Source organism: Calonectris borealis, chromosome 3 (genome assembly GCF_964195595.1).
Source record: "Calonectris borealis chromosome 3, bCalBor7.hap1.2, whole genome shotgun sequence".
Taxonomy (NCBI): Eukaryota; Metazoa; Chordata; class Aves; order Procellariiformes; family Procellariidae; genus Calonectris; species Calonectris borealis.
Genome location: NC_134314.1, coordinates 26,765,666 through 27,051,399, shown reverse-complemented (window position 1 = coordinate 27,051,399; position 285,734 = coordinate 26,765,666). Strand labels below are relative to the sequence as shown.

At 43.5% G+C, this 285,734-nt stretch overlaps 9 protein-coding genes and 1 long non-coding RNA gene across 34 annotated transcripts; 8 read left to right on the top strand and 2 right to left on the bottom strand.

The window, feature by feature from the left end:
* Positions 1–11,909: 11,909 nt before the first annotated feature.
* LOC142081322 (uncharacterized) lies at positions 11,910–21,550 on the top strand. The gene is made up of 3 exons (XR_012673304.1): positions 11,910–12,358; positions 12,656–12,846; positions 21,103–21,550. It is a non-coding gene; the product is annotated as an uncharacterized LOC142081322 (long non-coding RNA).
* An 8,480-nt stretch (positions 21,551–30,030) lies between these two features.
* ELOVL5 (ELOVL fatty acid elongase 5) lies at positions 30,031–68,776 on the top strand. 3 transcript variants are annotated; one of them, XM_075145203.1, is made up of 8 exons: positions 30,031–30,138; positions 51,683–51,751; positions 53,690–53,877; positions 60,867–60,944; positions 61,580–61,751; positions 63,277–63,401; positions 65,279–65,413; positions 66,859–68,776. In XM_075145203.1, the coding sequence occupies exons 2-8, from the start codon at positions 51,694–51,696 to the stop codon at positions 66,988–66,990; spliced, it is 888 nt and encodes a 295-aa protein (XP_075001304.1). In that variant the 5' UTR covers positions 30,031–30,138; positions 51,683–51,693; the 3' UTR covers positions 66,991–68,776. The 3 variants fall into 3 exon arrangements, with proteins under 3 accessions (XP_075001304.1, XP_075001301.1, XP_075001302.1); XM_075145200.1 differs by lacking the exon at positions 30,031–30,138 and adding an exon at positions 30,818–32,604; XM_075145201.1 differs by lacking the exon at positions 30,031–30,138 and adding an exon at positions 45,444–45,776.
* A 26,986-nt stretch (positions 68,777–95,762) lies between these two features.
* On the top strand, positions 95,763–104,317 carry GCM1 (glial cells missing transcription factor 1). The gene is made up of 6 exons (XM_075148026.1): positions 95,763–95,864; positions 97,669–97,921; positions 98,871–98,983; positions 99,985–100,113; positions 103,697–103,882; positions 103,997–104,317. Exons 1-6 carry the CDS (start codon positions 95,763–95,765, stop codon positions 104,315–104,317), a joined length of 1,104 nt encoding a protein of 367 aa, XP_075004127.1.
* A 16,424-nt stretch (positions 104,318–120,741) lies between these two features.
* On the bottom strand, positions 120,742–143,814 carry FBXO9 (F-box protein 9). 8 transcript variants are annotated; one of them, XM_075145225.1, is made up of 14 exons: positions 143,483–143,738; positions 141,209–141,297; positions 139,382–139,459; positions 138,253–138,411; positions 137,750–137,807; positions 134,789–134,888; positions 131,394–131,524; positions 126,683–126,797; positions 125,882–126,000; positions 125,488–125,578; positions 124,374–124,469; positions 123,530–123,623; positions 122,633–122,761; positions 120,742–121,314 (listed from the first exon to the last, which is right to left on the bottom strand). In XM_075145225.1, exons 4-14 carry the CDS (start codon positions 138,397–138,399, stop codon positions 121,303–121,305), a joined length of 1,092 nt encoding a protein of 363 aa, XP_075001326.1. In that variant the 5' UTR covers positions 138,400–138,411; positions 139,382–139,459; positions 141,209–141,297; positions 143,483–143,738; the 3' UTR covers positions 120,742–121,302. The 8 variants fall into 8 exon arrangements, with proteins under 8 accessions (XP_075001326.1, XP_075001322.1, XP_075001323.1 ...); XM_075145221.1 differs by lacking the exon at positions 141,209–141,297 and adding an exon at positions 142,981–143,040 and having other exon boundaries at positions 122,633–122,787; positions 143,483–143,736; XM_075145222.1 differs by having other exon boundaries at positions 122,633–122,787; positions 143,483–143,736.
* Positions 143,815–145,776: 1,962 nt separating this feature from the next.
* On the top strand, positions 145,777–170,817 carry CILK1 (ciliogenesis associated kinase 1). 12 transcript variants are annotated; one of them, XM_075145204.1, is made up of 15 exons: positions 145,790–145,988; positions 146,460–146,547; positions 147,189–149,550; positions 151,405–151,459; positions 152,967–153,088; positions 155,051–155,130; positions 157,056–157,188; positions 157,649–157,820; positions 158,388–158,555; positions 160,990–161,286; positions 162,354–162,544; positions 163,187–163,338; positions 164,749–164,877; positions 166,604–166,705; positions 167,166–170,817. In XM_075145204.1, the coding sequence occupies exons 3-15, from the start codon at positions 149,450–149,452 to the stop codon at positions 167,318–167,320; spliced, it is 1,857 nt and encodes a 618-aa protein (XP_075001305.1). In that variant the 5' UTR covers positions 145,790–145,988; positions 146,460–146,547; positions 147,189–149,449; the 3' UTR covers positions 167,321–170,817. The 12 variants fall into 12 exon arrangements, with proteins under 12 accessions (XP_075001307.1, XP_075001312.1, XP_075001305.1 ...); XM_075145210.1 differs by lacking the exon at positions 145,790–145,988 and having other exon boundaries at positions 145,997–146,547; positions 167,166–167,344; positions 168,757–170,817; XM_075145207.1 differs by lacking the exon at positions 145,790–145,988 and having other exon boundaries at positions 145,998–146,547; positions 147,189–147,553; positions 149,292–149,550.
* A 4,185-nt stretch (positions 170,818–175,002) lies between these two features.
* Positions 175,003–183,594, top strand: LOC142080197 (glutathione S-transferase 3). Of its 2 annotated transcripts, XM_075145229.1 has the most exons (7): positions 175,003–175,089; positions 176,938–176,989; positions 177,462–177,594; positions 178,447–178,497; positions 180,820–180,961; positions 182,115–182,246; positions 182,796–183,594. In XM_075145229.1, exons 1-7 carry the CDS (start codon positions 175,003–175,005, stop codon positions 182,937–182,939), a joined length of 741 nt encoding a protein of 246 aa, XP_075001330.1. In that variant the 3' UTR covers positions 182,940–183,594. The 2 variants fall into 2 exon arrangements, with proteins under 2 accessions (XP_075001330.1, XP_075001331.1); XM_075145230.1 differs by lacking the exon at positions 178,447–178,497.
* Positions 183,595–184,864: 1,270 nt separating this feature from the next.
* Positions 184,865–214,844, top strand: LOC142080196 (glutathione S-transferase 3-like). 3 transcript variants are annotated; one of them, XM_075145227.1, is made up of 9 exons: positions 184,865–186,908; positions 188,059–188,185; positions 189,056–189,200; positions 206,064–206,170; positions 206,912–206,963; positions 210,456–210,588; positions 210,941–211,082; positions 212,132–212,263; positions 214,528–214,844. In XM_075145227.1, the coding sequence occupies exons 3-9, from the start codon at positions 189,119–189,121 to the stop codon at positions 214,648–214,650; spliced, it is 771 nt and encodes a 256-aa protein (XP_075001328.1). In that variant the 5' UTR covers positions 184,865–186,908; positions 188,059–188,185; positions 189,056–189,118; the 3' UTR covers positions 214,651–214,844. The 3 variants fall into 3 exon arrangements, with proteins under 3 accessions (XP_075001328.1, XP_075001327.1, XP_075001329.1); XM_075145226.1 differs by lacking the exon at positions 188,059–188,185; XM_075145228.1 differs by lacking the exons at positions 184,865–186,908; positions 188,059–188,185; positions 189,056–189,200 and adding an exon at positions 200,973–201,077 and having other exon boundaries at positions 214,528–214,840.
* A 5,225-nt stretch (positions 214,845–220,069) lies between these two features.
* Positions 220,070–226,877, top strand: LOC142080190 (glutathione S-transferase-like). Its single transcript, XM_075145197.1, has 7 exons — positions 220,070–220,087; positions 221,142–221,255; positions 222,216–222,267; positions 224,019–224,151; positions 225,023–225,164; positions 226,047–226,178; positions 226,484–226,877. Exons 2-7 carry the CDS (start codon positions 221,169–221,171, stop codon positions 226,601–226,603), a joined length of 666 nt encoding a protein of 221 aa, XP_075001298.1. The 5' UTR covers positions 220,070–220,087; positions 221,142–221,168; the 3' UTR covers positions 226,604–226,877.
* Positions 226,878–232,119: 5,242 nt separating this feature from the next.
* Positions 232,120–239,059, top strand: LOC142080189 (glutathione S-transferase-like). Its single transcript, XM_075145196.1, has 6 exons — positions 232,120–232,206; positions 233,235–233,286; positions 233,531–233,663; positions 234,762–234,903; positions 237,441–237,572; positions 238,446–239,059. Exons 1-6 carry the CDS (start codon positions 232,120–232,122, stop codon positions 238,566–238,568), a joined length of 669 nt encoding a protein of 222 aa, XP_075001297.1. The 3' UTR covers positions 238,569–239,059.
* Positions 239,060–241,586: 2,527 nt separating this feature from the next.
* TMEM14A (transmembrane protein 14A) lies at positions 241,587–255,591 on the bottom strand. 2 transcript variants are annotated; one of them, XM_075145199.1, is made up of 5 exons: positions 255,496–255,591; positions 254,053–254,138; positions 252,209–252,310; positions 243,167–243,254; positions 241,587–242,175 (listed from the first exon to the last, which is right to left on the bottom strand). In XM_075145199.1, the coding sequence occupies exons 2-5, from the start codon at positions 254,126–254,128 to the stop codon at positions 242,136–242,138; spliced, it is 306 nt and encodes a 101-aa protein (XP_075001300.1). In that variant the 5' UTR covers positions 254,129–254,138; positions 255,496–255,591; the 3' UTR covers positions 241,587–242,135. The 2 variants fall into 2 exon arrangements, with proteins under 2 accessions (XP_075001300.1, XP_075001299.1); XM_075145198.1 differs by lacking the exon at positions 255,496–255,591 and adding an exon at positions 254,956–255,029.
* Positions 255,592–285,734: the final 30,143 nt, after the last annotated feature.

The following is a 285,734-nucleotide window of genomic DNA, read 5'->3' as shown; positions in this document are numbered from 1 at the left end:
GGGGAAGCAAGGCTCGGCATCACCCACATTTCGTACCCTTCACCCCACCCTGCAGCGTTCCTGTGTGTTACTCATCCCTCCGGCATCAGCTACAGCGTGGCTCACTTTCAATAGCGGTAGCACAGAGGATCGCCAGGGATGTCACCGGAGGGAGGCTAAGCCAGCAGCCAGCTCCCCAGAGCCCCCCTGATTTTGGTGAGCAGGAGATGTGGCTCTGTAGTACTTTTTGTCTCAGGCACGAACTGGACTACTGAACACAAACCACTTCTGCCTGTAATTTCTCACCCCGGCAGGGTGAACTAGAGCAATGCAATGTAAACTCCGATGTGATCCCTGAGCTACGACAGCGTTAACATCGCCAGCAAAGCGGAATAACCGCGGCACGGAGCGTGGAAAACCAGGCAGGGTCCTCGCTGGGGTGTGCTCACGGCGCAGGCAGGGGTGAGGCGGGGAAAAGCTCATTGCTAAGCCCGGGGCCAGCCCTAGGGGGCCTCCTAAGTTAAGAGGCAAGGCGGTGAGCCGGCGGGAGAAAATAGCCCTTCGCTGGGGAATAAAGAGAAAAAGGAGCCGGAGCCACGAGGGTATTTCGGGTCCAAATCCCCTGTGGATTTTTGCCCAAGTGTCTGCTCATGGGCTTTAGCCCCAGCCCACGCAGCCTCTGCGTGGTTCATGTCCTGGTGTCCCAGGCGCCGCTCGGGGAGCTCAGAAGAGCAGCCACGGTGACTTGGCAGCCCTCGCCTGCTGCTTTCCGCCGGGGAAAGGGCGGAGGGGAGCTGAGGCCGGTGGTGGGGCTGCCCGCGGGAGACCCCGGCCAGGAGCCCTCCCGGCAGACGTGCTGTGTACATGTTCTACGAGCAGGGCGGGCCCGGTGCGTGTTTTTAAAGGGTATGCCGTAGCACAGGCTGGAAAATAGGCCAGCCTGTCCCTTTCAGGCGTTCTGTTCAGCGGAACAATTGCACTTCTGAGAGCAAAATTGCCACTGTCTGAATTAAAACGTGTGACATCCAAGTGCTTCTGGACATGACGTATCCTGAACAGCAATGTGAGGTGAACCGGTGGGCTCCCCTTGCAAATGTAGTTAGGTCTTACTCTTAAAATACTCACTTTTAGACAACAAACTTCACTCGCTGTTTTAAAAAAACTGTCTGATTCTCTTCAGCGAATGGCACAAAATAACATATTTCAGATTTTTGTCTTTTCCCCTTTATTTATGGCACAGCCTGACTGGCACAAGTCCCACTGCTTCTGCTGGGTGAGGGATGGGGCCATTTCCAGAGGCACATGTAAAAAGCAGAGCTCTGGAAGGGAGCGTCCACGTGTTCCTGGAAACTCATTCTGACTTTCTGCTTCCCGGTCATCCCAGCACATGTGGTGTCGTCGGTATCTGCCCATTCCCACTCAGGCCACGAGGGTTCGAAGACGTGGCGTGGCCAGGAGGGGAGAGGGCAGCCCTGCAGCCGCTTCGGTCCCTCCAGCTGTGACTCTGGCTCCCAGCAATGCGGTGTGTTTGGTCTTGCTGTGAGCTGATAAAATGTGGTGCTTGCCCTGAATCCAAACCCAGCGCTAGGACAAGACGTTATTTCTCATCCTACGTCGGAAAAGCAAAATCCATGCAACAGAAAGGAAACTTGGAAGATTCAAACTGTGCAACAAGAGTATCCAGGAAAAAGCTCTGCAAGCTGCTGTGTTTCTTGCTGGCTGCCTTCTGTGCTCGTGTGTTTTTACAAAGCTTTGTAATGGTTTTCAAGGTATACCATGGCAAGCTGTTCTCTGAGAGAGAGGAATGCTTCCTCCAGAAGCTGTCCAGAGGAGGGGACAATCTGCCAGGGGCATCGCTGGTCAGGATGTCACCACAGCTGTCTTCTGTTTCCAGCTCTGCTTCCATCCTGAAAGGGAGGTTTTATCTCCCTTTTGTCCTAATGCAGCCAACCGAGTTTTGTAGTGTGAAAACTTCGGTGCCAAACACATTTGCTGTTGCAGTAACATGCTACAGCACTGCACAGTTAGATCCACGCATTTTAACAGGCGGTGGTCTAGATACTGGTCCAGAAGAGCCTGTGGGATGATGTGGTGTAGTGAGTCTGATGCTCTAATTGCAATTAAAGTGAAAAGCATTATGATTGATTTTATCATCAAACTGCTCTGTCTTTACATTTCTCTGGATGTGCCCAGAGTTTGAGAGAGATGACATAGTGACAGCCTCGCACACCCATTTTTTATTACAAACAAATGCAGAGCATGTATAAATTTGGTCTGTACTAGCTACTTCCTTGCAAACAACTTTTACTGGTGGAGCCCGCTGGCAGTAAGGACTCAGAATCAGTCAGATTTTGTTTAGCTGATACCTACTGTGAGAAGGCATCTGTAGGCTGTGCCCTGGGACACCACAGGCTGCATGTGCCTCCCAGGGGACATTGCAGATAGCGCTGAAGTCACTAAACACTACTGCTGCGTCTTCATGGCATACCTCCAGTTGGAGATCAGCTGCTATGACAGGCCCCACAACAGGAGCTGGTGATTTAGCAGCCACTTTCAAAAGCTCTTTTGATGGGGTAGGAAATGCTGACATAACACGAAGTTCCCCGTTTTGTGACCTGCTTGATGAATTCTGTCTGGATAGGAATGAGGAGAAAAATCTGAATTCCCGTGTACCCAGCAAATCCCAGCCATTATGTCCTAGCACTCCCTTGAGCTCTGCCCTCTTCAAGAAGCAAAGCTGAACCTAGTTGAGAGGACCTGCGAAGACAGCTTTCAGGGAAAATGGCTAGTTTTTTCATTACTTCCCTCTTTGCCAGCCTTACCTTCTCCTTCAGGACCGCCCCCCTCTGTCTCCCTCTTTCTACCCAGGTAGGACATCTCCATGGTCGAGTCTCCTGTCCAAATGCTTCTTTTGCTCCAGCATAAGCTCTGCCTCCTGATTTTACCCTGCCTGCCTGCCTGCCTGCCTCAGAGCAAGGCAGCTGCCTGCCCCTCTGCAGCTGCACACCAGCAACCCCACACCCTAAGGATGCAAAGTGGGAGGCTGTGCCTGCTGCCCACTGCCCAAGTGGTGCAAGAGTCAGACACAGGCATAAGCCACCCAATAGTCCTCTTAAAATGCCGCGTAACTTGTCATTACAAAGGAAGACACTGCAAGGCTTAGGCAGCCTGGACATGGGGACCGAGTGCCCAGGCTACAAGCCTGTGTGTGGCTTTTTTGTCCATGGTTAACCAAAAAAAAAAAGGGAAGAAGGAAAAGAGGGAGATGCTGAAGAGCTCCAGTTTGGCCAAGCTCAGCTTGTCTGGCAGCTGATCTCAAAGAAACAATCTGAGATTTCATTGTGGGCAGAAGGCGGCAGGTCTGGCATAGACAGTGAGCTGTAAATTGTCTGCAAGGAGACAGGCAAATGAAATTCTTCTTTTATGCAGAGACAGGAGAACAGACAGCAGAAATGGAGACCTGCAGGCCATGTAAGAGAGGAGAGGACATGAGGAGAACCCACCAAAGGCAACCTGATAAAGTGAGGAAATAGTCAGGAGGGAACCCAGGAGTGGGCAGAACAGGAGAAAGCCAGGGAAGATTAGATAGCGGGGACAGTTCAGCAGTGTCTGTGAAGCCAGGTGGTCCAAGGGAGATAAGGCTGGCATATTATTTGGGTTGGAAGGCCTTTTTGTCTGCAAAATGTTACCCTAAAAATAAAATTTAAAAAAAAAAAAAAAAAAAGCTCCTCTAATTTTGAGCCACTCCTTGCAACTTAGACATCCTCAAATGGCTGCCAAGGAATGCTTTCTTATTCTTACCTCGTTAGCTTTGGCACGCGGCGAGGCAGGCAGGAACTCCTCTGCATCTGGCTACCGTGGAACCGGTTTTTGACATGCAACTGGCAACTCTTTTCCAGAAATCCTAGCAATTCCTTCTTCCCGAGAAAAGCTGCGGTTTCCATCCTCCCTCTGCTTCTTTCCGTGTGGCAGATAGATAGAAACTGAAAAGGCATGAAGCATTTCTGGAGTAAAATGGCAATTTTACAGGGAGATTGGGCTGCTGGCCATGCCTCAGTCGAAATGTCAGGACTTGGCACTGAGGAGAGGAAGCTTCTCGAGCGTGAGGCTGGAGAGCAGCACTGCAACGATGGCTGTTTGTCCTGCCAGGACAGCGGCTGAAGGTTTACGTCGCTCCTGGCAGCGATCCTAACACAAATTTTGGCTTTTGCAGGCTTACAGCAATTTTTTATCTAGATTGGGAGTGATAAAAGTCCATTTATGTCAACAGTTTTTTCCAAGATGGGTTGAGGCGTCAGACCCTTGCTCATTTGCTGTCTTCTACAAGAATCTAAGCTCCAGACACTCCTCTCACATTTGACCTCCAATTTCTCAGGTGTCTTGGCACACACCCCTCCAGACAGAGGGGAGCACCAAGAGACCTGTGTAGGTCCAGTCACTGCTCAAACCAGCAATGCCCAGGTCCCAGAGGGACTCAGTTTGGAAGGTAAGCAACAGGCAATGGCAATCCACAAATTGCAATAGTGGCCACTTTCTTTTTTTCCAAGAAGGGCTTAGCAGAAAAAGATGGTGTCTCAAAGTTCATATGAGACCCTTGTGGTTAGGGCACTTCTCAGAAAGTCGAAGGTCAGATGCTCTGCTGCCTCAGAGGGTTCAAATACACATAATCTCCACACAGAGTACTAAACCAATTCCTTAATATATTTTCTAAGGGGGTGTCTGGAAAGGATGGAAATTCTCCATCCTCCTTATAGGACTTTGCTACCACAGAGAACAAAACAGAAGATATTTTTAAATCTCTGTATAAATCTGCAGTGTGCTGACATCTCCATTACTGTGCAGTGTTCGTCCTGCCTAATCTCAAAAAGCATAAAACAGAGTGAGAGATGGCCAAGGCCAAAGGGGATTTTCAGAAAAACAGAAGGTCTTTCACAAGAAGGGAGACAAAGTAAGTTAGAACTTGTTCTCTTGGAAAATAGGCATCCGGGGGAGGGTGGGAGTAACGTGATAGGAGAACATAAAATTAAATCGTCTATGTAAATTGTGGAACTGATCACTGCAAGATGTTATGTAGACTAAAATATGGAAGGTTTCAGCAGGTGATTAGCCAAATTAATGGAGAAGATGTAGCTACAGGAGATAGATAGTGGCATCATCATCATTGTCATTACTATTATTGCTATTATTTGCTTTAATATTCAGCATTCTGGTCACCGTGGTCTGGGTGCCATCTCTGTCTGAGGATATCCCCAAGCCACAGGCTGCTGGAACATGGAAAATATGTCAGGGAAGGATCGTTTTGTACCGGCTGTTTCTCATGTTCTTTCCCTAAGCATCCACATCTGCCAGGGAGAAAACATTGGCTCTCTGGTCTGACTGAGTTAGGTTCTTGCACAATTCAATGTTAACTGAGAAGAGGGCATAGGAGAAAGAAAGGACTGCAGCCCAGCAGGCAGGGGTTGGGTTAGGAGTCCTGGGTTTTGGGAGCTGGATCAGTATTCAAGAAGTCACTAGCAGAGTACAGAAAAAGAGATTATGGACCACTCAGACCTCTTCCCTAGCAGATAAACTCCCAATCACCAGGCCTACACATGCCCTCCTCTGGTGGGAGCCTTGACCATGCCTGGTGGCTCCTGCTGTGGGGTGGTTGTTAGTGGCTGAGCATGCAACTGAATTAAAGTCTTCAGCTTTTTGGGTGAGCCCTCCAAACAAAATAGTATTGCACAGAAAACAACTAGACCAGCTGCAGCCACGTAGCCGTGTTCCTTGACAGAAGGGTGAAGCCTGCCCAGCCCTCTCAGCAGTCACGCAGAACAGGTAGGTGCTTTGTCTCCTGAGAGGAGTCAGGGCTCTCATGGGGCTACCTCTCTAACAACCTTGACTAAGCGGGATGCAAGGAAAACCTCAGTGTTTCCTATTGACTTTGCTATACAGCAGCATTTTCAACTGTTTTGTTCCATGCTCCTGCTCTAGGTGAACTCAGTCATTCATACCTTTCTTCCTAACTACTCAAGTAATGTATAATCTACCTCTAGTTGCTTTTTCTCATGCCCCAACTACCTTCCCAATCATGTCTTATAACCCGATTAATGGGTACAGCCCACATCTTTGGAAACAATGCTCTAACAGCCTGTTAACGTTAACTAGCCCTTTGGATGGAAGTACTGGTTGCTTTGAACCATGGAGATACCTAACCCTGCCCTTGAGGTGGACAAAGTTTGGAGCTCATATACAGTCCTAGGAAAGCAAACAGTCCTGGCTGGCCATATACGCTCAGAAGATATATGGTCAGCTTATTCCCTGCATGGTCCTAGCCCAATCTGACCAGCACTCTGCAGGCACGGCTCAAGAGTTATGCAGGCAGGCAGGATGCGGCCACACTGCTCAGGGGGGGAGAGAGTTTAGCTGTACGGACACAAGTTGCGCTGGCCTCAAGGTGAGTCGTCCCCCTTGGACTGTTTCATTTACTAGTACAGATGTAGCATATGTACGTCCCACCAACTTCCACTGGTGAGAACAGGCTATATCTATAAATTAGGCATAATGACATCTAACTTCCATGTACCCAAATCTTTTCTTGGTTTTGCCATCAGACTCTCTACAGAACTAGAGGAATGTTATGCCTTTGTGGTTACATCCAGAAGTACTTGATGGCACATCACGTACTATACAGGACCCAAGGAGCCCTTCACAGATGAGGAGGCTGTTCAAGTACTGCAGCTCCAGGCAATGGCAAAGCCTCAGAAATTTATGATTCAACCTTGTGAAAATCAAGCAGCATTTGAGTCTCATATAACAAATGTTCTTTTTACACACTGTCTTCAAATCCAAGTTTTTGTAAAACATCTGAAAAGCTACATCCAGACTTTGTGTCTGAAATAGCAAACAGATGTTCTCATGCATGGAGAGGGTCTCTGCCTGTTCCCTGCAGTGTGAGCAGGAACTGATTTGCTTTCCTGATAAAAGGAAGTGCAGTTCAAATGCATAGCAAGTTAGAAATTACAGAACAGAAGTACATAACAGTTGAGGTTGGAAGATACCTCTGGAGATCATTTAGTCCAACCCCCCTTCTCAAGGCAGGGTCAACTAGAACAGGCCACTCAGGACCATGTCCCAATGGCTTTTGAGTATCTCCAAAGATGGAGACTCCACAATCTCTCCAGGCAACCTGTGCCAGTGTTTGACCACTCTCACAGTAAAAAAGTGTTTTTTTATTTCAGATGGAACTCCTGTGTTTCAGTTTGTGCCCATTGCCTCTCATCCTGTCAGTGGGCACCACTGAGAAGAGGCTCTGCCTTCTTCATATCCTCCTCCCATCAGGTATTTATACACACTGACAAGATTCCCCCTGAATCTTCTCTTCTCCAGCCTGAACAATCCCAGCCTCTCCTCATATGGCAGTTGCTCCAGTCCCTTAATCATCTCTCTGACACTTCATGGGACACCCTCCAGTAAGTTCATATCTTTCTTGTACAGGGGAGCCCAGCAATAGACACAGCACTCCAGGTGTGGCCTCACCAGTGCTGAGCAGATGGGAAGGGTCACTTCCCTCAACGTGGGGCAACGCTTTGCCTAATGCAGCCCAGGATACCATTAGCCTTCTTTGCCACGAGGGAGAATTGCTGGCTCACGGTCAACTTGTCCACCAGGGCCTTTTTCAGCAAAGCTGCTTTCCAGCCAGTTGGCCCTCAGCCTGTACTGGAGCATGGAATTATTCCTCCCCAGGTGCAGAACTTTGTATTTTTCTTTACTAAGCTTCATGAGATTCCCCTTTGCCCATTTCTCCAGCCTGTCCAGGTCCCTCTGAATGGCAGCGTAAACATCCAGTGCATCACCACTCCTTCCAGTTTTTTATCATCTGCAAACTTGGTGAGGGAGCACTCTGTCCCATCATTCATGTTATTAATGAAGATGTTAAGTAATATTGGCCTTAGTGTCAACCTCTGAGTACACCACTAGTGACTGGCCTCCAGATGGACTTTGTGCCACTGATCACAACCCTTTGAGCCTTGCAATTCAGACAGTTTTCACTCCACCTCACTGTCTACTTATCGAGCCCATACTTCTCTGCTCGTCTATGAGGATGTTTTGGGAGACAGTGCTGAAAGCCTAGCTAATGTCAAGATAAAAATCATCCACTCATCCACCAAGCCACTCATCTCATCATAGAAAGCTATCAGGTTGGTTAAGCACAATTTCTCCTTCTTAAATCCATGTTAACTACTCCAAATCACTTTGATCACATGAGGCTTCTTCCAATTATCTGAAGAAGACCTCATCTACTACTTCTTCCCAATCAGATGATCTGTACAAGATACCCGCAACAACATAACCCATGTTGGTCTGTCCACTAGTACAAAATGAATGATCATTCAGCTTTGTGGGGGTTTCCAATCTAGTCCAATGGTCAATGACTGAGTTACAGCAGAGACACACACGAACAGAGAGAGGAAAAGAGCAGAAAACGATGTCTCATGGTTGGTGCAGAGGGTGATGTTGCTTTTTGAGATTAGGCAGCCAGAACACTGCTGTGTGTGATGGGACATCATAGGTGTGCTCTGAATATTGCAGACTAAAATGTTTTGAGGCAAAGCAGTAAGGGATCTTCTCCAAGAGAAAGTTTTGTTGGGGCCTAAATACTGCATCAGGAGGTTTGGACAGGATATAAGGAGGTGGATATTGTGGGCGTCCCTCCTCCCTGACTCCCCACTCCTCTGTTTCTGGGCATACCCAGGACCCGTACAGAAACCCAGCACCTTTGGAAAGCTGCAGGGCTGCAAGCAGTTCACACCTTTTATCTCTTGTACCAACCTGCAGCCAGGGGTAAGGCTGTGGCTGGCAGCAGCAAAGAAGATCTTCCTTCCTCTGAAGGCCTGAGATGGAAAGAGTGGTGGAAAGAAGGAACAGAGAGAGAGGGAGGAGCACAGAGGGAAGGAGAAAGGACAGAAGACAAAGGAGTTTTAATAGGAGTTCTCATACTTCCTCAAAATTGTACCCACACACCTGATTGTATCCATGAATGTTTTGCAGGGCCTTTACCTGTGTCAGATGACAGATAGGTAGTCACATCAACAATTTGGTTTTAGTTGTTTCAGAACAGAGCATATCTCCTTATATGCCCACCTTGTGATGAATGATTCCCTCATATCCTCCCTCCCGAATACTCCCACTGATGCTTGCTTTTAACTTCCAACTTGATGCCCTTTCCCTAGACCATTTTCAGTGCTTGGAGAAACTTTCCTTGTCTTTTAACTGGTCTTTTAACTGGTCTTTTTTCCTGGTCTCTTAACTGGGGAGGTCCCGGACAACTGGAGGCTCGCCAGTGTGACGCCAATCTATAAGAAGGGCCGGAAGGAGGATCCGGGGAACTACAGATCAGTCAGCCTGACCTCGGTGCCGGGGAAGATCATGGAGCGGTTGGTTTTGAGGGTGCTCACAAGCCATGTCCGGGACAAACAGGGGATCAGGCCCAGCCAGCACGGGTTCATGGAAGGCAGGTCCTGCTTGACCAACCTGATCTCCTTCTATGACCAGGTGACGTGCCTAGTGGATGAGGGAAAGGCAGTGGATGTGGTCTACTTGGACTTCAGTAAAGCCTTTGACACTGTCTCCCACAGCATTCTCCTAGAGAAGCTGGCGGCTCACGGCTTAGACAGGTACACTCTTCGCTGGGTGAAAAACTGGCTGGATGGCCGAGCCCAGAGAGTTGTGGTGAAGGGAGTTAAATCCAGTTGGCGGCCGGTCACGAGCGGTGTTCCCCAGGGCTCAGTGCTGGGGCCGGTCTTGTTCAATATCTTTATCAACGATCTGGACGAGGGGATCGAGTGCTCCCTCAGTAAGTTTGCAGATGACACCAAGTTGGGTGGGAGTGTTGATCTGCTCAAGGGTAGGAAGGCTCTTGCAGAGGGACCTGGACAGGCTGGATCGATGGGCTGAGGCCAACTGTATGAGGTTCAACAAGGCCAAGTGCCGGGTCCTGCACTTGGGCCACAACAACCCCAGGCAACGCTACAGGCTTGGGGAAGAATGGCTGGAAAGCTGCCCAGAGGAAAAGGACCTGGGGGTGCTGATTGACAGCCGGCTGAACATGAGCCGGCAGTGTGCCCAGGTGGCCAAGAAGGCCAACAGCATCCTGGCCTGTATCAGAAAGAGTGTGGCCAGCAGGAGCAGGGAGGTGATCGTGCCCCTGTACTCGGCACTGGTGAGGCCGCACCTCGAATACTGTGTTCAGTTTTGGGCCCCTCACTCCAAGAAGGACATTGAGGTGCTGGAGCGTGTCCAGAGAAGGGCAAGGAAGCTGGTGAAGGGTCTGGAGCACAAACCTTGTGAGGAGTGGCTGAGGGAACTGGGGTTGTTTAGCCTGGAGAAGAGGAGGCTGAGGGGAGACCTCATCGCGCTCTAGAACTACCTGAAAGGAGGTTGTAGCGAGGTGGGTGTTGGTCTCTTCTGCCAAGTAACTAACGATAGGACAAGAGGAAATGGCCTCAAGTTGCACCAAGGGAGGTTTAGATTGAACATTAGGAGAAATTTCTTTACTGAAAGAGTGGTCAGGCCTTGGAACAGGCTGCCCAGGGAAGTGGTGGAGTCACCATCCCTGGAGGTATTTAAAAGACGTGTAGATGAGGCCCTTAGGGACATGGTTTAGTGGGCATGGTGTGTTGGGTTGACGGTTGGACACGATGATCTTAGAGGTCTTTTCCAACCTGTATGATTCTATGATTCTATGATTTTAAGCACAAAAACATGTCCCCACTTCCTTCAAGTTCTCATTGTTCATACGGATTTCCAGTGCAAGGCATGTTTCCAATGCTACTGACTTCATGGTTCACTCAGCTTCTACTGGTCGTATGGCATTTGTCTAAAAAAGATCGCACCTCAAAGCAGGGATGTGTTACCTGTGAAGGCTGTGCAAAGCCATGCAAACCATTGCCTGATGGTAACGGATGTCCAGAGCACGTTATATCAAAATGAGGTAGGCAGCCAAGTTTTGGTTCTCTCACCTGTGTTGCTATAGATGTGGAGTTACAGCACTGAGGTTACCTCAGCATTACACCGACAATAAGTGACAACAGAAAGTCATCCAGCAGGAGGGATTTGCAATTGGAATGGGTAAACAGATTATCTTTTGTTGTTCTTGTCTGCTTATCCATTCACTGGTGATGTTACATAACCTACACCTGCACTCAGGGTTTGTTTAAACATATAAAGGCAATATCCTTAAAGTCCTTTGCAAATACACTGAATTTATTTTGGGAAAAATTCTGTTTAACGTGTTTAGAAGAGGAAGGCAGACCAGGAGTACAGCATGCTTGCCTGCTGCCCAGTCCTTTCCACTACAGCGGATATTAGCATCAAATGGGTAGAGAGAGAAAGCTGTTTCTGAGGAGCATTTTCCCCTTTTTGAAAGTTGCATTTGAATCGTGCATTTTACAGGAACAGGGAAAGTAACACAAAAGTCACGAAAAGCTTAATTTTGATAAAAGCTTCATCCTTTACAAAACCCAGAAGGTACGGTAGGTGACTTTGCTGCATTTAGACCTTGTCCTTAATTGTCCCTTTTGCAGGAGATGTAAGAGAATGGCATATAATTTCAACTGCAACAGAAGACAGTGGTTATTGCACTAATGACACATGTACTTACATACACCTTTCTGGCAAGGTAAAATAGCTTGCAGTGTATCTACATTTTAAAGCCTTTTCCCGCTGCCAGAGGACACAAAAGCATAATTAGGTCACAAAGTGCTTTAAGCGGTTTCTCTTAAATTATTCTCATCTGTTGGTAGTTAAGATTAGTGAACAATTTAAGATTTTAAGGTGAAAACTATTCACCTGTGCTGTTTTCATAGCAAAACCAAAATCATCTCCTGCTGCAAGCTAAATCTCTTGTGGATCCTGGAAGAAGGAGTAAGAGATCAAGCAAAGGAGTGTGCAGACACTAGAGCTCATTCTTGTACTTCCAGTGAAGCCCTCCATGGACCACGAAAACACATTTGTAGCTATCATCATGTGTTTGGCTTGCTGCCTGGCAAGAAATATTGAGCTAGCGTATCCTTGGTGGTCTTGGAAAAAATCACAAGATCAGCTTAGGAATATTTCAATGTTAATAATACCTTGTGCTTATCTAACGGGCTTATTCAGTGACCTTGGAGCAAACACTGAACGCGACAGCTGGGAGGGGAAAGAGGGAAACACGGCTTTCGGGAGATACGCAAACGCACTCCGGCCACGCAGCGGAGGGGCCTGGCTGTTTGCCAAGGTTGGGGAACGTTTCGCTGACAAAGACGGGAAGTGCTGATGCCATTTTCCCCCAGCAAGGCATTCAAACTGCTTCTCCCTGCTATCGATGCCACCATTTTCGAACACGCATTGAAAACAAAGGGTATTTGTTCTTATGGGTTTAAAAACATACAGTTTGCTTTATATACAGCAGCAATAAATCTATTTATTTTTTCTTCTTTGTCAGACATGGTTCTTTTTGGGCTTATGGCCATTCATTTTCAAACCCCAATTGTTTTCCCTTGTGTTTCCAGAGGTGTTTTTTTCTTTTTAAAGCAGTTGTTCCTCTCTAACTGGACGGCAGCAGACGTAAATCAGCTTCCACGTGTTTAGAAACAAAGGAACAATGAAACATTCAGCCAAGCTTGCCTCAACAGATCTTTTTTTTTTATACTTTCAGGGCAATTTGCAACAGGAAAACTGCCCGAGAGCTCAGAGGCTTTGGGAGGAGGAGCTCCCAGCAGCAACTGTGACTCTCCTGGGAGATGAGGGGCCAGATCCTCCCCTCCCTTAAGCTCCTGGAAGTCATGCAACTGCCCAAACAGAGCTGGGAGAAGAATTTGATCCGTTTTCTTGCAGTGGTATGCTGAGGTAAATTACCATGATTAATGAGTTACCGTTTGTCAACTGAAGCCAGTAACCGGGCGCGTGACAGCCGGCTCCGAATTTCTCAGCAGTGTAAGCAAAATTCAAGTGTGTAGCAACTCTGCTTATGGTTCTGGGAAGAGGTGGAAGAGCAAGGTGGGACCAGGGCGGGCAGGTGCCAGGATTTTGGGAGTGAGTGCAGCCGAGGCAGGCCGCTCACGGCTCCCCCCTGGCTTGCTCCCACAGGCAGCCGTCGGCCTTGCTTGCAGCATCGGCGAGTGCTGCCTTGTCTTCTCAGCCTGTGGCAGTTGTGAGAGAAGACTTGTTATTTAAATCCCTGCGGCTAACAGGTTTGACACGATCATCCCACGGGCTGACAGCAAACAGTTAGGCAATGGAGGCCAACTGTCACCTGGGAAGCTGTCCGATTGCCTGCACATACGCTTCCTTAAATACTGAGTGGCACTTATATGCAGGGGTCTCTTCTGACTGGAAGCGCGCAGCCCCTAATATTTTTGGCTGGGTCATATTTTGGACCTTGAGAGCAATTTCCAGTTGTGTGACCTGAATTGCAAAATTATTAACTGCCTTGCTCTAAGACACAAAAGAAATGACAGAGGCAGAGGGAGGAGGGCATCACCTACCCCCCGTCAGTCGGGAACTGCAGTCGCAACATGGCATCAACATGTCTCCCTAGCACTCCTAGCACCTAGGACATGCAGAAAGATACCAAATTCAGTTCAAACTGCTGAAGGTAATTTCAGCAGGCAGTATGCAGTCACGTGGGCTGGAAAACAGCCAAGCCGCTGATTAGCACCCTACAAAAAAGTCGCCTGGGGATCAGTAATGATGAGGGCTATGTGATTAGCTGCCGCTGGGCTCTGAGTGCAGGGCACTGTGTTTCCCGTCACGCTCAGCAGTTCTCCCACCGTTTGCCCTTTGCACCATGACCAGCCGGAGAGCTGAGCAGAAGCGGTGACAGTCCCCAGCATCTTTTCCTTCTGGTCTCTTGCCTTTCTTTGGGAGGAGGATCTGGGTGCTTGGTGAAGCTGGGGAGACCGTTTGCCTTCAGCTGTCTGGACTGCTGGCACTAGCAAATGCTTCCAAGAAAGCTAAGCTTACAGCTTCTATTGTTTTTTTAAAATAAGATATTTATGGTTCTGGGTTTTGCCACTGGTATTTCAAAACGAGAATGTTAAAATAGAATTTATATGAATGGCTGTATTCCTTACAGTTTTACAGTTTATTTAGCCTGTTCAAAATGTCATCTTCTTTTCCAGGCAGCATTTCCTTGTTACTATCTCTTCAAACCTTATCTAATTTCTTTCTGCTCCTCAGCTTTGTCCTTAAGATAACTTCCTTTTGTTTTCTTTCCAGTGTTCTGCATCATTTCCACCAGCTTTCAGTTTTACTTTCTGAGCTTCTTTTTTGATTCTCTTTCTCAGCTAACTAAAGTGAACAGCCAACACCATAAATATTTGTGATTTTAGTGATACTATATAATGTAAAAAGGAGAGAGGCACAGGAGAAAAAGAGGATATTCTGAAAGTACCTGCAGAGAGAGGCCAGCAATGCTGGTAATAGTGTCGAAAAAATTGTGTATGCAATGGGTGAATGCTTTTATGATCTGGATTTATCTGACGGATGAATCCTGGCCTGATGGAGGAACTTTGGTCCTGACCACAGGGATCAGTCTGTTCTTAATTTAAGATGACAACATGACCACACAAATTTAGTGTGAAGAAAGAGACTTATGTGTTCCTCCAGTGAACGAGGCCCAAACACCCCGAGCTGGGCTGTAAGGTTGCTTTCAACAGCCGTGGTTAGAAGAGTACAGACTGACAACCTGGAAGAGACATTAGTCAGTGGGACAGTCAGTGGGGGTAGAAAATCCCGAGCGGAGGTTCATGTTACTAACACAGAACTGCCCTGCAAATGGATGAGACCAACAGACGAGATACTAGACAAGGATGGAGGCAATTTGGCTCCCAAACTTCTGTTTAGCTCATGTCCGCTCAGCCCCAGCCCACCACCCTTCCCAACAGGTAAGAGCAAGTCTCCATAACGATGCAGGCTGCGATGCTGGGCCAGGTGTGGCACCAGGACAGCCACGTCTAGCACTGGCTGCTAGAATGAAAATAATTAAATTTAATTTTTAATAAAAATCTGGGCCTTTTAAACACAAAAAGAGACTTGTAGCTCTCTCACCAGCCAAAGCTTCTGCTAGTGATTCCTACTGTATAAATACTGCGCTCAGCAGAGGAGGGGGATCTGAATAATGCCAGTTGATTTCCTTCCTTGATGTCCATGGTTTGCAGCAGAAGCCTCATAAAATACCTCCTTTCCAGTCCTTATTTTCCTTTGCAAAACCATGTTCAGGACTTCACCCCTCCTGTTCGTCCTGGGAACCCTGCGCTGCCTTCCCGCCTCCGCCGTGCACCCCAGAGAGATGCTTGCTGTGGCCTGGTACCGCTTGCCCCGAGGTGGGGCAGGCACATTTACACCTCAGCTAAGGCTACAGCAATGTAAAGACTCAAATAATCAGTCCCTATAGATCTGCCGTAACCTCCACCTGGGACGTTATCCGCAGTTCAGGGTGCTCTCCGGGCACCTCCCCGGGCACCTCCCCAGGCAATCCCAGGAGAGGAGGGAGCTTGAACCAAGCCAAGCCCAGCTTGTCCCTGGATTTAATCAAAACCTCTTGGCCTTGCCAGCAAAAAATGTGCCTTGAAGTGCCTCAGGGAGTGGCCCGCAGCGGCACATCCCGAGGCAAGAGGCCAAGAGGCAGCACTGACTAAGGCCGTGGAAAACAAAACACGGGCTTCCCGGCAAGGGCTGGGCCGAACGCCCGCACCTGAGACGCCGCGGCCCCCCCGAGCGGACACCGCGATGGGAGCACCGCTCCCGGCGCCGCCATTCCCCTGGTGAGCACTGGCCTACCAAGGCAGGGTGACCCTGCTCTCCAGCCATCATTTCTGCTACCCGTGATTTCACTCCTCTGCTTACGGTCTTTATAGAATGCAGAAGTGTTGTCCGGTAGATAAAACTGAACTGAACACAGAATTTTGTTTTCTCCCTTCGCGAGAGATGTTTTTTAGATAAAATAGGATTTAAAAGGGGATCATGATAAATATAAGGTTTTTAATAGCTTTTACCCAAAGTGATGTAATTAGTCATGATCCAAGAACAGTTTGCTACATGAAATCCAATTTTTAGTTGTTGCCTAAATCAATGCAAGGCTCATTCCTTCTGCTGTTAAAATCAATGGCAATTTAAGTTTAAGACGAAGCTGGGCACCCGTTCTGTGAAAATGTAAACCAGATCTTTCCCTCTTGGCCTTGCTCTTTTTTAAAAAAGAAACCCAGCAAACCTACACCATGCTAAGTTTCCCTCTCTTCTAAATATATGTTTCTAAAGAGGTTTCAAAAAATATTTCACTCTTTTGACTGAAATGTTTCCTTTATATCATATCACCCATAGAGCTGGATCTGTGGCGTTTCAGCAACTGTATGCGAATTTCCCAAAGCACGTAGGACTGGACAGCTTTCATGTAGGTGATGGGTTTTTGTGGCTGTGTGACTTTGGGGGCTCTTACCCTGTGCATCCTAACAAGCCTCAGGGACATTCCTGGGACCCTGGGGAGCGGAGCCATCGCTCCCACCACCTGTGGACACGCTGCAATTTGCAGGGGCCAGTCACGGCACTAATTTGCTCTAAGGCTTCACTGACAAATAGAAAAAACGATTGAACTGAGAGACGTCCGGTCAATACATGCTATTGTAGAGCTGCTTTCTTTCAGCTCTAGTTGTATGAGATCTGACAGCATGGTTTTCTTCCCCGTTGCAAATTCAGCCAAAGAAAGAGGAGCTAATGCAGGGTAATAACCCCTTGGAGGGGGGGGAAAAAAACCACAAAAGAATAAAATCAGAAAACGTATTAAGTATCTGTTTTTGAGAGACTGCAAGCAATTAAAGCAGAAAAAGAAGTCAATATTTTCAAAAGTCTGCTTGAAATTAGAGGAGGAAATGAGAATTCTAGTCCTAGGTACCTTCTAGAAAAGGAGACCACCAGCAGGAGCAAATTGCAGCAAGCACGTAGCACCCACTCCTGCGTCTGCAGTGACGACTGACACCATAGTTCAATGATCGCTTAATGCAGCACGTGCCCTCGCTTGAGCAGGAAGCGGTGGTCCTGACTTCCCCCTGCCCCCACCTCTCATTCCCATCCTCTCCCTTGCACCTTCACCAAAGTTCATGCAGCCTGCCGGAGCCTAATACTCTCTGAACAGGTTCTTTCTGATATCCCATATGAGCAAGGTTTAATGTTTTAATACTAAATTACTTATTTGACGATATTTGACGTTACTCGGGGCTTTGACTTAGCAGACCAATATAGCAATATAATGAAATCACAACACAAACATAATATAGCAATTGCAATACACAGTTGAATCACAATACAAACATGATTCCCATTACCAGTCTCTGTATGCTCACTGTCACAATGATGGGCATCTCCAGTCGCCGGGAAGGAATAGGTTGAAGCCAGCTCAGGGCCATTTTTCTATTCACAGTTAATTTTGCTGGTTGTTCGATTTTTATACTCCTTGTTGCACTGAGCCATATATATACGCTTCCCCCATGCTGGTCTGGCTGGCTCAGGAAGATAATACTTTCTATTGACTATTTTAGGGAAGGCCATTTACGCAACCAGTTGACCCACTCAACTGATACAGTGGTCTATCTACAACGAAGGCCACCCTCTGGTTCTCCTCGTGGTTAGATAAATTCATCTTTCTTTACCATAGCTGTGGTCACTTCCTACATTCTGTCCTGAGCTTCATGAGCACACCTCACGAAGCCTTCTCCTTGCCTACCTCCTCTGAGCCTTCTTCCAAGACAGGGGTTTGTTGATCGGTCACACATCCGTATAGACCATGCCTATTCGTTTAATGAAGCCGTGCCAGGAAATGTGGCCAGCTACTAGAGCTCAGGCATCCATGCTTAAATAAAAAGAGCAACGCCTTCTGGCCATCTCCCAGCTGAGTTCCTGGTTATGACTTGGAGGTTAGCACAAGGAAGCACTACTCCCAACCGAGAGGCTGCCTGTGGACACCCTGCTGCGGGTAGTCACCCTGCTGTGGGTGGGCACTTGGCAGTGTGTCTGGCAGCATGGGCACAGGCATCCTCAATGCCAGAGAGCAGCCTGGGACGAGTTTAATTCCCTCATGCTGGTGTAGACTTTCTGCAAATCTTCCTTGCTTGTGCTGGGTTAGATTCCAGCCAGGGTTCAACCCCAAGATCAGGCAAATGCCCAAGATCAGGCAAACCTGGAACAAGCAGTTGCAGAAAGTGATGGGTGAAGTAGCAGACCAGGCCTTTGATGGCAGCCAGACTAAGCTGACCATGGCACTATAGCCTGAAGAAAGATGTCACAGGCACAGTTGAGGGGAACGAGTGTCATCTGCAAGACTCTCCAAAGAAGACCCCATCTTCTTGGGGAAAAAGGGCCCACTGGGAAGAGAAAGAGAAACACGGAGAGATCAGCTGGGCCAAGGTATTGCAGGGAGCTACTCCACAGCTATAAGCCTGCAGTCGCTTATTCCAGCCCTTCCAGAGTCGGTCTGGCAGAGGCTAGGATTGAGGAAAAGGCAGGGGAAAGGCAAGCATCATATCTTGAAATAAAATGCGAGCTCCAAGTGTAACAAAGCTATCTGCTGGAAGCAGGAGGGGCGGTTAATAATCCTGCCCCAGGATTCCCTTCCCTATTCCAGTCTTTCCGTTACCAGGATGTCTACGCAAGCCGTTCGTTTTCAAGAGGAAGGACCCATCTTACTGACCTGTGGTCTGCTTGATGCATTCTGGGGTTTACCAAGAATGAAAATTGTACACATACAGTCCACCAGGCAAAAACTGAGTTTAAATAGCCAAGCTTCATTTTCCTAGAAGCCTTTACCCCCCATTTAAGCTAAAATAGGATCTGGACAACAGGAACGTCTTTACTGTGCCCCACCCGGGCAGTTTGCTGGCACAGTTCTGCATGCGTGCTATTAGGTGCGGGATGCTGTACTGTGATCATGAACTAGGCATGCATATTTTATAAAGCTAACATTATGCACATAGTTCATTTGGGGAGTGTAAGCTTCCCCTGCTGATGCATTACAAAATACACACTACGTATTGTAGAGTATATCGGCGCAGTAAGAAACACTGATTAATGTGCGTATCAAAAACACAGGAACTAGTCCGTGGTGTTGATATACACAGAGCAGAGTTCAAAGCCTTTCAGTGCCTGTGTGGCCTGTCCTGCCGCCCCTGGGGACAGACATCCTTTAAGCCCAGGCGCTGGGAACACTAAGCCTCCTCGTCAGAGCGATGCTCCAGATGACATTAGATGACTGCGGCTTTTGAGTCGGTCTGGCAGAGGCTAGGATTGAGGAAAAGGCAGGGGAAAGGCAAGCATCATATCTTGAAATAAAATGCGAGCTCCAAGTGTAACAAAGCTATCTGCTGGAAGCAGGAGGGGCGGTTAATAATCCTGCCCCAGGTCACGGCCCACGGGAGCTCCTCGCCGATGGGGCAGCTCACTACAGCAGGCTCGGTGCAAACACGGCTGAGGAAGAGACACGCCGCATCTCCTCCCGCCTTAGCGTTCAGGCACTCGCAGGGCCAACGCCTATTACTGCTTCAGTGTCAGAAACCAGCCAGCTATTATTAACTGAAACCCCCTTTCCCGCTTTCGTTTAAAGAAGACAACTCTCCACTATCAAAAGGGGGAGTTAGGCTCAGTTCGTCTGCAATTCTGATCTTAATGGGCTTCACACTGTTGCCGTTATTAAACAAGTCTTTACCATGTGGGTGGAAGCAGAAAGCCTGCCAAGAGCTAGAAGACAAATAAGAAACTATGTGAAGAATGGGGATTTGTGATGAGAGCCTCTGATGATGAATCCCCTGCTACTATGCTCGTGAGAACGGGGCCAGAAGTCTCAGCTCTGAGCTGCCTTTCCTCTGCCGTCAGCGCTCTCACTGAAAGGTTGGAGCAAAAACGTGATGGTTATAAAAAGCGACATGATCAATGATCCATACAAGGGATGTAACAAGGCAGCTACCTTGTCAAAATGATATGAGGAGGAGCAAAAAGTAAATAGGCCTCAGCAATGCATTTTTCCCCTCATAAAAGTAGGTTGAAGAAACCAAGATACATCGAAGACGACAGTTTATTGAATTTGCCAGCAGTTCAAAGCTAGAATCTCTTGTCCACGCTGTGCAGAGCTCGGACCTGCTATCTGCAAGAGGTGAGGGATGAGGAGTACAGATGCCTCGCACGGAATAAAAGAGTGAGCTGATTATTCTTTCCAAGTTTCAGAGGATGCTCTACGCAGCCCCCAACACAGAAAATAAACATATTCAGTGAGAAACTGCTGTAATAAAATAACAAAACCCTGACACTTAAGGCTGGCAGGTGGCATAAAGGAATTACTTTTAAAAATACACTCCATTGAGTCTCTAATGCTTCTCCTCATATATAATAAAAAGACAAGAAGAGGTGTTTACAAAGACCATCCATGCATGTTAAGTCCACACAAAAAGCTCCGCTGAAGTGAAAGGTGAGGAGGGTGTGAAGATACCACCTATGCTGGAGCTAAAGCTTCAAAGCGGTTTTTCTCAGTGACAACTGCATCCGGAATTTAGCACATTTCAGCAAGAAGTAGGAGCTCAGACAATTTTTAACTTGTCTAATTATAGCATGTTGGTAGCGATACTATAATTATGAGAACAAAGGCACTCTCATATAGAATCATAGAATCATAGAATAGAATCATAGAATAGTTGGGTTGGAAGGGACCTTTGAATGTCATCTAGTCCAACCCCCCTGCAATGAGCAGGGACATCTTCAACTAGATCAGGTTGCTCAGAGCCCCGTCCAACCTGACCTTGAATGTTTCCAGGGATGGGGCATCTACCACCTCTCTGGGCAACCTGTTCCAGTGTTTCACCACCCTCATTGTAAAAAATATATATGCCTAGAAGAGCTCCTGGTGCCAAGGAGAACTGTTAGCAACGATAAGTGCCTCCAGTATACACCAAGTTAATTTAGTTCTTGCTAAAATATATGTAAGGGCTCAGACACCTAAGCGGTCCCTGCAGCTGAACAAGCCCCTGTGCAGTAGCTAAAAGCTCTCAGTCCCCAGCAAAAGCAAAGCGTGCTAGCTTCGATCTGCAAAGTTTTAGGCTGATGTACTTCATTTCTCATTTCCAACAGGAAGTAAGAGCACAAACAACTTATTTCTGTGGTTGAAGTGATGTGGTAACTCATTAAACAGCAGTAACTTGGCATTTCTGAGTTCCAGCTGTTTCGTCCTGACACAGAGCAGCTGTCCCAGAGATGAAAGGGTCCGGGGACATCCCACAGCAGCCATTCCCACGTGGAGGCTGGAGGCATCAGCGAATGAGCCACAGCAACTGCTCAGAAGTTTTTGGTCCTTACCGTGTTTTAACGAAATACATGATGCCAAAGGGGCCTTAAGACAGGAACTTTACAAGGTTGACATGAGCTGAAGGTTCAGAAAGTCTGGGATCACCCAGCTGAAGTGAAGTAGATGTTAAGATACTTAATATCCTTCCTATTTTAATAGACAACCTGAAACGGGAGAGAAAGAAACTCCTGTGAGTCTTCACCTTTGTCACATTGCAGGAGATAATGACACTAAATACAAGCTATTTGCCTTGCACTATTGCAAAATTCAAATAAATTGCCAATTTTGATGTATTTGGGGTTCTTTGGTCAATTTTCAGAGCACAAAAAAACCACTTCAGGTTTCTCTTTGAAAACACAAGAAAAGTCTGAGGTTGGATACATGTTGCTACCGCTTTCAATTTTAGAAAAATTCAGTGCATAAAATTACTCCAACAATAAAATAAAAACAGCTACTAGTCCAACCATGCTAGATCTCTTCCTTTTAAATGAGAAAAAGACAATTACAAGAATACAGAATTCCTCTAAATTTGATTAGATGAAAACTTGGTATTTAAAGTTATCAGATAATAATGATACAGCTATTAGACATTGATACAGCTAAACCAGAAAATGAGATCAAGTTCAGAAACAGAATCTGTTATCACAGAAATCACTGAAAAGATTAACCTTAAATGCAAGAGACAAAACTGTAACAGGACTCAAAAAGAGGAACTTGCCTTATTTAAAATGGAGTTAGGCAAGAGAAATAAGGACGAACAAAAAAACAAGGACCAGGTCTCATAATTCCAGTATTTTCATAAAAGTGGCTGCTCACAGGTGTAGATGTACTAGCTTTCTACACAGGGAAGCAATCAACAGAACCCACATCACATCATCAGCACACTGCAGCTAAGTAGGATGGATATTGATGTGAGACGCTAGTACATTGTTTCTGATAATAGTGCAATCATGCCATCCTCCTACAGCCTTTTAAATAAACCAATAAATACAAGAAAACCTAATAATTGTTAGTGTGACTGTTCAAGTACTGAAGTGAAAATTTGTGTCAAAGGACTGGAAACATAGATTGCAGGGAACTGAACAGGTTTCAGCAGCTTGGAAACGTTATAAATGCAAAAAACTATGTAAGCAGGAAGTTGGAATTAAGATTATAGAACAAATTTTGTAACAGAGGCACAGGAAAAATGTTAGGTGTCATCAAAATAGGTGTAAGGCTTAATGAAAAACTGTAAAACTAAAAGACAGGACTGTAAACTCAAATGCATTTGTTCATAAAAGAAGAGTCTTTGGAGAAATGTCACCTCAGCAGCATGAAAAAAATACTTTCAGAAGCAAAACCAAGTATATTAAAATATTGCTTTCATGCTGAAGTTGTAAGTAGTCACTTGTTATTTTTAATTGTTGTTATTATTGGTATTTCTTTGGTTAAAAGACTTCTGAGGGAGGCAATGGGTTCAAGAAGAAATTAATGAGACCGACCAGGGCATTGTTTTTAATATAATTTATTTTCAAAAGTGTACATCTGACGTGTTTCTTTGAACACCAGCAGCACCGTGCCCCCAGAGACAGCAGCCTCCACTCGAAGCAAGAACTCGTCTTCTTTCCCAGGACCCCACCATGACCTCCTGTGGACTTTAAGACAAGGCCTTGGTTGGCAGTCACAGCCTCAATCTATACACTTGGGACATGGTGATCTATGCGGCTGGGGATGTTCATTTTGGCTGCTAACCTTGCACAGCAGGAACAATTTAGTATCTTTGGCTATGCTCAGGAAAATCTCACTATGCCTAAGAGTGAGAGAAAGGATTCGATCAGCTTTAAGGCCTTTGCTTACTTATGACCTCATGATGAGCCCATGCTGCATCTCTGGAGAACTATCAGGACTCTACCCAGTCTTCCCTTAGAGCTCCCTGGGTCATTATCAAAATGACTCCAGTGGGGTGCAACATTTCTATACTCTTCTCCTATCTCCTAAATATTTGGGGTCCATTCTGCATGCACATAATAGGAAAGAGTCCCTGCCCTGAGGAGTTTACAGTGTAAGTGGTCAAAACAGGCACAGAATGAGGGAGGGAGAGATGCATATCCACAGTTATTTATTTCAGTGTCTACCTATATCCAGTATTGTTCACAGCTGGGAAAAAAATGCATTCCTAGGAGAATAAAAGCCAAACCCCACCTCCTTCCCAGGGAAAACCAAACTACTTTTCATCTAACAAGAAGCAAGCTTATGCTAAAATATGCCCTACTCAAAACCTGACCTGGATTGGTGGCTATATCCCCCACCAGAGATTATTCCCAATAGCTGGCAAGGTGCTGCTGGTACCTCGCAGCCTGGGAACCCACCCAGGGTGCCCTCGCAGCAGGTCCCTCACCCCCCTGAGATCAGCAGCAGGGCTGGAAACATCAACAGCAGCCACTGGTTTGGGTGGCTCACTTTTCAGCTGCACATCTTCAGAGGGCCCTCTGAAGATGTCAGTGAGAAGGTGAAAAACCCTAGAACACTGGTTATTTTGAATGTTTAATCTGTAACTTGGCATTTTTTTCCAATTGCCTGTAAAATACATTCCCAGTCTTCCTTCTTCTCAGGCCGTGCAAGCAGGGGTCCCAAGAAGGCTGCAGAGACCACAGGGCAAAGGCAGGTTCTGCCTTCCCAGGTGGGAGCTGGAACAATCCTTAGAAGTGGGAAAGGATATCTGGGAAAGGATACAAACCTTTATACCAGGCAAACAGGTTACTCTCAGCTTGGGATGTGGGCTGAGCAAGCAACAGAGACAGCACATTGGATTTGCAGTGAACTGATCACCTGGGAAGAAGATAGGCAGGAGAGGGCTCAGTGTTGTGTACTGAGGCTTTCGTATCCTGCAGCCAGGAAGGGAGGCTTCAGGCTGGTCTGCACAGACAGTGATCCTGCAATAAAACAGACTATTAAAATGGCATACGATAGTTTTAACTCAAGACAAATGTTCAGGTATAATGGTTTTCTCAAAATGTAGAAAAGGTCTTCTGTGAACACTTAAGACTGAGAGAGGAAAGGAGCTATAGCAGGATCTGAGTGCTCTGTAGGGAAACAGCCTCCTCAAAAACATGGCTGCAGTAATGACTTAATAACCATACTGACCATTCAGGTAAGAGTTGGTGCCACAAAGTTCAGCATCAAGGCAATTTCAATGTATTTAATACTTGAAAAATTCCAATGACAACCATTCAGATTCATGTACATGTTTTCAGATAAATCGGAGCACTTACAAAAATACTTTCCTGCATCTCTTCTTGGGACAGTAAACCAGCACAATTTACTATTTGCTCTAAGCAGTGAGACGATGTTTTCTCTCAACAACAGGATTATCTCACACAGTTTACGCTGGCTGTGATTAAAGAGAAAGGGATATGGACCATGGCACATGAAGAGGGATTGCAAATGCTGCCTTTAATGGCTCCTCCAAACCAGAACATCTAATACTCTTAATGGAAATACAGTATTGTACTCCTACCAGTTCCATTATACTGAGTAACGTGACAGGTCCGAATCCCGGCCCTACTAGTTTTGAGATAAGGCAGAAAATTGGTGACAGGCTGCTGTGGAAAATGATGGGTTTATGATGTTGTCTTGGAAGATCGAACGTTGTTTTGAAGGATTAGATGTTGTAATCCATACAGTAAGTCAACAAAAAGGCGCCATAAAAGGAACAGGCAAGGAGCAGGCATCCAATTACTAATGCAAAATAACACAGTTTATACTTTATTCACCCTACTGTGATTGCCATTAGCTCTTACAAAATCACTCTACGGCAGCAGAAGCTGCTTGCTAGATGAAGTGACAATACACTTTTCCCCTTGAAAAGCTTCTAATCTTAACTGCAGATGTGCCCAGATTGTGAGGGGAATACCCAAAAGCAGGCAGGGAAAGAGAGCGGGGCCGGGCTACCGAGGGTCTCAGCGGGATGGAGGAGTACCAGGGCAAGATCCAGCCAAGGTGCTTGCCTCTGGATGAAACAATCCTTACATCCTGCTCCCTCCCTTGCACCCTGCAACCATCAGCAAAAACCCCGAATGGGTTAAGGTGAGTCGTGCCTTACCAAAGACTGGGTTTGCCCCAGAGACAGAGGCACAGGGTTGTAAACGAGATGCTCCTGATTGCCACTGCTACTGTAGGCACTGACAAAGAGAAGACAGACTGAGGAGGACCCATGGGCACTACCCACGTGGGTTAGCTGAGTATCTGTGCCTCTGAGTTAAGTGACCACTTTCTTCATGCCCATTTTGAAACTACCTGCTCCTTTATCACTTGCTCATCAGAAACACCTTTTAATTCTCCGTGTGTCTCCTATTAGCAGCCCCAGCAGCTGCCAGTGACAGCTGCCTAGCAGTGCCATGGGGGCAAACCAGCTAGCATATAGTGGCAAGATTCCCAGGGCTTGTTATTTTCTCAGCTCGGGGCAATCAAAGCTTTAGCAGCCAATTGACGACATCAAGTAAAAATGCACATATCCCAAGTAACTAAGGTAAGCAGCATTGACAAGAGTTGACTTCAACCAAATTTTCTCTCTGAGATGACAAGCAGCATGGTGAAAGAGAAAAACATTCTAACACCAATGGCAAAGAAACCTTCCTAATTATTTGACCTGGATTCTACTTGGCAAGAAACAAAATATTTTGCTATCATGGGACGCCATCTGTTCTGCCTCTGGGATAAACCTGGCTCTCAAAATACACTGCAAGTTTGGTGAGCTGGTGCAGGTCTTCAGTCTTAGAAAGTAATCATTTGGCTACAACACTGCACACTGCAGGGAGATGTAAGAAGAGGAAGAGGAAATGCAGAAAAGTAACTGCTGTTAATGTAAAATGCGTGAAATTGGATTAGAAACATAGTTAAGGCCAAAAACCTGCCTCCACTCTAGCTTGTGAGAATCTTGCCCTCGATGGCAGAGAGCAAAAAGCACCCTCAAAAGTTAACGACAGTTTGTAACGCAATCATACCTCAGAACAGAGAGTTAGTGTGTTCACACCAGTTTTGTGCTGGAATCTCAAAATAGCAGCTTCATCCAGCCACTTACTTATGAGACCTGCCAAGTATGAAATTGGGAAGAAAACTGAGGTTTTCTATGAAGACCAAGTACTTAAAAGTTAGACAAAGTTGAACAAACCGCATGAAGCATTTGTGGTTCACGTGACAGAAGAAAACACCGTATTCAGAAGAGAGAGATGCTGAAATTTCAAGCCTGGTACTTCAGTCCAGTGTTTGATTTAAAGAGAACAGTAATCGCATCCCACTTAGCTCGCTGATAAAGAACACAGAGCTGCCGCAGTCAGCCTGGAGGGAAGCCAAGGCAAACCCAGGCAGAACTGAAAATTCCCGTTAAGGTGACTGAGTGGCAAATGATGGTTATTTATTCTAATCAATTTGTTAATTTATTTATGGAAAAAATGGATTAATTTGTTTCTAATCAAAACATGGACCTATTCATTACAGCGTGTATGATGAACTACTGCTAAATAGGCATAGCTAGGATTTCTAATAGATTTTTTAAAAAGAAGACAGATTTGGTAGCTCACCCCCCAAAAGAAGACCTTTCAGGCTCGTTTCCCTGCAACGCACACTTCCATCATTTTACCCAGGCTAATTTCAAACACCACATTGACGGACCTTCTACTCCAAACTCTTTCATCTCCCCAGTGCTGCAGCCCCTGCTGACTCTTCACTCTACTTTCAGTTGTTCCAGCTGTTCTCCTCCTACCCGTACTCTCAAACGCTAGCATCTATTCAACCTCTGCCCGTTGCTTACCGTTGACTTAGTGAGGGTAACTGTGTCTGCTGAGGCCTCTTGTCACCTCTGCTGCTGCTGCTACCTAGGCTGGGTCATTTACGACTTGGCTTTCCACAGTGCTCAGATTCTGCCTCTTCTCTCTCGAAAAGCAGGATTATAATAGTCATGAGACACAGGTAAAAATTAAATGGAAGGTATAACTTATTTTAAACCTGTCCTAGCAATCTTTCTGACTAACTCCTTAACAATGTTTAATTGGCCCATCTTTGAACTTCAGCCTCATTGATCCCGCTCCGATAACGAGGTCTCTGAAGCCCATCCTGAGCAAATACACCAGCAGCAATTTCATCAGCGCTCGGTGGAGGGGTCAATGGCAATGTCTTCACTCCTGACAAACTCGCAGATGCTGCAAGAGGACAGGTGCAATGCCAGGACTCAGTACATCTGCAGTGGCCAGAACGACACTGCCCAGCCTCTACCCCTCATTTGCTTAGTTCTCCCGAATGGATAATTCTGAAATGACATTTCCCATGCCATGACCTTCCTCTCGTTCTCTGGCTGATAGCAGCACGAGCACTTTGGAGAGGCCAGGAGAGGGAAGAACCGGCAGCTCAGCAGGCAGGCAGGGAGTCACACGCTGGAGCCGGACTGGCAAGGCCAAAGTCCCCCCCAGCTTCATCCTTTCCCCCATCAGCAGCTGTGTCCCCCCTCGCCAGCTACTCGACAGCCCAGGTGTACGGAGCCTCATTCAAACCCCACCGCCAAGCCAGAAGAGCAAGCTCCGCTGCTCTGGGGGCTCGGGGCAGGCTCCCCTGCCCGCTGGCACTGCGCAGGCAGGGCAGGACACGGCGCAGGTACCAGGCAGCAGCACATCCCTCTCCCGCACTGGGTGCCGCTCGCTTCCCAGCTACCACCCCCCTCTCCGCCTACACTCCCTACTCCCCGCTCTATCCCTTTTTGCATCTAAAGTTGCAAATGGTTCTTATTTTTTATTTTTAAACCCCCAGATTTGAGTCTTAATTATTTAAGCATCTTCCAGATTTAGAAAGCTGTTTTGGCTGTGAAAGTAACACTCGGTGCAATCATCTCTCATCAATAAACCATGGAAACAAATCTGTACACCCGTTGGGAAGCAAATGTATTTAAAGCACATTTAAAAGTCAAGTTCAGATCTACAGATGTGAAAAGACCTAATGCTGGTCACGTTTCAATGAACTCATGACATTTTAGCTCAAGTGAGAAAAAACGGGACTTGTGCCTTATTCCATTGATTTTTGTTAGTAGCAAGATTCTTGACTCCCCTCAAACGAGAAGGGAAGCCTCGGAAACATCCAAAACACAAATTTGGGCAAAGGGCCTTCAGAAGGGCATACTCACTCGAGAGTTGCGCTGGCTTTTGGTTTTTTTTCCAAAGTGTTAAAACACACAGGCAAGGACAATTGTGAGTGCTCATACCTTACCGAAAACTGCTACAAAATCTCAAATCATGCACACAAAACCATACCGGGGTTTGCTCCTTGAAAGAGAAAGGGAAATTGAGACTCGGGCTTTAAAACAAAAAGAAAAAAAGAACCAAACCAAACCAAAAAGCGTTCCTATTAACATCTTACTATGATAAAGAAATAAGATTAAACAAAAAACTGTGGCATAGCCTCGATGTCTACTTTGGAGGGAGATGTCTTTCTTGTCCCAGTAAGAGCTTAAGGAAGATAATTTCTGCTCCCACTGGGCAAACACGTCTCGTTACCGCGTTGCCTCTTTACAGCCCAGCATCACCCTGGGGCCTGTTTGCACACTGAGCGTCAACCAGGTGAGGTGGGGTTGCAACAGACTGCTTCAGCTAAGTGACCGTGGACCTGGGACCAGTGCAGTGCTACCCAGGAGAAGCTACTGGAGGTTGGCTTGGCATGGTCAGCCTTGATGGCTCCACCTGTACGGCTGCCAGGCAGCAAACCCTTTTTCCTCCAGCTTTCCAAAATTGCTAACTGCTTCCCATGGAGTGCAGATATTTGATCTTGAATAAAACCCACGCAAATTGCTGCTCGACTCCTTTCCTTGTAAAGCAAAGCTGCTCTTTATGTAACATTTTCATTTAATAAGCAAAGAGACAGAACAAACTCTTGGCGGGGGGGGCAGAATTTAAAAAGTCATCTTCCAGGACGAGGAGTACGTGAGAGAGGGAAAGAAACAAACTGCTTTCTTCCCGTTGGCCATACTAACACCAAGGCTCCCTCGCTATGGCCCCATTAAGATCTCACGGAGGTAATGAAGCATCTGGAGCGGGTACAGGGGACTTCCTCTGTTGAGTGTCCTGGCCGCTGGAGAGGAGCCAAAGAGGATGCTTTGAGATTCCTTCCTCGGACATCCGTGGGGACGGGCTCAGTACATGCATCTAAATTACACAACACAAACAGGGGTTTATTATATGACCCAGTTAAAATCCTACGTATCTATCGCACCCAGAACTTATATTAAAAAACGTTATAATGTTGCAAAGCCCGTTACTCAAAACACAGGAAACAGATCAACCACATTTGCCTGTGACCTTTAATTGAGGCCTGTGGCTCATCTCATGATGATAGCCTTTAATTACGTGATCTCATATTGTTTTTCACGGGGGCCTCCTGCTTCCATGGCCTGGGCTGGAAAACCCTCACTTAACGACGCGCCGCTCATCCTCAGGAGCGGACGCGGGGCCCGACCTGTCGGGTGCGGCCCAGACCCTCTCCCCGCCGCCGCCGGGCCCGCCTCAGCCCCCCGTGGAGCCGGCGCAGTACCCCCACCCCGCTCCCGAACCTTCCGCCGCCGCCGGATTGGCCCCCGGCGGCCGTGACGTCATAGCGCCCCCCTCCTCCACCGCCCCTTAGTCCCCCGCGCCACTCTTACGTCACAGTCAGCCCACGGCCGGCTAGGGGCGGGGCCCCCGCCCCGTGCCCGCCCCCGGCCCCGCCCCGGCCCCGCCCCCGCGGCTCCGCAGCGTGACAGAGCCGGCCGGTGCCCTCCCGCCGCCTGCCCGCCCGCCGCCCCCAGCGCCGCCGCCGCACGCCGCCAGGTAGGGCCGCGTCCCCCGGGCGGGAGGGCAGCGCCGGGGCTCCCCGCCCGGCGGCGGGATGCGGCGCGGCTGCCCGGGCCCGGAGGAGGGGGGCGGGTACCGGATGGGGACCGCGTCGGGCGGGGGGCGCCGCTCCGCGGGGCGCGCAACAAGTGCGGCGGCAGCGGTGGTGGCAGGGCGGAAGGCGGGCTCGGCGAGCGGCGGGGCAGCGGCGGGCGGGCGGGCGGGCCGGGGGAGGGAGGGGACAGGACGGGACGGGACGGGGCGACGGAAGGGCCGGGGTTTTCGCCGGGAGCGCCTTTTCCCGGTGCAGTTAGTCAAGAGCATGATGCAATCTCGCATTGCCATGGCTACTGCATCCCCGGGCGGCGGCGGCGCCTTCCGCCGTGGCGGGGCACAGGGTCGGGCGGGAAGGGGGGAACCCCCCCCCGGCTGCGTTTAACGGCGAGGAAGCGGCCCTGGGCCGTGCGCTGCCTCCCCGGGGAGGTCGGGGAGGGCTCCAGACAAGAAACCCCGGCCCGTTTGTTCCCCCGCGGTGTGCTCGGCGAGCGGGCTGCGCGCCCGGCGCCGCTGACGGCGATGCTGGGCCGGGCGAGCGGGGCTGCCGGGGGCCGGGCGCGAACAGCCTCCAGGAGGGGGCTGGTGTCAGCGGAAGGTCTTGTCGGGCTCGGAAGGGAAGACTTCTTCTTTTTCTTCTTCCCTGAGCCCATAATCTTGCGCACCGCCCCTGACCGCGTTACTGGGTTAGAAAGGGAGCCCCTGGTACGGTAATTCCCGGGTTTGTCCGTGGGACAGGGCAGGCGCCACATTGAACTAGCGCCGTGGAGATGTGCAGTGCTTCTAAAAGGAGCCTACCCGTTTTAAAATCTAAATGTTTAAAGTGTACAAGCATTAGGAAATAAGTAGAAAAGGAAGGGCATGCGATAGAAATGTGTCAGTATGTCGGACGCGTATGCAGGGACTTTCTTAAAAACTTTATGACTTTGCTTTTATCTCTTCCATCTCCTGGAAACCCTCGGGCATCAGCAGCATTAGAACTTGGCAACGCCAGGGGTTATGCGGAGTATCATCCTGGGCGATTTAAGTGTTTTCTCCCTCCCTGTCTGCTCTGGCTGCTTTTCTGCTCTCCTCCCCCTCGCCTCCCAGGGACACAGCAGCTGAGATCCCGCTCCAGAGAGCTTTCCAGCACCGATCCGCGCTCTGAATCTGCAGACAAAAGGCCAGTTTTGCAGACCTGAGCAGGAACAGTAACACCTTGGCTTGCTCAGCAAGAAGGGCTCCGGGCAAATGACAAGAGGCGTTTCTCCCTCCGGCAGCTGGGTGTACTGCCTGCTCGGTGTCACAGCTACGGTTGAACGGCAGTGTCCTGTACGGCTAATTTGTATTCTCAGTGCTTTGGGCAATCTCTGGGGCTGTGGGATTCGGTACCGTGGCAGAGGACGCAGGACCGTGGCAAAAAATGCAAGCAAAGAGCTCAGCCGGGTGCTAGCGATGGCGAGGAAAACAAGGCAGGGTCACGGCTGCAGTTAGGATGCTTCCGATCAGGAAGTCTCCGAAACCGCTCTGTGCAAAAGGAAACACACCCTGCAGCTGAAACCAAAGGAGGGCAAATGTGCAGGCATCTCTGGCAGTGGCACAGCCTTTCGCCGGAGTTTTTGGGCCAGGTTGCTTCCAGGGTGAGGTTATCTGCAAGAGCAGCTCTCCGCCAGGACCTGGCAGCTGCCGGCCTGCCGTAAGCGATCGGCTTAAATTATTGGTGGCGGCCCCGGCTGGTTGGAGGGTTTTGCAGCTGTGAAGTTTTTGTAGATGCGGGCTAACGGTGTTGCTGCATCAGTATTAAGCTGCTAACGTAGAGGGAGGGGATTTATTTATTTTTAATATGAACTCGTGAATAACACTGAAGAGTTTTGCGATATAACTCTGATATTTCACTCTAAGCTGTCCTCGTTCCTTCAGTGCAGTCGCAGCCTGAGATTTTTCTCTGCTGTTAGAAAGCTCCATAGCTGGAGATAAATATTGGTGTATCCTCACCACTGCTAACAGAAGTTGAAGCTGTGTCAGGGAGAGTAAGCCTGTGGCACGCATGATCATCTGATGCTGTATAGCAACGAAAGTTGGAGTTTCTTATAAAAGTATTCATGTGTTTGGGGTGCACTAGGCTTAATCTGTTCTCAGAGCAGCGAGTAGCCAAGGCACGTACTCTGCCTGGGGGGAGCTGTGCTTGCACGCACAGAGTGAGGATTTCCCTTGAAAACTCGCGGTGCCTGGAGATGGCTGGGGTCAGCTGGGTGGAGATCGCTTTCCAGCTTTACATGAACTGAGGAGCAGATGAAAGGGACCGCTGTGCTGAGTTTGCTGAAGTTAAGAGTGGGTTTGCCCTTGAAGACACTGTTGCCAGCTGACATGGGTCAAGGACACTAAAAGACATGCCAGAATTTTGCTGGATTTTACTGAATTTGTTACAAGGTACACATTACATATGTAATGCACGTTGGAAGCCCTTAAGGACTTCTTTGTGTTTTTTATCCATAAGTAGCTAAGTGAATTTATCGTAAGTGATCTAATTTAAGTCTCCTGTATTTTAGCATTCAAATGCAACCAGAGAGAGCAGCAGTGAAATTAATATGCCATGGAGCTTTGTCTTGCAAACTGGGGAAGAGTCTGGCTGTTGGTCTGTTCGCCTCACTGTGCTTTTTAAAAAGCAATTGCACTTTGTGTGGTTTAGTATCTTCTACATACCAGCAGCTGATCAAATGAAGTATCTTTGACTAAAACTCGTGCATATGTGGTACATAAATGTAGCATCATTAAGGATACTTAATTTATGTGCTGTCTGACCAGTCTCTGGGTATACTTATTGCAGTATTTTTAGTAAGTTGATGTTGTCTTTACATTTCTCAGCAAGAATTTTTCTTGTTGCATTCCTTGCCTTTAGTACAGCCAGAGCTGAAATAAAATATTTTGAATTCTCTGGTCTGATCTCTTCTTTCCCTGCTGACTTTTGTTTTGTGTTATTTACAAGAGGAATTAACTTAGAGAAGATACAATTATTGGAGCAAAAAAAATGTAAATTGGAAATAATACCATAAATCTGTCAGGCCTCTGGGCAGCACCTTTAATTGCTCGTTCTTTTGTGACTCGCTAACAGCAGATTTTTGGAAATATGTTTGAAGATTCAGATTTTTGGAACGATGGTGGCACTGACCATATTTTAGGATTTCAGGCTGACCTGGTGCTCAAGTCCAGCAGCCACAGGTGGAAAGCCCAGCACTGAGAGCGATCCAGAGCTGCCCCTTGGGGAGCATATTCCTTGTAAGTGATGTTCAACTGGTAATTGGTTAAACGCTCTCAAGTACTGAGCTGACCTCATTCCTTTACCTTCCTCATTTTTTGGGCAGCAAACATTGCAACATCAAACGCTTCTGTTTCTGCTGAGTTCAGAAAAAAACCCACTCGTACAGACCAAGGTGGTGGTGCTCACAAGGTTAAAACGCTCGTCTTCTGCCTGTCTTCTAGTGGTCTCACCAGTCCTTGCTCCGAGGCGGACGAAACGAGTCTCCCAATTAACGCCGTCTGCGTCCCATCTGAGACAAATCTTGGGGAGAGAAACACCAATTGCATACAGTCCCATGTTAAAACAGTGTTGTGCCTCTGTCCTGTTGTCCCCTCTGTCCCTCTTGGAGCTAGCACTAGAAGGGTGTCACCGATGAGCGTTCATTCTTGCTCCTGCCTGCTGCTGCCTGACGGGCTGGGTGGGAGCAGTGTGGAGGTGCAGGGCAGCAATCGGGCAGGAGGGTGGGCTTGGCGGCGTTTCGGGCGTCACCTTGCTGCCAGCACAGGAGATGGCTTAGGCAGCGCTCTGCTTGCTGCCTGGCCAGGGGTTCCTGCCGCGGCAGCAAGAAGCCAGAGCTCCCCTGCCCTGCGCGGAGTCGCCTCCTGGGATGGGTCGTGCCAGAGAGGTTCCTTCGGACTGGGAAAGCCTTTCGGAGCAAATGGGCTCTTGGTAATGTGTTTTTTTTTTTATTCCGTATATTGAGGGTTTGTTCTCTGACTTCTCACGGAGGCAGGGATGCTCTTTCACTGCTGAGGAGCAGAGCCACAAATACTTCTACTTACTATTTTTTGGCGTTTTTTTTTCCCTCCCAGGAGAGGAATGCTGTCTTCAGATGGGCCACAAGCAAAGTCTGTTGCCTGTTCAAAGCTGCTAAAGCTCCACTTAGATTTGGTACCTCTTTGTATAGGTCGTGAAGGCATGTATAGGGGACGGTGCTGTTTGCTATAATATCCCCTGCGTAACTGAACAACTTGCTCATTTTGTCCTCTCAATCTCGGTTTCCTTCTTTCATTGCTGTGTCTGAAATTAGTCTCGTAGGGGTGAGATCTATAAAGCTGTTTAAATGTAGGAATACTTTTCCCTATGTTGGCCTAAGCTCACAGGAATGCTCTTGTTTTCCTCTTTTTACAATGTACAAAATGATGTTCTTCCAGTACGCAACATAAGCTTTTGAAAGCTGTTTGACTATATAGCAAACTTAAGAAACTGATGCTTACTGCATGCCAGTCGGAGCACACTTCTTTGTGTGTGTCCAATCACTTCACAAAACTGACAGTAATCCTTGTAATCTGTAGCTGTTTTGTCATACGCAATATAGTTGCTAATTTGTTTTGTGATTCCTAAATGTGTTAAAAATGCAGAAGATTCCTGCAATCCAAATGGTTTATGCATGCTAGCATTGGAAACACTTTTTCCCTTAGATGGAAGATCACACAAAAGGACAAATCAAAAGGATAATCAATGAATTACATAGAAGTTACTCTGTTTAAAAACTTATTTCTAGTTCAAATTACTTTGCTATGGCTTTTCCTAAGGCTGTTTAAATTGGGCATTGCAGCAATATGGTTAAGAGGGCATTGCTTAGGCTGACATCACTGGAGTTCCTAAGTGCTGATCAGTAAAAGTGATTTATATCTAGGTTCCTGAGGGCACCGAAGCCTGTTCCCTGCATCCAACAGAACAGCGGTTATATCTCTGTTTGATACAGATATTGCAAACAATGACCTGGGTTAATTTTTTTGATTGACAAATCAAATGCTGTCTCCAATCTTACTATGGAGATAACTCGTAGAGTTGCTGCGGACTGTGTATGCAGTGGCTCTCCCTAGATCTGTTTAATGAAATTAATATCTCCTAAAATTTATTGCCTTGGTTTCTCTCTTTGTGTTTTGGCATGTAGGGCACATTATCTTACAGGGTAAATAAGAGCACAAGAGCAAACTTGTCCAAAGTATGTGGTCGGTAAATACTTTCCTGCTGTGTTCGATGCATTGGAGAATTATTGAATTTCCTCAACGAAATGGTTGACTCATATGAAACACAAAGCATCAAGCATTTAGAAAACACAATGGCAGTCTAACAAATTCCTTTACCAGGTGTAGAGATTTTACAGATGCATGCTGCTAAGTGTAATTGTCACTTCTCCAAGAACAAATGAATCACGCTACTTATGCTGAACTCAGTGCTGCGAATTGAGAGTTGGTCTCAGCATCCCATTGCATCTGGGTATTTTGCATGCCCTTATTAAAGCATTATTAGCTGTAGAGGTTGTGCTTCATTAATAATAGCTGTGTTGATGACCAATGAAATACTGAGCAGGTAGAAATACAAAAATCTTCCGTGAACTTGTATTTATGCTAAAGTTGTCTGGATTTAATTGACCTCTGTGTCAAAGCTTCATACTGATGCCAAGTGAGATGCTTTGGGTAATGACTAAACGTGCTGACTTGCACTAACATTTACAGGAGACAAAACTGGCTTGTGCAAAGCTACAACAAATGTGGAATAAACCTTTTTTTCCTGCATTTTCAAATTCTGCCCTGCTCTTTGATCCCTGCATAGCCCTGTCCTTTGAGGCACTGGGTCAGTGATTTGAACAAAGTGACTATTCCTCGTCTGTTATCGCTTGGAAGCGCTCCTCTCCCTCTGTGACCTTGAGAAAACTGTTTCTCTTTTTGCCGGCTGTCTTTGCTGTGACTGGAGGGTAATTGCTTTCTTCCTATGCGCCAGTTCAGGCTCTCTGCTGTAAAATGTAGACTTGATTTCAAAAAGGACATAGTCTTGATTTCAAGTAACACTCCAGCTTTTAAGGCATATGCGTGCTGATGGATGTTTCTGTTGGTGTCACGGTTCTTAAGGATGTTACCAGTCTTAGACGAAAACTAACAAGTATTAATTTTCAGAATAATGTGGTTTAGCGTATTAAATTGAATACACCTCAAAGTATCTTATGGTTTTAGGCCGTATGTTTAGCTAATTAATTCATAGGCATGCAAGTTTGCATTGCTGCCTGTTTTGCTCTTTTTTCTTTTTTCTTTTTTTTTTTCCCCTCCTTTACTTAATGCTGTTACAAACTTGTTGGGAAGCATTTCTGATTAAAGCAGTGTTTCTGCTGTGCCCTTGGTGGCTAAGGAGCCCCTAGCAAGTGCTAGTTACAGGAAAATGCCTTCTTCCCTTAGATGCCATATGGTTGTGGGTTTGGAGCAGACCGCAGCTTGGTGGAGGAGCTCCTCTGCCTCTGATGAGTTAAAACCACGGCATCCGTATTCAGATAGAGGTCTTGAAGATCAAATCAGGTCTTGAAGCTCTTAGAAATGAGCAAAAGAAATCCTTTAACGGGTTAGGAGGATGGCGTTCTCCAATGGTTAACATCGCCCTGCCCTTTAGAAAAAGAAACTCGAGAAACCTTTTTGCGTGCTGAAGTTCAAATGGCATGCTAGTTTGGGTGCACAGCACATGTACTTACTGAAAAGCATCTACATGTTCGGTTCATTCACGTGGCTGCTCGCATGCTTTTGAGCAAGACCTCACATGGTAGCTGCAGGACAATGTTGGCAGAGACGCAGGAATCTGGATTTGGCTTTGAAGGACACAATGATAGTTAGTTGTGCTTGCATTTTTACCTATATGCTTATGTGGATTGCAGGGTAGCAGATGCTTATGGTGAATGTTTGATTGGAGGTTCATTTCTCTTCTGCAGTACTGGCATGGAGAGGTTGCTCTTAGCTGATCGCAGACCCCGTGAACGGGTGCAAGCTCTCAGCTGTTTGTCCTAAATTAGGGTCATGCATTTATCCCTTGTATCATATATTTGTCCCTTCGTTCACTCGTGTACAGTCGCCTTTCGGTGTGTTGTTAAGCTTTACATTAGTCTTGTGAGCTTGACTTACTGCATGCATGAAGCCTCATTAATGGGGAAAATACCTGCCCTTGTAACGCAGTTCAGAGTTTTCTTTTTTTATTAACGTATGTGATATAGTGACAGAAAATAAGCTGCTAGTCCAGCAGGCCTGGTTACTTACGGATTTTTCTCTGCCTCCTTAACAGGCCTGAGCAGAAAAAGCTTCTCGCAAAAGATTTGAGCAGGTTTTTTCATATTTTATTGAATTCTGACTTGCGTGCCACCCAGAAGGCGCAGCTTACACCCCGGTCACCTCTGCAGCCTCTCGTTTGCTCCAGCTATGGCAGAGGTGGCTGGGCTTGTCCAGCCCCGGCCGCCAGACTCGACCATCGGCTGGGAAACTTTGGGTGGGTGTTCCCATCACCTTCTGTAAGAGGTTAAAATGCATTGTAAGGGCTAGAGGAAAAAACAAATGCGAGGGAACACCAGCAATATATAGGGTGCCAGACCCGTTGCATAGAGATGGAGAGAGATGGCACTAAGCAAGTCAGTAAGGAGTACTGCATTGGCAAGCCTTGCCTGCTCAGTTAAAAATGAGGAGAAAAAATAATAGTAGTACAGGCAGTTACAGAAGGGCCACCGTGTTTCAGTGTAGATCATTGCCCTGCTAACGCATGAGCTGCTGCTGCTGCCTGTACTTATAGATAAAAATTGTGCATGGGTGTAAGCCATTTTTGGAGCCAATGATGGTGTCGGACCACTTGTCGTGAGAGTCTAAATGGTTGTAACTCTGTCCTCTGGTTTTGCAGCCTTCATCAGGTTCCCGAGTAATTCTCCAGAGGCAACACTCAGTCCTCCGCTTTTACTTGACAGGTTCCCAGAACCTCTAACTTCCCTACCCTTCCTTCTGCCCTTTCAAAACCATCATCATCTCCCTTTGAAGCAAGCAAAAGCAGGCTGTGAGTCTGGCCATGCTTTGCAGAACAAAAATAACATCCTTTGGTACTTCTTTATATTGATTTCTTGTTCTATCACCACTGCTAAGTGGTTGCATTAAGGTACAGGAAGGGACTGCTAATGTTGTTTTCAAAGGTTTTTCTCTCATTTTCTGAAGTCCATCTAATTGGCTCGTTCCTTCTAAATTCAGTGCAGAGCTCGTTTAGGTAAGATATTCAAATCTAAACTCTAGTTGAGCAACTGCAGAGCTATCATGAATTTCCAGTTCAGTGCAGACTGAATACTTCTTGGTTTCACAAAACACGTCGGGCTCAAATGATGCACCAACACGGGTATTGGTTGCATATAGCACAGTTCAGTTTTCTAAGCATTTATGGGGATTGACTTTGTGTCTTAAAATACACATTTAGGAAGCTGTTAAAATACAGATTTGAGTCCTGAAGGACGCACTTGGTAAGAACACGGGGATGTCACCAGGTTTTAACCACCATTTACAGTGTATGAAAAATGATCGTCTCAGAGTGAGTGCTTTACATCCTTTAGTGCTGTGTTGCCTCCGAAGGAGAGATGTATGGCCTTGGGAGGAGGTGACTGTCTTTGAACCTACAGTGACAGGGACTGTAAGTGAATTGCCAATTGCACACGTGAAGGAACTTAGCAGTGAAGTTAAGGGGTTTTCCACCCCTCTCCCCCCTTCGTTTTTCCTTGCTGCTCCTTTTCTCACTTTCATATTTCTCTCTGTATCTATTTTTCAGGCTTTGCCTTTTAAAAGCTTATTCACTTGATGCCCTGGGAGGTTATTTTGCAGAACAGAGGAGCAGGGCTGGGCTTTGGGCTGAACTGATGAAGGAGCCCTAATGGGCCATCGGCGGCCCTGACACGTCCCTCCTTTCAGCAGCATCGCTCTGCCAAGACCCCTACCAAATTCCCACCTCAGCTGTCAGTCATTAACGTGAGAGCAGAATATTAACCAAATCTGTTTGTTGTTTTTTTTTTTTTTTTTCCCTTTCTCTGTTCCTCCACCACATACCAGTTCCTGCGTGAGGCCATGAACTTGAGCATTTAGCTTCCCTGGTCCAGAATAACAGGTCAATTTAAATGAAGAGTTCCTTTGCTGCTGTTTATTTTAGAGATGACACATCTGTGTGGAGGGCTTGTATTCCAGGGAGATAAAAACATTGTGGAAAAATAGCCTCCAACCACTGGAATTGTCTTTTGGTATTTGAAAAATTGGTTCATGAAAGAGTTTTTTGCACAAAAGCATGTTTTGGTTTTAGCATGCAGTAAAAATAGAGCCAGGTGGTGGCAAGGTTCTGGAGGGGGAAACTTTCAGAGAGCTGCCAACATGAATAAGCAATTTCATTGCCTGAAGCACTATTCTGTATCCTACACAGAATAGTACAAAACATATATGAAATAAGTGCACTCAGAACATAAAGGTTTGGGTTTACCTGCTGAGCAATTTTTAATATGTTGCCATCTGTATAATAGATGTACACAGAGTTTTACTATAGAGGCTAAAGACCTTGTCTTTTGCCCAGAGTTTAAAGAGTTGCTTTACGAGTGTGGCTGATGAAACGCAACTTAATTCTTTCCTATCTTTCACTCCTGGCAAAATATGAGCGCTTACAAAATACACTGTAAGTTAGGTTTTCACTTTGCTGCAAGCAGCGTAGTAAAGGAGAAAGTTTTATTTCCATGTGTAAATCACTTTCTAATTATCTAGCAATGTGTTTTTCTCATACAACGAATTTAATTATAAGCTTTGGGCATCAAGTGAAAAATGTTTGGTATTATCAGAAAATCAAACTTCCCATTGAAATTTAGTCGTAGGCTACTGCACTTAAGGTGTGTCTCAAATCACTAGTAAGGTTGTTGATTATCGTTTCTTACAGTATAACATGCTTTAAGGCTGAGAATTAAAGGGGATACTTCCCCTTTGTCCTCAAGGTCCTCAGCTGCAGGCTGACCAGTGTGTAGTAAGAGTTTTTGGTCATATTCACCATCTGTTTAGCTTTTTATTTCAATCTTTTTCTGTATATTTCTTTTCATTAGCTCTGTTTCTATCGGAATACTTTTGCTGTGTTTAGATTGAATAAAACATTCAAGTTGCCTTTTTTTGGAAGAACTCCGTCTGTTGGGTCTCTCGATGGTTAACATTCTCCCCTTCCCTTCGAGTCCTGCCCTCTCACATCTGACCTGCCTTGAGACCACCCTTAGTCCTGCGGTTTTCATAGCAAGACAGAAACATAGCAACGCATCTTAAAATCTGTCTCCTTGGTATTCTGAACATTTCAGGTTTTTTTGTTGTTTGCTTTTTACACTGCAATAATCTGTCAGTTCATGCTGTTATGATTATATTTAAGAGATTTCTGTCAGTTAGCTCTGCGTGACATTAACATATCCTGTATGACCTTCTCTTGTTTCACATTTTCTTTTTTTCTGGAATTGTTGCACTTCTCACTAGAACCATTCCTACATGTAAAATGATGTGTGTGCAATGCATTTTATTTTGGCCTGCTCTTAAGAGTGTTTTAGAATTCTACTTTACAAATTCCGCATCTTTCTTTTTGTCTGTCTGTTCTATTTACCTTTCTTTTTGCTTGGTCTTGGTTTCTTGCCAGATGCAATGCTTTGCTCAGCTTCAGTCAGGCAAGACCTCTTTGTCACCCACACGCCTGCCTCATGCTGGTGCTTCTCCTGCAGTAAATCCGGTGGTGGGATGGACCCGGCTGAAAGCTGATCTCCTGGCTTGGTTGGTTTTTTGGGGCTACCTCAATTTCCCCCTGCTTCTCTCCACCCGGGCAGGGTGGAGGGGAGGGAAGGAATGAAAGCACCCCTTGCAGCAGCCTCAAACCTGTTCTTGGTTGCTCCTGGTCACCCCGCACGCCCCGGGTATGGTTTTACAGCTATGGACCTGGCTGAATGGAGGAGTTGAAGTGAGGGTAAGGCGGTGCAGTGGGTGTCAGCCTGAGGGTTACAGGTGGGTATGAGCCGGCACCGAAACAGGCGTGAGCAGGAAAAATGTCTGTATGGAGGAGAGCTTCTCATCTTTAGGAAGGAGTACGTTGCCGAAGACATTGTTCGAGAGAGACTTTGCACAAGTGGCGAGGCAGAGGAGGCCCATCTGGTACCCCCTCTCCAGGGGACTGCTGCCCTGTGGAGGACGGGATAGCTGCAGGGTGGGGAAGGAAAATTCTTGCCCTCTGCTCGTGTGGGTGTTGGTTTGTCCTTGTATTTAAAGCAGATATATTACAGCGAATTACAGTACTGACCCTGCCTTTGCTCTGGTGTTTTTAAAAGTGTGAAGCAAAGGTAATAAAACCTTCTGCACCTTGGCACTAAAGCTGGGGGTTCAGTCCAGCTGGGTTCTTCGCTGGAACAGGTTTTAACGGCAGTGGGATTTCCACTGCACCAGGAATTTGTTATCTTCTATTGAAAAAAAAAGAGTGGCTAAACTTTGGAGGAAACAGACTTATTTTGCTGGAATTCCCTATGTGACTTCTGCAGGTGCCTGAATTTTTTATATTATGAGCTTGTAGAAAACAACTTGGCAGTTGCCAGATGTGTGGACAGTGTGGGTTTTTTCCCTCCAGTAGTCTATTTAAAGTTCATTGAAAGAGTCAGTGATAAGATCACACCAAGCTTTACCACTACAGTATTTCCTTTTAAATGATTGGTTGGTCTTTCTCCCTCAAAACAAAAGAAATTGCAGTAATTGCCTCCTGGAGCAGGGTCTTCTGATGAAGTGACATTTAGGAAAGTGCTGCCACCATCAAACCAAGGAAACGTACAGGTAGAAATGCTTTCTTTTCTAACCACTCTAGGAGTCAGTCATCGTTTTCAGGAGCCCTTGTTACAGCGATGATTCGGTACCCTGAAACTTGCTGGTTCTCGGCAGCGGTTGGTTTGGCACAGGTCTGGTGCAGGCAAGGATGTTCAGCTCCTCAGGACCCACCAGGCTTTTCAGCCCTGAGCTTCTGTAACAGAAATGCCATCAGCTGGCTGCGTCGTTTTGGCAACACTTGGTTTACAGATGTGCTAAGTGTTGTACAAGAAGGGAAAGGGAGGGAATGATCCGACTGATGCATCTGTAAGAAATCTCCTGTCTCATCATCTTCTGCCCCTCTACCAGGACATGTGGTCTTCACTCTCAATACTCCTTGTCAGTCCTGGGCGGGAAGAAAACAAGGTCAAAATCTTGCCTTACATAGTGTTAACTCCTTTATCATTTGGAAAGGAGATTAGATCGTCAAAGGCGGTTGCTTTTCTGAATGATGAGCCTATTATTTTTGTCCTGTTTTGAAGGCGGGGGTTTAACAGGGCGCCTAGCAGCAGGGTTTTGTCCTGAGCAGCACGATGCCATGGCATAACAGTTGTCCCTGGAGTCATTCTTTTTCTTCTTTTCTTTTAATTCTCGGAATGGTGGGAAAAGGAACATTTTTGGTACCATATTCTATTTAAAGCCAGCTGTCATTCGTACTTTCCTGACTTTTTTTTGTTAGTACTGTTCATTATGTATGGTTGTACTGTCTGGCATGATGTTTAGCATCTTAAAATGAAGGCACCAAGTATTGGTGCAGCTGCAGCCATACAGCATTAACTCATGTCTCAAGGGAATACACTAGGAAAATCGAAAGGTTTTAAGATTGACGACTTGTAGTGTGGCTGGCCATATGAAGAAACAGCAGCAAGGCAAGCCGTGGTGTGCATTTACAGTGTCAGTATGCATCCTTTCTTCCTTTAGGTTAAAGTGTAGAAATTCACTTCACTTTTATTGAGGAATGTAACTAATTCAGTGTATTACATGTATTTTTCGTGCGTTAGGGCCCACCAGGGAATTTCACTTCTCCCCTAGCACTTCAGGTGCTATCCCACGCTCATTGGAAATAAAAGTAAGCACACAAATAAATACTTAACATGCTGTAACTTGCCTAAGGGTGACTTGTTTGCGTGCTTTTTCTGTGCGATCTGGTTTCCCAAACACAAGTGGTCCTCCAAAAGATACCGTTTACCCATTTGAACACAGGGGTTGTAGCTACACATCTTAGCAGGGCATCTTCATTCAGATTTTGCGTGCGCTGTTATCCCTGTATTAGCCAGTGTTGCATGGTGTAGCATTACCTTTGTGACTGTCACCCTCAGCTTTCATGATCTTCCTCTAATTTCTCAACTTTTTATTGGATCACTGTATCTAGTCAGCGTGTGAACCCCAGATAACCTTTTTATAGCTAAACCTTGTTTACGGGGTAGCTGCACAGCCATTTCTTGTTTTGTACGGTGTTTCACATGTGCAGGAGAATTGCAGGTGCTTTCATGGGTCAGGTGGCAAGCTTTCATATGTCAAGCTAATAAATGCAAAGAAGACAGCCAAGAATTATAGATCTGTCCTATACTTTAAGTTTTATTCTGGAGATGTCCCCTGGGTTCAGACCTCTGCGCAGCAGTGTTTTGGCAGTGGGAAGGGGCAGGCGGATGCTCTCTCGGTGCTCAGACTCAGTGCCGCTGCTGCGGGTGTTGGAGGAAAGGAGGGTTCGCGTGGGAGGATAGCCCCACTTGTAACTGGTTTTTTTTTCCTACTTCTTGCTTTTTAAATTTTAGTATGCAATTATGAGATGTGGGCATTTAAAAACCAAAAAAGTAAATTGAAGCTTACTATCTTGAAGCTACACAGTGCTCTTGAACTCTGCTGCTAGTAATGGTCATGCAAGACTGGGCTTCTCTGTCCTTTGGACCTGTTGGCTGCGGTCTCATCAGCTCTGTTGTTAGAAAATGCAGCCTTTTGACCAAGAAGTCTCATTAAAATATGCTTTGGGGACTGTACCTTTATTTTTCTCCTGTGGAAGTAAAAAGTTGGTTTGAGCGAAGCGCACAAACAGAGATTATAGGAGTCCCTTTATTAAAGGGGAGAAGAGGAGTTTTTCAGACCTTCTTGCAGGTGGCACTTGAATAAGAGAAAGGAGACCCGAAATGAAAGCTGAAGTCCTTATGGCCCTCTGGACTTAGCTCTTGACTCCTTCATCTTCTCAGCTCGCTCTCTTTAGCTTCCTGGGATTCCTTTGGGTAATTTGCCATTGTGAGCCACAGCCAGCAATATTTTCGCAATTGCAATAGCAGCACAGCTTTTGAAAAAAGAGGGAGCTTCAGATTAAAACAGTGGCTGTTAATAAACACTCACATACTGCTTGGAGAGGAGGGCTTTGGAGCAAAGCTATATAGCAAATGCTGTGCTTTGGCTTTCCTTGCCAAAAAGTCAACTTGTAGCTCTTGTACTGTGTACATATTCTCCCTGTTTCCATCTAACCTAGTTTGCTACAGATCCTCCCTTCTGTTTCTTTCCCATTTAAAAAAAACAAAAGAAAAGAAAAGAAAAAAAAAACCACAACAAACCAGTTCTTTAACCCCCAGCTGGGAGTTGTCTGTGCAGTGTCCTTGCACATTTTATAGTTGCGTGCTATTACGAACTCAGCAGTTGAATAAACCTGCATGCTTTGCTTTTTCTTCCTCCCTATTTTATTTCTGTAAATACTTTTGCAATCTGCACTTTATTACTCTAGCAGCACCGTGCTATAAGCTGGCAGCAGCGAGGAAGTTTCCAGTATCACGGTGCTGGGGTATTGGCGCAGCGGCCGGGCACAGGGTACCCCCTCGAACATTTTATTCCGGAAAAATGCATGCTGTTGCAAAAAGCGTTTTATTGTGGCACTGAGGGATGCCAGATCTGCTGCTGCTAAGGGGGGCTTTGCAGCATGAGAGAACCTTATTTGTAGCTGGATGCATCCTTCTGGGACGGAGAGGCGGTGGTGTACCATTTTCCTCTGATCGTTAGTACTCCCATGGGTGCATTTGTGTGGTTGCTTGCAGCTTGCTCTTCCTGCTTGACCATCGCCCTCGGTGTTTTCCCTCTGGCTGAAGTTATCCCGTGGCACAGCAAGAGCTGTTGACTGCAAGGGGATGAAATGCATGTGAATGTCCTAATCCTAGGATGCTCAGATCCTAACTTGAGCTAGTTTAGATCTGCTGAAAATGTGAATAAAACTGCAAGGACCTATGATTTAACTCACTTACCTGAATATTATTAGATTCTGGTTTAATGAGGTATTGGGTATTGAGCGCAGTTAGTTATTCCATTTTGCAGTATCCTTTCTTGTATTTGTTTCTGTTCTGTAAAATACTTTAATTACCACAACTGTGTATGAAGGTAATCATTACTAAAGGACTTGAGGGGGTGGAATGACAGGAAAAATAATGGCATGAAATCATCCCCCTAGTTAACTGGCTAAAGTCTTCCTTTATCCCCTGCATTTTCCAATGTTTTGAAATACCGTTGAGGTTAAACTGTTTGAGACTAGCTTCTCTCCTTTGTCCTGCATTTTTTACGCTTCCCTGAGTTTTATACAAATCATTTATTTCTAAACTTCCTTATGCTGGTGCTGCCGGTGAAAGCCCCGGACTGTGGGTCCTGGTGAGTCAGCAGCAGGCTGGAGGATTTGCTGCTGATGCAAGGTGAGCCAAAAATCTGCATCGCTTTGCTAGAGATACAGTTGCAAAATAAAGTTTAAAAATAGTTTCATGCCTTTTAACAACACTAAAGTGCAAAATCCACAGCACTCATACTTCCCCTGGTTTCCCATAAAATAAATGTACTTGCACTTTCAGATCAATATGGACTATGATTTATTCCAAACTCCTTTTTATTGCTAACGTTAAGCATGCTTGGGACCTAAGAGGGTATTCAAAAAGGGCAAAAAAAAGGGAATCCAGGGTTGGCAGCAAGTTGAAAGGCCAAGGGAATACATGCAAGGGGCAGTTAAGGCTTTGGGAATAGGAAGGAGAAACTGGGCAGCTTTGGAAAATGGACAGAAAATGGTTGACAGCTTTGATTGCCGGTGCTGTCTTCCAGTTCTCAAGCAGCTGAGCGTTTTCAATTCCAGTACATTTACAAAAGCAAACAGCAATGTGATCGCTGTGTGTTTGGAGGAGGGATAGTTTGTACTTTTGGAGGAGGGAAAAGAGGAGTCACCGCTGCAATGGCAGGGACTGGGAAACATCACTTTAACAAGAAAACACAATTCAAGATTTCCAAAATCAAGTGCCTAAAATTAGGCTTCGAAGTCCTAATTTAAGAACGGAGAAAGTGGCTGTTTTCCAAGAAGGCTGAGCAGCCAGGCCTGATGGCGCGTTGCGCTCAGAAGCCAGCACGATTATTTAGATGCCTATTTTTGGGATTTTTTTGGAACTCAAGTTCAGGCACTTAAATGTCAAATCTGGGATTTGTTGTTTCAGGGAGTTCTCGAGCAGCAGGGTGAGAGCTGGAGGTTCGTGCTGAAAGGGAGCAGGCTCCCAATGCTTTGAGCTTTCAGCCCAAAATGTTTTCTTGCTGCTGTTTGGTTTGCTTAAAAAGGGTGGCATGGGACAGGGGGCAAACCTTTTTATTTCTGTGCCTTATCTTTGCACCTGGAAACTGAAGTTACTCCAAGAAGAAACTCAAGAAAACCACATTAAAATGTGACAAAGAATTCTTAAATCACTTTTTGGCATAAACGCCCCAGAATGTGTTTTCTGTGGAAAGCGTAGGAGAGAATTTCCTTTAAAGGGCAGGAGCTGGTAAAATACTTCAGTATTTAGTAGCCCTTTCCTCGGAGTGTTGATGTGCGTTAGAAGAGCAGATTATCGCTGCTGGTAGCCTGCATGAAAAACTTTTATAAATAAATTTAAAAAAAACCTATACTGCAAGAAGAGCACACTTCTGTGTAGCCTTTGGCCTGTATTTTCGGTTGCCACACGAGGAGCACCAGGGCTATCCATGCCCGGACTGAGCGGTAGGGCAGAGTTTGCATCTTCTGCCCAAACACATGGGTGGCTGCTGGAGCGTAGTGCATGTCCCAACTCAGAGTGCCAGAAGTGGACCGAGGATGCAAAATGTTCTGTGGATGTCAAAAAAAAAAAAACCTCTGTCTATCTAAGTCCAGAGGATTTTTGAAAAAGTAATATTTTAATGATGGTGCTCGATCTTGTTGGGGCAAGGTGCAACTTTAGCCTTCATTTGGGTTGCAGAATTGAAAGACCAGTAATTTTGTTTTGTCTTGCTTAAAACATAAGATATGTGTTTTCCTGGATTAAATATTTGGATTTGAAGGAGTAAAGTGTCTTTCAGGTTGTAAGCCTGAGTGCTTCCAGACTCTGATCCAGCCTGCCCTGGTGTTCAGGGGCCTTACTGCACTGGTAAAATTTGGTAGCAGAGAGGATGGTTTCTTTCCTGTCCATTGTAGAAAGGCAGATTAGGAAAAAATAACTAGTGTATATAGAGGTACCTGTTTTAAAAAGCAATGTGTGACATAATTGGGTTGGGTTTTTCTTCTGACCGCAGGTACTGAATAAGGCTACGGATATCGTCTATCTGGACCTCTGTAAGGCCTTTGACACGGTCCCGTACAACATCCTTCTCTCTAAACTGGAGAGGTATGGATTTGATGGGTGGACTGTCCGGTGGGTGAGGAATTGGTTGGATGGTCGTATCCAGAGGGTAGTGGCCAGCGGCTCAATGTCCAGATGGAGGTCGGTGACAAGTGGTGTCCCGCAGGGGTCTGTACTGGGAGCAGTACGGTTTAATATCTTCATCAATGACATAGACAGTGGGATCGAGTGCACCCTCAGCAAGTTTGCAGATGACACCAAGCTGAGTGGTGCAGTCGACATGCCTGAGGGACGGGATGCCATCCAGAGGGACCTGGACAAGCTCGAGAAGTGGGCCTGTGTAACCTTCATGAGGTTCAACAAGGCCAAGTGCAAGGTCCTGCACCTGGGTGGAGGCAACCCCTGGTATCAATACAGGCTGGGGGATGAAGGGATTGAGAGCAGCCCTGCCGAGAAGGACCTGGGGTACTGGTGGATGAAAAGCTGGACATGAGCCGGCAATGTGCAGTCGCAGCCCAGAAGGCCAACTGTATCCAGGGCTGCATCAAAAGAAGCGTGGCCAGCAGTCGAGGGAGGGGATTCTGCCCCTCTACTCTGCGCTGGTGAGACCCCACCTGGAGTCCTGCGTCCAGCTCTGGAGCCCTCAGCACAAGAAAGACATGGACCTGTTGGAGTGGGTCCAGAGGAAGGCCACAAAAATGATCAGGGGGATGGAACACCTCTCCTATGAGGAAAGGCTGAGAGAGTTGGGATTGTTCAGCCTGGAGAAGAGAAGGCTTCAGGGAGACCTTATTGCGGCCTTTCAGTACTTAAAGGGGGCTTATAAGAAAGATGGGGACAGACTTTTTAGCAGGGCCTGTTGCTACAGGACAAGGGGGAACGGTTTTAAACTAAAAGAGGGTAGATTCAGACTAGTTATAAGGAAGAAATTTTTTACAATGAGGGTGGTGAGGCAGTGGAACAGGTTGCCCAGAGAGGTGGTGGATGCCCCATCCCTGGAAACATTCAAGGTCAGGTTGGATGGGGCTCTGAGCAACCTGATCTAGTTGAAGATGTCCTTGCCCACAGCAGGGGGGTTGGACTAGATGACCTTTAAAGCTACCTTCCAACCCAAACTATTCTATGATTCTATGAATAGTGTACCTTGGTGTGGGATGAATTCTAGGTAAAGGAGGGTTGCTAGTGATCTGCTCCTGTATGTGGTCAGCTGCAGAATTTGCTTACTTTCAGTATTAGGAAACATGCAGATTACAGTGTTTCAAATGGCCACTGATTTAATTTTTCTGGGAGTCGATGTTCCTCTGAATTGGGAAACTATTCTAATTAAAAAAGAACCCTTGTAGTTGCTGCCGTTGAAGCAGTGTTTAATGTTGTGTGGCTATTGGCAGGAGACTTGATGCATTTTCACATGACCCCCTCTGGAACAAAAGCAGATTGTTTCCTTCTGTTTTTCTGTTACACAAATGAGTTCCTTTTGAAACAATTTCTTTTTCTGCAAATTCTGGAAATCGACACCCGGAGTAGTTCTTCCTTCGCTGTCCCTTTTACAATCTGCTGTCTGATAATGCTGGCACAAAAAGCTGCTTTGGGGTAGCAGCCCAAAAAAGCTAAGACCTCTGCAGAAAGCCTCCTCCTCTTGGGGAATGAGTTTTTCTTCCAATTTTATGGAAGGGTTGAACATGGAGTTTCATTTCTTGCTGTCTTTGCTATAGCTAGGCGGAGTTTGTTTCTGCTTTCTTAGTTGTTTAATTTACATACCTGCATTTTCAGTGTCCAGCAAACTACAGGATATAACAAGTCAGTTCTGAATTAAGCTTTTTTGTATATTTTTGTGTAACGAACCTTTGTTCTTGAAACAAACTCTCCCATCTGAAGTCTTCCTCTGCAAAAAGGAGAGTTGAATTCAGGTGCAGATGCTGGGTTATTGGATGATGCAGTGCTGCGTAACTAAATCAATCGGTACGGGATCAAAGGAGCGACAGACAAATTGAGTAAGTGGGGATTTCAGGCAACAAAATGAATTATCCGCTGGGGAGTGCTGTTCCTGGTGATATTTAATAGATGACAGATTAATAAAAAAAGAGGTGAAAAAAAGAAAAAAGAGCTTGCTCTGGATAACTTACTTGGAAACGATGTACTCATTTCTCACAGTCTTCCTGATGCTCGTGCTTCTGGTAGCACAGCACAGGCTTCTTGGTTAAATTTCCTTATTCCTAGGCCACCAGCGTGCCAGTGCTGTGGCTGTTCACGCAAGCGCTCACAGTTTGTGTGTCATAGCTGGTGAGGTGACATGAGTCCAAAAATGCACCTTCTTGTGAAGTGTGTACTTATTTGGGCTGGGCTTCTTCAGTCAGAAAATAAAACCAGTATGAATCAGGACTGCAAAAGACTTTTAACACTCGTGGTTATTTTAATCAAGCTCTTTTGTTTGTGCCTGGTGACCAGATTCCAGGGGAGTTTCTGTGCCTTTGTGTAGGCCAAAGCGGTGCAAAGACTTGATGCACGTGGAGGGGAAAGTCCTCTTCTGCGCATGTCCCGGAGAGCCCCCCAGGAAACGATGGGTTGGGGGGGCTCTAAATGCACATATCTAAGCCCGCTGTATTTTCTTGGTCCCACGGGAAGTCAAAGCCCCTGCGGGAGCCGGGCGGCTCCCAGTCCCGCTTTGGACCGGGGAGAGGATGTCGTTTGCATCCTGCTTGACTTTTCTTGCTGGACTCGAAAGGAATGGAGGTGTCAGTCCCAGCTGACTAAAACCAGAGGACCTACTATTCATTTTACTTGCGTAAATCAGAAATCCCCTAGAGGCAGGGTTTTCACAGGTGGAAGAGAGATGTCTCTTCAGCTAGAATTGAAAAAAATAGAGATGAACTTTTTTGTTGTTAGCAACTACATGTAAACTCGCGTAATCGTTTCCGTTTGCGCTGTGGGTATATGGACAGCTTACGTTATTTCCCCATAACTAAAAATTGCTGTTAATACTAGTATTTCAGCGGGGAGAAACATCAAGAAGTGAAAACTATCCTATTCAAAATGGATAAAATTATTTTAGTGAAAGTCAGTACAGTTCTGGACAGAAAAGAGGAAATTGGAAGGGTTTTTTTGTTTGGTTTTGGTTGGGTTTTTTAATCAAGAAAAATTACTTCCTCTTCTCTTGTCAACGGCCTCATGTACAGTTGTCCCTGCTCATGGAAAGTGTTGCTACTTCTTTCCTGCTTTAAGCTTAGGGAAGTACAGTGACTTACATACTGCAGTATATATACCGGGTGCTACCAGTAAATACTGGCCGTGTGAGGAGCCGACAGATGACATTTGAATCGCTCTACTGGTGTTGGATGAGTTTTATCTGGTAATGTCTTACCAGTAAGCAGTTTCTGGATCTGGAGATGCTCATGCCACGAACTTCAATGTTTTCTCCCTCGCCTCTGCAGCCATCTGTCATTCGGTGGCTGTTGATCTCTTGATTTTATGGGCTGTTAATCAGAGCTGTAATGGGTCACCTATCCGCAAAAGTGATAGCAGAGCCAGTTGTCACTTTTTTCCCTTTCCTCCTCCTCCCCAGCTAGCATTGCCAGCTATTCGAGGTTCTTTGTTAAAAGAGCTTCATAGTATTTATTTGAGAATTTCGATGTTGCTGGCTTTCTCAAGGTCCAGTCCTCCTCCTCCTCCTCCTTGCAGAGGAATCTTGCAAGATGTCACCCTGTATTTGCACTTACAAAATACAGAATGAAAAAGAACTTCAGGTTAATCAGAACTCATTATTTTAAGCTCCTGTTTATCTAGATCCATGATTAAATACTTCAGTGGGAAATACTTCTCTTACACCAGTGGCTCTCTGAGACTAGAATAAGCTTTATGTTCTTTATATGTGCTGGTAATGTCTGCTGCAATTTTTGCACATCAGTATTTTCTTTGTTGACCCTAACAGATGGTATTCAGATCATTAAACTATTTTCATGAGCTGAAGAACTAACTTTCTCCTCTTCTTTCCATTTCAGTAGGTTATAGAATGGAACTTCTTGATAAAACAATCAATAGCTACCTTGATGTTTGGCTTGGACCCAGAGGTAAGATTTGTCAAAAATTAAATATGTAAATAAAGCTGATATTAAAGTGCAGATACTAGAGCATAAGAAACAGCTTTCCTCTGACATCCTGATGTTGACAGGTGACTACTTTCTTTAGTATCTGCAAAGCATCAAAATGTATGATTCTGTAATAAATAAAAAAGTGTATTCAATGCGTCTGATCTTTTGACCTAAGAGCTGCTAATTTTTCAGCTATGACAATCGTAGGTGCTATTCTTCTTACTATCAGTTAAGCTCGTGTTGTTAGTCTTAGTGAATGACTTATCTCACTCAGATCTTTGCTGCCTTTTTTTTTTTTTTAGAATTTAATGATAGTTTTTATTTAAAAAATGTTTTTATTTGCATTTGATGGAATAAAAATACTCTTCCCCTCATAACTAGAGTTGCTAAGGAATTTTTCACTGAAAAAAATCTGTGGTTTTTGGAAAGCATTTCTTCTTTGAAACCATTCTTTTTAAAGAAACAATGGTTTTGGTAGGTTTTTCACTGGGAAAAAGTCTACAGGTGGAGAACAGCAATCCTGGTCAGCGTGAGGAAGGGAGAGGCAGTGGCACCGGGACAGGCGGTGGCCTCATGGTGAGGGCTTCCAGCTAGGGTAGGGATGGCCCTGTTCCACCGGGTCCTGACCAGGGGGGATTAAATGTCAGCATCCCGTACGGAGTGTGCATAGCAGTGCTGCTGAGTGGCATGTGCTTTCTTCCTCTGATTGCTTCAGTAGCGTCTTTTCTGCCTCTTTCTTTGTCCCAGTGAAACTCCGATGGTAGTGCCGCTTCCTCGCAGGACGAAGTCCACAGGAGGTGGCACAAGCCTCTGATCCTTCAAAGTGTGTTTTCCGTTTGCTTTTAGTAGCTTGGTGCCCTTGTTGCCCCCTTCTTCGTACTAAGCCTGTTTAAATTAGTCTGGATGTTCTGCTATAACTTTTTGCATGTGCTGGCATATGGTCTGTATTTGCCATGTCTTAAAAATAATGAACCATAAAGGTGGCAAATCCAAACAATTCCCCAGCTTTCTTAACTACTTCCCAACCTATGTTTTAAGGCCTCATTTCTTACACGCAGGAACCACATATGACTCCTTTAAAATTAAGTCAGGGCTGTGAATGCCAGCAATACTTGAATTGTTCATTGATGGTTTGGTAAACTTGGTTTCAGTCCTTTGGGCCAACATTAGCGAGAGGAGTGAAATACCGTGCTGTTGCTGGGTATGGACAACACAGTTGTGGTTCAAAAGGATCAAGCACTTGTCCCAAGTGTTCCCCTGAAACCCTCTCGTTCGGGGTGGTTTATGTGCTTTTCCTGAGCAGACGACATGTTGCCAACCAGACTGGACTGACTGCTTTGTGTTTCATTGCTCATGCAAGTGCTCCAAAACTTAATCCTCCTGAGTAGCACATACGTAAGTCTATTGGGTTAATATTGATTAGAAAATAATTATCAGGATCGTGCACTGATAACCACAAAGGTATCTGCTTCACTCTTAGCTTTGATGGCTCTTGTGAGGAAGTAAGATGTGTGTTATTGGGAAACGTTGATTTGAGAGAATAAGGGGGAAAGGGTCACTGAAGCTTTTCTTTATAATTTAAGCTCATCTGTGGTATTCAGGATGGACATGACGATTCTGAATGGTAATGAGTATTTAAAAATAATAGTGGTAATAATTTAGGAATATCTTTGCCTTAGGAAGAGGAGTATTTCTGTTTTCTTTAACAACTGTATAACTAAAATCTTGTTTGTGAAAGTTTTTTTGTAAAATGAGCAATGTGGCCCTTCATAAAAGGGCTTGCTGCTCTTCCTTCGTCTTTCTCCAGTAATTCCAGCACTAGAAGCATTTTGGGTACAGCTTTTTCTGGATGCATTGAACTCTTCCCCTTACAAAATCTAAGTGTTTGTACGTTTTTTGTTTGTTTGTTTGTTTCAGACCCCAGAGTAAAAGGATGGCTTCTTCTGGAGAACTATACGCCTACCTTTATCTTCTCAGTCTTGTACTTACTAATCGTATGGCTAGGACCAAAGTACATGCGGAATCAGCAACCGTTCTCGTGCAGGGGTATTCTAGTGGTCTACAACCTTGGACTTACACTGCTTTCCCTGTATATGTTTTATGAGGTAGGAGAAAAGGGGTTGGGTTGGGGTTATTTTGCAGATTCTGTTTTAATTATATTGGCTTATGTTGAAAATGATGTATGAGGACAGTCCTCCTAAACCTGGGGAAACACCTGCAGAAATGTTGCAACCGTTCTTTAATGTCTCTTCTCAGGGGAGAAAACTGTAGTTGTAATGTTGTTACTTCTAAGTATGGTATGAAACAAACCTTCCCTTAAACATCTATGCTGAGCTGGCTTAGCAATGTTTGAAATGCACTTCTCGCTCAGCGCAAGCGAAGGCCTGATCTTTCAGCATGAACCTGGCTACTCCTTCAGTAACTCCTCCTTGCCTGGAAGTCAGGCTCAACGTGATTGTGCTGGTGGATTGTACAAAGTACTCAGCAGCAAAGCTACGGCCTGTTTTGGAGCGCAAAACGTGTTTTATTTAAATGTGTTTAATCATGCACACACTCTTAGCATCTCTTTCTGTAAGCCTGCAATAGCTTCTTTTGTGCCCTCCTAGTTTTGCTGAAACAATTGCATCAACGCCATTGTGATTCATCTGTTTCTTGGAAGTTAAAATCTGAACATACAAATACATTTCAAACTGAATTGGACTTTCTGTGGACTTATTTTCTTTCCTAACAAAGCAAAGATTTAGGCAGTATAAAGTTTTCCACTTCCCAGAGAGCACTTTAGCTGCTTTTACTCAGAATTGTATGGTTTTGATTAAAGTGAAAATGAAGAACTATGGCAGTGTAAATAAGAATGCGGTCAGAAAATGATTGAGTGTGTGGCTTTAATGTACAGAATACTCTGACTTGCTTTTAGCCAAAAGCGTTTCTCCTTTCTGTAAGGAGAGATTTCATTTTCAACATGCAATTACAAGCTAGAGCTAAAACTACTAATCTCTTTTTTTTTTTTTTTTGTATTTGCGTAGAAGTATATGCGAGCTGTAATTCTCCTTTAAGTTTGTAGTTAATTCTATAGTGTTTTACAAGATGAGTGTTTAGATAGGAAGTGATTTCTCTTGTGTAGGAATTGTCTAGTCAAAAATTACTGAGTTGGGTTATTAAGAACTTAATGCTTCGGGGATGAGCAGTTCTGAATTCAATAGGTACCTTGAACAATTCTTATTCTTGATATGCTTAGATTTCTAACCTCCCTGTCAGGATGTTATAAGCTAGAAAAATTTGTGTGTTGATCTGTTTAATTTGTCTAAAAGTAGTGTTGCTGTGGACTTCATGGGCAACATCTGCATTATTTTATGCATATATTATTTATAATTATACAATAATCTATTGTTTTAACCTCCAATTATGTTATTGGGGGTTTACAAGTGCAGACTTTTCTTCAGTTTTACTAAGTATGGATAAAACTCTCAGGATAGCCAATCTTTTTTCCTTGAATACTTGGAATAATACTCACAGTTTCCAAATGGAAATTATTGTAACATTCTGCTATGTTACAAAACCTGCTGATAAATTTAAACAATAGAAAAGATCTGAACTGTTGATGTCATAAATGCCTTTATATACACAGACTTTTCTCGCTAACAATGAACTGGTTACCAAGAAAGGACTATTTATTGCTTGCTGAAGAAGTCCTCATACTGGTAACCAGCTGAACAGCCCTTATATTGTGAAGGAATGAGACAACTAAATACAGTGAATATTAAGGCTCCTCCTTCCTATCTAGTGAAACACTTTACCTCAAAGTAAATCTTGCTCTTAATGTAACATTACCTGTATGGAAGTGTTCATTGGTATTGTTGTAAATATACTTTCTCTTTATAAATGGGAATACACGAAGCTACAGTGTTGTGAAGACTTAGTAAACTCATGGTAGTTGCAACGAAATGTGTTTAACAGCACTTACAAGGTAGACATGAGGGCAAGCGATGTTCTGCAAGAAAGGACTGATCCCCTAAAAATGCTGCCAAGTAGAGAGCCGTGCTGACATAACACTGCGCTGCTTGATGTTTGCAGGGAGGGAGCCGAAGGGCCAGGTGATAGGGACAAAAATCAGCTTCCTGCACCTCCAGGTACGTTCTCTAGCTGTAGTGCCTCCGCAGTTACCTGTGTCAGTGCAAAGCAGGCGATACCCTCGCTCGGATCACGTCAGTCATGGAAATTTGGCTTTGAAGGATTAGCCCTACATCAGTAGCACTTTATAGTACACGTACTCTCTTTTAAGATAAAATGGTGAAGAGGAGCATTCAAAAAAGAGATGCTACTCCCTGTTCTCTTCCTTGTTGTCACTTTGAGTTTCAGATGGGTTAAACTGTCCTAGTTTAAGGAAAGTCATAAAACATTACCACTTACGAACTTGTTTAGTAACCTGTCTGAAAATAAGCTACTTCAATAGCTTGCATACGATATACCTGAAACCCTGCTTTGGAGTTTTTTCTGAATTATAGCTGTGGTAGTTCGGGTCATGATTCATAGCATCACAGCTCAGTTTAAATATTATATGACCAAAACAAGATGTTAAAGTGAGGCATCCTCCCAACTGGGATGAGAAAGATGACCTACTTGGTTTTCTGACCTTTTCATGTAAATGTTTATATGCAATAACGTAGGGAAAAATTTTTGCATCGTTTGGTCTACTGATGTAATGTAATATAACCTTATTTTAAAATCACTAGAAATTTTATACCTCCTGTTTGGAAATCCTAAGATAGTAGCTTCTGTGTGTACTTGCTATAAATTATTTATTTGGGCATTTAATGACCAGGGCGGCTTCCAGTACCAGCAGAACAGAGTAGTGGTCTGTGCTTATCCCAGACAATATAAAAGGCAAGACAGACCTCAGGGAGCGGGAGAGGTTCCTCCCGGCTGGCCCTGCAGTGGCAGGCATCGTCACGCCCTCAGGAAGAGGGGATGCTCATTAGAGGGAAAAAACAATGTTTTATTCTGTATACATTTACAGTGCTTGGACTTTGAGGAGAAATAACATTCCTGGCTTGGTCAGGGGCAGCAAGGGGTGGCCCTCTGCGTGGTGGAGAAGGCGCGTGGCGGGGCGGCTGGCAGAGGGGTTGTAGAGTATGGGTGAATTGCCCGCTGCTGGCACAGCTGTATCTGGAAGCGCTGTGGGAGTAGCCAGAGCAGCAGAGGCAGCACCGCTTCCACCCCTGTCGCTGCTTTGCTCTCGGATCATGAGTCGTCTTGCGACGCTGTGCCTCTCTACTCGAGTCTCGGCTGGGTAATTTGGCAAAGCAGGGAGAGTGCCAGCTACCCAGTTTTACGGCACGCAGACCTATTTTATTTTGGGTGTCTTTGTTAGCAAAACTAGCCAAGTGATCTGGACCACCCAGACATTCAAGAAAATCGGTCAGTGATGAAGGCTCACTTTCTAAGTGATCTCTTTCCTGTCTTCTTTCTTCATCTGAAAAATTAATTCCCTACTGAATTAGCCTGAGAAAAGTCTCAGATTTTCCTGATGAGGGAGGTGTAGCATATGCTGTAGGAAAAGCATCCTAAGAGCAGCACCCTGTTTTAGGAAGGAAGGGACTGGTGAAGAGGTGCCGTGGCACGTGAGCTGCGGGTGGCAGCTCGCTGCCAGGCTGCTCTTGCCTCTCCGCTTTCTCTCTCTGCAGGTCCCGAAGCCCTTATCTCTGTCCTGAGGTGACTGCGTTCATGTAAAGATAAAATTTCATATCTCTGCAGGCGTTTGCTTTCTTTGACCAGACTGTGAACTTCTGCTTCTTTTCACTTTAGTGTCTCTCTGTTTTGAAGCTCAGAAACCCATCACGCCTTGACAGCCTGATGCAGTGCTGGGTCCCTTATCAATCCCTCTCCAGTGAGTCTCAGACTTCGGTTTTATCACGAGAAAACAAAATCCTCCCCGGTAACGCCTCTCCTACAGCCCGGTCAGACCGGTGTTAGTGTGCTGGTTTATTTTGGTAGCAGAGTTTATAAAAGAAGCACATGCTATGGCATTTTAAAGAATTCAGCAACACGATTACAAAATGAAAGCAACATTAAAAAAAGAAAATTTCAGTGCAGGGGAGGGAAGAAAGAGTTGCTTGAGCACAAAAGCAACTTTGAGCTGCAGGGTTTTCCCCAGAGTCGAAGGACTTTACGTTGACTTTGAGTACCATTTTAATTGGCTTATGAAGGAGCTGTCTCTTTTTGTGTCATTTAAAAATCATGTACTCTAGTGAAAATGATTGTAGTCAGCCTTTTCGAGACAGGTTAATTTCTCGAGAGAAGATACACCTGTGGTTGCGCATCAGCAACGCCATTAGCAAGCCTGGGCTCCTGCCAACCTGAAGATGAAGGACTTCCTAGGGACGGTGGGCAGGGAAAGGTTGTCTCAAGCCTGGGGTGGCTGAGGAGCCACCAGCCCGTCGCTGGGAGGATAAGGAGTGCCGGGCGAGTTGAGACCTGCTGTAGAGTAGCTGTAAGGAGGGGTTAGAAACTCTGGCTATCCTGGAAGCAGACCACAACAAGCATAAGCAATGACTTAAATGCACTAGCTGGCAGTTTATGACACCTCTGTTTATTGCTTTCTAGGTGGCACGTCAGCAGCTCCTTGGTGCTGTACGCCCAGCCCCGTGCTTAACAGAGCCATTTGGGAACCATTCGTGGTCAGGTCTCAGAGTGGCCCATTGATTTTGTTTTCTGAAGCCCTCCAGCATGTGCTGAAAGTATTGTGGGTGCAATACCACAAGAAATATTGTGGGTGCAATACCACAAGAAATAGTGGTGTCAGGCAAAGGAGCAGCTTTTTCCAAGCTAACTTGGAAAAAGGATTATCTGTGTGCGTTGTATGTTGTACCAAGCAAGGTTTGTGGGCACCAGCAGCAGTTCATGGGCAGCAGTAGTGGCTGCCATCTAGTTCCTTCTGGAAAGGGAGGGATTAAATTATTTTTGTAACTATGCTAACCATTTATATGATAAAAGATGTTACCATTTCCTACAAATATTGCTTTGCTTCTATCATTTAAACCCCTGTGGCTGTGAGAGTATTAGAACTCCTGGCATATTATTATATGATCTTCTGGAAAAAGAGGGAGTACTCGGGTTTAGCTGAAGCTGCCTATAGCCACACTGATGCCTTTGCCCTTCAGAGAGGTGGGATCCATCCAGACACCTTTGGTTGCGTTACGCTTTAGGTAGTGAACCTGTATCACTTGCAGGGAAAGCTCCTTGGGTTTCACTATGCCAGCCTTTCCTTGGGAGAAGTTTAGGGACCGCAGGATTAGTGATGGATGCTGTTTGGATTAATTACAATATAAACACTGTGATTATCCCTCTATTCCTAACACTTCCTTGAACTATGAGAACTGTATGAAAACATCTGTAAGCTCTTAACAACATGATCACAGCACAATGTGGTCTTCTGTCTGAGGGACTGGCGGGCGCTTGTGAAGCCACACAGCCCTAAGAGCGGTTTGGTGCAAGGCTTGCTCCGGGACCTAGCTGGTACTTTAGCAGGGTACTGCTTTTAAACGGGTGTGCTTTGCACATCAGTGTCTTCCTTTCGGCCGGGAGAGGAGTCCTCCCGTGGCTGCGTTCCCTTTGCTGCTTGGATAGAGAAATTGCTTGGGTCTGCTGTCAATGTGCACGGCTGCCCTGCTCTCACTGTGGCAGGGTGGTATTGATTTATCTCTAATACACGAGACAATTCCAGGTCTACATGTTATGATATAACTAGATGTCTCTTTTTTTTCTTTTTCTAAATGGTGGCAACACTATCTCAGAAGATCAGAAATAATGACCTAGGCTGACTGGGTATTTTAAAAGCTAATTTAGGGGGAAAATGAGCCATGAAAGAAATAACATTAGGAAAAGGTAGATCATTTAAGTGATGATCTTTATTGTACTTTTTAGAATTAGCTTCTTATTCACAGTTCTGAGCAGCACTTAATCATACCAGTTATTGCAGTATTTTAATCAAGTGATCATTTTAAATGACTTACGGTACAAAGAGTTTTTTACCATGGCTTTGCAAAGCTTTTTTTTATGCTGCATGAGCGTAGATAAGGCCAAAATCAGACAACTTGCTTGTGAAGAATATCTGTCTCTGCCTTTAAATCGTTTTTTGGGATACCTAACAATTCTTTTTTCACTTGGGAATCGTCTAAATTTGTTACTCCTCTCCTCATGCTGTTTCCAAGAGGAAAAACATCTTTATAAATGCCAGCCAGCAATCCCTTCTGTTGTGATATTAAAGGGGCAGGGGGGCTCACTCCTGTCCTTGCACCCACTCCCTCCTCCCGTCCCACCCTCAACCTGCCCCTCCATCTCCCACCCATGAAAGGGTGGGACATGGACATCCAGCTTGCCTCTTGCTTCTCCGGAGGTTTCTCCTTCAGCAACGGGCTCCCAGTCATCCTCTCATGACTAATAGCTGGTCATTACTCTTAAAAGTAAATTTTTCCATGTTTGAGGTGTTATTCGTTATGCCAGGAAGTCAGGCAGGCAACAGCGTATCCTGCAGAGGAAGTCACTTGTGCTGGGAAGGATGTAATGTGCTCGGCATGAGTGAATTATTTAAAAAGATCTTGAAGAATCAAAATGTGGTAAAACATCAGTTGTTAGCTGTTAAGGATAGCAAAGCTGAAGATTTGAAAAAAAGTTGAAAAAAATGTACTGAGATCTCTGTGTATAAAATTTCCTAAAAATATAACTTTTTCTTTCCAAAAATAATCAGAAAAAAACCTTACTTTTCTTTGGTTGTTCGCTTTGTTCAACAATTAGATCATCAGCTAAGAAGGAAAGATATTACTTAAGGATCTGTCTAGAATATGTCTGTGCAAAACACACAGGCTATATGGGATAAGTGGGGATAAGATGCTACCTCCTATTTTTATTCTGCTATACCCCAACTGGAAGAATTTCTGATTCAATCACGGCTTGGAGCTTGAATTCAGCCTAATGCTGCACTCGGGTGCCCATGAATCCCTTGACACCAAATGTCTCGGCAGAGCCGCCGTCGAGGTTTGCACGTGCCCTGGGGTGCAGCCTTCTCCCCAAATGACACTTTATTCTTTGATCTTCTCAGCTGGTGACAGGAGTATGGGAAGGAGGATACAATTTCTTCTGTCAGGATACGCACAGTGGAGGAGAAGCCGATATGAAGGTAACGTAATTGAGACTTATAGCTAATAATTGTCCGCTTGTGTGTAAGTGGAGAGCAGAACAGTATTGATTATGCGGATTTTGTTCAAACTGTATGCCTTTTTCCCTCCTTTTACAATACAATGGACAATGCATTGTCAAACATGATAGTTAATCTACAATATATTCATGGTTGGTATTTTGGTGAGTAATTATCTGTAAATTTTCAAGTGTTCCCAGGTCAAAAAACAAGGACTTGGTCTTCAGACTGTATCCAGCCACTGTATGTTGTGACTTCCCTTCTCTTTCTGAGATGTGGTGATGATTTCTTCTGGTCCCTGTTCAGGCTTCTCCTTTACAGAGAGCACTGCGGGACCAACTCTGGTTAAATATTTTCTTGTTTCTCCCAGGATACCCCAGGTGCACAGCAGTAGCCTCATGAAACAGTCTTTGCCATCGTGTTTTCAGCTGTAACTATGGGTTTGTACCTAGATCTCCTACGGAGAGGCCTGAGGCTGAAGCGTTACAGAAGATCTCAGCAGTGTCTTCAATACAAGTAGTGCAGGACAGAATCTGGATTTTAATTACTTAGATAGCAAAAGGGTTGAAAGCCCCCACAATGCGCAATGCTTCTAAAACTTGTTTCCTCCTTTCTAGATCATACGTGTCCTCTGGTGGTACTATTTCTCCAAACTCATTGAGTTCATGGATACCTTCTTTTTCATTTTGCGGAAAAATAATCATCAGATCACTGTTCTGCATGTCTACCACCATGCAACAATGCTGAACATTTGGTGGTTTGTTATGAACTGGGTGCCTTGTGGTCACTGTAAGTACTGGGTTATGGTGAGGAACGCTTGCAACAAGGGCCTCGTTTTAGTTTTCTTTTGGTCAAACCAAATGTCTCTGGTACCTTCAGCTGCAGGATTTGTTCTGTCCCATATTAAACTGCTTTGCTGAATTGCAACTGTTGCAGATAGCTGCAGGTATTAAGCTGCCTGCAGAGCCTCTAGAAAAGGCATGCCAATGTTTGCAGAATTTGCGTGGCAGTGTGACATTTATCAGCTGCAGTAGTCCAGGTCTGATACCTGTCAACCTTGTTTTTTCTTTTTTGTAGTGGTTGCAGACCCTCTAATGAAACAATACTCTTTTCCAAGTCAGGACCAGAAGCTTGTTTCAGCTGCAAGATGGCTAATAGTGACTCTTATCCTTGTATCTGTCAAGTTCACTTGAGATGTTACTTTCTTAATTTAATCTCATTATACCAGTAGCCATAACAAATTATTTCAATTAAAATCTTGTCCCCTGAGCACTAATGAACTCGACTGAATGCATCTTAAGTGGAAGATTTCCATGTCTATCTCATCTAAATCCTGCTAACCTCTGGCTATCTTGTTTTGATTCTTTAATTTCATTGCTTTTAGCTGGCATCTAGTTTCCTAACTGCATTAGCGTGGCTTAGTTGTGGTTCAGATGTGCAGCTTATAGATACTGGTTTTGTGGAACACTCATCCAAGAGAAACCTTGTCAAATCCAGCAGATGTGAACTACCAGCAGTGCAGACCAAGAGGTTGCTCAGGAAGGCTGGTCTGCTTTCTAAGCCAAGCGACATAGAAACTCATATTTTTTTCGTACTGTCAGCACAACAGTGAGTAATGCTGAACTTATAAAAAGTGTACATCTGGAACCAACATCTCCTCCAAGGAAGTCAATCCCTGTTTATACAACAGTCAAAAGTGCAGATACTTGGAGTCTATCTTGTGTTTGTGTGGTCTTGAAAATACTTTTGTGCTATTTCTGGTGATGTGTTTTTCTTCTTCCTTCCCAAGCTTTATGTTCTGCTTGGTCATCACAGTTCTATGCAGTTTGATGTTAAGCTAAAAGTTTCTTTAATGACTAAAGATGCTATAAACAAGGACAAATAAAATGGCCAACTTGCAGTTTCGGAAGATACCTGTTGCTTTCGGTTATAAATGACAAAACAGGCTCCTGCCTGGAAGGAAGTGAAATAAGCCAAAAATTAGATGGGTGAAGCTCTCGATTGTTGGGCATGTTTACATGCCTCCTTTTTATCAGCTTCCTCAGTTCCCTTGAGAAGCCAGAATGTAGATGTGAAAAAGAATAAATCAAGGAAACAAAACCAGAAGGCTGGTATAAAGTGCACAGCTGAAAAGCAGCTTAGCTACTCTGTTGACTGAACAGAAAAAAATCAGGGGAGTGGACTCTTGCCTTTCTTCTAAGAAAAATCATATTTTAAGTAGTAACATTTTGAACTTGTTATTTTCGTAAGATCCACGAAACAGCGTGTTCCTGGTAATGCAATGTACTTTCTTTTTCCTTTGCCCTTTTTTTAGCTTACTTTGGTGCCACACTGAACAGCTTTATCCACGTCCTCATGTACTCCTACTATGGATTGTCTGCTGTTCCAGCAATGCGTCCTTATCTGTGGTGGAAGAAGTACATCACTCAGGGGCAGCTGGTGAGTGATTAGCTCTTCAGTGCTTTAACAGGCTCTTGTGTTCATGATGGGGCCCTCTTGCCTTTGCTGAGGTAGAAAATTTTGGCAGGGGCTAGAAGAAGGGGAAATGAAGACTAGTACCTTTTACATCTTTAAGTGCCTAAATCACCTTAGAAATCCAGCTTCTGCACCTCCGTTTGCTCTGTTTTCAGGACGACGGGGACCTGGGGACTGGTGGTGTACAGAATTGGTGCTGAGATCAATGGGATCTTTCTCCACCTCCCCATGTTGTGTGGCTAGATGTATTTGGGAGGCACAGCGCTGGGGTTTCTGGGACTCATTAACCAGGGAGGAGGGAGAAGCTTTTCTTCCAAGCCTGCCTGAGCTAACACGTTCTTCTCTGTGCGTGGTTGCTCAGGCTGATGTTGAGATGACAGACCAGAAACCAAGTGCAACACAGTCCACAGCTAACAAGGCCCTTCATTCTAGTCCTGCGGGACAATGGCTTTTCTGTCTCACTTTTGCATGCAGTTGCAAATGGTTTATTAAAAACTGTTCAATATTTCTGGTCTCCTTCTGCACTTTAAACGGGCAGATTTTTTTCCCTTGTAATTCTGTGTTGGAGTCCTTGCATCCATTTGTATTGTTTCCTGTGTTTACAGTGATGAAGCCTGAATGCTGTGTACTGGAGGTGAAAAGAGCAACAAAATTAAGCAATGTGGCACATGCTGTAGTGATACTGCATGAGAACCAGGTTTCAATGTGTACAATATGTCAGAACACCACAAGGAAATGTGCGTGGGTGTTCTGTCTTCCCCTTTTTGTAGGTGGGGAAACTGAAGCCTAGAGAGAGACTTTTTCGTTATCTTCTTTTTTTTTCTTTTTTTTTTTCCTCCCTCTCCCCACTTAGCAACCCCTCAGAGCTGTGAATAGATTTAATAACATTTGCTGGTGATGACCAGGAATTCAAAGTGTTGATTCTCAAAATCCTTTTTCCTTAGCACTCTTCCTTCCGGAAGGATGGCTAAGTATTGTAGCAGTGAGGTTCATTGTTTTTTGGTGGGGTTGTTTTGCTTTGTATGTTTTTTCCTCCCAGATTTAGTCCCAATTCTTCATCCTGGTTGTTTGAGTGCTACAGAACGCGAGTGTCTCAGTGCTTTGGCTGCTCCCCTGGCTATTGTCACAGCTGCTTTCACTTCCCTGCCTGCTCTGCCTGCATAGCTGTTAGGGCAGCAAAATAACAGAACCGTCTTTCCCTTTTCAAATAAACATTCCCTAATCTGGTAGCCTTCATGTAAAGATGAATTTTGCCTAAGGCCCTCTGCAGCACTTCAGCCCAAACTGTGTTTTTCCAAAGCAGATAATTGAAGATAATTAAACCCCAATCCTCCTCCCTGCCTCCCCAGCTTCCCTGCAGCCTTTACCCTAAAAATTCTTACGCTGGAGCCGTATGTTGGGCAGTCCCTGTCTGGGGGAGAGGATTGCAGGATCTGTCTGTAGACCCAGTTACCCCAAATCTTTTGCAACCGAAGCAGGGAGATGCAGATCTACTCTGTTAGGCTGGTAGAGTCAAACCCTGATGAGCTCTCACTGGGGAGAAGCTGATCTTTGTTTCTTAGTATATTTATAAATCAATTCTACATAAGTTACTCTAATGCTCTAAAATGGAACTATATTAATCAATTAAAACAAATAAAAACAAACAACAGAATACCACAACCTGAATGTCTGCTAACTCAGGTTTGCACTGTTAGTAAGACAGAGAAGATAAACTTGTCAAACACAGAGTATTACATATTTTTGGCTTGTTTTGGAAATAACTAATGAGATTTTGGTCACTAATGGCTTTTTTCCTCCTTGCATTAATGTGCTCCATTTGTCTTTTTTTCTCTTCCCAGACTCAGTTTGTCCTGACAATCTTCCAGACCAGCTGCGGTGTTGTTTGGCCATGTGCATTTCCTCAGGGGTGGCTGTATTTCCAGATTTCTTATATGATTTCTTTGATTATCCTTTTCACAAATTTCTACATTCAGGTAAAAGTAATACTCATCGGCTCTTCGTAGCGTTCTGCTGGCTGTATCTCATTGGAAAGCTGCTTTACAGAAAGATATGCTTGAAATAGCCCTTTGCTATCTTCCAATAACATGCACAGACTCTTAAAGTACTGTACTTGTTGGTCTGCCCTCAAATTTGGAAGCTTCTGATGTTTTGTATCCATAATTCAGAACTATTAGTAATTTCAGTAAGCAAAGTGGCACAAAAAGGCATTTTACTAATGCAATTTTAACTGCAGATAAGGGAGAGGAAGAGCTTTTATGTAAGAAACAGCTTTCCAGTCTGAAACAAAACAGCAGCCTGTGAACCTGTGAAGCACCCAAAGGAATCGTTCACTATAGCTCTCTTACAAGGGGAAATGCTTGTTTTATATCCAGGGAAACTTCCCAAACTCCCCAAACCAGAAAACTGGTTTTGGCTCACCTTTACAGGCATTTGTTTCTAGTTCCATATGGAAAATTAACATTTTGAGTTGTGTTTCTACAAAATTGATTTCATGTCTGAACAGATCCAGGCTTGGTATGTGTTGTTCTGAGTAGTTCCTAATCAGGCTCTGTGCAAAGATGTACCATCTTCAGAAAATCAAACCACACAGCCTACTGCCCCCAAACAAGCAAACTCTGTTACATATTTTAAACATCTCTTGCAAGATTTGGGCATTTTGGGTCTGGTAAGAGTGATTGAGGGGGGGAAACATAGCAGGCTTCCCTATCTGAGCTTCCAGTACTTCTTAAAATCAGTCCACTTGCTGCATATGAACACTCTAATTAAACATGATAGTATATTACAGATATTACTTGACTTTCTTCATCAATTTAACCATTTAACTTTCTTTCACACACACATATTTTTGGGAAATATGCTCTTGTAAGGCGACTGAGCCCTGTTCACAAAGACTAATTCATATTTTTTCACTGTCTGTATTTTTTTTTTGGTGTCCCGAGCCTTCCCGATCCTGTTAGTTTTTGCTTCCCATGTTGGCCGTTGCAAGTTCCTTTCACATTTCTGTCTCTGAACTTCCCTCACTGTTCTTGTTTACCCACTTCTTCTGGCTTTGTTTGAGATAGTCACCTGCAGTGCATCAAACCTCCTTCCTCACTTGTCATTTTGAGTATATTCTTCTGCCATAATCTGCCCATAAAATTGCTTCCCTTGTTTCTAATTTATTGTTAGCATAACACTACCAATGCTGCCATCATACTAGCAAGCCTTTTTCTTTTCCAGTGAACTAATTCTCTTCCTGTGATGAATGAAAGGCATAGTATAGCCTCATACACAAAAAAAGGTAGAGCTTGTTAGATGCTGGCAGAAGGTCTTTAAAAATGATGGATGCAAGTTTACTTTTGTGTTTCTTGAGTTACTGTCAGGAAGCAGTTATTTATATCTATTTAAGCAAAACCATGTGTCTTTCCGTATATTCTAGACTTACAACAAGAAGGCATCCTCGAGGAGGAAAGAGTATCAGAACGGCTCTACGGCCACTGTGAATGGGTACACAAACAGCTTTTCTTCCCTTGAGAACAATGTGAAACAAAGGAAACAAAGGAAGGATTGAAGACCAAACTGAAAAACCATTTTGATGACCCCAACAACAAAATCATCTGATTGTAAGCACAATAAGAGTTGTGCACTAATACTCTAACGGCTACTGTAACTATTCCTGCCTAGAATAGTGTGATTTATGTAGGACTTAACCAGTGCAAACACCCTAGAAACTGTATACAGAACATAAAAGTAGGTTAAAGTTTAAAAATAATTCTGGGCTGTCACTGACCCCGCTATAGACTGTGGAAGGGAGTATTATCGTAGTATCCGACACTGCTGTTGCCTTACTAGTCAATATGATAGGTGCTGAATTATGATTCACAATTTGAAAACACTGTAATCTAAACCTCCATTTTTTTTACTGTAGATCGTGCATGTGATTGTAGAGGTAATTTGTACGATGCTGGTTTCAGTAGATAAACACACATGCCTTAAATTAAAAAGCAGGGCCCAAAGCTTATTACTGGTTTAAAAATTAGGGTATGTTTCAACTTTTCAGTTGATTGACTTTTTATTAAAAAGTCATTTAGAAGAATCCATTGATCATTTTACTGTTCTGTACGTGATACACGATGTTATGTATCTCTTACGTGATACAGTGAAATTCGAAATGGCGCATTTAGTTTTGTATATTTGGCTTTAACTGACTAAACAGTCACAAACCAGATGGAAAAGTTATTTTACCTTTTTAATAGATATTATTTTTTTATTTGAAGTATGTCACTAATGTAAAAGTAATTGGCGCTTACACAGTCCAGTAAGACTTAAATATTGTCTCTAAGGTTTAGAGTATATACAGGGTGGACCCATCTTTTCTCTTTTTTTCTTTTTTTTTCCTTTTTCTTATTTCTGGGAATTCTTAAATGCTAGATGAAGAGTGGTTTTTAATATGGAAACTGGCAGAATTTCAAGTGTTGTTACCATAGCCATATCCACATCTTAGGAGCTACTGTTTAAGTCTGTGACATATCTGAAAGCGTATTTAAAATGAAGACAGAAAGATGCTTTTCTGATGGAATTGTCTGTATTTAAGTTGGTATCTGTACTGTTCTTCATGTAGCATATGTTCATTTTTAAAATGTGCCTAACAAACATGTTTTTCCCAAACAAGCAAAATTAAACGGTCTAAGTCATACCTAAAGTTTTTTAAATGTTACTAAATGTGCTGGACATGTCTGTTTCTGTAATGTGAGTTGTGTATATCACCGGTAATGTTTTGGCTTGTTATCTGAGGATTTGATTCAAGTGCTTGTTAACGCTACTCCTCCTTGTAAAATCTTGCCTTGCACATATGAGGAGTCAGTTGCAAAGCCAGTATCTATTGCTGGTATTCTGGTATCTGCCGTGGTGGAGTTTGGCTTATGAATATTTTATTCATTAAGCTCTGAAAAATTGAATTGTGCAAGACATTCTGCTGGTCATTGCTCAAGTTCAACTATTTGGTTTTTGATATTTATATAAATGCCAGTTTTAACATGTTTAATTTTTTTTTAAATGAAATCTTTATAAAGTTTTTGCACATCTCTTAGGGAATTGATAAGTTCTTCTACTAGCCTTGTGGGTTTTCATTCCTTGTTTTGAAGGAGATAGTGTCTGTTATGTTTACATTATCAAAGCTTGTGCGTGTGTCTTCATTTCTAGGTACTGGTTTGCAGAGTCTTTACATAGCTCAGTACAGCAGCTATAATGTTCAAAATAGGCTGTCTAAATGTGCTAGAAATAAACCCTTGGCTCATCTGAATATACCTACATTGTTAATGTTTGACATGGTTTAATCATTAAAACACTTTTGATGATCTCTGCCTGAATTCTGATGCGTTTGTACAGATTTAATGCATTGCCCCATCCGGTGTCAGGCCAAGGAGGAGCCGTCGTGATGGAAGGACAGCTGCAGATTTCAGAGAAATTTAGCGTACCAGAGATTTGGTAACAAATTCCTTACAGAAACCTTTGGCTGTTGCTAAACGCTGTTCCCTTGCCTGGCTGTAGAAATAATTGTCCGTGTGATGGATTAAACCTCCTGACTCACTGAATGCAGAGCAGCCGCAATGGCTCCGGGACTTGAGTGCCAGGAGCAAAGCTTAATGTCGCCGAGAGGGACTTTCTGCCTCAGATGTCCTGTCTATAAAATGGGAATAATGCCTCTCTCCAGAATGGGAGCATTTTTACAACTTCCCTATAGCTCCCCTTGCCCTTAAGTGATCGCTTCTGAGCCCTCTTCAATTTGAGTGTTCAAACAGTGCATTGCAGCAAGCCCAGATAGCTTGGTGATGGACTTAGTAAAAACAGAACTACTTACGTAGCTGTCTGTCTTCTTACTTGCAGGCTCTTAAAACAAGAAACCTAGACCAAGGAAATGGGTTTTGCACTTTGTGTGAAAGGCTTAGCAGTTTCACGTTATGCTGGTCTCTTCTGGGAGGGGTGGTTGCTAAGATCGATTTTTCTCCTGCATGGACAAATTCAACTTTGAAATTGCGGGTTTTTCTAAGGGGGGCTCAGTGAGGTGCAGTTCTTTGGATGATAAGCCAAATCTACAGGGAGTGTCTAGAAGGCAGAAGCTGCAGCACCAACCTGGCCTTCCCCGTGGAGCCCCAGACACTGGGCTGCTGCGCACCAGACCTAGGCTTCAAGGTCAGTGGCACACGGTGACAAAATGTGATGGCTTTATAATCGTTTGCCACCACATAGAGCCAGTGACTTTGTTCAAAGCTGATAGGAGATGTGGTCTTGGGAAGATGTATAGCATCAGTAGCGTTCACAACTGCAGGTCAGAAGGCTCTGGCTCCTGGTGGGTACTCTTCTACAGTCTCAGCAGCAGGTGAAAAGTGTCCAAGAGCAGTAGGGTTAGATCAGACATCACTTTACCGTAACCGACGACCAGAATGAGGGACCGAGGCAGGAGCCTGGGTCTGTGTACCTGGCTCCATTTCCAATGTGTTACCTGACCTGGGGCAAGTAACAGCCTTTGGATTGCCTCAATTCCCCATCACCTGCAGTTTTCCTAACAGATACAACTGTCATTGGTGCCTGGATTATAAGAGAGCCCTCTGAAGGGACTTTTCAAGTTGTAAAGGCTGGAGAGGTAAAAAAAGACCAACTGCTGCCAATGGGGCAGAGATTTTTCATGTAAAGCAGGCTGAGGGGAAAGAAACGCTTCAGTACCTATTTGCAAAGGATGAATGACCAAGCTTCAAACTGTTACGTTAAGATCTCGCACAGCTCGTGACCTTCCCATACTCGGGCCCTACAGCTTTTCATGATGGAGTGGGAGGTGAATGCTTTTGTTAAGCTGTGAATGGGATAGGTAAACTCCAGTGCCCAGAACGTAGCTTTTCTTACAGCAGTCCTGTTGTGAAGACCCTGAATGATGTGTCATGGAGGTCTGAGCCACCCCTGGGACTGAAGTTGCTCAGGAGCTGGGATTCCTGGAATTTGCAGAGGGTAGTGGAAAAGCAGAGAACAATCCTGGAAATCCAGGAAATCTTTCTGGTTTGATTGTGTATTTTACTTACTTAACGCAAGGCAGATACCAAGTAAGCGCTGGTTTCTGATAGGACTTCTGCCACCAAAATTGGAGCAAAGAAACCCCCAAAGCCCCAAACCTGATGGAGAGCTGCTCTAGGGGTTGCCTCTACCTTTGACATTTGGTAGCTGTCTTGAGGCATAAATTGATAGAAATGTGTGTGTGTTGCGTGTGACTGGAATATATGTTGTTATAAGGTATACATTATTCAAAAAAGAGATGTAAAAATAAGCTAGATGCTGAAGAAAAGTGTAAATAATATCAGAGGCCAAACTACTTTGACAGTGTGGGTTCTGTTGGGAATCCGCCAGAAGCAGTGCAGGTGGTGATTAAAATACGGATAGAGATCTCGTGTTAGAGAAACGCTGCTGGGAGTTGGGTTGGTACAGAAAATTAACTTACATTGTCATTGTCATCCTCTTGCCAAGAATTACTGAACCAATAAAGGTGATTAGTTGTAATCATCAGGATGTTGCAAAAACTTGTTTAAAAACCAAACCTGAATTCAATTTTGAACTTTCAATCCGTTTAATTTAAATAGATGGATACACAAACAAGATCTGTATGTTTCTCAATTTCAGTAGAGCAAATTTGGATGAGCAGGAGAAGCTGGAAGCCAGGGGCTCCCAAGACACGACTGTAGCAGAGGCATTGTATTTTAAGTCAAAGGTGCTAAAATAATCTCAAACAGAAAGGGGAAAAACAAAGGTCCAGTAAAAAAAAAAGTGTCTTTTGTTTAAGTCAGTCAAGCTGGTATGTGAAGAAGGAGGAAAAAGAATTGCATGTCTTGTGTTTCAAGGATATATAATGTAGATACTATATTTTCTGTAAGAAGAATGTAAAAACTGGTACGTGGTAACTAGTAGGCTTAATAGTCTGATTTCAGTATGATGAAAGGCTTCAGAATAAATGGGAAGAATGGTTGAGTACAAGGAAGTAAACAGAAAATGGGAGAAAATGTAACCTGTTTTCTGGAAGGGGTCACACTTGACTTACCAATATTGTTGTTTAATAAAAAAATACTGTGTAGGCAAAGGAAATGCATCTTCCATCCGTCTGGAATAGGTACTATTTTTAATTTCAGAAATTATCTAAACTAGAGGGTGTGGTGAGCAGCAACAGGATCTATGGACAAGCAAGGGTCAAACTGATGAGAAGATGGCTTGTCTCAATGCTTTCAGCCTGAAGGGAGCCCATTAATAATGTTCTTAGTAATGACCTTGGTATGAAAAGTAGGAATATTTGCAGTGTGTTTGCAGATGACAACATGAGGAAGCACTGTCAGTGCCAATGAAGATTACGTATCCTACAGCAACAACCAGATGACCTTGATGGCTGGAGTAAGAGAGGGGGGATTAGTGTAAATCCCCTTTAGGGACCAGTAACAGAATTTCAGCTGTTTCCATGGGAGTTTTAGTTGGAAATGACTGAAGAGGAGAGAAGGAAAGATATTTGAGAATCATCCGTTCAACAACTTAGAGCTGCTACTATGAAAAGAGAGGGGGGAAAAAAATCTTTATTTGCTAATCAGTCTGATTTTAGTGGAAAGAGGAATCTGCTAAAGCGGGAAGGTGAGGCTCTGGTGGGACTTCCTTTTGATAAATACACGTTTTCCCCCCACTGTGGTCACCCGTTCTCAAGAAAACTGATTCTAAGAGATCAGCCCTACGGAAGACTTACTGGGATGGTCAGAGAAATTGAGAAGTCTTGCAAAATGGGAGTGTAGCAAAACTAAGGTTGAGAAGCAATGCAATGGCAGCCTACACAGACATCATGACAGTAGACAGCATGAAGGAAAACGAGCTATTTTAATTGTGGTGACACAAAACAAATGGGTATAAGCTAGCCAAGAGTAAACTTACGCTAGAAACTGGAAGAGGGCCTTTGTTAGTGGAATACGGCTCTGGAGCCGTTTTCCCGTAAGAGTAGTGTGGCGGTCTGAGGGATTGCTTGAAGCCGGGGCACTGGCCACTTTTAAAGTTTGTGGGACCAGGGGATGGGACTCCCTGGTGTCCCACTCTGCATTCTGGCAAAAAGCAGCTGGTGGCAACTCTGTGAAAGCATATTTAAGAAAGGGCAAAACACTGCCCAGCAAAGAGAAGAGTGAGGACAAAAGTGTGAGAAACAACCCTGCAGACACCAAGGTGAGAGAAGAAGGAGGGGAGGAGGTGCTCCAGGCACCGGAGCAGATTCCCCTGCAGCCTGTGGAGAGGACCACACCAGAGCAGATATCCACACTGCAGCCCATGGAAGACCACACAGTGGAGCAAGTGGACGTGCCCTGAATGAACTGCAGCTTGTGGAGAGCCCACATGGAGCAGGTTTATCCTGAGGGACTGCAGCCCATTGGAAGGACCTGCGCTGGAGCATGAGGAGGAAGGAGTAGCAGAGAGAAGCTCTTATGGACTAACCACAACCCCCCACACACCACTTGGAGCAGAGAGGAGGTAGAGGGGTCAGGAATGAAGGAGTGAAGCTGAGCCTTGGAAGAAGGGGGTAGGGGAAAGGTGTTTTAGTTTTTGTCTTTGTTTCTCACCATTCAACTCTATTTTAACGGGTAATAAATTAAATTATTTTCCCCAAAATCTGTTTTGCCCATGGCAGTTTTTGGTGAGTGACCTCCCTGCCTTTATCTCAATGCACAAGTTTTTCATCTTCTTTTCCTCCCTCATCCTGTTGAGGAGGGGAGAGAGCGGCTGGGTGGGCGTCTGGCAGCTGGCCAAGGTCACCCCACCCCACCTGGGCACTTTTTCTTCTTACAAATCCAACAGTTTAGGCAGAAAGCAGATCTGTCAAAGGCCACGAGGTACCACAGCACCAGAAAGCATAGCCTAAAGGGAATCGGCCATCTTGGTACAGCCAGAGCTCTTGTAGTCTAGGAAAACATGCTCCCTGGGGTGAAGCAATTGCATATTTTTTTTTTTACTTTGGTTCTTCCAAATCTAATTCATTTAAGGCAACATCTTTTCCAGGAATCTGGCTCGTAATTCTTGGAAAGTTTTTAAAGGCAGTGGAAGAACCTCCTGTTTGCTGAAGGAAGGTACAGCAGTGGCACCATGTGTGGAGGAAGACCATGGTCAGCAGAAAGGTCCTAAATTTCCTCGTGAGAGGAATTGCCTCACACCCTTCAGAGGCAGCTGGAGCTCCGGTTTTTCAAAGAGGGATGGGCCAGCCATGCAACAGTGAGAAACACAGAATCGTTCAGTTGCTTTTCATTTGGGAACAAGTAAAACGTCAAGGGAAATGAATCCGTTGACATAAAAATGCAATCCTATATGAGTTGTCTCCACCTGTGCATTTGCTGCTCCTGAGCTGGTGTAATGGAGAATGCCCAACCCTTATGGCACAATTTCACTATTTCTGCCTCTAAGTGGATATTCACAGCATTCCCTCTAGGATTAGCCAGCACCATAATGCTATGTGGTGATAAATTACCTGGTAAAAGTATTTAAAGTGAAACCAAGTTAAATTTCTTCCATGCATACCGAAGCAAGGTATCGTGGTATTTGTGTAGTTGATCAGACATATGGTGTCTCCTCCCATTTAGCAAGTGGGAAGCGTGTCTTCATGAACTGTTCTGCCTGCCACTAGAAGCCAAATGTTTACTAAATGCTACTAATTCAATTTTACCAGCTGTTGTAGGAAATCAGAATCTCAGCTCACATAGCAGAAATAGGAGCTTTTTGAAAAGAAAAAAAATCTGTAGCCTATGCAATTACTTAAGTACTTTGCTTCCTTTAAAATCAATAGGATTTTGGTGCTTCAGGGCCTTTCTAGGTCTAAGTTCCTAACATGTTTCTGTACCTTTAGAAAGGATTGCCTCTCTGAAAGACTTTCTGTTAATTTATCAATTATTTGCTTTGCTTCCCACAGCACTCGGGGTTGGGAAGGAGAGCGAGAGCGGCTCCTGGGTGCTGAGCTATTAGGGACTTGAGACATCTTTGATGCAAATGCTCATTAGAATAGTGATGAGTTTGCAGAAAAGACCAGGAAATACCTCTCATGCATACAGATAGCATAACTATTATCAGCTAAATATTATCAGCTTTGTTTCCTTTTTAAAATGTTCACACAGATTTTTGCAAATCATCATGAAAAAGACCCCTCTGTCCTCAGAAGTTTAAATAAAGAGCTAAGAAGTCATTTTTACATCTGACTCTGGTTTCCACGCTAAGTAAATGGGAAGAATCACTGCCCATTCCTGCTGTTACAAAGCTATATAGGAAGATATTTAAATGAGTGGGAACTCCTGAAATCGGACCAGGTGATTTGGTGATGGATGCTCTGTATGGTTTGTCAACATTTTTCCAATATGCAATATTGACCTAAAGTTCCTTTGCAACACAGGAAAATCAGAATAATTAACAACCAACTCTCATTTGGTCAGAAAGGAGCAAGATACAAGGTTTTCAGAAATCTCCAAAAGCATGGAGCCAACTACCTGGCTCCAGCTGGCCAGAGCACTTCTTAGAAAAAAATGATAGTCAATGTGAGATTTTACTTTATGAAGTAGAAGTAAAAAACAACCCCAAATAACCCCCCTCTAAACCTCTACAACCAAAACCCACCCATCCCACCCTGCCAAAACGATGCCAAAACAAACAAACAAAATCCCCCAAACATGACTATGTTATATTTTGTCTTCTGGCATCAGAAGTGGAGAGAGGAGATCTAAGCAGCATCTGTAGAGGTGTTTTTTGTCTCTTACGCAGGCAATTTTAAGGAGGTTTAAGGATGACAGAAGCAAGCGTGCGATTTTAAACCAAATCCTCCAAAAGTCAGGTCTGGTTAAACCCAGGACTGATGTCAGCCTTGCTGGCTGAGAAGGAGAAGCAGAGGAGGTGGTGGTGAGACCTGCTAAACCGGGCGAGCATCACGCAGCCTGGGGGTTGAAAAGCTGGGGGGGATAACTCGGGGCTGTGCACCCGAGGGGATGCGGGGCACACGCTGCCCTCTCCCCCCGCACCTCTGAGGTGGCAGCTGGGGACAGGCTGGTGCCTGCCTGCGCGGTGGGACCGGGGGGATTTCCTACAAAGCTGGAGCTGACAGCGGTGACAAATATGCCAGCACTTAGTACAAGCGAGGATGGCATATAAATACTTACATTTATATGTACAAATTTCACAGACAGAGACTTTTTCCTTGCAACTGCACTGTAGTATATTCTTCAAAGACCACGTTTAGCCCCTTTTTAAAAGAGGAGGACTGGACAGAGAGGTAAGTATTAGGTAAACAGAGCTCCTGTCCTACATTGGAAACATCTGCATAGTAGTTCCTAGTAGTACGGATGATCAGAGTATAATTAATTTTGCATGATGGAGACAAGAGTAAAATAGCATGTTGCCCTTTATTTCACCGCTGCAAAGACTTTGTAATCAAGAGCTTTTCCTATTGTGGAAACAGGGGTGGTAAAGGAAGAGGAGATTAAAAGCAAGCGTATCGTATGTAATGGCTTTTACGATGCATCTGACCTTGATTACACAAATAACATTGGGAGCGCTGGCTTTCAGGGAAAAACAGGAGCTGTTTTGATTAAAATTATCAGAATACAGATCTGTGTATCCTGATACCCAGGACTATTTCAGAGCATTTTATAGGTAGAGGTGAATGAATGCGTTTGAGCAGGGAAGAAAAAAAGAACAAACTCATTAAACTCAGCCCAAATCTCAAATCAAATGTATTTCTACATCAAAGCTTAACCTATAATGGTTATTAATATAATATATCACCAGCTGTCCAGCTGGTAATTATTTAATAGCATTCAGTATTTATCATGCTTTATAGTAGATAAAGTTGGATGAGCAAAACCCAAAATGTCTGGCCTTGGAAGAGGACCAGGCAGGGTGGTGCTAGGACAGCAGCTCCTCTGTATTACAGGACAAAGCCTCCTCCCTGCTCTGACACCTCGGAGTTGTGTGGATCAGACTGACTGTGAGCAAACGTGAAAATGTACAGAATTATGGGAGTATAGAAAGAGTGAGGGATGAAGGGATTTGATTATGTTAAGTAGAATTAATGGTAATCAAGGTCCTGCAGTTACCCAGAGATCACAGCTGGAGGAGCACTGGCGAAAGACCACTGTTGGCACCTTCTGTTGAGCAAAGCAGGAGGCTATTAAGGAAAAACTGAGGGAACATGGGTCAGTGGAAAAGATTCAGAGGAAGCAGAAGACACATAAACTGCCAGAAGAAAAAGCTAATGAGGAGAGAGACTCTAGCAGGCAAGAAAGAAGTATGCCCTGGTGGCAGTTTTGAGAAGAGGGACAGGAAGAGAAACTGGAGAATATGAACTGAATTGTTCTCATTTTCAGCAAGGCAAGGGAGATTCTGCATAGATGCGAACATGAGACCAGATCAGTGTTCTGATCGGCTGCATTTACTGTCTGTCTCAGCAGTAGGTGCTTAATGAACACCCAAAACCATTCCTGCTCTCTGCAGAGCAGCTGCAGCTCAGCCTTGATGCAAGGGTAGGTTTCCTTCCAGCAGCACTGAGACACTGTCTTTATTCCTTTCTTCCTTTGGCCTCATGTCAAACGGCTGCGTTCACCATTTAGGTACGGTTTGGTGTTAGTCTGGGTCAAATGATTACCAGGTCAGCTGGCAATCATGCTGCTCTCTTCCTCTTGTCTGTACAGAAACCTGCTGGTGGACTTCAACCACATATACTGATGTTGCTGTTTGCTAGTAGCACCTTCTGGACTAGTCTACCTGGTAATGTTTTGCTTACCGAAAGCTCTTCTGCGTCTTGTCTTCAGTCTCTCATCTCTTGATGGCTTTTGCTGAGTAGGACCATTTAAAATATCTATAGAGGAAGAAATAGGTTGACATTCAGCATAGCATGAATAGCATCCCGATACTGATGTTGAAACAAGTGCCACAACTCTTGGTGGTCACGTTAACCCTTGACACCTTTCAGATGGAGCAGTTTGGCTAGCTGTGGGTTGTGGGGGAACACCTCTCTCCTGGCACCCAGCCTCTGTCCTGGGCAATGGGAGCTCAGCACGAGCTGAGACCCATCCTGGGGGAAAATTGAAATACAGTGAAGTATGGGGGCAATGGGAGAGGAAGGAAAATGGTTGCTGGTCGTCCTCCTCTCCTCCATCCCACCAACCTCCCTGGACCCATCCTCAGCACTGTGCTCTGCCAGAGCACCCCCGGGAGAGCGAGGGTGGCCAGCGGCTGGGAGCGAGTTTTCATTCTCTCCCTTCTGTGCTGCTCCTGCATCAAAATACTGTCGCTTCAGATGCACCCACTGCAGTGGCCTGGCCAGGGAACCCTCCCCTGGGGAATACCATGTCCACTGCCTTGAACACCAGGTGCCACTGAGGTCCTAAGACAACATTTCCTTGCTATTTACTTTAGCTGATATTTTTCAGTTATTTTGTTGAAAATATCATGGGTTTTTTCCCTATGGAAAAAATGGCTGACTCCATCTCTGTCAAAGTGATCTACGGAGAAACACAACACAAAAATACTCTCCTATAAGCAATACTAAAACATAAATTGAAAGAGGACACCCAGTCTTAGGTGCCCGGGAGCCTGCTTGATGTTTGCCATACTAAAGCAACCACCTGTAAAGCAAGCCTTGTCCCTTCAGCTGCTGAAAGATCAAATTGCTTCAGTGCAGCAACTTTCTCACAAAATAATGATAACAAATATATTTGCTGATTGGACCAGAAGTGCACTTGAGTTGCAGAACTGTAATAACTTTGCTGGCGGTTAAGATGCAGGTTCCTCCTGAGGGAAAGGTTATACGCTAATCATTCATGGTATAATGGGAAGAAACCAGGTCATAAGGGGACTGAACACATTCTAAAAATAATGTAATCTGGTGGGGAAATGAAGAAGTCTGCAAGATGCAAACTTGGAGGACACTCTGGCTTGACTTTTTTGTCCTTTGAAACTGAAGATCCCAGATCAAATCCTACCTGGGCCTTCAGCAGCATAAGAACTGAAAGTCCTGGTTTCGGCTGGGATGGAGTTAATTTTCTTCCTGTTAACTGGTATAGTGCTGTGTTTTGGATGCAGTGCGAGAATAATGTTGATGACACACTGATGTTTTGGTTGTTGCTAGGTAATGTTTATGCTAGTCAAGGACTTTTCATCTGCCCATGCCCTGCCAGATGTGCAGGGGGCTGGGGGGGAGCATGGCCAGGACGGCTGGCCCAGCTGGCCAATGGGCTATTCCATACCATATGACGTCATGCTCAGCATATAAGGCTGGGTGAAGAAGAAGGAGGGGGGGACGTTCGGGGTGATGGCGTTTGTCTTCCCAAGTCACCGTTATGCGTGATGGAGCCCTGCTTTCCTGGAGATGACTGAACACCTGCCTGCTGATGGGAAGTGGTGAATTAATTCCTTGTTTTGCTTTGCTTGCGTGCACGGCTTTTGCTTTACCTATTAAACTGTCTTTATCTCAGCCCATGAGTTTTCTTACTTTTACCCTTCTGATTCTCTCCCCCATCCCACCGGGGGGGAGTGAGCGAGCGGCTGTGTGGTGCTCAGTTACCAGCTGGGGTTAAACCACGACAGTCCTTTTTGGCGCCCAATGTGGGGCTCGAAGGGTTCAAGATAACGACAGGTTTGATTGGAATGTGCTCGATCGAATTTATAGCTGTTATTGCTGTTTAGCTATTAACTGACAGGCTCCTGTGCTTGCCATGGGGTTTGCTTGCCTTACTGTGTGTTAGAGTCTAGTGCTTGTTAGTGGCTGCTTTTTGCTCTCGCTGCTTGCTGTGCTGCTGCACTGCTGATCATCTGACTGTGCTGTGCCTGGGAACAGTTTGATAACAGCTTTGGGGATGCGCCTGGGCTGGCAGATGGCCAGGGCATCGCTGCTGTTTCTGTGCTGCTGTGCTGGACAGGCTGGAACTCCAGTGTGAACTCGAGTCGAAGGGACTGTGACCTGTGGATGAGTCCACGCGGGAGCAGGGCACCCTGAGGCGTCTGTGACCGTGGAGAAGTCCATGCCAGAGCAGGTACATCTCGAAGCATCTGTGGCCGTGGTTATGTCTGTGCCCCAGCAGGTATACCTCTGAAGGGATTGTGGCCCAAGGATAAGGCTACACTGGAGAAGGTACACCTCGAAGCATCTGTGGCTGTGGATAAGTCCATGCTGCAGCAGGTACACCTTGAAGCGTCAGTGACTGTGCATGAGGTCATGCTGGAGCACCTCAAAGCATGTGGCCGTGGATAAGCCCATGACAGGGGAGGTACTGCAGCCCTGGGTAAAGCCATGTTGGAGCAGGTTTACTTCTGAAGGGACTGTGGCTGTGGGTAAGGCCACGCTGGAACAGGTGCACCTCAAAGCGACTGTGGCTGCGGATAAGTCTATGCCACAGCAGCTATACCCCTGGAGAGACTGTGGTTTAGATAAGGCTCCACTTGGAGCAGGTACAACCCTAAGGGACTGCAGTCTGTGGATAAGTCCAAGCCAGAGAAGGGCAAGGGGAGGAGTTCACTGCAATGTTAAACCCTATGGTCTGGCCCAAAGGGACCAGGGGTGGAGATTGTAATGGAAATACCTTTAAATTGTTGTAACCCGGGATTTGAGTTGCATGTTATAGGAATTACTGTAGCAGGAACCACCTGAACCAATGGAGGACAAGCCTTACAAGAAGCAGCGCAAGCGCAGCAGTGACCTGACCTGAGCTGGCTTTGGTGCCCAGTAACTCCACGCAACACACCACCTCTGCTGACCTGAGTGACCACCATAACAGATGGAGCCCAAAGTCATGGACTAAATGAACGCAGTGGACATTTTGTGGACATTTATGGATATTTTATGGACATTTTACAGGGGTGGTCCATAGACTAAGGGAATGATATCTGTGTATTATATCAAAGGATGGGAAGGGGGATGGTGGGTAATGAGAATGTATTGGATAGTGTGGGACTGAGCATGATGTAAATGATATGGAATAAGGGGTGGATACTGTCCTGGTTTCGGCTGGGATGGAGTTGATTTTCCTCCTGTTAACTGGTATAGTGCTGTGTTTTGGATGTAGTGCGAGAATAATGTTGATGACACACTGATGTTTTGGTTGTTGCTAGGTAATGTTTATGCTAGTCAAGGACTTTTCATCTGCCCATGCCCTGCCAGATGTGCAGGGGGCTGGGGGGGAGCATGGCCAGGACGGCTGGCCCAGCTGGCCAATGGGCTATTCCATACCATATGACGTCATGCTCAGCATATAAGGCTGGGTGAAGAAGAAGGAGGGGGGGGACGTTCGGGGTGATGGCGTTTGTCTTCCCAAGTCACCGTTATGCATGATGGAGCCCTGCTTTCCTGGAGATGACTGAACACCTGCCTGCTGATGGGAAGTGGTGAATGAATTCTTTGTTTTGCTTTGCTTGCGTGCACGGCTTTTGCTTTACCTATTAAACTGTCTTTATCTCAGTCCATGAGTTTTCTCACTTTTACCCTTCTGATTCTCTCCCCCATTCCACCGGGGGGAGTGAGCGAGCGGCTGTGTGGTGCTCAGTTGCCAGCTGGGGTTAAACCACGACACCAGGTCATAAGGGGACTGAACACATTCTAAAAATAATGTAATCTGGTGGGGAAATGAAGAAGTCTGCAAGATGCAAACTTAGAGGACACTCTGGCTTGACTTTTTTGTCCTTTGAAACTGAAGATCCCAGATCAAATCCAACCTGGGCCTTCAGCAGCATAAGAACTGAATGAGTACAGGCAGCATCCCACATTTAACTTCTAATTGAGTGAGGTTGGATACCCACCCCACTAATGTTCGGTGAAGGTGACCTTTTTCCCTGACTCCACTGTGCTTTTAGGCATCTTGAGATATTTTGAAGTGGTTTGTCTGTGCTTAAGACGGCTGAACTCGTTCAATTGTCCTCACCTTTCGAGGATGCCTATTGGCAAAGCATCTGTGTTTCCAGGTCCTCTGTCTACCAGAGAGCATTGAGATTCAGGACTCGCAGAGTAAAGGGGGGGACACCTCATCGCTATCCTCAGCTGCCTGGAGGGTGATACAGAGGAGGAAGAGTGGGCTCTTCTTGGAGGGGCACAGCAGAAGATCAAGAGGTACGATGAAAGGACAAAGGCATAAGTTGCAGCAAGGGAAATTCACATTAAATATAAGGAAAAAATCCTTCAGAGTGATAGCAGTCAAAGACTGGCACGGGCTTCCCAGAGAGGCTGTGGGACCTCCATCTTGGAGATGTTCTAATTTCAACAGGTTGGGCCCTGAGCAGCCTGCTGTAACTTTGAAGTTAGCCTTGCTTTGAGCTGGGTGATCTCCAGAGGGCCCCTCTAACCCAAATTATTCTGTGACTGTGGCAGTGCAGAAAGCGAGAGGAGACAGACATCTGAGATCTTGTTTACAGGGGGAAGCAACTGCGCTAGCTTCGCTCCTCTGAAAAAGTGAAGTGAAGTACCTTGGACTCAGCCCAAGCCAAGCGTGCCTGCACAGGAGTTGCTGCAGTGGAAAGCCGGTGACAAGTTTGTAGCGTATGAACCTTGCATAGATGAACTCTAAGAGTGACTAAAAGAAGGAAGTAAATGTCACCCTAAAGCAAACAGTTTGAAACCTGAACTTTTAAAAAAGAGCTTTGCAATAATAGGACAAATAGCACAACCTCCTCCTCCCCCCGCTACCCCAACTGAGCCGCGCTGAAGCGCAAAGGTTGGCACCAAAGGGTTCCTCTTTCTCTTTCCTCTGCAGTTAATGCTTGATGGGCTGTCCTGCTCCAGGACCACCAGCTCTCCTCCAGAGCTAGGCCTTTTTTTCCTGAATGTTTCAGCTGAGCACAGTCCAGGAGGGCTAAATTACAATTTTCAAAATACCTGAAACTTAGCCTGATTTTTACTAGTTTAAGTGGATGTTCTGTAGTTTTTTGGGTTTCTACCCTGGATCTTCCCCACCAGATACAGCATAGCTTTTACCTTTTCTCTGGAGCTCAGGAAAGATTTCTTTTCTCAGAAAAGAAAATGTGATGGTCACAGCTCATGCTTTGTGCCCATCTGTTTCAAGTGTTTTGTTTATGTCTTTTGTTTATGTCAGGTTCCACCACACAGACTTTCACATTTCTTGCACAGTCATTATTAAATTAGCTTGGTTTTCTTCTGTCTTATTAAACAGTAAGTAAACAAATAAATAAAACTCAACTTCTTGGACAAGCAACCCCATATTCATTTTGAAATTTTATATGTGCCATATTTGTTAATACCTGTTGTTAGAAAAATTCACCCTCACTTCCTAAGTCCTTTACTCTTCGTCCTGTCTCTGTTCAGCTACCTTAACATTTTACCAAAGATTCAGGTTGTACTTAGTCCGTTTGCTCCTTTGATTCTTTATTCTGGACTTTGCTTCCTACAATAAGGAAACACTTCCCCATTCAAAGCCACTTTGCCTCCCAAGGACCACGTCAAAGCTCACCTGTGCTATAATGCATAGAAGAAAAGGGACAATAGCCTGGTTTGTAACCAGTGCTACTGAACTGCCCTACTAGTAACGGAGTGCTGCTTACTTGTACCAATCTTCTACAAAGATTCAGTCAAATAGGGAACTGGGCTTTAAAGAAAGGCAAGTTATAAAGATGAAATAGAAAACAAAGCTGGAAGAGAAATGTCTTGCACACTTGGGATTAAGGAGAGAAAATGTTACCGAGGGCTTGCAGGTGATGTTTTTGGAAGTTGTTTCACCAAGGGAACAGCCTGCTATCTGCTGTCGAGGGAAATAAGGGTATTTATCAAAGATACGTTGGTCGTCTTCGTCCATGCTCTGCTGGATTGCAGCTTGGAGATGCCGCCGCCCTCCGTGACAGAGTCGTGGCTGATGGGACCTACTATTCCTTCTGTTACTGATTACATGGTGTGCCAAGCCATGCGTGTCACCTACTCTTAAACTGGCACACCTTTCAACGTCCTGACTGTCAATGCTTGCTGTCTCCAAGCTTCCAGTGGTGCGGAAGACAGCTTTGTTCCTGCCCCAGGACACTTTGCCCTCCTGCTCTGTCAGGGCCCCGCGGCAACATTGCTGACTCCTTCCTGTAATTGCCTACAAGTGGCAAAGCCAGAGACTCCCGAGAGCCGGGAGGCTGAATCATGCTTGGTGGGGTTTTCCTTTTTTTTTTTTTTGGTCTCTATTCTCATTCTGTCCACAGACTGTAAAATACACAGATCTCTATCAGTTTAATGCTGTTAGGAAAGTAAAAGAACATGAAGGAGGACAAAGAAAACGAAATGGACGGGGCAGCGCGCAGGTTGGGTGCGGTGCGTTCTTACCCGTGAGGATTAAAGTGACTCACTGATACATCAACGCTGAGGCGCAGGGAGCCTCTCCAACATTTCCAGCTAGCAAGATCATTTATTGTAGTGAAATGATTAAGTGACCTTAAGAAGCAGCCAGAGGCTTTCTCTGGAGACTGCTGGAGAGGCAGAGTAATCTAATATATGGGAAACTGCACTGAATACATCTTTTCTTGGTCTTGTTAATGATCTCAGCATGCACAGCTCATTTAATCTCTCTGAAAATAGTTGGCAAGTTGTTCTTGAGATTTTCAAATAATTTTAGAGTTGGTACTCAGTTAACACTGAAAAGTATAAAGCATATTTTAGCTGTGTAGTGTTTACTTTCCAATGTAATTTTTGAGATCTTTCATAACATAAGGGTCCATTTCTTATTTATTAAGGTCACCACAAAGCACTTTCCCCTAAAAAAAAAAAAAAATCCACCCTAAGGCAAAACTGGGAAAACAGTGGACGTTTGGGCACAAACTGCGTACAGCTTGGGGCAGAAAGAAGCAATCCAGCCAGACAGTGGGTTTAGGTGACTTTCAAAGTTTGTTACTCTCAACTTTTAAAATTCTGGAACATTTTTTAAATTACATGTAGCTGTGCTAAATGTGAAGGCACATCACATGAAACGGGAGCTAGTAATACCCAGAACAAGCAGATAATGCCTGCCCCCAGAACAACTTGAGTGCCTTATAAACGTCCCTTTCAAACCTGTGCTTAGGAATTGCTGCTTCCAGTTCCCACCTGATTCGAATGGGAGTTTGCCCCCCGCACAGCTCAGGTGACGTGGCGATTCCTGAAGTTATGCTGGAGCATCTGCAGCACTGGTGGGATCTCCTTGCCCCCTCTGTGGAAACTGCTGCTTTCTCAAGATCGTGAAAGTCAGGCCAAGTCTTCCGCTGTCTGTAGACTACGGCAGAGCTCTGGTTTGCATACTAACAAAAAGCCAGCATCAAGGAAGAAAGGGAAGCAAGAAAACTGAAACCAACAGCTGACTGCCCCACAGCATTTTAACCAGAAGTACTTACCGGGCCCGCTCAGCCAAGGAAGGGTTCGAAGGTGGTTGGAAGTCATTTTACCTTGTGAACTCTCTCCATAGGTTGTCAAAGACAGTGACAGAAGATGGACCAGAGCAACATGTAAGGGCATATGGTGCATCCTGCACCTACACGAAGCCCTTTCTCTTCTTGTTCTCTGTTTTTCCTCCATGTTGCATAACATGGTAGGTATGATGTTAACAGTAGATGTTTATCCCAAATCCAGCCATTTACTTGATTATTTTCCCTAAGAAGGTGTTTGTTCTGAATGAGATGACTGATTCAACATTTTTTTTCCTTTTGAAGAGTTTGCTGAATGGGAGTGAAGGTGTTTGTTCTGAACGAGATGACTGATTCAACTTTTTTTTTCCTTTTGAAGAGTTTGCTGAATGGGAGTGAAAAAGGCAGCTTTCCCTGAATGAGTAACCACTTAAACTTTGCATTCCAAGTACTTTAATGTTTCTGCTTTTTTTTTTTCACTGTTATGTGACTAATAAATGTTGTAGTGGTTGCTATAGTTATGGCTGAAAAGTCCCTTTGCACAAGTCCTTTATATACAAATAAGTGAGTTTTATGACTTAAAAAAAAGCCTCAGCTGTTGCCTGAGAGCAGCAGTCTCCTCCTCTGGGATGGTTACTCCCTAAAGGCCTGATACCCAACCTCAGTCAGCGCTTTCCACGTGTCCCTCAGAAAAGTTGCAGAACCAGATCTTAATGCCAGTAGACAGTATTACTCCTTTTCTTGATGTTGCTTTTCTTCATTTTTTCTGTACAAAAACCTCTAGAGATTCTTTTCAGTGATTTGACTGCCTCAAGGGACAATATGTGTTAGAAATCTGGTGTGCCCCAAGTGTGCACAGTAGCAGCAAGATTAGAAGACATCATCTTTATGTGTAAGGGAATTTATAGGAGCATCTCTTACTTGTACCTATTTAAAACTTAGATATTTAAAGTATTTTACATTTTAAATGAGGAGGAGGATCAGCAAAATGAAGTGGGCAAACAGCAGCTAAGAATGGAAATCATCCCTTGCAAAGCCAGAGGACTAAACCATAGCCAATCCATGCGGAAAGGAGAGAGGGCTCAGCCGGTGAGGAAGGGGTAGTGGGAATTTGTGTCTGACCAGGGTGCAGGCAGCATGCTTTTGAAGAAGATATGAAAACTGCTGCCAGTTAAAGGCACTAGGACACCGCTATTTTAGCAGCACTCCTGAAGAGGTAATTCCTCATATGGATCTTTCCAGATCAATATGCCTCCTTTGACAAGGTGAACTGGAGTCATGCACATACTGTGGAAAGAGTAGACAAGAACATCCTGACTTTCTCTGTCTTTCCCATTTTGCAAGAACTTCTGCTTAGCAGCCTTGAAGTTATTCAGGAAGGGGGTTGTTAAAAGCCATTTTCACTTCTGTATCAACAACAATAAAAAAGGCATTTTTGCCACAAACTTGGACTATCCCCAAAGAAGCAACTAGCTAAAATGCAGCTAGAAGAAAGGTAATTCAGAAAGCAGCAGTAAAATTGTTTTGGTCTCAGTACTTTGGGGTAAGCAGTATAGCACCACAAGTACATTGTTTCCATAAGATTATGATGTATAATACCACTACATAGTCAGCAGGATTTCCTGCTGAACACAGGCTATAGGCAGTGGGTGTCTTTGCAGGTTTCTGCCCAAACACATAGGTTCCCTGTCTGCTGCTGCTCCTTATTTGTTGTCTTCCCACTCCTGGTGGCCCCGTGGAGGGAAATCAGTGTCAAGATCTGGGGTTTCAGAACAGTCAATGACAACTCACATTTGCTCAGCACCTGCTGAGCCCTACCTTCTGACCTTGGTCTCTGCTTTTCTATGTCAATGCTGACAGCAAGGTCCCTAAGTCTGTGGGGCCAGGACCGTGCTACGTGGTGTCCTCACTCGCTGCTGTCACAGCTACAAGTCCAGAGGCTTTGGTTCGGTAACAGCCTGTGCAGAAAATGCTGTTGGGACTCATCTTCGTGAAGGACAAATGGACAAGTGAAATACAGAGAATACGAAGACATGCTTGTCCTTCTGTGCTGAAAGGAGCACGAGGTGTAGGGAAACCCAGTGATACTTATTAAACTCCCGCTGCAGTTTGTGCTGCAGCATGATAGTGGATACGTAAGCAATCACCAGACCGCGTCATCAGATTACCATAAAATTGCTGCACCATGTTATTAGATATGCTGAAAACTGTATGGTATTTAGTTTCAAATGCAGGGTCCATCTTCTGAGAGGGCAGTGGTTTGTCCAGAGCAGCTCAGAACAACCTGCAATACCATGCTGCTCACGTGGATGGACTTTTATAGCAAGGCTGGTCTGACATCCATCAAACTGAGCAGAAAGGCAGAAAGAAATTCTCCACGTCACAATGTAGTGCAAGATGGAAAAACTACAGCCAGCGCAGAGCTAAGTAAGCTTGGCAGAGCAACCCGGTAATGCAGCTGTACAGTTTACAGCACCTAACCAACTACATTGCTTTACAGAGACATGCCCAGCTTTCAGTGAGCTTGGGGTTCAGGTTGCATGAGTGTTTGACAAGGTAGTCAGTCATTCTGCAAACATGACTCAATCAAGGCAAAATAGGGGAGGTCAGCCTCAGAGCTAAAGAACAAACCAGGCATCCTGGGCTACTAGTTTTGCTGCCTGTTATTCTATAAGGAAAAACAAATTGGAAAAGCTGTAGGTATTGTAGATACTGTATTGTGTGCTCTCCAGTTAGCTGGGGGATAGGTGAGTGTGAGTGGAGAAAGAAAGTGGGGCAAGGTATGTGACATGGGGAACAATGCTGCTGTCGCCACTTTTAGGAAATTAATCTGTTAGCATATGAGGACTTTAGCTGCAGTAGAGTACACTGGATTTTTAGAGAACAAGGTGTTTTCTTGCACCATTGGATTATTTTGTCAGAATTACAGGTGTCTTAATATGAACCCATGTTGCCAGTGAAACAAGGTATGCAAGAGGCTACCACAGCTAGGACATGGAAGGGCCAGGACAAAATACAGGGCAGGTGCACAGGCCTTTTGTAGAGGAAAGCAAACCTGTGGGTCCTCCTGCTCAAACACATAGGTTTGCGGGCGACAGGCACCAGCTCAGAAGCCTGAGAAACTCAGTTGTGCTCCCCACTCCTGTGTGAGATACAATAGCAAGGAGAGGCAATTTACCTTCATAAGAAGGTAAATTTTTCCAAGCCAGTCTTGAGAAAGAGATAAGCTTAGAAATGCACTAATGTGATAGATGGACATAGAATGAGAAAAGAGCATGTTGGCCATAATTTTGACAAGGAAAGAGGCAACAATTACCACCTCATCAGTACAGGCAGGGAACGCCCATGCGAGTGTACGTATTTGTCTGGGTTTGGCTTGTTTCCAGTTCCCATGAGGCAGAAGTGCAGCTGGCCTTCACCAAGTTTTGCTGGGGACCTACAGAAATAGATGCCGGGAAGTGCCATGAAGGCCAAGGAGAAATATTTGACTAGAGGATATTGAAGCAGCTTCTGTTGGGTTGGACCAGATGAGGCCAATGGCATGGAGGGACCTGAGGGATTCCAAGGGGTGACAGAAACCATCTCAAGAGGCTACACCAGACTGCCAAGTCTAGGCTTATTGCTGGGATTCCTCTCTCCTAAGAGCAACAGAGATAGAACCTGGAACCAAGTAGGTAATAAAGTGTAATCTGGTACTCCCAAAACTGAAAAAGATCTGATCTTGTGGCACTGTTACAATTTCCACCAATTGCTTGGATACTGAGCCCAGCCCTATTGCAAGAGTAGCTATGTTTTCTCAGGGGCAAAGCAAGCTATGCCCTGTTGCAAAGCAAGCAACCAAAATGAAACTCAGTTTCTCCCACAAGGTCCTCCTTTCAGTTGCCCAGGCTATGGAAAAGTTCCTTCATTCTTGAATGTATGGCAGACCAAATTAGGTAAAGCTTTATAATTTCTGCCTGAACACTTCAGTCTATGAGGCAATGTAGTCTGTAGAAACCAGAACACGGTGTGCATATAGGATCACCACAGCAGGTGATTATACCAGAAACAGTGGCTGTTCTGAAGTTAGGGCATGATTAACTGATAGGAATTTGTTTTGGAATTACCTGTAGCTGAGGCTGGATTCGGCAGATATGATACTCCACCTGACCCTGGAGAAAAGCAGTGTGCGCTGTCGGACATATCAGAAACGTGTCAGTTCCTACAACAAGCAAATTAGAATGCATATTGCAACGACAGAGAGGGGACAAGGAAAACAATAATCATAGTGACATACCAAATTCTTGTTCTGAAGCAGATGGACATGAAAGACAACTCATTTAGCAATTAGACATTCTTTAAATCACAAAAGGGAAAATTACAGAATTGCAAGGAAGAGAAAAGCACCACGTTCAATAGCAAGTGTCAATCCATGAGATGAGATTTTGCATGCATATGATGTTCATGCCCGGCAGAACAACAAAATTAAATGTATTCACACCAGATGCAAAGACAAGATGAGGAATTGAATGTCAGATCAAGAGACGACATGAGTGAATGCACCAGGCTATGAAGACTAACAAAATAAGAAAGCAGAATGGCCATAAACTAAAGTCATTTTTAGATTACATTATAATACTGCCTCTAAGATATTGCATAAGCAATAATTTTTAAGCATAAGACCCACTAAAAACATTCCAGCTAAGATTTTAGGTAATCCATAGAAGCCAGTAATTTCAACTAAAGCATGTGAGTTCATGATCTTAGTGAAAAAAACAGGAAAGATAGCTTATACAGTCAGCAAGATGTACAAGTTAAACCAAAATTTTATCCAGACCCGAGTCCACCACAGCATCCCAATATTAATGCTGTTATGATATCACCATGATGGTTTTGCGTTTGTGGACTAGCTGCCATGAATTTTACCCCAGGAAGTAAATAGGTTGTCTAGAACATCACATGCTTTGCAGAGTGTCTGATATGTTAAGAGAAAAAAATTGGAGAGGTCAATAAAGTGAATAGAGAGCTAGACTTCACTGCCAAAGCATCAGAGTTCACAGCTTTAATAAAGAGTTACTGAGAAATAAAGTGAAACATCTATTTGTATACACTCAAGCACTCCAAACAGGTGATTAAAAAGAGCTTGGGCCCCAAACCTTTCAATTGGAGCTATGTTCTTTATCTGGCAGAGAAAGATATATTCCTAGCATTCAAAGCTAAAACACTGCCACAGCGACAAAAAAAAGTCTTAATAAGTTATTCATACTGTCCTGTTCAGTAGTCATACAATTACTAGGCTACCAGCTGAGAACGCCGGTTGGGAGCTAACCCACAAGTGGTCAAATATCAGTCCCTCAAGAAGAGGGACTGAGAGGCCTGGCAGAGATATTTACTATATGTGGTACAAGTGTGTGGACATGAAGTTCATGTGGCAGACCCTTTGGCAAATCATGCCCACAACCGCATCTGTCTGCTGGAAAGAGCCAGGGAAGTAAATAGAAAATGAAAAACGAGAATGTTGCAACCGGCTGAAGTATCATTCAATTGACACAGAGGAAAAACTGAGGTGATTGCAAGCTGTTGAGTTAGAGCAGTTCAAGAAATTACCATCCCATCAGCGGGATTTTAATGTCCACTTAGTAAGGTGGGACGATGGTCTGTGTGTGCAATACAGGCAGACAACACACAGTACCTCCCAAGTGGTCTGACAAAGCCACCCTGAGAGTCTGTACCAAGTAGTGACCTAACCCCATGAGGGCAAGAGTGATGCAAACTACATATTTGTAGTCTGACAAAAAATAGTCCAAGACATTCATCAGTGTTTGAGCTCTGAGGTGAATTCCAGGCTAATTCGTCTGGTTTACAACCTATGCTGCAGACGTGTCTGTTTTATATGATGTGACCATCAGAGAACCCTGCAGAATATGTCATTTCAGACAGCACTTCTATGAAGAAGATGACTGGACAGGGATGGGAAATTACATTTTTAAATTAAAAAAAGTGTTAAATGAATGTGACTGAAGCAGCAAAGCTAGAAGAACTACACTACCTACAACTGACTTCTTATCCAGAGCAGTCTGGAATTCAGAAATATGGTAATTGAATAAAAATATGAGATCATCAGCCTGTTCTTATATCAAGGGCATTAACAAGACCAGTTTCAAGTAAAGAATTAAAGGGAAACAAAGGACAAACAAAACGAACGAAGGATTTCAAAATACTTAAATTTCAAAATGTGTCCATCTTTCTTTCAAAGAGCCAGACCACAGGGGAGAAGCTTTCACTTTTGGATACTGAACGGTGAAGACAGCATAAGCATTTCAAATTATGTTGAATATAGAGGCAGCCAACTTGAGAATACATCAGGGCCATCTGGGAACAAAAGCTTGTCTCCAGAAAATGAGCAGCATCCCCAGTGCACTTTTGCGCAGGCCGAAACTGTCTTCTCATTACAAATGACATGTCTATTTGTAGTGAGGTTGTGCTTCACATCTGAGAGTTTAATCATATTACTTCATCCTGCTGCCACAGTTGATCAAATAGCAAGGCTGAACTGGAAGATAAAATTGTTACTTTTAAGTCTATAGAATGTATTTGAAAAAAAGAAAAAAAATTGTCAGGCCAATCCAGAGAAATATTCCACAAGGATTATGAGTAGCACCTTGGTATAGAATCATAGCATCATAGAATCATAGAATAGTTGGGTTGGAAGGGACCTTTAAAGGTCATCTAGTCCAACCCCCCTGCAATAAGCAGGCACATCTTCAACTAGATCAGGTTGCTCAGAGCCCCGTCCAACCTGACCTTGAACGTTTCCAGGGATGGGGCATCCACCACCTCTCTGGGCAACCTGTTCCAGTGTTTCACCACCCTCACTGTAAAAAATTTTATGTTGTCATCCAAGTATGCATGTTCCTTGGTACCTGTGGTGCAGCACCATGAAACTCTGCAGTAATAAAAGGGGGACTGAAGAGGGGCGAGAGGCATGCAAAGGCCAACACCTGCAGTGTCGGAGAGGCAGGAGAGCTCCCATCAGATCAGCGGGGAGAACCTTTCAGTGTCAAGCTGCAACCGCAGGAAAAATCATTCAGTTGAAGGCAAGGCACAAAGGCAGCCATGGAAGATAGCGAAACACACGCTCTTGGCAGAATAGGTAACTCAGCCCAGGTAAGGGGCCACCGACTGCACCTGAGGTCAGTTAAAGGTTGTCATCACTGAAAGATGACACCAAAGAGAGAAAAAGGAAAACTGATGGCAGTAAAATAGTATAAGAAAGGAGCCTGATCTCGTGACCTCTGTAACACCCTGGCTCTGTATAGCCTACATCCACGTGTTCCTGCCGCCAGCTGCCCTCCTTCGGCAGAGCCTGCCACCTGAACCAAGGACAGCGGCAGGCAACCTCTGCAGCAAGACAGCTGACTTCCCCAGGCGCCGCTCTGCAGGGTTGCACAGCTTTCTCCAGACCATGAGCCTGAACGCAAGATTTTTAGGGTTCCAGGGCTTTTTCCAGCCCTTGATCTCTTGTCATAGGTGACTGCTGAAGAACTCCTGACATCCATCTGCAGTTATGGTCTGAAAGACTGCCCTTCCGAATAAGAGCTTGCAGATTATATTGAATTAATTTAACCTGTAGGCTCATGTTAATTGGTAACACATAATCTCTTTTAAAAACCCATAATCCTTTTCCTAAGTGGTCAACACCAAGTACTTCTAAGGAAAATAGAAACCTTCCTAATCCTTGCTAGTTAAAAATTGCCATAAATCATAAAATATGAGGCTTAATGTATCTTTCTAAATGTATTCTAACATATTTCAGATGTCACAGAGATGTAAGTAGTAAATAGCATTTCTTCAAATATTATTTCTTTCCTATGTTTTTGATCTCTTTTCAGTCTTGACTAGTGTTCAACCTTCATGACATGCTACAGCAATACTAGTAGTAATGTTATAGCACAAGGGTCTAAAGAAATAAGTGGGGCAAGGCTTGTAGGGAGAGAAAATAGCTTTCATTAGACCAACTGATACTAATTACACAGGGAATGAAAAATGCATTTCTTTGCCTTACTTTTGAATTTACCAGTTGTTTTCACTCTGTGCCCCTGGGCTCTTGGGCGGTTAAATAATGAGAAGCACCCCCCACTTCCTCTGCACCCTTCTGTATTTTAGGACATTTTTATAGTGCCCTTGCCTATATGTCTCTTTTCTAGAGTGAACAATCCCAGCTTTTATGGATTTCCTATGCCCTGAGCCCTTTCTCTTTCTGGGAAGGACTGGTCTTTTTGCACAGTATCCTAAGTGAAAAATCAATTATTGTCTGTGAATTGGTAATACCATAGTTTATTGTATGGCTCTTCACTGCAGTCTTTCTGTATTCCAGCAGAATGGTGGTTTTTTGTCTTGTGTTTGTGGAACTGCCCATATGGATCCGTCAGTCGCTTCCAAAGTTAATTGAGAGCAGTTCTGTAAGAGAAATAAATACTTTAAATGTTACCCTTCTAAACATGAATTATTTTGTCATGGTGAAATATAAGTAAGTTCTTCTAAAGGATTAATTCAGATACATTTTTGTAATCCATACATTTTTTTCTCTCTTTCTGTTTTCTTCACTTCCAGATCATCAACAGATACATTAAACATTGGACCAAAACCAGAACCTGGTGTTTACCTTCTGCATTGATGAGCATTCACAAGGAAAAAGAAAACAGAAATAAACCAAAGGGCAGGAGAAGAACTAGATTACTTTCACCGTTTTTCAAGCACAATGAATTGCACTACATTCCAGTGCCAAACAGAGGTGCTACTTACATCATTCCTTCTTAATATAATAATTCCCATTTTTCTTACATGTATTTTTCCAAATCAAAATAATTCAGTGTTGACATCTAAATTTTCACTTTTTATCTAAGAGAAGCAGAACAGTTTTTTCTAGGGAAGGGAAGGGAAGGGAAGGGAAGGGAAGGGAAGGGAAGGGAAGGGAAGGGAAGGGAGAGGAGAGGAGAGGAGAGGAGAGGAGAGGAGAGGAGAGGAAAAAGAAAGAAAAAAATATTTCAGACCTTACAATTTATAAAGCTGCTACACTTAGTAAAAATTAAAGCTGCACAAATAACAATCAGAAATGTAATATGCCACATCATCCTGCCACATCAGCCTTTGCCTGCAAGTAGCTAAATATGTATGATTCTCTGTAACTTCATTTTTTTGTGCATATTATTATGAAATTATCTGTGTCTTTCATTAATCTTTAAGGTAATATTTAATTATTGTTTTATCTCTTCAATGTAACATAAAAGAAGAATATTCCGTTTTCTCTAACAAGGATGAAATTAAAAATCAATTTCTAAGCCATCTCATTTTGAAAAGTAATTTTAAAAGCAATGAGACTATCACTTTAAATTATATAACAAATCCTTTCGTGTTTTAGAGCACACAATAGTCAAGGGTCATTTATTTAGTAAATTCAACTCAGTTTTCCAATGCAGCTCATATTTTGTTTGTCCTGACTTTACTATCTCCATCTTCATTGTAGCACAATATGAAAATGTATGAAGATCTGATGTTTCTTACAGCCGTTTGTATTTCTGAGTGATGTTCCCTCCTCCTCTGGCCGAACATCTCATTTGAACCTGTGATGGGTTAGTTGCCCTCCAAGAACCAGCCTCAGTTCAAATTCCCGAGCGCACTGGTGCTGATTACCAGGAACCCCTCTGTGGGGTCTTTTCCCTTTGGGGATGCTCTGCCAAAGCCTTCTTTCTCCCCCACCGCCACAGCCTGAGCCACGAAGTGGGGCAGTGGGGCTCTGACTATGCTGCCAGAGCACCGTACAGCCAAATGTCTCAAGTGCTCTGCAAATATCTGCAAACTCTTGCTTTAGAGGTGATAATATAACATGAGAAATTAAGATCACAGGTATTTTATAAATGGGTAAACTAAGGACATGAAGGCCAAGTCACTTTCCAAGGGCCGTGCATATGCAGAGCCAGAAATAACAATAAAACAAATTATGATTTATAAAGTCTATAAAATAGAATCACATCAAGTAGATTTTACTTCTCCCACCGTTCAGTAGTCTTTAACAAATCCTTAATTGACATAAATTACAGTGACCTTCCTGAAACCATTGAAGGTTTCCCAGTTTCCAGAAAGAGAAAACTGGCCTGTTCATTTTCTGATTCCCTTTTCCTCTCCTTGCCAAAGGAAACAAACCCCAAAATTTTTCATGGACAGGATCCTTGAGGATATGGTATTAAGCTTAGCTGGTACTGAAATTCAGAGTAGGGCAACCGCCTGCTTTACAGTATTTCAGGCAAAAGCTGTTGGTTTTAACAAACATACCTTGGTGGGTTTTTTTACTTCAGTCTGCCCCCTGTTGAGATAGGAAAATGCAGGTAGCCCAACCTCCCTTTCTACACTTGCCTCATGCAATTGGTAAGGTCTCAGAGAGGCCAACAATATATGAAATGGCTGAGCACCATTTCATCTGAAATGATGTAGCCATCCCCTCTTGTTGCTCACCTTTGTCATGTGCAGCATGTGAAACATCTAATGGGTAAGCAGCGACTCAAAGAGCCCTTAGCAGCCACTGAGCTGTTCAATCAGTCTGGCTCTGGAAATATTGAGCCAGAGTCGGATCAGATGTACAAAGAGCCTGGCGAGCAGAGTTACATGACAATAAACTTGGTATGAGAGGAGACCGAGCAAAACAAAACAGATGATAAAGGCATGATTTTCTTGCCATTAGCAATGCCTCTGTAACATCACAGGCTATCTCTAAGCTATATTTTCCACTGCATTGCCAGCTTGCAAAACTTTTAATGGAACAAGTTTTTCTGGCAGAAGAACACTGATTTTTATCTTTAATGAGCAGCCTCTCTATCATTTAGCTTCAGGAAACAGCTTCCTGGTTGTAAACTGCTTGAGAGTGCTGACAGTCAACTTCAAAAGCAGCCAGGAGAAATTTTCTTACTAACTTTGGGAAGGAATTAAAAAATGCTGAAAGGCGCAGATGATGTTGTCATGGAGCAGGAGGACTTTGCTTCCCAACATGGAGAAATGACAAGTTGGGATATCAATGACATCAAACTTCCCCAGGTATGTCTCTGTGTCTTAGAAATTTATCCAGTTCTGACCAGTCTTCTCCACTTCACCGCTGATCTTAAATGCTCTCTCAGTCATCTATGCCTCATTGCCTTTATTCTCTTTACCACCTTGAGGTATGGGACGATGTTTTGCTGAAAAGCTAGAAAATATCAAGCAAAATATTGAAGTTTCCATGTATTTTTCCTTAAATGTATTCTTGAAAGACCTGCTGATAAACGAAAAATAGTGATACTGTAGATGCGTTGACTTTCTAGTCCACTGCTGGATAAGGTGCAGAGAAAGCAGAGGAAAAAATTATCTCCTGCTGTGGCTGCTCAATTAGAGATGTCCAGGACTTGCTTTTTGCCCGGGGTAGTGCTTTATGAGAAGTGAGCACAGCACCCACGACTGCCTTGCAACTCTGGGTGCTCAGCATTGCTGCAGATGGGGTTCTAGGCAAGCGGGCTGGCTTTCCACACGGAGGCAACACTCCTTTTGCAAGCACCTGGGAAAAGCTTGCTTCACGTGGGCAGAGATTTGCTGAGAGGCAGAATAGTGATCTTTCCTCCCTTCAAACCTCTTCTAGTCCTTTTATCTAAAAATCTCATCCATGCTCTCCACTGAAAACCCACAGCACCCTACACCCCAATGTCATCTCCTTGTCCTTCACCTTAGTATATTTGTGCCAGACTCCTCCTGCTGGGGTCCTTCACCGTCCAGCTCTTTCATCTCCCAACCCTGTCTTCTTACCTGATCCCAGTCTCTTCCCTACTATGTCACTGCTGTTCACCCAAAGCCTCCATGTCCCAGGCTGCCTCCTTCCCTGCTCTCCACCCCAAGGTCACCTTCACCTGCATTTCAGCCTGGAGGCTTCCTCCACACCCTTCCCTATCTTACCCGATGGCTCCTGGGGGAGCACAGGAGTTTTTCTCTTCTCAGTTGATGTTCCTGTTGCTGTAATGGCTCTCGGTGGTTGGGATGAGCAACTTCAAGGAAATTCCTACTACGTTTTTGTACCTCTACAATGACCTTTTCCCTCAAAACCATCAGTGGGTATGTTAGGTGCTCTACAGCTTACTGCATTTTACTGTGTTAACTGTACCCACTGAGGTGATGTGTGGTCGGCCCTTTGTCTTTTCTTCCGTTGAGTTTTCTTTTTATTGTTCCTTACAATGTTGTCTTTGGGGCTTTTTTTTGCTTAGTCTATAGCAATGGAAAAAAAAAATGACCAAGATGTTATTTGTTTTGGACTTCAGAAAAATCACCGTGGAAATCTTTCACAGCACTTAGGCCAAAATGAACCGAAGTCCAGAACTGAAGATGTACAAATGGGGGCACAGTCTCAGTCTGATTCAGTATTTGCTCTTTTTCCAGTGAATTGAGCCGAATCAAGCCAAACGATTCAGTGTAAGGCTGTTGTGAATAGCCTGAAAGGCAAAGCAGGATCTCTGCCATGAAAGCTAACAGAAGTTAGTCAGGCAGTGACTGCTGCCTGAAAGGAAAGTATCTGCTATTTTACGTCAGGTGCCCCACCTTCCTCTCCCGGGTAGGTCCTGCACTGAGCTGGACCCGTGGGTGAGTGAGAACAACGTCCTGGCCAGGCTTTCCTGATGCTTTGGGCTCGCGGGGAGCCACATGGAGCTGTGTTTTTTCTGCCTTCTCTCCACTTCTCCCTTCTGCCAACCAGCATCACCTGCCAAGGTGCTGGAGTCACCCAGGCTAGAGGACACCCAGCAGAGGACCAGGTCTGCTGGCTTTTTGCACAAGGTCTTCTCTTCCCCGGCCTAAATTGTGGCTTGCTTTGGTGTCTCCACAGGACGTAAGACAGACAGACTGGTTTCAAGAATGGCCAGATTCCTACGTAAAACATATCTATAGCTCAGAGGATAAAAATGCTCAGAGGCACCACAGCAGCTGGGCAATGAGAAACACCAACAACCACAACTCTCGCATCTTAAAAAAGTCCTGCCTCGGGGTGGTGGTCTGCAGCAACGACTGCTCGACCTTGGATGGGAGGAAGATCTACCTAAGACCAGCCATATGTGATAAAGCTAGGCAAAAACAACAGCGTGAGTATGAACATGGCTGTTCATTATATGGCAGTTCATAAGTGAACACAACATAAAAGAAATCAAAGTAGAGGATACCCTTTGGATTATCCAACCTTCCCATTGCCATTCCTTATATTTAAATGCAACTCTTGATTTTGGAACAATGCATTTTACATTTCTTACTGTGAGGGGAGGAGTTGTTTGCTTGTTTGCTTTCTTTTTTTTTCCTTTTTTAATCTCTATTTCTGATGGTTAGAGATTGATTCCCAGCCTTCTCAGGCCCATGAGTGAGACTACTGAGAAAGCTGTGCAGAGCAGGCAGCTTCTTGCTGTGCTGTTCCTTCTGACCTGAGTGTTGCCTTCATTACTGCATGGGCCCAAGGGTCACTCAGGAGGCAAGTCTTGCAGGGAAGTTGTTCATAAACTATGATGACTGGAAAATAGGCCTTATAGTCATGTCACCAGAGCAAGACAATGCAAATAGAGAACATGAGCTGCACGTACATTTTTAACGAGACCATTCCAAACAATTGTTGATTGCTCAGTAGAGCTAGCACATACCGATTTCTGGATCTGATGAACATTTTGGCTAAAGAAAGGTATTACTCACTAAGGTCAGAATGATGTCCTCTAGAAAAATCAGACAAGAACACATATGACATTCCAGACACTGCCAAGTTAAAAACAACTAAAACTGACCATGGTAATAAATGATAAAATGATAATAAAACTATAATAGAAATGATTTTTGCCAGTTATATTTAATAATGGAACAGAATAAAGGCAATGATTAGTTTGCTTATATTGATTTTTGCTTACATTTGAAAGTTTTTTGCATAGTTTTTCTCAGTGTAGTTTCTGAGCCCCAAACCGGAAGTGGCAATCCACCACCAAGGAACCATTGTATCACATGGGATTCATCTGATTCGTGTCATATAGAAAATATTTCCCACCATCTTTGCTCCAGGGAAATGCTGTCCAAACTGCAATGGACCCCTGCGGCTCCTTTCCTGCCGAGGCCATGGTGGTTACCCAGTTACCAACTTCTGGAGGCATGAAGGCCAATTCATTTTTTTTCAGGTTGGTATAAAATTACTTTACATTATGCAAGTTAATTTTAAAGACTGTTTTTTAAGATTGATTAAGAACATTTTTTGTTCCAACAAATAGGGATCATTGAATATAACAAGGTCAAATGACTGTAAGGAGAAAAATTTTCACAATGAGCGGGCAAGGTCCTTAGCAACCTGATCTACCTCTGAAGTTAGTCCTGCCTGAGCAGTAGGTTGAACTAGACCTCCAGAGGTCCCTTCCAATCTAAGTTAGATTATGCTACTATGATTTTACAGCATATTATATTTTTCATTTAGGCTCCCGTGAAAACCTGTTGATTTTGAAGCACTTTGTCTCAGGTACATAGAAACCAACGAATCCTCAGAAAGTCAGAAATGCTGTGTTATCTCAACCTCTTCTCCAAGGCACCACGCATAAGCATGAGGCTTATATTAGAGCAGGAAATGGTTGTACCCAAGGGACTGTCTATGGAAAATGCCATCTGTGCATTATATGTGACTTATATCTGGAAAACAGTGTATGCCAGTGTTTAAATAATGGGCACTATTTCTGGAAGCTGTAGTCCTAGTACCATAACCACTGAACTGTTTCCTGTTTTCCAGTCTTTCACTTATGTGCCGGTTAAATAAAATTAATTCTCTGTGGAAGCTAATGGAAATTAATGTTCTGATAAACAAGTCTAAAGCGTGAGAAGAATGGAAATGACTGCAGGGACACTGCAGCCAGGCTGCAGAAGACCTTGTGGCTTCAGCTGGGGCTCTAGTGTGGGGAGTCTCTTCTGCACGTGAATGTGATGCACTGGTTTTATGATTTCAGGGAATTTCTACCCCATCACACTTCATCTGAGATATGTTTGTTACTTCAGCTCACGTTAAATAAGTCTTATTAAATACAAAGCATTAAATCAGGCCATATGTGTGTTTTAGGCCTGTGCTACAAATTCTGCTCCCTTAAGATTAATAACAAGATTGTTTCTAAATTTAATATATCATAATTCCTTTTTGAAGTCCAAAGGAGCTCATGACCATCCACGACCAGAGACAAAACTAGAAGCAGAGGCAAGAAGATCAATCCAAAAAGCACAGACAGCTTTTTCTCCATCCTCTCCAAGATTAAAAAGAATCCAGGAGATTGAGGTAACTCTTATTATCGATTAATGAAATTGTGGGGTCAGTGACCTATGGTTCAGGGCATGGTAGAGGCTATCTGGGCTTTGGGTCTGGGTGGGAGCAGACTTTACATCTCTGCATTCTGCCTCTCCATGATCAGGCCAAGAAGGAGCAGGGCTGTCCTGAGCATCCTGCTCTGCTCAGCACTGTCATCCACTGCCACCATCCCCCGTCTGGAGCCTCTTTGGGCCTGGTGGCAGCAGGGGATTACATCTATACTGGTAAACAAAGCAGGGCTGGAGGGCAGGCTCAGTCGCATCACTATTCACATGATCCCTGCCATGGATTTGGCCAGTGCTAACTCACGCTCACAGAAAAAATGCCCTGGCACGGGCCAGGAGGACAGCGTGTGCCAGGGACCATTCCCTGGCAGGATTTTGGACAAGGTTGCATCAGGTTTGGGTCCCTTCACTGTACACAGCTGGCTTTAAACCTACCTGTGCCCCTACGTGCTGTCATGCTACAAGCCACAGGCAATAAGAATCTCAAGCTGATGCTGTGAAAAATAGCCCTTGGTGGGCTGCCACACAGCCCTTGCATCGTTTCAGTTCAGGTCCAGAGGTCGCCCGAGGCCAGGATGTAGTGTGGACACTGCCAGGCCATGCCTTTTGGTCCCTGTTACCAACGACAGTCCTTGGCCTCATTTTATTTATGGACATAGATTTAGAGCCCCAGCTCTTTCCTTTTTTAAATGCAAGAGTTGCCTTTAGAAACAACAAGTACTTTGTTAGTGCTGCTCCAGAAATTAAATTATTTACAAAGAAATCTGGGAATAAAGTAATTAGATATTTAGTCTAATCAGTATTGACATTGGAGGAGAATATTAGAAAGTTTTAATTGGATTTAACTTATTGATTGCACCACCCCATGAGAAAATTGTAACGAATGAACACTTGAAAACTGGGAAATGCTTTTGGCAATAACTGAACTCAGGAGGAAGATTCGTGTACATGTGTACACATACACACACACACACTGTACACTATTTTACTATAGAATACAATATATAACATTACCTATATGATATGCCTATTATATACTGTGTATGGTATCTTGACAAAACCAACTTGTCACTAACAAGGCAAATCCAGAAATCCTTACTCCTTCTTCCTCCAGTCGCCCAACCTTTACTTAAGAAAACCCAGTTACTTCAGTAGCAGACCTGGATTGTTTTATTCATGGAAGTAATGCCCATCAGGGAGAGGGATGCTCTCCTGCAGGGCAGCTGGCCCTGAGCAGGATTCGACCACCTGCAGACCCTCAAGGACTGTGAGGGCACCCTCAGGTGCAGGACGCACTGCCCCACCCTTGGAGAGACAGCAGGAGGCCATGTTTTCTCCACATTGACATGTGTCCCAAAGTCCTCCACTGATATGGAGGAGGTGTCACAGAAAAGAGAAGGCGCCCTCCACCTCTGCTCGCCCCCCTGGGTTTTGCCAGGGTTGATAAGGGGAAGGTGCACCACCTCTGCCTGGTGTGCCCTGCTTGCTTCCTGGGTCTCCAGGAGGGCTTTGAAGTCAGAAGAGTGCTTTGAAGGACTTACAGAAGCACTGACATTAAAACATCAGCTCTGCTGGGTGTGGAAACACTTGTGAAAGCATCTACAGAGATCCTGTGGACTGTCACTGCCTGATGGAGAGAACCGGGTAGAGCAGTGAGGCTGTCTCCAGTGACCTTCCTTGCAAAGACTCTGTTACGCACAACTGTACACCACCAGTCTTCACATGCAGTTTGTCTTTTGATGTGCTAGAGGTGGTGCATCCTCCCCAGCCTAGTGTTCAGGATAGTAATCAGTGCCCCTTCAGCTACAGACAAAAGGGATAATTGGGCTGGGTGGGGACAGACTTCTTAAATCGATGACATGGGGAAGCAGGGGGATCCAGGAGCCCAAGAAGTAAATTAAGCGTGAACATTTGAATGGAATATGAATTAAGTAGCTGCAGCTATTTCTACTGAAAATACTCAGGAGGACACTAAAAACCAGAGCTCAGGAGTGACTCTCATGGAGACACACTGACTTGGGATGGGACAGTCAGAGAGTACAGGACGGACTGGTAGTGGCCTCTTGACACAAGCTCCTGGGAACACAAGCATAAGAAAAAGCAGCTGAACCACTGTGTAAATCTCTTACAAATATAGAAACAATGATTTTCATATCACTGGTTTAATTCTGTCCCCATGAACACTAAAATAGTCCTCACTTAGGAAATGTTACTCAGCCACGTGCCTTTTTTACTTTTATACCTGAGCCTGCTGGTCTTACTGAGGTCAAGTTCCCTCTAGACATGTCTTCGTCTTTCCCTTCCTACAACATATTCCAGGTGTTTTCACTTCGAATTGTGTGGGAGTAGGAACAGACCAAAGATGTCATAAATATCTAATTGTAGAGCCTGCTCTTCAGCTGGTCTGACTCTGGCAGTTGGAGTGATACCATTTACCCTCAGCTGGCTTTCCAGTTCATCGCTCTCTGGCAGGTTTTTCTTGGGAATAACCCATCACATTCATGTTCTGCCAAGACCAGCTGTGACACAACTAACTCAGAGGTCTGATTTGACATGCAGAACCTGTGTCACTGAATCTGCAAAAAGTCTTCTGAAAAGATTCGATTTTAATGTGCTCACAAGAGACCGGGGAGGAGAACTTTAGAAAAATGTATGAGCCCAAAATAGAGCAAGTGATATGTAGGATGTTTTCTTTATGGTATCAGAGGGTCTTTAGCTGAAGGTGGGCTGGGTCCTACATCAGGTTGTTGGAATTTCTTCCCATGGTGAGTGGAGAACAGCTGAAAGGAGCTTTGCTACTCTGGCAGTCAGCAAAATCACTATAATTAAATGGATGCAAAAGCAGAATTACAAAGAAGAGAGACGTGTTAAGTACTCATCAGAAATGATAGCACAGAATTAGTGTTCTGAAAGGAATTAAAGTTTGCAAAATTATAATCCAATAATTAGGGCAATTAAAGAAGTTGTGAAATATCCAGAACAAAAGACCCAGAAAAATAATTCTTGTGTGCTGCTCCCTCCCTGAATGAAATTTTTGTTTGCGGGGTAAAAAAATGTAAAGATAGGAAAATTTATCAGTTAGAAATAGAATTAGAGTCTTGAAAAGCTGAAGCTTAATATTATTGTAGTGAAAAGATCACTTCAAAACAATCAGTTTTAAAAAATCGTACTTAGCTTTTCCAAGCTGCATAGGAAAAAAAAATTCTGTGGTGTCAAATGTGTTAGCATAATTTCATTTTCAGGTGCTTCTTCAGTATATGCTGGCAGCGGACCCTAAGGGCTGTGAATGTGAGGTCTAACAATTTTTTCAGTGTAAAAGAGGCTTTGGGCAAAAACTGGTGAAACAAACGCAGACCTGTGATCTGGGAGCCCTGTTTGGTTTGCCCCTGAAGCCCACTAGCACTACCCTACAAGAAGGCTCTGCTACGGCATCTGCTTCCTTGCTTGTATTAATTGAATGCATTTGTGAGGGTCTCATACAGGACCGTTTTTATTTCATGCTGCTGGACTATACCTTGTTTTACTAAATCTCGCCTTGCTTCCCCAAGTCTCTGACAGGTGCAATGCCGACGCGGGAGTCTTTGCCTTTGCTTCTTTCCAAGCCAGACGTTTGCGTGCTACCTGCTAATTTCAGGGGACATTTAAGCAAAAGCTCCCGGGAGCCGAGGCTGGGCAGCTGCTCTGGGCGGCCGCCATACCCAAGGGCAGCTGGGGAGGACGGAAGCTCCGGAGAGGTGCCGACCTGGAGCAGGAGCCCGGCCCTCGGGAGGACCCCCAGCCCCGGGAGGCCTTGCAGCGGCCCTGCTGTCCCCACGGCCGACCCGCCCTGCGCAGACCCTTCCCCCCAGCACTGCACCCGCCCCGGCACCCAGCACATACCGCCCGTGACAAAGGGTAGCCATGATCCCTTCAGGCCTAACACTGGCCCTTTGGGGGATGCATTCCGTGAGGAGAAATCCCCACTGGCCTACAGCGGCAGCTGCCTCCCTCCACCGCCCTACCCTGCGCCTCAGGGAGGTCCCTGCCCCACGGCGAGCGGGGCACAACACCACTGCCAGCTCTCAGCGCCTCTGAGGGGAAGCGAAGGAGACGGGGGAGAGGGAGGGTGCCGTATGGGTCTCAACTACTGCAACGACGACATGTTTTTTAACCTGTACCCATTACGGTGACCATGTTTAAATGTCCTCTCTCCCCCCTCCTCTGGCAATGGGCCTAATTCTCCATCCCTGCTGCAACATGGATGTGAAAGTGCTACCATGCCAATTCCCTCTTTAGCTCCTCTTGCAGGCCTCAGGAGGGCCTTTCATATCTGAAGACTTGTCTGTGTTCTTTCTTTTTTTAACTGTTATATTTTCCCCCACTATTTCATTGATCTAATAAAAGGTATCAGCTCTTCTTACAGACTACCTCACTGCCATTCTGATTTGGTAGCATTTCAATCCCCCTTGATACTCAGTTTGTTCAAGCCTGTGGGACTGTGGAAGGTGTAGATGGATGACCTCAAGGACCACAACTGTCGTGTGCGACCCTCTGCATTCTTCCAGCTTCTTTGGGCAGTGATCTAAGTCCCTCCACTGCACCAGCCCTGTGAACATATTGTATAGAATCATCACTGAACGGTTTGGGTTGGAGGGGACCTTGAAAAATCATCTAGTCCAACCCCTCTGCCTTGGGCAGGGACATCCTTCGCTAGATCTCGTTGCTCAAAGCCCCATTCAACCTTACCTTGAACAGTTCCAGGGACGGATCTTCCACAGCTTCTCTGGGCAACCTATTCCACTGTCTCACCACCCTTGTAAAAAAATTTCCTCCTGAAGTCCAATTTAAACATACCCTCTTTCAGTTTAAAACCCTTATCCTATCACTACAGGCCTTGGTAAAAAGTCTTTCTCTGTCTTTCTTATAAGCCCCCTTCATATATTGAAAGGCTGCAATAAGGTCTCCCCAAAACCTGCTCTTCTCCAGACTGAACAACCCCAACTCTCTCAGCCTTTCTTCACGGGAGAGGCATTCCACCCCCCTGATCATCTTCATGACCCTCCTCTGGAGCCACTCCAACAGGTCCATGTCTGTCTTGTGCTGAGGGTTCCAGAGCTGGACACAGTACTCCAGGTGGGATCTCACCAGAGCAGAGGGGGAGAATCACCTTCCTCGACCTGCTGCCACACTTCTTTTGATGTAGCCCAGGATTCAATGGACTTTCTGGGCTGCAAGTGCACACTGCCAGCTCATGTCCAGCTTTTCATCCCCCAGTATCCCTAAGTCCTTCTCTGCACGGCTGAACCCAGTTTCATACATGTACATATTCAAGGTGCCTTGCTGCTTTTTCCAGCCACTTTTCATTGTTTTCATTGTAGACTGTAACGAATCCTTCAGCATCCTTTCCATATATCACCACCTTTCCTGACCACTACCGTAAGCTATATTTCAGCAGGAGCTACCAGTTCCCTACATTTGTTTAAAAAAGTAGGGTGCCAAATACGAATTTTCTTGCCTGAATTTAGTGGCCAGCTCAGAGACCTCTGGCAAAGATTCCTTTATCTTTTCCCATAATTCACATCTGCATGATTTTCCTGCATGACTAGTCTCTGCTGCTCTCTGGACTGGGTTTCAGGGGCCGCCGGCCCTCACCCCACAGAAGGAGGCACTGACACACGTCCCCTCTGCCACCTCTGCAAGGAAAAGCTGAGGCATGTCATGTCTGGAGCCACATTTCATGGCTGGTTCCTTTAACTGCCATGAAGGTAGAAAGCCTCGGCTCCACGGGCTGCCCAGCTGGCGGTCCTGACCATGCCCTGCCCTGCCTGCGGAGCGGTCCGAGGCGAAATAAACCTTTTATTGGGATGACTCTGGGCGGACAGCATTATGAAACAAGTGGCAATAAAAACTTCACAGTATCTCAGACTGTGGCGTATCTTGTGTCCATCGAACAGGTTCAGTCTTATCATTCGTCTCTTTTTGCTTGTTTTCGTCTTTTTAGATTCCCTCTTTTTTTAAAAGACTTTGGAATATATTAGTTACTAGGGAAACCACTCTCATTGCGAAGGGTGGAGTTCAGAGACATTTACGAGACAAGAACAAATTATATAGAGAGAGCGTTTCAAAATGTTTATTGCAATTTGTGAAATAGGGGATGTGTAGTGATTTGTTTTATGTGGAAAAAATCTAAATGTAGATCACAAAATGACAGTCCACTGTTGTATGTAAAGGTCAGTTCACCAAACTTTTATTTAATCTCTAAGTTACTCTCACGCTAATAAACTTTGTGTGTTTTATGATGATTCTTCGGATCACTAACTCAGAGAAGGAAACTTTGATCAAGGGTAATAACAACCTCCATCTCTAAGACAGAAAAAGGGAAATCAATAGGAGCCATAAGCGCTTGCGCTTCGGGAGGTGAGCTGCAGGACGGAGGGACAGACAGGCCCCCCGGGTCTGCCTGTCAGATAGCTGAGATTCCTCTGCGACTGCCAAACCGGTCGCACCAGTGAGGAACTGTGCAGGGCACAGACCCTGCCCGCTGCTATCCTGCTCTGTCTCATCTCGCCTCTCCTCTGAATTCCGTACCTTCCTGCTGCACCGCTGCTAGCATCGCCTTTCAGCAATGGTACCATACAGATGTGTGGCTGGGAGGCTCCTCAGACATTGTTCCTGCACCGAAGTACCATCAGTTCCCTTTACACCCACCAACCCCTTCCTCTGTGTTTAAAAACTTCCAGCAAAGGGGATTTGATAACCAATCCCATGACCTGTTCCACAGCTTCACCATCCCAATCCCAGCTGTTACCATTTTTTCCTCATGTCTGATTTTCTTTTCTGCAAATCAACCATTTCTTTTAAGTCTTTGAAGGTGGGTAGCGTCCAGTTACTGAGTTTCACGGGCTTCCTAAAGGACTGTTACTACCAAATCTCCCTGAAAGACAATTACTACCAAACCCATCTTCCTGCCTGAGAAGCAGGAAGCTTTTTGTTGGTTTGCCTTTAAGTCTGAACCAAAAGTTTTCCAAAACGAAATCTATTCCTGCAAACGCAGCTCCGCTCAGCAGCTACCTGCCACAGCAGAGCCGTGCCTTCTTCCAGCTCCCGTGCTCGTAATCCTATGCACCCAGGACTGTCCCGCAGTTTGGGGGGTCCTCCAGCCCCCGTTCATGCAGCGTTCATCGCACCCAGTATGTTTCTCAGCAGAACACATTTCAGGCTTAAGGAGAACAAATTATTCCTTTCTAAAAAGGAGGAAACTAAGACTTCATGATTTTTCTAAGATTAAATGCAGAAAGGCGTTCCAGATTTACAGCTGCCAGGGTCAGTTTGACTTTTCCATGTTCTTGCAGTGACTTCTGTGCTGGCAGCAACTCCCTCCACTTTTGGTACAATCAGCACAGTGGGTCAATATAGTGCCAAATTTATATCCGTTTGGCTCAGAATATAAAGATACCAATCCCAGCTCTGACCTTCACAAAAATGACTTTTTGCAACATATTTGGGATATGTGAAAAGAATTGTATATATGTCACTGCTTTAAGCCTCTTTTAACCAGCTCTAAGGTATGGTGCCCAATTGGGTGGTGATAAGAACCGGAGGTGAAAGATGGCACTAGATGCATTATCCTCTGCAATTTTAAGAAAATATACTGAACATTGAGGTTATTCAAGGTAGCTTCGTGAAGAAACACCAGTTGATACGTGAGGATCCACCCATAGGTAACTCTGTAACCTTATTCTCTGCTGCAGAAAATGGTTTTCTGCAAAGCACAGCTGCAGTAAAATACTAGGAAGGCAGCAGAGATGCAAGGAGGTCAGGATGTGGATGATTACACAGACAAAATGTTTTGTTCTGGCTTATCGGTGTTTCAGGTGGCTGTAGCTACTGCCAAAGCTTACACAAATATCCCTACATGGCATGGATGCTGCTGCTTTCCCAAGGTCTTAGCTCTGAAAGCACTTTATAGGGGTAGTTCTTTGGAAGTAATCCCTGCGCTTGCTCCGAAGCAAGTATTTTTATATATAAGGGCTCTTCTGAGGCCATCAGAGAACCACAGCAATGTTGCTAAGAATGATACATTAGCCAGACTGTATCTTACAGAAATACAGCTTTTATGGGTGGTTTTTTTCATTCATGCAGCATTTAAAGATGAAATCTAGACATATAATCAGAAGGAGCTATCTTAATAATACAAGGCAGCAGCTGGACACCTCCATTTTTTAGTGTATTTATCCTCAGAATATCATTGTGAGAAAGGGCAATGCTTCTGTATCAGTCATACCAATGGGGAGATGGGAAGGCAGAACAGGGATTTGACCCACATCTCTCCAGCCCTGGGCACATACCCTGCGTTTCTTCCGGCCTTCCTCTCCCCGGGACCTCTACCTTTGCATGTGAAAAGAATTGCAGGTCAGACTGAGCACAGCCAGATATTTTCATTTTCAACCCCTTGTACAAAGCCCTGCCCTTCGGCAGGCTGAGGCTATGAACTGTTTTATATAAACTGTAAGGTTATGGACTATTTTCTAAAATATGATCCTAAATACATTTTCTGTATTTTTAAACGAAACAAGTGTGTCAAACTGCTGGTGGTAGAAAGGACTCCAGCTGAGGAAGCTTTAGGGGATACATTCTGAGTAATTGTACAAAGCTTTTCTTTCCTCCTCAAGGCCTTTGGGAGGTTTACTAATCCGTGCGTCTGGTACTCCTGGAAATTTTGCTCCGCTTCCCCTCAACCTAGTCATTTGGGGCTTTTTAAGTAATTACGGTCAAGGAGTTAGAATGGGACCATCTAATGCGTTTTACTTTATTGCAAGCAAAATGTAGAAGTGGCCCCTGTGGTGGATCTCAGCAGGGGTATGGCCTGTCTGTGACAGGAACAGGCTTTACGTGGCAGGGTAGTGACTAGCGTGGGGACTCAAGAGAGGCAGAGGAGGATGGGAAGGTGGCACAGTTTATTTAAGAAGAAAAAATGAGGGAAGTTTGCTAGTGTCAGAGTAAAAATAGATGCAATCAGTAATCAAAGCAGAGCGTGAATAGGGTATTAACATTGCACATCTGAACACCCTGAGCAGTTTGGACCTGGCTCTTGGGCAAGCTATGCAGACTGTCCCTGATTCAATACAGTGCCCCTTTCTCCCTGGGCTGCTGCAGTCCCCAGGTGCTATGGGGTTTTTGTCTTTCACAAGGCAAACTTCACCAACATTGCTCACCTCCTGGAGCAAGGAGCAGTCACCATCGATGCAGGAGAACCAGGTTAGGGAGCATTTGAACAAACCTGACATACATAAGTCCATGGATCCTGATGGGATGCACCCATGAGCGCTGAGGGAGCTGGTAGGTGTCATTGTGAGGCCACTCTCCATAAACTTTGAAATTGTGGTGATTGGGAGAGTTTACTGAAGACTGGAAGAAAGCAATGTCACCCGTCTTCAAGGAGAACCAGAAGTAAGATCTGGGGCACTACAGGCCAGCCAGCCCTACCTCAAAATCTGTGAAGGTGATGGAGAAAATCCTCCTGGAAACTGTTTGCAAACACATGAAAGCCTAAAAAGTGGGGGGCAGTCAGCATGGATTTATGAAGGGGAAATTGTGCTTAGTCAACCTGATAGCCTTCTACAATGAGATCAGTGGCTTGGTGGATGAGGGGAGAGCAGTGTATGTTTTTTATCTTGACTTTAGCCAGACTTTCAGCACTGTCTTCCATAACATCCTCACAGACAAGTATGGGCTTGCTAAGCGGTCAGTGAGGTGGACTGAAACCTCAGCTATTCTGTGATTCTGGGAGCATTTAGGATCAGCTATAGCTGTTCTCATACCGGACAGTTGCAGTCGCCAGATGATTCTGCTTGAATTAGCTGTGTACCGTGTGGCATGTCCGGAAAGTCATCCAAAGGCCTTACATACTAGTAATACCCTGGGGCAGCAGGACACGGCCTTTGTGGCCCTGCAGACAGCAGCATCAGCAATCTGAAAGCCACAAGCATCCTTTGCTCTCCTTGTTGGATTATTTGATTTGTGTAAGCAACGCAAAATGATCTCCTGTACGGCAAGTAGTTCCTGAGGCACAGATAGTCTCTTCAGAGGACAGGGCAAGGCAGGAAGGTCTTCGGCCAGCTTTTCACTCCGAGCTCATTCCTTCTGTTTCCATTTAGTAATTCAGGAAGCAAAACTGCCTTGGAGGGCTTGTCTCAGACAAGTGTTTTTCATTTCTCAAAACCAGTTACCTCAAGATTCAAACTTCACATCATTTGGCAATTGTATCATCAGTGACATGATTTAAGTCTTCTGTTACCAAGAGTTGCCCAATCTATTTGCTCTTCTAAAGACAGATAGTCATAAACAATACAAACCACAGCATGAGAGTGTCCTCTTTGCTCGTTGCTTTCTGTGCCTGGTGGAAATTGTTAAGCAAAGGCCAAAGCCATAAGGCAACTGGCCATCCAGCTCCTTTTTGCTTCTAGAGGAGATAGCAAATGCCTGTGGCAGGATCAGGTCCCTCAGCCCATTGCCCCCAGCAGAATGTCCCCGCCAGGACACGGCGGGGACCGGCTGGTGGGGCCTCCTCCTGCCCCAAATGCCAGGTGAGGAGTGGAGGGGCAACGACATGCTGCTCTCCCCATGTCTGCAGCCTCTCCCCTGGCACCTGCGGGCGGCAAGGTGAGCTGGTGGCATCCCAATCTTATACTGGACTCAGGCGCCTACAGCAATGAGTAACGGCTGCCACGTGAACAGCTGTGACCAACCTGATGTCTGTGGATAATGTAAACATTGGGTGTCGTGAAAAGCTGTGTGCCAAACATCCAGATTTCCTCTGCTCAAGTCGCAGCAAAGACATGAGGAAGCCACGATCTTCAGCCCAGCCAGCAATGGCCCTGGGCAGAGCAGGAGCCCTGGAGGCAGGGCCCTCCAAGCTGACAGCGAAAGCAGCAATACATTTCAGAGGAGAGAAGGGGTGGTTCACGTTCATTGCCTCTGGACTTCCCTGATTCCCTGCAGAGAGGAATGGGATTCCCTGTCTGAGAGGCCAGGGATGGTAGGACAAGGTGGTACATGTGTAAATGGCGTGAATGGAGACCCACTGACCCCCGCGCTCAGCGGAAAGTCTGGGGGCAGGAGGAGGACAGGAGAAAAAAACGAGTGTCCGGCCTTGGCATGGGTGAGATATAGGATGAATGAACAGACCCTGGCCAAAGTGAGTTAAAATAAAAAGTAAATTGATGTTGTCTTGCCAGTTTACTCCACTGGAGTCATTGATCCTTATTGGTCTTTGTATGCGCTAAGGAAAAAACTTCAGGCCAGACTGTAATCCTGCCCCGACCTTACCGCACTTTTATGCACTAAACCACTCCACCAAGGACTGAACTTCCCAGAGGAAATTCACTTACCTGCCAAGAGCCACCCCTGGAGAAATGAAAACCCGGAGCTGTTCCTCTTCGTACAGATGGCTTAGTGAAAGCACCAGCCCTGTCCAGGCAGGGGGACGCTGTCTGCATCAGGGGGCTGCTTCTCGCTTTCTCTCTCCCACTTGTGCAGCCAGGGGGTGCGCTGGGGGTCCCTTTGCCCCAGGGTGCTTGGTGCTCAGAGGCAGTGACCCAGAGGTATGGCTGCTCCCTGCTGATGGGGGATTCGTGGCAGAGCACAGGATCACCTGCGCAGACCACCATCGTGCCACCGAAATCACAGGGAGCTGTAGATCAGTGCAGTGAAACACAAAAAGCTCACCTGAAGAGCATCACCCAGCAGCTATCGGGCTGCCGGTAGCCTGCTCTCCTCTTCTCCTCTTGGCCAACAGGACAACCCACCACTAGGAATGGGCTGACGGAGGTTTTTCCCTCCAGTTCAAGTGAGGTATGTTCTGGTTTTATTTTTATTTTGTAGCTCATTAGTTAATAATAATTGTACAGCTAATTTAACAGGGGGTTCTGGTGTGACTTGACAAGCTCTAACTTAACTGAAGCACTCGGACAAGGCACTCACTGAGTACTTCATTGCAATGACACTAAAACTCTTGCCACATACCAGCCTCCTCTCGCGAACTTCCAGAAAATGCTCCTTCAAAGATACTATCTCGTGTACAGCTTAACCCTGGTCCCTCCCAGAGCCTTGTGGAGCCCTTCTTTTGGGAGCAGAGAAGGTTTGCCTGACCCTGTTAAATTACCACATTCACTGTTAACTCCTTCACACACAGCAGCACTGCCGAATGTAAGGAAGAAAGGTTTATCTTCACCCAGATGAAACTATTCTCTGTAACAATGATTTGCATGAGAAGCCCACTCAAAAACATGCCTGTGGCCTTCCTGCAGTGTGGCTGTGAGCTCCAGCACCCACAACGCTGGCTCCCAGCCCCAGCTGCTGGAGGGAAGAGAGCGCTGCTCTGCGGCACGCAGCAGCCGGGCTACGGTGGCTTCGGCTGCTTGGTGAGGCTGCAGACTCTCCATACAGCGGAGATGGGGCATCTTGCTGTCAATAGATAGCACTCGCCTCCCCTCCGGGCTGTCCTTCTGCATTCCCTGATCTCGCCTGATCCCGTGATAGAGCGTGTGATTTGCTCTTTCCTGTAAATCTAATGCTTTCTCGAAAGGTCCCTCCCAGGCACCAAGGGAGTGCTTCAGTATTTTTAAATGGTTGGTCTCTCAGAAGCCCTATTCCAGTAAGAGAAGAAAACCTCATTATGCAGCAAGAAGCTTCGAGTTTTTCGAAATAGACCCTTTTAACACTGTCAGTGGGTTTTTCTTGGCCACCCACACCCCCTCAGGCAACGTATGGCTACTCTCCTCCAAGCCTGATCACTCCTTCATCCTGGGAATATGGTGTCCCAAACTCCAGCCAGCCTCCTCCCTCCCTCCTGTCAGTGCAGAGTGGATTTAAGTTTTTCACACTTATTCTTGGAGGTTAATTTCACTTGAAAAAACTCATTCAGAACTTCTACCTACTTGATTAAAACCATGGTCTCACATGGCAGAAATTGTGAAGCTGGGGTTTGGCTTCCTCTGCCACTCTCCCTCGTGAATTCTTTGGGGTCTAATAATGGAACAGTATAAAAAAACTATTAAAGTACTATAAAGATCATTTGTGATGATATAAAAACTGAAAATAGACATCATATAGCAGGCTTTCTCTTCATGGAGATACTATGGAGCAGTGTCTCTTTCCACCCCTCGCCTACTTTCATCAAACCCGTCAGAACTTGGTATAATTGAATCTTTGGTCCCTCTGCCAAATTTATTTGAAAACTGGTCAGCGAATCCAAAAGTTATTGGTGGAAACTGTCAGGCTGACAAGATACTGCTCAATACTTCATTTCATTAGGGAACTGGCTAAAAATCGACCTGCAGGCAGTCACAGGGCTTGGAATCCAGGCAGGCTTTGATGCCAGTTCACTGGAGGGTGAGGACAGCAGAGGCATACTGGCTGCTGCAGGCAATTGTTATTATCCAGGTAAGCTATATAATGTGGTCTTTTTTTCATCAAAATAGTCTCTTCATCTCCATGATGACTATAACTTTACCAGCTATTATCCCATGCTAGTCCTGTTGATAAATGCAGAGTTATAGCAAGGCAGAAAAAGTCCTGTTTTACCTTATCCTAACCATGCAGGCGGGCTGTGTGTATTTAGTAGGCACAGACTTGTGGGAACTTGCAACTACCTCCACGGAGCTCAGTTCTTACACGTGATCTACCTGTGTAACCACAACATAACTCTTCCTCTGATTCGGAAACAAAAGTCTTTCTCTCTGTCTGGCTCTTGCCCATTCAAGGAATCAAGCCTGCTCCCAGGCCTAGGCTTCAGGAAAGCTTCAGAGCAAAATGAGAGAAAGCTTAAGCTCTCACACATCTTCGTGCAGGCCAAGATCACGTCTATGTGAAACGTGGGTGGTTTGGGCATAGCTACAGTTAGGATTGCCTGGCCAGGTATCTCCATCATTAACCCCAAACGCCTCATGACGAAGGCATACAGCCAGTGCCAGGGGAGACGGCTCAGCCAGCGTCCTCCCGAGAACGGACTCTTGCACAGCAAGAGAGCAACAGCACCAGTGCAACAGCACCGTTTGGGCTGTTCCCACAACTGCGCGGCTGCTCCGTCCCCAAGGCAAGTAGCATAGAAAGACGTCGTTTGTGTCACCATGCTTCAGCCCATCCTGCATTTAGCCATACAGACACTGCCCAAACCAGTAGGCATACTCTGCACACTTCTGAAACACGAGGGCTCCTGAAAAACTTGCAGACTCCTACTTTTATCCACATTTTCAACCTTTCATCACTCTAATACCTCTGTATTTTAGTAGTCCTGAAGTCCTACAGCAGGGCAAAGAGCACTGAACTGAAGCAGAGCACAGCGACCAGTTCTCTTAGATCTTTTGGAAAATCTTAACTCAGGCTTGACTGTAAAACTGGGGTAACAGTAATCTTTTTTCTGTTCATATGCTGTAAGTTTAAACTTTGTTTAGGTTACAATTGTTCTATAGCAAACCATCTTCCAGGCCTGATGAGAAGCAGAAATGCAATTTTAGCATAAGATGATCAGGAATGCTGCTGTGCCGAAGCTCACCAGCTGATCAACAGTGTGACCCACCATTATTTTTTTTATTCCTGTGAGCAACAGTAACCACATGCTTACGATACACTGTATGATTTTGGTCTCATAAAAGACTCTAATTTAGAGTCCTTCAAGAGGGAAGAAGAAAAACTTGATTCACTGCGTTGCACATACCCAGACAAATATTCATCTTATCATCAGATTACTTTTTGTGGTAGTTTTTCAGGTTCTACAGACTTTGGTGGGTTTTTACATGAAATGTTTAAAAAGGCACACTTCTTAAAGAGGGAGCAGGTTCCAAACAAAACTGCTGGCAACTGTTTTGTCAGCTGCTATGAAAGTTAACCCCCCCAGTCTTCCCACTTTATTACCACTGGGAAATGCAGCTGACTTTAATATCTGTAAGTTTATTCTTCCCAGACTTTACTTTCCAGATCACCATCTGTCTAGACACTGTCAATTACTAATATGTGTACTCAAGGTGAGTTTAAGGGTACTCAATATTTTCTTCTCCATGTGATTAAATTTCCAGGCAGCACTGAACCAACCCACTCTATTTGCGTTTGTCATTTAAGGCAGACGTCACATTATCCAAAACAAATTAAAGACCTTTTCATTGATTTTTACTGAAACCAAAGTACAGAAGTTGTGGAAAGTACCCTGAATTTCAGAAGTCTTCTTGAAGGTTGTATAATAGGAACAATCTTTTCCTTGGGTATCCCCCCCGCCCCCCCAAAAAAAATCAGTGAGGTGTGGGAAGAAGGATTCAGCTGAAATGAGTTGTGAGTTAACATTGCTTACTATAAAGAGAAAGTGGAAAAGCTTTTGAGAAGCAATCAGATTGATGATACCCACCCCTATATTAATCTGTACAGGGAACGATTTGGCTGTGCCGGAAAAAGAACAATTACATTTAGCTTAAATACAGTTTCCGCTAAGTAGCTTCTAGTGCAGCTGGCCCTTTCTGTACATGCAGGTTACCGAGCACAGGTCAGCAATCCCCAGCAGGTGCAGAGCCAGCTCTGCGTCATGTAGCTCAGGACCAAGCATTTTCGTTCTGCACATCATGTCAGACATGGTGGCAAAAAGATTCTATGTTTTGAACTCCAGCATTGCTGCTCTTGGAGAAGATGCCACAGCCATTGGGATAGATCAGCTAGGAAAAAAACCCCTAAAACCCCTGATACATATACTCTTAATGAAAACTGATTGTAACTGATAATTGCTTTCCTACATGTTTATCAAATTTCCTTTACAATATGAAGACATTTGTGCCTTTTCCTCTACACTAAGACACTGAATCCCATTCCCTACCAGCCCTGAGGGGTCTGCTCCCCCAGTTGTCTTAAAAGCAAAGTCAGCTGTTTGTGTGACCACAGATCAAGTCAGGAGGCAAGGACACTGGGATTTACGGAAAAGAGGAGAAAAAGGACCAGTATTTTGTACTTTTTTTTTTTTCTTCAAATGTGCAACTGAGAGCTGATAAAAATTAATGTCCCTATAAACATATTTTAATTGGCAAACCCAGGTTAATAAACACTGAAGTGTGAAGTACTAGACCTAAACCCAATTTCTTAGCAGTGTAGGAAGAAGGTTCCTGAACTCCCCTTGCAGTGCGACACCCCTGCGGTATCTTCTTAAAAATATGAGAAAGGGTTGTTCCTTTTTGCTTCCCAAAGATAAAAGGCGATGCAACATCAAAGTTTGGAGGAGATCCGCATAGAAAGTAAACACACTTTCAGCTCATGGGTTCACCTCTCTCCTCTGGCTGAGGCACTCCATTCCTATCCATGTTTACGGTTTTATAGGGTTTCTGGGAAGACATTCAGTCTTCCTTATTAAAGCTGTTCTACAACAAATACATTCATTATATGTACTGCAGGACAGGATGACCAAAACCCCCCAAAAGCATGTCTGCCTGGCCCTGGCTAGGGCCAACAACCTTGCCCTAGCAAACTTGGACTCTGAACAGAAACGTTCAGAGCAGGACAGGGACTGAAACGATGACCGCTGCTTTGGGAACATATGCTCTCCAAGCAGTGGTTAAGACACACTTCTTTTCAGTGCATCATCCTCCGACATATAAGGATGTTCCTGCTTTGCATATTGGTTGCTTCAGATCCCATTTGGAGGCCGTCCTCCTGCAGTCTGGGAAGCAAACGCAGGACTGAAGGCTCCACTCTGAGATTCAGATACTTAAAATCCCTTTGAAGAACTGGCCTTTCCGTTTATTCCCATTCAGTTGTGTTATCCTGGATGTCTTACTAGCGCAGAAGCCTAAAAAGCTGAACGTTTGGCCGGCTAAACGTAATGCTAAACTATTGCTTGTTGCATTTTCTCTATTTTTCCTGGAATGTTCTCAAATTTTATGTAGGGAAAAATAAATATGCTTAGTTTATTAAGTACAAAAGAAAACTTCAAACTGTGGCATGCCACCTAATGGCAGAACAGCAACATTGTGCATCGGTAAACACATATCAGGAAGTTGCATCCCAAAGCTTTTGTTTATTACTAAGCTGCAACAACCTGCAAGGGGGGTAGCGCTACTTTGGGGGGGGGGGGGGGGGGGGGGGAGAAAGGCAAGCAAATCCTTTTGCAAAATAAAAAGTTTGCAAATTACCAGGCAGAACTTCTGTTTTAGCAACTTTAGCAATCTCTTTCCATTATGGAAGTAGAATTAATGAAATTTACTTTGGGTGTAAATTTAGCTTTGGGTGTAAAATGGAAACATGTAGGGGTCACAGTGTGTGTGCGTATCTTCTCAAGGGAAAATTCATTCAGAAATAAAATGTGTGGAAAAAACGTCTACTCATCTTGGCTTTCCACATTAAAGAATAATTTAATTTGGCAGGATTTGTTAGTCTTACTTTTCTTATTTCTGCATCATATCCAGCTATTTCTCAGAGCGTTCTGAGGCTAAATTAATAAATGTGCTACAGACATCTTCAAAAGATGTCAGAATACCTGCAGTTGCCAAGGTAGGAAGGCTGTCAATCCTAAAAGATGCAGGAATGTTGTCTTCAGAAGCAGTCATGTTTCATGATTTTTTTTCTATTCATACTCTGAATGTGTTCCATAAAATCACACTATACTGTAACTTTAACACCTGTCTCTTACTGCCTTGAACAATAGATACACGTCAGCGTGGTGCATCTGAACCGTTTCAAATAATTTCAAATTCAATAACAGACTACTGTTTCTCTTCCAAATCCTTTGTTTCAGCCAACATTATCTAGGACTTGTGGTTTTAAGAATTATTTTAAGAACTTGGGAATTATGCTTTGGACAAGACAGAGGTAAGGCAAATCACTAACTGTTCCTTTTAACAATTATGCAAGTCATTTTACTAAGAAAGCTGCTCATCTTAGCATGAAGGACAAAGCTTGAATCCAGACTGAGTGACTATCAAATGGAAGTCTTTGATTTCTTTAAAGGTGATATTAATACTAAATAACGTATGTAACATTAATTTCTGAAATCCAAACTGTTTTGCAAATGTATATAAGCTTTTATATTTTTCTCCTCTTGGACAGTAGAAAAGATAAAACGGAAAAGCACCTCAATATAGTTCAGCCATTTTAACGTCGACAAAAGTTTCCAAATACACTGGCACGCATTCCAGGGGAATTTTCTTGGATTAAAAAAATCAAAATGGATTCTATTGTTTTCTTTCTTTAAACAAAAAACCTTGTGTAAACACCACGTGTTTCTGAAATTCTGACCAACTTGGCTCACGGTTACCGAGTGAATCAGGAGCTGAATTTAGCAATTGGAAAGTGTCTACTGCTGGCCCTTTGCTCAGAGCGCTGAATCACACCTTCTCTACTTCCTCCCCCCATGCACAACCCAGCATTACACACTGGTGTTAATCTCCAATTAGACTGAGTCAAATCAGCATAACATTTGATCATCTGAGCATCTTCTCTCCACAAAACTGTCCACTCTGCTGTCTTTAATCCAATGCATAAATGAGATCTACAGCTCCGAGAACCATGTTTCTGTCACCTCTTGTAGCCCTCCTTCCATTTTTGTAAGTGAATTTGTCTCAACTCATACAATAAACTCTTGGGAAAAAGGACTGCATAGGTGTATACCTTATTCTTTTATTCAAGTTACTAATATAATTAGTAAATTACAATTTCCCAGCAGTAAACTAGTTATACCAACTAATGTCTTTATATGGTAATTAAAAGGACAATAAAAGTAAATGATAAAAACATAGAGCCTCCAGCAACTAAAGCCTTGGACTATTGAAAATCACTAGATAGAATGAAGGAAGAGCAACTAGTCACCCATTTCTTTGCTGAAACAAGTACTATTTTAATAGCTGCACGTGAACAGACAGTATCTGCTGATAAACCATTTCAAAAGACAAAACTAGCTTGACTTTCTTGTATCGCTAAATGCAGAGGAACAAGCGTATTAATCACAGCTCAGTCTCACAGATAGAAGGCTCACATAATTTTCTCGGTGAAGGAATATTTCATATAATCTTAAAATAATCATTGCCTGAGACTTCCGTTGAATCAACATCTCAATTTATAACAGAACATTAGCTAGCTTTTCCTTTATGCCCAGAGTATATTTCAAACACATGTCCAAGGCAAGAAAAAACAAAAACTCAGAAGAAGCAGGTAAATCTTGGTATGAAAACAGCTTTGAATTGAAAGGCTCTTCTACTCCATCCAACTTGGTTACTGGACAAAACTATACCTAAACAAATAATCGGTATCACCTTTTGATTCTTGTGACAAAAACTTTTGACATTTCCCAGCAGGCAGAATCAGATCTTTATCTTTCACCCTCAACAAAAGTGTAGGCAACTAACACCTTTCCCTGTTTACAAACTTGACAATATTTCAAAACATGAAGCTGATATTTTAAGCAATGAGAACACAACACACTCCTTACTAAATGTTCCGTTGTATGAAGTAATAGTGCAACTGCAGTCTAAGGACATAGGCCAAAGAAGGGTTGTAGGCAGAGTCTTATTAGACTAGCTAGAAAAGGCACAACATTTCAGATATACACAGCCTTATTCAGAACCCATGTACCTGAAAGCTTCTCTACTTTTCTCAGATAACCTGTAAGTATATAGTATTATTTATTATACCTATAGTATAATAAAAAGTCATTAAGAGGTTAATTCTACCTGTCAGTCTTGCCTAGCATGTAGTTTATGGATGGTAACTCCTAACTAATCATCTTTAACTATATGAAAATAATGATTTCTTGGCAAAATAAGAAATTGCAAGGGATGGCATGTTCAAAATCATGATTTATTGATGTATTTTTAATCATGTAGCTCCTTGCAAAGATACAATTTATAAATTATGGAACAAGTATAGTTCTTCCCACAGCTTTCACATTTTAGTCCTCAAGTCCAGGTCAGTATTTTGAAACAAGATGTTCAAAGGTAAATTATGCAAAATGGCTTTAAAAAACTACACTAAAAAGCTTCAGTTCTTTCAGAATCCAAGGTACATACAAAATAAGCGGCATTACAGTGTCTGCACTACACCCCCAAGCGATATATGCAGGAGAAGCAGCGTACAGTACCTGCACCAAACCTCAAGGTACACTTCATCATTAGCAGTACACAGCACCTGAACATCTACAGCAGCCTCAAAATTTATCTTAGTACAACAAATGCTCAAAGGGTTTACAGCATCTGGAGCAAGGTTAGATGAAGAATTATAACACATTACAATCACGTCCAAGTGAGCCCTGCTTACCTGTGCATTCAGACCTGGCCAATGCACAAGCAGTACAAACCAGCATTTCACCATTGCCCTGTGACACTTCCCAAGCGGAGCCACATACCCTGCAAACTCGTCCTACGGAACAAGAGAACAACTCACTTGCTCTCCCCTTCACGCCCATCCTGTGGCGAAGGCAGGCTCCACTGAACTCCTGTCAGGATCAAATTACATTATGACCAACTGACATCACTGCATTGGTGGGGATGTACCTCTGTGGTTAAATTTTATACATCATGCTTGCTTGCCCTTGATTGTTTTTTCTTAAGGTTGATGTGACAAAATGCCAGATCTTAAAGGCAAACAAAGTAAGTTTAATTTAAAGAAAACATTTATTTGAAGTTCTTTTAAGTCACACAGTTTAACAGATGTAAGACAACTTTCTCCCACTCACATTTCAAGCCTTCACCAGAGACCCCACACACACACTGTCCCATGGACAGCGAGATTTTCCTTTCGGACAAACCAGTGTCCAGGCAGATGAAGACTCACATTTTAAGCAGACTGATTTATAAAATCTGTTTAAAAACAAACAAACAAATAAATCCAAACAACAAAACTTTGTTATCAAATTCTTGTCACAAAGTAAAGGGGTTTAATACTCATAAGCTTGATCTCAAAACAAAACCCCAGCCATTCATAATCAAATAGAACATACTGCCTTCAAAAAATTCCCCAAATTTTAAAATGTTCCAAATATATACACATTTATAACTTAAGTGTTCATTAGCTACAACCTTTTATTCATGCAAGAGTTGTGAGAGGAAAAGGTGTTTCTTAGAGCGGCTTTTCTGAAAATGCAGTAAAACTCTTCACTCGTGCAAAGAACAAAGGGGTGTACATTTTGTCAATGTCGAAAGTAGTAACAGCTGTCTCACCAGTCGATCTGCAAAGAGTATTGTAAAAGTTAAATTAGACACAAGTTGCTGTTTAAGTCCCTCAATAGTGCAATCATGTCCCACAGTACGGTGTGTGCACCAAACTACAGCTGGAATGTAAGCATCTTTCATACTTTCATACTTTCATACTTTCATGAAAGCATTTGAATGTTGGCCAAAACACACTATGTAGAATACACTTCTATTTTAATATCAAAAAACCCACTTTCCCCTTCCATTCTTATTATTAACTCCAAGACTTGAAACAGCACAGGATGTCACTCAAGTCACCACATTAATATTGAAGTAAAAAAAAACAACTTCCATTTGTTTCACTTAGATCCCTGAATTCAGAACACAGAGTGACAGCAAAAACTTGTAAGTTTACATAACTTTAAAAAGAAGAAACCCCAGTATTTCTGAACATCAGTGACAAAAAGCATATGTCCTCCTAGCTGTGTTTTATACTCATCTTTATTCTAGTTTCAAAAGGGCACCACCATAATGAGAGGTACAGCAGAACCTGAGCAGTACAGAAACTTCATGCTGAAAAGAATGTCTGTGATATTGCCACTTCTTCATAAATTAGGTAGTTTTTATAAAAGCAATTTTTCTGTTTATGGAAGTTACCTATACTCCCAACCACCAGTAGTTTATTTCCTAGATTTTATATACTTACATCTCAGTAGCTGAGCCATGTCTCTATAAAAACACTGAATATAGAGATTAAGACGACTGGAAGATGAGGCCTAAATCCACCCTAAATGCCAACATCAAGCATCTGGACAGCCAACTTGCCAGTAATTTAGAGTGTCAGGTGCAAGAACAGTGGCCACGGCTCTTGCTTGGTTAGCGATCAGAACAGCTGGTCGCATGGCTGTATTTTGCACTTTGGATTATATAGTTTGTAAGCGTTAACAGTTCTCACATGATGGGTGCAGACATTTCTACCTTGCACATCCACAGAGGAAAAGAAATATACTTTAATGAATATGTTTTCCACACCCCTTTACTAGTACCACACTAAGTCATTCAACCCTGACTCAGTTCTGAAATCATTCAAACACTGTGCATAAATCCTTTAAATAGCTAAAATACTGCAGTTCTGCTACTTCAGAAACTTCCCATACCATTATACAAAGCTACCAAAATCCTGGGCTTTCTTAAAGTAAAAGTTCATTACAATATATCAAATCAGGACATTTTGTTAAAGCCTTGTAAGTCTCACAGCCTTTACATCTTCTGTACTTAGTACTGGACAAATTAATGTCACCTGTGTTTCTATAGTTAAGCATCCTTCTTTGATCTTACTCCCCACTTACTTACTTGTAAGTTATGTGACAAGAATGATGTATCCAGACAAGTTTGTTGAACCTCTGGCGCCCACTGGAGCACAACTGTAGTCCTACATGAAAACTGTGATCTGTTTCTTGTGCAGGAACACGGCGGAAATACCTGTATTTGTGGTAGTCAATTGGTTTCTGTACAAAGAGAAAGTAAGTTTCATGACCTACAAAGAGCACATTGTGCAACTATTTATCCTGAGGCGTAAGCAACTCTGAGGACAGATTGTTAAACTCTCATACTTAAAAGCAAGTACTGGTATTCCTTGAAAATACACCAATTTAGATGTTAATTTTGGAAGAAGTTTTCACAGAAAGCAAGATAAGCATGGAGGACACTACCCAAACTATGCAAACTCACTGTAAAGTAATGTAACACTTCTAACTCTTCACAAGTTTCTCTTGACAGACACTTCGTTAATCACAAAATTTTGTGATGTAAATAAGTTGACCAAATCATTCAGAGTTCAATTAATGAATACTGCTTATTTAGTTTTATTTAATGCTGTGAAACGTAATTGCACCCAGTCAAAACTGATCTCAGAAAATGACCTCCTCATCCTTCCCTTCTGTTTGTTAACAATGTTAACAAACTATCTAATAGTACCACAATGACAATTAAGTCTAAGAGGGAGAACCACTGCTCAAATGTGAACCAGGTATTTAGATGTCTTAATAAAAAGATTATTACAGATTTGGGAAAAAAAAAGTAAGATAAATCACCATGCTAATTTATATTTTATTTTTAAACCATTTAAAAAATGAAATTCATTTTTTAATTCTCTGGTGTAATGCAAATCTTCAGGTGCCTTAAAATATTCAGTCTGAGAAAAAGCCACCTCCTTAAACTACTTTTCTGCTATTCTATTTTGCTACTTACCTCTTCCTTTTTCTTTGTTATTACAGCAAATACTTTGGTTTGATTGTCTGTTTCCTGGGAAAGGCGATAATGACCAAGCAAGATTGCATCCGTTCTGGAAAGTTAAGAGGAGGATAGTGTCAAGGACATAAAAATATTCTCTGTCTCAAAAGATGATGTACTTATATTATAAATATCAGCAATGAAAAGAAGACTGACTGCATATCACAATCAAGGAAACTATTTTTTATTTCCATTTAGTAAAGTATCAGGCTCACTGATGATATGAAATGATGAAAACATTTTGGAAGGCTGCTTTTAATTTTCCCAGATAGGACAGTAAAGATAAGTTAGTCAGTTCTACCTAACCTACTGCTGAATATTTTCAGACTTCTGGTGAACAGCTCAAGCCTGTTTTGAAGTTGCAAACGATTTTGTGTTTTTAACATGTTTGTGCAAACATCAAAAAGAAATCAAGCAATAATTTAGTCATATTCCACCAAAATCTTCACTTTCCTTCAAACAGTCAAGGAAAATAGTACCTTTAAAAGGATTCTAAAACCACCAAGCTAATAGCATGTATTCTTCCACCTACTTCCTTTAAAAGTTTAAAATCACATAACCCACAAAGGAAATCTAATTACAATATCACGACCTTAAAATGAAAGATACCTTTGCATAAAGACCAAAATTTTTTGTAGTTCTCAGAAGAGAACTAGAAACATCTATAACACAATATAAATAACATCGTATTTTTACTCTTGTTTTGCTAAGCCAGGATATAGAATCCGAGTCAAAAGTAAATAGAAATTGCCAGCTAAAAGCAAGATGAAGACTGTAGAGCCAAATATTTTATTTCAATAACCTTGTATTTTTAGTCCGTAAGCGAGGAACTATAGATTGAGGATCTTCAGGAGTTGTTAGCATCATAACTTGACCATCTGGAAAGAATCTCAAATACCTGCAAAAATATAATCACACAATACAAACCTAGAAAACATATCCTTTTTTTGTTGTGGGTTTTTTTTTTAAATCACAAGATGTTTCCCAGAAGGATATAGAACTTAATAGGTAATAGGATTTGAAAACACATTTCTTCACACATGATGTAACAGAAAAAAGAGATCAGAAATCAAAAGAGAGTTTTGAAGATTAAAAGATCAAGTTATGAAGAGTTATGAAAGAGGGCAGAAGTTCAGGAGTTTTGTCACCTCTAATCAAAGCAAGAAGGCTACCCTGGAATCAAAACTGACCTCGAGTTAAGTTTCTCCATTCCTAGCATCGATTGAGACAAATGCAACAAAATCTTAATTACAGTATCAGTACAGAATGGACAATGTCATATGGACTTTTTCAGGTTCTGGGATCTGACCATTTTTTACAGTACTCAGATACTGTGCCGATGTTTGTGAGACTATAGAAATAGCCATGAGATTCAATGATTTCTAGTAACAGTTTCCAGCCTCAGAAGGGACAGCAGAATGGAATAATAAATGCTGGGAACAGCAAGATGAAAAACAGCAGAAAAACAGGCTGAGGAAACAAATGGCAAGGTATTTACAGCAAGTAGAGAAAGCCCAGCCTCTTGATTATTTACAATTGGCTACAAATAAGTTAAAAGACAATTCTTGTGTAATCACTTTTTTTTCCTTTGGTGAAAACAATTATTATATCAGAAATGTAAAGCAGAAGTGATTTGGGGAAAGAAATCTGTGGACGAGTATTACTGTTGTTACTGTTTAAGTTTTATCCACATGAAATGGTATAACTGATGATGAAATGTGTTTCTAAGCCCATCTCTAATTATCATAATAAATCCTATTTCTTAAGACCTATTCTCAAAAAATATACATAGCTTTACATACTAAAGTAGTTCCACTGAGTTTTACAGAATGATTAATGTTTGTGATATCAAGGGCTGGATTTAAAGAACTTAAGAGAGAGAAACATTTCACTCACTCATTGTACTACAGTTCTACCTGTAATATTCCACTTGGTGCCACGCTCTATAGAAACCATCAAGAGATTGTTCTCCTTGACGTATGTATTTTGTCTTGCTGATATATACACCTACAGGAAAAGAAGATATAAGTATACGAACAAAAATTAAATACATGAAATATTTAAGATGAAAAAAACCAATAATCTAAAACTTTTGAGTTTACTTTTGTTACTTAAATACATGAAAGTTTTTATTTTCGTCCCTTGCACCCTTCCTTTCTCTTTACAGAGAGAGTCTCTACAGTCTCAAAAGCCCAAACAAATTCAGATCAGGTCTAACAACAATGTCAGAAACATCAAACCCACCTGATTGTTTCTGTCACGGTTACATGCAGTAAAAAAACCAGAACTATTTCCAAAAGTACACCTTACCATCAAATCGAACGCGAGGCCTTTCCAAAAACATTTCCCTCCAAGAGGCATATGGAACAAGTTTATTGCAGCTCCTGCCCCATATTTTCAAACAGACTTGATGCCAGATTTCAGGATCTCTAGGAAAAATGAGAAAAAAGCAAACCCATAACTTTCCTGCAAACCTTGTTTAGCTTTTACATATCAAAGTAACACACTCCATTATTTAGTTTGGATGCAACTGAAAGAAACTTTCTTGAACAACAATGGCTCATAATTTAAAATCATTGACTAATTTACTTAATCCTGGAGTGTTTGAAAGCCACTTCCTCTTCCTAGTGAAATTCAAGAACACAATGCCATTTTCAGCCAAGTACAGAACAACAACTTTGCAGCAGCCTGGCACTTCTCTGTGTGGCCATATGAGGATGATAACACAACAGACATTATTTTGGAGACCTTGCAACTCTGACTTTCAAACAAAGTAGAACAAGTAAGACTTTCAGCAACATTTTTTATTACAGTGAAGTCATCTATCTAACATACCATTTATTGGTGTATTCAAAAGCTGATTAGCACTGTGAGAAGCATAACATGAAAATTACCATGGGAAGAAAAAGCAGGACATAGTCCTACATGTATGATTTAGCAGCCTAAAAGGAAAAAAAACCCAACAAACCACCTTTCCAAAACAGGCAATTTTGCTCTATGGATTTATCATCCACCTCTATATACTCTTTACACATGCTTGAGCATAAAAAAGCTGGTTTTTCTTCCTTGGAGCAGAGAGAAGCTTCACTCTAGATAACTTATCTACAATACCTGGCGCAAATGTAAAATCCTCGACAAACAAGAGATAATTGTTCTAATGATCGTAGGTCCAAGTCACTCGAAACCACCCATCGGAAAATGTACATTAGTACCTCCATAGGCAACACTGCAAAGAGAAAAGAAATCCTTTTTAGATGGTAATCTGTAAATCAACAGGTTATCTATAATTCCAGGTTTGACCATTACTGAAGTTCTGACTTTCCATAAAAAAATCCTACTTTTCCACATTGTAACCAGATGCCAGAAAACAAAAAAATTATCTTTAATTAAAAAAGTCACTATACATTAGACAAAAGTCACATAACAAAAGAACAAAAATCAAGGGCTGAAAAGTGCATTATGGTAAGATGACAGATAAAACACAGTTTTAAACTACAAATATCCACAACTGTAAGGTGTTATACCAAGAATTCCACATATATGTTGCACATCCACAGTGCCTGCAAAGCAGTATTTTCTTCAAACTGACCTAGTGTGTAACATTACCTCAAAGCATACTGCTTTTGCATAACAAGCTAAATAAGCTCAGGTCAGGTTCAGTATTGGATAGGAGGTCCTAAGAACAACCTATCCACTATGAAATTGATATGACATCACTCTGTATTTTGTGGTACAAGTCCAGTGATTGAAAATAGTATCATACAGCATCACATATATCACACATAGAAAAAAGACTTTTTCTAATGTCATACAAGATAATGACAGACTCCTCATCGAAGCACCACAAGATCATATGATAATCTTCCTAGCATTAAAAGTTCAGTGAGAAAGCCCTGGGAAATTAAGCCAAAATTCTTTCTAATAACTTTCTGCCTCCCTAAGTTTTCTCTGTTGTTTCTGTTGGGTATAATCTTGTTTACTAATCTTATACCATCAGGAGTTATACTTCATTTATTTTCAACTACTGCTGCTTTCCAAAGCCTATGGCTTGAACTGTATCACCACATGCACTTAAGACTTCATGATTTTACTCAGTATAACTGCTTTGAGATCAATGGAGAAAACAGCTGAGTGGCACAAAGGTACATTAAAGAGTAACTAGCTGTAAATACCATGGTAGAAACTGCAGTTTAATAGAATTCTGATTTTTAGTGAAAAAATGTCCTTCTTAAACAAAAAAATGCATTGCTGCACTCCCACAAATCTAATTAGACTGTTTTTGCCATAAAATTTGATGAAACCTAGGTTTCACATTTCAGAATACTAATATGATAAAAAGTACACACATCTCATTGGGCACCAGTTTCTGTATTCACTTAACACACATCTCGTTTCATGAATCTGACTTAATTCTATGTTTTATTATTGAGAAGTCATAAATTTGCTATATTGCCCGTATTTGCAACCATTAAAATAATGCTCCAGTACAAACAAAAATTGTGCAGATTATTGCTACAAGGTAGAAAACAGTCTCTGGCAACTTATGAGCTCTTCGGTACGAGAACTCTTAGTGCCTTGGAGAATGGGAGGTACAAACGCTTAAAAGTCTCTTACTAGTGCTAACAGGTATACATCTTCCATTCTGATAGTCACCAGTCAGCCAAAGCCTTTGATTACCTATCTTATCATCCATGTTTCTAAGTTTCTAGTAAACTAGGGATTGTTAAGACACTTTGCTTCAGATACTGGGCACAGCCTGTAGGAAAAATATTACAGTATTTCTGGTGAAGAATGCTACCTTGGTCCTAAGCTTTATTTGTGTAAAAGAAAAAAAACTATGAAAAATTGTTCAACTACTAAGGAGGGGAAGTAAATATATTCAGTATGCCAGTTACATAGTAAAGGTCTGATCCTGTCCTGTACTAAGGGTTAACCAGTATTCTCTTATGAATGTCAAGAAAATGTAAAATGGAACACAGGACATCAATTCAGCCAAATCCGTTACTTCGCATTGTTTCAGTTTTCCTTGGGCTGCCGAGGTCTGCGACTGGAGAATCTCCATCCTCTATTGGACGCGGGGGGGAACGTTGCCACCAAGGACAAGGATAAGGCTGAGGTACTCAACGCCTTCTTTGCCTCAGTCTTTAGTAGTCAGAGCAGTTATCCTCAGGGTACTCAGCCCCCTGAGCTGGAAGACAGGGACGGGGAGCAGGATAAACACCCCATAATTCAAGAGGAAGCAGTTAACGACCTGCTACGCCACCTGGATGTTCACAAGTCTACGGGGCTGGATGGGATCCACCCGAGAGTACTGAGGGAGCTGGCAGAGGAGCTTGCCAAGCCACTCTCCATCATTTACCAGCAGTCCTGGTTAACGGGGGAGGTCCCGGACGACTGGAGGCTTGCCAATGTGACGCCCATCTACAAGAAGGGCCGGAAGGAGGATCCGGGGAACTACAGGCCAGTCAGCCTGACCTTGGTGCCGGGGAAGATTATGGACCGGTTCGTATTGAGAGCCCTCACAAGCCATGTTCGGGACAACCAGGGGATCAGGCCCAGCCAGCACGGGTTCATGGAAGGCAGGTCCTGCTTGACCAACCTGACCTCCTCCTATGACCAGGTGATGCGCCTAGTGGATGAAGGAAAGGCTGTGGATGTGGTCTACTTGGACTTCAGTAAAGCCTTTGACACTGTCTCCCACAGCATTCTCCTAGAGAAGCTGGTGGCTCACGGCTTACATTCTTTGCTTGGTAAAAAACTGGCTGGACGGCCGGGCCCAGAGAGTTGTGGTCAACGGAGTTAAATCCAGTTGGCGGCCGGTGTTCCCCAGGGCTCAGTACTGGGGCCGGTCCTGTTCAATATCTTTATCAATGATCTGGATGAGGGGATCGAGTGCTCCCTCAGTAAGTTTGCAGATGACACCAAGTTGGGTGGGAGTGTTGATCTGCTTGAGGGTAGGAAGGCTCTGCAGAGGGACCTGGACAGGCTGGATCGATGGGCTGAGGCCAACTGTATGAGGTGCAACAAGGCCAAGTGCCGGGTCCTGCACTTGGGTCACAACAACCCCAGGCAACGATGGGGAAGAGTGGCAACATGAGCCGGCAGTGTGCCCAGGTGGCCAAGAAGGCCAATGGCATCCTGGCCTGTATCAGAAATAGTGTGGCCAGCAGGAGTAGGGAGGTGATCGTGCCCCTGTACTTGGCACTGGTGAGGCCGCACCTCGAATCCTGTGTTCAGTTTTGGGCCCCTCACTCCAAGAAGGACATGGAGGTGCTGGAGCGTGTCCAGAGAAGGGCAACGAAGTTGGTGAAGGGTCTGGAGCACAAGTCTTATGAGGAGCGGCTGAGGGAACTGGGACTGTTTAGCCTGGAGAAGAGGAGGCTGAGGGGAGACCTCATCGCACTCTACAACTACCTGAAAGGAGGTTGTAGTGACGTGGGTGTTGGTCTCTTCTGCCAAGTAACCAGCGATAGGACGAGAGGAAATGGCCTCAAGTTGCGCCAAGGGAGGTTTAGACTGGACATTAGGAGAAATTTCTTTACTGAAAGAGTGGTCAGGCCTCGGAACAGGCTGCCCAGGGAAGTGGTTGAGTCACCATCCCTGGAAGTATTTAAAAGACGTGTAGATGAGGCGCTTAGGGACATGGTGTAGTGGGCATGGTGGTGTTGGGTTGACAGTTGGACTTGATGATCTTAGAGGTCTTTTCCAACCTTTATGATTCTATGATTCTATGTTGTACTACTGTGATGACCAAGAGGGATCCTTTCCAGCCTACTAACTTCTGAAGCAGACATCATGATTTTAACAGTTTTCATTCTGCTATAAAAGAGTTGGTAAACAAGATACTGTAACACAGGACAGGCAGGAAGGCAGAAAATAAAACTAGAAAGAGACTAAGATTGCGGCTCAAAAGAGACATCTCCTGAGAGCATTTTATAGTAATGTCTACAACATCTTGATTTTACTGGCAAAAAAGGAAAAGATGCTTTCCCAAGTGTACAATGCCACAGTTGTTAAATTAAAAAAGAAAAATCCTGTTTTCTTTATGTTTTGACCTGAACAGCTTGCCACATTTACTTTATTTTCCTTCCTTGAGCAGAACAGAGGAGATTAGGCCAAGATTTCCAAGAGAAACTGATAATTCGGGATGCAAAACACACACGTTTTAGAAGCATCTGATTTTAAGAGAGTTCATAGCTTATATATACTCTCTACAATTTAAATCTCATAAGGAAGTCTCAGGATGTCTGTCCTAGAACTGAAGCACGAAAATCATTAGCTTTCAAAAGCCTTTCAAGCTATGTTATATAGTCTTGCTGAACCTGAAAACATATTTGTTGTAAAAATCTGATACAGAATCAGATAAAAACACGAAATGCAAAGATGCATATTCTTCACAGAACAATTGTCTCTTATTTACACTTAAGAATTGTAATAAATATTTGCAAACCAAAACAAAAAAACCCACATTTCACTTTTGCAAACATTAACTGGAAGGAAAACTGGAATACACTTACTTCAGCAAGTCTGTTCCTAGAAGTTCCTATTTTTAAGTATGATTCTGATCCTGAAAAATTCTACTTAGTAGTAGTACTACATGGAAAAGCTTGTGTAATAAGGGCAAAATCATGTATGAGAAAAAGATCTGTTTAGCTATTGATGATCTTTTTTCCTTTACCTCTAACTATATAAGTAAATAAAAAGATACTGTGTACATTTTTTTAAAGGTGGCTTTAGAATGAAGGAGACAAATGTTTTAATAGAGTGAAACGTCTCTAATAAATTCTGCCTCTGAACTCTTTCAGTGTATCTTAACTCATACCTGAGATATGGGTCTGGCTGACATCAACTTCAGGCTGACAAAGTTTGACTGAAGATTCCTGAAGAGTTAACTGCTGCTGGAAATCCGACAGGAGATCAGCCATTTTGTCATCCTCTTTGTTATCCTCAACACTAGAAAAGGGGGAATGCCAACACTGTTATATTGGACAAAACATACCAACAGATGTCCTTATCTTGGCATCAATCCGCTGTCTTACCCTCATTCAATATAGTTGTTTCCTGTATGTTTTTAAAGCAATCTCATTTCATCATACCATAAAACAACTACTGCAATCTTATCAAGCTCACTTAGATTTTTGCTGGAATCCATCTGACAGTAACAATTTTTTTTCATTTAATTCCAATTCCAGTTTCTTTTTGGATTTGAGAGTTCACTGTTTTTAGTGAAGTCACTGAATAATTGCTTGACCCCATGAAAAGACAAATCTCATATTTTACTTTGTCTAAGATAAGCTGTATGCAGGAAATAAATTATCATTGATAGAAAGCTATACTTTGTAATCCTTGTCACAATGTAAGATTCTGAAAACAATTAAGGATTTTTTTTTTTTTTTACTCTTGCATCATTCACTGAAAAGTGATCCTCCATGGGATTATTCATCAATACTGAAGGAAAACTTTCCTTTAGCAATACTACTTTTTACCAATTCTGGAAATAGGCAGACATCATAAATTTCAGGAGCAAGAACAAGACAGCAGAACAGAAACAATATGCTTACTACTTGTCAGTAAACTTGAAGGATTACTAAGTGATAAAAGAACATTACCACATACAAAAAAAAAAATCTAAATTTAAGTTTTATGTCATAATATGATCCTTTAATAGGTGCATGCTTGCTTGCACCAAGTAACCACAAACTACACAACTCTCCTTGATCTCATCACTAAATGCTTTCTTTCCCCTGACTTGGAATACAAGCTAGCTAAGAGATCTTCCAGTCACTTTTTAATATTATTCAATTCTACTCTAAACAAGCTTAATAGAATGAACTGAGAATATAAGCAAGCCACTAGCAGACCTACCAATGGGTTCTGAAGTATTATAGAGAAGACAATTATGTTTGGGCCTGTCATAACTAAGACTATAGTAAGATGTTGCACTGAACATACCTTCCTTTATTTTGATGAATATGATGGCCAGTCCCAGAACTTATAGGCCACACTGTAAACTGTTTTTTCAAATGTAATTGTGTAATTTGTTTTTTCTGACCAAGATTGTATGGAACACCTACAACAGTAACTCAGAAAGCAAAACCACCACAACTAGAATTTCTTGAAAAAACACACCAACACAAACACTGCTTGTAAAAAACAGTTAAGAGTACTTGCTGTTTTTCCCTCACTGTCACATAGCGCTGGGGGCAGCGCAGCAACATTTACAAAACTGAATGAAAATTCATAGAATCATAGAATCGTTTAGGTTGGAAAAGACCTTTAAGTTAATCATCAAGTCCAACCGTAAACCTAACACTGCAAAGTCCACCACTAAACCATGTCCCTAAGTGCCACATCTGCACGTCTTTTATATACCTCCAGGAATGGTGACTCAATCACTTCCCTGGGCAGCCTGTTCCAAGGCCTGACCACTCTTTCAGTAAAGAAATTTCTCCTAATGTCCAATCTAAACCGCCCTTGGCACAACTTGAGGCCATTTCCTCTCGTCCTATCGCTAGTTACTTGGGAGAAGAGACCAACCCCCACCTCGCTACAACCTCCTTTCAGGTAGTTGTAGAGCGCGATGAGGTCTCCCCTCAGCCTCCTCTTCTCCAGGCTAAGCAGTCCCAGTTCCCTCAGCTGCTCCTCATAAGACTTGTGCTCCAGACCCTTCACCAACTTCGTTGCCCTTCTCTGGACACGCTCCAGCACCTCCATGTCCTTCTTGGAGTGAGGGGCCCAAAATTGAACACAGGATTCGAGGTGCGGCCTCACCAGTGCCAAGTACAGGGGCACGATCACCTCCCTACTCCTGCTGGCCACACTATTTCTGATACAAGCCAGGATGCCGTTGGCTTTCTTGGCCACCTGGGCACACTGCCGGCTCATGTTCAGCCAGCTGTCAACCAGCACCCCTAGGTCCTTTTCCTCTGGGCAGCTTTCCAGCCACTCTTCTCCAAGCCTGTAGCGTTGCCTGGGGTTGTTGTGGCCGAAGTGCAGGACTTGGCCTTGTTGAACCACATACAGTTGGCCTCAGCCCATCGATCCAGCCTGTCCAGGTCCGACTGCAGAGCCTTCCCACCCTCAAGCAGACCAACACTCCCGCCCAACTTGGGTGTCAGAGAGGCTTAATGAAGAGAGTAGAGAAAATTTTGTTAAAATAATAAAATAGTCCTGAGAAAATAAACATTTTTATGAGACTGTAGTTTATCATCCAGTATTCTTCCTAGTGCACAAAGGCACAGCAAAGATTTCACTCTAGGAATGCATTCAGAAACTAAAGTAACGGATGTAAATAAAGCACTTAGCTCATCTTACTCTCTTTTACATTGAGTCAACTACTGCATTGAAGCTGTACTACCCTGGGGCAACAAGACTGAGCCAGTAATACCACAAGGACATGTGGCATTTTTACTCATGTACTTTTATTCTCAGTTTTAAAACTCTTGATTTCTTGTAGCCATCAGCAGCATCTATGGCTGCTACCAGTAAGCAGTGAATTGGGAAGCTCTGTTTCTTAAGGTTGTCTTCACTACGCTATCTGAGCTATAACAGAAGTTTTGGCTCTAACCTCAATCCTGTCCTCAAACATAAGTCTTGGGCTCAAGTTAGGCCAACCTTAAGCTGCTACACATCTGGTGTGTTGAGGCTAGGGGTATTCTGATGCTTGTAATGATGAAAGACTAGACTACTCAGATTACAGTCTATGAGCGTCTAAATGTATTGCTCTACTTACTGGAAATGCTCCCATTTGGCTGTGTTAGTCAGCACAAGAACAGTAGTATACTCCCTTGCTTAATTACGATGCTTATTCCACAGTACAAAGCTTTTACTAATTGATCTATTTGCCATCTACAATTTTGTAGATGATCCTAAATGTATAACTCATAAATCTGAAAATCAGAGATCAAAAGTAATAAAGTGACTGATGCTTTTTTGTTTTATAAGTAACAACATAACTATTTGTAATCTTCCACTTGAATTTAACTAGCTCCAAACAAGCCTGTCACCTTCTTTGAACGACAGTACAGAAAAGTCCTCCTTGGACTAATGCATCTGTAAGCTTTCTATGAAGCAGTCTATTCAAATGAAAGTAGGCAAGTTTTCCAAATGTTAAGAGACTTACAACTGTGTATCACAGTAGAGCATTCACATGCTTTACAAGCAAAATTTCAGGTTTTAGTACTCCTATTCACTTAATTAGTAAATTTTCATACTTACCACCTCTTGCCAACTCCATCACCATCTGGGGACCGTGTATAGGTGATCTTAAACTCTATGTCAGGTACAAGCTGCATGGCTAGACGATAAAACTTGATGGCTGAAAATAAAGGCTTAATGTTTAAACATGTCTGATGCCTATACTAGCTTATCAAAGAAAATATTTTTTTCAGAGAGAAGGCTTCAGCTAAATGCACTAAAAAGGTGGAAAATGCCTTTGCCTAGTAAATCTTATTTAGTCTAAACTGATTAGGTTTAAATTCAATACAGAAGAGAGGCACATTAAGCACTATTTTCAAAACTAAAAACTTCATGTACTCTTTCAGAATAAAGAGCTCTCTTAGATGTCTTTCAGCTTTTATAGATTTACCTTAACTACCACAAATTCAATCATGGAATACAATATTTTACATTAAAACATTACGAAGTCCTGATTTCATTTGTTGCCCAGCACTTAAAAAGCTTTCTCAACAAGCCGTAAAGATTTTAGGCGTTATATTCATAAGTAGCCATGAGGAACATGAAAGAGAATTTGAAAGATGATGCAGGTACCTTAAATCCCCGATATAGTACAGACAGTACACAACATTATAAAGGTGAAAAAGATCAACAAAATATTGTTGTAATTTTAAAACTTCAACAGACACAAAACAAGTAAATTTTACTGTGGCAAAACCCTGGAAACTACAGAAGGCACAGAAGCCAGCCACTCAAAACACTGAGGGCGAGGAACCTGACTGTAGGAAAGCAGCCTTTTCAAAAAGCTATGTAGCAAGCACAAGACTATGGGGCGTAAAGGGAAAACTGACAGATGGGTTTCTTCTAGCACGCAGAGAAAGTACTTCTGCCTTTAACACTCCAAAGATGCTACAAACACTGAGTAGAGAAACAGGCCCAGGAAAATCATTCTGTGGAAACAAACTGCTATTGTTTATGTCTTTCTTCTGAGTTAACTCTGTGGATCCTCCTTAATTTAAGTGGATTCTTTATATGTACATTCAGTCTGTTTTAATACCAGTATTAAGATCATATATGTATTTATATGTGTCTTTGTATTCCTACATGGTGATACCAAGATCAGAGGGCAACTCTCCCTCAGTTTGGACTCTTAAAAACAAAACCCAAAATAAAACATCAGTGAGTGTGGAGCTCAGAATTTGACACACTAATGAGTCCAAGCAGCCTGAGTTCCTATTTCATCGAGTTCATGTCAGGGCTGGTGACTGACAAGTAGTATCCTTTAGCTGGTGCGGATGAGGAATACCAGCAGCCAGCTAAACAGAAATCAGTCTCAATTTTAGCATTTAAGCTTGCAGCAAGGCCTGTAGTGTACTTAAACATGAACAAGCTGCTGCACATAACTGCCTCACAAATGTCAGGTATAAGCAGATTTCAGAAGCAGACTGAAATGCCACTTGGATTCTGATGACCTGGGCCAGGTCAGCAGTTAAGTGTGGTCTGAAAACACATGTCCCAACATGTGATCAGTAATGTATCTGTGTCTGGCGCCGGACCTTGTCTCTAAGGTCTCATAGATGTATGTGTAGAAACAGTTTAGGTTTGTTTCCTGAAGTCTCAGATCAAATTCAACTGAGAAAGAATGGATTCATATTCATGCAATCCGGATGCCTAAAACACCTTTGTGAATGCGACTCTGTTAGATGGTACTACTTCTCTGCTGCTATGTTTAACATACAAGGAGCGCACTCAAGCAGATGAAGCTATAGCTTTCATTTCATATACACAATGCTTAAATAGACTGCTTTCCTCACATATTTTTTTTAATTTACTTGGAAACTGTTGGTATGAAAGAACCTTCACAATCTACTGCATGATTTCCTAAATGGTAGATTATGTATCAGATTTAGTTCGGACGTCTTTTTTTACTGCACATTTAATTCTACACCCAACACACAAAATACCTTAGCGTACAGTAATTTTACCCCATAAAAACATGTAATAAATTAGAAACTGAACCAACTAATTTTATTACCTACTGGGGACTCATATTTCTCTCAGTTCATTTGAGATCTGGAACAACAACCAGAAATCCCTTGCAAGGGAAGGAAAACTCCCATGGTGGAGAGGAAATTTTAGATTCAACAGGTGGCTGAGTTCAGGAGCTTCCAGAGTACTCTCGGTTTTGCATATCTTGACATATTTTGCACCTGGACTTCAACCAAGGTGGCCAAAACCTCTCGTGGATGAGCAGGATGGCACGTACATTCTGTGTTCCTTTTTTTCTCATGAAAGGAATAGAAAACTGCTGTCTCCACTACTGACCTACAAGACGTGAAGTTAGGACGGGCTTCTTACTCTATATATTCTGAAAACTAAATATGAGAAAGAAAACTTTGAATTTCCATTTTTTCTAGTGCTGATAGCAAGAAGGCAAGCAAGCTAAGCATCTTAAATATTTATGGTAAACCTCATAAAATGAGACTACCAGACTTAAACACTCACTTCAGGAATTCTTAAAGAAGCTATCTTAGCGTGCTGTGTAAACTAAAAAAACAAAACCAAAATCCAAACAACAAAACATTCCATGGGTTAAGTAGTTCTGTTCAAAGTGGAATGAAGAAAACTGTGAGCACAGGAAATATAGTATATTGCCTTGATTAATTACTATGCTTATTTCATGTTACAGAAGTCATATAAAGAAGCAAGCTATATGAAGAAGCAATCCAGTGCTTCATTAAATTGCTAGATTTCAAAATACTGTCGTTTTGTCTGAAAGCTAGGAATTCTTTCCTTGATCTCACTTTAGCTTCACCTCAACCTTAGAACTGTGATATGATGGTTCCTTTTATAGAAAGTGTGTTTGCTTATCCAAATAATTGAGCTCTCAAATTACTATTAGCCTGCAATTTAAGTTCACTGGCATCATGCAGTCTTGCACATAAATCAGAGAGTGTTAGATTCCTCTGCAATAAGGGTGTTCATTGTAGACTTCCATATTACCTTCATACAGGGCCCCATTTTGTTCTTCTTCCACTGCCTTCAGGAAAAGTTCTTTTGCCTGCACAATAAATTACACAGAACACTTCTTAAATTCCTTACAAATATAAGCACACTGTCATGTGACTTAGAATTATTTTTCATCTTACCTACTGTACTGCATGAAGGAGATGAATAAAATAATTCCATAAATAGAGTGAGAAGACATATTCATGTGCTACAAGCCATAACTGAAATTCCCAATCAACAAACTATCCACATTCCTTGGTGCTGCTTGCCCCTTACCTACAGTCTTTCAGAAAGCAGACTGGGAAGGTGGCACAAAGCCAAGCATAAAAACTAGAAAAATCAGCGTAGGATTATGGAAAGACATTAATATGGAAACAACAGGTTAATCACCTCTGTTTTTTCCCTAGATTTTATTCAGCATTAGCTTTTAGGTTAGTTATACTGCCATACAAACACACACAAAAAAATTCCCAAATTATACATCTATTTTTTTGTACCTTTTCCTCTTTTGCTATCTCCTGTTTCCCTCTGGCATCTACAGACTTTACTCCAGGTCCTCTTGAAGATGCTCTGCAAGGCAGAGGTTCCAACCCACTAGAACTCATACCTGGGGCAAGCTCAAACATCCACTGAGCTCTGAACATCTGGAGCTCTGCCTAAAAAATCCAATTAATTCTGATTTATTATCACATATTCAGACAGTACATCTTCTGAGGAGAAATTATAAAGTACAAACACAAAAAAGAATTTCAAAATTATGCTTTACATTTCCAAGTCCTAAATCGTTTCAGTGAGCATAGACACAGAGAGTTAGCAATTGTTTTATAGTAAATTTTAAAAAAAAAGTGCACAAGTACTCGTACAATCTCATTCAATAACATAAGTGCTTTTATCTGGACTGTTCACCTCAGAAGAAAAACTGATATTTCCAGAAGTGGTTGTTAGTACTGTGGTTATGACCTAAGACTCCATAGAAAAGTATTCTTTGATGTTTGTTCTTGTTTATGCAGAGTTACCTTAAGCAAGAAGTCAATTAGTTCTTGAAATAAAAATTTAGAAAATCTCATTTTTTGTACACAAGCATACTAAGCTTTATGACAATCAAGGCTGTCATTTATATAATATACAAATAAGACCTTACACTCATTTCTCTTTTAAAAAGAAAGGACTACGCTCTGTGAAACAAGACAAGTTATAATTCCTGCCATGCATTTTTTTCATTCATGGCAAGAATTTTTCATTCACTTCTGGGGAGCAACTAGACAGAAATCTAGTATCATAAGAGAACATACTTTTCTATTAGACTGCTTTTATCAACTTTCTGCTCCAGAAGAGAGTGGCAACTTAAACTGGAATTTGATCCATACAAAAACTGCTGTCTGATTTCTACAGTTCTTTGAAGAAATTCCAAATCTGCCACAAACTTTCTTTTCATCTACACAGATAACTGAAGACTGAATTTGACGCTTGGAACACAAGGCAAAATTTATCTATTTCATTTTTGGAGGGGCAGACAGATTAAGCATTTGTCAGATCAAAAAATGCGTGTAACCAAATGAGCATAAGTAATGCAGCTTAAATCACAGCAGTACTATGTTTGTAAAAAAACACTAGCATGAGACATACCTGAAGATTTGCTTCACCGGATCTTTCATTGTCATCGGTTCTTACCAAATCAGAGTGACAATCTTCTTCAGCTTCTGCCTAGTAGAGAGCAGTCAGACGTGATTATAGAGTCTGCGTAAGTCCCCACAGCACATTCACAAAGCACAACTGTCATGGACACACATTAAAAAAAATTTAAGCATACTCCCCTTTTCCCCATCCTACCCTACAGATCAATCTTAATTGAAGATAAAAATTAATCTTAAAATTACTGGTATTGTTTGCACTTTCCTATTAACCCAATGAAGTTGGGTTTTGCATTTCAGTCACATCAATCCAACACAGATTAGTTATGTATCACTTGAAGTCTTACATGCATCAGTACACTGCCATAATACCTGAATAAATACACTCAGTGTCTAAGTCAAAGCACAGAACCAAAGCTTCAGTATTAAACAGTAGCGTGCTTCATACAAGAAATTAAAATTTAATCACTATCTTCTCATTGTAAGGATAACCAGTAGTTTTGATTTGTTTAATATTTACAAAAGCACAAAAAGACTAGTGCTTTGAGTAACAATAGATACTTTATGAAAATTATGGGACAATATGGGCAATCTCAAAAACTACATGTGAAGCTAAACAAGAAATGTATGAGCTAGCATGAGAGCTTGACAGCTGGTTTTATTTACAGTACTGCTGTGAGACAGGTTAAACAAATAAGACCTTAAATAAGACCTTTAACTAAACTTAACAGGGCTCTACATAGGAGTTAGCTAGTTTAAAAGCGAAACTTAAAAAGAAGCAAATGAATTCTCACTGTGAAATATACTGAGATTTATGGAAATCTATACTAAAACAAAAGAAAACTAATTCTGAGCATCAGTGACAAGCCACTACAATGACAACAGCAAGATGCCAGTAAAGAAAAAAAAAAACCCTCAACAAAGACTAAGACATTTGTTTAAAAGTTCTTCCTGCAGCTGAAGTATCCCAGTTTTTCTAACATTCTGCGCTGAAATTCACATTTATAGTTCTGCAAGTACATAATGCAAAGTGAGATTATAAGAAGGTAAACCTGGCATTAAGATTACCACAACTACTCACATAAGTTTTGTTTCCCACTCCTTCCTATTGTAGATAGTGCTCAAAGACTTCAAGTGACATTCTGTCAGTGCAATTCTTCCGAGTTCTCGTAAAGAAATCTATACCTCCTGCACAATCAAAGTGCAGAAATCAAAGCATTCTTGTATTCAGAAAACTTATAAAATTTTTATAGCATCTGGAAGTTCATGATCAAACTACAGAATACTGGCAAGCCTGATGGGAAGGCAACGTTTAATCTCTTTGTCTCGGTGACAAGCACCTCCCTGGAGTTCAGCTGTAGCATTTGTCTCCGGTTCCCCAAATGACCACAAACTTACTGGCTTGTCATCTGTAAGTGTGTTTTCACTGATGTCTCAGTCAATTTATCTTTTACAATTGATAATGCAGACAGTGTTGGTTAGTTAAAGCAAACAGATATTGCATCTGTGTCTACACGCTGATTTTAAGGCTGTACATTTTTAATTTCTCGGTAAAATAGGTAAGCCAGAACGCTCCAAAGCACTAGCAGCGTTAAATCTGAGCAAGGACTAAATGATTTAGAAATTTCATGTTTTTTGATTCCAGAATTTGACTGCAGGCAGTTAATGTCCTATGAGTTACAGCAGTCCTATCACGTTATTTTAGCATCCAGGGATTACGTCTACGCTGGCCAAACAGAGATAGCCTATGAACGAGCTAGCACTGAAATGGACGTCTGTAAGTGCATTATTATGACACTGGGCTGACACAAATAAGGCCTACCTCTGCCTGTGCAGAGTGCAAGGCTTCTGGTTTGCAGCTGAATTATGTCCAGTGAGCTCTCAGTCTGGGCAGAATAAGCCCGGTTTTATCTGTAAAATGCAGAAACTAGTAATTCCTAAACTACATCAACACACTATCTTCTTGTGCATAAAGGCACGCCCATTAAAACCTTTAACTCATGAAGTCCGTAAAGAAATTAATTTAAGAGTTAAAATTATTTAGAAGATTACGAAGCCGGCTGAAGTTTAACTCATGTTCAAAAACTTTTTGTTTCAGTAATCTGTTCAAGAGTCTTTATTTTCCTCCCCTCGTCTCTGTTCAACTGCCCTACTTCTCCTTCACTTCTGAGTCACAATCAGTCATGGTTCTGCACCAACTGCTTCCAAAACATCATTCAATGCTCTTTAAAACTTAAATGTGCTCTCAATCCAAACCAAAAATACACCATACTATGAAGACCTAGTCCACAGCCTAAAAGCTGTCAAAAAACATCATCAAGTTGATAACAACCAAAGTTTTTACTTTCATCATTACCTCCTCTATACTGAGTGCATGTGTGATCTGAAGTCTCTCATATCAAAGGTTTGTCTTCTGGCAGCAGTGGCAGCGTAAGTGACCATCCCTCTAAATTTACCAGTAAAGCAATTCATTCACATTGCTACTGCATGGCTAACTGGACTGGAAAACTGATCTCTATTAACAACCTTTCCGCTATTTATTTGATCTGCTGAAACCCTATGGTTTTGCTAGAAAAAATGAGTAAACACAGGTATCGCTGAAGCAAGGATCTTCACTAGCAGACGGCTCATGAGACCACACCTAAAGCAGGTTGTAACTTGTAAAAATTGGCTCCTTGCCCCCACTCTGACAATACTTAAATTGTAGTTATAGTTTCTGAAGTTCACAGAACATTATACTGTAACCGCTACTTAGTGGATAAATCTAGCCTGTTCATCCTTATGCGGTTGGTCTTCCTCCTGCTACAAGTCAGCTGTCATACGGAACAGTGACTTTATCCTGCTTGAAAGTGAGACATCCTTAGTGTCTACTGATCAGCTCAAATAATTTTCCATGAGAAAAGTGGTAGTCAGTCAAGCCACCAAAAGGTCAACATGTCAAAACATCCGAATTAGACTGTGACCTGTAAAAGAAGTCAGCTGAGTAGATTTAGTTCTGATTTGTTTGCAAAACTTCAGAAATCATTTGCCAAATGCAAAACTAGTTTATCTGCACAGCTTAGTTTTAACTGTTTGGCAATCAATAATTACATGCTGATTTCCTCAGAGCACAACAATCACTTATTAAACTGTGACTGTAATGTCAAGTCCTTTAATAGTTCAGATCTTTGTTTCAGCAAAATAAAGCCAAGATAGAAACAGTTCAAAGTTGACTGTCACCAGTTGCACAGGGCTACGTGTGAACTGTACAGAACTAAGGGAGAAGCAAGCACGACATAGCGAAACAGTGACTGACGGCTAACGTTCTTCTTAGTATTATAAGAAAATGAATTAGTCGCTCCATTTTTCTGTCAATGTGGTAGAAGCAACACTGTATTCAAAAATAAGAACTTTAATCACGGTGGTAAGCCGTTTTAAGAGCTCCCGAATTATATAAATGGTTTAACTTTGAACAATCAAGTCCTCATCATGGATACTTGAATCCATATTGCGGTGCAGTCAGAAAAGCAATACTGAACCAAACAATATTTCTGATATGTTAAATCACAAACTCAAATAAGTAGAGTGCCCGGCCGATGGAGCCGTTTAAATTACCAAGTGACTTCATGCCATCTGTTTTTTGAGGGAAGTACGAGAAAGGTAGGGCACGCTCATCTGTAATGACACAATGATTTGTTCAGGTGTTTCTACGGATAGCTAGATCGGTCCTAAATCAAGCAGTCCTCACTCATCAGCCCAAAATGCCCTGCGGAAGGCGGCCGTGTCTCCTTGCAGTGGGATAACGGCCAGGATCACGGCACGTTTCCCACAGGCATCACCCCCGGGCAGGCGGACCGGGCAGGGCTGCCTGGCAGCAGCACGGCTCGGGGGGCCGCTCCTCCCGCTCCCGGGCACACACCCCTTCCCGCTGCCACCGCCCCCCCAGTCCCCCCCGGTGGCGGGGCGGGGCCGGGCCGCCCTCCGCCCGCACCTGCTACGGCGGCCGAGCCCGCACCGCACCGCCACCGCCTCCCGCGGGGCCCCCGGCGCCTCGCCCTCCCCGCCCCAGGCCGCGCTGCAGCGGGAGGCAGGGCACGGCCGGCCCGGGCCCGCTCACCATGCTGCCAACGCTCGGGCGGCGCTGTCCCGTCCCGGGGGGTCTCTGCCCCCCCCGCTCGGTCCGTGTGTCTTCCCCGCGAGGGGAAATTAGCAGAGTTCTCGGTCGGAGAAGCGCACCACGCAGCGGGAGTAACTGCGGGCCCTGCGTACGGCAGCCATCTTCCCGGCGAGTGAGGGGCCGGCGGGCCGGGAGCAGCGGAGACACGCGACCAGACAAACCCGCAAGGTCAGAGCGCCGCCTGACGCACGGGCCGCTCTGAGGCGCGGGCACCGGCCGCGCGGACTACCCGTCCCAGAGCGCACCGCAGCGGCTCGCCCGCCCGCAGCCCTGCGGCGCGCTACCTGCTGGGAAACGTAGTCCCCGGGCGACACCCCCGTGGGCTGCGGCCGCGCCGGCTGGGAAGCGGCGCTTCCCCAGGCCAATCCCGCCGGGCGCCGGAGCAGAGGCTGCCGGGAAGTGTAGTCCCCCCGGGCGGCGGTCCCAGCAGACGGCGGCAACGCCCCGGGGCACCTCGCGGGGTCGCTGCTCCGCCCGGCCTCTCCGCCGCTGCGCTCGAGGCCCGGCCCAGCACGCCGCCGCCGCTCTGCTGCGGGCGCCGAGGGGAGGCGGCGATGTCCGGGGCCTCCGGGGCCCCCGGGGCGGGCTCCCGCCCCCTCGGCGCGGCCCTTCAGCCCGGTGTCAGCAGGAGCAGGGCTCTGTGTGGGAGCCGCCATTTCCGCTGTGACTGCGGTCAGACCGAGGCCTTTGTTACCGCTAAATTAAAAACCGGGTAACAAAGGAGTGGTTGGTTCTGCGGCTATATAGACAACAACGTTGCTGAGGTCATGTGAATTTCATGGCCCCCTGTCCTTTGCCCATCCAGTTCGGTGAACAGAGTTACTGTCAGAGGCGAGGGGGCTGTCTGCCAGGGCGGGAGCCCGTCCCCGGCTGGGCGGTTGGAGGCGGCGGAGGGCTGCGGGGCGGTTGGGGGCTGCAGGGCGGTTGGGATGGTAGGGTTGGGGAAGCCCCTGGGTGCCGGGGGAGCCTGTGTGAATAGTTGAGATGACAGCAGCGCAGCTGAGGTTTTGGGATGGGGTGATCACGAATAGCAGTGGTTATCTTTAATGCTGCTTCTCGTTCGGGGTTGGAGTCAAAACTGCCGGGCTTTTCTGCTGCCTGGGTGCGCCTCTTCTTTAGGGAATGAAGAAGCCCTGCCTCGAGCAGCAGAAAAACAGGGTGCTACGGTGTACCTGGGCTGGGGACTAATACGTGTTTATGCACGTGAGAGGTAGTAGGGGTGGCTTAAACAAGGAACTTAATTTTGAGTTATGTGCACTGCCTCTGCTGGCGTCAGGGAGTCCTGCATGTCCGTAGGAGGGATTTTAATTCTTTTTATTGTTACTCTTTTTTCAGTCTAAGAAATGTAAATGTAAGGACTAGTCTCTATTTGGGGGTGGGGGGCATCCAGAGCTTTTTGGGGTTCCTTCACACCGTTTTTAACGAATGACTGTCTTGTCAAATAAGTGTATTTCGCTGTAGGATTTACTGATGTAAGATCCTCCCCGAGGGGAGGAGCTGTGTGCACCATGCTCCCGAATTACAACGCCAGCTCACCCTGTCTTGCAAACCCCGGGAAATAACTCTATGCTTTACTTTTAAAACCGAAATGAAGAAGTGTAAAAAGAAGCTGAGACTTACTGAATCATTATTACAGCCAGCTCTGATGATCAGTTGCTTGAGGGCCAATTTTTTTGTTCCTCATTTCCCTTTTTCTGCGCCCCCCCCCCACCCGCCACGTCTTAACCTGACCCTGCCAGAGCCGGGGAGAGCTGCTGGTGCTCAAGTGAGGCAGGCTCAGGCCCTACAGCAGCGGTTAAAATGTCGATATTCTTGCCATTTGTTCACAATTCGGTATTTCTGCGTTCCTGTTTTGTTATTTAAACTCTCGCGGATGTGAGAGGCCAGTCACGAGGGGAGTTTTATTATTTTTTTAAATTACGTTAAAACCTAGCTCAGCCGCCATGCCGTCTGGCAGCGGTGGTGCGGAGCAGCCGGCGGGTCACACCGAGCCGCTCCGCCGTCTCTTGCCTCTCCCCCGACAGCCGCCCGCCCTTGGGGGGACCCCGAAGCCCCGGCCCGCGGGCCCCCGCTGCCCGCCGCTGCCCTCCCTCCTGCGAGGGGACCGGCCGGGCGGCCCGGAGAGGAGCGGCGCCGGCCTAGCGGCCCGCCCGGCCGCTGTCGTGGGGCGTTATCCCCCCGCGCGGAGCCCCGCCGCCGCCGGGCGGGGAGCGCCAGGGGCCGGGGCCGGGGGCGCGGCGGGCCGCGCCATGGGCTCGGCGGCCGGCGGCGCCTTGAGCGAGGCCCGCGGCCGCCGTGGGCCGCAGCTCGTCCGGGGCGGCGCAGGCTGCGCGAGAGGGCCGCGGTGGCAGCAGCCGGGGGCGCCGGATCCGCATCGCCGCCATTAGGGCCTTCGCGCGGCGTCCGCAGGCCGGGGCTTGGCTGAAGGAGGGAGGACCCGTACGCCGTGAGTACCGCGGGGCACGGTGATCGCCCGCGGCGACGGGGAGCGGGGAGACCAGTTTTTCAGTAAAATAAACGAGTGGAGTGGGGCTACTCGCGCGTGTCGGGGCCGAGACTGGAGATCAGTCACCGCCTCCGCCTGAAGGCCGGGCGGGGGCCACGACCTGGCCTGTCGTGGCGGGCAGGCGCTGGGGCCCCGGGCTCGCCTCCCCACCATCTCACAAATGTCCCGGGCCCGCCTGCTGCCGAGGGGCTGATTCCTCCCACGGCTCCTGCCGTGGTTTTCAGCTCGTGGGGCACTCCCAAAGCCTTCACCAACAAACATAAGCAGCGGCTGCTGGGACAACATCGATTTAAACCCGCGGCTTTAAACCACGCCTTTGTGCATCCTACGAGTAACACCTTCAGGTTGTTGCCAAGCACAGGACACATCTTAAAAGGCACTTGCTGGTTGTTCACTGTTTGCCTTTCTCAGCTTTGGCAGAGAGTGAGTTTCACTTTCAGTTCTCAGCGCTGCAGCCCTTCAAACGGGAGAGGATAAATAAGCATACATAAGTGAAACAGTAAGTTTGAGTTGTACTTAGAGTCAGAAAGTAGTCTTGATATATTAAATTAGGCTTGGTTTTAAAGGGACTTTGCTGGTTGATTTCTGTGGGAAAAAATGTTCATAGGTGAGGTAGAGTCTGAACACGGTGTTACAATATGGTGAAAATAAGGCTTTTACACTCTTTTACTCCAAGACAGCTTTGCAGCTTGTAGTTACATCCTCTAACGATGTGAATTTGCCTAGATTATAGTTCTAGACTAGATTATACATGTTGTAGCTCTGCAAACTGCTTGTCAGAGACTCGTGCTCTTTTCATTGATTTCAGTGGGACTCTACTTAGGTGAAACAGTCTGCAGGCTGAGGTTTAGTTTATTCCCATAGTTGAAGGTGAGAGATAGCAGAAGGTGTTAAGGACAGAACATAAGTCTTGCAAAGTAAGGTAGATTTTTAAAAACAACTTCACTATTAAGCGCAACAAGAAATTGTACTGATTTAATTAACCGAAGAAGACTTTATTTAGGTTTTGTTCAGTGGATTTTCATACAGGTGGATTTGTGCTTCCATAGGAGACATGTTAACTTCTGTGCATCCTGGCATGTTTTTTAACATGCATTGCTCATTTAAATCTGTATTTTCTGACTGTTTTTTCCTCTCTAGGTTCTTTGCCTCCTCTTTATGCCTCAGAATATTTCAATTCATTTGTCTGTTTTGATCACGTTCGACAGCAGAGCTGGAATCACAGAGAAAATTTCTTACAAGTTTTGTGAAAATCATTGGCTGTGGAAAGGAGAGGGGCTTAAATTAGTATCCCCAGTAAGGAATAGGCATTTATGTTCAACACTTCATCTGTTCAAGAGACATCAGACAAACGATCTGTCCGTGATAGCCATTAGTGATTATTACTAGCAATGTCATGTCCTAGCAGTGTTATGCATCTTTTGGTTTGCTGTGGTTATCAAACGTGAGGCAAAGATGCTCCTCCACTCTGCAGTCACAGTCCCTTGGAGACGGATCTGTGAATGGTAAGCCAGGGGCAGCATAATGGTCCATGAATTGTTAGCCATCGCATCTGTTATGATTACAATTTCAGAACTCTGTCATTAGGGGAATATGTGCTGAAAAATCCACAAGTCCCATCTGCTTCGATTTGAAGTTACTGTATAAAATTATCTGTTTGGATACTAATAAATACTACATTTTCAGGCTAGGAGACCATGCAAGGCTCTGTCGTTGTTTGAAATTTTCACCAAGGATCTGAATAAAGGCCTGGGAGCCAAGGCTTCTGAGTTGCCATCCAGTCATTGAGGAGCTGCAGTAACCAAAACTTTTTAACCCGGATGCAGAACATTGCCTAAACATAGTTTCATGCTATACAGGTGCACAGCCTGAAAACCAGCCAAAAAGAAACTGGTACTCCAAAGTGCCGTTCTTACGGACAGGCTCTGTGTTCGTTGGCAAGTAGTACAAAATGTGGGATTAGGTCTCTAATTTCAGGTGCTCAGTTGTGGTTCTCTGTAGTAGTGTGTGGAGAGAAATGGGTACTGCTAGAGGGCAGTTCCTCTTGCCTGTCTGAGACACTACGCAGCGTCTAAGATAGTGTTAGAGACATGCTGTTTCTTTTTCATACACAATGTGTAAAATTGTCAAAAGGTATATTAACATCATATTTCCTAATTTTTGTTTGTTTGTTCCTGTATCAGTGTTAGTGGAACTAACAGGCTTAGAAGACTGAAAACAAAGGATCTTCACAACATCTTGCATCTTCGGGATTGTGGCTCTGCATTGATGTCAATTCAGAGTTCAAGCAACATAATCCCATTACTTTTAAAATCATAATTTGGCTTTATGAAAGAAGGCAAGATGGAGGAGAGATCTAAGGCTGCTACCAAAAAAAATTGTGGAAATGTCGTTTAAATGCAGGTTACAGAAGGCAAAAGTCACCAGCCATGAATGTTGCTGTCCTCTTAGAGTTGGAGAAAAAAAGAATGCAGGGACCAAACCCTCATTGCAGGGGAATTCTGTTTTATTCCAAATGTATAGTTAATTTACGTAGAATAGATCACATTTGTTCTAAACTGAAGTGTAGGAAATACTGGCAACAATTAGATTAAATGAGGGAATAAGAACTTTTTTGCTTTATTATCTAGCATTCTGTTGTTCATGCAGTGTCAGGACAAAAGGTCGGATAGATAATCTGATGTAGCCACTAATTCTAGAGACTGATTCATGCTTAGGGCTACTGTAGTGAAGTACGTTTGGTCTTATCTGACATGAATATAATAGTCTTCCTCTGAAGACTTTGTTTAAGGGAATACATATGGCTATATTTCTAGCATAGGGCCTTACAGAAAGTTGGGAAATTGGTTTGTTTTAACTGATGTCAGTATGACTTGTGAGATGGCAACTTACATGTCTCATAATTTGGCTAGAACAGATTCCCTCCTACTACTGTAATGCTTCATTTTGCTGATAGCAGACCTTTCTCCAAGCTACGAGACTTTATCCTCTGCTTTTAGTAATAGTTTCTCCCATTAGGGCTGCCTGAAAGCTTCCTGTAAAGTACCTCTAGCTTTAGCGTAAGAGTGGATTTGGGGAACATACCCAGTTACGTCAGATACAGGCTGGCCCTTTCTGGTGAGAGACCAAGACAAGTGTTTGTGTGTAGTTTACAAGGAATATCTCTTGGAGGAGAATGGAGCCTGCAAACAAGCAATCTCGGAAAGGTACAGAAATCAAACTGATTATGTTCTGTGCTTTCAGACCAAAGGCTAAGTCTTGAAAACATGATTCCTGCAACTGTTCACACTGTCCTGAGTGCTCTATATTTATGCTGCCACAGAAAGAACTGGTTACAGTCGGAGGAGAAACACAAGAAACACTAAGGACTGAAATGCGCTTGCAGCTAAAGTATCCTCATCATGAATAGGTACACAACTATCAGACAGCTTGGTGATGGGACCTACGGCTCTGTCCTCCTAGGGAGAAGCATTGAATCTGGAGAGCTAATAGCCATTAAAAAGTAAGTATTTTCATTTGTTATTTAACAGTGGATGGTCCAGGTTTTTCCATTCTATGGTCCACATCACTTGGTCATGCTGGTTTGAGTACTTCACATTCCACGCAACATTTGTATTTGGAGTTGTATTGGGGCGGCATGCAAAGTTCAAGTTCCTTGCTCCAGAGCCCCAGCAGAAGGTAAAGAGAGTGAGATGTATAGGCTTATTGTAACAGTGCTCTGCTACTATGTGCAGTCAAACATGTATTATGTACATTATTTAGAGTATTCTGCAATGCTGCTTTGGAATCTGCAGCCCCTTCCCTGCTGCTTATGGAACATACATTTCATGGTCTAATTTCCAGTGTAATGTTAATACTGAAGTGATCATTAACACAATGGATCTCATTGTCCATTATCTGTATCTTTATATGCTATTACGTATTGATCTTTACAGCTTAAGATTTTCTTAAAATTCCTTGAGAAATCCACTTGATTTTCTCTGCGGCTTCAGCAGTGACCTCAGTCTGTAAATGGCTGATTTGTCCTAGTTGTGGTAAGCGACAGCTGTAAAGCATTGCAGGCACCTTCCTGAAATACCGACCGTGACCCAGGGACATACTCGTCAAAAGAGCTTTCAGTACAATGCTGTTTTGTATGAACAGTCAATAGCTGGCATTAGCAACTTTCTATATCTTCTGTGCTGAGGGTATTTTTCCTGTAACAAACCTTGCCAGAGGCACCTTTAATTTTCATTTTGCAACATGGTAGAAACTCAAAAATTTCAGAAAAGCCAGAAGATGGTACTCTCTTAGCTTACGTGTTAATGCAAATCCATTATTAAGAACAGAAATGGCCTGGTGTCTGAACACACAAGACAGTAACTGCAAAAACACTGCTTAAACAAAAAAAAATAATCCAGACCCCTTCACGAAATGAAGGGCTTGTAGTTCTTAAACTATTCTAATTATAGGAGCTGATTTCAAACTGGAAACTTACTACTGTAATAAGTAATACTGAATTATTATTAAAGTCTGTCAAAGACCCAGATCCTCAAAGGGTGCCTAACTCGCTCTGAATCCAGACTCTAAGCAGTTGGGTATTTTTGTAAGTTTAATCTGTGCTCTTCTATGTGTGCGTGTGTACATGTGAGCTTTCATCCTAAAGCATGTGTGGAAGAACTGAGTCACAATCAAAATGCACGTGAACAAATAGGACCATACACACAAATACTATGTTCAGAGTTACGTTCTGGCTTGGGAGAAAACAGATCTGCCACGCAGTGGTTTCTGTTAGAGCAGAGTTGGTTATAAGCTTGAAAGGAAGGGCAGAATTCGGAAAGCAGTTGGCATGAGAGATGCAACTCGCAAGGGAGGGAGAAACATGGGGAGCAGTGGACACTGAAAAATGAAGAAATAGAACTTACAGGGGAAAGGTACTGAAATTACAGAGAAATCAAATTATAGAGAAGAGGAGCAAGAAGAATATGATAAAATTGGAGACCCAGTGATTTAATTTGGTCTTCATTAGATTTGTTTCAAAACTGAGTCTGAGTTGTTCATAATTGTCCTAACCCTTGTCCTTTTTACGGCTGGACTCCACCACGTTGTATACTGGAAAGAAAAATAGCGTGCCCTGACTTGTTGAAGGCTTTGAAATTTTTGCAGCAAGATAGATATACTATTACTGTGTAACAGTAGTGCTTTTAAATTCTATTAGAGTGTAACTTGTCTAGAGATGTAAAGTTTTTTGACAAAGGGGATAGCATGTTATATTTTGATGGAAGAACAGAATTGTTAAGACATAATGAGACTTACGGGTCTAAGACCAGCTGATGTTGACCATGTATTAATCGTTTTTTTCCCTCTACTACTGTAGAATGAAGAGGAAGTTTTATTCCTGGGAGGAATGCATGAATCTTCGAGAGGTTAAGGTACTTGTTTCATTCGATGGTTGACTTTAAATTAGACAATCCTTGTCAAATTCTGGGGTAATGTCAAATTCTTTCCACCCTTTTACCAAAAACTCCCCCCAACATGAGGCATATGGCATTACAGTTCTGTTTCCTGGCTCTGCATTTGAACAGGGTGTCTGTAGTCTTACAAAAATTCTTACTAAAATGCTGTAGTCTTACAAAAAATCATTTGGTTGTAGAGAGATGCTTCCTCCTTGCAGTGAGTGGTGAGTGAGAGAGCTTTCCTATCACACAACCTGGAGTTGATTGATGTTTGTTTTTCAGAGCTTGAGAACACATGCCCTTTGCTCAGTACATGCAGTAGTTTCTGGATAGCTGGGTTGGGGACAGACATTTAGTGTGAGATTCTGACACCAGCAAAGCTTTAGGGGTATGTTCTAAGGACCTCCCTTCATTTCTAGTCCTTGCTATCACTGTTGCAAACACACAGAAAACCTAGGTCACTTTTCTTACAGTACCACATATTGGTACTGTGTTGCTACAAGAATGAATGTAGAATACACTGAAAATCTAAAAAGAAGGGAGAATGAAGACCCAAGTATGCTAGTTTTGGCTGGGATAGAGTTAATTTTCTTCGTAGCAGCTTGTATGGGTATATGTTTTGGATTTGTGACCAAAACAGTGTTGATAACACAGTTTTAGTTACTGCTGAGCAGTGCCTGCACAACCTCAAGCCTTCTCTGCTTCTTATGCTTTCCCACCAGCGAGTAGGCTGAGGCTGGGCAAGAGGCTGGGAGGGGACACAGCCAGGACAGCTGACCCCAGCTGACCAAAGGGATATTCCATACGAAATTGTGCTCAGCAGTAAAAGCTGGGGGAATAAGAAGGAAGGGGGGGACGTTCGGAGTGATGGCGTTTGTCTCCCCAAGTAACCATTATGCGTGATGAAGCTCTGCTTTCCTGGAGATGGCTGAACACCTGCCTGCCGATGGGAAGTAGTAAATTAATTCCTTGTTTTGCTTTGCTTGCGTGCGCAGCTTTTGCTTTACTTATTCAACTGTCTCTATCTCAATCCATGAGTTTTCTCACTTTCTGCCCTTCCGATTCTCTTCCCCATCCCACTGCGGCGGATGAGCAAGCTCAGCTGCCCACCAGGGTTAATCCACAATACCAAGGAAGAATTGCTAGGGTTATATTGAGGGCCGAGTCTAACCTGACTGTTGCCAGTGCAAGTACAAGAAGATTGTGAATTCTGCCAGTAGGAAGTTACTTACAGAGAAAATGCAATTGTTCTGGTGCCTACTGTGATGCCAGATAGCTGGTTTTTGAATGACCAGCACATTAAATTGATAGGTATACTGTATATGTATCTGGTAATACTTGGAGATCTGGTCTTTGTTTTCAGAGTTGTCTGATTATTTAAAATATTGAAGAATTTTTGAAGCCAAGTCTTCTGCATCAGTGGAATAGTTTTTTCATTAGAGTAAGACCCTTGTAAAATCCTGTTTATATTTTCTGTTTCTAGTCTTTGAAGAAATTAAACCATGCCAATGTAGTAAAGCTGAAAGAAGTTATCAGGGAAAATGATCATCTTTATTTTGTGTTTGAATACATGAAGGAAAATCTTTATCAGTTAATGAAAGAAAGGTATGTAACAGCATCACCCATTCCTGATATAAATTAATTACTTGCGTAATGTGCTTTTTACACCCCTGTTACTTTTCAAAGGACTTTGGATCATTTGTTTAGGCTTATGTCACTACGGCTTAAAGCTGTGTGCTGCAATAGGAGCTGTGGCTGTCACCTTTGAGCATATCCCAAACAGTTTAGTGAGAGTTTCCAGTGTTTCTTCCCAGATTAGCCTGGCAGATAAGTAGGGCACTCTTTTGAGAGTTAGGAACTGTGGGCCTTTGACATCCCTCACAGTGAGGAGGCATTGAACCTAGAGCTTTTGATTTCAAGGTAAGTACTCAACAAGCAATGCTTTATCTATTAGAGGGTGGTATCACCACCTCTTCTGTTATGGCTTCTTCAAATAAATGAATAAATAAAAAGTGGTTGAAATGATAACGAGGGGTCAAATTCTGGATTGCTTCTGGGAATTTTTTTTTTCCTTGCAATTTGAACTGACATGTCCAAAGACTGCCTATTTTATATGTCAGCATTCTCAGTAAAATCTAGCTTTTTGATATTTGCGGAGCATTAATAAAGTCTTAATTTTAACCTTTGGGCCATGATAGCATCCTCTAGAGGATAATTTGGGGCAAAATAGCTCCCTGCTTTGAATTTTTCTCTGAGGAGGTCATTTTCTCTCTATGGACCATAGAATCAGCCTGGGGGATGACAGTAATCTTACTTGATTTAACAAAGTTATAGGTTATAACATATCTCTGTGAATACTACATTAAATACCTTTTTAAGCATAAAAATACTTACTATGTGTGCACAGGTATAGAACAACTTTAACTAAATTGGGCACATATACATGGATGCTGATTTTTAATTATATGAAATGATGAACCTTGAGAAAATGGTTCAAGTGCATAACATACAAACCAATTATCTTTAGGAATTTCTTGGAAATGCCTGATATATCCTACCTCCTTATGAAAACAAAAAGGGCAAATGTCTGTAAAAGTGCTGCACATCATATTCTCTATGGTTTAGCTAGGCCTTGGACTGGTTAGACATTGTATAAATCAAACCTTTAAGAATATGTTTTATTTGCTTAAGTCTTAGTTAAAATTGCCAGTCTTGCTGGAAGGGACTGTAGAGGAAATACAACTCTCTCTCTGCTGTAATTAAAAAAATAAGCAAGCAAATATGAAAAGCTGACTCTAGTTGCTGATCTCACTTCTGAAATATGTGATGGTCAGTTTTTTTGAGAGGAATCAAGCTCAGGAAATTGAATGAGGCCTAGACCATCTTCTTCATTCACTGTTAGGCTCTTTCTGAGTAAAATTGTCAGAGGTAATTGCGCAGAGGCAGCTGGTGCAGAGCTGTTTGGTCAGAATCCTCTCTTGGAAAGAGGGGCTATCATTAAACAGCCTGCCATGGCTGATCTTCTCTCCTGAATATTACGAGGAGAAGAGCTGCTTGTTTTCAGTGGTAGCAGATGAGACTTTTTTCAGATAACCGAAGAGAAGGAAGTAGCACGTCAACTGTTAGGTAATAACAAGGGAAAGTCAAAAGTATGGCTTGTATATGCTCAGGAAGAGAGGCCAGAAGAAACTGTACATGAAAAGCACTAAGTTAACATGAACCCTGGCTGTCTTGAGGAACGTGCCTCATGACCTGCACATGTTAAGGTTTGTTCAGTTTGGCCAATTTTCTTTTTTTTTTTTTTCCTTTTCTTTTTTTCCCTTTTTTAATTCACTGTCCCACATAGTCTTAACATGATGTCACATAGTCTTAATATAACGTAATATGGAAGTTGTGCAAATACTGTGTAAATTTTATTGGAGAAATAAACTACATGAGAGTGCTTAAAATATATCTAGCAGTTTTATTGTCATTGTTACCTTTTATCTTTGGTTCATTAGATAGCGTAAGCTAATGTGTGAACTTAACAATTAATATTTAATTCTTCTCTTTTCATTTATCCCACAGAAACAAACTGTTTCCTGAATCTACAGTTAGGAATATTATGTATCAGATCCTGCAAGGGCTTGCATTTATCCATAAGCATGGTAAGTTTTGTTTTAGCTGTAAACATTTTGAATTAGAGCAAGTTAATGTCTGTGTAAGTTTTTTAATCAATACACTAACAATTACATTACTAACTTTAGTAAAGGGAGTGATCAAAAGAATGACACTACCTGAGAGATTCAGATTACTGAAAATATCCATATTTTATGGTTGCCTGATATTTTAGTCTTAATGTTTGCTCAGTTGCTTTTCTGTAGATTTCTACTTTCTCAAACTGGCAGCTGACCACTTTCTAAAACTCATCTGATGTTAATGGGCACATTTCTTGATAGATTTAGAGGTCTCCTGGGACTGAAAATAAAGGAAAAATTACTCTTTTCTCAAGGTACACACAGATACCTGAATAAAACGCACATTCTCTGTAACATACACTTAGTAATAAAGTGTGAGTGACAAACAGCTTTCATTGCCTTCCAACTAATTTTTACAATAATGATAAAAGCTAAAGCTCATGTAACAGCCAGTAGTGACAAGACGCACTTAACTGATAAAAAAAATTACTTATTTTAATGATAACTTCCTCACCATGTTTTGCTGCCCTCTGCAATTCTGCCTGCTAAATACACTGTAGTGTATTTGCTGATCAGCTCTCAGGGTTATCGGAAGAGAACTAGCATCAGTGGCCAAAGTCCTGGAAGTGAGAGGCTTGTTTTGGAAAAATCACATGAATTTTTTTCCCCTCTCTTTATTTCTCTATTCTGCTCCTGTATGGCATAGAAATGCTGTCAAGCAAACTTTCTATGTTCTTTGTCCATCCAAACTCTAAGCATCTTTTCATATTTGAATACACAATCGATTGTTCTTTTTACAAGTTTGCCATGAAATAAATTGCCTCAACGGCATTCTGTTGCTGCATTGCATTTCTGTGCAGCAAAATACAGAAGTGATTGTACTAAATGCTAAAAACAACCTTGATTGCTCTGTCTGGTACCTTCCATAAAGAGGCAGTAGTTCAAGCCGGCACCAGAACATCTACTTAATATCCCTAGGAAGGACGTAATCTGCTGGTTGGTAGAAATCTACAGCACTGTCTTCAATGCTGTCATGCGTTAATCTAACAAACAAAAGTTAATATAGTTATACTGGGCAATGTAGACACATCCTATGTCAATATTTATTCTGTTCTCTGTGGGAGCATATTCAAGGCCATGGGAAAAAAAAAGCATGTAGGAAGGTCTCTGAAAAGGAGGTCATAGAGCTCTAGTACGGTACTACAGAGGGAGCTGTATATAGGAAACAGTGGTCTCAGATGCCTGCAAGAAAGAAGCATAAGGATAAGTTTTGCAGACTAAGGATGGAAGCAAATTTCAGAGACAGTAGTCAGTAATATTCTAGCCCTCTTCTCTCATTTGTATTGAAAGAGCTCTTGCCAAATGCTCATTTGCGATCAAGTTTTGCTGAATGCAGAGAGCACTAAAAAAATACGCCAAGATCCTCTGTCTGATAGGGTGATGAGTAACTGAGTGCTTGCAGATTATTATGTTCTCAGATTTAAAAATAAGTTTCAAAGTGCAAAAAATTACCTCATGTTTTAATTTGTATTCTGTTTAAAAGAACTTCTGAAGCAATTTTTTTGATGTCTTCATTGCACAGTTTCCAACACAATTAGAATGAAACATTAAAATGGTGTAAATTTTACGTTAAAGAAGTGTCACCTGAAAGGGAGTTATCTGACTGAATACTCTGAATTGTTACAAGATAGTCAACTTGTGTATACCGTTTTTCACAGTCTGACTGAACAACCGTTATACTGACTAGCTCTGTTGATCACATAAGACTTTGAACTCTTTGTTGTGCTATTCAAGCTTCAGCAATAAGAACTGAAGCAAAACAATCCAGGTGGAAGATGAAGGCTACAGCTGGGGGTGGCATTGCAATACACATCAATATTTCATTTGAATTTTAGGGTTCTTTCACAGAGACTTGAAACCTGAAAACCTCCTTTGCATGGGACCAGAACTTGTGAAAATAGCAGACTTTGGCTTAGCCCGAGAAATCCGATCTAGACCTCCTTACACCGATTATGTATCCACAAGATGGTAAGTGCTAGTATTCGCCTACATTGTGTGAAACTATAATCAAGCCTTTAAAGAAGTAAAGTATTAAATTTGTGCTGAAGTGTAATACCACTTTTGATGCCTCTTATTTATGAAAGTTTATTTAAGCTTGGCATAATTCGGAAAGCTTCTGTTAGTGCAAGACAGTTTACAGATGACAGCAGCACAGGAACAAAGAGGGAGCCTGATAAGGCAGGTGGAACATGCTGGGATTGCTGCATGTCAGGAAGGCATAAGAGAGCTTACAAGAGCTTATGTAGGTTTTAATTCTTCATTCTACAAAAAAGTGAAGTCTTATGTATAGGATAGGAGGGGATAGGAGCTTTTTAAGGGATGTTTGCTCTTAACAGAAAAGAATGAAGAGCTGAATGGTTTCATGTATGTCTGTTTGAATTGTGTTGATTGTTGGGATTTGTTTCTTTTTTTTTTCTCTCTCTTACAGGTACAGGGCTCCTGAAGTACTTCTGAGATCCACCAGCTATAGTTCTCCAATAGATATTTGGGCTGTTGGTTGTATAATGGCAGAAGTTTACACTCTAAGGCCGCTCTTCCCAGGCGCCAGTGAAATTGATACTATATTCAAAATTTGCCAAGTCTTGGGGACGCCAAAGAAGGTAGCTAAAGTGACATTCCACACTGCAATAATACTAGAGGTGTTCTACAATACAGAATGGCACAATAGCAGTAAGCATAAAAATAATCAATTTTCACGCTTACTGCTATTGTATGGTATTGATCTCAGATGTAGTAGGCTAAATTAAAACTTATTTTCTGTGAAATAAGCATTATGTAATTATGCTATAAAACGTGACATTTAGAGGGTAAGAAATAGACCCTTGAAGAGCAAACAAAGTCATTAGACTGTGATTTCATTAGGTAAGGAAATTTCGTTTTCTTTTGCGTATTGCGTATAAACCTATGATTTAAGAGGCTAGAAATTGGAATCATGGCAGGACTCCTATCTCCTCATTCCATTTGTGCCTTTGACTTGGTCGGATGTAAAGCAAGACTTACCTCTCACCAGAGGTTTGAGATGAAAATTTCTAGTGAAATCTTTATATATAGTCTAGAGTAAGCTGGACACAGTCTGTTACTGGTAGGAGAATATATGCTAGTCTACTTAGGCACTATGATATTTTACAGCTGAATTTTGTTTGTGATTGGAAATCTCATTCTTCCAGAACGACTGGCCTGAAGGCTACCAGCTTTCAGCCTCTATGAATTTTCGCTGGCCTCAGTGTGTACCTAACAACCTAAAAACCCTCATACCTAATGCTAGCAGTGAAGCGGTGCAGCTCATGAGAGACATGCTGCAGTGGGACCCCAAAAAGCGGCCAACAGCTAGTCAGGTTTGGTTTTGTTTTCTTTTTCTCACATCTGCATATGATGCTTCCTTTCACTGCAAGACACCTTTTATAGACAGTCGTTTAACGGTTGCTCAGGGGTGCAGTTCTTAGGAGGGGGAAGAGCAGAAGCCAAGAACAATTTGCAAGAGAAAGGGGAGTATTTAAAAGAGAGTAATCAATCTTTTGCATGCAACGTCAACTGCAGGGGGTGTGCGCTCAATGATCAAATGTGTGACTGCAGTGTGTATAAGTACACCTGAATTAAGTATAATCCAGTCACTGTGAATAGCAGCAGAGTGAAGGTAGGATGTATGGCTGAAGGCTGTGATGCCGTTCTTTCATTGCTATTGATAGGCGCCACAGAGTCACGGAATGGTTGAGGTTGGAAGGGGCTTCTGGAGGTCATCTGGTCCAGCCGCCCTGCCCTAGGCAACATGTGCCAGTGCTCAGTCACCCTGACAGTAAAAAAGTGTTTCCTGATGTTCAGAGAGAACCTCCTGTGTTTCAGTTTGTGCCCATTGCCTCTGGTCCTGTCACTGGGCACCACTGAAAAGAGCCTCGCTCCATCTTCTTTGCATCTTCCCTTTGGGTATTTGCATACTTTGGTAAGATTCCCCTGAATCTTCTCCAGGCTGAACAGTCTCAGCTCTCTTAGTCTTTCCTCATATGTGAGATGCTCTGTTCCCTTAATCATCTTCATGGCCCTTCACTGGACTCTCTCCTTTATGTCCACCTCTTTCTTCTGCTGGGGAGCCCAAAACTGGACACAGCACTCCAGTTGTGGCCTCACCAGTGCTGAGCAGAGGGGAAAGATCACTGCCCTCGACCTGCTGGCAACACTCCTGCTTATGCAGCCCAGGGTACCGTTAGCCTCATTTGCAGCAAGGGCATATTGGTAGCTCATGTTCAACTTGGTGTCTATCAGGTCCTTTTTTGCAAAGCTGCTTTCCAGGTGCTTGACCCCAGCATGTACTGGTGCATGGGGTTGTTCTTCCCCAGCTGCAGGACTTGGTATTTCCCCTCGTTGAACTTGAGGTTCCTGTCAGACCCTTTCTCCAGCCTGTCGAGGTCCCTCTGGATGGCAGCACGACCGTCTAGTGTATTGGCCACTCCTTCCAGTTTTGTGTCATCAGCAAACTTGCGCTGAGGGTGCACTCTGCACCACCGTCGACATCATTAATGGAGATGTTGAACAGTATCTGCCCCAATATTGACTTCTGGTGTACACCGATACCTGCTGGCCTCCAACCAGACTTTGTTCCACTGATCACCACCCTCTGGGCCTGGCCAGTCAGCCAGCTTTCAATCCACCTCACTGTCTGCTCATCCAGCCAGTGTTGCCTGGATAAAGCTAGCTTATGCAAGGCAGTTTGCAGGGCAGTCTCAGCTCAATTGGACTGTAGATATGTCCCAACATCCTGCTCATAAGCATAGCCCAAGTCATCAGTATTGCACAATGGTCCAGTTGGTGTTGTTGACAGTAGTCACTGATTTCGGATATCAGTAGTGTAGTGGTAGTACCCAACTAATGAAATGAGCAGGGCACCTTTTGACAAACATGTGATTCTGGGTTCGGATCTGACTTGACTTCAATAGGACCATAGCTGAACCTTTGTGATTATATCAGACCTTCGGTACAAATTGTAATAAAAAGCTTTAAAGCTAATTAAAGCAGTGAAAAAGTAAAATAGATGAAAAACTCTCATAGTAATGAAAAGCAAAAAATACTGACTATAACTTGGTATTAAGAGCCATTAACAAATGTTTTACCGTAAGGTACAAATATGGTGAGGAATCTGAGCTTTTAGAAGCTTTTTGCAGTGAGAGGTCTTCGGGAGGGGAACATTAGTATACCTGAAACAGCAAGATGGGCAGAGATGAATTGCCTTTACTGTCAACTCCTTAATTACTTGTAAGGCAGGATAAAGATATTTATACCAACATGTCTTCCAAAAAAGAGAGAGGCTAATTTTCTTAAGGATTATATTTCTTTCACTTGATTCAGTCTTGGAACTGGAGAATGGAAGAAATGGGATGTCTCTGGGGTCATTCAGGTCTTGATGGCTGAATCTGTGATGGCAGGTGTGCATGTGTTTGCACATGTACATGCGTGCACACACATGAAGAGACAGCACATAATGAAACGTACCTCTAGATGCCATATACCTGGTTAAGTATCTTACTTATGCAGAACCTTTTCCTTTTGTGCAAGTCCGCAGAGAATTTGGTAACTTGGTATCTGTTTGAAACTTTCCTACTATTGCAGCATTATTCTGAAGTGGATTGTGCTCACTAGAATCTAGTGTTGAGAGATGCGTCTTCCGCTGTTTCCCACCCCAGAAAAAAGGAAATTAAATTTGTACTGTCACATAGGGCTAGGGTGAGTTAAAAACTTTGGTTTCCTGAGTTGGATCCTAACATCTTCATTATGTTTTAGGCACTTCGGTATCCATACTTCCAGGTTGGGCATGCCCTGGGCGTTCAGGAACTGGGGAAGCAAAAGGAACTACATAATAAACAGTCTCTGCATATTAAGCCTGTCCCTCCAGCACAACCCCCTCCGAAACCTCACGCCCGCATTTCGTCAAGGCCTTTTCAACAAAGCCAGTCTTCTCAACACTTGGTATACCCATATAAGACAGACAACTCAGGGGTTGACCACAGTAACTACTTACAGGAGGACAAGTCTAACCAGATTCTTCTGCCTGCAATTCACAATAAGGTTCCTCAGCAGGTAAAGGTCCATCTAGCATAAGATACACTTCCTGATATACTGCCTTACTTTTCCGTAATGATGTTTCTTTTTCTTGTTCTCTTTCAAGGTTCTGACACTTTACTAAAAGGACAGGAAATGGGAATAAAGAATAGTTATAACTTTCAGCTAGAAACTGGAAGTTACTTTGTTGAAATCTAAATCCAATTGCTATAAAACACGCAAGTCAATTTCTCATTTGAAAGCCATGCTTCCCTTTGTTGTAAAGCACCACTTAAAGGATGACACTGTGATTTCATATGAGTAAAAAGGATGTACAGTGGTCAGAATATTAATGAGATTGATGCCAGAGAGAAAAGTATTAAGCTAAATAGTATCGAAATGAGGGGGAGGGGGGCTATTGCCTTCATCCATTTAAGGCATCCAATTTATGTGACTGAGAATAATAGTCCCTTTGGGCTTCTATAATGGCCATGCAAAACAACAGATTCTTCTTTCAGCATAAGAACCTACCATTTCTGTTGATTATACGAAGAGACTGGATTCATAAGATTCTTAGCTGCTGCTAAGAGATGGGTCTTAAGTGGAGTCTGTACTGGCGACTTAAAAGTTGCACAAGGTTGAAATGTACTGATGAGCTTAAATGGCTGAAGAGACACAAATTTGTACCTATGGTATCCCGCAAGAAAAACACATTTTATAAATGTCTAGGCACAGGCTTGTGGAAACATGAACATGCATGCAGTTTTGTATTCCCAAGATGGGTCAAGAAATAAAAACTGAGTGTGAGGTAATTGTTTGGGAGGTGTATAGTGAAATATAAATAGAATTGAAATTGAGACCTAAGAAATTTATTTTTCTGTCAGTGGAAGATACTTTATTACAGGATGAAATGCAGAAGGTAGGTAATAATGTCTACAGGCTACAGATTTTGTTCTTAGCACGTTTAATGAAAGATTAGGATTCTGTTGTTACAACTCTACTACCACTGTTTCTCTTTGAGACAGGAAAAAAAAGTCCACTTCGTTCCTGTCACCTGGTTTATGATGTAAGTGCGTGGGTTTGTTTCTTTTCAATCTTTATAACAGAAAACATCTGCTGGGACTGAGAATATAAATGGTGAACTTAAACCAAAAACTAGGCGAAGATGGGGACATCTTGCTAGAACAGTGAAGAGTTCTGAAGACTGGGATGACTTGGAAGACCTTGATTTCAGCTCTTCCATCACGAGGATGGACTTGAAAAACAAGAAGAGGCAGAGTGATGAAACTCTTTGTAGGTAAGTTCGTTTCTTTTATGTTCATGTGCTATTTGGTCTTACATCCTCAAGCTTCGCCTCTTTTTTCATAATGTTGCTCTTTATGCTTTCTATGGATCTAGAAACATCTATCCAGGCCAGTAAAGGACACACAGCTTGTCTGTCTCCTGCATTGCCTTGGCTGCTTGTTGAATGCTGACCTTTGAACTGCAACATATTTTTTGATGGACAGTGCACCCTTCTATACAATTGCGTTTTTCCCCACTGAAAATGATGCTTAATTTAAGTCTTGCCAAGTTAATCTTTGAATATATACTTTCTATTTCACATATGAACCATTTTGACATATTCTACGCATATAAACTGTTTTGGGTGACTCTAAGCTGCGGTTTTCATGGATCATACACAGTAGAGAAAAACTTACTGAGTGATTTATAAAAACTTTAAAAGCAATATGTAAGGGAACTAGAAGAGCAAATCTGATTTTCATGGGCACTTGTATGGCATCAGGCTGAAAATATTCCCTGTTGTCTGTATGTTTATGCTGTAGCAAACACAGTATGAGGAAATGATTCCTGGAGATGGGATGGAGGTGAGAAGGCCAACTGTGGATAAACATACGCTATAAGAATTGGACTAAGTGTAGCAATTTTTGGGTTGTAGATTTGAAAACATTTTGGACCTGAAGCCTTCAGATGCTGTAGGCTCTGGCAGCAGTGCACCTTCCCATGCGACCTTTCCACGGCAAGACACTCCCACATTGCGAGTTTCTGCAGCAAAGCAGCACTACTTGAGACATTCTAGGTATCTACCTGGTTAGTAAAAAATACTTATTTCTTTTTCTTCCTGTAATTCCAACAGCAGTATGAAGTAGTCATTGGTACATTAGGCTTTATCCTTTGAGCTTGCGGAGGGTGGCCACTGCTTAAAGAAAATGAGGAGAGCAAGAGCTTTGCTGATGTAGATGGCCATGATACAAACTACATTCGAGCAGTCTAACAACTGAGATAAATCCTTACAAGAAAAGGGGACGGGATTGTTGGTACTTCTTCCTCCTGCTGGATACTCTTTTATACTTTGAAGTATGTTAGAAAATGTCTGTTGATGTGCCAAGCTAGTCCCTGTTTCCCTAAGAAGGATAAGACTGGTCTTCTAGACTGGAAAAGAAAGTGCCCTACGTTTACCTCATGAGTATATAATACCATGAACAATAGAAGCTAACTAATAGTGGGAATATGCTTTGCTGTATCTTGGAGTTAAATAGAATGCAAATCCATGTCTCTATAGAGGAATTGCATGCTGTCTTCATGTTAACCTCTGCTATACTGAGACCAGCACTGGGGCAGGATGAAGTACAGGAGGTGACAGCATTTCTGCCTGTATTTAAAATGAGCTGAATATAAATGTATCCTCTTTCATAATTTCTGTTTGTAAAGGCAGTGTTAGCTGTTCATTCACTTGTAGTACTAACACTTCAAAATTATTTAAGTAAACTAGAATATATTGTGATGATAAACTCAGTCTTTTTTCCTGAAACAGTTAATTTCAATGACTTTCAAATTGGATCACTTAAGTAGAGTTTTGGTGGCTAAAAGTTGTGTTACTAGAGGAGGTTGTAAAACACATTGATCCCAAGCCTGCTTTTGCTTTACCATAAATTGTGAGCACATCCTTGCATGTTAGGTATACCCTGCTTAAATATGGGATGTATATTAAATACAAATAATATGTGACATATGAACTCTACTGCAAACTGTTCGCACAATCTGTGGTTTCAGTAGATAGACCAAAGGAGAGTACACTACTATGAGAAATGTAATCTACCATTATTAACTCTCAGGTTATCTTGTCACTGTGAGGCTAAAAGCTGTAAAATGCCGTGTTTGATACGAAGCATAGATTTCATTTACGTAGCAAGGTTCGCCTTCTGTGACTTGAGAATATTTGTGGCCTTGATGTAAGGATCCTGTCCCTTGACATAAGCAGCCATTGATGTAATGGAACTACTTGCACTATTACCTTCGCAGGATTAGGGCCTATGGCTACTCATAGCATTCCCGTATGAGAGGATGGGAAGTAACCCAGAGGCATGTTAAGAGTGAAAAGGTTTTGGTTAAGTTCACTGAACTGGACGTCTGCTCTAAGATTCTGCATCAGATGGAATGAATGCAAGCCTGTGTAACAACAGAGATTTCAGTGTGGTAATTTTTGCATTTTTACAATAGGAATAAGCACGAGGAATAGCATAGTCTCCACTTCAAACAAAGAGTCTGTTCCATCTAATCCCTGGCCCGGTTCTGGTTTGCCTGGGAAAGCTTCCGGTTTGGGAGGAAGTATTAACAGGATGAATTCAGGTAAGAAACTGTGCCTAATACTCTGAGAAAAGATGTCTCTGCAATCCCAGACAGCTATATTTTGGGATCACCATTTCTAATACACTGTCAGCTCCGAAGATATTTGCTACCGTGTTTGTTCTTTCTGTCAAAATCAGTTATGAGCACTGTTCCTTGGATTTGGAGACTACCTTAAACTGAAACATAGTAATTTCTTCTAATGAATCCCTGAAAGTCTGGTTTGAAGTACCACATGCATAGAAGGTTGGACGGCTTAGGTCTGTTTAGCCTGAAATACTTCATCTTGCCTTCAGTTTCCCTCGCCAGTTTTTGTAAGTCATATTTTCACGTTTCCAAATTATTTTAGCCCAGCTGGTGCATAAATGACTGTCATAGAGGAGAAGGTTGGTCTAAATTGAACTGGCCATACACACCACTCTTGTTATGTGAATAAAGCAAATAAAATCTATCATCTATCATCATGTCTTTTAATTGATGCTGCTTAAAGTAGTGAAATAATTGTAGCTTTACAAAAATCAGACAAAAAGCAAAACTCTTCAATTTTTCTTCTTCAGGTTTTTGGGGCATTTGGTATTTCAGGTATTTAATCCCTATTATTTGATTTGAAGTAATTAATTTGTAGATTTTTACATTAGATTTTACCAGATATACTTAAACATGTTGATGTTTCTAGATTGTATCTATGTATTCCCTCTCTAAATCTTTCTTGGCTTCAGGTTTTCATGTGATGTTACAGTTCTGCAGTACAGTACTTGTTTTGCATATGTTGTTATGAAAGTGTTTGATTGAGAAAATTTCTGTTGAATCTTGGCCCAAACAAACATTTTGGGCCTTTAGAAACTCTGGTTTAAAAAAATAAAAAACTTAAAATTTTGGATGTAATTTAATCAGAAAATTGTTCTTTAAAGATTCAAGATGGGAGGACGTTGTAAATGGCTAAACTACATGAGAACCTTTATATATGTAGCACATGTCTCCTTCCTGGCTCTTCTACAAGTTTTTGTTTCTTTCATAGCTGCATAGGATATCATTAGATTTTTCCCTCTTTTACTTATTACCATCATTTCCCACAATATGCTTTGCCACTGCTCAACTGCTCTAGCACATTATAGGCATATGTGCAATGGATCTGATCTGTGCATGCTAACTTATTTAGTGTCCATCTGCACTATGACTCTAGACTGTTTTATTTATAACTATTTTTGTTCCAATTTCTACGGCTTATCCTACAGGTCAGTCAGATCTGTTCCTGCTCATCTTAGGGACAAGTTTTGTAGCTGACTTTCCAAATTTGGAACATGAATCTGTCCCGGTTTATTAAGTTGCACTCTTACTGGCTTCCGTAAGAGCTTTGTGTAGCACCAGAGCCCCAGACTCGCTGCATAGAAATCAAGAGTGAGAATATTCATAGGACCCAGTTGCTGAAAGTCAAACAAAATAATTCCAACTGAAATGCTAAATTTTGAAAGCTTTGAGAAATTGCCCTTCTAAGAGTACAGTTTGTACCTGTTTTCCATTCATCTGTAATGCAGTCTGATGCTGACAGTCTCCTGAATGCAGGTATATATAGGATCTGTGGGTTTCTAGTGTCTTCAATGAAGTTGTTCTTTTCATCAGTCCGTGATCAGGCTTCATCTTGAATATGACCCATCAATGCACACCTTTGTCATGATAGTATGGGAGATCCATTGTGTTGAGCTCAAGTGTTCCTTGCCATTTCTTTCAGGGCCCATCGGATCAAGTGGTTATATCCCTTCATTTCTGAAGAAGGAAGTAGGCTCTGCTGGGCAGAGGGTTCAGTTAGCACCAGTTGTGGATCCATCTTCTAGTAAGTATAGTACCAAAGTTGTCTTGCTCCCTTGCTCATTACTCTGATAATGCAGTATATATGCAGCACTGAACTACATATCTTTGCTTTACTTTATTTGTAAATATTTGACTGACTGGAACTACAGTTTGTAACCTTGCAGAACTTCGTATGGAGAAGGATTTGGTTTATTTTTACTTCGTTTGTGAAATATGTGGTTTCATCTACAGCATATTTCAATGGGACCTAGAGGTTGGTGTGAGAGCTGGCACAGAATTCATACTTGTCAAATCAATGATATAAATACTCCTTGTCTGGTATTAGGGATTGGATCCACTATTGTTTCACATCAGCAAATTCTATTAAAAAAGGAGGCTTATTTCCTGAAGAAATAAGGATCTGGACCTGCATCCAGTTGCTGTTCAATGTGGACAGCTACTCACTGAACCTTTATCTCATGGCATTTTCTTTTGTCCCTTAGATTATGCTTCTCTGAAGTCAGTAAAACCCCATCTTGGACAGCCGTCGTTCAATTCACCTACAAAAAGCACACCAAGGTTAATGCCTCTCCCACCACCAGCTCAGCCGATCCACGGGCGTGTTGACTGGTCTGCAAAGTATGGTGCTCACCGGTGATGTTTGGAAATACTCTCTGAACCAGTGAGTGTTTCCCATGAAATGGTGGCTAATATGAGACAATTTGATACTGTTTTATATACCTGTAAATTTAAAAGAAACAGATCTTCTATGAACCAGAAATTTTGAAGGGTTTTTTTACTTTTTTGTATTAATTTGAACGCAATCTTGTACCTTTGTGTATAAAATTGTTTTGTTATATAATTGGGTCCAGTTATTTTCATAAATCTGATGCATTTTGTATATATGGCTTAGGGGGTTTCGCATTTTTATATGATAAATTTTTATAATGAACTTTTTTAAAATTTAAGTTTTCCTTTATTAGATTCAACTCTTTTATAAAAGTGGGTAAAAAAGGCAAAGCGGTGCAATATTGCAGTGGAAGAGAAGTACCGAGGAAGGGGCATTCATTAGACATTTTGTGAAGTTTACATGCTAAATGAGGCTGTGTAATTCCAGTGATGCCACATCTTGATACCACGCTTCTATTGTCCTATACTCATTTGCTTTGTACTGACATCAAAGGAGTGAGTGACTAACAGTCTAACCTCTCCTTTGCAGTCACTGAGAGACTGCTGAAAGTCAGTGGGAGGCTTTTTTTTTTAAATTTATTTTTGCCTTTAAAAGGTTTTTGTTGGACTGCTGTCCAGCTTTCCAGCTCCGTTCTTTTGCTTTTACCAAATTTGAGGAATCTTCTTGTTTGGTGAAGGGTGAATACCCTTCTGTAGATCTGTTTTCTGACACAGCGCTCTTTTGTCCTGCTTCAAAGTTGCTTCTTGGCATTGTTCGCTATGAAATAGAATGTGGACCTACCTTTGTTAAATTTGTTTAAATGTTCTAATGATTTCTAAGGAGAAAAATCAGTTTCTGTTTCTTCTTTTTTTGTTGTTGTTGGGAATATAAGATCTGAAGACATATTTAAGACAGTATTAACAATTATGAAGCTGGTTTCAGAGTAACAAAGTATTAGTGATACGCCAGCAGCAGAGTTTAAGGAAACAATATCTGTGCAGCTGACTTCATTTTCACAACTATTTTAAATCACTTTTGGAAAAAAAATCCAGAGGAAACGAGTCAGTTTAAGCTTATTTCAGTTCTTCTTCACTTCAGTACATCTTCACTTACAATGTGAAGAATATGTCAGCTTCCGTAAATTAGGCCCCCAGGCTCTACTGGGAAAAATGGGACCTTACCTGTTCCTGCTAAAAAAATGTTCTAAAATTGTAGTTGATTTCACAGAAACTGATACAGCTCTTTGAAGAGCAGTTTAACTCAGTTTATAAGAGAAAATGAATTATCAGGTTGTAGAGGAAAGAAAATAGCCCCATAGTCTGGTTTAATTCTGCACTGAAAAGGAGTGGCAGAGTCCAGCCATCAGCAAAAGATTCATTTAGATCACAGTCAGCATTTGGCTGTTCCTGCATCTCCTTCCACAGGAGGAAGATAAAACAGTACAGTGCTGTGGGAGAACACCAAAGCTGAAGTGTGCTGTGAAAATGCATCTTCCTGCAGACGTGTACAGAAATGCAACCTTTCTGAGGTCATTTTATGAACAGATCAGGCAAATTGTATATTCAGGAGACTTAAATCCAATCTAAAGGGATCACAGCAGGTATGGTTCTCAGCATCCGGCCATTTCAAAGGAGCTGAATGGCTGGGGTGTCAGTGAGATCCTTTCTGTGGAATCTACTGGCACCCACAAGGGGCAACCGCTGTGGGCTGGAGGCTGGTAACGCATGCTAGCCTTTCCAGTACTTCCCAAGCAGGACCTGTGGGACTTCGAGGAAACTGTACCCTGGAGTAGGCTGCTGGCTCAGTGCTACGGGGGAACCGTGAGGCACACTGGTCACTGTTGGCTTTTATGGACTCAGTCCACAGTGAGACAGTAGGCAAAAAGGGAGTAAAAGGGTCTATGCATTAAAAAAAACTATGCATGTGAGACTTACACATGCCAAGGACATGCTGTGTGTCCAGCTACTCCGTTATTTGTTCATAGCAAGTACTAACTCCAAACCATACCTAACTGCTTCCAAAGCAGTGATGCCAGTGCATAGCAGGTAAATAAAGCAGCCATTCGATTTCTAAAGCACACACTCATTGTGTCTTTGGGTAAGTGGAAAGGGAAATATGTATATTTGTGTTAGAACTGGAAAGCTAGTTGTTTCTCTTGGTGGAAATAAATATCTGTATTTATGTTTAGTTATCATTTAATTTATTTTATCACTGAATAATTGGTCTCAAGAGGGAACACCCTGAACCTATCTTAAGTATCCCTAGACCTGAGTAGGCAATTTAAGTAGTCTGTTCCATACACTTCATTCCTACTAGTGGAAGCAGGAGACGAGCAAGTCACGAGAACGGGCTGCCGAGGCTTGGATTCATCCTACCTAACCGCAGGCACCTAAGCGTGAGCTCCGTTGTTGTGAGCTGACTCTTTCAACCAGTGGTGAGTGAGAATCATCTCAAGAGAAATCATCTCAAGAGAAATGCGGCTCACCTGAGAACTTAGTAGCCCTCTGGAGACGCCCAGGTCTCCTTTCCAGTAAGGATAGGGACTACTCCACATGTTTAAAGTAATACAGGATGAATCTGAACCTGGCCTGTAATCTCTGAGCCTTTATCAGCCCTGCAGTGATTTTCTTGACTATAGCATTCAGGTTTTGGTCAGTCCAGCAAAAAGATTAGAAAAAGAAGTAGTACTTTTTTTGGCATGTCTCCTCCTTTTCTAAATTAAAGCCTTTATTTTGGAAAAAAGCTAATAATCTTGCTATTCAGAATCACTTCTGCTAGTTTTAATTTAGTGGGACAGAAGATTAGCTAAGTATAATGGCAGCACTTGTAGCCTTTACTCAAGCAAATTCCTACTGAAGTTGGAAAAAGTTCTTTTCAAATAAGGACTGAGTTGACTGAGCTATGTATTTTACTGTGCTGTCTCAGTGTGCAATACAGATATGGAAAAGATGTACGTCTTTATTATACTGAAATCTGGAGAAGCAGTATATCTGAGAATTTATCATACGTAACCTACTACTTTGTGTTTTAATATTTAGCAGCATCTTTATGCCAAATGTTTTTAGAATTCTACTGTTTACATTTTCTCAGGCTTTGCATAACATGTAATAATGACCGCTGGAAATAAAGGAGCCTGGCAGTGGACTCATTCACCTCTGTAATCCAAATTTTCTTAAAAGTATTGTGTAAGTGCCATGATGTTAGCAAAAAAAAAAAAACCCCAAGCCAGAAAACCCATTTCCATGGTATTTCTGTATCTAATAAGGCTGTTGATATGAGTAGGATGTTCCATAATGTGAGGAGGAAAACATATATTGAAAGAACATTTTTGAACTTATGTGGAAGGAGAGGTTGGAATTGCCAGGGTGAATAAAGAAATAACAGTTCTTGTTTATTCAGTGTTTTTGTTCAAAAATGTTACAAATGTTTGTTTCATTTGTTCTGTGTCAAGTCTCCTGCCCAGAATAAAGTTACTCTTGAAGAAATACTGGCTGACCAGAGTCTTGATCTTTTATTCAGTTTTTAATAAAAGCACTTTAGTTCGGCTTTTGTTGGTTTGTGTTTTTTTTTTTTTTTTTAAATAAGCCTTACATTTGGTGCCTTCTCAGAGGGGTGCTGCCTCCTGGCAGCTGCGCTCTTTCTGCAAGTTCATCGGCCACGTGATTTGAGTCTGAGTATGTAATTTCTGCGATATACTGTGAGCTTCGTGTAAAGCTAATAATGCAGTCCCTGGGTGTCAACTCCTCTGAAAATAGCTGCAGCGCCGAATTGGAACAGAAGGTGCGTAACACCTCAGAAGAAGGACAGGCAGTTGGACTATGTGATCATTCTTGGTCCCTTACAACTGAAATACTCTATGCTATTCTAGTCTATAATTGTTCTCAGTGTCTTGTGTCACCTCTCCTCAGCCTTCTCCTCCTGCTTTCGAGGCAGCAGAAGCTGAAGACAGTCGATAGCTTACAAACCCAGCCCTGGGGCTAACTGTTCAAGTGTGGGCTTAAAATGCATCGTACCGGTGATGAACTAGGTGAAAAATACAGTGCAAAGATGCTAGATTGTAACTGGCCTGTGCGTAAGGTGAGCAGCTCAAGGATTCGTGGGTGACGGGGGATGGAAGTGGGAGAGCACGGCCTGCAGGGATGGAATTAAAAATTAATCAGAATTCCCCATTGCGTACGTGCCCCGCCCTGCGGCGTGAGTAAGGAAACGTGCACGAGGGCGTTCCTGAGGGTTCGGAAAAGGCTGCTGCTGCCCGGTTTAGCGGAGCAAAACAATGGCAGACTGCCCCATGCAGTGCCTCACTTGGATGTGTCTGCAGTCTTGGAAGCTTGACTACCCTACGTTCTCCTACAAATGGACCTTGAGCTTGTTTGGAGGTTCTAGCAGGGGAGCGCAGCTACCGTATACCCTTGACCGATGAACGGTACGTCTCTATCGGGGAAGGTCGTCCTCTTCGACCGAGCGCGCAGCTTCGGGAGGGACGCACATGGACCGGTGAGGGAGGAAGGGGACACCCGCCTAGCCAGCCAGATCAGCCGAATCAACCCTGGCGATCAATGGGGTGACAGATGTCGCAGCCAGATCGCCCTCACATCCAGAACACAGTTTTGCCGGCAGAGCTATATAAGGGTCACGAGTGCCGGTCACTTTACCTCACGGCGACGCCGCCGGGGCTGAAAGTTCAGTTACACATACCACAGAGTCTCACTCGGTAAAGACAAAACGTTTAGGACTAAAATAAGTTAAAAACTTTAGCCTTTTATTTTTTTAGTTATGTTTTCCTCCAGAAGCCTTTGCGAAGTATGCAGAGTAGCGGCTTCCTATTGGCGCTGACCCGCTTGTCACCGCCTCGTAGCGCTGAGGCTGGGAGCGGGGCGGTGGCGACTGCGGCTGCTGGCGGGGCGGGGCGGGGCGGGGCGGGGCGGGGCTCGGCTCGGCTCGGCTCGGCTCGGCTCGGCTCGGCTCGGCTCCTTCCCTCACGGGGTGGCAGCCAGCTGCGGGCGGGTGGCGTCCCACGGCCTGCGGGGGTCTGCGGCGGGAAGCACTGCTGCCTCGCTAGTTAAAAGCCGTGTATGTTTCCTTGTTTTTATTATTTTTTTTTAATTCTCTGTGTGAATAATGTGGGTTTCTGTATTTCTGTATTTCTCTTTTCCCATCGCCACCCTAGTGTCCTCTGGCTGGCTTGGCTCTCGTGGGGGGGGGGCAGAGGGGGGCTGTGCTGGGTTCGGGTTGGGATTCGGTGTCTGGAGATCAGGAGATAACCTCCCTGGTCACGGGCTGCTCGCCCTGGACTTAGCGAGCGCTTGTACAAGATGTGCGTACTCCAGCATTTCTCGTCTCTTATGTGAGAGCTTGCTCTGTTCTGCTCTTGGCCTCCAAGCCCTCCCTCCACCGCCAACTGTCAGCATGGTGGCTCCCCATTTAATAACATGAACCACTCTTCATTTCGTGTCTGCGAAGAACTTGTCACAAACGGAAGGGGTTGGAGTCGATGGCCCGGGAGGCTGCTACCTGTCATACGCTGAGTAGGGGACTTTCCCCCCTGGTTGGTATTACATGATGCAGGGTAGAAAAGGGCGGCTGCTGTTGGGCTGAGGGCTGCTGAATGCAAGCAGTGAAAACCGGGTCCCGGTGTCTTGGGTATGAGGACATGCCAGGCGCAGCTGGTTTCCTGGCCCTCTTCAACAGTGGTGGTCTGGTCTGTGTGGCTAGCATGGGAGCGATGGCTTCTTGCACAGATATTTATGTTCCCTCTTTTCCCCTGTTAGCCCAGGTGGCCTTCATAAATCTCAATGGGAGTAAATTCAGATCCTTTTTTCCCAAAGTCCCTTTTGCTGTTGAGATATCAGACTGAGGGGAATGGCCAGGAACTTACTGTCCATTGCTGCTACTGTCTGCAAATTGCCATTTTACTTCTGGTGAGAAGAGGGGGGAAGGGAGAAGCTCTTTGCCCATCCCGAGGGCGCTCTCTTTCCATCAGATTTCAGTTGACAGATTGGACTTTCTCTTCCAATATTGCATGGCAGGCTTAGTCTTAGGAACCAGAACACTACAGCTCGCTTCAAAGCTTGTTGATCCCCCTTTATTTACAAAACAAGCATCCACCATATCTTTACCTTCTGTTTGCCTTTGCTGCATTGATGTGTGTTTGGCGTGCTTATCTCCTGTGACATGTCAGTTGGCCTGCTAGGAGCATGTCTTAGGAAGGTGCACCGAAGAAAAGTGACTCTTCTGTTTCTTTAGTTTTTTAAACTTCAAGTTAAAAATCACCTTTGGCTTTTTTTTTCTTCTGTGAATTTAGCTGTATTACAAGCAACTCCTGTTTCATTCTGTTCTTTTGCGTAGTTCACACTGATACTTTTCTTTAGTCTTGTCTTTGTTTCTCATGCACTGTTATATTTATTAGCAGTATGGATACTACTCAGCAATGTCTGAGTTCCTAGAGACTTACCTGAGAAGAAATGGAGGCCTCTAAGCAGGCATGAAGGGCTGCATAGCCTGGCTCATTTGAATTCCTGTAGTCAGATGCAGTCTTGAATTTTGTGTTCTATTTTCGTGCCTGTTGGCTAATAGGTGGATCGCTCGCCTCTGTGCATGCTCAAGGTCTTTCAAAGGTCACTTTTCCCCTCCGCTTATGAAGGAATGCTTGCAACATTGGGAACTGGAGGTTATTGTTCACATGCCAACAGCCTCTTTTCTAGGATTACTTGAACTGTGGATTGGAGTGACAAGAAATGTCCCTACAGAGGGAAAACAGCTCTCAGTTGCATAAGGAGTTGCTATTACGGAGTTCTGCATATGAAATGCCAGTATGATGAAAGTTGGTGCTCCCTTGGCTTATGGCTCTACAGTGGAATCCAATTCTTGCTGAGACCTAAACACTAATCTATTCAAAAAATAACAATAGCCTCATTTATGAAGCCATTCAAGAACAAAAATGCTGCTTGCAAAGCATGGTGTATATGATAACTGGAAAGTCTATAAAGTTTTGCTTAGCAACAGGGTTTATTAATAGAAAGAAATGCGACCAGTAGAAGGATAAGTAGTGCAACAGTCTGAATCTTTGTATTTTAATCTGGATTATCACAGAAGAAACTGGTCATTCTTGTGAAGTTTCTACTGATTCCGGATCACATACTTACCCTGGATCACCACAGCTAGAAAGAAAAGTGAGAGGCTTTGAAAATACATTTCCATACTTCACCTAAGTATGTGTAGAATTAATGTTTAGATACTTTTGGCATTCTTTGATATAAGGACTGCCAGATTTGAAAAACCTGTCTACTGCCTCTTCTCCCCTTTGATCGAAACTTGGCTTTCAGTGGTGATTGAGTAACTCTAATGCTAGAACTTACATTTTCTGAAAGTTCTAAGGATTTCCTTAGTGGTGACTTTATTTTTTTCTGTTATCTCCTACTTAGCAACTTGATGCTTACTTTTCCTGAATTTCAGGGGAATGAAAAGACTATGAAATACTGTGACTTGACTGTGCAGCAGTAAAACCAAATCAGTTTAGACTGAAACTTTACTGAATCTTTTTGTCAAAAATTAACTTAAATTTTTGTCATGTGAGTGACCTGTGAACCATTATGCCAGCTGCCATCAGATTTTTGTATCATTATTAACTTACTATCTTTTATAACTATTTTAGGTAACGGAAGTTTGAAGTCATGGCCGAAAAACTGAAACTTTACTACTTTGATGGAAGAGGCAAGATGGAGTCAATTCGCTGGTTGTTAGCTGCAGCTGGGGTCGAGGTTTGTTTTAGTGTTTTTAACTTTAAGCTGTACATTGGTACGCTTGTCTTTGAGGCAGATCGCAGGTTATTAACCAAAAAAGAAAAGGCATCCCAAGACGCAGTACTAAATGAGCATTGCCTGTTCAGTATAATTAAGCACTCTTACTTTAGGCACACAAAAGTATGGCTTCAAGTTACATGTCTTCTGAGCATTGACATTGTAAACCAGTTTCTTGCTTAATGCAAGAATGCGTAATGCTTAATTAAGCATTCGATTACTGAGCCAGAGCTGTTGAGCTGAATGATAAATGTGTTCCTGGCATAATAAGTATTATCTGTGCTGAGCAAATGAATTTGCTTTCTCTAGTCTTTCTGTCTTCAGTTGGATATGCTCACACACAGATTTTTATTTTATTTTTCACTCTACTGGCTGCATCCTCCACAATAAGCTATAGCACAAAACATATTTTGTCTTACTTGCATCATTTAGATGAGGCTTAACAGGGTGAAGTGAGCAAATTGACCTACATGTGTAGAGGAATTAGAACATTCAGAGCAGGAGGAAAAATATTTGGGTAAACCAGAGAAGCAAGACACCACTTTAAAATAATTTTTTTGATGGGATATAATTTACTTATTCATTCATCATCTATCTTGGTGATAAACTGATAATTCAGGACTAACAGTTGCTCCGAGTGTCCTCTTTTATATAGTAGGCTGTTACAATTCATACAGTTACTCCTGTACTGAGACAAGGAACCTGAATTTTTCAAAAAGACCACCAGTCTTTATTTGAAGGCCTTACAGAAGACACACAACTGGTTGCTTCCGTGCATCATTTGTTCCTGTTTTAATTCCCTCTCTCTTTTTTTCTTCCTTTTTTTTTTTTTTAATTTTAAAAAATCCTGTTGACAGGTACCAATTATTACATTTTTCCATGGGATATTCTTTTCCCAGCTTTTCATCAGCAGAAACCTGGGTTCTGTGACCACACTTACTATGGTTGAACATTGGCACTGTATTAGTACGCCTAATCTTCTGGGGTTTCCCTAGTATAGCACGTGTTAGTTATTAACATAAATTGCACAAGTATTCTGAGAGAGGTTGACTGAGGAAGGATCCTTGGGAGTCCATAGCTGGGCATCTAGGGATTAGTAAGCTCAGTCATCTTCTAGTCACCATGGTCTACATTGACTATAGACATGCATGGCACATGCAAACACATACATGTAGACATCTAACTTTTCGGTGCCTTAATCTTGAACTGAATTCCACCCTAAGTAGCACTGATTGGACCAGCCATTCTGAACCATATTGAATATAACTACAACATTCTGATCACAGGCATTCTGTATCTTTTTGTTTCTCATCTAGTGAATAATTCATCTTTAGGTGTCCTAAACATGCTTCTGTACTAAAGTTCCTGCTGGGCATAATACTTTTGCATTATTTTGTAAAGGCTTTGTTTTAACTTTCTAAGAATTTGTTCCTGTCTAGCTCCCAAATCAAAATATCCCACAGCAGAGCTTTTTTCCACATACCAGAAAGCATTTTAAAGACAGCCTCGTTTGTATTGTTGACTATCTCACATTAAATTGCCTGTTCAATACCAAACAAACCATCCTCACTCCAGTTCTTATTGCCTGTTTTTCTGCTAGTGTTGCCTCTAGCAGCATTTGTCAAATATGACAGTCCAAGAGGTTTTGCCAGTGCTTCTGCCCTGGGTGTTTTCTCCCTTAGAGCCATATCTGGAATGGAAGGAACCATGATGTATATTCTCTTCCTTTTATGATGCTTAAAAAGTTTATGTATTCTAGAAATGTGAAAAGACGCTCAGTTCCCCTTCTTCCTTGTTCTTTTTTGTCAGTTTGAAGAAGAGTTTTTGGAAACCCGAGAGCAGTATGAGAAGCTCCTGCAAGGTGAGTCCACGTGAAACCTCAAGAAAAGCGTGAGCAGACTTTACTTAGTCTCAGAGAAGACACGTGAAGGGAAGACTTTGAAGACTGTGTGGGACTTTCTTTTCCATTTTATTGTTTTAAATAATGGAACAGAATTTTTTTCAATGTATTTAGAATTATACACTTTTTACTCAGTTGATATGTTTAGTGTGTCCACTGTATTTCAATTTCAGCATAAAAGCTGCTGTACACAGTCCTGACTGCAACTTCAGTGAAAGTTTTTTAAAGCAAGGATGTTAATTCACAATAATTGTGTTCTGCAGTTTAATTTGTCTGCACCACCGTTATTTACTGCTTGCATGGAAGAACCCCAGTTTAATATAATGACTACCCGGAGCACGCTCATCATAAAAGTAATGGTCTTCTGAAGACAGCAAGAAATCTGACATGGAGTTACTAGATCCAGTAGAATGATGTGTGGCTTTCTCTTTAGGTGGATCCCTGCTATTTCAGCAAGTGCCCATGGTGGAGATCGATGGGATGAAGATGGTGCAGACTAGAGCCATCCTCAGCTACATAGCAGCAAAATACAACCTCTACGGGAAGGACCTGAAGGAGAGAGCCCTGTACTGTAACAGTACTACTCTTCGTGAATTTCTTTTAGTAGCTTAGATACATCTAGAATGAACTGCATACTTGCACACCCAGAGAATCACCTGTGCTCCTCAGTGACACACAATTTGCAGTGAGCCTGACAGGCCACAGTTAGATGTAAGCCAACTGATTTCTTCTAATTCGATTATTTTTACATAAAAATATTTGAAGCAGGGATTTATTGTGCTTTAGAAAAAGATTGATACAGCTTGACACAGGTATTCAAGAGGTGACTGGCATGTAAATGTTGAACTACTGTTGTAAACAGAAAACTTTTTGGAAAGCAATAGTTAGTTTTTAAATTTTGGCTGCAGAATAAGGTCTGTCATTTGGGAGTTGAGAAAAGAACAGCTAAAAGCTGTTGAAAAACTTCTGGTTTCACGTGAAATTAAATCCAGGTCTTGATGTTGTGTCTGTGAAGGAAAAAAAAAGTGATTGGGCTATCTCAATATGTAGCCTTTAAATGTCCGTTTCCTATTGCTTTTCAAAAGAAGGAAAACTAAAGGTCAGCCAGTAAACATCTAACTTTAATATACTTTACAATAAACTGCCATTAAATGGTGCAAATGGTTGGAACAATTGGCTAAAGCAGGTTCAGGGAAGTAACAAAACAAATGAATATTCAGATAGGAGCCTCAGTCATAGCTTATCAGCTTCTTTCTGTTGTTAATAAGCCATCGTTTCCTGTAGCTTGCATTCCTTGCATACCTCTTCCTTCAAACAGAATTTTCTTCCATCGAGTTCTAGATTTAGCCTGGAGCCTATTCCTGCTGTCTTACCGGCAAATATAAATGAAGTATATTTGTTGATTTGTTCTTGGGCAGGGGGAAGGGAGCATCAGTGTTTCGAGGAAGGCTTGCTGTGATTAGCTCCAGGTACGTTGGAGAGCTGGTCATGTACAGTGTGGAAGTGCAGTTTTAGAAGACCAGAGAGATGCAGGCGAGAAGCTGGCATACATTAAGACTTTCAGGAATATCTGATAGCTTCTTTTGCACATAACATGTTTAATCCTTACAGAGGCTTTTTTGAGAAGCTGTTGCCTGACAACAAAAACTGCAGTTAGTCTTATTACACAGCAGGAACTCAAATCTTTTGTGAAGGGGGATGGTTAGAAGACTTTGTTAGAGTATTTTACCAGATATTTTATTCATATTCATGAGGACTTAATTTAAATTTGAGTCTTGCCTACAGTACAAAACCTGCTGTCAGAGCTCTGGAAAAATGGATAAAAGGGACGATCTGAAGAACTTCCGTACTAATAATTTAGCTAGATGGCGGAACTTCAGGTAGACCGTTTCCAACCCCATTATTAATCTATTTGGCACCACTTGGACTTTGGATGAAACCTTGAAGGTGGCATACATCCAGACAACTAAGCCAGTTGGGGATGACTTCTTGTGGTGCTGTGTGTTTCTTTGGTGATTCTGAAGTGATCTGTAACACCAAAGTTAAACTGTTTTAATGTTGCAGCATACATGCACAGCCTTTATCATAACAGGGCAGCCCTACCATCTCTCTCTCTCCATTGCACCTCTCTCCTCTGTCTCTCTCTGTTGCCTCTTATATCTTCCTTCTGGCAAGGATCACATGTCTGCTCACAATTCCCTTCACCTGTTTCTGTTCTTGAATCAGCTGGTACTCATTAGGCCACCTCTTAATTCTTCTCCACATCTCCCCTTTTTTTGTTTATGATTTTGTAGCATTGCCAAAGTCCTATCCGAAACTCCCGATTCCAGAATTCTTCTCCACATCACTCCCTTTTTTGTTCTCAATTGCCAAATTGTCCATTACATTCACTAGAATAAGTTCATATTCAAATGAAACCTGTGACCCATATTCTTTTATTGATTTGCGTACCTCCTTAATCACCTCATATGGTAGACAAACTTAACATTTCTAATTCTTTTTCCTGTTCTCCATAACCCATATTCTTTTATTGATTTGCGTACCTCCTTACACAAACTTAACATTTCTAATTCTTTTTCCTATTCTCCATCACACAGTTCACTTTCCTCTAGAACATCACTGATATGTGTGTGTGGGTACGAATCCCCGCAGATCTTCCTGGGGTGGGAGGGCGGGAACAAATGGTGCTTTAGCGTCTATCACTGCAAAACTTCATCCGCCGTTGGTGCAAGTTCAAATGAACCTTTCTTATCTTTTGATTTTTCCTCCAGAATTGCTGCCATTACATTCACTAGAACAAGTTCATCTTTAGCCTCTGTCTCTGTAAAGCTTCATCCGCCGTTGGCGCAAGTTCAAATGAATCTTTCTTATCTTTTGATTTTCCCTCCAGAATTGCTGAATCAGTCACGTTTTGCAACACCTGCTCTGCAGGACACAACTTCTGCAGAGCTGCATACACACAATATTCCTTCTAGAACTTCTAATTGCAAAGTTTTCCTCATCTGCAGTTCTTCTACTGAGATGCCGACTGCCCCATGACCAATGTATAAAGTTCATATAACTTCCCGGCGGCTGCTCACCTCTGTATCCGTTTCTTTTCAACAGCTTTTTTCTTTTATCCCATTTCCTTTCAATGGCTTTTTTCTTTTATCCCATTTCCTTTCAACAGCTTTTTTTTTTCTGTTTCCTTTCAACAGCTTCTATCCCGTTTCCTTTCCATGGCTTTTTTTCCTGTTTCTTTTCAACAGCTTTTGCAGTTCAGCGGGGCTCGCCACTGGATATTTCTATTTCCTTTCTCCAAGACCTTCTTTCTTCAGGTTTTCTTCTTTCAGTCCCTGTTTGGGCGCCATTTGTTGCAGCATACATGCACAGCCTTTATCATAACAGGGCAGCCCTACTATCTCTCTCTCCATTGCACCTCTTTCCTCTGTTTCTCTCCATTGCCTCTCTTATATCTTCCTTCTGGCAATGATCACGTCTGCTCACAATTCCCTTCACCTGTTTCTGTTCTTGAATCAGCTGGTACTCATTAGGCCACCTCTTAATTCTTCTCCACATTTTAACCTCTGTACAATCCTGTTAAATCCTGCACAATGAGGCAAGTAAAGTGACAACAACACTACAAATATGAGTGAGACTCATACTGTGACTTTTTTTTTTTTTTAACTGCAAAAATAATTTTCATGGAGGGGGTGGGAAATTCAACTTTTACAATCACGACACAAATCTAAGGAAACTCTGCTTATGAAGGTGCCTTCTTATTTAAGGTTTTTGTTTGCTTTGGTTTTAAGGATTGATACGTATGTTGGAGGAACTGATGACCTTATGGGCTTCATTTTGATGTTTCCATTCTTATCGGCTGAGGATAAAGAGAAACAACGTGCTGTTATAGTTCAAAAGGCGACAAGCAGGTATTTCCCAGCATATGAAAAGGTATGTAGGAGGATAATTTCCTTCCATTGTTCTGGAAGGATAACAATGGGAACACTGGCTATTTTACCAAAAGCAGAAGAAACAGAAAGGTGTCAGCACAGTACTTTAAACCAGGACATCATACTGTCTGCAGGCTGGAGAGATGAGAGGGAGGTCAGAGCAGTATGAGACAAGTTGGGGTGGGTTAAATGCAGAAATTCCTAAGTGAGATTTCATAGTCTGAGCAGCATCAACATTCAGACTGAAGGGTCCAAGTATCCCCTCTGGCTCAAAACTGTTACGATCCAATGAATGTGTACACATAGCTATATACAGTTAAAATAGCAACTTCCTGGTTTTAGGAGAAATGAAACTGTGTAACTTGCGTTGCAAAGGCAATGCCGTTTTAGAATTGATAATTGTCAGCTTTGTTTAACTTTTCAAATACATCTACATGGTTTTTTAACGACAGTAATACTCAGTTATCACTGCTGTCTTCTGGTCTGAGTAGTCTGCTGCTTAAGCCGTACTGGAATCTTGGTGTTTCTCTAACTGATCCTTTGAGAGATAGGACCCAAGAGGTGCTCTTAATGGAAATTAATACACACAGACAGGATAATCTGGCAGAAATAGCTGCTTTTCTGTTTTAAAGACTAAAGGGAAGACAGTTTCCCACTTAAATAGCAGCTGTCCTATAGATGGCTGCCAGAGTTCATTCTGCCCTAGATTCCTGTGTATCCTAGCCCCAGTGCCTTAGACTGATCACATCTCTTTTACATTCTTTATTTTCCCATTGAAGCTGTAACTACGCACAGAAAAATTCAAGATTTGTTAAGCTGGAAAGGAGTGAATACCAAGGAGGTATCTAACCCTGTAGTCCAGTATGTGGGTTACCTAAGGCTATAGGAAGGAAGGTTGGGTAAGAGAAACCCTGGGATTCTAGATTGCTGCTGTGAGGACTGCTCATAGATATCCCGTAAAATGACCAGTGACTGCAGGCACTGGGCCCACATCCCCCACACTAGGGGGAATGCATCCCTAATTGCATGGGAGAGAAAGGTAAAAAGAAGAGGAGGCAGTAAGTATTGTAAAAGAAGGTGTGCCTGTGCATTTTGAAAACACCAACCCCAGCTGGCTGTCCACATCTGAATGTTTTAATTTATGACACTTCTAGGTTTTGAAAGACCATGGGCAGGACTTTCTTGTTGGCAACAATTTTAGCTGGGCAGATGTTCATCTTCTTGAAGCCATTTTAATGGTAGAAGAGAAGAAGTCAGATGTGCTCTCAGGCTTTCCTCAGTTACAGGTACCTTGTACATGTGGCTGGAAATGTGATAAATGATATTTCAAAGTCTGTTGTGTGTAGATAATTCCACAAAACAAGAGCATTTGTCACTCCTCTTTCATTGTAGTCTTGCTCTTCTTGCTTTAGGAAGAAAGTCGTAATGTGTTTCATCTAGAGAATCTATTATTTTCTGGAGTAATCCCTGTACAGATCTGAAGAAATCCACCCTCCTTTTTTTTTCCCCTCCCCTCACCGGTTCTGGTGATACCTTTAAGCAGAAGATATTTTCTGGATCACAAGAAGTGATTTGAGTAAAGTACACATCTGAAACCACAGATAACTGTTTCCGCTTCATCCCATATCAATACAAGACAGAGGGCTGTTTTATTACTGTTTAAAATAACAAGTTTGGAGTGAGGGGGAGTAAAATTAATCCATGGCTAAAACTATATTTCCTGTCTTGCCTCCACATATAACTTGTTAAAGAATGTTACACGAATCAGTAAAATTGTTTTTTCTTGTGTTATTTTCTGTTCTTTAAATACCGTGTACTTACTGTTTACCTTTTAGGCATTTAAAGCAAGGATAAGCAGCATCCCCACAATTAAGAGATTTCTAGAGCCAGGAAGCCAGAGAAAACCTGTTCCTGATGATAAATACGTGGAGACTGTGAGGAGAGTTCTCTGCATGTATTATGACATAAAAGCAAATTAGTGTGCCTGGCTAAAACAATAGCTGTGCTCGGTTTAAGAGAACTATCAGATTGCACATGTACAATTACACTGCAGAGAGAAGGTGAAGGGGTGTTCAAAAGGAGTTTCAATGGGCAGTATCTCATGTTGTCACATACAAAATACAGTAGGCAGGTATTTTTTATAACATTTTACTACTAGCCTATTTTTTTCCTTCATTCTTCTTGAGATTTTTCTGGTAATTTTAAGCAAGTGAAATGGCAGCAAGCATGCTGTCTTCCTGGAGACTTTTTGGAAGAGCGAAAAAGAAAGAAATGTGAGTTGCTGACTGACAGCTTCAGCATGTTCTGCTACTTCTGAGGACTTTCTTCTGAGATCCAGATCAGATTTTTGTGTGATGATTGCTTCCAATTTAGACCTTTATTGTTTTTAATATCACTGTAGGCAAATGAAACAAATGGTTTTTAAAGAAAGTAGGAGGGAGGTGTTTCCCTTGCCAGTTCTATTGGACATCAGTGACTCGTCTGAAATGTCAGCATTGTGCCTTTATAACTAAGCTGCACTTTTCTTTTATTACTGAATTAGGAAACAAATTGACTGCCAAATGGCATTTTTGTGTAACTGCTGTATCTAGAGGGATCTGTTCTAATCAAATAAACTTTCTATTTTTACGTGGTCATGTTGTGTCATGAATGAATATTGGGGCTTGCAAACTTAATTTTCATTTTTCTTGGAGGATAAACTCTTCATACTTGATGTGAAGGGGATCGTTGTTAACCCATATGCCTCATGCAAAGGCATTTCATTTGCATTTATAAACCAGAGAAGGGAGATGTGAAGGAGAGGTAGTAAACCATCACAGAAACCTGGTATAGTTCCTATCTAAGGTCTAATACCTGTCTAATAACTCTTTTCCTCTCTTTTTTTTTTTAATCTATGGTTTCAGCAGATTACTTGACAAAGGAATTTCAAATTTTTAATCACTGTGATAAATGGCACTTACACGTTGAAAAGCTGATCTGTAGGATGTTATCCTGGGGTTCCATATCCCTTATTTATAGTTCTATATTAATGAAATAGTTTACAAGAAAAGACCTGTGCTCAATCCCTAATGGCATTGTTTAATTCCTGTGTTAGCTATGGGTTGAGAAATAAGATGCTGCTTGACCTTGGAATGCAGTGAATGCGCTCATCTGATATTTGATTAATTGAGTTGCCCACTTGAGAGCTCATCAATCTCCCCACTTCAGCGCGACTGAGGTTCTCAACTACGAATACTTTTCCCTCATTGCCAGGAATACAAGGTTTATATTGACCTACGCTGGCTTATCTGTCACCTGCCTTCCTAATGTCAATTGCAATTACAGTTTAGTCCTTGGTTTAATCTCAGATTGGTTTAATACGAAAGTTTGGAAAACACTGTACTTGTTGATCTTAATTCCTTTGCTAAGTGAACTTTTTCTCCAGAATATGAGGAAAGTTGTGGTGTAGTGCTGTTCAAACAAATCCTCCACAAGCAAAGATGCGGAAGATATAGGAGGTGACTGCCAGTACTTGTCGGTGGTAAGCCTAATAGCCGATGGTCATGCCTTTTGGTAAATAGAGTGGCACAGTAGCAATGAACGTGAACAGAAGAATAGTTGGTACTGAAACCTTGTCACCAACACTGTATGTGTCTGGGGACAGGGTTACTTCAGCCTAGCTCAGGAGTGGTGTGGACTGAATGCTGTTTAAACGGCATTTGATGCACTCTTGGAGCACACCTTCCAATTTAATTTCATCCAGAAAGAATCCAGTTTATACACTGCAAGATCACACTGTGATGGGAGCCAATGCACAGTTAAAAAATTAATTCTAAAAACATACTTCTGTTCTAGACCACTAATGTAGACACACCCTGTAATGCTCCAGGTCTGGCCCAACTGATGGGTAATTTCCTGATATTTCAGTAAATTTTTGATGAGAACTTGTGTTCTGTTTGGTTATTTTTTATCTATCTATCTTCTTTATTTGGTTTGAGATGAAGACACCTAAATGTGTCTATATATGAGCTAGTGTGTAGTTCTCCATTTAACATCCACAGCCATTTTTGCTTATGATATCATCCCAGGGCTACAGGGTGTGACACAGTGTTGTGGGTTAACCCTGTCTAAGGATGTAGTGTTTCTTATTTGGATATTCCCACACAGGTTTGTCAGTTTAGTTTCTAGCCTGTACAGAATGACAGGTCTGTAGACTAGTACCGTGATCTTCCAAATTCTGGGCAAACTAGGGAGGAAATCAGTTTAGATATAAGCCTTTTGTAAAAGAAACCCATACCGAGTATCCTTGAGTCCTGGTACAGCTCTCTAGCAGTGATTATTTAAGTCTTTAGCTGACTTTGGTAATGCTTTTAAGACACATCAGTGCACTTCAGTTCTGTTACCATCCTTCAAGGCAGTAGTAAGCAAAGAAGATATACAGACTTTTGTTGCCTATGTCTCCTGGTGTTGCTGGCCCAATAATTCCTGGCTCAAAATTAGTTAAGAATGCATGATAACTGCAGGAATTGTTTCACTTTTGACTGTCCCAAAGCACTTAGGTGTTAGACAGGCAGTTTTGATGTATTTTCTAAGAAGGACTTGAGTTTGTCTTCAATCCTTGCTCTGGTGGACCTATTTATGTACAAATCGGCCTGCAGCATCATTCTGCCAGGCAGAAGTTATGCCTAGGGGGAGTAAGGGTTGTGGTCCTAGACAACCTGTTTTGGTTTAAAACACTCACTGTCAATGGAATTGCAAGTTTGTTCTCATTGAAAGCACTGGGAAAATTCTCATTGATTTAATAGTGAGTCGAGGATATAGGCTTTAGTACAAGTTACAGTTTCTGGTGACCGTATGGGATCTTTATAGATTACTTTGCATTGTGTTTGCTTATATTTTGGTAGGTTGCAGTTAATTCCAACAGAACTTTAGTATTTGGGTGAGCACCTCTGACGGTGCAAAAGAAATGCCAGCTATTCGTACGGATTTTGCAGATCTCCTGCATGCTTCTTGTGGCACTTCTTCATACCTGAGAATAGCAACACTAACCGAAAAAAAGCAAGATGCCAAATTCAGGCAAAACTAGTCAGATCCTAACACTGCTTATAGCAGGCATTTGACAGATTAGTAGGGAGAAACAAAATCCCCTGCAAGGGCTATACTTTATTTTTGATGTCTTTACTGTGTACCCTGTTCATAGTGAATAGTTCAGGCTGTGGTTGTACAGCCAACTCTCTCACCAAAAAAGACAGGCCCCCCTTGCCTAAACTGTCTCCTTCCCTGCTTTTCTTGTCTTACTATTTACAACATAAGCTGAACCCGTTGAAAACTCTGGACTTTTTATTTTAAGGGTGATTTTTTACTGGCTCAGACAATTAATCACACAGTCAGCACAAGTTAGGCAGTAAGAACAAGTGGCTGCGAGCCACAGAGGAGGTATGACCACTTTCTTAATTGCAGTTGTGCAGATCAGCTGAAGCATTTATAAAACTACTGCCAAAATGTACTGGATACATGAGTACAGCAATTAACATACTCTTACAAAATAACGTTTTGTAAAAAGTTATTTTACAAATTATTTACAGTTATCTTACAACATAACTTTTTATAAGTGAGTTTCACTTAGTGAATCGCTTTCCTGATCCCTGAGGGGAAGAGATCTGCTTCCTACACAATGCAGTTATCACTCTTGCTGTACTTAGGCACAGAAATGCATAATTTTAAAAAGCTACATTTTACAGTAAGAGTGTTTTGTTTTCACCTCCATAACAATCACCTTTCAACACCAAAATGTCTTTGTTCCTGGCCCGTGTTTAACAGCATGCTGTATCTCTAGCCCAGTGTTTAGGGGCATGGGAAAGGTGGCTGCAGCCTGAGAATCATCTTTCCTGACTCGCTTACCTTGCTACCTTTCCAGTTCAAAGGAAAATTTCTGGAAAGCAGAGAGCAGCCTAGGAAATTACTGCAAGGTAAGATGTTTGGCAGTCTTGAATGACTTCTGCTAGATTTTGTTACTTTGTGTACTGCCATGCAAACCAGCCTCCAGTCTTCCCAGCCTGAGGAAATATTAGCTCAAAATGATCAAAGGAGTGTGCATTTAGTGCTTAGGCTCAGGCGGCTAGCTGCCATCTTTTTCCTTCTGTCAGTAGTTGTGGTGGGGTGACCTTGGCTGGCTGCCAGAGGCCCACCCAGCTGCTCTCTCCCTGCCCCTCCTCAACAGGACAGGAAGAGAAAATAAGATGAAAAAGCTTGTGGGTTGAGATAAAAACAGGGAGATCGCTTACCAGTTACCATCATAGGCAAAACAGACTTGATTTGGGGAAAATGAATTTTAATTTATTGCCAATTATTATAGAGTTGGATGGAGATAAACACTCCCTCCCAGGCTCAACTTCCTTCCTTCGTTCCCAACTCCTCTACCTCCTCTCCTCCACCTCTTGGTGTTCACAGGGCTGTTTCTCACAGTTTTTCCCTCACACTCTGCTGTGCAGTGTTTTGCCCTTTCTGAAATATATTTCCCCCGAGGCGCCCCCCCCTTGGCTGTGGGGCTCAGCCTTGCCTTTCCGGGGGGTGGGCTGGAGCCGGCTGGAACCGGCTGTGTCCGGCACGGGGCAGCCCCAGCCGCTCCTCACAGAGGCCGCCCTGCAGCCCTCGCTGCCAGCACTGGGTGCCTACACCCCATACAACAGTATCTGGTTTTATATGGTACAAATATGCTTGCCCCTCGGCTGTTTTCCAAATGGGCCATGGGGATTACTGGGACATGCTGGTGGCCTTGGAGCTAGCGCTCCTGCGCGTTGGCCGCTGCTCTGACGTTCAAGAGGGGGAAGCTCGCATTTCAGGGGAGGTGCGTAGGAGCTGGACATCAGGTCCCTGCCTGGGCACTGCTGGTGCAGAGGAGTCCTCGGCGGGCTGCCGGGAGGCTGCACTCGGCACCCGAAATTCGGGGTTGCGTTAAACTGCAATCTTGCTCCTGGGGAAGGCTCTTCTAGATCCTATTTGCTGCGGGGGGGAAATTTCAGCTGTAGGCAACTACTAGGCATGTGTCTCAGCTCCATTTCAACAACGCAAGAGCTGTGGGCACTGAATTAGACTGTCGTTACTTTTTTCTGTCCCCAGATGGAGCCCTGCTCTTTCAGCAAGTGCCCATGGTGGGGACTGGTGGGATGAAGATGGTGCAGCCCAGAGCCATCCTCAGCCATACAGTCCGAAATCTCTATGGGAAGGACCTGAAGGGCAGAGCCTGGTACAGTAACTTTAAACCTCTAGGCACTAGATGCCCGCTTTTGAACTATGACTACTTTTATAGTCAACGGAAAGAAATAAATATCACCAGATGATAATTTACCTGTTAGGCATGGTTAACCTCTTAGCGTATGACTGGAAGCATGTCTGCAAGCCATTTAGAAGTGCAGGGCAGAGATCAGGCATATATACACACATCTCCAGCAGCCCCTTCTAGCCTTTGACCTGCAAAACTTTCTTTGTTGGTGTCTGTTGGAATTTCTCGTGCTGCAATGTGTGCCTGTTGCCTCTCCTCCTTTCACTATGCTCCTCTGAGGAGAGTCTGGTCCTGGCCCCTCTGTAACTGTATAATAGGTAGGTAAAGACAGCAATTAGATCCTTGGCATTTTGCTATTTAACATTTTTATCAAGGGACTAAAAGAAAAATTAGCACAGTTCACAGAAGATAAAAAAATAAAGTGACAATAGGGAGGAAAGGTGAAATTCAGTGATCTGAATCAGTATGCACACTGGGAATGAATAAACAAGCTGCATTTAGTGTAGCTAAATTCAGTTTACCTGAATTCCCACTGATGTGAGAAGCAGAAACTCAGAGGAGAAGCTGAAGGACATGGTGGATAATCAGCCATATACCAGCTCCCAATGTGGCACTGACATCCAAAAAAGCTAATGTGACCTTGGCCTATAGTAGAAGTTTTCAAATAGCATGGTTGTGTAACTCCATGTCCAACTCTGACATTGACCCATGAAGCACCTAGCTGAAGGCATTGCTGCTTAATCCTAATGCAGAACTGGAGACAATTATCTGGTTATGCTGCAGGTTCCAATTCGTTTCTGTTGCTTGCCCTACAACTACTACTTTCCATTTCAGACCAATTTCTACACTGCAGCAGAACCATTTAATCTCACACCTGAAAATGTCATCCAAGAGAAGATGGAACGGAAATGTTATCCTTTCTGGCAAGAGAAAAAGAGCTTCACCTCATCCTTCAGCCTGAGATGCCGTAGCTTAGCACGTATGACCCCAGCTGTGCCAGCCTACTCAGACACACATTAGTTCAAGCACAGATCGTGCCTCCACTCGCTTTCTCAAGGAAGCAACTACCTTATTTAACTTTTGCTCTTATTCAGCAGACAGTTTTGCTGTAGGAGAACTTTAGTCAAGGGATGATCTGGGAGAGAACTGTTTGTTCTGGATTCCTTTGAAAACCTGCTTTGAACAATTATTTCTAAGAAAGTTTCTCTAAGAAGGGGTTGCAGAGAGACAGCTTTGAAATGAACAGCGTAACTCTCCCACTTTGCAGAGTATCTCATTGTTTAAGTTCTCACAAACAAAGTATGCCCACACAGCAAAACAAAGATGTAACAGGAGTGTGTGTATCTTAACCTTAATTAAACAAGCACACTGTTTATTTGTCTAGTGCCATGGTACTTTCTTGCTAATAGTAATAGGTGCTAATATGAAGCTGTGCAGGGTTGAAGCTGGAGAATGTACATCTCCAGGATCCAGGGGTCATTTTTACCCTACAAAAGGGACAGAGTAAGACTTCACTAGATGGACAGTGTCCTGGTTCTCCCTGAAGGAAGAGGGATGCCTCTTCAAGCCAGACTACTGAAGACAAGTGTATAGGTTTGGGCCCCAAAGACTGATCTGTCTTTTCTGCTCATTCCTACGTAGAAGATTAGGAATCTCCACATTCAGCAGTGAAACACAGCCCCCATCAATACTTTTCTAACATGAGTGTATTATTTACTGTATTTTATTTATTACAACTTTATTACCTTGTACATAAAGACCATACACAGTTTCAGCCTGGTTCTCAAGCACACCAAAGCCTTCTTTCAATATTCCTGCTATGGCAAGGTCAGTTCAGTTCTAGGTATACATACATTCAATTCAACCTCCCACTGCGCAGGCTGATGAAAAGAGGCTTATGTATGTGTAAGTGAGATGTTGCCTTTGTGAAGCGAGCACTGAGGTCTATAGTGCTGCTAACCAGCTGGGTGAGATGAGCCAGATTCCTATTCCATTATCAAACTTGCATTGACAACCTCTCCTTGAGGACAAGGGAGCAAAAGCAAGTGGAGGTTTGTATCTGACCCAGTGCACATATGACTAACCACCTATCTTTCCCCCCCACTTTTAATATAACTTATACCATACCTACATCTTTTTCTGATCACTTTTTATTTGTAGTTTTTATAGAAATGTAGCAACTGTTGTACATGTGCAATTTATGAAACTGTCCAGGGATGCAGAAATAAACCTGAAATGTAGGTTTAGGTCATTAATATCTCCATCAACTCTGTACCAGAGGAAAACCGAGAAAAGTCATTAGTTTTTTGATTCCTGTAAACCTTTTTCCTCTTGAATCAAGCTAGTTACAACCTTTCATGTCTATCAAACTTCTGTGGGCAGAAGTCCAGCAACTAATTGAAGCTATTCTGATGGTAGAAGAGAAAGTGCCCTCCATTCTCTCCGAGTTTCCTTTTCTGCAGGTAATTAAATCAAATAGTAATACACCCATATTCATTTGAAGTTTTGAGGAAGACAAGTTAAAATGCTTGGCAGTTTCTTGCACTCTTACAGAATGCAGAAATAATCAAGTGAGGATCAGGAAATACAGCCAACAAAGTAAAATACAAAGAATAGAAAATGAAAAAGCAAAGCTGAGAAATGCATGTGAGAAGTGAATTACAGTCCAATTTGTTTAAAAAATTATTAGATAAATTATTTTTTATGCATGTCACAGTAAGAGAGACAGAGAAGGGCTTTCATCTCCCCTATCTTATAATAGAAGTGGAATAAAACACTCAATGAAATTAAAAGCAGCAAAATACAAGCAATGAAAGGCAACATTTTCATACTAAGACCGTGGAAATCAGTGTTAGAGGATGCCATTGAGGCCAGGAATTTAAAAGGATGAAAGTGACATCAAGAGTATAATAATAAGTGCTGTGAAATCTTGAAAGATATTGAACATTCAGGGGTTAAGCAGCTCTCTAGTGCTGAAAGATTAAATTGTAAAAGATTACCCCAGTACTGATGATTGCATAGTTTTATACCTTGCCTTGTAGACTCGTACCATCTGACTTGCACCTACTTTTCTCTGAAGTTGTACTATCTACTCCTAGGAAACTGCCTCCTCCCTTGTCATCAGCCCTGAGCCACCATCTGATGAAACTGATTTCACAGGCTTGTGTTGGCTTGTCATTAGATCTTTTCCCACCCATATTCTTAGAAGTTGCATTGTTTTCAATTTTAGGCTTTTAAAGCAAGAGTAAGCAACATTATTGCCGCAAATAAGAAGTTCCTCCAGCCTGGCAGCCAACGAAAGCCACTCCCAGATGAAGAAGCTGTAGCCTTAACAAGCAGATTTTTTACCGGGAAATGAAGCCAGGTTCCATCTGCTGTCATTTTTCAACCCCTTTCCTACTTAAAGCTTGATTTTTGTTCTTCTAGATTTGTACAATCTTGCACATGCAATATGAACAAAGGAATCTCATGCTGAAAACATCATTAGAGAGCAAGCCAAGTTACATTTCACAAGCCGTTATATGTTATCTGCAAGAAAGGTAAATGCAGAGTTAGAACATAACTCATAAATGTCATTAAAACCCATATAATTTTGAACATGCTACCAAACAGTGAATAAAGAGTATCTTAAAAGTGGGATAGTTCTAGATTGTATAAATAATGTGTCACCAATCTTGTTTCACTGAATCTTTTTATGCTGACAGTTCTGTGTAAGAGGGTTTAAGGGAAGGAGAGAATATCTGCCTTTGAAGAAAAATGAATGCTGAAATCTGTATTAGGGCTACGGGATCTTATGAAAATTCTGATGAACCCCAGGGAAACAGGAACTTCAGTGAAAACAAAACTGTTTTATAAGAGAAGAAATGGACTTGTGGTCAATAAAACCTATTTCTCCTTGTCTGACAAGTATAAATAAATCTGGTTTTATTAAGAAAAGGACCAAAACAAACAAAAAATGTTTTACAGGATGACAGCTGATTTTAAATTTTTTCAAGTGATCAATTTTTATCTTTCTTTTATTGCAAAAAAACCTTTTTTATGGGGAAAAAACCCCAAATTCTTGTCCAGCTTTATCATTGGTCAACATCAGATAAAAATAGGATTGAAATTTCTGCTTTACTTCTTTACATCCTCTTTTGAAAATAAAAAGATTCTTTAAACCTAAGCTTAGATTATTATTAGTTTTAGTTGTAACAATGCACATAAACTGAGAGTTTTAGGAAGTTTCACAGCACACACCAGAGACCAAATAGAGGAAACATACACTTACACAAGTTTCTATCAAAATACAAAGTCATTATGATACATGAGTTATTTAAGATAAATATTTCAAAATGAAATTTGTAGTACTAAGGTTATTTTTCAGTTGGCTTTGAAGCCTTGATCTTCCCTATCTTGTGCCTATATAAATCAGCCTTTTGACGATGTTGAGATACTTAAATCAATAAAGACTAAACGATCCAAATAATAACATTCTCTAAACTGTGTCGTGGTTTAACCCCAGCCAGCAAAAATAAACTCCACGCAGCCGCTCGATCACCGCCCCCCGGTGGGATGGGGGAGAGAATCGGGAGGGCACAAGTAGGAAAGCTCCCGGGTTGAGATAAAAACAGTTTAATAATTGAAATAAAACTAAGTAGAACAGTAATAATAACAATGAGAACAACAACAACAACAGAATACACAAAGCAGGCGATGCACAACGCAACCGCTCACCGACCGCCGACCGCGTGTCACGAACGGGGGCGAGCCCCCCCCCCCCCCCCGTTTTTTATACTGAGCATGATGTCACATGGTATAGAATACCCCATTGGCCAGCTGGGTCCACCACCCCGGCTGTGCTTCCCCCTCCCGGTGCAAGCATCACCCAGCAACAGCCAAAGCGTCAATGGGCCATCAACGCTCCTTTCACACTAAACCCAAAACACAGCACACCCCCAAGCTACTGGGAAGAAAGTTAACTCTGTCCCAGCCGGAACCAGGACAATATCCACCCCTTATTCTATACCATCTACATCATGCCCAGGTCTCACATTTTCCCATACATTCCAGTTAGTCACCACTACTTTTCCTGCCTTTTGATATATACGCACACAGGGATATCATTCCCTTAGTCCATGGGCCATCCCTCTAAAACGTCCGTTAAGTTCATTTAGTCCATGACTTTGGGTTCCCACGTGTCATAACAGTCTTGCAGGGCAGGAGAGATGGTGTGTGGTGTCGGGCTCTTGCATGCGGAGGCCAGTTCTGGGCGCTCGTCCGGTTCTATCATCGTTGCACCTTGCTCAGTTTCATCGGAGTTCATCCTACATTAATCTGGGTGATTCTTACTATAATACTGTTAATATGGCATATGGTAACCATAGAAGTGATGACATACAGTACTATGTAATAACTAACATCATACAATCCAGTTCATTGGCTATTTTCACCCAAAATTAAATCCCCTTGAGGTACACACCGGACTTCCCCATCCTTTCGCTCACCCACCAAGTGCACCCAGGTCCCTGAGCAAAAGCAACCCCACGGATGGGTTTTCCCTTGCCAGAGGCAGGAGTAATCCAGACTGTCTTCCCCAGCATATTTCTTATGTGCACGACAGGGACTTTATCCCCATCTACAGTACGTAAGGGTTTGGATTGGGCAGGGCCAGCTCGAGTGACAGACCCCCTGGTGTTGACTAACCAGGTGGCCTTTGCCAAATGTGTGTCCCAATGCTTGAATGTCCCACCACCCATTGCCCTCAGTGTTGTCTTTAGCAGCCCATTGTATCGTTCGATTTTCCCGGAGGCTGGTGCATGGTAGGGGATGTGATAGACCCACTCAATGCCATGCTCTTTGGCCCAGGTGTCTATGAGGGTGTTTCGGAAATGAGTCCCATTATCTGACTCAATTCTTTCTGGGGTGCCGTGTCGCCATAGGACTTGCTTTTCAAGGCCCAGGATGGTGTTCCGGGCAGTGGCATGGGGCACAGGGTATGTTTCCAGCCATCCGGTGGTTGCTTCCACCATGGTGAGCACATAGCGCTTGCCGTGCCGGGTTTGTGGGAGCGTGATATAATCAATCTGCCAAGCCTCCCCATATTTGTATTTCAACCATCGTCCCCCATACCAAAGAGGCTTTACTCGCTTGGCTTGCTTGATTGCAGCGCATGTTTCACATTCATGGATAACCTGTGCAATAGTGTCCATGGTCAAGTCCACCCCTCAATCACGAGCCCATCTATATGTTGCATCTCTACCTTGATGGCCTGAGGTGTCATGGGCCCACCGAGCTATAAATAATTCACCCTTATGTTGCCAGTCCAGGTCTATCTAAGCTACTTCGATCTTGGCAGCCTGATGCACCTGCTGGTTGTTTTGGTGTTCTTCAGTGGCCCAACTCTTGGGTACGTGAGCATCTATGTGACGTACTTTTACAGTCAGGTTCTCTACCCGGGCAGCAATATCTTGCCACAACGCGGCAGCCCAGATGGGTTTACCTCTGCGCTGCCACTTGTTCTGCTTCCACTGCTGCAACCACCCCCACAGGGCATTTGCCACCATCCATGAGTCAGTATAGAGATAGAGTACTGGCCTTTTTTCTCGTTCAGCAATGTCCAAGGCCAGCTGGATGGCTTTCACCTCTGCAAACTGGCTCGATTCACCTTCTCCTTCAGCAGTTTCTGCAACTTGGCGTATAGGACTCCATACCGCAACTTTCCATCTCCGATGTTTTCCCACAAGGCGACAGGACCCATCAGTGAACAGGGCATATTGCTTCTCGTTTTCTGGTAGTTTGTTATACGGTGGGGCCTCTTCAGCACGCGTCACCTCCTCCTCTGGGGATATTCCAAAATCTTTGCCTTCTGGCCAGTTCGTGATCACCTCCAAGATTCCTGGGCGACTGGGGTTTCCTATTCGGGCCCGTTGTGTGATCAGTGCGACCCACTTACTCCACGTAGCATCGGTTGCATGATGTGTAGAGGGGACCCTCCCTTTGAACATCCAGCCCAGCACCGGCAGTCGGGGTGCCAGGAGGAGTTGTGCTTCAGTGCCAACCACTTCCGAAGCAGCTCGAATCCCTTCATATGCTGCCAATATCTCCTTCTCAGTTGGAGTTTAGCGGGCCTCGGATCTTCGGTATCCCCGACTCCAGAACCCTAAGGGTCGACCTCGAGTCTCCCCTGGTGCTTTCTGCCAGAGGCTCCAGGTAGGGCCATTCTCCCCCGCTGAGGTGTAGAGCACATTCTTCACATCTTGTCCTGCCCGGACTGGCCCAAGGGCTACTGCCTGAACTATCTCCTGTTTAATTTGTTCAAAGGCTTGTCGTTGCTCAGGGCCCCATTTGAAGTCGTTCTTCTTCCTGGTCACTTGATAGAGGGGGCTTACGATCTGACTGTAATCTGGAATATGCATTCTCCAAAAACCCACAACGCCTAAGAAAGCTTGTGTTTCCCTTTTGCTAGTTGGTGGGGACATGGCTGTTATTTTGTTGATCACATCCATTGGGATCTGATGACGTCCATCTTGCCATTTTATTCCTAAAAACTGGATCTCCTGTGCAGGTCCCTTGACGTTACTTCATTTTATTGCAAAGCCAGCCTTCAGAAGGATTTGAATTATTCTCTCCCCTTTCTCAAAAACTTCTTCTGCTGTGTTGCCCCACACAATGATGTCATCAATGTACTGCAGGTGTTCTGGAGCCTCACCCTGTTGCAGTGCGGTGTGGATCAGTCCATGGCAAATGGTAGGGCTGTGTTTCCACCCCTGGGGCAGTCGGTTCCAGGTGTACTGGACACCCCTCCAAGTGAAAGCAAACTGTGGCCTGCACTCCGCTGCCAAAGGGATTGAGAAGAAGGCATTAGCAATGTCAATTGTGGCGTACCACTTGGCTGCTTTTGACTCCAGTTCATATTGAAGTTCCAGCATGTCCGACACGGCAGCACTCAGTGGCGGCGTGACTTCGTTCAGGCCACGGTAGTCTACTGTTAGTCTCCACTCCCCATTAGACTTTCGCACTGGCCATATGGGACTGTTGAAGGGTGAGCGAGTCTTGCTGATCACTCCTTGGCTCTCCAGTCGACGAATCAGCTCATGGATGGGGATCAGGGAATCTCGGTTGGTGCGATATTGCCGCCGGTGCACTGTTGTGGTAGCGATTGGTACCTGTTGTTCTTCAACCCTCAACAACCCCACAACAGAAGGGTCCTCTGAGAGACCGGGCAAGGTGGACAGCTGTTTAATTTCCTCCGTCTCCAGGGCAGCTATACCAAAAGCCCACCGGTACCCTTTTGGGTCCTTGAAATACCCTCTCCTGAGGTAGTCTATGCCAAGGATGCACGGAGCCTCTGGGCCAGTCACAATGGGGTGCTTCTGCCACTCATTCCCGGTCAGGCTCACTTCAGCCTCCAATACAGTTAACTCTTGGGATCCCCCTGTCACTCCAGAAATACAGATGGGTTCTGCCCCTTTATAGCCTGATGGCATCAGGGTACACTGTGCACCGGTGTCTACAAGAGCCTTATATTCTTGTGGCTGTGATGTGCCAGGCCATCGAATCCACATAGACCAGTAAACCCGGTTGTCCCTTTCCTCCACCTGGCCGGAGGCAGGGCCCCTCTAGTCCTGGTCATCATATTCGCTATCCACTTCTTGTAAGTATGAGTCAGAAGTCCCTTTGTTAAGGTCGAAAGTGGAATCAGCCCTTCCTCTCTGTCTGGGGAACTCACTGGAGACTGGAGCAGCAGTTTTCCTGGAAGAACCCCCTTTTGTGGTTGTTTTTCCTTGCAACTCATGTACCCGTGCCTGTAGGACTGAGGTAGGTTTTCCATCCCACTTCCTCATGTCCTCTCCGTGGTCACGCAGGTAAAACCACAGGGTGCCCCGGGGTGCGTACCCACGATGTCTCCTCTCTTGAGTAGAGGGACGCTTGCTCCTAATGGCTGAGACACTGGCCGGTGCAGGGGGGGAGCAGGACATATCCTCTTTGAGTTGCTGGACCTCCTGAGACAGTTTCTCCACAGCAGAGACACAGGCTCGTAGGGAGGAAGAGAGACTTTCTTCATATTGCCGGAGTTGGCCAGCCAGTTCATCCACTGTTTGTTCCCCTCCATCGCTCCAGGTCATTATTGCCAATGAGTTTGCATGTGGTGCTGGTGCGCTCCGTACAAACTTCCGCCACATGGGTTGGGTGCATTTGACTTCATCTGGGTCTTTGGATAACTGCTCGTTGTTCAGGTCATCGTAAATCACTTCCAGCACGGCTAATTCTCTCAGGTACTGGATACCTCTCTCCATGGTGGTCCACTTGCCTGGGTGGCATATAACATCTTCCTTGAAGGGATACCTTTCCTTCACACCTGACAGGAGTCGCCTCCAGAGGCTGAGGACTTGTGCCCCTTGTCCAATCGCTTTGTCGATGCCCCCTTCCCTAGAAAGGGATCCCAGCTGCTTGGCTTCCCTACCCTCTAATTCCAGGCTACTGGCCCCGTTATCCCAGCACCGGAGCAGCCAGGTGACAATGTGCTCACCTGGACGACGGCTGAAGTCTTTTCGCATATCTCGCAGCTCACCCAGAGATAGGGATCGGGTGGTCACCATCTCATTTACGGGTTCTGCCTCCTCCTCCTCCTGTTCTCGTGATGGCCCTGGTTCATCTTCATCCCTTACTAGACGAGCTGATTTTCTTGTGCATTTTCTTTTTTGTATAGGGGCGACTGATACCGGCAGGGGTTGGTTCTCTGTCGCAGGGGGCGGAGTAGCTGCCGTGCCTGCCCTGGGGGGCGTGGGGGGTGAGGGAGCCGCTGTGCTTGCCGTGGGTGGTGGGGTAGCCACAGGGCCTGTTGCTTTGTCATCAGCTGCAGGGACGTTTCCTTCCCCTTGGGGATTCTGAGTGGTGTTAAATAGGGCTCGGTAGGCATGGGCCAGGCCCCAGCACATTGTAGTGATTTGCGTCTCCCTAGAATGGCCAGGGTGACAGCATACTTCTTCCAAATATTCTACTAATTTTTCAGGGTTCTGCACTTGTTCAGGGGTAAAGTTCCAGAACACTGGGGGTGCCCATCGCCCTAGGCATTTGCCCATGCTATCCCACTCGTCCTGCCACTTGTAACTATCCAGCCTTGGGGCAGATCTCTGGATGACATTCTTAAATTGCTTACTAACCTTGGATAAAACCGCAACAATATTCCCAAGGAGCACCAATAGATGTATCTTAACCACCCAGGGATGTTCAAGGTACTGGCAAGTTATTTTAACAAAGGAGACGACATCATAGAGGAAGGTAGCGAGGGTGCCATTCTCTATTTCCTCCATAAAAAATCTCTCAGAGGAAAAGGTATAATTGCTAATTGTCTCCATGAGGTGGTACCCAAAATGCAGAAACGGCTTCATTACAAATCCCAAATACCAAATAACCCCCAATTCATGTGGACTCTAATTTTTTATCACAGTGGTGGTGTGCTTCAGTTTAGGTGCTCGATAAGCAGCATGGGGGGAATCCCCCTAACCCCCCTCGTTTAATTCTCTAGTGGCAGTTAGGTATATACCCTGTCCCCACCTCTGAGAGGACGCTGCTGGAAGCTGGAATCAGGCACGGTCCCCGGAGCCGGCTGCTTAGTGGTTTGCAGGCAGGTACATTTCAAGACAACTTTGGACTTGTCTAACTTACAGCACAATGAAGTGTGTCCACAGAGCACAGTGGGAACTTGACATGCCAGGGCATGGTATATGCACTATTTAAAATCTGCCTGTGCCCAACCCAAGGTCACTTTAGTGGTGCCTGAACTTCATACCAGCTTCCTGAATACTCACAGGTGTGGTTTAACAAATGATTTCTAAAAGAAACTTATTTTCTTTTCTACTCTAGAGGTTTACAGAACAGCTATTCAAGTTATAGATAACAGTAACTTCATTAATACAATACCTTTAGATGTCAAAGGAGCTTTATAATTACATTATGAAAGGCTGTGTTGGAAGCAAAATAAAAAGAGAACGAGGAGGAAAGTCTTTCTGGCAAACAGGAATGTATGGAAGGGGAACAACAGTCAAAGTTGGATGCGGCCATGTTCAGCAAATCCAAAAAGCATCATCCCTGAGCCTCAAATCAGAGACCTCTTCCTCCCTTTCTTTGCTGTCAAGCCTCTTGCTGCCATTGGCAGCATTTGAGACTGCAGAAAGGACAAGGAGACAATAGCTTGCATGCTCTTCTGTGGTCACTGTTCCTGAACCAACTCTTGCAGCCAGTACATGCTGATATCAAAGACCTCAAAAGCAGGAATAGATTAATCTTGATTGAATGCTGCCATCACGGACAGGTATGAACAATTGCTCCTTTCTTACTCAGCTATCCCTTCCTGCATGTGCCGCACTCCTACTGTAGCCACATCTCCATTAGTGGTTTAGGTATATGGGGACCATTGGCTGGCACTGCTGCCAGCTAGCGTGGTACAGCATGCATTTACACCACACTCCCAGCTTCCAAAATAGGGTGCTGTACCCACACTGCCCACTGGGAACAGTTCTGGGCCTATGCTGGGCTTCCGACCCATACTTGGGAATTTTCTGGGGGGTGGTAACCGGGTCTGACATAGAAACAATACAGAAGCATATATTTAATGCTGTGCTTTATTCACTAAATGACAAACTTGAGAAAGAGGTAGAATTAAGCAAAGCGTAAAGAAGCACCATACAGTTGTTTTTTGCTGACTCCATCAACCTCTGAAGCACACAAACTACATATTTGCAAGAAGCCTCTAGTGGAAGTGCATCCTCCAGAAGAGACTGCCAGCGATTGCCAGGCAGAGAAACCATAACAAAACTCCAATTGTGAGGAAAAATGAAAGTAGCAGCTTTGGGGGGATTTCCTCAAGATAGTTACCTAGAGATTTTTGTCCTGAGATTCCCCATCTTGAAATGCTGTGTTAGTACAGCCATGGCTTTAGACTGATAAATACAATTTTGATAACAGCGTGGGTTCTGTGAACAGGTCTTCAGATTAGCTGTATGATATCTGCTGCAGGGGTGTAAAGTGATGCCCATCATCACATGTGGGTCTATGCTAGAGGTGAGAACCTGATCCTTGGCATCCAAATCCCATTTTCCATCTGCTATGCCATCCTTGTGTCTGTTCACATCCATTTTCAGTTTTGGTATTTTCATCTGAAATGTATATAGCAAAGCTGAAGCAGTTACTTTTCATGGAAACAGAGTAGGAAAATCATGGTTTATTTCATCTCTAACTGAGTATTAGCCACGTACACCCAATTTCCAAAATTAATGCTATTGCCTTAAGACATGGGGTGAGTTGTGACATAAACTGCTCATCTATTTTTTATACCAAGTTATCACTAAGTAAGTTTGATACTGGCAAACTGTATTTCAAAGTAATTGAGCATTGTTATCCCATACTTTGGGTATCCTTTCTGTGCCATACGGCACTGAAAATAAAAACCTGGGTTACTGTTAAATAGGGAAATAAGTCTAGAAATTTCAGTTAGTCTTTAAATGGTTTCTATTACCCTAAATATGACCCAGAAAAATTTATAATTTTCTCAGTGTTTTAAAGTGTCTTGCCCTTGTATTTGGGTAAAATGTCCCAATAATTCCAAGACAGCATTTTGAATAGATAGCTACCATAGAAACTATGAGGCTATCCACACGGTATAGTCAAATCAGCAAACTGAAACAGAAAGACAGTCTCTGCCTTGGATGGCAGTTTTCAGAGACGTACGTCTTTAAGTTGGGTAGTGCCAGCTTAATAGCAATGGGAGATTTTCTCTCTAATTGGATATGGCTGGAAACTCCCCAGAGCTCCAAAGTTTAAACACCCCGGGGAACTTGCCTGTGCTGGGCGGAGGCTGAGTTAAGGTCAGAAGGTAAGCACTAACTTAAAATTCCTTTTTCTTAAAGCATTTGAGTGACTACTTACAGTGAAGCTACTTCAAAATTTATTAGGGCATCTGCTGGGGTAATGTAAATTCTCTGCTCTCTTTAGTTTGTGTGCCAGGTAGACTAAGCATGGCTTGATAGTTACTCACCAGCTGGAAGCTGCAGGAGAGAGAAAGCAAGAGAGAGACTTTTTTTAACCAGGCAACGAATCCTGTGGTGCAGTTTAGAGCTGAGCAAGGCAGCCGTGAAATCGCTGAGGGAACAAAGTGTGGGAAGGCAAAGGTGGGTGGGAGAACACGGTGCAAGCCTCTAGCACCGTGGCGGTTTCTTCTGGGTTTGAGCAGGAAAGCTGGCCCATTCGGTACGCTGGACTCTGCTCCCAGCTCCAGGGCTAAAGGGCACTTCACGCTGAATGCAAATAATGCTGTTTTTGAAAGATCATTCCCTCTTAAACAGTTCTTGCATCACTGAGAAGCATCCTCAGAGAAATTCAGGACAGGCATGTCATTAAGGACCACTAGGAAATAGGATGGAAATATGGAGTTTAGACAAAAGCAGTAAAAACATTTGTATATAGACAAATTTTGCGTTGAGGTCTTTGCTAAATATTAATTAAGGCTAAAGGTAGTGCATGCGAGATGCAGTTACTTATCTGGCTGCAGCATAAATTCCTGGCGTGAACCAATTCTTCAGCAGTGTCTGGGCTAGTGCAGCAGTCCCAAAATGCCCTGGATGGTGATGCATTTTTGCTATGGGAATCAGGTATTGCTTGGGTAAAATCGGAAGGTTTTCCATATCTGCTTTCCATATTCCCTGGGAGTCTTTGGTAGCTTGTAGCTTTTGCAAGAGTCAATTTCTTCAGCAGGAACAGTCAAACATATCTTTTCAGGAGTGAGCAACACCAGGTCATAGAATCATAGAATCATAGAATCATAGAATATTTTGGGTTGGAAGGGACCTTTAAAGGTCATCTAGTCCATGTCCACATCTAGTCAGACCACTGGACTGCTTGTAAGCCCGGTGGTTCATACGGCTGTCCTGCGGCAATATCTGTTAGACTATTTCTTATCTCTTCTTTTGTCCTTCTGCTGGTATGGGCTGGCTGATGAATGATAGCAAGTTTCTCTGGCAATTGTATAGCTTTTAACAGTTCAGTAATTTGTGGAGCATTTGATATTTTACTTCCACTAGAAGTTATAAACTCACACAGCTTCCATAACTGCCCAGAAGCGTGACATACTCCAAGGGCGTATTGAGAATCAGCATAAATATTCAGTGTCTTTTCTTTGGCCAGCTGATAGACCTTTGTAAATGCAATTAATTCGGCTGCTTGTACTCTCAGCTTCGGACTGGGTAGTGAAGCCTCCACTACTTTATTCACAGTAGTTATTGAATAACCTGTAACCCAGTTGCTGCTCAGATAATATGAGGACTCACCAACAAATTGTTCCAGATTGGGATTTAGAAACTGCACATCTGTTAAATCTTCTTGAGCCTTTCCAGCTTCACGTGTGGTTACTACACGGTCGCGATGTGGAGTTCCCTCCCCAGGGGAAGGAAGTAGAGTGGCAGGGTTCAGCATGTTAGTTACCACCCCCGAGGCTATTCCTTGCCCTTCTTGTACAAACAAGGTAAATGGTTTACCGTAGTCTGGCAGTCCCAAGGCAGGTGCAGCTTGCTTCAAAAGCTTTGTCGTGGTTTAACCCGGCAGGCAGCTAAACACCACACAGCCGTTCGCTCACTCCCCCCCCCGCAGTGGGATGGGGGAGAGAATCGGAAAAAAGGTAAAACTTGTGGGTTGAGGTAAAGACAATTTAATAGGACAGAAAAGGAAGGGAAAATAATAATAATGGTAAAAGAATATACAAAACAAGTGATGCACAATGCAATTGCTCACCACCCACTAACCGATGCCCAGCCAGTTCCCAAGCAGCAGCCATGCCCTCCCCCCCAACTTCCCCCAGTTTTTTCATTCAGGATGACATCGTATGGCCACTTTGGTCACTTTGGGTCAGTTGTCCCAGCTGTGTCTCCTCCCAACTTCTTGTGCACCCCCAGCCTCCTCGCTGGCAGGGCAGGATGAGAAGCTGAAAAGTCCTTGACTGAGTGTAAGCACTGCTCAGCAACAACTAAAACATCAGTGTGTTATCAACATTATCCTCATCCTAAATCCAAAACACAGCACTATACCAGCTACTAGGAAGAAAATTAACTCTATCCCAGCCAAAACCAGGACAAGCTTGAATGTCTTTAATTTGTCTGTTGTTCAGTGAATGGGTTCTCCAGCATCTTGAGCATTAATCGGTATCAGGGGTTTTGCCATTTCCTCGAAAGCAGCTATCCAGGTGTGGCAGAATCCTACAGCTCCTAAAAAGGCTTGCGTTTGTTTTTAGTAACTGGTCAGAGAAGATTTTGAATGGTTTTAATATGGTTTTCAGATAAACGCCGGTCCTTTTGTTGGAGAATGTAACCCAGATGTTCCACACTTCTCTTATAAAAACCATAATTTATGTTACAATTCTTTCAGCTAAGGCAAACAGTAAGGAATGGGTGTCAGCTATACAAGATTCCTTGGGTATTAATAAATCATCAACATATTGTATCAAAAATGGATTGATTTTTTTTTAAACACAACATCCTGCAAATCTTTTACTAAAATTTTAGAAAAATAGTGGAGGACTGAATGAAGTCCTAAGGGATCCTTGTCTGTGTTAGCTGTACCTTTCCCCAAATAAATGCAAAAAGGCATTAAGAGTCTGGATTAATAGGTATACTGATTTAAGGTAGAAAAAGATGCCCCGTCTCCAGTAAGTCGGGGTTGTATCGGTCCACCTTTAGGGAATCTCAAGTGTCAGTAGACACATAGGAATGGGCAACTAAGCTGAGCCCTCAAGGCAAGACTCAGGTCCAGACCCAGGCACCAAAATGTAGCTGTCTGTGAGCTGTGAGCTACATGTGTCAGGTCCCTGTATAGTCAATGGAGATGATACATTCAGTGGATCTAAAGATTGAGGAGACTTTATCAAAAACCAAGGGTTTTTTTCTGTGTCAGAAGCTTAAGACAATTAAATCCACTTATAGCTGACAGAGTTATTCTTGATTAAAAAAAAAATGAAGCTGATGACAGGTTTTTATTCTGCATTTGTCATTGTTGTTCTCACATAATTTAATGCCAGATAGAATTTCTTGTTCATGTAAAATGATAAAATGATACCTAAGGCTTTTCACTCCCTCTGCTTTTGTTCTGCAAACAATAGATAAATTTTCCAAGAGGATTAAGTTTCATATTCTTGGTATTGCAGTCTTTGGCTTTTTTAGTTAAAGGAAAAGTCTTATTTACTGTAAGTCTCTGCACATTACAAGTTGGGGCAATGTGTGTTGAAATTATATGGATGCAATGTATCTGAGAAGTATGATAATGAAAGAAGCACTAGTTAGCTGTTGTGAACTACATAGGTAAGCTGCACTGCCATATAGTGAAAGCTAGTCACACAACGTGCAGAAACTAATAAAACCACTGTCTTAGAGGCAAAACATTGTAATTAGCAACAGCTATTCGCACTTTAAACTGGAGGTGATAATTTTTTCCTTTATGTGTATTTGGGTTATATTGTCTAAATTACCCCAAATATCCCTATTTATTGTAGTAACATGACTTGGTTCTTACCAGAATTGCTCAAGGGAGAACTCTCAATCTGATTGTTCTTTAAAATCAAGTTTTGGCAAAATACGTTCCAAATGTACTTTATTTTAAGTAGACTTACAAAGCACTGTGACTTGAAGAAAACACATCACTAGAGCGTACTGAACTTGATTGGAATGGGAAATGTCATGTGGATGCAGAGTGTGACAGCCGTAATGTTGCAGCTTTGGCTTTTAGCTCTGAGAAAACTGGGGCATCTGTAAAATTATTTTTTTAAATCAGGCGCTTTAACTCTGGTTTCTGAGCCGTTAGGACACAATTAAGGTATCTATTTTTAAGCTTTTTTTTTCTCCCGATCATTAGCGTATGATCCTAACATCTTTATGAAGGGGGAATGCCAGTCCCATTTTTTCAGTAATTAGGGCAATGAAGCACAGAGAAATTAAGGCCTGGATTTGCAAACACTTATACTCAAGTGTCAGCAGAAACAGTCCAGCTGGTTGTCCCTACGTATGAAACAGCTCAGTACAGACGTGCTGTCTCTGCCACACGCTCTGTTGCTCACGGTGTGGAGAGAGGTGCTGTTAACAGCAAGCTCCAGACAGCCTCTGATGTGCCAGTCCCCTGGGCACGCAGGTCCCCGCTGCCCTGGGGGGACTTTTGGGGCCACCTGAAGCCAAAGCAGCTAGGTTCCAGATCTGGCTTTGAGGGACACCTCAAGGCTGCCGTAAGCAGCAAGGAAACGGGCTGTAGCCATCCACCAAGGAAGCTCAGCCTGTTTCATGGAATAAAAGGAAGATTAACAATTCATTTGCCCCTACTCGAGGGAAGAAGTGGATGGCAGTGGAAGCTGCAAAATGCACTCCGACATCTGGCAAACAAAGCTAGACAAATTTCAGCCTACCCGTAAAACATGTTTTCCTTTTCGTCTTTTCATTTTTTCAGTGAGGATGATGGCAATGAGGGTAGGTGAGTAACTTCCCTGAGGATGCGGTAGGATTTTCAGTGGCTTTGTATAATTGTCTTAAAATGCAGTAAGGTTCCCCCTGTAGCTCGGGACTCATACCACTTGTTTAAACATGTCCAAGTTTGCTTATAATCATAACAAACCTCCCTAGTAGCACTGGGGAAGGCTTTACAGATCTGCACATCTTTCCTTTCCTAGCACAGGCTGTGTGGTGTCACTGGTCCATCTCTCATTCTATGTTTTAAACCAGATGTTGTTTAAACTTCAACAGGCATAGTGAGAATAAAAGGTTCTCTCTCCCCTCAAAATAATGGTACTTACACCAGTTTTATGAGATGCTGTTTTCTGCTTAATATTTTTCAGGGAACCAGGAGCTCAGAAGCATGTCAGGGAAGCCCAGGCTTACCTACTGTAATGGAAGGGGGCGAATGGAGCCCGTACGATGGCTGTTGGCAGCAGCCGGTGTGGAGGTTAGTTGACACTCGGTACAGTGTTCCAGACTGCTGTTTTCAACTGGCCTCAGTAAGGAACAATTTAACATGCACGTGGAAGGTAAAGGATGGCTGCAAGAGGATGGCTAAATTCATTTCGCCAGTGGCACTGCATGTTTGTAACTACCTTGTGGTAGTTACAAGGTAACTAACCTACCTTCAGTGGTTAGTATTTGGGATGCAAACTCAGTGGGGCTTGGACTTTATTAGAGCTAGTATCAGTCCCCTGAAGTAATTAATCATAATGGATCAAAAGAGGGATTTGTTTAAAGACCCTTAATTAATCTGAGTTTTCCAGCTGTGCAAAACCACCCTAACTCAGTCTTATTTAGTTTGCAGTTACAATGTGTATAACCAAAAGAGTTGTTGACTTACATGCCCTGGGATGGGGTTAGAAATAGTTGATTTACCCTGTGCTTCCCTTGGCGCTGGCTGCAACCTGCCTTCCTCCTCTAGATGTCTGCACTCTCTTCCTACCCGCACTTAGGTTATTTCTGAATCAGTGCCCTGGGGCGGAAGTGGCCAGGCCCTTCTGCTCCTCCCAGCCATCAGGATGCGTGGGGGATGCTCAGGACACCTGCGGCCAAACAGCGCAGTTGAAGATCCAGCCCATTGTCTTTCACCTGGTTCGGTCGTTCTGCGCGTGGGTTATGTGCAGTCACTTACAGAAGAAAAACGTTCAAATACAACAATGTAACACTGTGCTCTCTCCTTTTCCAGTTCGAAGAAATTTTTTTGGAAACAAGAGAGCAGTACGAAAAGTTAATCAAAGGTAAGAATCCCGATGCCTGAGGCTTAGTCCCTCAAAAAATTGCTCCAATTTAGCTAAATTTGTCGTTTAAAATTAGTTTATTTAAACCAGTGCAAACTTCTAGGTGCACACCTAGAATACTGAAATACCAGTTTTGAGTAACCTGTTCTTTCCAGTGCCAAACATCTCCTACAAGCTAAAAGCCATAGCTTCTGTGTTTATTGTAGTACATTAAACAGGGGTAGCAAACATTCCTATTTAATGCAACTTAATCATCTACGCTGTTGAATTATTAGCATGGTTCCTAGCACATTTTTAGTCCAGGGCAAATAGCACTCTCCGAAACAATTCCTAGGCATCATTTGGAGTTGTCCCAGGCCAAGGGCCATTTCCAGGATGTCATTTAGATGTGACCACCATGCTCTATAGGCAGAGAGAGCTGAATAGAGTGAATGTGGCCAGTCTGTGCCAGCTGGCCTGAGCTGTTGTTGAGTTGACTAGTATAGATGTACCTGTATGTTGATTCTGAACCTCAGTGAGATAAGCCTTTAAATGAAAGGCCGGCACGGCACCAAAATCGCCAGGAAAGCCAGTTTTCATTTGTGCTAGGCTCTGTGCGAACACACTAGTGACAGTCCTAAGCAGGATAAGCCTGAACCATGAAGCTTCCCCCAGTTGAAAAACAGGGAGCCAGCAGGGAGACCTGTGGAAAGTCTGACATGGTCAAAGCAGCAAGCCACAAAGGCTTCATGTCAACCTTGGGAGTGAGACCCGTTCCCAAACACCAGTGCATACCTCCAGCCATTGCCCTTGATATTTGGCAAGATGAAATCCAGCAGTGAACCTCCCCGCAGCCACCCTCGAAGGAGAAGACCTTGCTGCCAGGGTAGGGAAGGAGTTGGGACTGTGAGGAGCACTACAGATCGCATCTGCCCCGCAGCTTACCTGCTGCCCAAGACACGTAAGAGAAACCCCACAGCAGGCTGAGCTTGCCAAGACATACTAGGAGACTTGGAAGAGGACTTGGCTGCATTCTGGCTGCTTGCTCAGACAGGAAAAGCTGTGTTTAAAGAAATTCTGACAGGAAAACTAAAATGAACAAAAATAAAAAAGAAGTGGTATCAAGAAGATCAGAATTAAATTTGCAGGTCCAGCTGGCTGGGAATCTCACAACATGGGAGAACAGTGCAGTGTAAAGACACCAGTTATAGCTCTAAATATGACAGCTCAGGTACTGAAAGCCCAAATCTGAATTTGTTTCACAGGACTAATTAATCCAGACAGAGTGGTACAATCCTGGATACAGCATCCAAGCTTATCCATATCCAGAGAGAAGAATTAAATGGTGATGAAAAGGATAGGAAAGTTTTATAAAGAAGATCAAGGGCTCAATATATATTGAGCTTAAGAGAGTGAGAACACAAAGAAAAAGGTGGGGTTTAATACAATGGATTGAAGAAAGACAAATTAGTTAGTCATCCTGATAAAGGCACCTCTGCAATGCTGCTGGTCATGCAGGGCAGGACTGAATTCAAATAACCTCACATTACCTCTCCCTCTAATTTTTTTTCTTTCCCTACCAACAAGCTTTTTGCCGGGGCATCCTGGGTTTAGACACCACCGCATTGTTAGAATGGTCCAGGCGTGACTTTGGCCCATGCCAGCTGATGATCTTCTAAGGAACGCCCCAGTGGTGTCCAGGATGAAGCCTGGGCCAGGAGCTGTTCCCAAGAGGCGGCTTGCAGACAGACAGCTGTTTTGGAGGCTGACAGAGTTAAATAGCATCGGCCTGGCCAGACCTGTACCCGTTGGCCTGAGAGACGACTAGCTTGGCTCAATCTGTGCAGCCACAGGTTGCCCAGGTTGCTACCTGGATATCAACAAGCTCTGCTGGTCGGTGACAAATAGTAGAACTAGATGATAGTTTTTTAATGTAGCCTTCAGATAGCACAATCCAATCTGCAAAATGACTAGCAAACTCTTTTTAATCCTGCATATATATTCTATGCAGTGGTTATGTGAAGGAGTTCTCACTGCAAAGCGAGGAGAAGCAGCCTGCTACTGGTCATAAGAGAGAAATCCCTCTTTTCTGTAGATAAGAAACAAACCGTGCATTCAGTTCACTCATATTTGCTGCATCACTTTTTGTCAAGGGCCAGAAAGTCAGATTTTATTTTTCGCTTCACATCTTTCTGCTGAAAAATATCCTTGCAGAGTTAGTTTTCCCATCCTGCTGTGTTTCTGCTAGATAGATACCAAGTAATATTTCTTCCTTAAGCTGCAGAGGCTTGTTATGGAAAGACATGAAGACACAAAATCTTTCTGTGAATGTTTACAAGAAACAAACACAGGCTATTCGTTGCTGCAGAGAGAACTACTCTTTGAATTTAAACTGCAGATTAATAACATAGAATGAGTGAAGAATGTTTATTAATTCTAGACTACTGAAGTATTTTAATAGCTCTGTGAAGAAAAAAGCAAACAGACGTGCCTGTTAAAATGAACCCTTATACCTGAAAGAAGGATGCACTGAAAGGATTAAAATTGAGCAATTAAAATAAATGATTAACTTTGAGCAATGGAAAGTGGCAGCTGCCTGGCTGGATTTGGAGTTTTGCTGTGATTTTAACAGGGCGGGATTGTTCTCTGGGTGCTCTTAATGTGTAAACGGAGGAGGAAATATCTCCAAAGACAGTGAATTAGCCCAGCAGAAAACTGGTCTAGAAAAGACTGACTTTGCTATGCTGAATCTCTATGTCAGCTTAGCTCTCAGAGCTGCCTCACTGAAGGCTCAGTCAAATGCTCCTACCAGCACCAGGAGAAAATGGGACTACAAAGACGTATCTAAATAGGCTTAAATTGTTGTGGAACGACACTGAGGATAGGCCTGTAATGAAAATCTATGAGGACTCTCAAACTCTTGTCTTTGGAGTGACTGTGTAAAACTTAACTTAAACAGCAGCTGCTGTCACAGTCCCTGCCCCTAACTCTGTAGCTTCACGATGTTCAAGGCGGCCTGACCTCTTCCTTTATGCCAGTAGCTCAGTCTTGCTGCGGTACTACCCCTCTCATTCTTTCTGCTCATGTGTATATGTCCCTGACAGGGATCTGCAATCAAAATAATTGGAATTTTTTTTTAAGTTCAGATTTAACACAGATCTTTATTCTCCTCCGATCCCTTGGGTTGAAAGTGCTGGTTCAGGCTTTTCCTGCCAGCATGAGGCAGGGTCCAGAAGTGCAAAGGAGAAGGCGGTGCCAGCTCCCATTAGCCAGTGAAGCTCTGGCAATGCTGTAAAGCAAGGGGCCCGGCTGCACTGTGATGCCCTCGCTACAAAGGTGTGATGCAGGCTAGTCAATATTTGATCATTCCCACAATGTTAGTTTACTGCATGGAGTTTTACAGTTAGGGCAAGACTCCTACACTGCAAAAGAAATGTGCTCAGTCTCTCGCTCTCCTGTAAATCTAGCAGTCTAGGAGGAGCTAACAAGCTTTCCCTCAACTTTCCACCCTAGATGGAGTCCTGATGTTCCAGCAAGTGCCCCTGGTTGAGATCGATGGGATGAAGATGGTGCAGACCAGAGCTATCCTCAGCTACATAGCGGGGAAATACAATCTCTACGGGAAAGACTTGAAGGAGAGAGCCCTGTACCGTAACACCTCCTTTCACTTAATGAGCAATCTATTATTTGACAGCTGCATTATATATAACAAATTAAATCCTGTAAATCCAGTAGAAAGCCATGAGAAAGGCTAACACAATAAAAAGCAAGGACTCTAGCCTTTGCTTAGGTTTTAATCACTGCTTCTGAAATGCTGCTGAACAGAAACAGGCCTTTAGTCCTTTTAAAAAATATTTCGCTTTAGTTTATGTTTAGTTTTGGCCGTGAAAATTGGCGATATGGTGGTGATATAAAATTCCTGTAAGTTGGCTTAGTTAATTGGAAAACAGATTAAATGATTTCTGTGCTCTTTTCTACTGTCTTCCCCCCACCAATAGGATTGACATGTATGTGGAAGGAATAACAGATCTGATGCAAATGATTTTGATGTTTCCTTTCTCTCCATCTGAGGCAAAGGAGAAAAATCTTGACTCAATTAAGGAGAAGGCAACTAACAGGTACTTCCCAGTCTTTGAAAAGGTAAGTGACAGTGAGGATGTGTCTACAAAATTTGTATTTGCAATTATCAAAAAGTTTCCCCAAAATAAGAACATGTTTGTAGCACAGGTCAGTTCCAAATCCTCAGCTTTCTTGGCTCTCTCAAAGAAAGGGAAATACAGCCTCATGTTTTCTCTATTTGTTGGCTTATGTTGTTAGGGCTGTGGTATTTGCACACCTACAAAGCAAACAAAGCAATATGTTCTCAGCTATACAGCAAAACTTCTCACTAAAGTAAAAGCAAGCACGTATGATTTCTTTTTTTCTTGAGGGGATAGTTCCACACTTATATTTGTTTAGAGCACATCTCTCTGCTGCACTTAATTTCAGTTGGAACATTTTCATTAGAAGAATGCAAAAATGCCTTGCAAATAAATCAAGTAGAAAGATTAGGAGTACTTTAGTAAAACAACAATCATAGTTTTCTGCACATCCCACTTTCGAAAACAACAAACCAAACCCATATGACTCGGGCATCTGGCAACATTTCTCACTTTTGTAACATTCATCTAGTTTTGATGGAAAACAATAATCAAGGCTGAACATCCTAGAAGTTCTTATGACTATAATAACTTATTCCCAAAGGCAGGGATTTTCTTTGGTTAGCTATTGTAATTCTGCATTTCTAAGTTTGCTTCCTGGAATCAACATTGGACGTAACTTTGAAAGAAAGATCTAAATGGCAATTTTATAAATACTCCAAGTTACTTTTTAGTTCCTCCATTATCCCTATTTCTAATTCTATGACTGTTACTAGTCTACTTAAGCGTGTGGTTTTGTCCCTGTTCCCAGTGCCTATCATCATTCATCATTACCAAGTGACCAAAGTTTGTAGTCTGTGTACTACAAGAGTTCAGATTTTTTCCCAACAATGATGAAGTGATTTAGGCTCACAGCTTCCAGCTGAAAACTCCACCCTGAAATTTCAGATATAATCGCTGTTCAGCTCTACAGCTGTGCTGTGAGGCTTAGCTGCCAGGCGTCATATGTCCCATTCTCATCTGCAGCCCACATTCTTTTGTATTCTGCAGGTTTTGAAACAACATGGCCAAGACTTTCTCGTGGGTAACAAATTCAGCTGGGCAGATGTTCAGCTAATTGAAGCCATTTTAGCAGTGGAGGAGAAAATACCTGCTGTGCTGTCGGGGTTTCCTCAGTTGCAGGTAATTTTGTTATTGAGCATGCCTGTGTTCAGGAGCTAGAGGGCAACCCTGAAGTGATCATGTCTCCATGCTACGTAAATCAGGAGTGTGGGCACTTCGAGGAACTGTCACTATCGTATGTTTGCTTAATATCAAACACAATAGGGAACTGATTTAGTTGATTTATTGTAAGACACTGTGCTTCTGATTAACCCCGTTCAGGTATGCCTATCCCTCTTTGAGTGGTATATGCCTCCTCAATAGAAATAAATTAATGTCATCCCAAGGGAATCACTGATCTACGCTGCCCTGTTTTCATTTTCCTGCTTCCTGCCAGTAGATGCTATCTAATACCACATAACAAATTAAGTCTGTGATACAGGTTGACATGTTACAATAAAGCACAGTGTGCCATTTTCTGTACTAGCTGGTATTACAATTTTGGGATCCCAGTAACCTCACTTCACTTCTGCCTTCTATAGCACGACTAGAAACTCAAGCCCTAGCATTAAGCCAGAGTTTTCTTTCAATAATCAACTTGATGTAATTGAGGATGAATTCTCTGCCTTTGTGCCATGTACAAAGTCTGAAACCAAGCAGAAGTGAGGCACTTCTGCTGTGAGGCTTGACCAGAAGTCAGAAGCCTCCAGGCATGCAGCACGCTATAGAGCACAGTGCATGGGCAAGCCTGGGGCGTGACCTGCAGGAGTCATTTAGAGTTGAGATACAGTGGACCCAAGTAGTCTGTGACTGGAAAATAGCAGATAGTGTTCAGTAGTCCTCCCAAGTGCCTGTAATTACGGTAATAAAGCAGTGTAGCCAATGCAAATTTGGGTTGAGGATGCAAGGCTTGAGGTCATGCTTCTTTGTGCTCACAAATTTTTAATTTGAGGGGTGCACTCAAAGGCTTTGGCTTTATTCCCATTAACAAAAGAAACAGTTCAGCATCAGACTATTACAGTTAGGTTTTCTGCTTGGAACTGATGAGAAAAAGGGCTTTGATTTTTTTTTTTTCCCCAATTACTTTTTCTTAATTTTTAAATTTCAATCCCAACAGTTTAAGCCTGAATTTAGTGTGACAGAATGAGGCACTTCAGCCATAAAGTGGGCAGTAATATGTGTCAGATTTTATCCCATATGCAGTTTTGCAGCCTCAGGTAATTCTTGCCTCTAGTTCCCATCTTCTAGCAAGATATCTTAGCCACTAGGCACGGGCACAGTTCTGTTGAAGCCATGCCTTGAATTATGGAGGGATTACTTCACTGCCAGAAGGGAAAAAGTTTCTAAAATTGGTGTTTACTTAATTCACAGTTTTTACTTTTCTTCCCTCCTTGTATTTCCCCCTTATCCTTCCAGTGCCTGTAAGGAAGAGGAAATTATGTTCATACATCTGCCAGCAAGAACTGGCTGTTACTCTGTGAAGCTCCTCTCCCTTAGTCCCGTTGTTAGAAGAGGTTCTTGTGTATCTAAGACTGCTCAGTTAACTGTGGGGTCTCCAGCTGCTTGCAATCTGCATCAGTGAGTCCTCTCTGACTGTCTGTACAATGAGATGTCTCAGGATCCTTGACTCAGTTGCCTTAACACAGGCATCTCTTGCCACCTGAGATGCCCAACTCTTCCCTAATCCTAGTCCTGGCCTCCAGCCACTGCTCCCGAAGGGAATAGATCTCCCCAAGGGACTGTGTTATATCTACCAGCCCTGTGTAGATAGTTTGGCTACCCTAGGCTACAACACAGTACGAGAAGCTTCTACTAGACAACTGAGTTGAGCCAAAGATGCCTCCAGCCCTTTCACCTTCACCCACGCGATCCTAGAAATGCTGGGACAGTGGGACAACAGAGGCCATGCTAATGCAAACAGAGCTCAGATATTTACATAATGTAGTAAAAATGGAAATCATGTTAACATATATCTTGGTTTGCCCACACGGTAGTTTGCACCATCAGAACCAGCAAGGAAAAGAAAAAGGTCATGAGCTGAGTTAGTGTATTTTTATCTTCAAAACTATCCCCTAGTGCTCCCAGATATTGAATTTTTGCCTTCAGTTTCTTTCACGCAGCAGAGATTTAGGTATCCAGTACTGCCTTCATTGGTAAGAACAGGATTTTTGCAGCAGCTGGGTCCTTCTGTTGGACAGAAGGAGGATCTGTAGATGGCACAAGATCTGAATGAATGTTAGGATCTCTTCTAGCAGCAGGGGGAAGCAGTTGTTCTGTGCAAGGAGCACTGTTTGCTACTGGAGTAGCTGGTATTTCTCTCTTACTCTGTTGTTTTTATTTTTTAGGCTTTTAAAATAAGAATGAGCAATATGCCTACAATTAAGAAGTTCCTGCAGCCTGGCAGCCCAAGGAAACCCCCACCAGATGAACGTTATGTAGAAACTGTGTTGAAGATTTTTAAGAAATGAATGCCTTGCTACCTTCAGTGAGACTCAAAATACTGAAAAAAAAAAAACCACAAACCCCAAACCCCAAGCCAAAGGAAGTAGGAAGCTCAGTAAATTAGTACCATTGTAGTTAAAACCAATGGTAAAAACAAAACAAAACAAAACAAAAACCAAAATAAAGCATTCTGATTACTCTGGCAATGTGACAGCAGATTTGTCTTTATTATTGATATCAAATGCTTGGCAAAACATGAAAACAAAGGAGTATGGAAGCAAAGAACTATTTGTAGGGTAGGGATATACTCCTTTGGAAAAAGACCGATGCAGTGTTAGTATTGGATGAAAATAGGCTTCAGAATAAGAGCTATGGAAGAGAAGAAAGAGAAGAAGACTCACTGAATCACTTATCTTTTAAAGAAGTAACTTGTTTCAAGAGCTTAACATGCTGTTATATGGAGAGAGAGCTCTAAAAGCAACGGCGAGCAGGTAACACGCCATTCACAATCCTCTCTTTGTCTGCCTCACATGGAGATGGCCACTGATGTTAGCCAAAGAAAGATGGTCACTAATTTTCACTGAATAGCACAGCGTTGTTTTGGTTTTGCTTAGGCAAGGTCTCACATTTGTTATTCAAACTGTCATGTAAGGAACCGCTGGCAAAAATACATCATGGTAAAAAAAATTCAAGCTCAGTAGCACTGCCGGCTTCTAGGTAACGCACTTGCTCTTCAAAATGTTTGGGAAAACACCTAATGCCCTTCACATACCTGAAGCCAAGTGTTGAGTCAGCATGAGGATCACCGGAGAAAAGGACATTCTCTCTCTTTTAATTTCTCTCTTGCCTCTGCAAGGCTATCTTTTGTAAACATATTCCTGGGATTATAAGATGGTCACATTGCACACTTAACCCTGCCGAGTTCAGAGGGCGTAATTCAGTGTGGAGAAATGTTTCATGGGACATATCGTGTGAGCTGCCCTTTTCAAGTATGCTGAACACGGGCAGCGCCAGTTTGGAAAAACAACAACAAATGGGACCTTTGTTTTAAATAATATGAAACACCGGAGCTGCACTTTATTTCTGCAGCAAGGCAGGGCTGGGTATATCCCAACAGGTCTCATTAGCCACAGATGAGGCTCCCTGCTCCACAGTCCCTATTCCTCCTGCTAATACAATAAGGCACAACAGTTTGTGTGTGCACCTATTTCCCTTGCAAGTACATTTTAAACATTAGCTTGTAATTTTGAACACAGCTCCAACCCAAATTAACATAATTCTAATATGGTTTATATAGAGGAAAGTTCACAAAGCCTAATGACACAAAACATTTTCCAATGCTTTGTCAAGAAATCAGTATTGTGTCTGAAAAAACAAATTTAAAAAAAAAAAATTATACCTTATTGTTTTAAAGGAAAAGGTTAAATGGAAACAAGCTGGTGGGCAACAGCAGCAGCTAGGGTGAATATTCTCTCCTAAGTTATTAGGGTATCTTTGACATTTCCCCTAGTTTTGACTCCTGGATGGTCAATCTGAACCTAGACATTCTTAAGAGATCAGATGCCTTCAGGCATGCAAGATACAAATGACATTTCTACAGCATTTTCCAAAATACTTTACATGCTCAGTGAAGTGACATTTCCAAAAGTCCTGTTAAGTTAGGAGACAGACTGTATTTTATTTAGGCTAGTAACTGTGTTGAAGAGGACTTGCCTGAGATCTTGATGGATATCTCTGATAGGGTAAGAAATGTCAGTGTTAGGATAAATCACCCCGTGAAGACTTCTACTCCTCTCCCCTACCCCTAAGGGAAGGTTGAAGGGACTGGCTTCATCTAAACTTTTAACTGCCTCAGCTGAGACAGCATCCTTTCAAGTAGTTTGGATATCAGCTGTAGCTAAAGTGCATGGGGAGGGATTCCTCCTGAATTTAGACCTGAATTTAGACTTGTTTAAAGGAGACTAGACAGCTAGACTAGATGTAGGTGTCTACAAAGTTAGGTGAGATGAGTTTTCCCAAGTTGTCTACACTGTGATTAACTTTCGTGCTTGAACTCATGTTTTCTTACTGTCGTGGTTTAACCCCAGCCAGCAACTGAACACCACTCAGCTGCTCGCTCACCCCCACCTCCGGTAGGATGGGGGAGAGAATTGGGAGGGCACAAGTAGGAAAACTTGTAGGTTGAGATAAAAACAGTTTAATAATTGGAATAAAACAAAGTAGAGCAGTAATAATAATGATAACAACAACAATAATAGAATATACAAAGCAGGCGATGCACAGGGCAACTGCTCACCACCTGCGAACCGACGCTCAGCCCATCCTGAGATGCGAGAGCCACCCCCCTTCCTGGACCACCCCTCCTAGTTTATATACTGAGCATGATGTCACATGGTACGGAATACCCTTTTGGCCAGCTGGGTCAACCGCCCCGGCTATGCTCGACCCCTGCGGCTTCCCATGCGCCTGGCAGAGCATGGGAGGCTGAAAAGTCTCTGGTGCAAGCACCACCCAGCAACAACCAAGGCATCAATGGGCCATCAACGTTCCTCTCCTACCAAACACAAAACAGCACCCACCAGCTACTAGAAAGTAAGTTAACTCTATCCCAGCTGAAACCACGACACTTACCTTGCAGACCTCTGACATAGTGGATGTCAAGTCCTTGTAGAACTAGTCACTAGACCTCAGGTATCTCCTAGAGTTTATCATGGCCAGGCTTACAAATGATTAATCCAGCCAAGCTACCTAAGAGTGAGTTTGGATTGGTGAAACACTACCAGACGCACCTCGGTGCACGTGTCTATATACGGAAAGCTTCAATCATAGAAACATACTATCATAGAATCATTAAGGTTGGAAGAGACCTCTAAGATCATCAAGTCCAACCATCAACACTATGCCCACTAAACCATGTCCTTAAGCGCCTCATCTACACGTCTTTTAAATACTTCCAGGGATGGTGACTCAACCACTTCCCTGGGCAGCCTGTTCCAAGGCCTGACCACTCTTTCAGTAAAAGAATTTCTCCTAATGTCCAATCTAAACCTCCCTTGGCGCAACTTGAGGCCATTTCCTCTCATCCTATTGCTAGCTACTTGGCAGAAGAGACCAACACCCACCTCGCTACAACCTCCTTTCAGGTAGTTGTAGAGCGCGATGAGGTCTCCCCTCAGCCTCCTCTTCTCCAGACTAAACAACCCCAGTTCCCTCAGCCACTCCTCATAAGACTTGTGCTCCAGACTCTTTGTCAGCTTCCTTGCCCTTCTCTGGACACGCTCCAGCACCTCCATGTCCTTCTTGTAGTGAGGGGCCCAAAACTGAACACAGGATTCAAGGTGCAGCCTCACCAGTGCCGAGTACAGGGGCACGATCACCTCCCTACTCCTGCTGGCCACACTATTTCTGATACAGGCCAGGATGCCATTGGCCTTCTTGGCCACCTGGGCACACTGCTGGCTCATGTTCAGCTGGCTGTCAACCAGCACCCCCAGGTCCTTTTCCTCTGGGCAGCTTTCCAGCCACTCTTCCCCAAGCCTGTAGCGTTGCCTGGGGTTGTTGTGACCCAAGTGCAGGACCCGGCACTTGGCCTCGTTGCACCTCATACAGTTGGCCTCGGCCCGTCGATCCAGCCTGTCCAGGTCCCTCTGCAGAGCCTTCCTACCCTCGAGCAGTACATTATCCTCGATTTTGGGTTGTAAGTCGTGTCTGTCCAACAATGCCAGAACCACGGTTTCCAGCAGTGTAGTTTGATCTTTTACTCTTAAAAAAACCTGTGCTAACAGCAAAAGTCAGCACTCAGAAGCCTAGAGGGGAAAGCCATCACTTCTCAAGCAAGCAAATAAAACATTCTTATGCAGAGTTCTGTTTCGTTATAAAATATGAACAAATTATTTCGGGCTGAATGTTAAGAGAAAACAAAATGTGGGCAGCTTGTGCTTCCACAGCAATACCAAGAGTGGGCTTCTGCTGCACCTAGCACAGACACCTGGAGCTCTCTGTGACACCTCTGCAGGGCTGGGCCATCGTGCCATGGCACATGCCGCAGAGCTGGGCTCTCTGAAGCAGCAGCTGGAGGCCAGCTGACGCCCTGGAACATGCACAGTGGCGTGGACGCCTCTGCGTAGGTGACTGAGCCGCGCCGCAGGTTTTCAGAGGCTGGAGAGAAGAACCTCCCAAAATGTAAGAAGGCGACAGAGGGAAATAAGAAAGAGAAGAGCCCGAACCAAAAGGCGGAGGCTATAGGATGTGCTGTCAGTGAGGAGTCCCCTTCTGTGAAGCCTGGCTCTCCTCACGGCCTATATAGAGTACAGTGTTCCATCTGGGGACTAGGCACCTCCTAGAAGACAAGACGTTGCAGTGGTGACCATTTTGATGCCTTGTCCTTCTGTGGTTCTAGCTCTAAATAAATAATTAAGCTTATTTTATTGTCAAGCATGGAACACATTGGTCTAAGAGGCACCAGTGGTGGAGACTGATGGGATGAAGATCATTTTCAGCTCCATAGCAGCAAGTACGTCTACAGGAAAGACCTGAAGGAGAGAGCCCCCTGTACTGTCACAACTCATTTTTTGTTTGAGAGACTACAGCTCATACAACCTCCCTGTGTAATACAAGAAGAATATCCCAGCTCACAGTTACGTTCCGGGTGATTCAGCAGATTTTTGTACAGCACGTTGACCTTGCCCGCAGGTGATGTCTACAACAGTATTAACTAGCTGGATCAGACAGGCAGGATGGTGCATGGGAGTTTATGCTGTATTGACTCTTTGAAGTCAACAGAGTTATCAAAAGAAAGCAGTCAGGAGTGCAGAGGGCAGTTTGTCTTCTGATGCTGCTCTTCATTCACTGTCTCCTACAGTTGTCTTTGGTGTGCGTTTTCACAAGGTCAAATTCAGGGAAACATTTTTGACAGAAACAGAAAAAAACCTTCTGTGTCCAGGAATGAAATTCAGCAGAAAAAATGTCCTGACGGAATATCCCCCATCACTAAGGAAGGGAAGGAAACTTATGAAGGATTCAAGCTGAATTAGTTGATGTGACTTACGTAAAGCTGCAATCTTTAAAAGTAAAAAAACATAAAATATTAAAATAAAATTTTGATTGCTATCACAGCTTTTTTTTTTAAATCATGTGAGCTTTTCAGCCATTCAGATTATTTTTAACCAGCAGGTTGCCAAACAATGAAACAGGAAGCATACAATTTTCTGCTGGCACGGATGTTCCCAATGATCATGACCTCTTGTGAATCTTACATTTGTACATAGTCAGCATTAGTCAGGAATTTATTTTCTGTAAGTGAGAAGTGACTAAACAGACCTAATTGTTTTTATTTGTTCAAGAAATAGGAGTTTTCCGTTGGCAGAGAACTGTTTGCAATTCTCTTTGTAGGAGGGGCTACAGACCCATATAATCTCAAGGCAAAGCTACTGAGCGCTTAGAGTGAGTTATACTGTGTACAAGGTAAGCTTTTTGGATTTTGGACATGCATAGGGAACTAGTGTACTTGAAACTAAGTCAGCGAATGGGTTTTATGGATTAAATACTTGTACGTACTTTATTTACTAACATGGTTATGTGCATCAAATGTTAAATTATTAATCAACCGCTTTCTAGGTGTACAGATTTAAGAAAAACAAGATCTCAGAAGTGTGGAGTGCTTCCTCTCACCGTCTTCTTCCTATTGTAGACAAGATGACATGTTATTTACAAGGGAAATATGGGGCTTTTTTAGCCATTTTCTTTTTGCTGCTGTTAATGCTTCAGCTTTATTGTTGACACAGTGTTAATAACTGTGAAGCTAGTATAAACTAGGCACTGTCTACATGTTTGCTGCTGATGTGCATGCACTGGTTCTGAATGGGGTGGATGACAGTCTGTCTAGAAACTGTTGTTGCTTTAAATTCCAGCAGAGTTGAACTGGACCAAGCAGGTATTGCACTTTGGCTCCGTCTGTGGTAAAGGCAAATCTAATGTTACCAGACACGAAATTAAATTCCATGTCTTCAGGTGCTTGCCTAAAGAAATGAGAGGAGCGGGGAGTGTTGTAAAGGACATTGAATGCTTACAATGGCGAAAAAAAAATCCTTCCTGTCACTTTATAATGGAGCATAATGGCTGCTGGAGAAAGCACAGCAATTGCTGAATTTATATTGTGTACCTGATTAAACAGTAAACTGTATCCTGAGATAATGCCAAAATAAACAGAGCAGTGTATTTCGCACACCCTGCTTTTTGGTCAGAGCAGAACACTTTGATTTGCTTGTTCTCTGACATGGGCCAATTGCTCTCAGTACAGAGTTCTGCTTAACTATCCTGCACATATAAAAGATATCTTAAGGCAAAATGATACAATGCAGTCTCTCAACATAGTGTTTTACCTCCTCTACTAATTTGATGAGTCTTGGATCATAAATCATTGGTTTCAAACAACTTTGAACAATGCTTGAGAACCAGTTAGAGACTCAAAACCAGCATTCTGAATCTTTATTTTGAAAAACTTACTTCTTTATTCCAGATAGTAGGAAATCAGGCACGTGGAAACATGTCTGGGAAACCCAAGCTGCACTATTTCAATGGACGAGGCCGAATGGAATCAGTACGGTGGCTACTAGCAGCAGCTGGGGTTGAGGTTTGCCTCTGTTTTTTATACTAAGAGTATGGGACAAATATGTATTTTTACTGTTCCTTGTAAAAAAAGTGACTGACCAGCAGTTTCAAGCTCTGCATTTAGTGCATTGCTGACCAAGCCAACAATGACCACTAGCTTACCCTAAGTAGGGGCTCAAGTTCCTGTTTCACTTCCAAGCATCATATGCCAAACTTATTGGCAGCACCACAAATGCCTCTCCCCTGTAGCTAGTGAAAGAAAAAATTTTAAACCACAGCAGCAGAACCTGGCTTCTTATCTTCTGATCACAGGGGTCAAGCACTTTCAATTCTGAAGACCTTCAGTTAAATCCCAATGTCCAAAATAGCAAAAAATTATTATGCCTACTACAATGTAGCTTACCCCTGAAGGTAGTGTATATTATAAAACACAGAGTAATTGTTTTTACCTCTAATGGTTTCTGATATTAAACTGGAGAGGGAGTGTGGGGATCTGTGTGTTTTAAGACCTGTGAGTTTTTGTCCTGCTGATGGGCAATGTGCCAGAAAGCTGCACAGGGCACACGATCTCTTCTCTTCGTCCCTCCTTTTGCCAGCTTGTGGCAAAGGAGCTATACCACAGTTCTGCTGCTGCACTGTGAATTTACCTATCCTCCTCTCTCCCTGCACCACCTCTTGCCAGCACCGACAAAAGAAGCGGCATGGTCATTGTTTGCTCAGCAGACAGGGTTTTCTGCCTTTCGGTCACCTCAGCTTTAGCCAAAATCTGACCTGCACAAAAATATGAATCACATATGAGAGGGAAGAGGAGAGGATGGGACAGAGGCAAAATAAATTTTTAAAGATATCACTTCCAAATCTGATGTATTTTTTTCAAAATAAAATTCCCCAAAACACAGCTCTTTGTGCTCTCATTGTCTCATGCAAAGCGGAAGCTAAAACATGCAGTGACAACACAACTTTTCTTCTGTATTTCCTGCAGTTTGAAGAATGTTTTCTGGAAACAAAGGATGATCTGACAAAGTTACAGAAGGGTAAGTTTCCCTCACTTTTTAATAGATAATAATAATTAGAATTGTTTGTTTTAGAACACCTAAGAAGTCTTATGTCTCTTAAAAAGAAAATCTAGACTGGATTGTACATGAGGTATCACAGATGCACACTGCAGTGTGTTAGATGGTATCATCCACCCAGTTGCTTCAGTCTTCACTGAATCACAGACGGGCTGAGGTCAGAAGGGACCTCTCGAGATTGTCTGCTCCACCTCCCCTCTTCAAGCAAGGCCACCTACAGCCAGTTTCCCAGGACAGTGTCCAGCTGGGTTTTAAGTATCTCCACGGATGGAGACTCCACAGCCTCTCGGGCAACCCATGCCAGTGTTCAGTCACTCCCAGAGTAAAAAGGCCTTTCCTTAAGTTCAGATGGTTGACTCTCCTTTGTTCTCATTGCCTCCTGTCCTACAACAATATAGGTATTTGTCATCAGATCATCTTGAAATTCATTAGCATTTTAGGTTGCCTACAAAGTTGTTGTTTTATAATCTGTATGAAACCAGAGTTCCAGATTTCTGTGTTTAACCTGTACCTCTGATGCGTTCCTGTTTCCCAAGGCAACTACTCACCTTGCTATCTTTAGCTTCCATCTTTGTGAACATGATATTCACATTTCCTCCAAAACAAATTACATGTCTGTGCTCTACCACTTCACTTGGCTTTTCAAAGAAGTCTGAGCTAGGGTTGGCATTTGCAGTCCTGCTCTCCTTTAGGAACAATGACTTGATCCTCCTGCCACCTGCCAGCTTTCAAGAAGTATTTTGAGACACGGACATCAATGAAAATGTGCCCTTAATAGCAGACAGTTTCTCTGCATGATTGCCTTAGATGGATGTAGCTGATCAGTTACCTGAGTCAAGAAATATGATTCCATAAAGCAAATACCCTGACTTGCTTCTCTGATCAGTTCCTGGAGATATTTTGACTTCTTCCTTGCTAGAATAAGGCTCCTGCAGACTAGCAAGAGATTTACACGGCTACAGTCTCACACCAAGTGATTTTTGGGTCTTGCAGGAATCTCATGAAACCCACCCATTATTCCCTGCTTCACGCCCGTACAGATGTACACCATTGTAAAAAGTCAATACAGTAGTCACAAAGATATTATATGCATTTATACTCACATTATATGTTGACGAGTCCATAAATAATCCAGATTTCCATAATACTTACCAAAGTATGACAGAAACTGGCTGGGTCAGATCCTTCAGTCCTTCTCATCTGTATTAACCTCCATGAAAATCATCTGAGTTAGGGCCTTGCAATGCAGCGCTTGTCTTTTTCAGTGTATGACTGCTAAAAATTCTGCATTTGGGTGCTTCTTCAGATTTGAAGAAACTTCAAGAAGCTGATTGCCATAATATTAAGTTTTTAACATGTCACTAAGAAATGGTTCTTGGTTTCATGGTAAGCGTTTCCCATACCTTGTTGTGAGAATGAGGAAGACTGCCACTGAAAGAGTTGTCAAGCATTGGAACAGGCTGCCCAGGGAAGTGGTTGAGTCACCATCCCTGGAGGCATTTAAAAGATGTGTAGATGTGGCGCTTAGGGACGTGGTTGAGTGGTGGACTTGGCAGTGTTAAGTTTATGGTTGGACTTGATGATATTAACCTAAACCTAATGATTCTATGATTCTAAATAAAAAATAATACGTGTGGTTACTTTGCCAAACACCCACTAATGGTCCTCATTCAGAGACTGAATGTCTCCTTGTCTTGTCCCCTTTTCCCTAGATGGATCCCTGCTATTTCAGCAAGTGCCAATGGTGGAGATAGATGGAATGAAGATGGTGCAGAGCAGAGCCATTGGCAACTACATAGCAGCAAAGTACAACCTCTATGGGAACGACCTGAAGGAGAGAGCCCTGTAATGTAACAGTACCACCTTTGTTTGTTAGACTACAGGTCATCCTACCTCTCTGTGTAACACAAGAATATCCCAGCTCACAGTCAGGTTCAGGGTGATACAGCACCTTTTCATGTAGCACAAGTTGACTGTGACTGCGGGTGATGTCTACAACAGTAATAACCAGCTAGATTAGATAGGCAGCATGGTGCAAGGGAGTCGAAGGTCAATACAGTTATCAGAAGAAAGCAGTCAGGAGCGCAGGGGGCAGACTGTCTTACTGATGCTGCTTTTAATTTTCTCCTGCAGTTGTCAGCAGCAGGCATTTTCCCCACATCAAATTCAGGGAAGTGTCTTTGATGGAAACAAAAAACTTCTCCCTCTAATAACCAGGAATTAGAATTAGAATTAATAACTGGTTATTAAAGGACAGGGCTCTTAGGGCACATGGTTTGACCTGAAGCATTTTTAAATGCTTCAAGTTAACTAGCACTGCTAAACACATGTCAAGATATTTGTTAGGAATTGTACAGACCCACTGTTTAGCTCACCATGTCTGATGGGATTTTTAACACAAGTTTGGATGACACACATGCCAATTTTGTACTCAGGTTCAAAAAAACTAAATACAGAGAAGTATCACCCCTAGTGAAAAATGGAAGGGGTACAGTCTTCTAGTTTTTGGTTAGGCACTTTGCACTTGTCTTTCACCCACACTTTCCCCCCCCACCCCTCCCGAAGCTACTGCACTCCAGGGGTAACTGCTCCAAGCTATGCATGCTGGATAGAAGTGGCAGAGAGTTCCCAACATCTCAATGGGGTTATGCCAGTAGCTATCATGTTATTCAGACCTACTGTGTTTGACTTGACCACCTGGATCTATTCCTTTCAGAATTGATATGTATGTGGAAGCAGTAATAGATCTGAATGAGTTACTCATGACCCATGCTTTCCAACCAGCGGATAAAAAGGAGCAACATTTTGCTACTATTGTGGACAAGGCCACAAACAGATACTTCCCAGTCTATGAGAAGGTATGTGGCAAAGATGTAGTAGCTCAATTAATATTGTTTTCCTGAAACTCCATCCTGGATCTAAACAAACAATTTTTATTGAGGAAAACAGAAGAAAAATTACCGCTTAAATATAAATGCTTATGGTTTTGGTGGAGCTGGGATGAGGATGGAGACAGGACACTACAGAAGGGACAGAAAGCACTACAAATCTGGGATAGATGCAGAGCTGCAAAAACCCAAGACACACTGAGCTCCCCAAATGTCCACGTTTCAGTCTGTATGTTGTTTCAGACAAAAGACTTTTTTTTTTTTTAGCATCAGCTTTTACATAAAGTTTCCTCCTGAAGTGCAGAACCCCCTCCACCATACATGCTATGTAAAAGCATTACAGCTCCTTCTGTAACAAAAGGGAGGATGGATTAGTTGGGTGTCAAGACCATGAGGCGCAGGTTCACGTGGAGAGCTCCCAACGCAATATTCCCAAAATTGAAGAGGAAACAGGTGAGATCATTTGCCCATCATTTGAAAGAGTCCAAGATACTCTCACTATGCCCTGGGCTGAACTTAAGCCTCTTGTAAATGTTGTATAGGCATTTGCAGTGATGGTTGTATACCATAAAGCTTAGCCTTCAACACAGCAGCACTAATGAAATTAGCTACAGAAGTGAAGGCAAGAGGGGTACAACTGAGCTGCCAGAAAGACATGCAGAAGAGGAAGGACTGATAAATTATGCCTAGGATGGCAGTGTGGTCAGATCATTCATTTGTACTACAGATGTTCTTACTGCATTTCATTCTTTCAAGGATAACTCCATGCAGTGTATGACCTTGGTTTGAAGATACCATATTAAGTCACACAGAGAAAAAAAATCGCATCTGCTTCTGGTTCTCTGTTTTTAGGTTTTGAAAGACCATGGACAAGACTTTCTTGTTGGCAACCGGTTTAGCAGGGCAGATGTGCAATTACTTGAAACCCTTTTAATGGCAGAAGAGTGCAAGCCTGATATACTTGCCAAATTTCCTCTATTGCAGGTAATTGAATGGATAGTTTTAAAGGACAATGAATCAAAGCAGGACCACTGATTTAAGGGGGCTGAGAAATATGGGAGAGTGGGAGGGTGAGGAAAGAAGTGAAAATCAAATATCCTAAGTACTTTCAGCCGGCCTCAAATACTGATTGTTATTGCTGCCTTCTGTCACTATAGTCACAAAAGCGTAATAGGATGAAGCATATAGATTCTTCTGCAGGATCAACCCCTAATGTTACTTTTAGAGCATGGATATCTGACAGTTACCATGGTTCTTAAGGACAGTGCTGTTTTGGTTTTGTTTTGTAGAGTTTTAAAGCAAGAATAAGCAATATCCCCACAATAAAGAAATTCCTGCAGCCTGGCAGCCAGAGGAAACCACCACTACAAGAAAAAGATGTACCAAAACTGATGAAAATTTTCCACTGAGCAGCAACCTAAACCCACAGAAACTCTATTTCATTGTCTTTGTCTTTGCTGATAGTGGCAAAGTGAAATCAATGAAAATAGTGAAAAGGTTTTTGATCTCTCTTTCTTTAGCTACAGGACTGGTTTTAGCCTACTGCAAACACTTCCAAGGTAAATCTACGTGAGCAGACCAGCAAATGAAACAGTTCACTGAATTAGGGAGTACACGGGACAACACAGGATGTCTTAAATTACTTAAGAGAATACCTGAAATAAAGTCTTACTATCAACACTCAAAACCAGTTTGTTCAATGACTTCTTGCTGCTACTTACACACCTAAGGGCTCCCTGGTTCTGTCTTTCTGGCATTCCCAACAGTTGCTGGAAAATGAAGAGAGCTTAGTCCAAACAGTGGCGACGTATCTGTTCTGGGAAATGCCAGGAAAAGCCTGCAGGTTCTGGTTTGATGGGGATGACAGGTTTGGATTCAGGTTTCCTCTGAGTATGCTGGGACCAGAGGTCCTACTGCACCTCTGTTTTGTCACTAGACACTTAAGCTCTTGTATTGTAGCTTCACCAATATTTCCTTTAACAAAAGGTCTACTGTAGCAGCTAAAAGCACTTTGCAGGCTCGACTGAGAAACAAATGCTTGTCGCCAACTGTGAAGTTGAAAACTTATTGTTTGAGGAAGGAGGAGTAAGATTGGTGTCAGGTGCTAGTGAGACCTTGAAGTCAAAGAATCATACAATCATTAAGGTTGGAAAAGACCTCTAAAATCATCGAGTCCAAACATCAACTCAACACCACCATGCCCACTAAACCATGTCCCTAAGCATCACATCTACATATCTTTTAAGTACCTTCAGGGATGGTGACTCAACCACTTCCCTGGGCAGCCTGTTCCAAGGCCTGACCACTCTTTCAGTAAAGAAATTTCTCCTAATGTCCAATCTAAACCTCCCTTGGCGCAACTTGAGGCCATTTCCTTTCGTCCTATCGCTAGTTACTTGGGAGAAGAGACCAACACCCACCTCGCTACAACCTCCTTTCAGGTAGTTGTAGAGCGCGATGAGGTCTCCCCTCAGCCTCCTCTTCTCCAGACTAAACAACCCCAGTTCCCTCAAGCACTCCTCATAAGACTTCACATTGAATTATGTCACTTTATATTAAACTCAGTTAAATATAAGTTGTACATCAGTTGTACATTATAATCACTTAAATCAAGCTCTACTACTGAGAGGCTAGCAAGACAGTTGAACACATAAATATGTGTATTATTTAAACACCAAATCAACCAAGTATGTAAATGCAGCAGCCAGTGCCCTAAATCCAACTAATGCTCTAGTACTGGCACTTTTAAGCTGGACAAACTCAAGGCACTAAAACTCTTGCTAACACCAGTAATTTCTTTATAAGAAATGCCATGCGGCTGGAACCAGTTTTTAGCATCAAGAAAGGAAAAAAAACAATGTTTTTCTGCAGCAGAGCATGTGTTAATTAGAGTTGTTGCAAGAGCTATTTCCCTCCCGCCTCACCGAAGCATTGGGGCAGCACTTCCAGCTGCTGAGCGCTGTCAGAAACTAGAGCAGGAAACTTCGGCCGTGGCTGCCGACTCTCTGCCATGCAAGCTCTCTTGCATAGCCAGGCGGTTTTAGGAGCCTGCGCACACACCCCAGCCTTCGGCGACACAGAACCAGAGCCCCCGGCACCCCGACAGCTCGGCACCCCTCGCACAGGGTCTGTGGCCCAGGCCTCTCCCCCAGTCACGCCATCCCTGTGACCCCATTGCCGCCTCGGGGGCCTCAAAGCCTTTCCCCTGCTCCGGCCGCCATGTCACTCTGAGGTGCAGCCGCGACACCCCGCCAACCTCGAAGCCAGCCCCGTGCAAAAAGTCGTTTCACAAGGCTTCAGGGACCAGGCCGAGGTGGCTTTTCCCTCAGCAACCCTTGTAGGGCTTAGGGATGCGGTTTCACTGCGGGAAGCCGAGCCTCGGTGCCCCAGCGCGGTGAAGCCTGAGACCTGAGGGAGGGCGGGGACGAGGGCGGGCAGCGGGGAGGCCGCCCGGCACGGGCGCTGAAGGCAGCAGCCGGGGCCGCTGAGGGGAGGAGCGGACGCCTCTCGGGGGGCCGGGGGGAGGGCCGGGCGGTGAGGGCAAGTCTGCTTGGAGCTGGCTGGGCAGGGGTATCTGTCGGCGGTGCGGACCGTGCGGAGGGTACTGGCGGCGGCGGGCTCGGGGGCCGTTGCGGGGGTCGGCGGCTCCGCGGGGGGTGCGGGGCGGCCGGTCCCGGCCCGGTGGAGGGTGTGAATTGTGGTGCGAAGCACGGCGTGTGGCGGCGGGGTGCGGGGGCTGGCAGCTGCTCCCCGGGCAGAACGCCGGCCCGCTGGCCGCGGGACCGTGTGCCACCCTCTCTGCCGCCGAGCGCCGGCGGAGCCGCAGGAGCGTGTTTCCCGCCGCGGCTAGGTGTGGAGGGCAGGGCAGGGCAGGGCTGGGCTGGGCTGCCTGCCCTTTCCAGGCCACCCGCTGCGGGGCCCCGGCCAGGAGGGCGGAAGGCGAGGTGCGTGGCAGACCGGCCTTTACTTCAGGAGGGTGCTCGAGTGTCCTGCGGCTCGAGGGCGTTTGTCCAGGGGTTACTCCCCACTCTCTCCTGCAGCAGGGACCCACGCCGGGCGGGGTGGGTGTGCGTAGAGGGAGGTTGTGTCTGGCTCTGGGTAGGATCAGCAGGGAACCTGAAGAGGAATTGCTGTTCGGAGTTAAGGTTTTAAAATTTCTCGGGGTAATTTCCCTTTCACCTTGTTCAAATGCTTCTCCTAGCTTGGGTGGTGGAAGGAATGCTTTTTGAATCCAGACGTGGCCTGAGTCCCAGTAGGAACCACACGCTGGTGAGCAATTACCGTCTTGAGACAGTCTCGAGATGGAGCCGGGCTCGATGCAGTTTAGGGCCTGTGCTGTAAGGTCATTCTGCTTGAGCAGCGCTGTGCGAGCCGTGTTCGAGGAACAGAGCGTTGCAGAGAACTACTTTGGGGTCCGCATGCAATTAGGAAGAAATTTTAAGATCTTGCAGCAGATAATGAGCTTGCTGTTAAATTCACTTACTTGTTTCTCACTGGAAGGCTGGTGCCTGAACTGTTTTGGACAAAATAGTGTGATTATTTAATACAGCGATCATAGTGGTAGCTGTCTCTCTGACAACTGCCTGGCTGAGGTCCAAGGAAGGTCCAATGCACTAGAACATGAAGCAAGTTTGTGATTTCTTTTCAGGTTCGTTGTTGCTATTCAAGAAAGGTAACTTACCAACTTTGCTACTCTTTCATGACTCACTGCTTTACAAAGGAATATTCATTGCAGAGCAGTAACAGAGTCACCAACGTACTTTGCAAGCCTATGTAAGCGTTCAGCCTAAACCCCAAAGTCAGTCCTTAAGCAGTGCAGTTCCAGGAAAATGTAAGCTTTTTCTTACCCGCACAAAAAGCCTCAATCCTTGGCCAATCCCCACAGGGAACTGTGATGAACAAGTACAGGTTATGTTGATACTTGGACTTTCTCCACTGGCACTTGCTCTGCTCTTCACCTTTCTCAGCTGTTTGGAGTGGAGCACTGAGCTGACACTGACAAGCAGTGCTCTGGCTGGGCTGATTTTTATCAACTCTACCTCTTCTTCAGGGAGAGGTCAGGGAAGTTTGCTCTTTCTGGTTATGCTAGCCTGTCCTTAGAGTGTGTTTCCCAGCCTTGATCCCACGTGCTGGAGGTTAGAGTGCTTGTCCAGTCTGTGAGGGCCCAAGTGCAGTTCTCCTCTCTGATGGAGTGGAGTTCCTGAGCCCCAGGGAATGAAGTATTTTTGAAGTATGGAAAGTTGAGGGCTCTTTCACTTGCTATGGTGTAACTCACACACTTACAGGAATTAGAAATGGAGCGTAGGTCATGGTTTTCTGTGTGTAGGACCTGGTAAGGTAGCTGTGATAAGGCGCTTCTCTAAATGCCTTGTTTATGCACCCTATTGCTGTTCAGGTATTAGGAATCTAGCTAGGCATCCAGCAGCTCTAGACTAGATGCCAACTCTAAACCATCAGGACATAATCAAGTCTTTATTAAAAAGCACATATTTATGTATCAGGAGAACTTTATTGCAGGATGTCTGAGGCTATAGGCATTGCCAGGGCTAGGTGGAAGCTGAGCAGCAGTTTTGAAGACCTGTATTTTGGACTGGGGCACCAGGTTGCTCCTATGAGTCCAGCCCCTAGTAGAGCAATAAGTGTTTGCTATAGGTCCTATTGAAGATACCACCCAACACAAAGGTCTTCAGTGGAGAAGGCCAGGGATGCGGTCTCCCCTCTCACTGTTGTACTGTTTTGTTTGTGCCTCTTCATTGATGCCTTTGGGATTATGGCCAAAGTTTCCTCTTTGTGGCTCAATTACGTACTGTGAAGTCTATGCAAGAATAAATAAGCCTGCCTGTAAACAGATAAAAACTTGGCTTAATGATGAAGCACTCTGTTAGTCTGTGACTCTGTCTTCTTATTAAATCTGATTTGTTCTTCTGGGACCCATTAGTGATAAGAGTGGTGTTTGTTTCCAGCATCAGGCAAGCTTACATCAGCTGCCGAGTTCATACTATGGCATGTGACTGCACTTGTTAGTGAAATTTGAAAGGACGAAGTGTTTCATCCCAGTACCATCATCTGGTGGGCTGACTTCAGTCCCCTGCTGCTGGGGGCATTGACCAGGCCTTATCTGCCCAACAGAGATCACGGTCTCATTTGTTTGATTTTGACTTTTAAGTTAAGTTTTTAGGGCAAATAGGATATAAATCCCTGTTACAGTTTAATTGTTGTTTGTAAAATTGGAATGGGTCTTAAGTCGGTCCACATTCTCTATAATGGATATATTGTGATTTGGCTAATGGTCAAAACAGAACTAGCGAAATATGGAAGTCAGCAGGCCTGGTGAAATATATGCTGGAATATATATTGCTGTTATAACCTCATATTTGTAAAGGCACAGGAGCATGGAGCTCTGAAATATCATAATGAGAGGTGAAAATAACGCTGTGTCTCTGGGTTGGTGTGCTTGTGAAGCAATTCATTTGACATAGTACAATTTCAAGTCCGGTATGACATGGATGCTGTCACAAAACCCAACACCTACTGAAGAGATTGAATCACTACAAAGTTAAAAATGTATTTATTCAGGAATACCTATAGTTCTGCTTTGGCTGTAAAACTCTCATGAGCTCTTAAAGCTATGTTAATATTTTTAAAGATGTGTGTATGATTTAGTAGATGCTTATTACATTCAGTCATGATTCTTTTTTGAATTGCTGCATGTTCAGATAGTGTGTACTTTTTCTTTTTTTCCACTAATCCACAGGAAACTTGGTTGCGTCAAGCCCAAGTATCTAGGCCTTGATTGCCCTTCTACTTTCACATTCATCCAACTCTATTTAGTAGTTTGGAGCAGAACATTTTCAATGCTAACTTAAAAAATGCTTCCTGTAGGATCATCATTTTGAATTTATCAGGAAACAAGAACTCTGAAATCATGGCAGGGAAACCCAAGCTGCATTACCCCAAGGGAAGGGGGAGGATGGAGTCGATCCGATGGCTGTTAGCAGCAGCTGGGGTTGAGGTTTGTACCTTTTTTTATAAAGTGATCAGATTAATCTGTGATTAAAGTAGGTATTCTTTGGAAAGGTTTGTCAATTACATCTGTGTTAGAGATATGCACATCACATATTGTGATGCAGAATGCTTAGATTCAGTGATACACTGTCTCATGTTGTATTTAATGTATTCCTTGAGCAATAACTGCACAGTAAAAGGATTTTAACATACAAAGAGAATTGTTAAGCGTCATTTTTGAAACATACTTTCAGCTGAGATCTTAAATTGTTGCTACAGACCAAAACTGTGTATCTCTTTTTCTGAATGCTCATTACTTCCCTGTGTCTCATGATTGTTCCCCACTGAAAAACCATGCGTACTACATGAAAAACTTTAGAATATTATCTCCAAACAAAGTGGTTTTCATTCTTTGGGTCAGGACCTGAGTAGGATAAATCAGCAGAGCTGCCCTGAAGGCAGTAGGGGAGCTATCTAGATTCACATCAGGTGAAAACCATCCTAAGGCATCTTAATTTCTACATTCAGTTTTTTGTTTGAATACGGTGCTTTGAAACTATTTTCTCAGAAACTATTTATACTCCCTTGGAAATAACAGCCTTTTGTAATGGTGCCTACTCAAATGTGCTTCTCATTTAAAAAAAAAAAAAATACCAGCAGGGGGAAAGAGGGCGGTAAATGCTGTGTAACAGAGGCATAACTTATTAAAAATTTCTCAATATTTCATGTGGCATCAGCTGCTTTTAAGTGAATGATTTGGTGTCTGTTAATTGTTCGTGCAGGCAAGCAGACTTGTCTTTATAATGAGGAAGCTTTTTTTGACGTGTAAAGCATTGTACATTACTGTGGGGGTGCAGACACTATAGTCCTGGGTTATTTGCTGGAGCGGAGATGAAGAATAGGAGTAGGAGGTCAACACAATCATGAGAAGTATGGGGAATAGTGTGGAGAGGTGGAGCCTAAGTTCCAGACTTTCTTCCACTTCTCCATTGCCTTTGGAGTGACACAGTGTTGTTTTCTATCATTGCTTTTCAGTTTGAGGAAGAATTCATAGAAACAAAGGAAGACCTAGAAAAATTACTCAATGGTGAGTCTGTAAACTGTACTCTAAACATAAATTCACACCAATATAACAAAAGGACAACAGGTGATATTTTTGTAAGACTTCCAATATGACGTGACCTGTAAAAAGAAGATTTGAGAGACCTGCTTGCTTGCGGACGTTTTCATCCCTCAGAATTGGAAATGTCTTGGTGTGTTACCAGGTCTCTTTCTCCGATTCAGTGTAGTACTGCAGCAGTCTGAGTAGTTTGCATCTTTTTCTTCCCAAGATGGCTCCCTGCTATTTCAGCAAGTGCCCATGGTGGAGATCGATGGGATGAAGCTGGTGCAGACTCGGGCCATCCTCGGCTACGTAGCAGCAAAGTACAACCTCTATGGAAAAGACCTGAAGGAGAGAGCCTGGTATGGTAACAGTGCGTACTATCCTTACTAATACTCTTCTATGATTTCTAATATTTATAAGAAGAATATTGCTGTGAAATATCTGCATGTAAAGGTGCATATACATCTGCCAGTGCTTCATCTCCTCAGACCCAGGGATAGGGTGAATGGACTTTGTGATTAATAAATGATTGTTAATTGTCAACATAGTGAGAATGTTATGGCCACCTTCAGGCTCATTTGATTTCACAGAGACCAGAAGTGCATTAAGTTCCTGGGCAACTGCAGGACCTGAATACAATAATAAAGGCTAAATATGCCTTTTTTTTCCTCTTTAAATGGGAAAACAGTAGGAAAAACTACATCTGCCTGCAAAAAATGAAGTGTGTTTAAGTGTTCTAATTTCCTTTCTTCAAAATGTAAAGAATCTTTCACAGCTGATTTAAAAAAAGACATTTTCAGTGACTTAATGCTACTGAAAGTTAAACCAATATTTTCCTAATATTAGTTTACTATGTAAGCTGTGGATACTTTCCATTGTCATAATTAAAGGGCTAATGCAAAAGCAAAAATCCTTATTTACTTTTTCTTTAAAAAAAAAAGGTGACACAAAAGTTCAATTAAGTCCTTAACCTAACTGACTACCACTTACTGTAAAGGGTTTATTCTGTGATAATGGATGAGCAACTCCAGAAATTGTGGGGATTATTATGGACTGGCATGTCTGAACTGGCAATTGGTAGCCGGGATTCTTTCATGATTAGACCTCAAAACTTTTTTTTTTTTCTAGCATGGTTGGCATATGTGGTCTTTTCTCCCACAGCATAGATGAGTAGGTTATCAATGGAAAACAGTGTGAACTCCACTTTAAATACATTAGTTGCAGACTCTTACTTATCCTTGCTTGTTGCAGTCACTGTGAGCCTGTTTATAAAGATCTGTGCTTTGAAAAAAAACTGACGTGGAAACAAAGTGGAAGAACAAGAAAACAAACTAGTGTCTTATGTTACATTCACTAACAAGCATTTTACTCAGTGATCACTTCAGCATTGTATTTCAGGAAAATAACCCAAACGGAATGTTCAAATGATAAATGTGAAATAAAAATATTTGTTTCAGGATTGATATATACGTGGAGGGAACAACAGAGCTGATGGGAATGATGATGTTTCTTGCTTTTCAAGAAGCTGACACAAAAGAAAAGAATATTGCCTTAATGATTGAACGAGCTACAACCAGGTACTTTCCTGCTTATGAAAAGGTGAGTGATAAATCACCAATACTCCACAAAGACAGTAAAGTGAGGTACAGGTTCCACCCCACTCCACTCCCCTGTCCCCACACACCTACTTTCTAGAAGGCAAGTGACAGTACAACTCTGGAACTGTATGATGGAGCCAGTATTCAGTAACGTGAAAAGAGGGCCACAAAATAATATTGGGCTGGTTTCAGTACTGAATCTCTTTGCTGTTTTCTTTAATACTCTTCAAAGAGCAGATCCTACTTTTTAAACCTAGCTTAGTTGCTGATAGCTCCTAGCATTTTGCATAAATGCGCCATTTAAATACCTGTGCCAGCCTTCAGAACTTATTGCCTGAAAGTGTAATATAATCTTGCTGTTCAAAGTTAAATATAATTGTGCTTTATAATTAAGGACCTAATTCTGTGATCTTTCTCAAACCCATTGCTTAAATATATTATACTTACAGACTGTTACTGTCTTTTTCTGAATCTCTATTTGGGCATCCTTAGGTGTGCACAAAGAGGCTCTGCAAACAGGATGTATCTAGCTTAAAATCATAAAGCAATTATTTACCGGCTAGCATGCACTAAAGAGTTAGCCTCTGATGAGCTACGAGGTAAGGCATTGGTATGCTTGCCACCCCCATAGAGCACACGAAGAGTCTTTCTTGGCTAGGCAAGGGTTGGTCAGGAGGGGACGGGTTGTTCTTTGCTTCTCCCTGGAACATAGCCTGGATGTTACCGAGTTGCCATTTTCTACCACCTTGCTGTTTGTTCTGTTATTTTGTTTTGTTTTTCCCTTTAGGATATTATAATTTTTTTTGGTGTTAACATTTTCCTGTTTGAATTGAGCCAGCTGTGATCCTCACCTCACTAGCCTACTTCTGTTTGTAACTTTACCTTTTGTACCTTGTATGGTTGTACTATACATACTTTCTCACAACACTTTTTCAGAGCGTAGCAGTCTCCTCGGAAGTCTGTGCCAAGTTGTTTCAGAGCTGTGCTGGGTTTCTAGCTTGAATCCTTGGTTCACAGGCAGCTGAAGTCCATTCAAAAAACACAGGACTTGATGCAATTTCATGTGCCTTTTTATCAGAGCCTTAAATTGCACAAGCGAAACCCACAGAGGCTGCCCTGTGAAAAAAAATTGCACATAAATGACATAAGCCAGCACTCCTGTAATCAGAGTTCATATAGATCCACTGCCATACCAATGGAAGGCTGTGCTGAGAAAGATTGATTGCACACATTAATCTTTCAAAGATTTGAAGTCTGATAACACAAGTATTTAAGTTACGAAAAAATAAAAAAGCAAATTTAGACACCAATATTCTTCAAATCTGTGCCTAGGTGGCATAAACTACTCTTACGATATGTTTTAGTGTGGATGCTCACTGGAGGAAAGTCTTTAAAATAATCCTTGGTCACTTATGGTAAAGACATAGCTAAACTTCTCCATGATTTTTAGCCTAGTTAATTTTGTTAGAATGATTAATAATTTTCCTTCTGTACCAGCTGTTTAAGTTGTCCATTGATTCAGCTTAGCAGGGTTTGCAGTCCATGCAAGTCCAGCAGGTGTTATGCAACCCTGACAGAAAATATCCCTAGCTACGAGTGTTCACTTTAAACACTCGGCAGCCAGCTAGAGCGGCAATAGGTATACAAAGCACTGCAGGCAATCTGGTTCCAATGCTCTGTTTGGGAGTTTCCATATGGTTTTGATAGACAAGCTGTGGTGGACCTTGTTAGAGCAGTATAGGAAATAACTACATGAAGGTATCAGCCTTGCCTCTGTCAGAGGTTACTGCCTCTTTTATACTAAAATTAGTAGATGGGACTGCCATCCCATCTGCCAAGGGGATGCAGGAATCGGCTTCCAAAGTCACAGACTGATGTCCTAGTTTTAGTGCACATTTGTTCGTTGTTTAAGTGTAGCATTAGAGTACTTTAGGCACAGACATGTTTCTTTCTCCTGCTTCTGCTACAAGGGTGATAGTCTTCAGGAAAAAGGTAGGCTGGAGAGCTGGTAACTGCTCTGAAGCTGTGCTGCAATATTCACCACACCTTGTCTATTACAGCTATTAGTAGCATTGGTGGGCTGTGATTCTTGCATCAGCAGTTTGCCATGAAAGATCCTTCCATACAGGATGAAGGGTGGAAAGGCTGTGTTCCTTCATTCCTGACCTGTTTCAAACTATAATCAGCAATTTCAAATTTTGCTGAAACGTCTGGGAATTCACTTGACTTACAATACAGGCAAACTGTCCTGACTACCTCTTACAGTTTCTTTGGTCCCGTTTCTTTTCGATGATTTGAGTCTTTCTTAGCTACAGCTACCTGGTGCGGTAGGTTGAAGCAAGTAATAGGTCCACGCACACTGAAACATGAGTTCTGATTTAATTTTTTGTTTTGAGAATACCTATCACTTTCTAACTGTATAGATTCTTGCATGAATTTGCTCTGCTGTGTATTTTTGTAGAAATCTGTCTGTAATGAAATGTCTAGGTAAAATTGTTACATCCTATATGACTTTCTTCTTTTGTTTGCATTTTGTAGGCCTTAAAAGACCATGGGCATGATTATCTTGTTGGCAACAAATTAAGCTGGGCAGATATCCATCTGCTGGAAGCCATTTTAATGGTAGAAGAATATAAGCCTGATATACTCTCTACATTCCCTCTGCTACACGTTAGTAATCATCTGATCTCAATGTTGGAATTTAACATACAAATGTCACTGCCCGGCTTTAAAAGCTAACTGATGTTTAAATCTTTTGAACCATTGTACTATGTTACTGACATCTCTCTGGTCTACTTCTGTTGACTACAACAACCTGAACACAGGCGCACTGCCTTGTTCCCAGAGCTGCTGGGGGCTCACCCTTCTCCCTACTTTTCCCAGCTGTTCTCAGCTGGCAGGAATTCACTTACTAATGCTACCAGTTTGGTCCTGTAACTGCTACTTCCATGTCTTCAAACACAGCAATGAGCATCAGGAGGGGAAGTCTGCAGCCTGTTGTGTCTGCAGTTCCTGTCCTCTTTTTGATAGCAAAATTAAATTTTAAAGAAATCATATACAAGAGCTGTAAGTTTCTTATGTCTTGTCTTCCATGGTGCTTTGCACTGAGGTATTCCTGTGCTTGCTTCTTTTTTGCCCAAATATATCTGCAGGATTTGGATTCAGGCTGTGGTTTTTGCTTTTTCTTTTTTCTTTCTTTTTTCTTCCACCTTTACCAGGTGAATCTTAACTCTTTAATATTAGTTTCTCCCATCCCCATCTGGGAAACTAAGGTAAACTTTATAGCACCAGCATTGCAGATCAGAATATTCACAGCTGGATTTTCTAAAAAGACTAATATGTTGTAGGTGTGGGTTTGCTGTTTTGGGTTTTGTTTTTTAAATGGAAAATGCTGAGTGCTGAGCTGGCTATAAGGAGCTACTACCTTTCTCTGTTTCATAAGTATGTCTGAGAAGTAAAAATCCAAGTCACCTGATCTTTAAGCTATAAAGGATGGAATTATAATTTCCTGACACTCATTGGCTTTACTGCTGCTTTTTACAGGCTTTTAAAGGAAGAACAAGCAACATTCCAACAATCAAAAAATTCTTGCAGCCTGGCAGCCAGAGAAAGCCACCATCAGATGAGAAGTTTGTTGCCACTGTGACGAAAATATTCAATACCTAATCATGTGGCTGCTGAAGATAACACAACAGTAGTATATTACCAGAGCTGTGCCTTCTAAGTGTAAACTGCATAGATGTATTCTGTAGCTTGCATCATAGAGCCAGTCACATGATAATCGTTGAAACAGAACACACTTTTAAATTAGAGTAAAAGGTTAATTTGGACCTCTTGAGTCCAGAAAGTATTTCATGGAGCAATTATATGAAATAAAAGAAGCTGATACTTTGCATTTTTTTGTTAATTACAGTACATCCCTGGTAGGGTAGAATGTTTCAGCTGTAGCTTCCAGAGCACTGTAGAAAGCAAGCCCTCTTCCCCTTCCTCTCCCCATTTTAATAAATCGGAGGAGGAAAAGCCACTCCATAAAAATGGGGAAGACATTTAAATTCAGGCCTCGATCTTTCGGTTTTGCTCTCTAGGTGGTCTCCTAGATCAAAGTTCAGTCCCCCTGCTGTATTTCACTGCTGTCTGTACTTTCAGAGCTGCAGTTCAAAAAATAAATAAATAAAAATTAAAAAAAAAAAAAATTATGATCCTCATAAGTTTATGGGCAAAAGTGAGAAACTTGTTTAATCCCCACATGAATCTCTTAAAAGAGATTTTATTCACTGAAAGATCAAAGTACATGTGTTTAAGTAGCTTGATGTGGTTTTTGTCCATTGAAACCACCTATTCCCTTGCTCTTCTTTTTGCTGCTTGGCTGGATGGTCACAGTGAGGAAAATGCCGCTTGACTGGGTTTTTTTGTAAGGTTTTTACCTTCTTCAGTCACTTCCCAAGTTGTAAAGAGAACTTCCAGGGATGGTGACTCCACCACTTCCCTGGGCAGCCTGTTCCAAGGCCTGACCACTCTTTCAGTAAACAAATTTCTCCTAATGTCCAATCTAAACCTCCCTTGGCGCAACTTGAGGCCATTTCCTCTCGCCCTATCGCTGGTTACTTGGGAGAAGAGACCAACACCCACCTCGCTACAACCTCCTTCCAGGTAGTTGTAGAGCGCGATGAGGTCTCCCCTCAGCCTCCTCTTCTCCAGGCTAAACAACCTCAGTTCCCTCAGCCGCTCCTCACAAGACTTGTGCTCCAGGCTCTTCAACAGCTTCCTTGCCTTTCTCTGGACACGCTCCAGCACCTCCATGTCCTTCTTGGAGTGAGGGGCCCAAAACTGAACACAGTATTCGAGGTGCGGCCTCACCAGTGCCGAGTACAGGGGCACGATCACCTCCCTGCTCCTGCTGGCCACACTATTTCTGATACAGGCCAGGATGCTGTTGGCCTTCTTGGCCACCTGGGCACACTGCCGGCTCATGTTCAGCTGGCTGTCAACCAGCACCCCCAGGTCCTTTTCCTCTGGGCAACTTTCCAGCCACTCTTCCCCAAGCCTGTAGCGTTGCATGGGGTTGTTGTGGCCCAAGTGCAGGACCCGGCACTTGGCCTTGTTGAATCTCATACAGTTGGCCTCAGCCCATCGATCCAGCCTGTCCAGGTCCCTCTGCAGAGCCTTCCTACCCTCGAGCAGATCAACACTCCCGCCCAACTGGGTGTCATCTGCAAACTTACTGAGGGAGCACTCGATCCCCTCATCCAGATCGTTGATAAAGATATTGAACAGGACCGGCCCCAGTACTGAGCCCTGGGGAACACCGCTCGTGACCGGCCGCCAACTGGATTTAACTCCCTTCACCACAAATCTCTGGGCTCGGCCGTCCAGCCAGTTTTTTACCCAGCGAAGAGTGCACCTGTCTAGGCTGTGAGCCGCCAGCTTCTCTAGGAGAATGCTGTGGGAGACAGTGTCAAAAGCTTTACTGAAGTCCAGGTAGACCACATCCACAGCCTTTCCCTCATCCAAGAGGCGGGTCACCTGGTCATAGAAGGAGATCAGGTTGGTCAAGCAGGACCTGCCTTCCATGAACCCGTGCTGGCTGGGCCTGACCCCCTGGTGGTCCCGGACATGGCTCATGAGCGCCCTCAAGACGAACCGCTCCATAATCTTCCCCGGCACCGAGGTCAGTCTGACCAGCCTGTGGTTCCCCGGATCCTCCTTCCGGCCCTTCTTGTAGATGGGCGTCACATTGGCAAGCCTCCAGTCGTCCGGGACCTCCCCAGTTAATCAGGACTGCTGGTAAATGATGGAGAGCGGCTTGGCAAGCTCCTCCGCCAGCTCCCTCAGTACCCTTGGGTGGATCCCATCTGGCCCCATATACTTGTGAGTGTCCAGGTGGCGTAGCAGGTCATTAACTGCTTCCTCTTGGATTATGGGGTGTTTATCCTGCTCGCCGTCCTTGTCTTCCAGCTCAGGGGGCTGAGTACCCTGAGGATAACTGCTCTGACTACTAAAGACTGAGGCAAAGAAGGCGTTGAGTACCTCAGCCTTTTCCTTGTCCTTGGTGGCAACGTTCCCTCCCACATCCAATAGAGGATGGAGATTCTCCTTGGCTCTCCTTTTGTCATCAATATACTTGTAAAAGCATTTTTTATTGTCTCTCACGACAGTGGCCAGGTTGAGTTCTAGCTGGGCTTTTGCCTTTCTAATTTCCTCTCTGCACGACCTAACGAGATCCCTGTGCTCTTCTTGAGTTGCCTGCCCCTTCTTCCAAAGGTGGTAAACTCTCCTTTTTTTCCTGAGTCCCAGCCAGAGCTCCCCATTCAGCCAGGCCAGTTGTCTCCCTCGCCCGTTCTTCTTACGGCACATGCGGACAGCCCGCTCCTGCACCTTTAAGACTTCCTTCTTGAAGAACGTCCAGCCTTCCTGGACCCCTTTGCCCTTCAGGACTGTCTCCCAAGGGACCCTCTCAACCGGTGTCCTGAGCAGGCCAAAGTCCGCCCTCCGGAAGTCCACGGTAGTGGTTTTGCTGGCCCCCCTCCTTACTTCACTAAGTATTGAGTATTCTACAATTTACAGCATTTACAGTTTACAGCATTTACAGGTACATGTTTTAAACGGTACTGAGTACAAAGCAGATCACCAGAGTGTTCCATTGACAGAATGGGTCACTGGTCTGCATAAAAAACTGAGAAGCTCTGAACATTTTACATTTTATTTGATCACTGATAATAGTTTTTACATTTAGAACCAGTTCAACAAGAACATGTGTTTGAAAGGAAGGTGGGTTTTCTAGTGCAACACAGTACAGGCCCAAGCCTTTATTGATTAATAATTGACAATCTGATTAGAATTGATTACTTAATCTGAGAAGCTACAAAATTATGGTTCAATACAATATATCTTTTTAGCATAAACATGTATTTATATATATTCTTCTCTCAGAGATACTCAATTTCTTGGGCGCTCAGCACCCCTGAAAGAGATCAAACTTAGAGAAAGATCCCTTAACAGACTGCTTAAACGGAAGTAGATCAAAATATATCATCAACAAAACTCTTAGTTTAAAAAAAAGCTTGCAAAATATCAGCAAATGTCAATAATCAAATAACAGGTACAGATCTGTTACAGAAAAGATAAACGCAATGTAAGACTTGTGTTCAAACTTGTCTTTCAAGTATGGAGAGCTTGCCTGTTTGTTCGGTGGGAGTGGCAGATATACTTTGGTTCTTAAGTTGCGAAATTCTCCTACAGCAGCATAAAAACAAGCCTCAAAATCATCAAAAGGCTGCAAAAAAACCAGAACAAAAAACATGCATGAACAAAAACAGTGAAAGTCATCATTAAATAATAGAACATTCATAAATACCTGACACTAGAGCCTCTAGTAAGCAATCTTTTAAAATGTCTAAATCTACAGCCTCAGAGTCTGTTGAAACACACCATCCACCTAGGCTTGAAAAGCCATCCACAATGGAAAATAACATTTTCCAGTTTAAGTCCTGATTCTTAAATTTTGCATCTTGACAATGTGCATCTGATTTTTTCCTCCCTGTATGTATTTGGAGTAAAACAATTCATGGTGTTATATTAAATCTGGTAACAACAAAGAGTTATTATTGCTCCAGAAGATGGAGATTCTGACTTACAGTTGAAAAATGTTTTGAGTTACAGTCACTGGGAAAAAAAAGTTTTGACTGACTCCAAAATTTAATTCCAAAATAATAAGTACAGAAAATTATGTTTGCCAGAATGCCAAAATAAACAGCAGCAATGAAACAGTCAGAATGGTTAGAAACACCATAATTTGCAGTCATACTGACCAAAGTTCTTAGGTCAGATCAAAAATGTCCTAGTTTTCAACGGACATGCACTGCACTTCCAGTAGTTTTGAATGCAGCACTTCTAAACCAAAGTGTTGGTCTTTTAAGACAACTGTGTTGTATGAAATTAGATGATTAATTTTATGCATATGTGTTTGAAAACACTGAGGCTTACCTCAGGTTCTTCCAAGAGCCTTATCAATATGCATTAATATTTAATTGTAAATCTCTCCTTTCTGTGCTGAGAAAGTCAGTCCATATCAGATATATCCACCTAGTGAGGTCAAAAAGCTGTTCACTGGAAACAGGATTGTGACCTCCAACCTAACTTCACTTAAACCATACAGTTGCTGGATGATAGTAACTTCCACTGATACTGGCTTGAATCAGATGTCAAATGGCAACTATTTGAAAATCAGTGAAATCTTTACATTAAGATCCTCAATATATGTTTACCTCAGGCATGCTACTAGTCCGGCTGGCATTAATTTCTTGGACCTCTTGAACCTCATTCCCATTATAATGGTCAAAAGAAAAGCTGAGACTGTAAAAGACAATTCAATATATTTATGTTCTCACTTCTCCCAGTGGACCATTCAGGAACATGGAGAGTTATCAAAGGTCATTGCTATGTTTTGCTATGAACTGTAATTTAATAAAACATTAGATCAGAGATAGGGTCTATAAAAACATTCTTGCTTTTCCAAAATACACTGCTATGATTTCTTTCAGCTACAAATAAGGTTTCCACATGCAGCAGAATGCTAAATCCTATTCCACAGATAGTAAGTAAGTTTGTCAGACAGTGAATTCTACTCCCCTGTATCTCCATTCATGGGAATAACAAATAAAGTAGGAAGAATCTTCATCATAACGGTAACATGTACGCTGAATTACAGGAATAGCGTCTCATAAATCCTACCACCCTAGATCAGTGCAGTTGTTTTCTAACTATTCAAGGAGCTAGAGCATCCAACTTTAACTGTTTTCTTTTTAGAATGCTAGCTCTTTATTTGCCGAGCCTTAAAAACTAGATTGAAAGGTTTGCCACTTGTTTTCGCTATGGAATATGGCTATCAACATCTCCTTCATCGTGACCACAAGTTCCCTTGTTTCCTTTTGCTATGAGGGAACCACCCTTGTTTATGACAAGAGCTGGGCGGCCCAAGAGGGCAACAAATGCAGTGCAAGCAGCAGAGAACAAACATCAGACAAACATTCCTTCTTCCTGGAGAAGTTTTACCTAAAAATGGAGGTAGCAATGAACTGATCAAGCATGGGGATTTCGTATCCAACTAGTGCTGCAGAGCACTACATAAATGAGAAGACTGATGAAAATACATAAAACTGCAAAGATAGCTAGCATCGTTAAAGAGGTGTCACCTGAAATGCTTCCTAGAAGTGGGCAGAGAGGCAGGACTTCTCACGGGCAGCTGGGCTTTATCACTCTTGCAGCCAAAGCAATGGCAGTTACACCAATCTCTTCCCTTTTTTTATGGAGCAGCTAAACCATCTGGCTAATTCTCTTCAAACTCCACTGCCTACTCCTGTGGACAGTCCTGTGCTCACAGGCCACAAGAATTAGTTTTAAACTCACTCCAGCATTATAAAACAAGCTTCGACAGTTACAAGCATCTTACAAAACTCTACAAGTTATGTATGTGCACTCATTAAAGATACCCTGCAAAAAACCTATTATGCTCCATTATCCATTGCTCTTATTTTCTGGTCTCATAGCCTTGATCCTCTCAGGAATGTCTGAAGAGTGAACTATTCCACAGTATGTGTCTTGCCAGAGCCCTGAGTATATTTACAATTAATTACAAGCTACAAAGCACGTTCACTCTGTAATGTTCTTTTTTCCGGTTACTAGTATCTGGCTTTTCACATGTTTTTAAGACATTTGACTTTTAGACCTGATTTTCAGAAGTGCTAGATATTCACTGTTTCACCTTAAATCAGTCAAAGAAATTCAATAAATCAAGCCAAATTCAATTCAGTAAATCAGATTCAGAACAGAAATTCAATAAATCAGCTTGCACTCTGAATAGCACTAACTGTTGCATACTGAAGTCTGAATTTTTACACCTACTCCAAACACATAACATTGCATTAAAGTATTCAAGAAAGCACAGAGTTAATTTCGGGGGGGTGGGACAATGCCCGAAAGAATAATTTATAAAACAACTAAAATGGGGGTATCAGTATGCTACATACTCTTTGTATGTAGGACAAGTTACAAGAACCCTACTGTCAAGGTCTTGTACTAAAACATTACCTACATTATGGTAGGAGACTCTTGCGTAGGTGATAAATACTATAATTATGGGTTTGGAGGGGGATTTTTTTTTTTTTTTTTAATTTCCTAACCTTTTAAAGGTTTGGGTACTTGCTTCATTTTACATTGCAATTTACTCTTTTGGTTTCCAAGTTCAGAGCAGTCACTTTCTTCCATGCACTTAATTTCCTTCTTTCATTTGTGCTTTAGTTGCTTTTGGCACTTCGGGAGGTTAGGCATAAGTGAAAACATTCTGATTTTCTACAAAAGCAATACACATTTTTTACAGAAAGCCCTTATTATTCTGAAAGTAGCAGATACAGTAGCCACCAAAGGTTTTTAAGGTGTGGACGCACAGGTGTTTCCAAGTGTGTCTAATTCTCCCTTCCTCTGAAGTCTTCCTACTGAGTTCTTCATTCATTTGAGATATCTACATATATAGAAGCCAGAAGACACCCTCTTCCAGACTGAGATACATCAGCCTGGAAGAGCTTAAAACCAGCCTGAATGGTTGGCCCTGGCAGAGTACTTTGTATTAAAACTTCCTAACTCACTTCAGGCAAAAATTACCAGAGTTAGTTCAGACCACTTTCTTTGTTTCATTCAGCACAGGTGGATCTTGAACAGGCCACCCATTCATAGCCAAGGTTAAATATATGTTTAGGTTTTAAGCAATTAGACCATTACTTTGTAAACATTCTAAACTAAGACTGCTTTAAAAAGTCTTTGTTCCTTTTACTCTACATAATACGAACTTTCTAAGGCAGGTGTAGTGAACTCTCTCATCTATATTGCTGTAATTTCTATTAAATTAGTAATATCCATTTCTCCAGTTGAGAGAAAGTCCTCACATAGCCTACAGCTACATGAAATGCACAACACTGACAATATTTTAGTGTAACTGATGTTCACAAGCAGATTAGTGGAAATTTTGTTTTAGTCCCTACAAAACCAGGGAATTGGGAAACAGGCAACATTTAGTGAGTTTTAATTAGTCTTCTCTTCCACAAATTCTGTATCCAAATTAGTGATTTAATTGACCCATAAAAGTACAATACCGTACACCATTTAAAAGCACCTCACACTGAATGATTACAAATTACAAATCATATACTTAAGGCTATGCCTTCATTCCAAAAAAGGGTGAGTTTTTTTAACAGTGGGATAACTTAATCTGAGCAAGGCCATGGTCACAAAGCTGGAATACCCAATTTTAGGCCATCTAGAGGCAGATCAGGTATGCCATTACCATCTTTAGTAAAGAACTCAGCTTGTGGGAACATACTTTGCTAACAATGCTATTCAACAATTTTTGAAATGGATATTTTTACGACTGTGGCTGGTGTAAAGCACAAAGCCAGCATGAACAGTATACCATAAATTCTAACTAAGTTCAGAAAAAGTGATTTTGTACTCACACAATCTGGATTAAATGTATTTTAAATGCATTTCTGTGAAACCACAGCCTAAGCCACCTTTGCTAAAACTATGAGTGAGACAAGCTCCCATAAGCTCTTACTGCAAATCAGTTGTGTGAGGTTAACGTCCCCCTTAGAGAGTGTAGTTTCTTGCCTCCATGAGGGTTTTATGGCAAACTAGATAACACAACAATTATTGCATAGTTTGTATCCTGTCTTTCTTAGCAGCAAAGGAAAAACACTAAGTCAAACTATTTGTTTCATTGGGAGCTGAGGGTATGTTACTTTATGCAAGACTGGATCCCACACCTACTTTACTTCTCAAATTACACTCTAATCTGTAGCGCTAATGATTTTAGTCCAGTACTCTCCCATGTTTCTCAGTTGGATTTTGCAATATTTGCAATGTTAGGTAACCATCTAATAAAAGGAGGTGCTGCCAGGTGGTAACACACACCAAGTGCACTCAGGTCCTTGAGCAAAAGCTCATATGAGAAATATGCTGGGGAAGACAGTCTGGGTTACTCCTGCCTCTGGCAAGGGAAAACCCATCCGTGGGGTTGCTTTTGCTCAGGGACCTGGGTGCACTTGGTGGGTAAGCGAAAGGATGGGGAAGTCCGGTGTGTACCTCAAGAGGATTTAATTTTGGGTGAAAATAGCCAATGAACTGGATTGTATGATATTAGTTACTATATAATACTGTATGTCATCACTTCTATGGTTACCATATGCCATATTAACAGTATTATAGTAAGACTTTATCCCCCTCTACAGTACGTAAGGGTCTGCAGGGCCAGCTCGACTGTCAGATCCCCTGGTGTTGGCTAACCAGGTGGCTTTTGCTAAATGTGTGTCCCAATGCTTGAATGTCCCACCACCCATTACCCTCAGTGTTGTCTTTAACAGCCCGTTGCATCGTTCAATTTTTCCGGAGGCTGGTGCATGGTAGGGGATGTGATAGACCCACTCAATGCCATGCTCTTTGGCCCAGGTGTCTATGAGGGTGTTTCGGAAGTGAGTCCCATTATCTGACTCAATTCTTTCTGGGGTGCCATGTCGCCATAGGACTTGCTTTTCAAGGCCCAGGATGGTGTTCCGGGCAGTGGCATGGGGCACAGGGTATGTTTCCAGCCATCCTGTGGTTACTTCCACCATGGTGAGCACACAGTGCTTGCCGTGTCGGGTTTGTGGGAGCGTGATATAATCAATCTGCCAAGCCTCCCCATATTTGTATTTCAACTATCATCCTCCATACCAAAGAGGCTTTACTCACTTGGCTTGTTTGATTGCAGTGCATGTTTCACATTCATGGATAACCTGTGCAATAGTGTCCATGGTCAAGTCCACCCCTCGATCACAAGCCCATCTGTATGTTGCATCTCTACCTTGATGGCCTGAGGTGTCATGGGCCCACCGAGCTATAAATAATTCACCCTTATGTTGCCAGTCCAGATCTATCTAAGCTACTTCGATCTTAGCAGCCTGATCCACCTGCTGGTTGTTTTGGTGTTCTTCAGTGGCCTGACCCTTGGGTACGTGAGCATCTACGTGACGTACTTTTACAATCAGGCAGGTTTGCAATATCGTGCCACAACGCGGCAGCCCAGATGGGTTTACCTCTGCGCTGCCACTTGTTCTGCTTCCACTGCTGCAGCCAGCCCCACAGGGCATTTGCCACCATCCATGAGTCAGTATAGAGATAGAGTACTGGCCTTTTTTTTCGTTCAGCAATGTCCAAGGCCAGCTGGATGGCTTTCACCTCTGCAAACTGGCTCGATTTACCTTCTCCTTCAGCAGTTTCTGCAACTTGGCGTATAGGACTCCATACCGCAGCTTTCCATCTCCGATGCTTTCCCACAAGGCGACAGGACCCATCAGTGAACAGGGCATATTGCTTCTCGTTTTCTGGTAGTTTGTTATACGGTGGGGTCTCTTCAGCACGTGTTACGTCCTCCTCTGGGGATATTCCAAAATCTTTGCCTTCTGGCCAGTTCGTGATCACCTCCAAGATTCCCGAGCGACTGGGGTTTCCTATTCGGGCCTGTTGTGTGATCAGTGCGACCCACTTACTCCACGTAGCATCGGTTGCATGATGTGTGGAGGGGACCCTCCCTTTGAACATCCAGCCCAGCACCGGCAGTCGGGGTGGATGCTCCTCCAGGAGGAGCTGTGCTTCAGTACCAACCACTTCCGAAGCAGCTCGAACCCCTTCATATGCTGCCAATATCTCCTTCTCAGTTGGAGTGTAGCGGGCCTCGGATCTTCTGTATCCCCGACTCCAGAACCCTAAGGGTCGACCTCGAGTCTCCCCTGGTGCTTTCTGCCAGAGGCTCCAGGTAGGGCCATTCTCCCCGGCTGAGGTGTAGAGCACATTCTTCACATCTTGTCCTGCCCGGACTGGCCCAAGGGCTACTGCCTGAACTATCTCCTGTTTAATTTGTTCAAAGGCTTGTCGTTGCTCAGGGCCCCATTTGAAGTCGTTCTTCTTCCTGGTCACTTGATAGAGGGGGCTTACGATCTGACTGTAATCTGGAATATGCATTCTCCAAAAACCCACTACACCTAAGAAAGCTTGTGTTTCCTTTTTGCTAGTTGGTGGGGACATGGCTGTTATTTTATTGATCACATCTGTTGGGATCTGACGACGTCCATCTTGCCATTTTATTCCTAAAAACTGGATCTCCTGTGCAGGTCCCTTGACCTTACTTTGTCTTATGGCAAAGCCAGCCTTCAGAAGGATTTGGACTATTCTCTCCCCTTTCTCAAAAACTTCTTCTGCTGTGCTGCCCCATATGATGATGTCATCAATGTATTGCAGGTGTTCTGGAGCCTCACTCTGTTGCAGTGCAGTGTGGATCAGTCCATGGCAAATGGTAGGGCTGTGTTTCCAGCCCTGGGGCAGGCCGTTCCAGGTGTACTGGACGCCCCTCCAAGTGAAAGCAAACTGTGGCCTGCACTCCGCTGCCAAAGGGATTGAGAAGAACGCATTAGCGATATCAGTTGTGGCGTACCACTTGGCTGCTTTTGACTCCAGTTCATATTGGAGTTCTAGCATGTCCGGCACGGCAGCACTCAGTGGCGGCGTGACTTCGTTCAGGCCACGATAGTCTACTGTTAGTCTCCACTCTCCATTGGACTTTCGCACTGGCCGTATGGGACTGTTAAAGGGTGAGCGAGTCTTGCTGATCACTCCTTGGCTCTCCAGTCGACGAATCAGCTCATGGATGGGGATCAGGGAGTCTCAGTTGGTGCGGTATTGCTGCCGGTGCACTGTTGTGGTAGCGATTGGTACCTGCTGTTCTTTGACCTTCAACAACCCCACAACAGAAGGATCCTCCGAGAGACCGGGCAAGGTGGACAGCTGTTTAATTTCCTCCATCTTCAGGGCAGCTATACCAAAAGCCCACCGGTACCCTTTTGGGTCCTTGAAATACCCTCTCCTGAGGTAGTCTATGCCAAGGATGCACGGAGCCTCTGGGCCAGTCACAATGGGGTGCTTCTGCCACTCATTCCCAGTCAGGCTCACTTCGGCCTCCAATACAGTTAACTCTTGGGATCCCCCTGTCACTCCAGAAATACAGATGGGTTCTGCCCCTTTATAGCTTGATGGCATCAGGGTACACTGTGCACCGGTGTCTACGAGTGCCTTATACTCCTGTGGCTCTGATGTGCCAGGCCATCGAATCCACACAGACGAGTAAACCCGGTTGTCCCTTTCCTCCACCTGGCTGGTCATCATATTCGCTATCCACTTCTTGTAAGTATGAGTCAGAAGTCCCTTTATTAAGGTCAGAAGTGTAATCGGCCCTTCTACTCTGTCTGGGAAACTGCTCACTGGAGACTGGAGCAGCAGTTTTCCTGGAAGAACCCCCTTTTGTGGTTGTTTTTCCTTGCAACTCATGTACCCGTGCCTGTAGGACTGAGGTAGATTTTCCATCCCACTTCCTCATGTCCTCTCCGTGGCCACGCAGGTAAAACCACAGGGTGCCCCGGCGTGTGTATCCACAATATCTCCTCTCTTGAGCAGAGAGACGCTTGCTCCTAATGGCTGAGACGCTGGCCCGTGCAGGTGGGGAGTAGGACATATTCTCTTTGAGTTGCTGGACCTCCCGAGACAGTTTCTCCACAGCAGAGACTTTCTTCATATTGCTGGAGTTGGCCAGCCAATTCATCCACCCTTTGTTCCTCTCTGTCTTTCCAGGTCATCATTGCCAATGAGTTTGCATGTGATGCTGGTGCGCTCCGTACAAACTTCCGCCACATGGGTTGGGTGCATTTGACTTCATCTGGGTCTTTGGATAATTGCTCGTTGTTCAGGTCATCATAAATCACTTCCAGCACGGCTAGTGGGTGTTGGTCTCTTCTGCCAAGTAACTAGTGATAGGATGAGAGGAAATGGCCTCAAGTTGCGCCAAGGGAGGTTTAGATTGGACATTAGGAAAAATTTGTTTACTGAAAGAGTGGTCAGGCCTTGGAACAGGCTGCCCAGGGAAGTGGTTGAGTCACCATCCCTGGAAGTATTTAAAAGATGTGTAGATGAGGTGCTTAGGGACATGGTTTAGTGGGCATGGTGTGTTGGGTTGATGGTTGGACTCGATGATCTTAGAGGTCTTTTCCAACCTTAATGATTCTATGATTCTATGGTTCTAACTATCCAGCCTTGGGGCAGATCTCTGGATGACATTCTTAAATTGCTTACTAATCTTGGATAAAACCAAAACAATATTCCAAGGAGCACCAATAGATCTATCTTAACTACCCAGGGATGTTCAAGGTACTGGCAAGTTATTTTAACAAAGGAGACGACATCATAGAGGAAGGTAGCGAGGGTGCCATTCTCTATTTCCTCCATAAAAAATCTCTCAGAGGAAAAGGTATTATTGCTAATGGTCTCCATGAGGTGGTACCCGAAATACAGTAACGGCTTCATTACAAATCCCAAATACCAAATAACCCCCAATGCCAGCATTTTAGTAACAAATCTCTGAGGCAAAACATCATCAATCACTGCAGAGCACAGCAGACTACAAAACCCAACTCCAGTCTTTAACAGGTACAGTAAAAACAAGAGCATGGTGCAGGACAAATTAATATGTTAACAGATATAAATTCTTTAATATGCTCTAATTAATCTGTTGTTATCTCAACCCTTCCAGCCCCACCTTTTTGGGCACCAAAAAGGACTGTTGTGGTTTAACCCCAGCCAGCAAATAAACCCCACGCAGCTGCTTGCTCAGCCCCCCTCCGGTGGGATGGGGGAGAGAATCGGGAGGGCACAAGTAGGAAAGCTCCCGAGTTGAGATAAAAACAGTTTAATAATTGAAAATAAAACGAAGTAGAACAGTAACAAGAACAATGAGAACAACAACAATAACAGAATATACAAAGCAGGCGATACACAATGCAACTGCTCACTGACCGCCGACTGCGTGTCACGAATGGGGGAGGGGGGGACGAGGCCCCCCCCCCGGTTTTATACTGAGCATGATGTCACGTGGTATAGAATACCCCATTGGCCAGCTGGGTCCACCACCCCCGCTGTGCCCCCCCACCCCCCGGGTGCAAGCACCACCCAGCAACAGCCAAAGCATCAATAGGCCATCAATGCTCCTTTCACACTAAACCCAAAACACAGCACACACCCCCCAAGGTACTGGGAAGAAAGTTAACTCTGTCCCAGCCGGAACCAGGACACAAAGCAATACTCAAAATTTAATAGAAGAGAGAATTTTACATGCAGTTTAGGAAACTGCTTTTTTGGGGTATTTTTTGTTCATTTGTTTACTGTAGTAAAACACTCACACAATGATATCTTCACATTTCTTGGATCATGTGTTACACAGTAAGCTCCATAACCAGCCACAGAACCAAAGGTGAGACCAGCAGCTAAAGAGATTTTACTACCTGCAAGAAACCAATCAAGTGTTATTTCTCAATACGTCTTTAAGCTCAATCTTTACACAGTAGTTCTCTCTCTACACAGTATTATCCAAATATTTTAAAAATAGAACCGATTTTGCCACAGTGCAGCTAGTTCACCCAGTGTGAATAGAGAGGTAATATTTCTGTAACTGGGTCATTCTCTTGCATGGCATTAGGGGCAAAGTTGACTAAATTAGAGGGAGATGATCAGGATCTAGTAATACTTGCAATTCGGGAAAAATAATCTTCAAAGCACAAACCTAAATTTGGCTATTTTCTCTACCGTACATACCTTTAGAAGCATTTTTGTAATTTCTCTGGACTGTCTGTTGATTTTAACTATATCTTACAGCACTTGGGAGTCTCCAAAACTGGTAGAAATGTGTCAATATATATAAATGGTAAATTGGACAACACATGTAGTCATAAGCCTTTCAGTCTGACATCAGTCTTGGACAAAAAAATGGTATCACCAACATCACACTTAATTAATAAATAATTAAAAAACAATTAGATGGCAATGAGGATGAAAATATGGCTTTTAAAGTAACTTGACATCTTCTTTCAGTGCTATTACAAAACTGGTTCATAAAGCCCAGAGTTTCAGTAATACACTTAGGCTTCTGAATAGGCATTTGACTCTGTACCATGAGATAAAAGCATAGAATCAGCACAGCAGGCATTATCTGGATTAAGCTGATCCCAAAATGTTTATAAATAAAGAATCCAGACCCCCAGATGTCATTTAGCTCCCAGTCCTGTTATATTGAATATTTTTAATCAAGAATTTGCAAGAAAACAGAAATCATTACCAAAAAAAAAAAAAATCTAGATTTGCCACAAAGACTGACCAACTATTAAAGAGTGAAGAGAACAAGCGAGTGGGATAGTCAGTGAGTGCAGCTGGGTGCAAACGAAAAAACACAGCAAGTGTTTTCAGAAAGTCAGATATAAAGCCGTGTCTCTAAGAGCAAAGCAAGTGCACTCTACGCAGGGAAACAGTGACCCTAAATCACAAGAATCGGGATGGATAATGGCCATGGCGAAGACGACTGATGCGCTGCTGGGACGTGCACTTTGTGGGAGAGCTAACGGGGATCAGCCTGGGGATCCCGCCTGCCCGTCCTCAGTACCACTGCGACCTCTGCCGGGATGCTGTGCTCGGCTCGGGCTGGGCGCTGCTGGCTGGAAAGGACCGCAAAAATGACTGAAATATGGAAAACGCGCTTTATAGCACACGATAACCTAAAACCTGATTATCTTGGAGTTAATATCTAAGAGGTAATTAACCACCAGATCAGAATACGCAACTGAAGGGTTTTCTTTCCAGTTTGCATCTGGAAATCTCAAAATCAAGCCAGGATGCCTCCGTAGAAAATAAACTTTAATCAAAGATCATCTACTGTGCTCAACACAGGAATGATTAACGGAAATGAGAAGGCCCAAAATATACTGAAGGTCAAAGATAACATGACAGCCCCTTTTTGCCCTGAAAACAAACTCTGTTAGATTAACAGAAAAAAGTGACCACTTAAATGCTTAAGTTGACCCAAGTAAACCTCATGAGACTCAGCTCATTTATAGCAGTGCAGGATGGATTTAAGATGCAGTCGTGTTCATTATAGCAAAGTTTTCATGTCTTGCATCAATTTTTTTTTTTACAAAGCGTAGTGGAGAGGAAACTCAAACGCTTCATTTCCAAACCCTGCTGTCTCAGTGTTTACCTTTACGAGTGTATCCTACAACACCTCCAACAGCCAGCAATGCAGCATATGCAAAACCAATCCAGTCAATAGCCATGGTCCCAACTCTGAGGAAAAAAACACATTGCAACTAAAGACAAACAAGTTCCTTCCTCCTGGTAAAAAAAAAAATCATTAAAGTGTTCTAAATAACACTACACTGTCCTAAGTTGTGTTTTGACTACTGTGTCAAAACATTCAGAAGGTGAAGGTGTGTCTGTTGTATCATTGTTTCACTAACTGCTGCCCTTCCTTACACCTCAGTATCTAGGTATACCATATTTCCATTAGGGGAAATTGGTATGTTGAGGATGTAGTGGCATGCATTTTTCCCAGTCAAAAATACACATATGCAAGCAAAAAGCCTGACACCACCTAAAGCATCAGTTTTGTTGCATTTGTGCCACGTGGCTGATCTGGGCATACGCTATTGATACATGCAGGTCTTCGGAGTGCACAGCTTAGTGCCCTTTCAACCAGGCTGTACTTGGTGTACTTCAAGCGGCATGTCACAGACCCTGCAACGCCAAGCAAAACCAGGAATTTTCAGTCTACCCAAGTTTCCAGACAGAAACCTAGGCCGTCTTCGGGAAGCTATACGTACAGAAGCTTTATCCTATCTCTGTCCATGCCCCTTTTGTTTCACGTTTAGATTTTGATGCATTGTCCGAAGTTAGGCTTCTGTTCTCCAAAAAGCACTTAAGTTACTGTTGTAATACTGATCCCTACTTCCCCAGCTCTGCTTTGTAAAGGCACAAGTGGCAGCAGTTTGCAGCCTGACAGCCCCAGCAGCACTATGGCCTCTCTCCCACCAGCTGGTGGGATACACCTTTCCCCTCCTTCTCCCAAATTAAGTGTACACTTAATTAAGTGCATCCTTTTTACCTGTGTGGGTGTGTCCTTGATCACAGTGTTAAAGGGGTGGCAGGCAAAAGTGCACACTCATCATTTGATGTCAAGCCTTTGATATTTAAGTGAGCAACTCACAGCGAGCCCCCCCCAGCTGTAACCCCCTCAGGAAGACAGGTGGTTTTAGGGGGACATGGCACCCCCGAAAACGAGGTCTGCAGAGGCAAGGGCCAGGCTCAAAGCCCGGCCTTTGATCCACCCGGCCTTCGTGGCCTAGGCAGGCGGGCCGAGGCCGAGCGCAGCCGGCCGCTCTCCCTCGGGTGGGGACTTCCACCTCCTGCCGCGGCCCGCCGGGCCCGCTCCCCCCCGCAGCCCGCCTCTCGCCACGCTTCCCCCGCCTCCGCTCCGCGCAGCCCCGCGCTCGCTTCCTCCGCCCTCCGCGGCGGAGCCCCCGCCAGAACGCAGGTCGCTGCGGAGGAAAGCTCCACCGCCCCCCCCGCGGCCCGCTCGCCCTCAGCCGCCCCCGCCGCGGCTCAGCCCCGCTGGACACGGCGCCCCTCCGCCGCCCCACCGTACCTCCTCCCGCCGCGCCGCGCCCGCCCCACCGCCCTCCGACCTCCTCCGGCCCCTCCTCCCGCGCCCGGCGGGCGCCGTGAGGCGTCGCAGGGCCGGCGCCGCCTCACCGCCCCCTCCCCGGCTTCGGCCCCTGGGCGGGCCTGCGCCCGGGCGAGGGGGAAAGAGGGCGCCTGCCGGTATCATGGCGGCGCTGCGCTAGGGCCCGGCCGCACTGCCGTTTGCGGAGCTCCTTGCGCGGGGGAAGCGGCGTTTTGTGGCACTTGGCTCAGACGGGAGGCGGGGAGGCATGCCCGTGCTGGCGCAGGGCAGCGGGCCTTTGCCCTGTGTTTGTCGGGGCCCCTCAGCGGCAGGGCCAGCTCCGGCGTCGGCGGCTCCCGCCTCTTGAGACTCTCGTCCTGCCCTCAGGCGGCTCGTCTGCCCGGGCTCCACGGACAGCGGGAAGATCCGTGGCTTATTTTAGCCTTTTAAGCCTAAAAAACCCTGTCCTGCCATGTTGGGGACAGAACTCATGAACGAGAAGGAGTCATATCTGTGGAGCCGCTTGTCCTCAAAGGGCACGCATCGCATGGAGACCTGGGCAGGGGCTGGGGCGAGGGTCTCCTGCCAGCACCGCCCCAGGGACACCCTGCAACCCAGCGACAGGCGCTCATTGCTGCGCCAGGGGCCCTTCTGCCTGCTGCCCCTCACGCAGGGCGGTTCCTCTCTCCTTATCCTTCTCCTCGCCTGTATCTTTGAAACTTGGAGGGTTGCCTGCATGTCAGGTGAGCAGACACACGTTTATCAGGGGAAATCAACGAGTGCAAACCCCAAGACTTGGATACTACACACGTAGCTAATTTATGAAATGGCTTGACGTGGTTATTTTAACACCTTGACTTCTTGTCTGCTAGCCCTCTTTGCTGGAGCTATTCTACTACAAGCTATTTTTGTCCGTATTTTGTCACCCTCTGCAGTATTTATTTAGCTTTCTCTCAAGTAAGCTGTTGACCAGCATGGGACGTGTCCCTCAGCAATAACTTGGGGGTGCCTGCCTGTGACATTCCCCACGCTTCCCTTGTTCCCACGAACAGGCTGAGCATAAACACGGTCACAACAGGGAGACGCACAATGCCGTGTGATGGGACTTGGATACCTGCCTTCTGCAGGGGTCATTTGAAAATCCCTGCCAAAATCTTGTGTTTCCTTTAGATTTCTTTGCTTAAAGGTGTGGGAGTTTTCCGCTCCAAAGAGCTTGCTGGAAAGCGAATCAGTGTTCTCATTAGGGTTAACGTATTTAATTTCCACTCCTAATGTTCCATTTGTTTTTTCTGTTAGCGTTTAACTGCTGTGACACAAACCCACTCCATGTGAGCTGTCCAAGTCCGTCTGCTCGGTGGAAAACAGAACCCTCTCCTTATCTCACCAGTGTCTGTGGAAAGAAAGACTGAAGGTACAGCAACTTTGGAAAACAAACACACAGGACACTTGAGGGCAGGGTGGCTCCAAAATGCAAACCAAAAGCAGATTCATAAGCTGAAATCCAGAAATCTTGGATTTCTTTATGAAGTACTCTGAGACTTGCGGCTCTTGAAAAGCACAGTAAAATAAACAGTGGATTAAACGGAGCAAAGCCATGCAATTTTATTTGAGGGGGCTCCATCGTGGAACAAGTACAGTGTCTTTTGGCACCTCTGGGATAATGACCAGTGTGGTTACTGATTCAATGATACTCCTCAGTGAAGTAGACTGGATAACCCTGAAGTTTGGGCTAAATTTGAATTGACGTAATTATATGCTGCTTGTTATGTTCCCTTCAATTTTCAATTATGAAAAGTATTTGGTATTGTTTTCCCTAAACTGTTATTTAAACTATTGTCTGATGTGAAATGGTTTCTGTATTTTACAGCACAGGTAGTCTCCCGTGGGAGGTGTTTAATGGCGGAGAATTCATTAAATTAGTTTGTTGGTAGGATGATAAATCAAACCCCTCAGTCCTAACAGCGAGGTATAACAGAGCTAGCAGCAAAGCTCGTGTTAATGTTGCTAAGCGCTTTCTATTCTAGTTTTCAGTTGTTCATAACTGCCAGTCTGAGCTGAAATTTCCCCTGTTGGGTGTCTGCTTCCAGCCGTTTTATTTTAGCTTGTTTTGGTTGTTTTGTTTTGTATTATGATTTGTTTGCTTTGTTTTTGGAAAGTTACATTTACAACAATCAAGCCAACTACAAGGATGAATTTATGGGAGAATACACGGTTTTGCATTACAAACGTAATCATTTCACTGAATGGTTTCTAGCATCTCTCTGGTTTGGAAAAACAGCTTTCAAATTTGGCAAGTAAATTGCTTTAGTTTCAGGGATATATTTTTCCATCTTTGTGAAAATGTATCCTGAAGAGAAAAAGGATTAAAAAAATGTTGAGCAGAGGCTTCTTAAAATTGTACAGCCCAGTCCCCAGAAAGTTCCACCCATGTTGATCATGTGTGACCTTTTGCTAGGCCTACCTGCATTCACATCTAAATGTATGCACTCTCTCCAGAGAAAGGCTGAGCTTGTGCCTTGCTTTGCTAGTGTTCTGTATAAAACTAGAAGCCTCTAAGGGGTTTGTGTAACGCAGCCTGTCTCCCTCCGCTTGAACATATTAGCTCAGGCTACCTGTTAGAGAGGGTATTGGCAGGATGTATCACATAAAAGACCTGTCTCTTGCTGTAAGCTGTTTGCGGTTTTTGTTGGTCTTCCTGTATTAACACTAAAGGCTACTCATAGTTGAAAGCTCCAAGTAAGATTGAATGCTAACTGCTATCCCAGAACATAACGTGATACCAGAAAGGATCGGTAGAATGGAAGAGTGCCTCTAAAATACCAGAGAGAGAAGAAAAGGCCCTGAGTGGGGGAAAAAGGAGCAGCTAAGCACCCTGAGACAGCTGTAATTCTGGAAGATTTTTGTGCAGAAGATTGTTCTCTTCATCAGGTGGGACTGTGGAAAAGGAAGAGGAACAAAATACAGTTTTTGAAATGCCGATTCAGAGGCTTCAGGTTTAATAATCTGTAGTTAAATAAGGAAGAAGTCAGTTATCATGTTCCAGTACAAAAAGGTGATTGTTAGAAATAAATTCTGTAAGCTTTCATATATACACATACATACGTATATAAGCAGTGAGAAGGACAGTGGTGTTAAAGTAATAGAAGGTTATTTTAAAAGGCTGAGGAGACTGATCTACAGTCTCATTGGGCTGCCTTTATGGGTCATTACCCTTCAGTCCTGAGGTGTCACTTCCTTGAAAATTTAGTATGAAAGCTTAGATCCAGAATCATCCCTGGCAATTCAATCAAATGGTAAAATGCAGAGGTACCGCTCTTTATAATAACCATGAAGCAATCTGGCAGAACATATACATTAACAAACAGCCACACAAACTAAGGCCTTTTCTATAAACTAAATGTATACTAAAGCCTGCAAAGGAAAAAGGGATGGATTCTTGGGCAGTGATTTCACAGGAGATGGTGCTCAAATTTAACAGCTCACTGCTGCCAAAAGGGCCTCTTCTTTTCCAATTCTGCTTTCCAGTCCCTTATTTTGTGCAGTAATTGATGAGTTTTGCTCCTTCTCTCCCAATCCTCAATGGCTGAGTCAACTCAGTAGCTCAAACATAACCAGGCAGAAAAATACATAGCTTTCTGCTGAATTAGTTCAGTCAGTCATTGGTTTCAATTAGTTAAGTCAGGAGGGTCTAACAAGCATCAGAGCACGAAGGAAGAGCTGGGACTGCATGACCAGGTGGGAGGCTGAGGAGAGCCTCTGCAGGCATCAGCAAGAAAGAGTGAGATAACCTGAAGCTGTGCATTTCCTCTGACTTTTCAGGGAACTTTGCCTGTGAGAAAGCATTATGGTATGGCACCGACTGAAATTCTTGGTAAATTCAGTGAAATGCAACTCAGAATTATGGTTGGTCAGTGGTATCTCAGGAATCTTCCCAGATGTTCAATCCAACATTGTATTTCTGGAAGCTAGAAAACACTGAAATAAGGTACATGCTCACAAAAACCTACCTGTGGGCCCTGGGAGCTGACAATATCCATGATTTAGTGTGAAGTCTCCAGCGAAATTAGGTTCTATCTACATTTAATATTGGAGAGATTAATGGGAAGAAAAATGCAAGAATGTGACTGTGATATGCAGTGATTTGGGAGAGCGTATGTAAAACTGTTTCTGCCCACCAGGCATGATCAAAGGGCTGTAGCAGATGTTAAGAGTGAGTGATTAAACTGCCTTGGGTTCTGATGAGCATAGCGATTTGGTTTTCCTAGCTGAGTTCTCAAAAGCTGATAGACTCCATCTCCTGAAGAAATGGAGATTTTTCTCTTCAGTATCTCAGGAATCCTTGGTCTAAATAAATCCAGATTAGGACCACTAGCTGTGCTGTGCTTCTGAGATATCCCAAATTTCCCATCTTTCTTAATAAGTATGTGGATCTTAAAGCAGTTCAGGAAGTCAGAGTGAAGCCCTGAGGGATTTCAGAGACATTTGAAGTGGCTTGTTTGTCATTGTGTGATGTTTTCAGCTGATTGAAAACAACTCATGAAGATGAAAGTTTCTTGGGACGGAGGAGGGATTTTTATATGTGTGTATCTTTTCAGACCCTTTCCCTAATATTTGTTGTCCTATGATAGACATCAGATCTCTGATACCTCTCTCCACTATGTGCTTGGTACAGGGGGGTCTGTTTTCAGCTGCACACACTGAGAGACAAGAGTTTTCCTTCTCACTGAAGGATAGAGGCACAGGATCCCTTGCCCTCTTCAAATTCTAGCAGATACACCGAGGCATACCTAAAACCTGTATATGTCGCAAGGCAGCTTCCTGGGCTGAAAAATAGTTTGAAGCTAGGAAGGTTTTAGGATGAAAGTTCGTATATGCATGCCCTGTCCTTACTCTTTCCTAGACATCAGTTCATGCACACTGTTCTTGCTGTTTTTCTCCTACCTGTGGCCATTGACTGAGACAGGAGCATGAGCTGGCTGGACCTTTGTTGAGATCCAGTATGGGCAAGCTTATGGACTGGAGTATCCAAATTATAAGCATCCTTCGGATCATTCTCACACCAAAAAAGAAAGGAAAGTAAAATACAACATCCCTCCCAGAAGGAAGAGGTCTGCGAGATCCTAGCTTTTATGGGGTGCATGGAGAGTGGCTCAAGCTGTGATTTTGCAATAACTTATTTCAATTGCTGGCTTCCCCATTCTCAGTCCCTTCCTTGAACCACCTCTGGTATTCAGTGAACTCTGTGCTGAGCCAGGATGATAAATCATCAGAAGATTTAGCTCACTGTTGACATTTCTGTTCTGAAACTGCAGTCTTAGAGAGCTGGTCCTTGCTCATGTATCGAAGAGGGGAGTGAAAGGCGAAGGGACAGTCCCGCTCAAACCCACATGCCATACTCTCAGGGGGCAAATAGAAGGGAGTGAGATTATCCACAGCATAAGCTTCAATTTGGAGAGAGTGGATATGATGAGGATTTATAAAATCAAGGCAGTGAGAGAGTGAATGCAGATTGTTTTTCTCCAAATCCTGCAGTACTAGAACTAGGGGGCACTCATTGAAACCGATAAGAGATTGGTTTAGAAAAGATAAAAGGGAATACTTTTTTTTATGTAGCAGGTATAGTGAATTTCTGGAATTTGCTGCCAGCAGAGGTTTTGGAAGCAGATAGGTCAGCAGACTGGAAAGGAGACTAAATGATTAAATGGACTACAGGTTCATGAAGAGATGCTAAAAGGAATGAGTAGGGATGTGCTCCCTAACATCCCTAATACAATGATTGTGAATGCTGGAGGAGAACAAAGGAAATGTATATGCCTGGCTTGCATGTTCTCTTTAAATAGCAACTCTTGTTATTGAAGAAAGAATACTGGGGGTAGCTGGATGTTGGTCTGACCCACCAGGGCATCCCTCGTGTTCTTTTCAGGGCCCTGGTTTTGTGTCCACAGGTATGTGGGGACAAATGTGATGTTGGTAGGAGTTTGTATTGTATTTTTTGAAGGTGATACCTCAGGGTTCTCTTACCTCAGTGAAACCTGATGCTTAGATCACTAACACTGCGTTGTACTCTATTGAGAAAACATGCGGTTTTAGGACAATCCACATAGTATTAGCACTTAGAAAGTGACCCTTAGACTAAACTATAGCCCTCCTGATGTTGCATTTTTTCCCTGGGATTCTTCTGCTCTGTCTGTGCAGAACTTGATGAATACTCATGTCCCGGGAAAGATTTCGTAAGCTATGATAGAATTTTTCCCCAGGATATTGGTGTATTTTGGATGTATTATTTGAGTCTTCTGCTGGAAAACATCTAGTGCAGCTGAAGGAGAGAGAGTGCCAGATTAGACAGATTACTAGGCATGAATCCCAACCCTTATTTGTATGAGTATTCCTTCTGCCTTTGATAATCACATTAACATCAGGAGTATTGCTTACACAAGTACTACTGAGAAAAAAGTGGTGAACAGGCTTGGGCCCTCAAGGCAATGTTCTTGTTCCAGCACTTTCCCAGTGAGATTCTGACCTTGTTTCCTCTTCTGAGCACATTAGAGTTGGGACATCCAGTAAGGAGGACCACCCACTACTCAGCAGCCTCCAGTAATGATTACCAATCCATCTTTTAGACCTATCAGAAGTAACATTTTTAACAGTTCAGACGTTGTTTTCCTTCTCCTTCCAAAGTTCATCCCACACTTAGATACACGAGGGTATATTAGACAGTACTAGATCGCATGTTTGGTTGATTATGGAGCCAGATATTTGGTCTCTGCTGAGGGTTTTTTTGCTGCTCCTTCAGTGCAGACGAGCTAGAAAACTTCCACAATCATGGTAAAGGAGCCCCTGGTGGGTGTAAGACTGGTATTTCATGGTGGTTGTCATCAGGCAGCGTGGGTTAGGCTATATCTCCTGCCAAGCCGGCCTGGAGGAGCACCGCTCAGTGAGACCTCAGGGATCTTGCCTAATAACAGCAGCGACCTAATCTGAAAAAAGAGAAAAAAGCTATCTTCAGTTTTTGTGGCTGATAATACCCGAAGGAGTACCGCTGTGGGTGCAAAGGGAGGATTATAAACATCAAATGATAGAAAGTGTTTACACATCTACTTTTATGTGCAATTAATCAAGCTTGGAAAAAATAAAGTAATTTTTATTTGTACACCTAAAAGGAGAAGCCAAGTTAAAGCACTTACATAGATCAGCCCCAAAAAATGAAAATGTGAGAAAAATAATGCCAACAAAACTGCAACTTAAACTCCAGATTTCAAGCCAAACATCTATGAAGGAAGAAGTATTCCATGGAGAAATATCATATTCTTGCCATCTTTCTGACCAGAGTTACACTCATTATGGTAAAGCTATAATTACAGCATTGTGAATACAATGCCACAGACAATGGCCTGTCAGTGTTTTTCCACTATAAACCCTCATGTGAGGTTTGCAATTTTGTGAAATACAATTATCTTTGGCTGGGATATCCAGCTACAATCTCAGCCCAGAAATAGATTTTTTTTTTTTGTGTTTATTTCCTTTACCAAGTTGTTCAAAGTTCATTGTTTGGTAAGTGCTAGAGCCTTCCTGATTGATTGCCTGCTTATGCCCTATCCGTACTGCAAGGACGGGTGGAGAGTTTGCCGTCAATGCTGGGCAATATTCAGGGCTGTGAGGCTATCGCAAAGTCCACGCTTTGGACCAAACTGCCTACATTTGTATTAGTGCGGTCTGGGAAAGTCAGGACAGCAGGGTTATAGCAAATTAGCACTGACTAGCATATCCAGGCATGCACAGCAAAACATGCTTTAGGGAATACTGGAGTATGTTATTACAGCTACGGAAGGAGGGAAAATTGGCCAGGCAAATTAAATGGGTAAAATTGAAAAGATTTGTCTGTCTTACAGAAAAAGGAAATTCTGAGTTGATGTTACAAAAAAACCTCAAAAACCTATAGGATTAGTGAAACTCTGCAACATGCAAAAAACCCTTGTACAGTTATGATTTTGATTCTTTAGTGGGGCTTAGCTGAACACCTGTACAGTTACTATTTTGATTCTTTAGTGGGGCCTCTCTGTCAGATTGTGGTAATTGAGATCCAAATCCAGCCCAGTTTGTTCTTTTCACAGACAACTCGAAGGGAAAATATGGTGCAAACAGTGAGTGCTGATCGCCAAATTGAAGTATAACAGCATGTTTAATTGCAAATGCTAACCATGTAACATCTGCATATAAACTCCTAGGAAATAGGTCTGAAATAACCGTATGTGTAATGTCTTACTTCAGAATAATTATGTTGAGACAAATACTGTATGCACTTAAGGGATCTCACCTTTATTTAGATGTGATTCACTAAACGTGAATTTATTCTTTACATGAATTTATTCAGTGTCAATACTCTGGAAGAAAACATAAAATCCTTGTGCTACAGAGATCTCTGGTTGCTTCAGCAACCCCTTAGACGTTGCAGGGAAAAAATGCTGAGTTCACATAGTTTAAAATAAATATGGATCAAAGCAGTTTATTGCTTTATTGACAGTATGTAATTAACCAGCAACCAGTGAACTATGCATACAAGATCAGTAATACAATAGGCAAACCATACTAGAAAGTTCTAAACAGTCTCCTATAACTAATCCCAAAGCCTTCTTAGTGTTACACATACACAGAGAAACACACGGACACACACACGCACAGAGTTGTATGCATCCCCTCACTCGTTGGGCAGTACGGGTTACAAAAACACCCCCGCTTCCCAAAGATTGCAGGTATCCCTGTTTACACATGCCTCCTGTGGGAGATGTGGGTCCTCTACCTTTATCCAGACCCCTGCAGCTCCCTACAAGTCCTTGGCTGAACCACACGCCCTTGAGAAAGCTGTTTCCCCTCCAAGGTCTCTCCGTCCTGTTAAGAGTTTTCACATGTCTTTTATGCTTCTTTTCAGTCTGACTCCTGCTTTGGGTCAAGTCTCTTTTTAATTCCCCAGTAACTGTTTAATCTGGCTGATAGTCATCTTCTGTAACATGATCAGATTGGGTAAATGCTGACCAGGCAGTTTGGTGTATTTAATACACAGACACAGACACACACACATACACACTTTCGGTACATTTTTGTCTTCACAGGTGACATTATCTATGCCATTTGTCACACGGGGGGCTGTGCATCCCTGCCAGGTCCATAGTGAGGGAGAGCCATCCTTGAGAGGCACGTGGGCACAGAAGCAGGGAGAGCAAGGGGCATGGCCAAGCAGCTGCCTGCAGCCATGTGGCTGACACTGCTCAAACGAGAGAGAGTTGTGTTCTGGATGCATCCCATGCAGTTGAAGGTAACAATAAGTGGACAAGCAAACCTATTTCCAGACTCTCTTCTGGCTCCAAAATCCAAAAATAAAATTAACGGTTGCTTTACTAAATGTCTTTTGAATACCTATTATGATTCTCAATAAAGGGATCATAAATGGGACGGAAGCAGCAAATTGGATCATTGGAAAAACTCTGCAGAGAGGCCATCTGGGCCTGGTGCTTTACTGGATGGTGGAGAATTTACATTTCACACTCCCACAGTTTACATTTTCCGAGGTGATAAAGACATTTGGATCATTTTATTTTTTGGATGTTTTACATCAAATGAAGAGCCATGATTGAAACTGGAACTGGAGTCAGGAAATAACCAGACTGTGTACAATGTGGTAAAGCGCTAACAAATGCCACGTGTTACATGATTAATTTAGTATAAATGCCAGTTATGGATTTGGTTTGTCAGCAGTTGGCTCGGGTTTTGTGATTACTGGCCAATAGTTTAACCGATGATTTGATCTATAACAGAATCTTCAACTTTTGGGAATGGAAGAGAGTTGCATTGATAATTTAATGCATTAAGTGTACGCAGAGCTGTTAGCTTCTAGAAAGGATACAGATAAGTTCTGGGGTCTTAATGTAACTGATGAATAGCCTTTTCTCTCAATACAGCATGATTAATGGTGGTAAATGAGGGCGGGGGGATAGAGCTATGTGACTGCTATTGTTTCAATATGTCTTCAGGCGGCGTTTTTGAATTGCAGATAGACATGCAAGGAAAACTCTGGGTCTGACTATAAATACAGCTGCAAAGTATGGCACCGCTCTTGCCTCTGAGTCAATCTCTAATCGCTGTTCTTGGCGTATCAGTGCTGGGCCATAGGGAAGCGCCATCTGTCAGAGGTAATTGGAAATGGAGGCACTGACCATCTGTAGGTATTTAAGGTCTCCTGACATTTTTTACAAGCTGAAGGATAATCGAGTGTTATAATTTATAGTGTGTCTACTTATTATCCTCTACATTTTTCATACGGTATTCTTGGTCTTTTGTCTTTCACTTCTGTGGCCTATCTGTTTATGTCACAAACTTATTTCCCCTCATCTCTGCAGTTCACTGCTGGCTGAAATGACCCCTGTAAATCTTTGTAAGTTTGAGATTTTATAAAAAGATGTGCTATGTAAATTACAGGTCACTGTTATTGCTGGAACTAAAATGCAAGCAGAAGCTTTCCCTAAAGCCTTAGGATTTTGAGTGGGCTAAAATGGAATTCAGATCTAATTTCTACTTTGCAAAAGTCAATGAATGCTATATTCCCTTTCTTTCTTTTATCCGTGTGATGTAAATCATTTGGCAAATGCAAATGCCAGCTCTATTCCAGAGAAAAGATGTATAGATATGTGGAGGTACTGTGCCTGCAGACTTCCTGTATGTGCACAGCTATAGGTGGTTAACAGTAAATAATAGTGTACACTATTTGTAGGATCAAACTCTTGATTCCATTAAGAAATTAAGAAACATTTTTAATGGTTACTTTACGCATTGAACAGTTGAATTTTACATACATATTTCTATTTAAACATTTATTGGGTGTGTCACTGTGAAGGAAACCAGCTCTGTCACATGCATGAGCATGCACTAGCACACATACAGAGTAAGTTTGGCTTCTTCCAGAAAAAAAAAAAAAGGTTGTTTGAATATTTTTGTTAATTATCTTTCTAATCCAGGCATTCAAATACTGTACATATGCAGAGCTCACATGGAGAGAAAGGAAAGAGAACTTTTAAAAATGCAGTCCCAGGATTTGAAGTACACTGCTTTGAAATACAAAGCCAGAACTTTATTATCCAAGCTAAGCAAATTTTCTGAGCATATTCAAGGTGTTGGTATGGCAAGTGAAGGAAGCCTGTGAAGTTGCTTGGAGTTGTTTGAAACCGAGAGTAAAAAGTAAAACAGATTTACAGTTCAGCAGATGGTTGGCAGAAATCAGAGCAGAGTCCATTTTTCTGAGCAGGATCTGCATGCACGCAGACTACAAGAGAGATGAGACTAATGGGTCATTTGCTGCGCAGCCTCGTGTTCTTTATAGGCAAACACCGCATCAGCATTAGGGAATGGGGAGGTGAGTATGGGATGCAATATGGAGTGCAGAGCAGCTGAATATGAAAGCTATGCATTTGTGTCCCAGGGAGGAAGGCAGGGAATATGCAAGGGTATTCCACCCTTTCGACATAGCATCCTCCTCTCCCATTTTCTCATAATACAGAAGTACCAGGAGAAGAGTGGAGGATATGGGAGTTGCTAAGCAGAGAAAGTGGAGACTGCCAATGGCATGCTCAGCTCTGGCACCTTAGAGTAACGGTGGTTTTGGCAGTCCTGTGTCCCGCAGCGTGCTGGGGCTGCGATGCTCTGCACGCCTGCATGAAGCAGTGTCTTTTGGACCAGGAGAACTGTGACCGTCTGCCTGTTCGTTTTCAAAGCTGGAAGCTGGCAGCTGGCTGTAGTGCTGGGAGGAAGGTGACTTCGTCACCTCCCTGTTCCTGCCACCCCAAGAGCCTGCTTCTAAAGGCCTGAAATGACCTGCCATAAAACATCTATGAAAGACTTACTCTTTCTTAGGGTGAAAATGTCCTTCAAGACACCACCACCAGAGGCCCAGACTTTAGACCAACTAGTTTTGCTTTGCAACAGAAAAAAAAAGATCTGTCTGGATTTTAGTGATACTTTTCCTCCCTAAGGAGCCTTTTATGGTGGAAATGACTGTATGGGTCCTGTGTTAGAATAATTAGTCTCACACCAACTAGCAATCAAACTCATCACTAGAGTATCTGAGCAATTCTTGGGTACAGAAGCTACCCACTGTCTGTCACATTCCTACTGCTGTTCACTGGCTCCAAGGGAAGGAGTTTGCACTTTGCTTTTTAAGGGTTGGTTCGGAGGGAGGAGGTTTATAGAGAGAGGAGGTAAAATTGGTTCAGAGCCTCCAAGCACAGACTATACAAAATGCTTGTATTTCCAGCATGGACATAGTGTTCCTGATCAGATTCACACTTCTAATACTACAGCTATGTTATCTCTAAGTCACCATCGTCTTTTGGGAGTATAAGTGTCTAACCTCAGCCCAGTCTATTAAAAGCTCAGGTAATCTGAATTCCCTTTTTATAGCTTTGCATAGAGCAACATTGTAGCTGCTTCTGATGACAGTGGTTTTGTGAGGAGAAAAAGAAGGAAGCAAATTCTCTTGTTCATGATTTCAGCCTCTTTTTGAGAAAAGGTTCAGTGCATTTAAATGTAACTTAAGGTTCTTCCTTCCTATTTTTGAAGCTTACTGTTCATGTATTTTATGGAAGACGGATGTTACTAGCACAGAACAGTGTGGTTGTTATCTATTATACCATGATATATTTACTGAGAAAATTTTAATAAATAAACCACAGGCTTGAACCTCTGAACCCTTATAAACCAGCTGATTCCCATGGGGGGTTCAGGAGTTTTTATGGACGGATACTGTGTTCTCATGAGAATTTTATTAGAACTCATAGACTCGAGACTGACTAGCAAGAGAATTTATGAGGTTACATGGGAACTATCACATCTTTCATTCCAACACCCTGTGAGTTTATAAAATGAACCCTTCCTTAAACTGCGTTATTAAATAGAAGAGTTTTAATGCAACTTTAATAAAGTATCTAACGTTATCAATGATTTCTCATCAGCGCAGCTGGTTAATTTTACCAGCTTTTCAGTTTTCAATTATCCTGGGTTAGAGAGTTGGGTAAAGGGTTTTTGCTAAAAATTTTTAAAAAGACAAGGGAGGGAAGGTCATAAGTTACTAAATGCATCAAAGAACGGTTGTCAAGATGGATAATAGGAAGGGCGAATAGTGTCCGCTATGTATTTACTTAGCCTCTATTCTGTTTACTCTCTTAAATACTCTCTAAAATTCCTCTTGCTCTTGTTTAAATTTAGAACAATGTTGAAGTTCTGTAGCTGCTCATTATCCCACTTGAAATGTAACTTAAAATGTTATTTTGCATCATGTAGTTCAGCTGGAAAGCTGCCCAAGCCAAGAATTGAGGTCTGTGGTAGTGAACTACAGAGGAAGTGGTCTAAGCAAGGCTCCCTTCTGGGGATATTCCAACATTTCATTACATTGTGTGTACTAATGAGTAGAGCAAAGGACTGAGAGCCAGGAAGGACAGAGTTTTAGTCAAATGACTCATGATATGGCCTTCAGCAAAATACGTGACCTTGTAATTCAGCCATCTTAGGTATGACAGTGGGTAAAAATAGGGGCTCAGTGTAGTGTTCAGGCAGAGATACAGATGTGTCTGTTTCAGCTGTGTTCATGTTCTGCAGTTTTTTTCCTCAGCTTTGGAATAGACACCATGGGAAGACAGAAGATCTCCTTTCAGCTACTCCAGAGAAGCTCAAATCCATGTATTCTTCCTTGAACAAGAGCTTTTAAAAGTGTCAGATGGAGATCAGTCCTTTGCTCAGTCTGATTCACCTGTGAGTGATCAAATTTGTTGGTCATGGTGGTGATCAGGTGTCAGGGAGACCAGGCACAAGGAGGATGAAGACACACGTTTTGAATTGTGGGTTCAAATTGGATGCGCTTCTGGTGCAGTTTGCCCAACCAGGTAGAGCTGGGAGACTATCAATCAAGGCTGCACAGTTTGGGACACTGGAGCCCAAAGAATGTTCTTTAATTGGTACATGAAGCGCATCAGATTTCCAAGTGGCACTGGAAACACATTGTCCCAACAAACTGTGGTTGTTTAAGATGTCACAGGCTTTGTTTTAAATCAAGGGTAGATCTTTGGTACTTAGCTAGCTCTGGTCTAGTTAAGAGCAGCCTGCTTCTGCTCCTGCTTCCTGCAGTTCCAGCTACGTGTGTTAGTCCTTTCGGCTGTCTCAGATCACAGTCCCAGAACTCCACCTGGGGAGCTTCTGGCTCTCAGCAGTGTGTGCAAGCATTCACCTGAATGCTCCCTGAAGTTCTTTTGGATGGAAGGTGCATACAGAAGTTTCAAGAAGAGCTACCTATCCTATTTCTATATATTTCAGGCCCTAAAAAAAGAACAGGACCAGCTTACTTTACCAAATTTGGAGCCATCCCTTTTATTTCAGTCCCACATTGCACATCTACCTGACTATCCTTGAGAAATGGGAGGAAGAAAACCCGGTGGGATTTGACTGCTTACCTGATCAGCTTTCATACCTTAAAGCACAGGGAATCAAATATCCTTGGTTCTTAGTCTACGGACTTAGCAGAACTGCATTTTTATGATGATTGTTCAAGCATAATAAATACATCTCGTGTCTCTAATCTTTACTATCTCGGGATAGGAAGGAATGGGCAAGTTAGATACTGTAGTGCCTTTGGTAAATCAATTGATCTATGTATTTTCAGATGTTTATGCAGAACAGGTTGACTAAGCCTCTGGTGCTTCAGAGAGAAAGTATCCTTGAGCTAACATTTCACTGACCCCGTGAAGATTAAAATAGAGGAAATAGCATACAAACAGGACTACAAATCATTGAAGTTATTTAATAAGAGAAAGCACTAGGTTGGCTCAAAACCAATCTGGAAAGGCTCTTTGTTGACGTTATCAAGGTGACCACATAGCCAGATATAATTTCTAACCTCATTTTTTATATCTTATGTACTTGTATGAATTTGTTTCTCTTCTGTTTGACATTCACTGGATTTTTTCTTTTTCTGTTTTGGTTCATGTGAGCACAGCAGTTTGGAGTTGGATCATTATTCCTCAAGTTCTGCAGCAGTTAAGAATAAAATGTAGAAACAATTTCAGTTTCCATGACACTAGAAGAGAAAAAGCTTTGAAGATACAGGGAACTTATGAACACAACTCCTGGCACTTTTAGTGGAAGTTGCATGCTTTTGAACATCTCCATAATAAATAATTACCATATGGGTGATTTTCCATCTCCTTAAAGATTTGCATCATACCCTGCTTGGTTCTCCGTGCAGTTCTCCTCGCCACTCGTATTACATAAAATTTTCTTAACATAAACAAGGACCAATCAACGTAAGTCCAGATATTTTTCTCACCAAAACATGTTCCTATAAAATAAATATGAATTTAGTCAGTGGTCCTTGGTACAATGTCAGGCCTCTGATGGGTTAATGAAAACATTCTGGTTTTCTTTTATTCTTTAACAAGAACTTTATGTTTGTCTCTTTTTATCAGCCCGTAGCATAACATGAACAAACAAAAGAGGCTCATTTTGTATCTCTGAATGAGCATCAGGTTCTCATTGGGATACATTGCAAACAATGCCGTAAACTGTTAGGAATGGGTGAACAACAGTTTTCATGGGGATATTTGCTGCCTCTGGCAAATAAAAAATTGTTCCCCTCATAACAGAGAGTCGTATCGCTGGTTATCTGTATCCTCTTCCTGCCAGCCACTGCCCCAGCAGAGGTGGTGGCTACTGAGCCCGTATCTCTACTAGAACTGCCCTACTTCGTGTTCTGAACAATTATTTCAGGCTCTAGTGAATGTGTGTTTCCACAAACATCTGGCCTGTGAAATGTGCCTGCTGACACAGAGGCACGCCTTTATTACCCTCTTCAGGTTATCATCCTGCCTTGCTGCCTGTTTGCCAGCCCTGACTCTGTCAGCTTCTTCGGCTTCTTCAACCAGTGCTACAAAACACAAAGCTTACTAATAATTGTGTAGTATTTTAGAGTTAGTTTTAATTGTAGGAAAATAGATTTTATTGCTGTGACCTGGCCACGAATTCTGGTTGCAACTTGTGCTTCCAAGTATTTTGGATATTTTCTAGTAAGAAATTTTTTGACCTTTGTCCTGTCTGTCAGTGATAAATCTCTGTCCTAATCTAAGATTCTGGTGCCCTGTTCATCCACTCTGTTTTTCTGCCAGCAAGAAAAGCACTGGTTTTTCCCTATCCATCCACAGAGAAATAAACAAGCTGAGGACCTTCTCATTAGCAAAGTTCAAGCTGAGAGAAAGGATGATCTGAGTATCCTTTCAATGTAGAAAACTTCAAATGAAAAAAGAAAAATTGAGGAACCTCTAAAATGTTTTCTAATGATGTGTTTTTCAGGTGGAGTTTGGATTAAAAGAATGGGAGAAGGAGCCTGCTTTTGTTGAACTAATTGATGTCATGGAATAGCACAGAAATGTTTTGGAAATACTAACCAGCCATTTTCCTTCACAGCTAAAGAAGGAAAACCCAAGGGAACTGTTGCCTTCCTAATTGTGGAAAAGTGCAGGAGTGCAACTCAAACATGCTTTTTCCATCTTCATTTTAATTATGCATTATAGTTTAAATGTATTTCCATAGTGTGCAAAACAGTAGAGAAATTTGAACTCTAGGTCATGAAAGAAATACACATGGATATTTGCAGAAAGTATCCTTGTTGGGTGCTGCTTCAGAGTATCATTCACATTTTTAAATTTCCCATCCTTAGGACAATTACTTTGTAGAAAGTGTGTTTCATCAAATATACTTAAAGTTTATAAAATGTTCGTTAAATATGTTTAAAAATATATTGTGAGAAAACCTGTTTCTATTGGCACTGCCATGTTATTAATCTGTCTTTTCAGACATGTTTTTGTTGGCATTTTCATCTATGTTTGGCCTCATTTTTAATGAACTTTTAACTGCTAAATAGTGGTTATCTGGGACACAAGAATCAAAAGCCATTAAAGTTCCTCAGAGCTAAGAAGAATAGACAGAAGTACTGCTCAGCATTTTACACAGTAAGCTGTGGAACAATGAGCTATAATTATCTCTTTTTAAAAACAGCAAAATAAGAAATATGCTAGTTTAGATTTGAAGTTGGCAGCAGTTCAAAAGGTTGAGAGAATGAGAAATTGTAGAAATTCGCTGCCTTATTTTTCCCTTCATGCCTCTTCTATGTGAGTTTTTTAGGTTGTGTGTAGATGCTCAAAATTTATTTGCTCTAGAAGCTCCATCCTTCCCTCCCCTCATCATTAACAGTGGTAGCATGAAGCCGGGAAGAGAGGCTCAAAAAAATGTCAGTTGTCGTTATTCTAGACACCAGGCAAAACACTTTTCAGCCTAACTTAGTAGTTACATACAGTTCAAATAGATGTGAGGAACAAGGAAGCATTAGCATCCTCATTTTACAGATAGGGAATTAAAATACAAAGATGGCAAGCTTATGGCTCATCTCACTGATTTGAGCTGCATGCAAGTTAGATGTTTAATACTGAACTAGTTGCTTAAGCTCCTTCCTTAGTGGAGGCATATAGCCCACAGTGATTTATCCCATCTGTCTTAAAAATCTATATTAGAGTGGATGGAATGGGTTATCCTTTGCATAAGGCTCTTGCTCTTTCTATCATCTCTCCACTGATTAATAAGGGAAGATGAAAATTCCTCCAACCAATTCCTCCACTGGTGGTAATGATCAAAACTAGCATAACTGAAACCCCAGATCTTCACGAACCAGTCTTCATCAGTCTCAGATTGGCCAACCTCTGCTTATAAGGTTTTCTAAATCTTCAGATGCAAATTTTTAAGCATTGTTTAGTCCAGAAAGAAACTGGTTGGATGGTTGGGCTCAGCAGGTAGTGGCTCATGGTTTATACTCTACCTGGAGGTCAGTAACAAGTGAGGTACCAGAGGGGTCTGACCTGGGACCTGTCCTGTTTAACGTCTTCATCAATGACCTGGAGGAGGCAAGGGAGGGCATTCTCATCAGGTTTGCAGACAGTACCAAAGTGGGGTAGGGGGGTGACCGGCTGGTATGATTGAGGGCAGGACTACTGTTCAGAAGGACCTAGACAGGCTGGAGAAATGGGCCAACAGGGACAATATGAGAATCAACAAGAACAGATGCAAAGTTGTACACGTGGGATGGCAAATATGAGCCAGCAATGTGCCCTTGAAGCAAAGAATACTAATGTTATTCTGGGCTGTGGTCGGAGGAGTGTTGCCAGCAGGTGGAGGGAGTACTCGGTACTGGTAAGATCACACTGTGGAGTGTTGTGTCCAGTTGTGGGCTCTCCTGTACAAGAGAGACATGGACATACTGGAGCAAATCTAATGAAGGGCCACACAGATGATTAAGGGACTGGAGCATCTCTCCTATGAGGAAAAGCTGAGAGAGCTGGGACTGTTCAGCCTGGAGAAGGCTCAAGGGGATCTCATCAATGTGTATAAATACTTGAAGAAGATGGAGCCAGGCTCTTTCCAGTGGTGCCCAGTGACAGGACAAGAGGCAATGTTACAAACTGAAACACAGGAAGGTGACTGATTACTGGCACAGGTTGCCCAGAAAGATTGTGGAGTCTCCATCTTCGGAGATACACAAAAGCTGCATGGACATGGTCCTGGGCAACTTTCTTTAGGTGACCCTGCTTGAGCAGAGGGATAGGACCAGATGACCTCCAGAGGTCCCTCTGAACCTCAACCGTTTTGTGATTCTGTCAGCAATTCAGACCAGGGCCTGACTGCCTGGGGGGCAGCTCTGCTGAAGAGGCCCTGCGGGTCCTGGTGGGCAGTGACCTGAGCTTGAGCCAGCAGTGAGCTCTGGCAGCAGGGATGGCCAACACCTAAGAAGCTGGGCTTGTAATAGTAGGAGCATGGTCAGTTGATTTGGAGTGATGCTTAGAATCATAGAATCATAGAATCATTAAGGTTGGAAAAGACCTCTAAGATCATCGAGTCCAACCGTCAACCCAATACCACCATACCCACTACACCATGTCCCTAAGCGCCTCATCTACGTCTTTTAAATACTTCCAGGGATGGTGACTCAACCATTTCCCTGGGCAGCTGTTCCAAGGCCTGACCACTCTTTCAGTAAAGAAATTTCTCCTAATGTCCAGTCTAAACCTCCCTTGGCGCAACTTGAGGCCATTTCCTCTCGCCCTATGGCTAGTTACTTGGGAGAAGAGACCAACACCTACCTTGCTACAACCTCCTTTCAGGTAGTTGTAGAGCGCGATGAGGTCTCCCCTCAGCCTTGTCTTCTCCAGACTAAACAGTCCCAGTTCCCTCAGCTGATCCTCATAAGACTTGTGCTCCAGGCCCTTCAACAGCTTCGTTGCCCTTCTCTGGACACGCTCCAGCACCTCCATGTCCTTCTTGGAGTGAGGGGCCCAAAACTGAACACAGTATTCGAGGTGCGGCCTCACCAGTGCCGAGTACAGGGGCACGATCACCTCCCTGCTCCTGCTGGCCACACTATTTCTGATACAGGCCAGGATGCTGTTGGCTTTCTTGGCCACCTGGGCACACTGCTGGCTCATGTTCAGCCGGCTGTCAACCAGCACCCCCAGGTCCTTTTCCTCCAGGCAGCTTTCCAGCCACTCTTCCCCAAGCCTGTAGCGTTGCCTGGGGTTGTTGTGGCCCAAGTGCAGGACCCGGCACTTGGCCTTGTTGAACCTCATACAGTTGGCCTCGGCCCATCGATCCAGCCTGTCCAGGTCCCTCTGCAGAGCCTTCCTACCCTCGAGCAGATCAACACTCTCGCCCAACTTGGTGTCATCTGCAAACTTACTGAGGGAGCACTCGATCCCCTCATCCAGATCGTTGATAAAGATATTGAACAGGACCGGCCCCAGCACTGAGCCCTGGGGAACACCGCTCGTGACCGGCCGCCAACTGGATTTAACTCCCTTCACCACAACTCTCTGGGCTCGGCCGTCCAGCCAGTTTTTTACCCAGCGAAGAGTGTACCTGTCTAGGCCGTGAGCCGCCAGCTTCTCTAGGAGAATGCTGTGGGAGACAGTGACAAAGGCTTTACTGAAGTCCAGGTAGACCACATCCACAACCTTTCCCTCATCCACTAGGCAGGTCACCTGGTCATAGAAGGAGATCAGGTTGGTCAAGCAGGACCTGCCTTCCATGAACCCGTGCTGTCTGGGCCTGATCCCCTGGTTGTCCTGCACATGGCTCGTGAGTGCCCTCAAGACGAACAACTCCATAATCTTCCCCGGCACCGAGGTCAGGCTGACCAGCCTGTAGTTCCCCAGATTGTCCTTCCGGCCCTTCTTGTAGATGGGCGTCACATTGGCAAGCCTCCAGTCGTCCGGGACCTCCCCAGTTAACCAGGACTGCTGGTAAATGATGGAGAGTGGCTTGGCAAGCTCCTCCGTCAGCTCCCTCAGTACCCTCGGGGGGATCCCATCTGGCCCCATAGACTTGTGAACGTCCAGGTGGCGTAGCAGGTCGTTAACTTCTTCCTCTTGGATTATGGGGGTTTATCCTGCTCGCCGTCCCTGTCTTCCAGCTCAGGGGGCTGAGTACCCTGAGGTACTTATTCCCCTTTACTTTGCACTCATTAGACCTCATTAGATTAGGATGTCCAGTATTGCTCCCAGTCCTCCCCTTGCAACACATAGATAAACCGGAGCAACTTCAGTGGAGGCTGCCAGGGTGGTCAGGGCTGGAGCACATGCCCTGTGAGTAGAGGCTGAGGGAGCTGGGCTTACTTGATCTGCAGAAGAGATGGCTGCAGAGGGATCTAACAGCAGCCCCCAGTGCCTACAGGGAGGGTGTCAGGGAGATGGAGCTAGGTTCTTCATAGTAGTGCATGGTGGGAGGATGAAGGACAATGTCGGCAAGTTGAAACAAGAGAGGTTCATGCTGAGTATGAGGAGAAACCTCTTCCCCACAAGGACAGCCCAGTAGTGGAACAGATTGGCCAGAGAGGTTGTGCAGTTTCCATCCTTGGAGATTTTCAAGAACTGCCTGAGCAACCTGGTCTGACCCCATAGCTGACCCTGCTTTGGGGACAAGGTTGGGCTAGAGGCCTGACCATGCACTCTGACTTCTCCTTCATGCCTTTTCTTCTTGTCAAGGCCAACAATATCAGATGTTATAAGGAGAAGAGCTGAGAACAAAACTGAACACAGCATTACATCACTCTCCTGATCTGTACTGTCCCTGGGTTACTGAATGCTGTGCTTAGTTCCACTCCCACACTACAGAATAGATGTAGGAGAACCAGGAAAGATACAGAAAAGAGCACAGTGAGGAAAGACTAAATCAGCTAGGTTCTGCAATTTAAAGAGAGGTGCTGGGTCTGGATGCACTACAGGCCTAGCAAATGCTGAATACTGAGGCGATGCTAAAAAGGGAATGATTAGTCACTGTTTCTTGGAATACAAGAAGTAGAGACCACTCAACAAAATGATCAGGCAGCAAGTTCAAAAAACAAACATGGCTTGTTCATGAATATATAGCAACATTGTGGAAGATTTTGCGGAGACCAAAAGTACAAGTAGATTCAAGAAGTGATTAGATGAGTTCATGGAAAATTTATCCATTGGTACACAGGGATTTGGATGAAACTATCACCTCAGGAACTTCCTAAATGGCTGTTTGCTGGAGGTCAAGAGGACATGTCAGGAGAAAGTTCAGCCTATGCATGGCCTTGGTGGTGCCCCTGTGCATCTCCTGCTGTCCACCACGGAGAAGAGTCTTGTGCTGGATGAACATTGGCCCTTCTGACACTTCTCATTACTATCTCACCAGTAGCGACCATAGCCTGCTCCTGCTCCCTGATGAGGGTGGATGAAATGGGCAGGTAAAGGAAGAGACACTGCAAGTTCTGAAGGAAAAGGAAGCCATGTGAGAGAAAGGCTCAGGAATTAGGAGACCCCACTTGTTATTGACCTGGGGCTGCTGGATAGCTCCAGACTGGCAATTTTTTTTTTTTTTTGCTACATTATCCCTATCTATAAAATTTGGGGGTTATTAACATTAAAATATTAGTAAATATGAAACACAGGAGGTGCCATCGGAACATAAGGGAACACTTTTTCACTGTGAAGGTGACTGAGCACTGGCACAGATTGCCCAGAAGGGCTGGGGAGTCTTTATCCTTGGACATATTCAAAAGCCAGCTGGATGTGCTCCTGGGCAACTGGCTCTAGGTCACCCTGCTTGAGCAGGCAGGTTGGACCAGATGACCTCCAGAGGTCCCTTCAAACCTCAAGCACTCCATGATTCTGTGATTCTGTGAAATAGCAATATTAGTAAATATTAAATATAATTAAAATGTTAGGACTATTCATTGGATCTGCCTGGAGGTTCAACAATGTGCCTGAGAAAGAAGGGGAGCCACTCTGTTTAAAGGGAGTTTTTAGCCATGGTTTTTGACATGACCAATATTGCAGTGCTCTACGTAACCTACTCTTTTATGAGGATTGTCTTGCACTGTATTTGGGTGCTTCTTGAGGTCCATGTGGGTGAAATCATAACTGCCATCCACCAATGACTTCTTTAAAATGTCTGAGCTGGGTGGAATACTCCTAAGCAAGTATATTAGATGACTAGATGGCCACCTCATGTTCAAAGACAAGTGCCATGTTTTTACAACCATATCTTCCTCTCCAGCAAGCTGGGCACACAGCTACTTTCACTATCTACGTATTGCCACCAACTTCCGTATTTGGAGCTTTGCCTTTGTTAGATTTGATGCATTTATCAGGGCAGATGTCCTTGGTTGAGCTCACAAACACAGCTGTAACCAGACAACATATGAATTTTACCCCAGGGAGAAAACAGAAGTGTTTGGCGTGTAGGTGACAGGTCTCTAGCTGTGGACATCTCGGTTTACACCTGTCCCTGACTGCTGCTTTGTGCTTGTGTAGAGCAGGTCTGCACTGCAAACACCTTGACTAGCAATTCCAATGATACCCATGCCATGAGCACAGTGTTGCTAATTGATCTTTCTTATTACATGAGTTTTGCAACCTCAGTACACAGAGTTATTGCACCTGGTTGCTTCTAAAACCCAGGTTTACATGGATACCTCTGTATTACACTGCAATCCATACAGCAGATATCCCCAGGTGTACATACAGCATGCCCTTACTGCTGGCCAGGGTGCGCTTTACACGACAGTAGTGGCACTGCTTTGCAGTTGGAAGAGTATATGGCAACACTGGCTTATCCAAAATAACGAGGTAGGAAGACAAAAGATAATATTTATTGCTACTCATTAACAGTATGAGTCCCTGAAATGTTGCAATTTTCCATTGTCAGTTAACCTTTTAATTTTATTCTTCCCTAAACAGAAGGAGTCAGGAGGATGAGAGAAAAATTCACTTTTATCTCAGGCCTTACCCCAAAGCAGTGTTACCATATAAAATAAATACCTTGGATACTAAGGCATAGAGGTTCGTGTTTAGACAAAAAGAGGATATAGACAAGATTTAGATGTGTCCATGTGAAGCTACAATTCTGAAAATTACTCTTTCTCTACCCCTAAATTTGGAAGACTGAACAGGATTTTAGCTTTATTAATTTCCAAGCATTACCTATATACAGACAGATTTACATGTATGTACCTGCAAACACACACACATACATATATATAGAAAGAGATACATATGCAAAGGCTTGACAAACTTAAGCAGCTTTGCATTTGGCTCGTGAAGAGTGGGAGTGGAAGGTGAGGGTCCTTTCCACATCAGCTCACAGCATTCCCCTGGCATGGAGTGAGCTTCTTGTAGCAAAGAGAAGTAGCTGCTCTGTCCTTGAGAAACTCCTTTTGTGTTTTACACAAACACATTAAGGTTAGTTGGAATTCATGTATTCTATGTGAAATATATCCACCTTATTTAAAAGCAAAGTTTCATCGTTCTGCCATTTTCAATTTTTAAGATGTAAAATATATCAGGCCTATGTGAGATGGCAAGCTGATGACAGTCTAACAAGACAATGTATAGACAAAGAGGGAAGAGGAGAGTTAAAAATAAAATGCTGTTTTTCTGTGTGTTTGACCCCATGCTGAGCTGTAATGTTTTGTTTCTTGCTTTAATCTTTGCTTGGTGTCTCACTTGTTATTGTAACTTTGCCTAATTTTTCTCTCTTTTCTTTCTTTATGCTATTTCTTCATAGAAATACAAAATGCACAGCAGTAAGCATAAAAAACAGTGAGATCAGAATGACTTCAGTTGACTTACAGCAGGGATGAATTTTCTCCCCTGCCATAGGCCGAGCAAAGGAGAGACAAGATGAGAGGAATGGATTTCTTTAAAGTAATCAAACGCAGACTTCTTACATTCATGCAGCTTTTAAATCATCAAGTCCATGGTGTTTATCTGTCCAGTCTTTCTCTTTGCTGGTTTTCTTGAGACGTACTTTATGTCACATTAAAATGATTGAGAGATGGTTTTCTTGGTGCAATTCATTGATGAGGAAATTAATACTAGAGGCACAGCTCTCTATGGATTTACATGTTGCTTTGGAAAGCAGAAATGAAACTTTACAAAAACGGCACAGTAGCATTATAAACCTACCTGGCAGCAGTAGTTTCCCAACTTGAAACGAACAACAGCAGCAAATTAGGCCTTGAAGTTTAATGACCTGAGTAGGAGCGGGAGAGCGAGCGCCCTTTGTATGCAAGCCAGGAACCGGTTGCCTTGACAGTCAGTGAAAGTCAGATCAAAAGGCTGTTTGAAAACCTTGGCTTTTAGAAGCAAAGATGGGAAACAACATCTTTCTTTTCTAGCTCTGGAGTTGGGAGATAGAGGAAACAATAGCTATTGTATAGATAGAGAGTTATTTGAATTCTCCCTGCTACCTCTGTGCACCTGATAAAACAGCCGGCGGTTGAAAGGCTGATGTACCGTCAGGCTTCCTGCCTGATATGAGCGTGATAAAAATTATTGCAGCTGAAGCACCTAAGAGCACAAAGCTTAGAAAAAAACCAGATGCCAGGGAGGAAAAGCGAGGCAACACAAAAAGAGTCCTAAGTTGGGACCCTGTTGTTCTGGCCTGCGCAGGCTTCAGAGGAAGACCCAGGGGAAGAGAGAAAATGGCTTTTCTCCAAATATGCCTTGGATGGGCTGTACACAGGCACTAAAGAAGACACACTTCCAAACCCACCTGTCCTTTAATACGATCTACTACACTAGTACATCAACCGCATGTACCCATCTCTATGAACAACCCCCTCTAGTCCAGGATCCTACTCTCCTACCTGCTACTCTGGGATCCCTAACATACCCCAGCCTCCCTCCCTCCCTCGCTGCAGCAGCTGGGATCCCTTATCTCACCTCTCTCCACTTCACCCTTATTTTTCCCACATCAGTCCATGTTTCCTACTTTTTCTGCCTCGTACCTTCTCCTGCAGCCAGACACAGGGCACAGCCGCAACGTCGGTGGCCTGTTGCCGCAGGAGCAGGGTGGCGAACAGGGGTCTGTCAACTGTTGGCCTGCATGCAGGGCTCACCAGACAACCTGGCAACTCAACACAGGAGTTGCCACCAAAGTGGTACACTAAACCTTAGCACCCTATGAACCAGCCTTGGAGATTTTAAAAACCCGACTGGACGGGGTCCTGGGAAACCTGCTGTAGGTGACCCTGCTAGGTGACCCTGGGCTTGGACTAGATGGTCTCCTGAGGTCCCTTCCCACCTCAACCTTTCTGTGACTATGCAAGCACTGAGGTCCATGATGAGAGAGGCAAGAGGAGGGAAATGAAACTAACTGCCCTGTTCAGAGTCATGCAGGTGGAGTTTGAACTACATCACTGAGTGCCAGGCCTGTTTTTTAACCACTTGAGCACATTTGCTGCCTAAACGAACTCTCTGTGCAAAGCTTGGTATATTTTTCCTCTGAGAAAAGGCAGACAGGAGAAAATATTACCTTCCCTGAGATACTTGGCCAAGGACAGCCCCCAGCGACCTAGGCTGCTGGGCAGCAGCAGTGAGACGCAGGGGGACTGCTGGCTGAGGCGTGAGGAGTCGCGGGGACTGATGGAGGGATGGGAAACGGCGAGGACAGGCATGGGGACAGGTGAAAAGCTGGAAGCAAAATTCCAGTTCAGCCAGCACGTACAATCCTGACAGCTCTGGACAACAAAATGTAAGTCAATACTGCGTCTCCAGGGCAGCGTGGGAAAGCCGTGCTACTGTCTGCATTCATTAGGAGAATTAACTCTTAAACATTCCTGCTATGAAAAATATATCCATTGTAAAGTGCAAAGGAGCAATTTATTTCAGTAAAAGAGCTGGCAATTCTATTTAAGGGATGGTATATTCATATCCCCATTATAATCTGCTCTAAGTAAAATAGAAAATATTACTGCATTTTCACTCGGAATGTTGTCAAGACAACTTTTAGTGCAGCTATTTTGAGAAATTTTTAATACCATGCAATTTAAAAAGACATGATTTAATATACTTCTACATTGTATCCACTTCCTCAAGTCCTTTAGCCAGTCACAGAGCAATTTCAGCTTTACAGGAATTTCAATGTTGACAGCAATTCTGATTGTGTGTTAGTAGCAAAGCGAAGTGCAGATTTGCGATCCCCACTAGTTCCCGTCACCACTGGGGAGGGCTGTGCTCTGCATTTGCAGTGTTCAGGGGCTGATGGAGATCCACGGCATGGCCAGCACCCACTGGGCTGAGCTGGGGCACCAAAGGCCATTCAGCAGGTTGGCTTTGCAAAGTCAGCCTTGCAGGGCCTGCCACCAGTTTATGTTGTTCTTTTGCCTTTGGTTTTCTTTTGGTTTTTTAAATCACTACGTTCGAAACACTTGAAAATTGTTCTTCAGCTGGAGCCAAAAAAGAACAGCCGTACACTGCAGAAACAGTGAGGGGATATGTTTATCCTGGTGGCCTGGGGACTTTGAAAGGACTTGGAATGACATAAGGAGTTTTGAACATATCTAATGGGAATTATATAGGATGAGCATGTTTCAGATATTAAATCATTTTGACTAAATAAGGATTGATGAGATGCAACTTTTTATGAATGCATACTAATAAACTGCTGTTTGGAAGCTTTACCCTATTTGCAGTCAGGCTGCTAGCAGCATTACCAGCCCGGCGAGCTCAGTCACCAGGAAAGTGACTGAAATAACTAACAGCCTGGCTCAGATACTCATTGTTATTAGGTCTGGTCCTTTAATTTTGCTCTCACATTTTCTTTCGCACAGTTTGGTCATTAAGCTGCTGTCCTGCTGACCCAAGTACAAGCCAGGGAATAAACTAAGGCAACGTAAGGTGCTGCTGTGCTTTGTAACTGCCTCACGCTAGGGACTGGACTGATAGTGCTGTCTTCGTAAATAGAAATTGTCTCCCTAATCCCAATACTTCTCTGTCTTTAACCAATTGCATCAGCAGATTCTTTGAACAAAGGGACAGATGTTCATTATGTTTCATAGCCCAGAGATAGATAACGGGGGAAAACAAAGAGCTCTCCGTCATTGGCCACAGGGGGAAAAGGCAATACGAATGCAGGTTGTGTAACACGAGTTTCCCCAGACATCTGTGGCCCCAGATTCACTTCCAGTACCTGTTGTGGGACTGTGGCTAGTGGAGGAATACGTTAGGATGCTGGGAAGTCGTGCAGGTGACCTGACCCTTTATTTACTTGGCTCTGGAAAGCTCAAGTGAGTATTTGGCGTGCCCAACCTGTGCGTCGCAGTCGTGCCAGCAGGTCTCCTGCTGCTCCTGGGACTAGCAAATCCATCCACCTGGCAGAGCTTTCCCTTTGCAAGACAGGAGCATCTAGCTTAAGGATTATCGTAAGCTTTCTCTTCCTCATTTTGCCACTTTGTACTATCTGGATCTTGATCGCTTCCAAATTGGATTATCCTGTTATTCTTTCCAGTCCCCCTGAAATCAATGAAGTCAATGTAGTGTAAGTGATGGTGAGACTGTACTAGAGAAGATTAAAGAAATGCAATGGCTTTTACCTGCAAAAATAAAGAACCAGTCCAAGTAACAGTATGTAAGCCAGGATACAAAAAAGCACAAGGCAAAAACGGATGGGGAAGAGTACCCCAAAGTGAAGAGAGGTAAAAGACAGAGGGAAGGGGCAAGATAAAGTAACAGAAGTAGCAAGGACACAAGACAACAGCATGCAAAGAAATACACAGTGTGTCTGGCTGAGAGAGCAGTGATCTAGAAACCACACGGAAGGGAACAAAAAGAGGGAAGACAGCATGAAGTGAGGAGGATAGAAACCTTCAGGACAACTGAACAACAGAGAAACAAAGTTGAAAGCTGAGAGTGTGGGAGGCTTTTCCATAAAAAAACAAGTCCAGAAATATGTAATGAAATAGTGTGCTGAATTCATCCTGTTCAGGCTCATTTTCTCAGCAGCAGTGATTACCACAGCAACCAGCAATGGAGGAGCTCTCAAGGTCATCTCATCTGACTGCCTGCAGAGCAGAGAGCTTCTCAGAGCCAGTAGTGTCTTTTATTTGCTTCCCCCGGCTTTTAATAATGACTAAATATAAACTGGGCTGTTGGCAATATAAGTTATGTTCTCTGTGAGTAGTAAAAGCGTGTGTTAGATCCTGAAGATAAGGGATACAGTGTGGAGGTGAGGGAGGTTGTAGGTTGCAGTAAGTGTATTAGCGAGGACAGAAGTTTCCATGATTGCCTGTTTCTACAGAGGCGATTCCGGTTTGTCTGTCCTTCCACAGTTCACTTGAGAAAACAGGCCCCAAGGTGCTCTGCAAATAAACCCGGCTCTGTCGTAGCACCCAGTCCTCTAATGTGAGACTAGACAAATTCCTCCATTTTCTGCTCTTCGGTTTTCTTTGACCGTGGGCGGCACAGATAGAAATATGCGCAGCTGTGTATGGTATGCTGTTGAATACACACCAGGATGCCTCGGACATTCTGGCTCCGCTGCAGGTATTTCATTATATCAGTTTGAGAAACACTATTATAATGCAATATAATACAGCCCTGCTGTCATCATGCATCACTCTGCATGGAAAGTTAAACAACAGGAATGCTTAGGAGATCATTAACACCACAGAGCAAGTGATCTTGCCTGAGAGGAGAACTAAAACTTATAACAGTCCAGTGACTCAAACGTTTAATGCAAGTTTGCTGAAAACTGGATAGGAGCAATTTACTCTGAACCCAATGGGAATGATGTGCCACAGCTGAACACGGTGCAGAGTCCGCGGCCCCAGCCATCTCACTGCGCTGAGCTTTCAGCTTGGATAATGGTGGTAAAACCCTTTGGGGGTTTTTCTTGGTCATCCCGTAAGTGCACCACTGACTGCTCTGAAATGCATTTTAGAAGTTTCCAAAGTAAGGTAGAAATAGACCTAATCATGGTTTAGATTTTTCCGTCTAAAAGTAGGCACATAATTGCACTTTCTGGGCTTCCTGTTTGCTTGGGTAATAGAAATTTCTGGATCAGAGCATGGCATTTAGCCATGTACTTCACTAGATGCGGTACATCAAACATCATTGCCTAACAAGACCGATCGTTTGTATGGGAACATTGCTAAATATAACTCAGCTTCTGTCGTTCTCCACAGTACGACACAAGTAGCTCCATATCAGCTGGATATCAAGAAAACAAAGAGGCAGGGAAAGCAGACCCTACGAGAGGGCAGCTCTCTCCCCAGGCCCATCCCCAAAAGGGAGGAGGGTGGGATACCCCGTGTGAGGATGTCAAGACACAGAAGCCAAACCACGCACACATCGCAGGTGCTTAGGTGCGGTGCTTTGGCAGCTCAGCTATCGTTTTTAACAGCCCCCAGGAGGGTGGCATCCCCATGTTGGCCTCTGTGCCCCAGTCCAGGAGCAGAGGATGGCGGGAGGTGACCCCTCTGCTCAGGGGTGGCTGCACTGCCTACAGCCCCTTCCCCTGGACTGCAGGTGCTGAGACATCTCCTGTCCCCAGTGGAGGCAGAGGGACAGGGGCCAGTGTCCACCTGGCTCAACGTTGGCAACCGCCAGCACGGACGTCTGCGCCTGAGCTGCTCAGGCTGTGCTCTCCTTATAGCCAGCAGACACATAGTCAATATAACAAATCAGGCTAGGCTCCACTTCATCTCATCCTGGAATTGTTCAGATGAAGGAAACGCTAGACGTGCATTTATCTCCCAAGTGACAGTATAGAGAAGTAAAAGGGTCTGGGCTCCTCTGTCTCCTATAAAGGAATCCAGATCAGCTGTGGCTGTGTATATTGTGGAT

Coding starts and splice junctions, on each gene's coding strand:
- LOC142080190 (XM_075145197.1), top strand. CDS start 221,169: ATGTCTGGGAAACCCAAGCTGCACTATTTCAATGGACGAGGCCGAATG. Junction 222,268..224,018: donor TCTGACAAAGTTACAGAAGG/GTAAGTTTCCCT, acceptor CCTTTTCCCTAG/ATGGATCCCTGCTATTTCAG. Junction 226,179..226,483: donor CCAAATTTCCTCTATTGCAG/GTAATTGAATGG, acceptor TTTGTTTTGTAG/AGTTTTAAAGCAAGAATAAG.
- LOC142080189 (XM_075145196.1), top strand. CDS start 232,120: ATGGCAGGGAAACCCAAGCTGCATTACCCCAAGGGAAGGGGGAGGATG. Junction 232,207..233,234: donor TAGCAGCAGCTGGGGTTGAG/GTTTGTACCTTT, acceptor ATTGCTTTTCAG/TTTGAGGAAGAATTCATAGA. Junction 234,904..237,440: donor ACTTTCCTGCTTATGAAAAG/GTGAGTGATAAA, acceptor TGCATTTTGTAG/GCCTTAAAAGACCATGGGCA.
- GCM1 (XM_075148026.1), top strand. CDS start 95,763: ATGCTGAAAGGCGCAGATGATGTTGTCATGGAGCAGGAGGACTTTGCT. Junction 98,984..99,984: donor GCCAATTCATTTTTTTTCAG/GTTGGTATAAAA, acceptor TCCTTTTTGAAG/TCCAAAGGAGCTCATGACCA. Junction 103,883..103,996: donor AGGACGGAAGCTCCGGAGAG/GTGCCGACCTGG, acceptor CCTTCCCCCCAG/CACTGCACCCGCCCCGGCAC.
- FBXO9 (XM_075145217.1), bottom strand. Junction 138,412..139,381: donor CCGGTGAAGCAAATCTTCAG/GTATGTCTCATG, acceptor TGGATTTTTTAG/GCAGAGCTCCAGATGTTCAG. Junction 126,001..126,682: donor GGATTTTACATTTGCGCCAG/GTATTGTAGATA, acceptor CATTTTTCCTAG/AGATCCTGAAATCTGGCATC.
- TMEM14A (XM_075145199.1), bottom strand. CDS start 254,128: ATGGCTATTGACTGGATTGGTTTTGCATATGCTGCATTGCTGGCTGTT. Junction 243,255..252,208: donor AAATGTGAAGATATCATTGT/GTGAGTGTTTTA, acceptor TGTCTTTTACAG/TCTCAGCTTTTCTTTTGACC. Junction 242,176..243,166: donor GGACTAGTAGCATGCCTGAG/GTAAACATATAT, acceptor GTTTTTTTGCAG/CCTTTTGATGATTTTGAGGC.
- LOC142080196 (XM_075145226.1), top strand. CDS start 189,119: ATGGAACGGAAATGTTATCCTTTCTGGCAAGAGAAAAAGAGCTTCACC. Junction 189,201..206,063: donor GAGATGCCGTAGCTTAGCAC/GTATGACCCCAG, acceptor AATATTTTTCAG/GGAACCAGGAGCTCAGAAGC. Junction 206,171..206,911: donor TGGCAGCAGCCGGTGTGGAG/GTTAGTTGACAC, acceptor CTCCTTTTCCAG/TTCGAAGAAATTTTTTTGGA.
- LOC142080197 (XM_075145229.1), top strand. CDS start 175,003: ATGGCCGAAAAACTGAAACTTTACTACTTTGATGGAAGAGGCAAGATG. Junction 178,498..180,819: donor CTTGCTGTGATTAGCTCCAG/GTACGTTGGAGA, acceptor TTTGGTTTTAAG/GATTGATACGTATGTTGGAG. Junction 182,247..182,795: donor CAGGCTTTCCTCAGTTACAG/GTACCTTGTACA, acceptor TTTACCTTTTAG/GCATTTAAAGCAAGGATAAG.
- ELOVL5 (XM_075145200.1), top strand. CDS start 32,565: ATGCCAGAATTTTGCTGGATTTTACTGAATTTGTTACAAG. Junction 51,752..53,689: donor TGTTTGGCTTGGACCCAGAG/GTAAGATTTGTC, acceptor TGTTTGTTTCAG/ACCCCAGAGTAAAAGGATGG. Junction 60,945..61,579: donor GAGGAGAAGCCGATATGAAG/GTAACGTAATTG, acceptor CCTCCTTTCTAG/ATCATACGTGTCCTCTGGTG.
- CILK1 (XM_075145206.1), top strand. CDS start 149,450: ATGAATAGGTACACAACTATCAGACAGCTTGGTGATGGGACCTACGGC. Junction 151,460..152,966: donor TGAATCTTCGAGAGGTTAAG/GTACTTGTTTCA, acceptor TTCTGTTTCTAG/TCTTTGAAGAAATTAAACCA. Junction 163,339..164,748: donor ACATTCTAGGTATCTACCTG/GTTAGTAAAAAA, acceptor TTTTTACAATAG/GAATAAGCACGAGGAATAGC.